This window comes from Moschus berezovskii, chromosome 12 (assembly GCF_049115385.1).
Source record: "Moschus berezovskii isolate FMDL1 chromosome 12, NW_MosBer_1.0, whole genome shotgun sequence".
Taxonomy (NCBI): Eukaryota; Metazoa; Chordata; class Mammalia; order Artiodactyla; family Moschidae; genus Moschus; species Moschus berezovskii.
Window position 1 is genome coordinate 60,409,912 of NC_142471.1, and position 243,793 is coordinate 60,653,704.

Consider the following 243,793-nt stretch of genomic DNA (forward strand, 5'->3'; position numbering starts at 1 on the left):
GTAAAGCTGATAAATGACAAGGCTGACTGTAATGTGGGTGAGGAAGGAGTTGAGAGAGCTGACTTTGGAGTCAGACAGAAACTTCCAGAGCTGCAGCTTCAGTTTCCTCATCTGTAACATGCAGATAATACTGATTTCTCAGGGTTCTTAGGGAAGTTAAATGTCATATTATCTGTAAGATGAAAATGTTAGCTATTCTTCAACAAACTACAGTCCTTATCATCAGAATATTCGTCCATGATGACTGACAAAACACATTAGCAGGCAATATTTCACTTGGCTTTCGCCATTCAGAACTGCATTTCTTGATCTCAGCAATGAGCAGAAATTAGAAGAGAACGAATAGGCTTTCAATACTTCCTTTGAAGTTACCTCTTCTTTCTGGAATTCTCTTTCATCTAGGCTCAAAGCTTCTATTCTAGAGTTGAGGGCTGAAACCTTCTGGGAAATACATGACTTGAATAAAAATTCACACAAGAGTTCTAAATGACTCATATAAAATTTCTCTTACGAGAAGTGTTTTTGGTGGTCAGGGCAAGGGTAGGGAAAGAGGAAAGACATAGGCATATTGGGTGCTTAAAGGAAGCAAAAGTGAATGAAAATAGGTTAAGGGAACTAAAGATCAGGTCCTCACTTTTTCTTGAGAATAGCATGGCCTAAGTGCTTCTCAAAAGGTACTCTGTAAATTCTACAGCCTCTCCAAGAAATTCATAATGTAAACTAGTTCTGAGAAGTTCTGTGGCTAAGAAAACACTCTCACTTCAGTTAACCCCCCATTTCTAAACTTCTTGGCCATGGAACACCTTTTTTGACCTAGATCCTGGTAGCCTCTTGAGGAACCAGGAAATCCTGCTCTACGTGTAATGATGGATGAGTACATCCCATCCTGACTTCTCTATTTTCTCACCTTGACTTCTCTAGGAACATTAGAGAAGACAGGATTAGAAAAATAAGATAATTGTCTTCCAGTGTATGAAACATTGTCACCTTAGACAGAGGGATTAGATTTGCTCTGGATAGCTCCAAATGAGAGACTTAGGGTCAGTAGTTGGATTCCAGGACAGTGGACTTCACTTCTGAATGACAGAAAATTGTTTACAATTTCCTTATTTTGGAAAAGACATTATAAACCCATGGCACAAAATTCAAAAGGTATTCATACCAAGCGTGGCTGTGGGTCAACAGAAATACTTACACATTGTTGAGGATATTGCCACTTGGGAAAAGTGACCATTTACGTGTTCCATGACCTAGCCATCTACCATGTAGGATATGCCCCCAGAGAAATCCTTACACATGTGTGCCAGAATTTGTGTACAAGGATGTTCTTGGAAACACTATAAGAGCCTCAGTGACCAAATGTCTACCAACAGGAGAATGGGTAAATAAATTATAGTATTTTCATACAGTGGAATAGTATATAGTGACAGAACTGAAAAAACTACAGATATATGCAGTGACATGGAAAAATTTTAGAAACAATGTTGATATGAAAAAGTTGTAGATCAAAGCAATCTATAGATTCAATGTAATACCTATCAAGCTACCAACGGTATTTTTCAGAGAACTAGAACAAATAATTTCACAATTTTTATGGCAATACAAAAAACCTCAAATAGCCAAAGCAATCTTGAGAACAAAGAATGGAACTGGAGGAATTAACCTGCCTGATTTCAGACTATACTACAAAGCTACAGTCATCAAGACAGTATGGTACTGGCACAAAGACAGAAATATGGATCAATGGAACAAAATAGAAAGCCCAGAGATAAATCCACACATGTATGGACACTTTATCTTTGATAAAGGAGGCAAGAATATGCAATGGAGAAAAGACAATCTCTTTAACAAGTGGTGCTGGGAAAACTGGTCAACCACTTGTAAAAGAATGAAACTAGAACACTTTCTAACACCATACACAAAAATAAACTCAAAATGAATTAAAGATCTAAATGTAAGATCAGAAACTATGAAACTCCTAGAGGAAAACATAGGCAAAGCACTCTGACGTAAATCATAGCAGGATCCTCTATGACCCACCTCCCAGAGTAATGGAAATAAAAGCAAAAATAAACAAATGGGACCTAATTAAACTTTAAAGTTTTTGCACAATGAAGGAAACTATAAGCAAGGTGAAAAGACAGCCTTCAGAATGGGAGAAAATAATAGCAAACGAAGCAACTGACAAAGAATTAATCTCAAAAATATACAAGCAACTCCTGCAGCTCAATTCCAGAAAAATAAACGACAAATCAAAAAATGGGCCAAAGAACTAAACAGACATTTCTCCAAAGAAGACATAAAGATGGCTAACAAACACATGAAAATGTGCTCAACATCACTCATTATGAGAGAAATGCAAATCAAAACCACAATGAGGTACCATCTCACGCCGGTCAGAATGACTGCTATCAAAATGTCTACAAACAATAAATGCTGAAGAGGGTGCGGAGAAGGAACTCTCTTACACTGTTTGTGGGAATGCAAACTAGTACAGCCACGATGGAGAACAATGTGGAGATTCCTTAGAAAACTTGAAATAGAACTGCCGTACAAGCCAGCAATCCCAGTGCTGGGCATACACACTGAGGAAACCAAAATTGAAAGAGACACGTGTACCCCAGTGTTCATCACAGCACTGTTTACAGTAGCCAGGACATGGAAGCAACCTAGATGTCCATCGGTAGATGGATAAGAATGGATAAGAAATTTGTGGTACATATACACAATGGAATATTACTCAGCTATTAAAAAGAATGCATTTAAATCAGTTCTAATGAGGTGGATGAAACTGGAGCCTATTATACAGAGCGAAGTAAGTCAGAAAGAAAAACACCAATACAGCATACTAATGCACGTATATGGAATTTAGAAAGATAATAACGATGACCCTATATGTGAGACAGCAGGATGTAAAAAACAGACTTTTTGACTCTGTAAGGTGATGGTGGGATGATTTGAGAAAATCGCTTTGAAATATGTATATTATCATACGTGAAATAGATTGCCAGTCCAGGTTCGATGCATGAGACAGGGTGCTCAGGGCTGGTGCACTGGGATGACCCTGAGGGATGGGATGGGGAGGGAAGTGGGAGGGGGGTTCAGGATGGGGAACACATGTACACCCATGGCTGATTCATGTGAATCTATGGCAAAAACCACCACAATATTGTAAGTTAATTAGCCTCCAATTAAAATAAATAGATTTTTTAAAATGTTGTAGAAAAGCTACATATAGCATGATACATTTTTTTATAAACTCAAAATCAAGCCAGATAGAACAGTATATTGCTTAAAGATAAATCTATATAATAGTTATTTTTAAAAGATAGTAAGAAGCAATGTTATTCATAATAGCCAAAAGGTGGAAACAACACAACTGTCTTTCAACTGATAAAATGTAGTATATCTATACAATGAAGTATTATTTGGTAATTTTAAAAAACAAAGTCCTGATACACACAGCAGCATGGATGAATTTTGAAAACATTATACGAAGTTGAAGAAGTCAGGCACAATGATTTCATTTATATGAAGTTCTAGAATAAATAAATCCATGATGATAGAAAGTAGGTTGCTGGTTTCCTAAGGGCTGGGGTGGAGGATACTTCCAGGCAATAAGAGAGTGACTACTGATGAGTATAGAGCTTCTCATGGGATTAATGAAAATGTTCTAAGATTGATCATGGTAATGGTTGTACGATTCTATGAGCATAGCAAAAACCATAGAGTTGTGTACTTTGAATGGGTGAATTGTGTGGTGTGTGAGTTATATCTCAATGACGTTGATATAAAAAGTAGCAAGAGCATAGCACAGAGAACCCTGCTCAGTGTTATGTGGCAGTCTGGATGGGAGAGGAGTTTGGAGGAGAATGAATATATGTATATGTATGGCTAAGTCCCTTTGCAGTTCACCTGAAATTATTATATTCCAGCATTATTAATCAGTTATAGTTTTACTGCAGTGTATTGATAATTTACATAACATAGAACTGACCTGTTTTTAGTGTATAATTCAATGACTGTGAGCATATTTACAGAACTTTACAAACATCACAGCAATCTAATTTTAGAACATTCAGTAACTCTAAAGATAAACCTAATGCCGACTTACAGTCTTTCTCCATCTCCAATTTCAAGCAACAACTAATCTCTTTTCTGTCTCTTTATATTTGCTCTTTTGGGATAGTTTACATAAATGGAATCATCCATGTTCTTTTGTGACTGGCTTCTTTCACTTTTTGAGATTATCAGTATCATAATTTTATCAGTACCTTATTCCTTTTCCGGCTTCCCTTGTGGCTCAGTTGGTAAAGAATCCATCTGCAATGTGGGAGACCTGGGTTCAATCCCTGGGTTGGGAAGATCCCCTGGAGAAGGGAAAGGCTACCCACTCCAGTATTCTGGCCTGGAGAATTCCATGGACTAAACAGTCCATGGGGTCGCAAAGAGTCAGACACGACTGAGCAACTTTCACTTCACTATTCCTTTTTATTGGCAAATAATATCCCATTGTGTGGATAGATTTATCCTTTCATCAGTTGATAGGCATTTTGGGTTGTTTCCACTTTTGGGTCATTGTGAATAATGTTGCCATTACATTTTAAAAAAATTATTAATTTTTGGCTCTGCTGTGTCTTTGTTGCTGTGTTCGTTATCTCTAGTTGCAGAGAGCAGTGACTGCTCTCTAGATGTGGTGTGCAGGCTTCGCGTTGTGGTGGCTTCTCTTGTGCGCTGTAGGGTGCGTGGGCTTCAGTAGTCACAGCTTCTGGGCTCTAGAGCACAGGCTCACCAGTTGTGGCCCATGGGCTTAGTTGCTTCACAGCATGTGGGATCTTTCTGGATCAGGGATCAAACCTGTGTCTCCTTCTTTGACAGGCAGATTCTTTACCACTGAGCCACCAGGGAAGCCCATGTGTTTCATTTTTAAAGATATTTCCATATTGTTTTCTAAATAAACTTGCTTTAAGAGGGAAAGTAAATTTGCATATCATATGGGTGTTCTTGGCTTGTATTTATTTTTCTCCAAAATAAAAATCGCTCAGAAATTTTTTGATCCAAAACAAAAAAAAGTAGCAAGAGAATAATAGGCATGAAATTCAGGAAAATGATGCTTGTGGAGGAAGAGGGGATCTAAGAATTGGGTAGAGGAGGACCTCACATGTGTCCTTTATGTCACTGAAAATGCTCTAGTGGAGAAGTACCCTCTCTGGGGGGATTTACAGGTATTTTTTATTTTTAAAAATTATAATTTACATATGTGTTACACATATTCTTTTGTAGAGATCAAATAATCCATAATAAAAATTTAATACAAAATGCACAAAAATGCATATAGTAAGGGTAGACATGATTCCCTTTGCCCAGGTTTGAGGGCAGCCGCTGTTCTCTGTTTATTCTGTGTCCTTCCAGAGAATCTGTGTGTTTACAAACATTATACCTGTGTACATAACCAGAAATGACTGCATGTTCTTCACGCTGCCGTGCACATTGGTTCAGAGAAACGTGGACAACCTCCCCAGCCTGCACACAGGGTGGCCACAGTGTTACTGACTCAGAAGCTTTCAGTCCTCTTAGGGAAGAAGCACTGGAGTGCTTCCGGAGTCATACTGCCCTCGGTAAGCCTGTGCTGCCCGCTCCATTCAAACCTGTGAAACAGAAAGGCCCCCTTCCCTGAAATCATCCTCTATCCACCACCCTGTGTTGTTGTTCTTCTCAGTACAACTTGTATGCATTTGTATAGTTGTTTACAGTTCATCTCCCGACTAGACAGCAAGAACTCTGTCCCATTGCCACATCAGGTGCATTGCAGTAGACACACAGTAAATATTGATCGAATGGTCAAACTAATAAACACGTGAATGAACGAATGAATGCCTGGTTTGAAATTCCAGCTCCATCTGTGTAACTAAAAATCTCAGATAACTTCCTAAATCTCTTTGCTTCAGGTTCCTCATCAGTATAATAGTATAATAATAGCCATGAAGATGAAATAAATTTATACCTTCAAAACACTTAGAACAGAGCCTGGCACTTGTAACATTCATGTTATGTTGGTTCTTACTATTAGAGTATCCTGATGTAGGGATGTACAATCATTATTTCTACTGAGACTATTTCCAGACAGAGTTGTATTGCAGAACTTTGTGCATCATTTGGCCTCTGAAATTGAAAGTGATAGTGGCTTAGTTATGTCCAACTCTTGCAACCCCATGGACTGTAGCCCGCCAGGCTCCTCTGTCCATGAGATTCTCCAGGCCAGAATACTGGAGTGGGTTGCCATTCCCTTCTCCAGAGAATCTTCCTGACCCAGGGATCGAACCCAGGTCTCCCACATTACAGGCAGAGTTTTTACCATCTGAGCCACCAGGGAAGCCCATTTCGCCTCCAGGCAAGTCTTATGGTTGGAGGAATTTCTAGAAGTGGGGTTTCTGGGTCCAAGGGTGCCTGCATTTGTGATTCTGAGAGATGATGCTGACTTGATGAGATCAGTAATGATGAGCAAAGGACCACAGTGGAGGATGCTGCTCCTTCACTAGATGTGCTTATTTAGTCACTAGGCTTTGTGACTGGCTCTCAGGGATGTGGTGGCAACAATTCTTTCTGCCGATGGGAGGTTGGGCTCTGTGGTCTGCAAAGTCCCTGCAGATCTGGAACACAGTAGTATGTCCCTAAGGATTATTGGCTAATTGCCAGACATATTTGTAACGGAAAAATGCAAAGCTAAAATGTTCTATTTTATGTTCAGTTGGTGGCAAGGGAAAAAATACTCTTTTAACTTATTTTTAAACTAAGAGCCAATTTTTGATTCACATTGTAGTGTTTGTTTTTTTGCGGGGAAATAGGGTTTGTTTTATTTTTGGACCTTTTTGAAGGTATTCGGTGTAAAAAAAAATTAAAACGTCTAGTATACCTTTTTAAAAAATGTGTGGTCAATTATTTGAACTCTCCCTATACAAATTAAATTTTTATATAATGATTAGGGTAGGGGTGGGTCAAGAAATATTGTGTTTCTTTTTAAAAAAAAAAAAAACTTTATTCAGTTATTTTTTTTTTTTGCCCTGTTGAGTCTAGTCAATAATCCACATTCTCCAGCCACTCAAATGTCAAAATGTTTCAAAAACATAAAAAAATAAAGAAATGAATAGAAGCGTCCTTGTTCTTTAAATTATTTCTGTGTTACCCTGAACTGTAAGTGAACTCTCCTTGCTTATAAAAGAAGCAGCTGTTCATGCAATTGAAACCATGGTTCATTACAAGCTGACCTCGGATTCAGGAGTAAAACTTCCTCTATTTTACTACGACTATTCAGACAGGGACTGGAGATAAACAATAATCAAAATCAGGATGGAACTTGACTGGGAAACCCTCTATGTTCTTTGGCAGAATTATAGCAGCTCTCGAATTGCCAGGAATGAGGCAATGTGAAATGACCCTCAAACATTCCCTTCTGAAATGCAGTGGGTCCAGGCTGCCAGCTCTGAGCAGACAAAGGCTGATTGTAACGACTTCTTAAGCATATACTTATAGAAACATTAATTATCACCAACCCTATTTTAAACATTTATAGAAAGTCAAGATGAAAGGGCCCTTTTATATCCATTTTTATAATTCCCCCTTGCAAGAAACTATGATTACAGTATTTTCCCTCTCCCTGTCTCTCGTTGGAGTTCTCACTTCTAGGTTTTATTCTTAAAAGACTAATTTTGGTTTGAAGCTTATGTGCTCATCAAGTTAGATATGAGAGGATGCAGGGAAATGAAATGGGTTAGTGGGTGTGATGAGGGAGGGGACTAACTGCAGTGTGGGAGGTAGGGGCCCCTGGGGTGCCAAAATGACCTGTTTTGGAAAGGTGGACGTTCAGTTTGCTAAGATGCCAGTAGAAGCCAAATTGAGGTTGAATTAGCTCAGCAATTGGGTCTAAACTAGTGGTTCTCAAACACAGAAGTTCATCAGAATCTCAGGAAAGGGCTCCTTTCACAATGACCATCATGCGGGTCCCATCCCTCAGAGATTTTGATTCAGTGTGTCCCAGCCGTGTGTTAACCAAGACTCCTGGTAACTCAGATGCAAGTAGCTTGGGGTGATAATTTGAGAGGAAACTGACTTGAAGATTAATTATTCCCAGCCTATCCCTAACCTCCAGCCATTATGTCTACTCAACCTGCTTGAATCCAATTTACCATCCCCCTCCCAGGTCCCCTCCATGGCACATGGCATCACATAGACTTGGCTTCAAAAATGGTGCGTGGCAGCTGTGTGCAAGGGTGTTCTTGGCTGAGGCTGTCCTTAAGAACGCTTTGACCTCATAAAGTCAATCGTAATTCTTTATAGAGTCAAGAGAAGAAAAGAGAGACAAAAGAGAGATCAGAGGCCGCACTGTCCACTAATTGGGAGCAGATATCCTTGGCATGCAGAAGGCTGACCTGGGCATGGTGGGGGAGTGGAGAGATCTGAACTTGCCTGCAGAGCTGGCAGTGCAGTGAACGCAGTGTAGATGGGGGGACCGATATCAAGAACCGTGCTGTTTGTTTGGAAGAATCATGGGGCTGCATGAATTCCACTGAGGCTACAGAGTGAGACTTGGTTCTCCTCTGGTTTCCCAGTGCCCACTCCCTCCTCTCTCCCTCCTCCTTCTGCACTCCCATCCCTAGGCCAAGAGAACATGCTTCTGTGACTCCTTCACCTTCTCACCCTTTGCTCTGTGCCTGAGAACATGAACTGGAAATCCCAAACGGGGTGTCGGAGGCCAGAACTTTGCCTTCCATTGGGTCCAACTCCGTAGTGTCTTGAGAAAAAGCCGCTGGACCAGGGCTAGCATTGGCTGTGGCCCTTCTCTTCTAGCTTCCTGCTGGTGACGTGGGTCTTCCCTCAGATAGGAATCAGTGATTCATTCAGAATGCTCTTTCCCAAGAAGGCCGAAGCAAGGGGTTCCAATGAAGGACTGAGAGAGGGGACTGTTATTTATTAGGTGCCTACTGCATGCCAAGTGCTTTGCATCTTTATTGCATTTACTCCTCACCATAACCCTGGGTGGCGTTATCTTGTGGCAGATGGGAAACGGGCTGAGGATTCTGCAGCTTGTCCAAGACTGCACACAGAGGGCTAGAATGTGTAAGGTATAGAGAGGGCTTTTTGCTTTCTAGTTCTTGTTGCTTTAATGATTCATCTAGTTCTGAAGCATTTACCGTAGCTGTACTTTATGCCCAGCTAGAAGGCAGTATATGGACTTCCCTGGTGGTTCAGTGGTAAAGAATCCATTTGCCAGTTCAGGAGACATGGGTTCGATTCCTGGGTCAGGAAGAGCCCCTGGAGAAAGAAATGACAACCCACTCCAGTATTCTTGCTTGGGACATCCCATGGACGAAGGAACCTGGAGGGCTATACTCCGTATGGTCACAAAGAGTTAGACCTGACTGAGCAACTAAACAGCCACAGGAGGCCGTACAGTAGAGACATTAGGGGCTCTGCAGACAGACTGCTGAAGGCTCTCCCACTCATTAACTATGTTCTAGCCTTCAGCTTTCTTGGGATAACAAGAATAGTGATACTATAATACTTACCTCTTCGAGATTTGAAGATTAAAAAAGGTAGTAAGATGCTTAGCCCAGGGCCTGGTAGAGTGTCAGTGCCTCGGCTAACGACTGATTGTTATAATTTCCATCACCACCATCATCATCATCTTTGCAAGTTGCCTTATACATGTGTATGGGATATGAATGCATGATAGACAAACAGCCAAGTGGTGGCTGGGTGAATTCATGAAAGATGCTTAAATGAAAAAAAGAGAGTGAAGGTTGGATGGTGAGAGGGAGGGATGCATCATAGGATGACTAAGGTGAAGCTGTATCTTAGCCCTTAATGACCTGCTGACCCATTTTGTGGGTGGCTTCCTGAGGAACTCCCCACCCCCTAGTGGCCCAGGCAGGTGATCCAGGGTAGAACAACAGTGGTGGCCATTAATTACTTCCCAGTTGTGCTGCTGATTGCTGGATGGGTGGAGGTAGGGTATTTCTGAGATGTTAAAGAGGTGGCATTTCCAACCCAGCCCAGCTGGTCAGGTCCTTGATCAGTTTTGATGGTCCCAACCCTGAGACTGGAGTGTGCATTCCCACCTGGGCACCCTGGGTAGGAACTCTGCCACTGGACAGAGGAGAGAGGTCCCGAGGAGCTGATTAAACCACGTCCAGAAGGTGGAGGTTCTTCCCAAGAGAGGGGTGGGGTAGGGTGGAAAAAAGGTACATGTGGTCGGTCCTCATTGTCCAGATGATAAGTCAAAGGTTAGAAAAGGAAGTCATTTACCCATGCGTGAACTCAGAGGTTGAGGGCACTTAGAAGGAAGGCTTTGCCTCCAAGGGGTGGGGAGGCATCTTAATACCTGCTTAGTGTACATTATGTGCTGTGATAACCATCAAAGGAGTGATGACTATTTCTCTGTCCTCATCTTCCATGTCTCCAATATTTATTGTGAGCCTATGAGCCAGGTAAATTATTTTTACGTCTGTGGTTCTGTGGATAAATACACATTTTCCATCCACATCCTGAAGATATTTATTGTCCAAGAATAATACCTATAGTAAGAATAAAGCTACTACCACTTACTGAATATCTGCTGTGTATCCGGCATTTTATGTTCTTTAGTTTACTGAGTTGTGACCACAGTTGTCATGGAGTGGCTATTTATCAGCCTCTTTTATGTATAAAGAAACTGAGATTCAGAAAGGTTAAGTAGCTTGCTCTCTCCATCAATGACATAGAACTGTGGGTCAGTGCCAAGGCCAAGGTTCTGAACCAGACTCTGTCTAACCGCAAAGTCCTTGGTGTTAATTACTGGCCAAAGAGGGGAGTATATTTGCCTGTGAAAGATCACCCACTAATTGAAGGTGGATTTGATGCCACTCAGTCAGCCAGAGTGATCAGGGAAGGCTTCATGGAGGGCCGGGATGAAGGAGGATTCTGCCGGCTGAGGGGAGGGGTCGCTGAGGAAGAGAAGGGACAGCGTAAGCATGGGCACCGCCACAGATGCTACCATCTCCCTTGGTCTCCTCCACAGCCAGTGAGACACAAGCAACAGGGGTGACCCTTCCATTCTGAAACTGGAAGTTCAAGCCCTGCTACTAAGTGATAGGAATCGGTCCTCAGGCTCCTGGACTCCTTCCATTCAATGAACAGGGACATACGGAAGTCTCATGGGTAGAATATCTTGTATCACTCAAGGTGGGATTTTCATTATTTGTATAAAAGCAGCTTTCTTCACATTTTTTTTTTTTTTTGTATCACGGACCCCTTTGGCAATCTGATAAAGTCTGTGGATCCCTTTGCCAAATAATTTTTTTTTAATTTAATTATGGTAAATACATAGAACATAAAATTTATCAGCAGCCACTTTAAAGTGTATAGTACAATAGCATTAAGTACATTCACTTTGTTGTGCTACCGTCCACAGAACTCTTTTTATCTGTAAAACTGAACCCATTCAACGCTAATTCCTCAGTCCCTCCTTGCCCTAGCCCTGGGCAACCACCATTTTGCTTTCTGTCTCCATGAATTTGACTACTCTGTGTACCTCATATGAGTGGAATCATACAGTATTTGTCTTTTTGTGACTGGCTTATTTCACTTAGCATAATGTCCTCAGGGTTTATCCATGTTTTAGTGTTTGTCAGAATTTCCTTCCTTTTTAAAGTTGTAAGTCTATACCACTTTTCGTTTATTCTTTATCCATCAATGGACACACCAGTTGCTTCTACCTTTGGACTATTGCAAATATGTGTCAAATAATATTTTAAAATGCATAAAATTGTGTTTGTATATATATATTTATGATGGATATAATTGTGTGTCTATATATAAATTAAATGTAACATGATTATAAAACAGTTATATTGATATACAGTTATATATATTTTAAAGATAAATTATATCATAGAAATATATCATCTTCTTTACTAATGTAGTAAATAAGATCTAGGAGCACGGACTTCCATGGAGATCCAATGGTTAAGACTCTGTGCTTCCAATGCAGGCGGTATGAGTTTGTTTCCTGGTTGAGGAACTAAGATCCCACATGCTGCAAGCCAAATAACTCTTAATTTTGAAACAGTGAGGAGTGTAAATGATATTTTGACATATGTGCAGTCATTAGAATATGATGTAAAATATCCATGATTTCAGTGACTGAGTCCCATGTTCTGCCAACATTTGTGTAGTTTGTGGTCTACGTTGATCATTAAAGGAAATGCTAGATTTCAGTTAGAGATTCATGAAAGATGTAATTATTTCCCATAAAAGTTTGGGAGCCCCTCTGGAATTCCCTCTGCAGGTCCTAGGAAATTATACCCTCCTGGGGCCTTGATGAGAGTTCTGCTTTGGAGCTTGAAGAAAGGTTCTTTAACCATTCTGGCCTAAAGTGACAGCTCCAACTTCTAACTTTTTGGTGTCAGTGATCTTTTCCTGTCTTGGTCCATCTTTGTGAACTTGGACGGGTTAGGTAGCTGTTTTAAGTCTCAATTTCTCCAATACATATGCTACAGAGGTCGCAGCTTCCTATGACTCCTGAGATTCCTTTAAAGGATAGATAAAACTGGGTGAGCATTTTGGCCCAGATTTATCTAAATCTCAAAATCTCCCTCTCCATCCATGATGGATGACAGGATAACAGACTTGTTACATCCATGTTATCCAGAACCTTATTTTCTTCCTGCTGTCTTGGGTAAACAATACAACTAAGCCAGACCCTGACTTGTCCTAGCGTCCTAGCCTTTTGGGAGCCAAGATTGGCATCTGTTTTTACAGACTCTAAGTTGTCTAAAACTTTTACAAACCAGGGGTGGTCTGGGATCCTATCAGGGGTCATAAAAGACGATAGCCAGCAAAGATAGGAGCTCAGAAGGGATCATCTTAAACAATTAGCGAGAAAAACGAAGCCACAAAGGGAAGTTTATATGCAGGTGTCCAGGCATCCCAGCAATGTGCCTTTAGATGACCAGGTCTCCAGCCGGGGATGACAGATGGCGATTCGCTGCATTTGCTGCTTGTTGGATAGGCCTGGTCATTTTCTGTTTTAATACTGAGCATTTCCTACTGTAATCCCTGAAATGGAATAATGCTAGCTAGTTCCCACGACTGCAGACAGATTGAGATCATGTGTATGAAAGCTGCTGCCCATGTTGAGCTGGAGCTGAGCCACAGTTGGGAAGGGAGCAGGGGGGGCCCCCCTCACCCCAAGGCTTGTTTGTATGAGTTGATGGGCACAGCAGTTTAGTTCTTGGTCGATGGAGGAGGGTGGAGGGTCTTCTCCATTGTTGTATTTTATCTTCGCCTCTGGAGTGCCTGGGGAGAAAGGAAGAAAGGAGGAAGTGACCACTGTTTCTGGCCCCCTGTCTCGGATACCGGTCCTCAGCAGTGGGGAAGGAGCTATGTTTATGGACTTTTGGAGACTGTGCCCAAGCACTGTTGGTTCAGAGCCTAGAGGACAGAATGTTAGCTGAGCGGGGAGAGAGGGCCAGTTTCCCCCTGTACCCTTTCCTTTCGCCCAGACTGCAGGGCAGCACAGCAGACCCATGGGGGCCACCAGCAGGGTCCCTGTAAGGGCAGTGGCTTGGTGGGGATAGGGCACAGTGCCTCACAGAGGCAGGAGACCATCAGCAGACTCCTTGCTGTGCCCATGGAGAATTCTGGAAAACAAGTTAGGAGAGAAAGGAGATGTCAAACAAGTTCAGATTTGATGAGCTGATGGGGCTGGAAGCTAGCAAGGGTCAACGCTTTACCACGTTTGCACCACTTCTATTTTGAGCCTGGGTCATAATAAGTCAGACCTCGTCCTCATAAAAAACTGAGAAATTCCTTTTTTTTATGAGTCTGGGACACAGGAAAGTATCACACACATAACTGCTTACCAGTAATGCTGTAGTTGTTAACATATTGCTCTCCCATTAACTATGTAGCAGAAAGGTTAACAGGTCAACCAGCTACTTGCCAAAGAGCTGGGATTCAATCAGGTTTCTCTGCTCATGCTCTTCATTCTAAGATAACTGTTCCCTTTTATCAAAAGTAACTTTGGTTAAAAAAAAAATCTTCAATAAATGTAACAGAACTACCTACCATCTGCCCCAGCAGTTCCACTCCTCGGCATAGCTCCAGAAGAATCGAAGGCAGACGATCAAACAAAAACTTGTACATTAATGTTAATAGCCAAAACGCATAACACTTGCAAATATCCACAGAATTATTGGATAAACAAAATGTGGGATACACATACAGTGGAATATTATTCAGTCATAAAAATGAATGCAGTTCTGAAATGTGCCGCAGCATGGATGAACCAGAAGTACATGATGGTAAATTAAAGAATTCAGGTGCAAAAGAACACACATGATGTGATTCCAAATATATGTTATGTCCAGAATAGGCAAATCCACAGAGACAAAAAGCAGATTCATGGTTGTTAGTGGCTGGGAAGTGGGGGAAATGGAAGTGACTATTCTTGGGGACAGTGTCTGTTTGAGAGATGATAAAGTATTTTAGAATTAGATAGCTGTGATGATTGTACAGCAGCTTCCCAGGTGGCTCAGTGGCAAAGGATCTGCCTGACAATGCAGGAGACACAGGAGTTTGATCCCTGGGTTAGGAAGATCTCTTGGAAGAGGAAATGGCGACTCACTCCAGTATTCTTGCCTGGAAAATCCCATGGACAGAGGAGCCTGATGGGCTACAGTCCATGGAGTCACAAAAAGTTGGACACAACTGAGCATGCATACACGATGGTTGTACAACATTGTGTACGTGTGAAAGGCCATGGGATTATGTGCTTTAAAAGGGTTAAAGTGGTGAATTTTGTATTATGTTTATTTTATCCAGATTAACATAAAAAGAAAACAGAAAGGAACAAATTTTTAAATAGAAAACAACACATTTCAGGTGCATTCTTTTTCAGCAACCTATTTCCTCAAGTTTTAGTACAATAGTATTTTTCCCATCTTGAAACTCTTTAGGCAGCCTCACCTCAGCAGAACCTATTTGAGAATCAGGAGGTAAGTGGCTCTAAGAACTTCTTTCTGTGCCTGTGAGAGGAAGGCCTGAAGGGGGAGCCTGTGAGCTTATCATCCAGGTATTAAAACCGAGGACACGCCTGCATCATGGTGACTCCCTGAGCTAAGACAAGGATAACCCCACTCTAGGTCTCTGCAATACAATTTTAGCCCTCACAGTTTGCTTTCTGTCTTATTAGCAAACTGTGTGTCTTTGATTCATTTCTGAGAACTTCAAAGATTTTAAAGGAGTTTCAGGAATAGACTCAATTTAGTGGCTCAGATGATAAAGAATCTGTGTGTAATGCAGGAGATTCGGGTTCGATCCCTGGGTCAGGAAGATCCCCTGGAGAAGGGAATGGCTATCCACACCAGCATTCTTGCCTGTAGTATCCCCATGGACAGAGGAGCCTGGGCGGGCTATAGTCTATCGGATCGCAAAGAGCTGGACGCCACTGAGCAACTAACACTTTCACTCTACAGAAGTACACACAAACTCATATCCTCCAATGTTCCTGGTTAGAACACAATTCTGAACCTAGGACCAAGTGCTGGAAGACAAGAGTTTAGCCTAACAGCCACAACAGTTCCAATATGGAGTTTGTCAACTATAGGGCAACATGGTCTTAACACAGGGCTCTTCTGAGAGTCAGGTATGGTTATGTGTGGAAAAGCCTTTTATGAATGAGATACTATACACATGCCAGCTACTAATTATTGTGTTGGCAGCAAGAAGTCCCCCTGCTAGCTCACTGCTAATAATAGGTAACGCATACTACACATATGGGCCATCCTCAAGGCTAGCATTTCACGCACTGTCTGTATACAGACAGGAGGTAAGTCCTGTTTTAGTGCCAGTTAACCATGAAGAAACTGACAGAGAGAGATGGTAAATAACTTATCCATGGTCTCAGAGCCAGTTCATGATGGAGTCAGGATGTGACCACAGCAGGCTGGCTCAGTCTTCACACAGCCTCCTGGGCATATCTCATTCTTCATAAGACGGCAAGGAAGAAGTCAGGCAGAACTGGGGGATGTGTAATCAGCACTTTTAGAAATGAGTATCCTTGGATGAAATGATACCTATCATCACTGGGACCAGCTCAAAGATTGTTGTTAACATCCCCTTCCAGACTCCACGTTCAATGACACTGATTTCAGTAGTTTAAAATCAACCATGGTGGGAGTAGTTACACCATGGAAATTAGCAAATGCTCTAAACCAGGGCATTTTCTTTCCTTTTGAAAGCCTGTTCAATAGTGAGTTGGCCAAAAGGTCCGTTTAGGTTTTCTATACCATGTTACGGAAAATCCTGAACAAACTCTTTGGCCAACCCAATATTTACCAGTGTACCATTGGCTATAACAATTCCTATTGGCAAAAAGAATTAGTAATAACATCTGATAATGATAAAAGAACATGGGGTGCATATATCTTTTTGAGTTTGTATTTTTGTTTTCTTTGGATAAATACCCAGAAGTGGGGTTTCTGGATCATGTGCTAGTTCTATTATGTTTTTAATTTTTTTAGGAACCTCCAGACAGTTTTCCAGAGTGGTTGCATCAATTTACCATCCCACCAGCTGTGCACAAGGGTTGTCTTTCCTCTCCACATCCTTACCAACACTTGTTATTGCTAGTCTTTTTGTTGATAGCCATTCTGACAGGTATGACGTGGTATCTCATCGTGGCTTTAATTTGCATTTTCCTGATGATTAGTGATGTTGAGCATCTTTTCATGTAACTGTTGGCCATCTGTACGTCTTCTTTGGAAAAAAGTCTATTCAGATCTCCTTCCCATTTTTTTTTTTGTGGTTCAATTGCTCAGTCATCTCTGACTTTTTGCGACCCCATGGACTGCAGCACGCCAGACTGCCCTGTCCTTCACCATCTCCTGGAGCTTGCTCAAACTCATGTCCATTGAGTTGGTGATGCCATCCAACCATCTCACCCTCTGTCGTCCCCTTCTCCTCCTGCCATCAATCTTTCCCAGCATCAGGGTCTTTTCCAATGAGTTGACTCTTCCCATTTTTTAATTGGATTCTTTTTTTTTTTTTTTTGCTATTAAGTTTGAGTTCTTTTATGTGTTTTGCATATTAACCCCTTGTCCTTTATATGATTTGTAAACATTTTCTCCCATTCAGTAGGTTGCCTTTTCATTTTGTTGATGGTTTCTTTTGCTGTGCAGAAGCTTTTTAGTTTGATACATTCCCATTTGTGTATTTTTGCTTTTGTTGCTTAAATTCTATGAGTAATGCCATTTCACAGATGTGAAACTGAGGCTTACATCTCACAATTAACACCAAACACTGAGTAACACTGCCCTTGCAGTATCAGAATAGGAGGTAGGGAGGGGCTGGGTGGAGCAGGCGGGATGCCACCTGCTGACTTGGAAGAGAAAAGGGGAGAAGGGTGAGGCAGTTTGGGTACCTACTGCTAAGTGTAAGTGATCCCAGAAAGGCCGGGCTCTCTGGTGGTCCTGAGCTCTGGGTCATCCTCTCTGGGAGATCTTTCCTCACTGCCCTACTATGTACCCCCTCTGTCCTCTGCTAGCCTGGATTAGGTTGCCCTCACCCTCCCACCTTCCAAACCCCGCATTCCTACAGCCCCAGTAGGTTATGTATCTCTTTAATATTGAGTTAGCCAAAAAGTCCATTTGGGTTTTTCTGTAGGATGTTATGGAAAACCTGAATGAACTTTTTGGCCAGCTCAGTACACACACTATCTCGCACTAGGATTGTCTGTCTGGGTTTCTATGTGCCTTTTAAAGACCAGTAGTCTGATAAACACTGCACCCAGCACTCCTGACTAGAGCTCAGTAATGTCAGTTCCTCCAGGCTAAAGACTCCACTGATGATCAGGAAGAGAGTCAGCATCAGATCTTTCACCTCAAGAAGTTTCACAGGTGAAAGCACTTATTGAGAAGAGAGAGTAGAGCATCATGGCCTTTCCTTACTAATATCAAGCATGGAAGCTCATGCTTCTGCTCCATACAAAGAAAGTTGTTACAGTGTTGAAGTCCCTCAACAGATTTCTTGATGTACTGTAACCATCCCTCAAAACCATGTATTTTCACACATCACAAAGTCCAGATGGACTACCTGTTGCCTGGATGGACTGTGATTTTTCTAACCATTGCAGAATCATGTAGGTTGTTTCCATTTTTGCTCTTTCAAACAAGGCTGCCAAGGTCATTTCTGGACCTTCCCAGAGGGGAACTGCAGGGTCAAAAGCATTCCCATAAAGGTTGCATCTTAAAAACTCAAATATTAGAAACTGCTCATGCTAATGACAGTTACCTCAGAGGCAAATACTTCAAGTACCTTTCCCATGACGTGTTATTTATCTGTTCTGACTCAACATCAGGGTTCACAACTCTTGGAAGCCAGTTTTCTCTGAGATTGACGTTGCAGTAAACAGCAGGAATGCCCAGGAGAATGTGTCAAGAGAAAGGGACGACAGAGTCATGGGCAGCAAGAAAAACAACAGTGTAGAAACTAAAATCGAAAAGACGGCTTGTAACCGAAAGTATGATAACATCAAAGAAAGAAGGAAGAAAAAGCTAGTCTCTACCTGCAAAAGGATCTTAAAAAGATTTCCTTTGAAAAAACCACAATGCTAATAAATAGCAAGACTTTGGTAGGAAAAGCCAGTGGAAAGAGCCTCACAATTCATCCTGTTAATTTGTAGATGAAGAAACAGGGTGGAGGGGTAAACTGACTTGCTCGAGGACATGTGGCTTGAGTTAGTAGCATTGCAAGTACCAGAGCCCTTGCTTCTTAGTCATGCTGCATCATGGCCTTTATTTCCCTTCCATTTTTCTCCACTTATCCCTTTATAATTACTTAGGCAATATGGATAATTCATTCAGAGCTGGAACATCATTTTCTCATTTCACTGAGTTTAAATAGAGATGACAGGGCCTATTCTTAATGTTTAACAATCAAAACCAATTATGACTCTTTCTTTCCCTCATGCAAAAAACACACGGCCCTTTTCAGAAGGCAGTGTTTTCATTCTATGGCATAAACAGGCCAATAAGAACAATAACATGGCTAGAAAACCTCCAAAGAAGGTAAATACGAAATATAATCAAGTCAGCCCAGTTAGTCAGGGTTGGGGAAATACTGCCATGGATACAAGATAAAGAATGAAAACAGCTCAAAGGACACTGAACTCATGGGTGTGAGTCAGGGCATATTCATGTGTGTTCAGCCCAGTGATGTGACCAGCACCAACAAGCTCAATTTCCTTCTAACATGTGGCTGCTGCTGCTGCTGCTGCTGCTAAGTCACTTCAGTCGTGTCCAACTCTGTATGACCCCAGAGACGGCAGCCCACCAGGCTCCCCCGTCCCTGGGATTCTCCAAGCAAGAACACTGGAGTGGGTTGCCATTTCCTTCTCCAATGCATGAGAGTAAAAAGTGAAAGTGAAGTCGCTCAGTCGTCCGACTCTTAGCGACCCCATGGACTGCAGCCTACCAGGCTCCTCTGTCCATGGGATTTTCCAGGCAACAGTACTGGAGTGGCTTGCCATTGCCTTCTAACATGTGGAGGAGACCAGAAAGCCTCTAGATACTTCCCTGGTGTAGAACTAAATCCCCTAAACTGCCCAAGTGATGCTTGACTAGACTAGGGAGACTTCCCACTTTGCCCTGTAGCAGGATAACTGAGTCAAGAGCCACCCTTAAACATTAAGTTCAATTAATTACACACCTACTGACCCACCTATCCTTCCCTCCATCCATCCCTCTATCCTTCCATCTAACGATCCGTGTTTGTTGAACTCACACCAAATTGGAGCTCAATTTGTGAATTTTGAAATAGCTTCCTGATTGGGAATAATAGCCAGGTCTTGACTTTCAGTTCCACAATATCCCAGAGTGTTTGTTCCTTGTTTATACAAAAAAGTAAAAGAGTCAGTCATTTCTGACTCTTTGTGACCCCATGGACTATAGCCCCACTAGGCTCCTCTGTCCATGGGATTCTCCAGGCAAGAATGCTTGAGTGGGTTGCCATTCCCTTCTCCAGGGGATCTTCCCAGCCCAGGGATCAAACTGGGGTCTCCTGCATTGTAGGCAGATTCTTTACTATCTGAGCCACCAGGGAAGCAGAGAGACAGCCAGTTTTCTGAGTTTTTTGTCTATCAATGTAATTTACATGGATGTGGTTGCTCTTCTTTTTGTCATCCTGAATAGTAGAGCTAGGGAACTGAAGCCAGATAAATAATTAAATATAAAAAGGAATCCTGTTTTTCTTAGACTCCATCTTGAGGAAGCCATTCATTTGGAAATCCTTGGGAAAATATTGGCAGTAAACCTTTCAAAGAGACAGAAAGAATTCCAGTGACCCAAGGAAGACAGTCTTTGTTTATGAAAGAATTACTTTAGGAGGTCCCTTTCACACGTATAGATGCTACCAGCTTAATTCAGCATTAGAGGTTTTGACCCAGTGCCACTGAAAAACTGCATCCTCAAGACATCTAGGGGGCTCTGGCCATGGCACTGTCCTTGTCCCTTTCCTTGGCAAAATGCTGTGTTTCAGGTTTTAGGGGACTAAGAACCCAAACAGAGTCATTGCCTAAGATCCTTGGATAAGTTCATAAAATGTGACTGTCTGAAATTAAAGAGAGGAAAGTGTTAAAGTGAAAGTGTTAGGGTTAACCTGTCAGGCTCCTCTGTGCATGGGATTTCCCAGGCAAGAATACTGGAGTGGGTAGCCATTCCCTTCTCCAGGGTATCTTCCTGACCCAGGGATCAAACCCGGGTCTCCAGCATTGCAGGAAGATTCTTTACCATCCTAGCCACCAGGGAAGCCCCAAAGGAAACCAATGCAAAATGGCTAAGCCACACCGCCTCCTTGAGTGTGAGCTCTGTGAGAATGGAGATTCTATTGACCATATTTGTTGTTTTATCTCTAGTGTCTGGCAATATGATGTTCAGTGATCAATAAATGGGTTTAACTAATAAAATCATTGTGGCAGTCTTTCCAGGAAATGCTGTAGCACTTAAACTACTAAACAATAAAAAGTACATTAGATTAGAAGTAAGAAAGCCCAAGACTGATTTTTGGCATTTCTAGTAACTAGCTGTGAGGATCAGTTTCTATATCTTTAAATGGGTTCAGTAGCTCCAGTGTTCTTGCTTGGAGAATCCCAGGGACAGGGGAGCCTGGTGGGCTGCCGTCTATGGGGTCGCATAGAGTCAGACACGACTGAAGCGACGCAGCAACAGCAGCATCTAGCTCACAAAACTACTGGTAGAGTTAAATGGAACAGCATATTTAAAAGGTTTGAGCACAATACCTGATACAGTGAAGTGTGCTTAATAAATACAGTCTGTTAAATAAAATTAGAGGACTGCATACATCTTAGCAAGATGACTATGGTGACTCTAAAAAGGAAGCACCAATTTACAATGTAACCAATGAAAGAGAAGCCGAAACCATGAAATTTTCAGTGTGTCCCAAGGAAGTGTTATAATGACAGAAACATTTGGTGATAAATACAAAGAATATTTTTAAAAGGGAATCAATTGATAACATTTTGCCAGTGTTTCTTTGACAGTTTTCAATGCTAACTTTATTTTCATATGAACAAAACTGCTTTCCTGAGTTATCTAGTGCCAGCTCACTAAAAGTTGCTTTCAAAGTTCTTGCTAAGGAAAAATTATGCAAAATTTGGAAATAAGGCAAAGAAGTTATTGCATATTTTTGTTTCAATGTCATACTAGAAAATTATCTAAAATACTTAATGATTAGTTGAGGCTCTGGGAAATTATCATTTTGTTTGACTTACTATTTATTATCTGTTATAGGCAAAATGTTTGTGTTCCCCCAAATTTATATGCTGAAGCCCTAATTACTGCTTCAAGTCCAGAGTCTGTAACTTTGGCTGTTAACTTGTAGAAATTCAATGTGTTGTTTTCCCACTAGGCATGTCAGTGGTTTCTGTTTGTAGAAATGAGAGCCCTAAAGATTACAATTTTATCAACTGGCAGGGCATTAATCATTTTTATCTAATGTGACCTGAACCTCAGTTTTCCTGCTTTGTAAAATGGCATTAATGTTTCTCCTATGCAATTAAATATAATTCATATAGCACTTGTAAGGCACTGCCTATCACATAGCAAACTCAATTAAATGATACTATGATTATTTAGATCAGAGGTTCACAGCTGTGTCTTGTTGGGTGTGTGTAGTGTTTAAAAATATTGGTGGCCAATAGGTAAAATTCAGGACATTGTATATTAATATATACATTGATTTTGACTTCTCTTAAAAAAATCAAAAGATCTGACAGTACAAGGCTTAAATGCCTACATAGCAACCAACAGCTCTAAGTGGGTGGCATCTTCTCCTTGGGATGGGCAGGTATTGTCCCACTTGCCATGGGCCACACCCAGGTCTCTTTGTTCCTTTCCATTCCCTGCCTGGCCCTTGAGGCTTCAGTCTCTGGTTTAGAGCATCATCTTCTTATTCCTCAGCTGCATAGGTCTTCACAGAGCATTACTTCTTTTCCTCTGTTCCCCAGCCCTGTGGGAAGGGCATGGCGTGCTCAGGCTGAGTGCATGGATAGTACATCTTCCTGAGGTTCTCTGAGATTGTCACATCCTGCTAGAGACTCTCCATGGCTAGTAGCACAGGCTGAGCACCAGGCTAGCTGATAATGATAGTTAGCAGTCATACAGAACTCCCACTTATGCCAGCCATAAGTGAGTTATCTTGTAGAATCTTCTAGACCATCTGAAGTCAGTATCACTAGTCCACAGTCTAAAATTTCAGAGCTCTGAAAGCCAGAATAATTCTTGTGGTAAAATCTAACTTGAACCAACATGAAGGTATATACAGCCTTTATTTCCCCTGCCTAATGTAAATACCTCATTTTGTTGCAGAAATACTAATGTGTTTGGTTACTAGGTACTGCCCTAGACCCCACCGGAGGATGATATTCACACTGTCCTAACTTCCTCAGGTCTGAATACCTGGCTCAAAGGGTTTCAGATAAGGTATGGAGGACATGTATTATTCCCATATTAAAGATGAAGAAACAGAATCCTTGAGAAGTTAATAATCCATGTAAGTGCTTAATTGACACTCATCTGATATTGTTTCCTTGGTGACCTGAAACAGGTCACTTTTCTGGACCTCAGTGACTCCATTTGTATTGGGTTGGCCAAAAAGTTCATGTGGATTTTTCCATAAGATGTTACAGAAAAACCCAAATGGATTTTTTGGCCAACCCAACAAAATGAAGGCTGGCACTGCTAGCTGTATGCCCCACACTTAATAGATTTTAGGTCTGCTGTCTTGTAATGCAGGTGGTGGTGTCATTATACCCATTTTGCTGATGGAAGGTAATGAAGTTCAGAAAACTTAAATACCTTGCCCAAGGTCACCTAGCCAGTGCCTGGAGAGCTGGCTTGTGAACCAGGTCTGTCTGACTTTGGCATCACATACCCTTTCATGGAGTTCAGGGGTCCTTGGAGCTGTAAGGAGAGTCCCTCTCTCATATCCCTATCAGATTTCTTCACTAAAAAAATCATGTCCAGCCCATTTTATCTCTTGTTCCCCACATTCCAGCAGTCATCAGCTTGACGGAGGCCAGGAAAGCTTTGACAATGGTGTTTACTGTTCCCTACCTCCCCCACCCCAGGGGAGACTTCCAGCCATGCAGAAATGTCCACTTTCAGATGATTGCAGGCACTTCCTGCTGCTGCTGCTGCTGCTAAGTCACTTCAGTCGTGTCCGACTCGGTGTGACCCCATAGACGGAAGCCCACCAGGCTCCCCCGTCCCTGGGATTCTCCAGGCAAGAACACTGGAGTGGGTTGCCATTTCCTTCTCCAGCAGGCACTTCCTAGGATCTCATTTTCTAGAACTGAGTGATCTGTCTCTCCCTCTTCCTGCTGTAAAGATTTCTGCAAGTAGGTGCAACTTTTCTCTAGGGACCTTCAGCCCCAATAAGTCTGAGTTCAACAGGCTCAATTCTCCAGCTCCTGTTAATGAGGTCTGTCCCTCCTCCTTCCTTCCATCTCTCCTGTATGATTACTGCTCCTCTCACTTAGGGGACACAGGAGAAATCACAGGAGCTCCTGGGCTGGCTGTGCCCGGGGACCTTGGCCTCACTGAACAGGGCTGGGGGGCCTGTGATCTTCCAGCCAGTCCGAGTGACCAGGGAAGGTGTGGCTGTTTTCCATAATGTCATGTTTTTCAATATCTGGGTGATAGATACAGTGGCTTGTGAAGTCTGCTGTCTTTAATCGTGGGCTCTGGTAAATTCACTCTCCACCAAAAAAGAGATGCTATATGAAGACAGAAAGCACGAGGGTCGGCTATCTCCCTCATGTTCTTTACCCTTCTGGCTTTGGGCAAGACACTTGACTTTACTGAAACTGTTTTATTATCTGGAAAATGGAGATGAAATGATCTAGTTCTGCCTATCCCAAAGGACTACAGAGAGAACCATAGTGTTAATAGTCATGGATGTGACATCCTGTGCTAATATCACATACAATCATCATGTAAACCCGAGAACAGTGGGTGAGTTATAGCCAAGGATGAGGAGGGAAGGACACATTTAAAAATGTCTTTTAAAGCATCTTTATCCCTTAAGATCTTTGGTAGTGGAAGAAATGCAACAGGAGTAAAAATTGAGAGAAACAACATGTAGCAGAAATAAACCTGCACCAACTTTCAGTAGTGAAGTTAGATTATAAAATTTATTTATTATATAAATTATAAATTCAAAAATATTTGTGGGGAATCAGTTCAGTTCTGTCCCTCAGTCGTGTCCAACTCTTTGCGACCCCATGAACGGTAGCACGTCAGGCCTCCCTGTCCATCACAAATTCCCGGAGTCCACCCAAACCCATGTCCATTGAGTTGGTGATGCCATCCAACCATCTCATCCACTGTCTTCCCCTTTTTCTCCTGCCCTCAATCTTTCCCAGCATCAGGGTCTTTTCAAATGAGTCAGCTCTCCGCATCAGGTGGCCAAAGTATTGGAGTTTCAGCTTCAACATCAGTCCTTCCAATGAACACCCAGGACTGATCTCCTTTAGGATGGACTGGTTGGATCTCCTTGCAGTCCGAGGAACTCTCAAGAGTCTTCTCCAACAACACAGTTCAAAAGCATCAATTCTTCTGTGCTCAGCTCTCTTTATAGTCCAACTCTCACATCCATACATGACTACTGGAAAAACCATAGCCTTGACTAGATGGACCTTTGTTGACAAAGTAATGTTTCTGCTTTGGTCATAGCAGACCAAAGGTTGGTCATAGCTTTTCTTCCAAGGAGTAAGCGTCTTTTAATTTCATGGCTGCAGTCACCATCTGCAGTGATTTTGGAGCCCAGAAAAATAAAGTCAGCCACTGTTCCCACTGTTTCCCCATCTATTTGCCATGAAGTGATGGGACCGGATGCCATGATCTTAGTTTTCTGGATGTTGAGCTTTAAGCCAACTTTTTCACTCTTCTCTTTCACTTTCATCAAGAGGCTCTTTAGTTCTTCTTCACTTTCTGCCATAAGGGTGGTGTCATCTGCATATCTGAGGTTATTGATATTTCTCCCAGCAATCTTGATTCCAGCTTGTACTTCCTCCAGCCCAGCCAGCGTTTCTCATGATGAACTCTGCATATAAGTTAAATAAGCACGGTGACAATATACAACCTTGATGTATTCCTTTTCCTATTTGGAACCAGTCTGTTGTTCCATGTCCAGTTCTAACTGTTGCTTCCTGACCTGCATACAGGTTTCTCAAGAGGCAGGTCAGGTGGTCTAGTATTCCCATCTCTTTCAGAATTCTCCACAGTTTATTGTAATCCACACAGTCAAAGGCTTTGGCATAGTCAATAAAGCAGAAGTAGATGTTTTTCTGGAACTCTATTGCTTTTTCCATGATCCAGTGGATGTTGGCAATTTGCTCTCTGGTTCCTCTGCCTTTTCTAAAACCAGCTTGAACATTTGGAAGTTCATGGTTCATGTACTATTGAAGCCTGGCTTGGAGAATTTTAAGCATCACTTTACTAGCATGTGAGGTGAGTGCCTTTCTTTGGGACTGGAATGAAAACTGACCTTTTCATGACAGTCCCATGACCACTGCTGAGTTTTCCAAATTTGCTGGGAATGATAAACTCTAAAAAAAAAATCTAGCAGGTAAAAAAAAAAAAGCCAAATAGAACTTCCAAAACAGAACCTATAGGAACTGAAATTAAACACACCACAGTTTCATAAAAGGCTTCTCTGGTGGCTCAGACAGTAAAGAATCTGCCTGCAATGCAGGAGACATGGGTTCAATCCTTGGATCAGGAAGATCCTTGGGAGAAGGGAATGGCAACCCACTCCAGTATTCTTGCCTGGAGAACTGTATGGACAGAGGAGCCTGGCAGGCTACAGTTCATGGGGTTGCAAAGAGTCAGACACGACTGAAGTGACTTAGCAGGCATGCACACTAGCTAGGAAAAGATTAGAGGCAAGGCCTCCCATGGAAACGAACAGTAGGCTAGGTGTAACTGGAGTTGTGGGGTGGGGGAAAGGAAATATACAAGACCTCTGGAAACTAGACCTCTCCCTTGACAACAGTAGTAGCACCAGCATTAGGCCCAGATTGTCAGGTGCAAAAGCTTGTACTTCTTTGGGAAAAATAGAAAAGGGATGGGAGAGGGAGGCATCACCAGCTCTTACCAAGTTGTTCAGAAGTAGGCAATGTCTGTCTATCATAAATTCCAACTATGATCCAAAACAAGAAAGTATAATTAGCAAACTCAGAAAGTATTCTTGAACATCAGCGCTAATTAATCAAAGGTCATTTGTGATTTCCAACTGCTTAGTCTTAAAATTGAAGCCAGGAATCCAGGTTCATGAAATCTTTTTAGGAGGTGAGACCTCTTAGCAAAGCAAAAGGGCATAAGAAATGAATGGAAATATACATCAGAGTCCAGAATCCAAAAACTTGGCACTCAGAAGAAACCACAGAATTACAGTGGGGCAATCCCTTTATTCAAAAGAGAGGGAACTAAGCCTTAGAGAGAGTGGCAGGCACAGAGCACACAGTTAACCTCCTAACTTCTACTTTGAAACAAAAGGAATACCACCTACCAAAGCAGTCTCCCTTTTCTCAGCTTTCCAGAAGGAAAAATTACTGTGGGTGGGGATGTGAACCCCTGGTCATCTGGTGAACGGTTGGCCAAGTCAATGGCTGGTGGAGCACAGGGAGGAGAGCTGGTCAGAAAATGGTTGGTGGAGATGAGCTTTGAAGCATACCCTACTGTGGCCCCTGACAGGTTGTGCCAGGACTGAAGACACTTAAGTGAAGAAGGAAAAGGTGCTTTAGGCCAGGAAATGACATAAGCAAAGGCCCAGAGGTACGGCTATACGTAGACTGACTTGGTTGATTGATTTATTCAAAAAGCATTTGCTGGGACCTGGTCATGTGTTGAGCTCAGCACAGGCCAACTGGACATGGTCCCTGTTCTCATGGACTTTATGGTCCAGTGGGCTGGGGAGGGAGGGAGAAAGATGAGACAGCTAGCAGGAGTTTGAATGTCAACTGTAGGAGGATTTTTGATATATTCCTGGGGAAAAGAAAGAAACCAGAAAACAAACAACTTCCTAGTTGCCGTTAATACTGTTACTGCCAGAACCCCCTACCTCTCAGGGTTCTGATTATTACAAGCTGTTCCTTCAGGAAACAGACCAAGCTGAGAACAGTGGGTGTTCCCAGATTGGAGATTTTAGGGGCTTCTGTCTTCTTCCTTGCACTTTTGTATATCTTTCAAATTTTCTCCCTTCAATGTGCACTACTTTGAAAATCAGGAAAATTAAAACAATAAACCCTATACTTTTTATAAAGTATTTAAATGACTGATATTAACCATAGGTATCAAATATATAGATATGGAAAAAAATCCATAATATATTACTAAGTGGAGAAAAAGAGCAAGCAGGTGGCCAATGGGGAAAATATATAAAGTGATTTCATTATTGTAAAAAAAACTATGTATGTATGTATTATACATGAATATGACACATATAAATGTATATATACACACATACATACATACAAAGCTCTGGAAGAACCTATACCAAATTCCAATGGTGGGGGCAGAGAGTCTTACTTTGACATTCTTCTGTGATATTTGAATATTTACAGGAAGAATACTTTAACTCTTGCCATTTTAAAGTCCCAAAATACATAGCTATAACCTCTCATTTATTGAGGGGCTTCCTCGATGGCTTAGCAGTAAAGAATCTGCCTGCACAATGCAGGAGACACTGGAGATGCTGGTTTGATCTCTGTGTCGGGAAGATCCCCCGGAGGAGGAAATGGCAAGCCACTCCAGTATTCTTACCTGGAAAATCCCATGGACAGGGAAGCCTGGCAGGCTACAGTCCATAAGGTTGCTAAGAGTCAGACACAACTGAGCGCACACATCATTTATTGTTCTTTTTTGCTCTAGATACTGTACTAGCATATATATTCCTTCTCGCTCCTGGTGGCTTCTACTCTGTCCTACTCTCTGGGCACCAGGGAACAACTCACTCAAATCTGTGCCCACCCCTATCTGAAGACAGACCCTTCAGATGAAATGTATCTTGGGCTCCTTGAATCTTCCCTCTCAGACGCTCCAGGAAACCTGCTGGAATTATTTTTCTGCTTCCTCTGTGGAGCTCCTTTGCCTGAGGAGGTGTTTGTAATGGGGATGGTGACAGGGCAGTGAGCCCAGAAGGTCAGTGGAATGAGGATGGGGCGATCTCTGGCTAGTCCTGCCCTAAAAGGAGGGGAGGGAGGAAGAAGGAGGGCTAGGGAGGTGTCCCCACCTCCCCACTTGGCACCCACCTGTGGCTGACAGCCTCTTTCTTCCTTTCACCCTGCCCAGCCCAGGAAGGAGGTTAAAATAATTAGCACCTAAGTGGAAACTCTTTTACAAGGGAGTGTGAACTTCTCCATGATCTGCATTTTAAACTTTCTGTCACTAATTGCAGAACGCAAGCTTTGTCTTCTCTGAAAGGAAGGAAGGCAATGGAAATCAGGTGAAGAGGGCAGGGGGTCCTTTTTGGGTAGGGCCCCCCAAACATTCTACCTCCAAGCTTGGTGTGGATGAGAAACCCCTGAGTTGGGGGAGGGAGACAGGGAACAGTTGGTTCCCCCTGTCCCCAAACATTCGGGAAGTGAGCTCTTCAGTAGCCCAGTCCAGGGTCTGCTGCCTGTCTGTGACCTGGGGCCCAGCCATCTCCTTCCTAAAGCAGGTGAGGCCCTACCTGATGCCCCAGCCCTCAGGACAGATGAACTATGTGTAGAAGCAGTTGGGGGCCCAGAAATAGGTCTGAGCATGATTAAAGTGGTAGAGGACTCTAGAGAAGAGTGACTCAGCATGAGCTGGGAGAATTTTTCAAGGGTTGATTAATTTGGTGAATGGGTAGACCATTTAAAATGTTCAGGAGAGGAAAGTAAGTTTCCCTCTTACCCCTAGCCCCCAAGTGGCTTTCTATATATCTGTGTGTGTGGTGGCGCCAGTGGTAAAGAATCCGCTTGTAGATGCAGAAGACACAGGAGACATGGGTTTGTTCCCTGGGTCAGGAAGATACACTGGAGTAGGAAATGGCAACTCATTCCACAATTCTTGCCTGGAAAATTCCATGGACAGAGGACCCTGGTGGGCTACAGTTCATGTGATCAGAAAGAGTCAGACATGACTGATTACGCACACACATATGTGTATTTACATATAATGACTCTCCATGGAACATACTCTTGTTCATCTTTTTTTCCTGAAGCAGTACTTTTCAGGCCTACTACTTGCTGTGAGACCTGTTAATGTCATTAATTTCCTTAATGCTCAACCTCCTCCTTTGTAAAATGGGAGATAAGAAGATTACTGACCCCATGGGGCTGTTGTGAGGAATAAATGTGTTAATTCATGTAAAGTCATTAGAGCAGTGCCAGCACACTGCGAGCCCTGTCGAGCATTAGCTGTTATTATCATCTGGGGCATTGAAAACAAAGACTTTTAGCCTGTGATCACTCCCCAAGAACTTGAATCTTTGTCTTTTAAGGTATGTAAGGAGTGTGGGGGCAGGGAGGGGGGGAGATCAAGATAAGGAGATGATTCAATGTTACAAGGAAAGAATAGTGATTGATTCTGACATTCTGATTCTGGAAACTGAAGATGAACATGAAGAGAACGCAACAACCAAAGCTTCTATTCATTACCTGTCTACATGTGTCGGATGCTCTCCTGGCCCTTGACATACCTTATTTCAGACCTGCAGCAGAGCTCTGAGGGTGGCTATTATTATTCCCAATGTACAGAGTGGAACAGCGAGACTGGTTAGTTTATAATGAGAAAACAAAGTCATGTAAACTTAGCCTTTTGAGTTTCCTGTTTACACTGACCACAGAGTACAGTAGTTGTCATGTGTTCTGTGCAGGTCAGTGCTGGTGGTTTTTTTTTATTCCACCCTGTGCTCTGTGCCTGGCTCCTGGGGTGTAGTCTGTGCTTAAACCAAATAAATAAGTAGGTGGGTTCCTGACCTCGAGCCTCATTAGCAGCTCACTTTTTGATACTCTATGCGATGTGAGTGAAGGCAGTCGTTGAAGCTGATTGCTTCCAGCGTAAAACATCATCCTGTTTCTTTCCTGAAACATGCCTGGGAAACCGCATTTGATTCGTCTTTCCATCTGTCCCAGAGGTGTAAGAAATAAAAAACTTAAAAAGGTCCATTTTTGAGAATGGCTAGCTTCGAGTGACAGCTTGCTGCTGTAATAGCTGATAGTCATAAGGGTGACAAAACTAGAAAATCCAGGCCAACAGAGGAAGGGCAGGATGCCTGGGATTTTCACACAGGTTCACCCTAATGGTGAATTCAAGATATAAGAATGGGAATCAGTTCACAGGAAAGGAGGAAACAAGATGTCAGTGAGGGGCCAGCCCATAAAAGGGAGGGAACAGACCGAGGTGACATCCTGGAAGATGTTTCACCCCATAATACTCAGCCAGTGAGGAACTGGGGAGGGACTTTTGTGCCAGGGATAACTTGCTCTGTGTACTGTCTCTGGGTATGCCTGCCCACCAGACATCCGATTGTGCAAGACTGTCGTTAAAGCCTCGCTTCCCACTGCACCGCGTGTCTCCAAGTCCATTCTTTGAGTTTGGGCTGGTGAATGTGTTTCTCACAGAGGCATCACCTCAGTGCTGCCCTCCACCTGCTGTGCCTTTGACCAGACTTGTGCCATCAGTTGGTTTCCTGTGGCACAGCCCTGGTCACAGTGTCTATCATGCTGAAAGCTGCAGATGACTGGTCTTGATAGGGTTGTACAGAAAGCCAGGACCGGTCAGTCCTGTGGGGTAAAGAGTGGCAACTCTTTGAGGCATTTTATGCCAACCTTCTGGGTTCTCTGCATTCTAGTTGGTTGGAGTTGCAGAAACCTAACACCATGATAAGTGATCATAGTTAATACCATGTTTCAGACTGATGGGAGCCAAGAATAGTGAGGGAGGAGTTGGCAGAAAGCAGCACCAGTGAATGTCTAATGACATTTAAATGGTGTGGGTTTTGTCTTTCTTCGGGGGCAGTGGCTGCCTCCTCCTCCACTCCAGCATGGAGCCCTGGCACCCGTGGGAGGGTTGGCAGGAGTTCTGGGCACTGGCAGGGAGAGAGGTGGCCCCCTGTGTTGTCTTGGCTTTGCAGGCTGTGTTGAGAACTCTTCCCCTTGAAGAGCTGGCTCAGGAAGAACATAAATAATAATGACAATCCTAAGCAAATACATAACTGAAAATTCCACCGATGGAGTTTCTACTGAAAATAAGTCACAGTATTGTTCAGTGAGCTGAAGTAATGCCATTGTAAGTGCTGCCTAGTTACGCTGGGTCTTTGGGTCTCTGAGCTGCCTGTTCACCTCTTGCTCCTGTTTTTCTACTGATCTGCTGATTGGAGCGAACTCTTTGTAAAATAGGAAACTAACCTTGTATCAGTGGTCACAGGTTGCAAACTGTTCTCCAGTGTTACCGGTCTTATTTTGTTTGTGGCGTTTATTTTTGCCATACAGAAATGGTACCTTTTTAATGTAGTCGGATGCATTTGTCATTTCTTTTAAATTTGGGGTTTCATGGTCTGCTTGAAAAGTTTTTCTCTACTCTTAGATTATATATTTTGTATGCTTTTTGGAGACATTATATGGTTTCATTTTTAAAATATAAATCTTTGATCCTTCTAGCACATTTTTGGTGTTAATAATTAAGGTAGGGGTCTAACTTCATGATTTTTTTCCGATTGATTATCAGTGGTCCCTCCAAATCATTTATTGAATTCTCTCTTTCCTCACTAAATTTAAGTGCCACTTTTATCATAATCTAAACATCCATGTGTATTTCAGTCTATTTATGGTCCCCTCCTATTCTGTTGCACTGTTTTTTCCTCCACTATAAACCTTTAATTATTGTTGATTCATGATGCATTTTAACATTTAGTGGTTGTGTCAAGTCATTATTTTTCTTTGGCTTTTTCCACAACTATTTTCACATGTTTATTTTTCCAGATTGATTTTAATATCATTTTATAGTCCTCCTTCCTTGGTGGCTCAGCTGGTTAAGAATCCACCTGCAATGCAGGAGGCCTGGGTTTGATCCCTGGGTTGGGAAGATCCCCTGGAGAAGGGAACAACTACCCGCTCCAGCATTCTGACCTGGAGAATTCCATGGACTGTATAGTCCAGGGGTCGCAAAAAGTCGAACATGACTGAGCGACTTTCACTTCACTTCACTTCACTTCCATCTTCTTGGTATTTTATTTGTAAATGCATGGAGCATATACATTATTTTAGGGGAAATGACATCCAAAAGAAGCCCATGTCTTCTCATTCAGTTTTCTTTTAGGAACCTCTTTAGAACTTGACACTTATTTTCTTATGTATCCTATATTCGCTTGGTAAAATTTTATTACTACAAATGTTTTCTGTCATTACAGTAAATGAAATACACATTCCTTATGTCTTCTGAGTGGTTGTGTGACTTTAGGCAATCACTCACCCTCTCTGGGCCTCAATTCTCTTGTCCATAGAGAAGGGAGCATGTCTCTAAGGCTCTGCATCTCAAACTAGCCGAGGAGTTTATGGAGTAGTCAAGGACTTTGTGCAGGATGCTGGTATTTTCAGGGGCAGCTTTGCCTTCATTGCATTTTCATGAGAAAGACCCAGGGTCAACTCAGTTTCTCTGGTCCCAGCTGTGCAAACAAATGCCTGGGTCAACCCTAATTGGAGTCTCTCTGAGCCTCCTGCCCCCTCCAGGGATTCACCAAGACTCAATTGCGCCTCACTCCTCTCTGCCAGCAGGCTGGACACCCCGCAGAATGGGCAGCAGCTTTATCCCACACCAATCTCTCTTTACTGGGCATCTGCCATGTGCCAGGCACTGTGCCAGCCTCTAGATGGGGCCCCTAGCTATTTATCCGATGGGGGGACAACCGCTTTGAATAATTCACACCTCCAAGTGTTGCGAAAAGAGTGACCCCTTCCATGGCCTGAAAGTGGACTCTTACCTCGCATTCGGAAATGAATTGTCTGAGGAGACACATGCTGACAAAGCAAGAGAGTTCATTGGGAAGCGCCCCTGCCCCCATGCACCCCCGTCCCCGGTGGTGAGCAGGAGGGTGAGGGAACCCAAGAGAACTGCTCTACCACACAGCTCGAAGTCCTGGATTTTATGATGAAGAGATTCGTTTTCCGGTTGTCTCTGGCCAATCATTCTGTTTTAAAAAAATTATTTATTTTTCACTGAAGGATGATCGCTTTATAGTATTGGTCTGATTTCTGCCATACATCAACATGAATTTGCCATAGGTGTACATATATGGCCAGTCGTTTTGACTCAGGGTTCTTCCTGGTGGCGCGTGCATTGCTCAGCCAAGATGGATTCTGGCAAGGAGGATTCTGGGAGGTGGTAGGACACATGGTGTCTCCTTTTGACCTTTCTTGAATTCTTTCAGTTGGTAGTGGCTTGTTGAGTCTGCGCTCAGAGAGAGAGCGTTTCCTAGAGAGACTGAGAATTGTTGGGCTGGCCAGCCTGGGGGAAGCCAGCTCAGCCTCCCACCCTGCGGTCTGTCTCTTCCACACGTTCCAGCTGCCTCGCACCCCACTGTGCTGGGTGACAGGCTCACACTCCTTGCTAATTCCAGGAGGGACCCATGTGACGCATTTACCATTTAACCTAATTGTTGCTTTAATTGAAAGTCAGTAGATAAGCACAGGTTTCTTTCCCATGCAAAAGAGGTTTGAACTACAAGAAACAAGCCCAGGGCATAAAAAAACAAATGCCAGCTTTAGTCTGACTTGGAGGAAGGAGGGCTTTGTGCCTCTGGTTCTTGCATCATAATGTATTTGAGTTAATTTGACTGGTAGGGGGGCTTAGTTAGCCAAACACTTTAATAGGATTGAAGTGAGATTGAGATGGGCTACTTTCAGGCCCTGCCTGGATAAGAATGCATGGGCTTAAGCCCTCTTTTCTTTAAGGAAACAGCCCCCACACTGGTGCAGGCCAAAATAATTAAGTAATTAGCAAAGGCATTTGTCAAAATGCCCAGTGGGGCTGACGAAAATGACAGCTTTGAGAAGGATGAAGAGCTTGCAAATGGCATTTTCTCCAAGCTTGGGGCTGGGGTCAGGCCTGGAGCCTGCGAGGAAAACGCTGCCTGGGACTCCAGGGTCCCAGCTCAACCTTTGGGGTTCAAGTTCACTTCCCTGTGGCAAAAGCCAAGCTCCTATTTCTAAGGAGGCTTTCTTGAAACATCAAAGGGCTCTTAATACGCAGCAAGCAAGTGAAAAATAAAGGAGTCATTTTCTTTTCAAAGGATTGAGACCGTTAAACAGCCAAGTCCGTGGTAGAAAAAGCATTTGTGGTTCACTGAAATTAAAAGACTGGAGAAATAGCTGGAGGTTACAAGCCAGTCACCGCTGTCGACAGTGAACTGATCCTGTACCTACTGTGTGCAGGACAAATCCCTGGGTTTTCTTAGGGCCATAAGGATGTCTGTCCTTAGGTGTACCATGTTTGCTATTGTAAGGACCCTCATGTGCCTTCCCTGATGACTCAGTGATGAAGAATCCGCTTGCAATGCAGGAGACGTGGGTTCAATCCCTGGGTTGGGAAGATCCCCTGGAGTAGGAAATGGCAACCCACTCCAGTATTCTTGCCTGGAAGATTCCATGGACAGAGAAGCTTGGCAGGCTACAGTCCATAGGGTTGCAAAGACTCGGACACTACTGAAGCGACTTAGCATGTATGCACAAATGAACACAGGGCATTCACAGTTACAACCACTAAGGAGCCCTTCGATGTGCCAGGTGCATACCTCATTCAACACCCACAGCAACCCTGTGATGCTGGCATTCCTTTTCCTCCTTTAATGGATGGGGTAGGGAGGCTAACAGAAGTTGGGTGACTTAGAGCTGAGAGGCAATAGAAAGGAAAGGTTAGGGGCAATGGAGTCAACAGGGATCTGGTTTTGATCTCAGGTGGCCTCAATCTGCAGCAGCTTGAAGCAGGATTTTGGTTCCGGCTAGAGATTGAAGTCAGGCTGTGGCAGTAAGAGCGCTGAATCTTAACCACTAGACCAGTGGCCAATGACAAGGCTCCTATCCCTTCAGTTTTGCAAAAATGAATTCCCACAAAGACAGAAAGTAGTGAAACAAGTCAAGTGTTTATTAGGAAGAAAAAGAATACGTGTGGATAGATACATGGGCAGACTCATACATGGGCAGAGAGAGAGTCGTGGCTCATGGTGGTTTAAATCACTTATAGAGGGCATTTCTTCTGGGTTTCCTTTGGTCAGTCATCTTGCTTTGCCTGGTTCTGAGTTTGTATTTGTATATCTCAGGATCCTCTGATGTGCACGCGCCCGCCTCTTAGCCAAGATGGATTCTAGTGAAGACACCTATGGGTAACCTGGCATCACTCTCTTTTTGACCTCCAAGGAGCCTTTCTGTGCATGCATAGTTGGGAAGGTCTCCTTAACCTCAAGAATGAGAAATATGTGGGCTCTGTCTCTAGCTGGGCAGGGTTCAGCCTCTCCTATTATTCTGCTAAGAAGGCTGAGCTTCGAAGAATTGATGCTTTTGAACTGTGGTGCTGGAGAAGACTCCTGAGAGTCCCTTGGACTGCAAGGAGATCCAATCAGTCCATCCTAAAGGAGATCAATCCTCAATATTCATTGGAAGGACTGATGCTGAAGCTGAAGCTCTAATACTTTGGCCACCTGATGCGAAGAACTGACTCACTGGAAAAAACCCTGATGCTGGGAAAGATTGAAGGCAGGAGAAGGGGACGACAGAGGATGAGATGGTTGGATGGCATCATCGACTCAATGGACACAAGTTTGAGCAAGCTCTGGGAGATGGTGAAGGACAGGGCAGCCTGGCGTGCTGCAGTCCATGGGGTCGCAAAGAGCTGGACATGACTGAATAACTGAACAACAACAGTCTTTATCTTGGAATATCTGTCCATAGGGGACACACTCTGGCTACTCTGCCCAGGGCCCATCTATCCCCTGCCTCAGTTTGACAGCAGATTCAGATGAAACAAAAACAGAGAAACGATCTTTCAATTTAGAAGCTAGGACCTGCTGGTGGCAGGAGAGAGGTGTTTCACTGGAGTGAAATGGTTAGTCAGACATGGTGAAAAGAGAGTATGGAAGAGTGAGTCTTCCAAAACCAGGCAATGGAAGAAACATCACCATTGGTGCAGCTGGGGAAGTCGCTTAAGCCAGGGGGAGATGCTGCAAGAGAAGGAGAGTTAAAAAATGCTAGGAAGTGAGGGAATATTTGAGAAAGACGGATTCTTCTGGAGGAGGTGGCCCAGAGAGTGCCAAGAAGCTTAGAGAGAGGGTAGCCTTGTGGAGGTGGAGATGGAGTGGTAGGGAGAAGAGGGATGACTGTCCCTGAGAAGGGGAAAAAATGAAGGAGAGATTGGATGAAGTTATTGTGGTATTTAAGGTTAGAAAGAAGGGAATGGATTCAGAGGGGCTCTAGGGGGCAGGGGAGGAGAGTGGAGAGGACTTAGGTGGAGAGGAAGTAGCTGATGTGTGTGCTCTCTATGTTGGAAGTCAAGTTAGGCCAAGAACCAGTGGGACTGGTGAGAGTGGTGATGGGTAGAAGGTTGCAGTCTGAGACAGGAGCTCAAGATCTAGGAGACAGAGCATTTCCACAAATATAAATGGTGTCAGGGCTGGGGGTTGGAGGTGTCTTGAATGGGAGAGAGATTGAAAGGATAGGGACTTCCCTGGTGGTTCAGTGACTAAGTTCCATGCATCCAACGTGGGGGATGTGTGGGGATGGGTTCTGATCAAGGGGAATTAGATCCCACACGCTGCTACTAAGAGTTTATATACTGCAACTAAGATTCAGTGCAGCCAAGTATATAAATAAATATTGGGTTTCCCTGGTGGCTCAGCTGGTAAAGAATCTGCCTGCAATGAGGGAAACCTGGGTTTGATCCCTGGGTTGGGAGGATCCCCTGGAGAAGGAAACGGCAACCCACTCCAGTATTCTGGCCTGAATACCATGGACTGGATAGTCCATGGGGTCGCAAAGAGTCAGACACGGCTGAGTGCTTTCACTTTCATTGGGTTAGCCAAAAATGTTTGGGTTTTTCCATAACATCTTACTGAAAGCCCCAAATGAACTTTTTGGTCAACCCAATAAATAAAAGATCTTAAAGGGCCAAAAGTCAAGGGGGCATAGGTCTTTCCATAAGTACTAAATGAATGATGACGGGCAAGAATGTGTCAGGTGCCAAAGTCCTCCGGGAACGGTACCAAGGAGGGTAGAAGAGATGGTGACAGAGATAAGGTGAGAACTGTCCAAGTGGTCATGAGGGCTTCTGGCGGGAAGAGTTGGGGCAGTGGTGGTGCCTGATGGACAAAGAGTAAACCTTTGCCTCTTCTGTTTTAGAGGTGGTTAGAAATACTGAGGCTTTTGGGGTCAAGACCAACCTGGCTTCTAATCCTGGCTTTTAGCTTTCTAGTTGTGTGACCTTGGAGACATCACCCCAGATATTTCTGAGTGTTGGAGCTCATCTACAAAATGGAGGTGCCACTCCTGCTGGTGAGGTGTGAATGAGGATTACCTTAGGTTATGGCCGTAGAGAATGTGGAACTGTACGTGGCATACAGCCAGCGCTCAGTCCATGGCAGCAGCAGAAATGTTGGAGCCAGAAGAGCCCTCTAGTCATCTTGGTCAACACACGAGGAAAAGGAAGGCCAGAAACGCCACAGATTAAGGACAATGATGGAGTTCCCGTGAGATCCAGGACTCTGGTGGAAACCTCATGGGCGAGGGCATGCAGGACCAGAGAGATTCTGGAATCTGCTAGATCCCCAGCCAGTAGCCAGCTTTGGGTCCAGGCTGGGTTGTGTGTGTGTGTTAGAGGCAGCGGGGCAGCTCTTTCCAAGGTGAGGAGTGCACATGGGGACGTAAAGCTTGCCTTCTAAGTGTTTGTGACGGTATCTGCTAATCAGCCAAGTAAGCATGTTGCCTGTAAGAGAAGAAGGATCCTCATCCATTTGCTCTTGATCTAAGCTCTGGGCGTTGGCCCCCCTCTTTGGCTGCAGGGATATTCCAGGTTTGTTTACACCTCTGGTCTCTAAGCTTGGACCTGTCCTGGCAGCAAGTTCTTTGCGTGGAGATTGCTTTGCATCTGACAGTGCTCACCGTTGCTTGCCCAGTGTCTGATGGGAGCGGGTGCTCTATAGATACCAACTGAATCGATGAACGCATAACTTCTGCTTTGTCTTTGGTGATGACACAGCCCTCTCTCCCTCTCTGCAGCTGGCTGACTGTGCAGGGGTGAAGGACCCAGGTTCAGGAGTTTGACCAATGAGGGTTTAGAGCCCATCTTGATCCTGTACAACCGGTGACCTTCTCCAAACCGCTTCACTTCCTGGACCCTCGGCTTCCTCATCTATAAAGTGAAAACAATATACCTCTTCCACCTCTTCTGGTGAATCATTTGGTGATACATGGCTGTGACCTCAGCATCGTGTCCACCTGGCCCTCTCAAAAATGCTTGTTGTTTCTTTAATGTCATCAGAGCACTGGGTGTCGCAGACACTCATGCACATTTATCTTCATTTTTTTTAAAAAGCTGAATGCCATGTGCCTGGCTAGCTCAGTCGGTAGAGCATGAGACTCTTAAAAAGCTGAATGCCTCTCTTGTCCCACATTCTAGAAGCACTATGAGGGACTGAAGATATACCCCTGTTTCCCTCCTCCAGGCCCCACTTCATGGCCACTGGGTCTGGCACTTCCTTAAGAGAAGAGCCAAGCCAATGGTCCTCGGATCCCTTGATTATAACCTTGAGGCACCTTCAACCTCAGGTGTGTTTGCCCTGACAAGGCAGCCAGGTAAAGGCTTGCCACTAATAGCCCTGGCCTTTTTGGGGTGCTCACCGCCAGCAGGAGAAACCCTCTGCGTGGAAATTACTTTAATTTGCAGTTGACAGAAGGCAAATTGCTGGCATTTTTTTGCTTGGAGCCTGGAATGTAACCTTGCATGGCTGCCCTAGACATTCCAGGTGACGGCTTCTATTAGACCGGCCCAGATTTCTAGCTTAAAGGAGGGGGAATAAGCACTTAAGTAATTTTACAGGGGGCAAAACCCCCAATCTGATTGCATTCTCCTAACTTCTATCCCTTGGAATTCCCTCCCACTCTTGGCAGCATACAAAGCAGAGTCAGCATGACTTCTGATCGTGTACATGTCTTTCTTTGCTTAACCTTCAGTTGTGTATTTCCACAGTCCACAGGCTTGTCATTATTAGCTGAGAGGAGACTCCTTCCCATGATCTATCTGTGTTTGGTTTGTGTGTCAGGTCATGAGAACAGGCCTTCTCTGCTTTGTTTCTTTGCACAATACCTGGGATGCAGTAAGGTCTCAGTCAGTACGTATTGGATGAAGGAAGGAATGAATGGGTGGCTTCTCATTTTTCCCAAGACCAGGGCATCTTTGTCTGTCTAACCATAGACTTCCATAGCATTCCAGGGGAAGGGCATCCTTTAGATGCGGTGCTGGTTGCCTTCCACTTAAAATATGTCCCAGAGATGCCTGTCTCGGGTGGGGTTCCTGGAATGCAGGCTGAATGGAATGCCTTGTAGACCCAGGAGGAAATTGAGGCCGCTGCTACCATCTTGTGGACAGAATTTGAAACATAAGTGAAGTGGCCGCAAAGTGGCCCTTAGACTCCCTTCCATTTCACCCAAAGAAATCTTGGCTAATTCTATGATGGAATAATCTCCTTTGCGATGCATTAGGCAATATGTCCAGATCTATGCTTAACCTACTTATAGTCTCTGTTGAAATCATCATAATTATAGCAACAGTAATAAATCACATTTATTGAGTTCTAGGCTCTGTGCTAAGTGCTTTATATTGGGGGTGGGGGGCACGGGGAGTCTTCTGATGCCTGTGCTGCTATTACCATCTCTACTGTAGAGAAAGGAAATTGAGACTGCACGACTTGTACCTGGATAGTAAGTGGGAAGAGAGAACCAAAATTTGACCTCAGCTTGACAGGCTCCAGGCCCAACTCTTGGTCATTATACCAAACTCTTTCCTACTTTCTTTTTAAAGTTCTTCCTCCCTTTCCAACCATCTGTTTTGACAATACATCAACACCTGCCATCATATCAGGTCTTAATGGTTTATTTATGTGTTTGGTTCCCCAACAAGAAGACAGTGAGCCCCATGGGAGTTGGTCAGAGCTGTTGAGAAAGGGATTTTATGTATCTCTGAGCAGCAACTATGCACTGGGACTGTGCTAGATTAAGAAAATATAAAGATCTGTTAAACTAGGGCAAAGACCTTCCTTGTATATGCCTGCCAGGGGGTTGCTAAGCCACGGGAAAGAACTGGAGTATGCTCCTGGGATATAGTTTGTAATAGAGATGACAAAGGTAGTGAGTGGTGGCCGGGGGAGGGGGGGAATTAGTCATTTAACCAGTTCTTGTGTGTGTGTGTGTGTATTAGTCGCTCAGTCCTGTCTGACTCTTTGCAACCCCATGGACTGTAGCCCTCCAGGCTTCTCCACCCAGTTCTTTACAATCTGTTTTTATATGAGCTGGCCCCCTGCCCCAACACTTCTCATGTAAGTCTTTATAGTGTTTCTGGGACGAAGAGATAATAAGGCAGGTCTCAGCTCCTGTTGGGGTTGGCAGATTTCTCAGCTGTAAGTACCAATGCCCTGTGAAGTGATGCCCATCGGTGCTGCAGATGTACATACAGGGGATACAGAGACGAAAGGAGAGCATAAGAAAGAACTGGAAACGGGAGAAGGGAGAAGCACAGAAAAGATAGACTCTGGAGGAGGTGATAGGGATCCAGAAGTCTTGGAGGCCCCCTGAAATATACAACCCAGGAGCCTGGATTCAGTCAAACAAGCAAATGCCCTCTTTGGTTCATTCCAAAATGCCTGGTGGCAATCGTCTTCCCGTGATTACTGCAAAGACATCTTCCAAGCTTCATGGGTGTCCCCAGCACTGCTGTTTTTCTTCTGAGGTCAGGGGTCTTGTGCAGAAAGTATACCACCATTATTAGTACTTCCACACCATCCTGCACAACTGAGTGACTGAACTGAACTGAACTGAACCATCCTGCTGTCTGAATGTGCCCGCCTTCTTGGGTAGCAGGTGCTGGGTATGCAACCAGGTCTGGAGGGATGAGGCAGGTGCTTACACTGGCAACCCAAAGTCAGAGAAAGCCCCCAAAACAAGTAAGATGGTGAGAAACCCTCAGAGCATGTGGCCAGGCTTGGACCCACTTCCACAGGGGTGGTATGGCTTCCATCCAGGTGTGGCTCCTGGATGTCACTCCATCTGCATGCAGGACACATGGGGACATCCCATCCCTAGGCAGCAACAAGGTGGCCTCCTCGAGAGCATGGCTTTGATCTTTTTGCTGTCCTCTTTGTCTTGCTTATTATCAAAAGCCTGGTGAAAAGGAAAAAATACTTGGTCAAGAATTGAAAAGCTGTATGCGTCATAATATTGGGTTGGCCAAAAAATTCGTTTGGGGTTTTCCTTAACAGCTATGGAAAAATCTGAATGAACCTTTTGGCCAACCCAACAGTTATCTATGTCAATTATAAGAGTAGTCTTCATAGGACTATGCTTTCCTATAGCACTCTGACTTGCATCAGAAGTCATTACAAGAGGTATTTCTGCACTTTACAAATAGTGACAACATAATTTACCATACAATTGTGGATGTAGCAAAAGTCAGGAACTGTTGTTAGATCCTGGGGGGACTTAAAAAAATATTTTTATTGAAATATGGTGGATTTACAGTGATTCATGTGTACAACAAAGTGATTCATATATACATGGGCTTCCCTGGTGGTTCAGAGGGTAAAGTATCTGTCCATAATACAGGAGACCCGGGTTCAATCCCTGGGTTGGGAAGATCCCCAGGAGAAAGGGATGGCTATCTATTCTAGTATTCTGGCCTGGGAAGTCCCATGAACAGAGGAGCCCTGTGGGCTACAGTCCATTGGGGTTGAAAAGAGCCGGACTTAACTGAGTAACTAACACACACACACACACACTGGGACTGCACTAGATCAAGAGAATATAAAGATCTGTTAAACTCGGGCAAAGACCTTTCTCGTATATGCCTGCCAGGGGGTTGCTAAGCCATGGGAAAGATCTAGAAGCCTATATATATAGGCTTCCCCAGTGGCCTAGAGGTAAAGAATCCCCCTGCAATGCAGGAGATGCAGGTTCTTCGATCCCTGGGTCAGAAAGATCCCCTCGAGAAGGGCTTGGCTACCCACTCCAGTATTCTTGCCTGGAGAATTCCATGGTCAGAGGAGCCTGGTGTGCTACAGTCCACGGGGTCGCAAAGAGTCAGACACAACTGAAGAGACTTAGCACATGCATACACACACACACACACACACACACACACACACACACACACACATATATCTCTGCTAAGTATATATTTATATATGATATATATGTGTATATATATATACTTTTTCAGATTCTGATTCATGGGGTCGCAAAGAGTCGGACACGACTGAGCAACTGAACTGAACTGAACTGATAGGATATTACAAGATATTGAATATCTTGTGTATACCCCTGTGCTATACAGAAGGTCCTTGTTGTCTATTTTATATGGTAGTGTGTCTCTGTTAATCCCCAATTGCTAATTTATCCCTTCCCCCCTTTCCCCACTGATAACCACTAGTTTGTTGTCTGTGAGTCTGTTTCTGTCTTGTAAATAAGTTCATTTGTATCATTTTTATAAAGATTCCACATGTAAGTGATATCATATGATATTTGTCTTTGTATGACTTAGTTCACTTAGTAAGATAGTCTCTAAGTACATTCATGTTACTGCAAATTGCATTATTTCATTCTTTTTTATGGCTGAGTAAAATTCCATTGCATATATGTACCACATCTTCTGTTGATGGACATTTAGGTTTTACCATGTCTTGGCTATTGTAAATAGTGCTTCAGTGAACACTGGGGTGCATGTGTCTTTTCAAACTAGAGTTTTTGTCTTTTCTGGATTTATGCCCAGGAGTGGGATTGCTGGATCATATGGTAACACCATATTTAGGTTTTTAAGGAACCTCCATACTGTTCTCCATAGGGGCTTATCAATTTTCATCCTAGAGAGCTGTTTTTATCACCTTCTGGTGTTAGAAATAAATTGCATTTTTTCTTTGGACCTAGTATGTTTTTATGAAATAGATTAAAGCAGCCACATGATATTCTTCTAACCTCAGTGTCCTAGACATTCCAAGCCACATTTTAAACCTAAATAAGAGCAACTGTGCTGTCCTAGAATTGACATTGTTTTTCTTCTGTTACCTCTGTTTCAACCTCCTGAAAATTTCATTTGCTCGATTCTGCTTTTCTTTTCTGTGTGTGTGTGTGTGTGTGAGTTAACTCAAAGCCCTTTCTTCCTCTTTATAAAAAGAACACAAAGAAGTTTAATTTAAAACTTGGTGAGGTTTAAAGATGGACTTAGATCTCAGTTTATTGGTTGGGGACTCTTGCTTAGGTTATTTTAAGCACATTGAGAGTTCTTTAGCAGAATTTACATTTCCTAAGTGAAAAAAAAGGAGTCCAAGCATGTGCTTTTCCTGAAGGGTGTTGGAGGATTTTTCTGCCTCTCCAGACACAGAGGGGAGACTCTGTCCTCACAGGAGGTCCTCGGAGAGGACTCACCGCAGCCTTGTTATTAAGCTCTGACAGCAGTCCCTTCTCCTCACGCTGCTCTAGGGGATGTCCAGCAATCAGGGCTTGGGAAAGGCACCCCATAGGGATGGAGAGTAGCTCAGGAATGTCTATCAGTTCTGGCTTGAACCCTCTCAGACTCTGCTGGGGGTGGGGTGGAGCTGTAAATTGGTACTACATTCCAGGAAAGCAAATGGCAATTTGTCTTAAGGGTCTTAAATATGCTTCTGCTTTTTGACTCAAGGATTTCTCTTTTTAGAGATTTAACTTAAAAAAACTAATGCTTTCATTCATTCATTCAACAATGGCCGCTCTGTGTCATATACCAGGTTGGGTGAACAAAACAAACACTGTCCCACCTTCATAATGTTAATAGCTTAGTAGATCTAGAGGCCTTGAACTGAAGGCAAAGAACTTTGTTCCGGGGTCCTTTAAAGCAACATTACTTAAAATAGCAAAGAATGAGAAGCTGCATATATCCAATGATAGGGGATTAGTTCAATTATAGTAGATACCTATCATGGTATTTTAAATGGTCATTATAAATCAGATTTTTCCCTGATGTGGAAGAAGAAGTTTTATGAAATACAATTTCAAGAGGGAGAAGAAAAGTAAGCTATAGAACTGGTGTGCTGTGAAGACAAGGCCAGGGAAGTTCTGGGGATGGGATCCCAATTTTAGATCTTTTTTTTTTTTTTTCTTCTTTTTTTATTTTTTCAAAAACAATTTTAGGAATCTTTACTTAACCAATTTTAGATCTTAAAAAAAAAATAGACTGTGTAGAAGGAAGTAATGCAAATTATTAATGGTAGTTATCTCATGATAATGAGATTATGGATATTTTTATGCTTATTTTGGCATTTCCCAGAGTTTCTGCAATGAATATAAATTAATTTAGAAGTCTTGAAAGCAATGAAGAGAAAAAGAAAAGTAGTAGGAGATGTGTTCAGACCTTTTATGCTGCCCGTATAAGGAGAGAAGGAGAGAATTATCTCCCAGATTCTTCTGTCTACAACATTCCTGCCAGAATCTTCCTCCAGAGCCGAGGGAACTTGTATCTGAAACCTTCACTACTCTCACTGCATGAACCAGTGGAAACCAGGAGTGGAAACTCATCAAGGACATATGTGAAACTGGTGTAACTAGGAAGGCCAGTTGGTTTCATTTTGGAAGCCCTCCTTTTATTCACTGGGAGAAATGTGTAGGTTTGTTTGATACAATGGAATGGAATGAAAGGTAATGGAATGAAAATTACACAATAAAAACATAGCCCTTTGGGGAGAAAGACAGTCATCAAATATTCTTAAGATTTTGGTCCCTTAGTTTGATTTTATTATTTCACCTGACCAAGTCTAAATAGGATCTTAAGGAGTGGGAGCAGCAGAGAAAGTGGCTCTGGAATAGGATTGTCCAGGTCTAAATCCTGGCTCCACCACTAAATTGCTGTGTGATCTTAGACTGGTTACTTAACCTCTCTGAGCCTTCCTCATATGTAGAAGAGGAAAAATGTATAAACTACCCAATTAAATTGTTGCAAAGATTAAATAAGAGAGCCCAGACCCAGGAGCCAGGTGCTGCAGCTTATCTGAGTTTGTGCTCAGAGCCATTCTCCACCCTTCCCTGTGCTCTTCTGTACTGCAAGGGGTCAACCTATGCAAGCTCTGTTCCTCGGGCTAGGAGACTGGAGGCAGGAGGAAGGGAAAGACAGGGCACTGTCCCTCTCTTGCTCTGCTTTGGGCAGTGTTGTTGACAGTCCCTGCAATTTCCTTGGAGGAGCCCGCCTCCTCCCTGCCCCTCTCTGCCTCAGGGAGGTCCCCTTTGTAATTATAGTTCCCTCTGCTGAAATCTCTGATGTGGACTCAGTTTCCTGATTAGACCCGGACACTCTTCCAACTTTTGTTGGACTTGATGTTTTGAATGACTGTGATAAACAACTTTTACACAACTCCATGATCACCTTTGCAATGAGTTTGATTACGTTAACAAGAATACCTTTCTGTTTAACCTTAGCATCCTGTCCAGTTGACCAAATCATTTGGGGAGAGGAAACCAATTTTAAAAATTATATATTGGATATGGGGCTTCCCTGATAGCTCAGTTGGTAAAAAAATCCACCTGCAATGCAGAAGACCCTGGTTTGATTCCTGGGTCAGGAAGATCTGCTGGAGAAGGGATGGGCTACCCACTCTAGTATTCTTGCCCTCCCTTGTGGCTCAGCTGGTAAAGAATCTGCCTGCAATGCAGGAGAACTTGGTTCGATCCCTGGGTTGGGAAGATCCTCCAGAGAAGGGATAGGCTACCCACTCCAGTAGTCTTGGGCTTCCCTTGTGGGTCAGCTAGCAAAGAATCCACCCTGGGTTCAATCCCTGGGTTGGGAAGATTCCCTGGATAAGGGACCAGCTACCCACTCCAGTATTCCGGCCTGGAGAATTCCATGGACTTTATAGTCCATGGAGTTGCAAAGAGTTGGACATGACTGAGTGACTTTCACTTTCACTTATATATCAGATATAAAAGAATATCTTCATAGGATATATGCAATATAAAGAATAATGATACAATGAACGGACCCCCATCCCCGTATCCATATCTTTGGACTATATCTCTGGACCCTTATGTGAACTCCTTCCTGATTCCATCACCACCTCCTCATCCTTAACATCTCCACCTTCCTGAGTCTATCACCTCTTTGCTGTTCTTTGTGGATTTACCTTGTCTCTACCCCATAGACAATATATTTGTGTGTGTGTGTGCGTGCATGTGTGTGTATTCATGTCTGACTCTGCGACCCCATGGACTCTAGTCCACCAGGTTCCTCTCTCCCTGGGATTCTCCAGGCAAGAATACTGGAATGGGTTGTTGTCATACCCTCCTCCAGGGGATCTTCCTGACCCAGGGACAGAACCTGAATCTCTTGTACCTCCTGCATTGGTAGGCAGATGCTTTACCACTGAGCTACCTGGAAAGCCCAAACAATATATTTAGTTTAACATGTTTTTAAATTGTGTATGTGAGAGATAATGCATGCGCAAGTGCTGAGTCACTAAGTTGTTTCTGACTCTTTGCGACCCCATGGACTGTAACCCACCAGGCTCCTCTGTCCATGGAATTCTCCAGGCAAGAATACTAGGGTGGGTAGCCATTTCCTCCTCCAGGGGATCTTCCTGACCCAGGGATTGAACATGCATCTCCTGCATTGGCAGGCAGATTTTTTACCACCGAGCCATCTGGGAAGCCCATAAGAGACCTAATACTTCAGGTAATTGCCCTCCACTTAGCACCGTTTCTAGGGTTTATTCACGTTGTCATGTGTAGTTGCAATTCATTCTCTTCACTGCTTTATAGCATTTTGTTCTGGAGCCGTGCATCAGTGTACTGTTCAATTACTCTTCATGGCCACAGGGGTTCCTCCAGTGTTTGCTATTCCAAACATTCTTAAGTCCATCTCCAGTGTGTGGATGTTTCTCTAGGGTAAAAACTGAGGAGCAAAGGATGGGTCAAAGAACAGGACTGTCATCCTTAGCAGATGCCGCACTGTTTTCCACAGTAGTTTTACCAATTGTACTCCCACCAACTGTGTAGAAAATACGCAACTGTTCACATCCTTCATGGGTCCTTGATGTCAGGCTTTACAATTTTTTGCCAATCTGGAGGGTGCAAAATGATCTCTCATTGTGGCTTTACTTTGTATTTTCCTCCCTATTAACAGGGTGAGTTTCTTTGCATATTGGCCATTTGGATTTTTGTTTCTGAGTGTTATATATACATAAAAGAATTGACCATTTTTAGGTGTAGATACAGCTCAGTGGCATTAAGTACTCTCCTGCTGCTATGTTACCATCATCATTCCCATGGAACTCTCTTCATCTTGCAAAACTGAAACTCTATACCCATTATAAACAACTCTCCATCCCCTGCCCCACTCCTACCCCCAGCCTCTGCAACCACTGTTCTATACCTTCTGTCTACGATTTTGGCTACTCTAGGAACCTCTTGTAAATAGAATGATATTAATATTTGTTCTTTTGTATATGGCTTATTTTACTTGGCAGAATGTCTTCAAAGTTCAACCCTGGTGTAGCGTGTATCAGAATTTCCTTCCTTATTATAGCTGGTTAATATTCCACTGTATTTATAAACCATATTGTGTTTATTCATTCATCTGTTGAGGGACACTTGGGTTGCTTCCACCTTTTGGCTATTATAAATAATGGTGTTACAAATTGGGTGTACAAATACCTGTTTGAGTCCCTGCTTTCAATTATTAGAGGCATATACCCAGAAGTGGAATTTCTAGATTATATAGTAATTCTATCTTTAATTTTTTGAGGAACTACCTAGCATTTTTTGTTTGCTTTTGTCTAATTAGGAATATGCAGACAGAACTTGAGGGGGAAAATCAGTATCATTTTGGATAGTGGTGATTCACATCCTTTCAAGGGTGACGTTTTAAAAGCAGAACATGTCTGACACCTGGCCCATAAGTGTTCAGTTGTTCTTGTCTTACATTGATGATGATAATTAGAATATACTGATGGACATGAGTTTGAGTGAACTCCGGGAGTTGGTGATGGACAGGGAGGCCTGGCGTGCTGTGATTGAACTGACTGACTGACCGAGTGCTTACTTTGTCCCAAGTTCTGTTCAAAACACTTTGGCATCTCTTAAATCACTTTGTCTTCATAATCATCCCATGGCAATTATTATCTCAGTTTTATAGATGAGGAAACTGAGCCGCGGATAAGCAGAACTGTAATTCTGAGTTGGCCAAAGTGCATTTGAATTTTTCCGTAACATCTTATGGAAAAACCCAAATGAACTTTTGGGCCAACCCAATACAAGTCAAGGTCATGTAATCCAGCACTTAGTTTCACTGAAGAGGGAAGGGAGGCTGGAGAGGCAATACCCAGAGTCACAGTTACGTTGTGACCAAGCTGGGTGAGCTCACGGGCTTCAAGACATCTGGAATCCCCCAGCCCCGCGTTCTTGCCACTCCTAAGACAGAATTCCGTCTATTCATTTTGTTTATCCTGTTGACCCAGGTGAAACCTCATCTGAGAGGCTGCTTTGGAATCCAGCTGGATATTCCAGGTCCTCCTCCTGATAATTGCTGGGGCAGGACTTCGCTGAAATATGATGGGGGGAGGATTACGGGTTTGGCTCTAGGATTTTGTGAAAACACGGGAGTAGCACATTAATATTAGTCAAGGACTAAATGGGCCTTTTTAAGAAATTGAGATAAATTTTGGCAAAATCAGGTTGCCCTGAGAAGCATTCAATTTACTATGAGGGAGTTGCTCAAAAAGAATTGCGGTTTTTCTCTCGTGTTAAGTTTATTTAAATAGTAAAAGTCCAGAGTTTGCGTCTCCTGCAAAGTTGCACCCCTGAGGTTCTGAGCTTGACCATGCATATGGCGGGCCTGTGTTTTTCATTATGTTCCCTTACTTGTTAGGCTTTGCAGTTAGTCCGAGTTACACGTTTCTCTGGTGTTTTTCTTGAACTTCATGAACTCTGGCATTTCACTTCAGGGATGGATATCCAAGGGAAAAGCAGCCTTTCTTTGATCTTCCTTGGGACCCCATTATGTTTAACCTAAGAAAGATTAGGGAGTTGCCATTCAACGCTGAACAAACACAAAACTCAGCTGCCAAGATGGCGGGTGCTTAATCTATTTACAACATCGACTCCATTATGAACTAATTCCACATCAAGCTGACTTATGAAAGGCATTCTTTAGAATGTAATTCCCATATGCCTTGGGAGGCTATGTGCATGTGGTCCACAGCACTGAATGTATTGACCTAATAAAGAAATCTGTTTAGCATGAAATATTTAAACTGTAGAGGGTTTTGAAACCTTGAAATTATTGTCATCGTTGGTTCCCCATATGGTAGTCAGGTTGTACTTTGTCTGAACTGAACAGCCATTTCTGGAACGCACCCTCACCTTTTAGCTGTGTTTGTAATAACATCTGCTCAATGGTGGTAAGACAAGTCAGCTCCAGTCTTTGGACAAACAAAATTCTCTGAGCCTGAGTGAGCTGAGGGGCAAGGAGCTGCCACTTGGCCAGCACCTGGAAAACCAGACTACTCTGCTCCCCTCGGCTTCCTTTCCAAAATGGGTTTCAGAACTCTGCCCATAAATAGCTCTTTAAAGTAACACGCAGGTCTAATTGTGACATTTTTTTCCCCCTTCTGAAAATGAGAAAGGAAGAACAAAACAAAATCAAGTGTTAGCCTGTCAGGATTTTCAGTTCCCTGTCACTCTCAAGACATTGATGGAGATTTATTTTCCTAATGAAGGCTCCAGCGTTAATGGCGGCACTTGCTAGAATCAGTTAGGGCCAAGTGTTATTTAATTCACAGTGAAGCGACAACCTGACTGGACTGTGATTAGTTCCAGCTTTTAGCTATCATTTATAGGTCACCGGGCGGCTAACAACCTCAAATGAGGGACCATTATCTTTTGACAAGATGAAGTGTTTTCCGGGGGGATGGGAAGAGGGGGAGGGGTGCTACCCAGAAAGCCCAGCTCAACATTCTCTTTGGGAATCACTCATTCCTGATAGGGTTTTGCCACCAGTTTCTCAAAGGAACTTCACTGGTGGATACCAGTTAGGTGTGCTGAAGGCAAAGGAGGAAAAGCCTATCCTCAAAGCCACTCATGTATCCATTCAGCCTACTTTAGTGAGGCGCTATGGGAGAGTAAGTTGGTGGGAGTCCCTGGAAGGAAGGCTAATATTCTGTTTGCACATACTGGTATGGCTGTTCTAGTTTTTTCATGGTCATTTCTCCATTTTTATGGGGTAAAGCATCTGTTCAGATTAGTTGGTGCCAGGGCCATGTGCTGTGCTTAGTCACTTAGTCGTGTCCGACTCTCTGAGATCCCATGGACTGCAGCCCACCAGGCTATTTCCACAGAATTCTCCAGGCACGAATACTGGTGTGGGTTGCCATTTCTTTCTCCAGGGGATCGTCCCAACCCAGTGATCCAACCCAGGTCTCCCGCATTGCAGGCAGATTCTTTACCATCTGAGCCATTGGGGGAGCCATAATGATGGTTAAATATTCCAAATAACAATCTTGTCTGGAACCCTTTTTCATTTTGTTGATGGCTTTCTTTGCTGTGCACTTCTTAGCTTTTTTTTTTTTTTATTGGAGGCAAATTACTTTACATTAATATATTGGTTGGTTTTGCCATACATTGACACGAATCTGCCCCGGGTGTATATGTGTTCCCCCTCTTGAACCCCCCTCCCACCTCCCTCTTCCCCTTCTTAGCTTCTTTTAACCACAGTTCTATATCACCAGGGGGAGGGCTGTCAAGAGGAACATGGACCTGAGATAGTCAAGCAATGAGTGACAGACAATCCTGTGGCTGTAGCAACACTGTGGCTCCACGGTGAAACCAAGGACAGTTAGTATGTCTTCTACAACACGTTGAGAACATTGTCCTGTTAATATATGAGACCGTGGTGAGATCAGCAAACACTTCTATTCAAAGAGCAACACAGAACCGGGGAGGGGCAAGAAATGGTATGGTAATGGTGATGCTTTGGGACATTTAGACTGTCTTGCATTGGTGATTGTCTTGGCATTATTGCTGAGTTGTGCATTGTTGGTAAATTGGTGTAGACATTATGGAAAAGAGTATAGAGGTTGTTTGTAAAGTTAAAAATAGATTAAAAAATAAAAAATAGAACTACCATATACAATCTACCAATTCCACTTCTGGGTATTTGTCCAAAGAAAACAAAAACATTAATGGAAGAAGATATATACAGCCCCCGATGTTCATTGTAGCATTTTTCACAATAGCCAAGCTATTGAAACAATCTAAATGTCCATTGATGGGTGAATAGATAAAATGTGATATATATACTTAATGGAATATTATTCAGCTATAAAAGAGTAGAGTCTTGCCATTTGCCACAACATGGATGGACCTTGAGGGCATTATGCTAAATGATGTCAGAGAAAGACAAATACTGTATGATCTCACTTATATGTGGAATCTGAAGGGAAAAAATGCAAAAGGTCATAGATAGAGAAAATATATTGGTGGCTGCCAGAAGTTGGGGGGGGGAGGGTGGGAAAGGGTAAAATGGGTACAGGGGGTCACAAGGTACACACTTACAGTTATAAATGTCATGGGATGCAACGCACAGCGTGTGAATATAGTTAGTAATACTGTACTGCCTATTTGACAGTTGCTTCTTTGAAAGTTTCTGAGAGAATAGATCTTTAAAGGTCTCATCACAAGAAAAAAATTCTGTAACTATGTATGCTGTCAGATGTTAACTAGACTTATGGTAGTCATTTTGCAGTATATACAAATTCAAATCATTATGCTCTATACCTGAAACGAATATAATGTTGTATGTCAGCTATTTCTCAATTTAAAAAAAGGCAAATACATACAGATACTGAAGTGAAATGTCCAGACCAATCACCCTCCCCCCAAAAAAAATTAAGATGAAAAGAACCCATACTGCCTGGGTTCAAATTCTAGCTCTGTGATTTATTAGTTGTGTGACCTCAAGTGAGTTATTTAGTCTCTTTATGCCTCAATTTCTTTAAAAAAATTTTTATTGTGTTAGTTTCTGCTGCACAACAATGTGGATCAGCTAAAAGTATACATATTTCCCCTTCTCAATTTTTTTAATTGTTCTAATTTTCGTAATTGAAGTCTAATTGATTTACAGTGTTAATTCCTACTGTACAGCAGTGATTCAGTTATTCATATATGTACATTCTTTTTTTAGACAGGAGTCTTTTCCCTTATGGTTTATCATAGGAAATTGAATTTAGTTCTGTTATACCGTAGGACGTTGTTGTTTACCCATTCTACATATAAAAGCTGACATCTTATGGCAAAAACCACTACAATATTGTAATTAGCCTCCAATTAAAAAAAAAAAAAGCTGACATCTGCTAACCCCAACCTCTGACGTCATTCCTCCACCAACCTTCTTCCCCATGACAACCACCAGTCTGTTCTGTGTCCATGATTCTATTTCTGTTTTAGGTTCATTTATGTCATATTTTAGATTCTGCATATAAGAGATATCATATGGTATTTGCCTTTCCCTTTCTTAGTGTGATAATCTCTAGCTATATCCATGTTGCTGCAAATGGCATTATTTCATTCTTTTTATGGCTGAGTAGTACTGTGTTGTATATATGTACCACATGTTCTCTTTATTCATCTGTCAATGGACATTTAGGTTGTTTCTATGTCTTGACTATTGTGAATAGTGCCACTATGAACATAGGGGTGTGTGTATTCTTTGAATGTTTGAATTCAAAGAATATACAAATATATATATTCTTTGCATATATGCCCAAGAATGGGATTGCTGGGTCATATGGCTATTCTTAGTTTTCTGAGGACCCTCCATACTATTTTCCATAGTGGCTGCATCAATTTACATCCCCACAAATCATGCATGAGGGTTCCCTTTTCTCCACACCTTCTCCACCAGTTATTTGTAGACTTCTTAATGATGGCCACTCTGACTGGTGTGAGGTGGTACCTCACTGTAGTTTTGACTTGCATTTCTGTAGTAATTAGTGATGTTGAACATCTTTTCATGTGCCTATTGGCCATCTATATGTCTTCTCTGGAGAAATGTCTCTTTAGGTCTTATGCCCATGTTTGGATTGGGTTGACTGGTTTTTTTGTTGTTGTTGAGTTGTGTGAGCTGTTCATATATATTTTGGAAATTAAGCACTTGTTGATCACATCATTTGAAAATATTTTCTCCCATTCTATAGATTGTCTTTTTGGTTTGTTTATGGTTTCCTTTGCTGTGCAAAAGCTTTTAAGTTTGATTCAGTTCAGTTCAGTTGCTCGGTCGTGTCCGACTCTTTAGGTCCTGTTTGTTTTTGTTTCTATTTATTTCTATTGAACATTGGTACTATTTATGTCAGAGAATGTTTTTCCTGTGTTCTCTTCATTTTTATGGTGTCATGTCTTATGTTTAAGTCTTTAAGCCATTTTGAGTTTATTTTTGTGTATGGTGAGAGAGTGTGTTCTAATGTCATTGATTTTCATGCATATATCTCAATTTCTTCAGCTGCAAGATGGGGTTAATAATGTTCCCTACCTTTTACAGGATTACCTTGAGGACTAAGTTAGTTAATATGTATAAACCATTTAGAACAATAGTGTGCACAGAATAAATGTTAATTTATTATATTGGAAAGAATTGGCAATATGTTTATAAAGGAAGTATAGCCAACTGCCAGGGCATACCATTCTATCCACTGACACCCAGACTAGAAGTTGCCTCTTTCTCAGTGTGGCCCACAGCTGCAACAAACAGGTATATGCTGAAGGTGAACTGTTTTTATTTAGGTTCATCACAGAGGTTGAATACACTCTCGTGACATGTATCCATACAAAATTATAGCAGTGGTTGCAGGCATAAATAACAATTCCTCTAACTATTCTACTGTTTTCTAATGCACAGCCCTTTTTGTGGACTACAGGTAAGAAGTATATGAAATCACAATGCAGAAATTCTCATGTTTGATTTCAGCAATTTACAAAAATTGAATTATAGAACTAGGACACATAAAAATAGATTTTTAAATGGAACCAGCCACCTTGAAAATTACTATGAAAAAACATGGTGAAAACCTTTAATACTTCAAAAGATAAGATAAAAATGTTGCCTTTAAGCCTGACTCAGAACCTAGACACTTTGGGAAGTGACGGGGCTTGGTGAAGTAGTGTAATATCCTTTGCAATGTAGTCTCAGACACAGACTCATTCTTGGTTTTGTTCTGTTAATAGAGACAGGATTCCCTCATTGCTGGATGACTCTTGAAGACTTTGCTTCTGTTATGCATTTGGTCTCACAATCTTCATGGACAAATAGTTCTGAAAAGGAAACAGAAACAGGATTTTATATATATAGATAACTTAGGGATTCTTCATCATGGTACCATTGACACTTAGGACCAGATAATGCTTGTTGGAGACTGTGCTTTGCAGGATGGTTAGCAGCATCCTTGGCCTCTACCCACTAGATTCCAGTATCACCCCCCAGTTGTGATAACCAGATGTCTCCAGGCATCCAAATGTCCTGGGGGGCAAGATTGCTCCCAGTTGAGAACCACTGGTTTAAATCAACAGAGTCTAACTCAAGAAGAAGAAATAACTATAAGGGGTTTTCTAAATGGTCAAGACAGATTGAGTTACCTACAATAAGAAAACATTGGGTTGGTCAAGAAGTTCATTCAGGTTTTGCCATAAGATCTTACAGAAAAATCCAAATGAACTTTTTGGCCAAGCCGGTAGTACACATGTACTTACAGTTACCAAGCTGAAAGTATCTGCTGGGGGAAAAGGAAGACATCAACTCCCTGCCCTTGTGGTTGTGTGACTATGTTGCTAAACACAATCTGTATTATTAATATGAACTGAAGGAGTGGTTTCTGAATGCTTGGACTCTCCCTTCTCCACTGGGCAAACTAAGCTTAAACGCCCCTTCCTTGGTACAACCATCCTTAGCAATGGGGTCTGATGGTCATTTTTTCGTACCTCTGGACCAGCCTTCCTTTCATAGTAATTTACTTGTTCATATCCTGCAGACAAGCAGATACATCATCTGCTTGTGGGCAGAAATCCTGCCTTGGGCATTTCTGTATTCCAATTTCTACCCTACAGCAGATGCTCAACAAATTTCTTGATTCTCAGAGGAATGAAGGCACTACTTCCAGGCACACTGACAAACCTCCCATTTGAACTCCCTTTATGACTGTGGAAATTAAGGGGGATGTTAGGTGATGTGGGCCTTAAAGAATGAGGGAGGTTTTAACAGAACACAGGTAAAGGAACAGTCTTGGCAAAGGCATCCTGGCAGGTTAGGGCAATACTTGTTCGGGGAGGCCAACTCAATTTGGATGGAGTTCAAGGGTGTGTGGTAAGTCACTCCAGTCATGTCCAACTCTTTGTAACACTATAGACCATAGCCTCTCAGGCTCCTCTGTCCATGGGATTCTCCAGGCAAGAATACTGCACTGGGTTGCCATGCCCTCCTCCAGGGGATTCTCCCAACTCAGGGATTGAACCTGTGTCTCTTATGTCTCCTACATTGGCAGGCAGGTTCTTTACCACTGGTACCACCTGGGAAGCCCCCAGAGTTCAAGGGTGGTGTAGGCTTCTAATGAGCCCAGGATGCATGAAAGGTCAAGAGTTAGGACGTAGGATGGTTTGGAACAAAAAGTCTGAAGGGAGAAAGATCCATCAGAAATGCTGGCTCTGGTTCAGACCCACATTGATAAAGGCCTGAAGGATTTCTTCCAGAATTCCTGAGACCAAAGTTTTGTTTTGTTTTTAATAGACCCTGAAGTTTTACCTGTAATTTATAAAACCTGGAGAGTGTAATTCACAGAACATAGTACTTTAAACTTTCCTAAAGTTGACAGATTGTAATACCACAACTGCTATGTAGGTCATTTTTGTTGTTTAGTCGCTAAGTCATATCCTACTCTTCCATGACCCTATGGGCTTCCCTGGTGGCTCAGATGGTAAAGAATCTACCTGCAATGAGGGAGACCTGGGTTCCATTCCTGAACTGGGACGATCCCCTGGAGGGGGCATGGAAACCCATTCCAGTATTCTTGCCTGAAGAATTCTCACGGATGGAGGAGCCTGGCAGGTTACAGTCCATGAGGTCACAAAGAGTTGGACATGACTGAGCGAGCGTCTAAGTACTGCACAGACTATAGCCCACCAGGCTCCGCTGTTTATGGGATTTCCTGGGCAAGAATACTGGAGTGGGTTGCCATTTCCTTCTCCAGGGGATGTTCCCAACCCAGGACTCAAACCTGAGTCTCCATTGACAGGTGAATTCTTTACCACTGAACCACCAGGGAAGCCCCAAGGTACGTCATTTTACTGAACAGGAAAAAAAGGCAAGTACCAACTGAGATGACCAACCTTAATTCACACCCAGAAAGCCAAGACAAGAGGCCAAGGACTCATACCGGTAAGGAATAGAGAAGCACAGCCACAAAGAGCAGCAGGATGAGCAGGATCAGCAGGGCGATGATGACCCACTTAAATCGGCGCCACACGATGAACCTCATGGTCTTGCACGGGTTGGTGAACCACAGGAAGGAGGTTTCTGGTCGGCTGCATTGCAAAGAAATGGTTTTACCTACCCAACTCAGGAGGGACAGATATTTTACATCTCAGAGCATAACACAGTTTAAAGAATAATTAATAATGTTTTACAAAGCCAAGGAAAGAAATTATTCCCCTTAGTTGGCTGAGAGAGTCTTTAACCTTTTATGACTTCTTAAGATGCTGAAGACACACTGGACTTTGGTTTCATGGAAACGAGAATGGTGAAAATGAAGTCAGATCACCAACCTCTCCATCCCCCATCCCGCCTGCTCAGTTCAAACTTAAGACAACAGCTAATCCATTGCATTAAGTCAAGCGGAGGGGGGCTTTCAGACTGCAGGTGTTTGGGGATCAGAACAAAGAGGGCCTCTCACTTTGGTGGGTCCAGTTTGGGGTTCATGTTGGGTTCATCCCGTCCCTTCCCGGCTGGCCTCTCGTCGGCCTCCTTCTCATTGAGGACTTCCAACGTCATCTCCACTTTCCCCTTCAATAAAGCAGAACAGGTTAAACACATGACATCACGTTTCACAAATATTTTCACTTCGACCCAAGGCGTATTCCCCGAGCAGTGATTTTTATTCTTGTAAAACAATCCTGAGATCACCTTAAATCTTCCTCAAGAGATCTCATCACATTTCCTCTTCCATGTGTTTCTGAACGGACTCCTTGTGGGAAACTGAGAGGACAAATTGCTTTCCCTCCTCCCCTGCTTTCCAGTCTTCTCTGATCCCCATCATTCTAACTTTCTCACATCCATCTCCTTTCCTGCTCACATTATCTCCCTTTGTAACTGTGCTTGGGCCCAGAGTAATGTGAATACTGCTAATGACAACAGCTAACATTGACTGAGCATTTACTGTGGGCTCCAGGAGAGCCTCTGTGCTTCATGGGACCCCTACTGTATGGAGCAGTGCTGGCACTTAGTGAGCATCTACTGTATACTTGCAGAACAAAGCCATGAATGAATGCTGCCTCCCTGTTCACAGGTGCCTGAGTGGTGCACTGGGCACTGCTTAAGCCTTTTACAGGGACACTCTCGTGTGATGCTTAGGACAGTCCTAGAAGTCAGATACTGCTGTGATCCTCCTGTGTACATGAGGACACTGAGGCTGCAGAGCTCTTGCCCACTCTGATAGTCAGGCTTAACCAGGGTGGTAACAGGCTTTCTAGAACCCTGGAACCCACAAAGTCACCAGCAATTTGAGAACTTCTGACGGTGATGCTCATTAGGTGATGCAGCACAGATGCCTCCTCAGTGGACAAGTCAAAGATGGGTGTCTGGCTACAGCAGTGAAAGTTGTTCAGTCACGTCTGACTCTCTGCGACCCCATGGACTATACTGTCCATGGAATTCTTTAGGCCAAAATACTGGTGTGGATAGCCTTTCCCTTCTCCAGGGGATCTTCCCAACTCCAGGTGGATTCTTTACTAGCTGAGCCATAAGGGAAGCCCAAGAATACTGGAGTGGGTAGCCTGTCCCTTCTCCAGGGGATCTTCCCGACTCAAGAATCGAACTGGGGTCTCCCGCATTGCAGGCGAATTCTTTGCCTGAGCTATCAGGAAAGTCTGTCTATGGCAAAGTAGTTCTTATCTCTAAGCCTGTTCTTTCAAATCTATAAAATGGAGGTAATGTCTGCTTCATGGGGTTATCAGCAGAACTAAATGAGATTATGTACAAACTGCTCTAGAGTGGCAGGAAGCTACACCAGGGACAGAGGAAGTGATAGACTGCAAAGGGCACAAGGAAACCTCTTGGGATAATGGGGATGTTCTGGAGCTTGATTATGGTGGTGGTTTCACGAGCATTGAGTTTCTGTCAAAACTCAAATTGTGCACTTTTGTTGTCTTATGTTTTAAGTGAGTGCAGTTTTACTTTATTTATTGGGTTGGCCAAAAAGTTCATTTGGGTTTTTCTGTACAGAAAAAGCTGAATGAACTTTTTGGCCAGCTCAATAAATTTTAAAATACATAATGAATTAAGTAGCCTTTTTGTGACAGGGCATGGCAATTCACACTATTGCTTCTACGTTGAAATTATCTTGAGTTTTCCAAATGTGTTCATAACTTATGGCCTTAAAGTTCAATGGATGCTCACACTCCCTGCTTCTTCCATCTTTAAATTTTAATTTTTTCAAGATGAGAACAGCTTAAATTTGAAGTTGCTTTTTCTGTACTGAATTCTACAGGAAGCTCAGCGTAAATTAGCATTTCTGGTGAAAGAGAGTCCCACAAAAATATAGTATAATCACATGCACTCTCAGTTTTTTGACAATTCCAATCCTTCTATCTTCCACTCAACCCCAAACATATGTTCGCAGCATCTGCCACCTTCTCCTATAATCCCAGGTACAACCCATTCCCAAAACTTAAAAGTACCACTAATTCAACCTTGCTTATCTGGAGCAAATATACTCATAAAGGGCAGAACCTAAAGAAGAAAAGAAATAAACAACCCCCAACCAGGAAATACTCATACATACAGCCATCACACGGGAGCCATCTTTCTCTGTGTAGCAAGGCCACCATCCTTTCATGGACTTCTGCTCAAAGAGAGAGGCAGTTTTCACTTTCAAGGGGTTCATGGCTTTGAGGTCTGGAATCATGTCCAAATTGCATTTCTCTGATGATTTTGCTGGAATGATGGTATGATGCAAATCAAGTTCCAGGAAACCTAGCCAAGGAAACATTAAACCCAAATAAATTTCAAGTGGATCAGGCGATGTTCACAAGTAAACAGAATGTACTTGTCAGAAGAGAGGTCTAGACTGTGACTTTGAACAGGTGACAGGTGAGTTAGAGAAATGAAACCTGGTAGACAGTTAAAATTCTTTCCAGATAGGATGGAAAGTGGCAAAAGTATCTGTCCACTGCTCTGCATCTCACAGAGGACTACCTGCTTTATTTCTCAGAGACAGGAGCACGAATAGAGTTCTTCTGCAAGCTCAAAATCGGAGAAAGCAATGGCAAGCCACTCCAGTACTCTTGCCTAGAAAATCCCATGGATGGAGGAGCCTGGTAGGCTGCAGTCCGTGGGGTCGCTAAGGGTCGGACACGACTGAGCGACTTCACTTTCACTTTTCACTTTCACACATTGGAGAAGGAAATGGCAACCCACTCCAGTGTTCTTGCCTGGAGAATCCCAGGGACGGGGGAGCCTGGTGGACTGCCGTCTATGGGGTCACACAGAGTCGGACACGACTGAAGTGACTTAGCAGCAGCAAGCTCAAAATAATTAAACACCTAGGAACACAATTTCCACTGAACTTGGAATTTGCTCATGTTGGTTCTAAACTTCCCCGAACATAGTCATTTGGCTTTGGGTAAAGACAACTGGTACTTGGAACATGGGAAGCGCCATTGAACAGTCAAGTTCAAGTCTCTCCTAGTGTAACCTCAGAAACAAGAATTTGAGAAGGAACATTGAATTCTTATCAGAAAATTCTTCCCAGGAACTAGGAAGCCCAGCTCAGGGTGCCCAGAGAAGCACAGGTTTTCTTCCATGATCTGAGGCATGAACTCTCTTGTAGTTAATGACCATCTTTGATTGTCTTTGGGGCTTGGGAACTCCCGGGACCCCTCTCCTTCAGATAATCATCTGGGTATGTTGGGTCAAGTCAATGAATTACTTACAGGGACAAAAGGTGGTCTTCAACAGTGATAGCAAAAAGCACCAGAGAGGTGATGGCAGATTCTCCATAAACTTCTGGACTCAGAAACTGTCCTTCATCGTAATGCATCCATAGCCCACAAGCCTTTCTGGAGTTTATGCCTGTTTTTATTTTGCCTCTCTTCTTTTGGTAATAATTGCAACTGTTTACCCACTAGTTATCAGAGATACAGTCATCCTCCTTATTCGCTGTCAGACTGTTTCGTTTCAGTTCCAAAGAAAAACTCTCTACTATTCTTCATGCTGAATTAGCATACTTCTGTGAACAGGGAACATTGCCTGGCACTCCAGCAAACAAAGTGTTACCCATTATCCCAGTTCTACAAGGATCAGGACCTTAGTCACTGCAGCCCCCACCTGAGTCTGTGACCCAAGGGGGATTCAAGATGGAGGGGGAAGCATTCTGACCTTTGAGTCTGGCTCTGGCTAGCTAAGATGCATATCTAAGGTATAATTTCAACAGGTCCAGGATCTTGCATCTCCTCAAACATAGCAAAGCACTAAAGTCATTAACTTGAGATATCTGTTCTTTGCGATTAGGAGTAATCTTTTGATGTCTGACTACCTGTTTTTTCCTCCCCCCTAGCAAAAAACGTCTTCTATCCTGGCTCCTCAGATCTCTCTGAGAGGTGGTGTCCTAGTTTGCAGTCCTCAGTAAGATGCCAGAACTCACAACTTTTAGGTTGGACGTTTTTCTTCAGGTCAACATTTTCATACTCATTTGTCTGTTCAATTTTTATTAAGAACCAACTAAGCCAAAGCCACCGCACTCTGTGTTGTAAAGGGCAGAGGGATGAACAAGATGTAGCCACTGACCACTGTGGGCTTCTCCTCTGCCAGGAAAGATGCTCTAGAGGCAGGGAGATGAGCTCTGAGCTTCTGTAATGTTGGCTTCGAGAAAGTTAGGTCTGAACTGGAAAGTGGCAGAGATCATAGAAATAAGAAAATTAATGTGCATGATACAGCAGGTTACATTGTTTAGGAAAGCGGGGGGAAAGGAGAGGAGGGCCTCAGAGGACTCTGGGTGTTTCGGCCTGAGCTACTGGGAGAGGCTGCAAGCAGGTATGAGGTCAGGGCAGAAAGGCTGAGTTTGATCTTAGTCACGATAAATTTGAGGTGCCAGCTGAACGTACAGGTAAAAGGTTCCAGTGGGACCCAGTGAGAATAATCATCATAAGTGCTTTTTTTTTTTTTTTCAAACTGAGATATAATTGACATAGAGCACTGTGTAAGTCCAAGGTGTATAGTGTGTTGATTTGACACACTGCACAGAGCAGTCAGTATGAGTCATCAGAGTATTTCTTGTTACTATATGATAGGCACTGTGGGCGGCCTGGCTGCACCTCCAGGTCTAGGAGTCATACCTTGCACAGAGTAAGAATGGAAGCTTTGCCTTCAACAGAGGAGAGGGTTGCTAAGTCACTGAGAGAGCCTGGGGAGGACCCACAAAACCAAAACCCTAGGGAGAACAAAGGCCTGTGTTTAAAGAGTGGGAGGAAGAAACAGAGCGGGCCAGTGAGACACCCAAGGCCTGGGAGAGAGAAAATCTGGACACTGTGCTTTGCAGAGACTGGGGAGAGTGCCAGGAAATGGGGTGGGGGGTGTTTAACAAGGGCCTTTTACCACAGAGAAGGGTGGGGAGGAACAAGGGCTGGGATATTAGAGGACTGCAGTGACTTCTGAGAAGAGGAGGCAGCCAATTCTGAGGTGTTGATGGGAGGGAGAAGAAGAGAGAGGGAGAAAAGAAGAGCAGTTTAGAAGTGGAGGCAAGGCTGGGGCATACCTGAAAACAAACTTTGTGTCTTCATAACATGTCAAGAGCTGGTGCAAGAGCCTATAGCAGGACCCTGAGGATGGACAGGGCCCCCACAAGGGGTGCCATTCACTGTGCCCACTTCTCAGAAGACCTGGGATAGCGCCCAGCAGGCCACAGTGCCCAGAGGCCATCCAGGCAGTGAGTGTGATCCCAGACCCACAGGACTGGAGATTTAAATAACTGGTTCCAAGTTCTAGTTGATTTAACTAATTTCAAGTACAGTATCTCAGAGAAAAGTATCCAAATGTCAGCCTTACCCAAGTAGTCATCCAGAGAAAACTTGTCATTGTCCCATATCTGAATGACCAGTCTGGGTGGGACCCGAAATTCAGTTTGGTCAATACTCCAGAAATGCTCCTAAATGCCAAGAGGAACAGACAAGCCAAAATGACACAGATTACTGGACTCTTAAAAACCCTCCCCTGGGGCCTCTTGAAAATGCAACCCCACTCAAAACCCATCTTCTAGCCTGCTGCCCCCGCCCTGTGTGTATGTAATGCAGGCAGGCGCCCCAGGAAATCTCAAGACCACCAGCTGGGCGACAAAAAGGTTGTCCCGGTTTCTATCAGTGTGACTTCCTGCTGCCACTCCTGGGGTTTGGCGAGGGGGGTGGGTGGGGGGTAATTCTGTCTCCTAAACACAATGAGATGGCTTGGTTAGATTATCCTCCCAAAGCCAAGCTGTTCTAGGCCAGACCGAGAGATCCCCTGCTGGGGTGTTCCTTCTGCCCAGCAAGTTCCCTGCCCCACCCCCAACCATCCCAAGGATGTCAGAGCACACTTACTCCACAGCGGGGTGAGAGATGGCGGCCCACATTTCACTCTTATCAGTGCAGATTTAAAATTCCTGGCAGTTTTGGTTTTTGAAAAATATTGCTAGTTTTACATACTGTAAAACTAAGACCCTCTGATCCTTCAGACTCGAGTTAGGTGCAGAGAGGAGGGGGTGAGGTTCCTCCAGGTTCTCACGTCTGGTCCCTGCCTCTGCTCAGACAGTATCAGCCAAGGATCATGACACCTCCATGGCCTGATTACACCTAAGTTCCTCTGGCCCCAGAACGGAATTCCCCCAAGACTTCATGAATTTGAAGGAAGATTATTGGGTTGTTGGTTTTTCAGATGACAGTCTGAGATGTTTCCCTTTGCAGGACTTAGAGGGCCTGGCCCTGAGGGGCCGAGAAGCCCACTCTACCATTGTCTGGCCTCACCTGACTGTCCTGTGTGGGGTTACTCGGGATGCTGAGAGGTCCAGCTTAGATGTGAGTAAATAGGAAAGGAAACTTTACCTAAGGGCCTACCTGACCCCAAACCCCTCACCTTCCCCCTGGTCTGTCTCAACATTTGAAAGTATGAATGGTTCAGCATCAGGATGAGCCTCTGCATCTTTAAAAAGAGACCTTGGAAGGCATTCATCTCACCTAAACGGAAAAAGTGCTCATTAGAGCATCAGCAGTGGGTAGAGCCTGGCCTGCTAGAACAGGAGGGGGCTGTATCCTGATCCAGGTGTAGGGAGAAGAGGTGACTGGGGCAGAGCTAGAAAAAGTTCATGGAATATGGTTGGGAGGAGAAATGGGACCAAGGCCTGTAAAAGACAGCTGTTATTATTACTTGCCCCACAGACTTTTCTTAGAGATTCTATTTCTCCAGTCCATGCAGTTTGGGGAGGACTGACTTTATCCTTAACTCCAGAGCTGAACCAATCAGGGGACTGCATCCCTGGGCACCACTGGCTAGCTCAGAGAGGGGCACTCGGCCTCAGACAGGCCAACTCTGGGGTCCAATCTCAGAACCCTGGTTGGTGCCTTTGGGGACTTCTCTCTCTACTGAGACCTGCTGGTAGCCATCCTACCTCCACCAGGGAGTGAGGCCCATGGGTGAAGGCAGAGCAGAGGAGTGGAGGAGGTGATCGCAGTTTCTAAAGACATGAGTTCAACCTGGGCCCCAGGCGTTCCTTAAGCCAGTCAACCCTGGCCTTTTTAGTAATGTGAACCAATAAATCACGTTTTTGGTACAAGCCAGTTTGAGTTGAGTTCTATAACCCAGAGTCTTATAAATTAAGACCAGGAGGGCCCTGAACCCTCATGGAAGTGCTCCCGAAGGAAGGCAGGCACATGCTTAAGTTTAATAAGGAAGCTAAGTGGGAAATTGCACCTACATTAATATTTTGTCTCTGGCTAGCTAGTCTGACAATTCTCTTTATCAGGGGAAGAAATCTGTCTCCCGTGACATAAGTACATACTTAGGTTGGGGTATGTACACAGGGGGTCTTTTACCAGATCCTTCCCCCAGCTGCCAACATGTCAAGGGAAGAAAAGCTGTGTTCCTTTTACTCCTAACTACACAAATGCCTACTAGAATTGTGTGACCCTGGGCAAGTATCTGCACCACTGGGGTCTCTGAATCCCCACCTTACCAAGAGGGAGCTGGACCCATGACCTCCGAGGTGCTGAGCACCTCCGACCTTTTCTGAGTGTCCACATTAAGAAAGACCCATGACGTTCCCGCCCCACTGACACATTTCAGAACTCACTTTTTTAGCAACAAGACAGAGTTGTTCAGCTGGGAGGTAGTCAAAAGGGAAGACAAATCTCCAGTTAAAGTTCCCTTCACCATCCAAGGACCTGTAATGGACATCTGTTTTCTGTTTGTTTTCTTCATTGCCAGGAATCCAGCTGAAAAGCAGAAGCAAACAGACTTAGCTTCATGTGATTGACAAGTAATCTAGCCGCAAAATTGTGCAGTGATTAGGAGAGTGAAGGGCAGGAGAATTAATGCACTTTTCTTGGGCAGGTTCCAGTTATCTACAGAGCTGGGGAAGCCAGGGGTGGTGATTTATGAAGGGGAGGCACTCTGGTGCATCCAACACTGGTTGTAGCCAAATAAAATAGAATTCCTCTAAAACCAGAGCAGGAAACCCTTTAGACTTCAGTTAACAGGGATAAGGTGAAATTTTCTGGAAAATATCAACAACTTAGCTTCTATTTTGGGAATGGTGAAGCTTGCCGGCTATGATTTTAGTCTCCCTACCTATAACTCATTGCTGTCTGTCATCACCGCTGATAGGCTCAATGAATGTGGGTTAGTTCAAAATTTCAGCATTTCCTTTTCCATATTTTACTTAAGCAAACAAAACAGGCACGACTCAAGTAATCTTACAGCTTCCTTTTTAAATTCTTCTTAAATGTACTATGATCACATTAATTGAGACGAGCAAGGGAGATGTAAGCTGCTGCATCCACACTCCTCCTATCTATGAAAATTCATTTCTACCAACAAATGAACATCTTTTGACATTTGGAAAGTTCTCTTTGGCCTGTGCCTGGCAGACGGGTTAGAGGGATGAATGAGCATGTCTGGGAGAAAGTGTTACCACATCAGCCAACTATGGGGAAGACTTCTGGTTTGGAACCAGAAGCACATGAGATTTGAGATGGCAAAAGTGGTGGAATGCATGGATCTTAGTACCGACTACACATTAGCATCAACTGGGGCAGCTTTCAGAACTACTGCTGCCTGGACCCTCTAGATAGAGACTGTCAGTAGGAGGCAGGCCTGGCTGTGAACCTGCTGTGCTATTGACTCTCTGAGCTTCATTTCCCATCTGTAAAACGAGGTTAATGATATGTGCTTCCTTCACATGGTCAGCCTGAGGACAAAATGAGAAAGGCCAGAGTGGGAAGAGGGAGATCCTTAACACATGTTAAGGATCAGCTACTATGAACCAGGTATATAGCATACCTTATTTTATTCTTTCCAACTGATAACTAGCTCCATCTCACAGATGAGGAAACTGAGGTTCAGAGAGGGTCTACGTCTAATATATCCAGTAAGGGACAGAATTAAGTGTAACTTCCAGGTCTATCTGACTCCTAAGTACAGGACTATTACTCTACCTCACAGGACCATGGAGACTAGAAAGTCATGTGCTAATACTGGGTCCTATTACTAGTAGTGGTATTAATAACAGTCGACTGGTAATTTTACTTTTTCTCGTCAATTGACTAACCAAATAACTGAGTTGAAATATTCCTTTTGACAATTAACATTTAAGCTTTTGAACTAGCTCAATGAAAAGAGACTATACTTTTTGGCTATGACCGTGGTAGCTTCAGCTTATCAGTTCAGTTCAGTTGCTCAGTCTTGTCTGACTCTTTGTGACCCCATGAATCACAGCATGCCAGGCCTCCCTGTCCATCACCAACTCCCGGAGTTCACTCAAACTCATGTCTATCGAGTCGGTGATGCCATCCAGCCACCTCATTCTCTGTCGTCCCCTTCTCCTCCCGCCTCCAATCCCTCCCAGCATCAGTCTTTTCCAGTGAGTCAACTCTTCGCATGAGGTGGCCGAAGTATTGGAGTTTCAGCTTTAGCATCAGTCCTTCCAATGAACACCCAGGATTGATCTCCTTTAGAATGGACTGGTTGGATCTCCTTGCAGTCCAAGGGACTCTCAAGAGTCTTCTCCAACACCACAGTTCAAAAGCATCAATTCTTCGGCGATCAGCTTTCTTCACAGTCCAACTCTCGCATCCATACATGACCACTGGAAAAACCATAGCCCTGACTAGATGGACTTTTGTTGGCAAAGTAATGTCTCTGCTTTTTAATATACTATCTAGGTTGGTCATAACTTTCCTTCCAAGGAGTAAGCATCTTTTAATTTCATGCCTGCAATCAGCATCTGCAGTGATTTTGGAGCCCCCCAAAATAAAATCTGACAGTTTCCCCATCTATTTCCCATGAAGTGATGGGCCCAGATGCCATGATCTTTGTTTTCTGAATGTTGAGCTTCAAGCCAACTTTTTCACTCTCCTCTTTCACTTTCATCAAGAGGCTTTTTAGTTCCTCTTCACTTTCTGCCATAAGGGTGGTGTCATCTGAATATCTGAGGTTATTGATATTTCTCCCGGCAATCTTGATTCCAGCTTGTGCTTCTTCCAGCCCAGTGTTCCTCAAAACCCTCCAAAGGAGTCACTGGGCTCTCTGAATATAATTTAAGCACCTTAGCACATCCTTTTATGATCTGACCCCTGACAACCTCATCCTACATACTACACTCTTGCCATCTTGGCTTTCTTTAGTTCCTCAAACACACTCTTTTTTCTCACATCTGTCCTTTGCACAAGCAAACTGATCAGCTCAGGTGATTATCTTCCTCAAAGAAAACAACAAAAAATGTGGTTCACCATGCAGTATAACAAGCAGTTCTATGAGATAGGGATGTCCTAACTGTACCTGCTTGGAAGGGAAGTGTTACATAACATCAACACATATTATGCTTCCCCCTTTCAGCTTATAACCCAACCCTAATTGGCACCATCATCCTGCCCCAGATGGCTCACCCCTGTAGCTCTTCCCTCTCCTTTCTTATGAATCTTTTCACATTTTAATTTGAAAACAAGGTTAACAACCACTCTTGGTGTGTGTGTTTGTATGTAATACCCATGTGTGTATAGTGCTAGGCATGTTATTTGTGCATTATTCATCCTTTCACATACAATATTTAGACTTTTCATTCAAGATGTGACATGGTACTTTAAGTTTAATATTTTGGCCACACCATGCAGCACGTGGGATCCCAGTTTGCTGACTAGGGATTGAACCCATAACCCCCTGCTTTGGAAGCATGGAGTCCCAACCACTGGACCCACCAGAGAAGTCCTGACATGGTATTTTAGGTTGTGTTTTATTCTTTGATTACCAGAGTTATCTCTCGGTCCAGTATTACTTGAGTTTGTTTCCCTGATTGGAAAAAAAAAATGCTTTTGATAGTCAAATAAATTTGCATATATATAATTAGCCAAAATTAGTTTTCCTTGGGGAATGGTAATAATATCCTGAAATGAGAAAGAATAATGAAGTACTTGATGAAACATTCCCTGTGTAGAGTGAACCTAAATGACAATAATTATGTCTTTAACAAAGGTTTGATTGAAGGCCACTTGGGATCATAAGTGAAACTTTATTCTCACTTTATGAATATATTAAATTTCAACAAGTCTTATCTTTTACTTATCAAGGAACCAAACTCAATTCATGTGGAATAGTAAGTTTATAGTGTGACTGTTAATTTTATGTGTCAATGTGACTGGCCATGGGGTGCCCAGATTAAACATTATTTTGGGGTGTGTCTATGAGAATGTTTCTGGATGAGACTAGAATTTGAATTGATGGACTGGGTAAAGTAGATGGCCCTCCCAAATGTAGGTGGCATCATCCAGTCTGTTGGGGACCTAAATAGAACAAAAAAAAAAAAACAGAGGAAGGAGGAATTTACCCCCTTTTTCTGTCTCAGTGATTGAACCAAGACATCTCAGGTCATCTCCTCCTGACCTTAGACTGGGATATATACCGTGGGCTCCCCTGATTCTGAGGCTTTGAACTCAGGCTGAATGATCCCTCCAGCTTTCCTGGGTCTTCAGCTTGCAGGTGACCAGTCGTGGGACTTTTTAGCCCCCATAACAAATCTCCCTCTCCCTATCTTTGTTTCTGTCTTTCCCTCTTTCTACACACACACACACGTCCTCCTTGTCCTTTTTCCTGGCAAATCCTGGTTAATGCACATAGTGTGTACTATCTGCCAGATGCTATCCTAAATGCAATCTTCTGAATATTCCAGAGTGGTGGGTACTGTCATTATCTCCATTTTACAGATGAGGAATAGTGAGTTTGCTAACTTGCCCAGCTAGTAGGGAAACCACCAGATTTCAACACAGCTTATTTGACTCCAGAGTCTGACTTCCTAATCCTTGGGTTCTGTATGCATCAGTGTATAACACAAAACTGACACCAACATGGATTATTTGGAATTGAATTATGCAAGTAACAGAAATGACACTTTACACATTGGATGTAGGCACTCAGTAAATGTTGGTGGAATAAATGACTTTTTTAAAAAAGCTCTAATGTTTCTTCTTTTCCATGGATGTTAACTTCAGGTAATATATTAAAAAAAAAAAAAAAAAAAAAAACCTTGGGAGTTCTACCTCTGTCTCTAAGGCTGGTTATTCAAAGTATCAAAAAGGAATAAAAATGAACTGCATGACTAAAAAGTCTCATAAATAAAAAATCTGCTTAATAAATGAAACAAAACCTTTCTTTTTTTATAGGTATCAGATGCCACTGCTCATAAATAACATCCATACAGGCTTTTCTTTCTGTTCTTTGTCTCCCTGGAGCTTTCTTCCTAAGCAATGGCAGGCGGGTTCTTTACCACTAGCACCACCTGGGAAATCCAGTAAGACATAATGTCTTCAATAATCAAGATCCTATAATGGACACCCTATAATGGAACGCTCATGAAGGAGAGTCTGCTTTGTTCTCGAAGTCTGCAGAGGCTCTTGCGTGCCAGCCTTACCCTTTCACATAGATGTCGCTCATTTCCTCTCCTGTGATGCTTTTCTCGTCCAGGACAACATCCTTGGTGTTCCAGATAATCACACGCAGGTAGTATCTACGAGAAGCACATTTTGAAGGTGTTTTATCCTCTCAGGTCCTGAACCAGGACCCCAGTGAGAAACAGCAGGGTCTCAAGATGACTTACTTCTTGGCTTTCCGGGGTGTGATGTTGAAAGGAGGGCCTGGTGGCCCCAAATTCTTGGGGAAAACATCCACCCACATCTGAAGTCTTCCCTAAGCCATTCGAAAATGAAAAGAGAAATGAAGTTACATTATGGGTGGTAGAGACTACAATCTTCTTTCATACGTCTTCAGTGAGACTAGTGCAGGTCTCCTAATTTATTAGTCCATACAGAAGGCAAGAGAAATGGAGTAAAAGAGCAAATCAAGATGAATCTTATACCTTCAGTGTCACTTAGGCCATCCACCCTCCGTTCTCTCCCAGGAGTCTCTACATGTGCCTGCTGCTGAGTCACTTCAGTCGTGTCCGACTCTGTGTGACCCCATAGACGGAAGCCCACCAGGCTCCCCCGTCCCTGGGATTCTCCAGGCAAGAACACTGGAGTGGGTTGCCATTTCCTTCTCCAATGTGTGAAAGTGAAAAGTGAAAGTGAAGTCGCTCAGTCGTGTCCGACCCTTAGCGACCCCAAGGACTGCAGCCTACCAGGCTCCTCCATCCATGGGATTTTCTAGGCAATAGTACTGGAGTGGCTTGCCATTGCCTTCTCCACTACATGTGCCTACCTTATCATAATCTGCATCTTCCCTGGTTAATAAAACGAGGGACTTGCCATCACTAACACAACCCCAAACACACATACTCCCTCTTGCAGTGACTCTCTGAACAGTTTTCACACCACCTCTCATCCACCATCAGACTGCCTACTTGCTACCAGTTCCAGTTTTGTGACACCCAAGGGTTTTTCCACTTACCTTGAGAGAGAAAATCAAAACAATACAACAGACAGACAGCCTGGCACTTTCAAAGGAGAGACGCAATGACAAAAACATCACCATTCACCAAACTGAGGGCGCCCTGCATTGGCTTACTAGGGCCCACCGCCTGGAAGGGGGGCTTGCAGGAATGTGGAGGGCGAAAGCCTGGATTGATGCTTGTGCCGCCATCTTGATGAGCTCCCCTTGCTGCTGCTGCTGCTGAGTCACTTCAGTCATGTCCGACTCTGTGCGACCCCATAGACGGAAGCCCACCAGGCTCCCCCGTCCCTGGGATTCTCCAGGCAAGAACACTGGAGTGGGTTGCCATTTCCTTCTCCAATGTGTGAAAGTGAAAAGTGAAAGTGAAGTCGCACAGTCGTGTCTGACCCTTAGCGACCCCACAGACTGCAGCCTACCAGGCTGCTCCATCCATGGGATTTTCCAGGCGAGAGTACTGGAGTGGCTTGCCATTGCCTTCTCCGGAGCTCCCCTTACCTCCCTTTATATCTTTGACGGCTACAGACCAGGCCCATTTATCTGACTGGAATATTCTTCCAGACGCCTAGGAATGCCGTTAACACACTCTATCAACCATACAAACCAATTTAAGTTCCCCAGACTGTTTTTGGATGTTCTGTATACTCTGCCTTCACGACAAAAACAGACTAGTCCTTTAAGAAGGTTGCCAAGGAAACCACTAGGTTGGCTTCCTAATACATTGTGATCAAAAGGAATTAACTGGGGTTCTTGGAAAGGGATATATTTTACTGTGATCCTTACTCTCTTCCAACTAATCTCGAGGGCTCAAGGGTCTAGCATACATCAAGCACACTGCAGAAATTAGCCATCTCCTAATTAGCAGTGTTTCCTAAGACCCAGCCACAGTCTGTCCACTGTGGTAGGTAGAGGTGATGGAAGTATTGGTGGATGCCCAGGGAGAAATCTTCCTTGCTTTGTTATGTCTTAAGACTATTCAGTTGAGAGGTGGGAGGGGAAAGAGGAGGAGGAATGGGCTCTTTGAGGGGAAGGAAGAATAATAAGAGAAGGAAGATATGAAAATAGGGAACAGAATAAAAGTGAGTGACAAAACAATCTAGTAAGCCCAGCCCACTTGTACTCACTTCTTAGGAGACCATGGTTCTGCTATCCGTATCAACAATATTTGCACCCATTATATTAATATTTCTTAAAGTGTCATTTCCTAACCATCTGCATAGATACTTGTTACAAATTCAGATTCCTGGCCCCACTCCAGACTTTCTCAATCTCTGCAGGCATGGTCTGGGAATCTTCATTCTAACAAGCTTCCACATAGACTATTTTGTCATTTTCCATGTCTCCCCTTGCTTCTCTGGAAACTGACCTTCCCCCGTCACTATCCACACGGTGCCTGTGATGATCCATCCTGTGCATTGTACCCTGTCCTCCTGGCTAGAGCTTAGTGGTCCAGTGGTGGAGGAAGGGACCAAGTTAGGGCAACCCATCCTTTCCACATTTGGAAGCAGGTGGGGCTACATTACAATATACAAAACTCAGAAACCGTCCACAATATTCTGACACGTGGGAAGGTGCTCACAGGAAAAGTGCAGGCTAAAGGAGACTCAGAAATAGACAAAAGACGGCAAGATCCGGGCCCACATTTGTTCTGAGTCGCTGTCACTCTCCTGTCTGGGTTTAGTGAGTTACCTGAAAATTCTTACAATAAATCCCCTAGTGTATGCGTGTATGTGTGCTCTCAGTCACCTCAATCATGCCCAACTCTTTGCGACCCCACAGACTCCCCATAGCCCACCAGGCTCTTCTCTCTATGGGATTCTCTAGACAAGAATACTAGAGTCGGTTGCCATTTCCTTCTCTAGGGGATCTTTCCGACCCAGGGATCGAACCCTCATCTCCTAGGTCTCCTGCATTGGCAGGAGGATTCTTTACCCACTAAATTCCCCTCAGGAATGAAACTAATCTGAGCTTCATTTTTATTTCTCGTATAGCTTTAAAGTATCCAAAAGAATAAACAAGGGGTGTGGATGATGCATGTTCAAAGGTGGACAGTGCTTTACCTGGGAGATGTTAGGCTGGAAGCTGCTGTGCAAAGTCCTCGTTTCCACATGTTCAGGAACCAGCCCCTGAGTCCTGAGGATGTGAAGGGCAAGGCGCTCCTCGGGGGGTCCAAGGTGCTGGTGCAGGATTTTGTTTGCTTCTGCAACATTTTTTATTTTTTAAAAAAGGACAGTGAAACAGGGATGGACATCCAGAAACAGTTCAGCCTTGAGGGATTCTCAGTACTTCAGCCCAGACTTTGCAAACACAGTCAGGCAGTGCCAGTGTGCGAACTGCAGCCTGTGAACGAGTTGTTGATAGAAACAGCTCCTGACCAGAAGCCCTGGCCAACCAAGTTCATTCCTGACTTGTGGACTGCAAATAGCAAAGAGACCAAAAACACTTCAAACTGTGTAAGGGCAACCCCCATTTATGTTGCTGTCAGGGGCTCATGGCCAGACTCCTGTGCAGTTAGGTGTGGCCATGCAAACAAGGTAGGCTAGACTGTAATGTAGGCGGAAGTGACAGGTGTGTCCTTCAAAGCCCAGCTCGTAACACCCTGTCACGTAGAATCACCTCTGGCACCTTCTCTTCTGGATGCAGAAGAAAATGGTGACCTTAGACACCAGAGGTGATGATGGGCAGAGATGCAGGATGAAAGAGCCTGGTCCATGAAGGACTGTTTGGAAGAGAGCCACCCACCTGTAGGAGTACCTGTTTTGAATTTATGAGAAATAAACTTCGATTGTGTTAAACCACTAACATTTTTAAGCTTAACTGTTACAGTAGCTAGCTAGTATCACTGTGGCATTTAAAAAACATAGACTCTCAAATTTTCCGTCACTCCTTCCATTGAGAGGTGGGGGGCTAAGTCCTCTCCTTTGAATCTGCAGATATATTTGATCACTAAGGAAAGGATGCTATGTGACTTCTAAGGCTAAGCTTGAAAGACCACATTGGTCTTCCTGGATCACTTGCTCTGAGGGAAGCTGCCAGCCATGTAAGGAGCCTGGGTGCCCAGATAGTGCCCTGTGGGAAAGGCCTGGGTAGGTGCTCTGGTCATCAGTCCCAGGTGAGCTCCCAGCCAAGGGCCATCCTGGACATCAAGCCAAAACATCAGGTGACTGCAGCCTCGGTCAACATCTGACAGCAATCAACTGCCACGCAAGTGAGACGTGACCAGGTGAGCCCTTCCTGAATGGCTAACCCACAAGACTGTGAGCAAAACAAAATGGTTGCTATATGGGGAAAGACTCTAAAAAAGAGTGGATATACATATATAATGATTCACTTGCTGTAGAGCAGAAACTAACACAACATTGTAAATCAAATATGCCAATAAAACTTTTAAAAAACACAAAATGGTTTCTTTCAGCAGCTAAGTTTTGGGATGATTTGTTATGGGGCCTAAGTAATGGGAATAACCCTGACTGATACAGCTTTTGGGGGGTGGTGTTTGATTGTTGGGGTAGTTGTCTCCATGAGGCCATGTTGCTTGCCAGTTTATTTCCAATGCCCTTTGCAAGTTCTGATGTAAACAGCATCGTTTGTTAAACCTCTAATAATCCCTGATACTGACCAAGTCTTCAAGTCTTCTTTCAGATAGAAAGACAAATACAGTTTCTTACAATGCCAGGAACAAACAGTTGAGGATCAGGAAGCACTTTCATTCCCGTGTATCTTTGTTCAGCTTTCTCTAGATATCCCATGTGCCCTCAAAGCCAGCCCCATGCCAGCCCCTCCAGGAAGCCCTCTTCCCTACAAAACACTGAATCATGCCACAACTCTTACGTTCTATTAAGCTGATTTCAGTCTATGTCATAATGCAGTTAGCTGTTTAGGAGTCAGGACAGACTGTATTATAAATTACTGCTCAGGAAAGATCAAGACCCCAAGTTCAGACATGAGCCAGATGTGAACTCAGCAGATTCTTCAAGTTAGCCCCCAGCATCCCTGAGCCTTTTCATAGAGAGTTGGGAGAATGATGGAATAATATTGGAGGAGAAATTCTTGCACTACCATCTGAGCACTTCTGAGCTAATTATACATCACACAGAAATAAGTTAATTATTAGAACTTTGTGTTCAGAGCTCAAATAGCTATGACCTAAAAAGGTCAAGTGAAACATAAGACAGACAAGAAAACGTGTCCATTTTGACACCTGACATGACTGCAAAACTCTAGCATAATGGGGCTTTTGTTAGACAGTCATGTGTATGGAATTCCCTATGGTATTAGGGTACTACTCTGCTGACACCCCTCCGTAACGCAAACCCAGCAGCATAGATGTGTTGCTATACCTTGCAACCAGCCTGCAATCCATGGCAGTGTGCTTACCAAATTCATCTAGGCTGTAGTCTTTTCCTCCATATCTGATGCTACTTCCATCTTCAGAAAGAATAGGCGGTGGGAAGCCTTTGAATCTGGCCACATTTTGAAGCAACTGTGTTGGTTTCAATTGATCTCGCCAGGTGTTTACTCCAGAACTGTGAATAATAATGCCACACTCAGAGTTACGCAGGGCACACATGTTCTTCTTAGATTCATACACACACATACTTAAAGGCGCGTTCATGTAATGGGGGAATGGGGAATGCACTCTAGACACTGGCTTTTGCCTGGAAATCTATTTAGGATTTAGAGACTTAAAATCCACAGTTATTCTGGCCTCAGCCAACTGGTCCTCCCCCTCTCTGGCCCTCTATAAAGAATGAGTTTGAGATCACCATAATCATAATAGGCAAACATAAATTAGAAATCACAAGCTATATCTCACTGGATAATACAGAGAGACACTGTTTAGCACTCAGGGAAAGAGGAACATCACAAAACTGATCAGTTTGTGGGGAGGGGCAGGGAATTCCCAACAATTCAAACATTGCTAGCTCTCAAGGGGAGGGGAGGGACTGGCTCTCCCGGCTTTGCCACCTGTGCCATCCTCACTGAGCACTTCACTGCCTCAGGGGCCAGGTGCGGTACACAGACGCCAATGTGAATAGCGCCCCCTGGAGTTGTGCAGTGCTATGGGCCTGCTTCTTCCTAAGTGTTAGTCACTCAGTCGTGTCTGACTCTTTGTGACCCCATGGACTTTAGCACAACAGGCTCCTCTGTCCATGGTATTCTCCAGGCAAGAATACTGGAGTGGGTAGCCATTCCCTTCCACAGGGGATCTTTACCATCTGAGCCACCAGGGAAGCCCAATTCTCCCTCCTGACTTAAAGGATCTGAGGCTCAGTGAAGACAGGCCTGAGGTAGAGCATCAAAGCTTCCCCAGTACTAATGTTAGATGGAACAGTCAACGTTTACTTCCAAAGCCACTTACACACAATATTGCTCAGGAATGCCGCAGTGGGACCCAAACCGGGAAAGGAATCGGTTTTCTAGATCAATAATTGTTTCTCCTACTTTTTCATCACGGGTAAAGGTGTCATAATCATAGACAGAAATTTTCAGATCCTTTTCTTGAGGTAAGTAGCAGCTCAGTTCATACATTCTGAAAAAATGAAAGTGAGGTTAGAATTGCATGATCCCCCCTCCCCCCAAGTGTCTCGCACACTCCATAGCTCTGCACAGACTCCCTGGGCCATGGGAGGAGGATGTCATGGCCGGGATAGCCAGGTGGGTGGTGGGCAACAGGTGGTGCTTGAGAAGTACTACACGTTAGTAATAAGAACAACAACAGAGTATACACTTGCTCAGGAGAAGATCCGGGGTTTAAGTGCCTAAGGAAAATCCCAGTTTTGCTGCTTACTAGCTGTGGGACCCTAGGGCAACTACTTAACATCTCTGTGCTCTGTTTTCTCATCTGTAAAAATGGGGATAAGAATCCCGACCAGCTCATGTTGTTGTAAGGGTCAAGGGAATAAATGTTTAGAAAGCATTTGGTATGAGGGCATTACTGAAAATCCACCAGCAATAATCATAATGTTATTATACATTAAATAATACCTATTGTTAAGAATTATACCAAATGTTTTCTAAACATTTATTCCCTTGACCCTTACAACAACATGAGCTGGTAGGGATTCTTATCCCCATTTTACAGACCATGGAACATCCTGGGCTAACCCCATGGGAGCATGGGGGTCTGGAGGAGGGCAATGGAAAGCTGCCAAGAAGGCTCCCTCTCTCCTCCCAGGCTCTCTGGCTCTCCACTGATTCTTGAAGGCTTTCCCTATAGTATCCGTATGAAAACACAAACCCTTCTGAGAGACCACCAGATAATCAAACAGTAGTTTCTGTGGCAGGTGAGCAATGTGGCGCCGGTTCTGAGAGGGTAATGACTGTACGGCATGAACTCTAGATGCGCAATGTTTGGCTCTGTACTTGCACACAGAGGGGCGGGTCCCCTAGCAGGTGCTCAACAAACTCTGGACCACAAACTGTGAGAGGCCCCTCAAATCTCTGCTCTGCCCCTGTGCCTCTGCCCCTCCTCCTGTCACTGGTGTGTAGCCCGGTTCTTGCCCAAAGAGCCAGAACTATTAATCTCTGGAACAGAAGGGTGTACGTCAGTGGGGCTCTGGAGACAAGCTTCCGGGGTCTCCCAGACACGTCTCAGTGACTCCCCAGACTTCTGCAGCCAGACAGGGCCTGCAGAAGGCAGGCATCCCAGGAGAGAAGGGGCTGGAGTCCTGACTAGACCGTATCCACACATACCCCCAAATTCTATTACTGAATCCCACGGGACAGGTAATACATGTCTGTTGAGAAAAAATTATTTGCTCAAATAAGGCTGAGAATCACTTCTTCTGGTGTTCCTCTGGGCAAACTGAAGGCTCTGAGAAATCCTGCAGTTATCTTTTTAACCCAGGCATCCTGGTTTGATGAAGAAATATGCTTTGCCTTGGAACTCCAATTAACATCTTTTTGGCAGACTAACATTCCGTTGAGTGTGATGTGATAACAATGCCATGCATGTAGGAAATGTTGCTCTTTCCTGAATCCCTGTCCCAGAATTCCTGAGAGTCTCCACTGAGAAGAAAGTCACCCAGTAAGACTGAGGCCAGGGCCTGGAGCCTAGGAGGGGTTGTGGAGCTGGGGTCTCCCTGGCTCCACACTGCTGGATGGAGCCAAGTCTAAGTTCGCCAGATGGGGATTGGCCACGTGGAGCCTGACGGCATCACTTCCTGCTGAGGTGGCTTGAGCAAGACTTCTCCTGCCACTTAATTAAGCTTGTGCTTGGCTTCTCCAAGACAGTGATGTAGGCAGGGCTGCTTTTCTCCCATAAAAGCTGGCTTTCCCTGCTTCCCTGTCTCCCTCGCATGGGGCCCGCCTTCCTGCACTGCATGCCTTTTCCTGTCTAGACCTCAGGGCTGGATCAGTGGGAGAAAAGGAAAACGATCATATTGCCATGCCAGAGGATTATTTCCACTGCCTGGCTCCAGCACACGGCTCCAGGGTGTGCAGCACAAAGCGGGTGTGTGTGTGGAGGGGATGTGGGTGGCTGTGTGTGTATGTGTGTGAGGGGGTATGTGTGGGGTGTGTGGGGATGTGGGGGTGTGGTGGGTGTGTAGCTGTGGGTCTGTGTGTGTGTGGCTGTGAGTGTCTGTGGGGTGTGTGTGTGTGTGTATGCATGTGGGTGGATGTGGGTGTGTGGAAACACTCACATGTGACAGAGGGAAGGAATGTGTAAGGGTTCCATCACCACACATGAGAAGCAGCAGATGGGCAGGATAATAAAGCCAGAAATTAAGATACCAGCCACACGTCGAATAAGAACAAGGTGTTCTCCGTCTCAGTAGTGTTCTAGGGAAAAACAACACTGTACAAATGTTCTTTTTTGCAAAGAATATTTTTCTACAGGTGATGTGAAAGTTGCTCAGTCGTGTCCGACTCTTTGTGACCCCATGTACTGTAGCCCACCAGGCTTCTCTGTCCATGGGATTCTCCAGGCGGGTAGCCGTTCCCTTCTCCAGGGGACCTTCCCAACCCAGGGATTGAACCTGGGTCTCCTTCATTGCAGGCGGATTCTTTACTGTCTGAGCCACCAGAGAAGCCCCGCAGGTGATGCCTTGGCCATAAGCACGAAGCAGTACTGAGCTGGTTGGGAAAGCCTGGGGCTTGGTCAGGATTTCTCCCCAAGTTTAGGTTTCCCCTTGTACCAGCTCTGTGCACGCAGCTCGGGTGTCCTGTTTCCCTCGCTGTGACGTGGGGCCGAGATCCCCTGCCCTGCTGGCTGCAGGATCTGACACTGAGGTGAAAATCAGACGGTGGTGGCTGCACGGAGTGGAGCATGGCAGCCATGCAGACCCTGCAGTCAGGTGGCCGGGGCATGGGTCCTGGTTCTGCCACTCCCCAGCAGGGTGAGCTGGGTGTTCATTCCCTTGGTGCCTCAGTTTCCTCTTTGTCAGTAGCCCCTCAGAGTGGTGAGATTCTTGAGATGTGTTCTATGAAGGGCTCACTATAGTGCAAGCCCTCAGTAAAAGCTTAGCAAATAGTTTAGTCACTCAGTCGTGTCCAACTCTTTGTGACCCCAAGGACCATAGCTCGCCAGACTCCTCTGTCCATGGGATTTCCTAGACAAGAATACTGGAGTGGGTTGCCATTTCCCTCTCCAGGGGATCTTCCCAACCCAGAGATCGAACCTGCATCTCTTGCATCAGCAGGCAGATTCTTTACCACTGAGCCACCAGGAAAGCTTGTAATAGTAGCTATTATTAAATGTGGAAGGAGTTTATAGATGCCAAAAGCTGGTCCTCTTTAGAGGTCACTTGGGTTTGCCTTACCCTTGAAAAGGTTCTCATGAGATCAGTGTAACCATGCAGAAACAAATGTCAAATGGCAAGGATGAAGATAGTAATGCTATTTCAAGAATCTTCTTGAACAGAAGACAGGGAGCAGGACATCTGATGCCATCACTTTCTTCTCCCTTTCCCGTTTTTGGTAACAGAGTCAATAACACATACACTGGCTCAAAACAATGGAATCAAAGCATCCCAGATAAGAGAGCTCAACAGGATTGGGGTATGAGAACCACCCTGTCACTCCACGAAATCACGGCCTACTCTTCTTGTCTAGAAGCCACAGACTCTCTGGACTTCTGGGCCTCCTACCATCCATGTCCTGTTACCCCTGCCCCCAGGTCTTAGAGCGGGTCTCTCAGACTTGGTTTAATTTTCTTCACGGCACTTTTTGCTTTCACGCAATACTTTTATTTATGTATTTACATATTCATTATCTGCCCCACTGACTTGGGTATTTGAATAGTTCATAGACATGGTTTCACAGTTTCTGGGCCTAGAGCAAAGCTTGGCAGCACATACTGCATCCTTAGCATGGAGGCCATGAAGAAAAGAACCACAGAAAAACGTTTGGAAATATCTGTTACCTGCCAAACACCGGGTTGAGCGTGTTGGGGATGTAGTTGTCTCGATCTTCGATTACCTTTTTGCCCAGTGTTATTTTTATGTAAGGGTCACACTGTGGGGATGAAACAGAGGACAGGTTATGTTACTGTAGGGTGCCAACTTAAGCCAGTTTCTGGGACAGACTCAGGTGTGACTCCTGATGAGAAGGGGCGGCCTCAGACCAGGTCTGGGGAGTGCTCCCTCTTGGCGCCACGCAGCAAGCTTGCCTTTGGAGGAGAGGTGGTGGCCGGGAACAGTGACAAAGCAGTTCTCTGAGGTCACATCTGTAAAATGAGAAGGATGAACCAGTGGCTCCAAAGCCCCTTCCCTTCAAGCTCTTAGGTAAATCCCCGTTGGGACCATCCTCCTGAACAGATTGTTTTGATAGAGTATCTTTCTCCTCGAGAGATAACAGACGCCCAGAAAGAAGGAACATGACAATTATGGTGGTTGATGACTGTAATTATCTTGCTACAGGAGAAGGCCCCACACCCAGACTCTTACCAGGCCATTGTTGTCCTGGGGCTGGAGCTCTAAGCCTCGAACAATGTAAATCCTAACCGTGCATTCCTGTGGGACGCTGTCAGGTAATTCCCGAAACTGCCGGGGAGGGGCCGGCACACTGGGGTCATCCGACAGTGGGTAGATTCTGAAGGAGCCCTAGGAGAGAGACACACAGAGTCGCAGGGCCCTGGATGACCGGAGCAGGGGGCTCAGGGCAGTGTAGTCTCCCCGGGACATGACGGACAGCCACAGAGGGCTGTGGGATTGGGGGAGGAAGGGCTGCTTTTGTGAAAGAAAGCTATGGTGTACTTTGCATGTTTCTGATGGGGAAAGTGAATGATGATAAAGTAATTAATAGATCACAGGAGAGAAGGAAGGGCAGAACAGAAGTTGGGAGGCCTGGCAAAAACCCAGGGGAAACATGGAAGTGGCTTGGACCAATATGATGGCAAAGGAGGTGGTAGGAGTGAAATTCTGCACATTTTTTGAAGACAGGAATAAAAATGATTATTTTTTAAACCCAATAAAATACTAAGGTGATTTCCACCCACCCCCCGCCCTTTTTTTGCATTACTGCATATACCCCCTTCCACTCCCAGGCAAGCTCCTGTTCATCCCTCAGGTCTCAGTTGAAAAGTGTCACTTCTTCCAGGAAGCCTCCCTGACTGCCCCTGGGTGGGATGAGTTTCCTAACATCATCTTCTAACACCACATTCATCCCTATTGCAGCAATGACATCTGCTTCACTGAAAGTGAAAGTTGCTCAGTCGTGTCTGACTCTTTGCACCCCATGGACTATACAGTCCATGGAATTCTCAGGCCAGAATACTGGAATGAGTAGCCTTTCCCTTCTCCAGGGGATCTTCCCAACCCAGGGACTGAACCCAGGTCTCCCATATTTCAGGCAGATTCTTTACAGCTAAGCCACAAGGGAAGTCCAAGAATACTGGAATGGGTAGCCTATCCCTTCTCCAGTGGATCTTCCTGACCCAGGAATCGAACCAGGGTCTCCTGCATTGCAGGTGGATTCTTTACCAACTGAGCTATCAGAGCGTCATTACTGTTTATTGTCTATATTCTTCACTAGACTGTGAGCTTCCTGAAGGAGGGAAATATTTCTTGTTTGTCACTATCTCCAGGACCTAACACAGGGCTGGGCATGAAGCTGGGGCACAGTAAGTGGTGTTTGAATGAGTGAGCCATCAGTTCAGCTTGAGAGGCTTTATATTTTATCTTGAAACCAGCTTATGTACAAGAGAAAGCACTAAAGTTGGATTCAGAATATATGGGTCTTAGGATCCAGCTACTTTCATTCAGTAAAGCAGCATGAAGTGAGCACCAACCATGTGCCAGGTACTGGGGGCCCAAAAATGAACTCAAGGAATCCAGTCTGGCACAGGGATGTTAAATAGGTTTGACTCTCATGCTATCTTCAATCAATGGGGTGGAAGCTCTAAAGACAAGGATTTTGAGTAGGGTTAATTGGTCTGATTGATTAGTAATGTCTGCTATTGAAAGGATTAGAAGTGACATAGATTTGCTACCTGTGGTTGGAGGGAGGTGCAGTTGTGAAAGCAGATACTTATGATGTCAAAGGTGCTTTACTAGTTGTGAGGACCCAGAGAGCCTAGAGCAGGAGTGAGTCACCCTGCCAGGAGCAATCAGGGAGCACTTCACAAAGAATGTGACATCGGAGCTGGCACTTAAAAGAATGAGTAGGAGTTTGTCAGACCACAGAGCAGGAAGGAAGGGCATCCAGGGAATGGAGAGCTTGTCCCAAGGCTCCAAGTTGTGAGAGGACAGCATGTGTTTGGGGCTTGGAGAGGGTGTGGTGGCAGGGGAGACAAGAAGCTTGTGAAAGGCCAACTCCACCCTAGGGAGGAGTTGAGACTTGACCAAGTGGAAACTCAAGAGATGCCTTTAAGTGGTCAAGAAACATGATCGGATTTGGTTGTAGGGAGGATGGTCTGGATTGTGAATGAGAAAGGGAACACCGACAATGGATTGGGAAGGTGTTGTACTGATGATTCAGCTGAAAGCCTGGGAGGGGGTGGGGGACGTGTGTGTGTGTGTGCGTGCATGCATGTGGTAGTGGGGGGTGGGACTTAGAGAGGCTGACTCTACAAGATTCAAGGCTGGTTGGCATCAGCAGGAAGGCTTTGAGGATTCTGCGGGGGACGTGTGTACGTGTACGTGTGTGTGTGTGCATGCATGTGGTAGTGGGGGGTGGGACTTAGAGAGGCTGACTCTACAAGATTCAAGGCTGGCTGGCATCAGCAGGAAGACTGGCTTTGAGGATTCTGCCCCCAATCTCACTGCTCTTTTCCTTGTTAGCATTTCCGAACATCCTTCAGGTATCAGAGGATAGGTACCTGACCCAGAGACTGGTGGTCCTTTATCCTAGGTCTACAAAGAAAATAAACATGGATTTTAAACGGGATAGATACACATTTTACTCACCTTAAACTCCCCTACCACAGAAGGATCTTCATTCTCATCTGATTTGCCTCGAAACAGCTTGAAAGTATCTGAGAAGTCTGTCAGGCCCTCGAATTCCTCTACATCCTCTAGTTCACAATCATATATCTGCAAACCATCAACAGATTCTTAATTTCTCATTATAACACAGGTGGGATCGAAAATCAAAATGACTGACAATAACAAACACGCACGAGATGTGGATGGAACAACTGGAACTCTCACATTGCCGGCTGGAATGCATAATGATACAAACACTTTGCAACGTGTCTGGCAATTTAAATATCCAGCTACACTATGATACAGAAGTTGAATTCCTAGGTGTTCATCCAAGAGACATGAAAACATGTCTGCATGGTATAAGAATGTCCACAGCAGCTTCATCATCAGAGAATGGATAAACAAGTCATGATACATCCATACAATGGAATATGACTCAGCAATAAAAAGGGGCAAACTACTGATATATGACAACCTACTGATATATGAAAACATGACTCAGAACTACTGTCTTAGGCTATAGAAGCCACACACACAAATACACACACACACACACACACACACACAAATACACATTGTGTGAGTCCACTTATACGCAGTATGAAAACAGGCAAAACTGATCTGTGATGATGAAATCAGATCAGCTGTCTAAGAGGGTTGGAAGGTTGTTAGGAATTGACTGGAAAGAGGTACACAAAGGAGTTTTCTGGGGAGATGGGAATGTTTGTTGCCTTGTTTTGGTAGTGGTTTATGTAGGTATATGTATATAATCATAACTCACTGAATGAATTAACTTTACTGTATACAAATTGTACCTGGATAAAGAGCTAGAAGAAGAGGAGGAGAAGCAAGGACGGAAAGAGGGAGAGACAGAGGATGGACTGTGAGGCTGATCCACCAGACTAGTCTATTTCTCTAAATGAGAGGTTCTTTACATGCTGGTGTTGATTAAGCTACATTGAGATGTTATGACAATCACATGAAAGGATGTGGATTTTTCCACTTTGATGGAGAAAAAATTTTTTTAACTTTTAATTTTGTATTAGGGGTACGGCCAACTAATAATGTTGTGATAGTTTCAGGTGAACAGCAAAGGGACTCAGCCACATATATACATGTATCCATTCTCCCCCAAACTTGCCTCCCATCCAGGATGCCACATAACACTGAGCAGAGTTCCATGTGCGATAATTATTTTAATGGCCTGATATTTCTCATTTTAAAGTTTATCTTTCTGCTATGCATTGTTCTGAAAATGTTAGCCTTCACTTAGCTTTACTACTGGAAAACTGAATAAAGAACTGGAGAACTCAAACCCTTAACAGAAAGATCATCCATAACCAGATCTGCCTAGTTCAAAAGCTCATCTCCCTCTTGGACACACAGTTGTGATTGTATGTTGCATGCATGTAAAAGAATTAACTGCTCAGTTAGTAAAACTGATGCCCAGAATGGAGGACAGAATGAAGCATGCTGATATTTCATGCTGTTTTGCAAGAGCACCCTGACTTCTAAGGTCTCCCTTGGTCAAATTTGACAGCCGTTTACAGTCCTAATTAGTGCAGTGCCAACCTCACTTAGCCAGATGTTCCCAAGCCCCAAAGTGGCAGTCACAAAAAGCATAAATCAACAGCTGTTCTCAAGCCCTGGAAATCTCAGTAAAGCCAAAATCCATCACAAGACGGCTCCCCTAGAGGTGCTCCTGGTCCCTCCCCTTCAGCCCCCACCATCAGACCTTTCAGGCTTTCACTCAGCTCTGCCTGCCACCAGTTTTAATGAATGTTCATCTCCCACCCACAGTTGCATAGGCCCAGGTACCTTGAGTTTGGAATAACCTTTCTGAATGTATTGTCCACATTTTTCATGTTCCCCTGTGGAAGCATAAAATTTACTCCACCAGTCAACAATTTCTTCCTCCTAAAGAAAGACACATCAAAATGGCAAAACCTTAGTGATGACCTGGATTTCCAATCATTGCAGGAAAACTATGTAATAGAAAAGAGAAACAGGTACTTCTGAACCTGAAAGAAGTGAGATTATATGACTTTTGCTTACATGCACCAAAGCAATAAGAATTCTTCCACCTGGAAGCTGGAGGTGAAGTGATGATCCTTGGCCAATGAAATGTGTGTGGCTTTAATGGCCACAGCTATACTGGGTGATTTTCTAACATTCTATGGATACAGTCTATTCATTTGACTGTTTTTACTCTTTTATCCTGTTGATATTTACATACCACCCTTGAGAGTCCCTTGGACTGCAAGGAGATCCAACCAATCCATTCTAAAGGCAATCAGTCCTGCGTATTCATTGGAAGGACTGATGCTAAAGCTGAAACTCCAATACTTTGGCCACCTCATGCGAAGAGTTGACTCATTGGAAAAGAGTCTGATGATAGGAGGGACTGGGGGCGGGAGGAGACGGGGACGACAGAGAATGAGATGGCTGGATGGCATCACCAACTCGATGGGCATGAGTTTGAGTGAACTCCGGGAGTTGGTGATGGACAGGGAGGCCTGACATGCTGTTATTCATGGGGTCACAAGGAGTCGGACATGACTGAGAGACTAAACTGAACTGAACTTATGGCAGAAAGTGAAGAAGAACTAAAGAACCTCTTGATGAAAGTGAAAGAGGAGAGTGAAAATGTTGGCTTAAAGCTCAGCATTCAGAAAACTAAGATCATGGTATCTGGTCCCATCACTTCATGGCAAATAGATGGGGAAAAGGTGGCTGACTTTATTTTTCTGGGCTCCAAAATCACTGCAGATGGTGATTGCAGCCATGAAATTAAAAGATGCTTACTCCTTGGAAGGAAAGTTATGACCTACCTCGACAGCATATTGAAAAGCAGAGACATTACTTTGTCAATAAAGGTCCATCTAGTCAAGGCTATGGTTTTTCCAGTGGTCATGTATGGATGTGAGAGTTGGACTATGAAGAAAGCTGAGCACAGAAGAATTGATGGTTTTGAACTGTGGTATTTGAGAAGACTCTTGAGAGTTCTTCGGACTGCAAGGAGATCCAACCAGTCCATCCTAAAGGAGATCAGTCCTGGGTGTTCATTGGAAGGACTGAAACTGAAGCTGAAACTCCAACACTTTGGCCACCTGATGCGAAGAGCTGAGTCATTTGAAAAGACTCTGATGCTGGGAAAAATTGAGGGTGGGAGGAGAAGGGGGCGACAGAGGATGAGATGGTTGGATGGCATCACCGACTCAATGGACATGGGTTTGGGTGGACTCCAGGAGTTGGTGATGACAGGGAGGCCTGACGTGCTGTGATTCATGGGGTCGCAAAGAGTCAGATATGACTGAGCAACTGAACTGAACTGATTTACATACGCAAAGGAGAAGAGGGCAAAAGAGGATGAGATGGTTAGACAGCATCACAGACTCAATGGACATGGATCTGAGAAAACTCTGGGAGATAGTGAAGGACAGGCAAGCCTGATATGCTGCAGTCCATGGGATCGCAAACAATGCGACTAAACAACAACATTTACATATACAGGTAAAGTGAAAGAAACCAAAAAGACCCTTTAGTATGTGTTCACTATTCCATCCTCCAGTATGTGTTTTTCTACTATTTCATTTCCTTAGCCCTTCGAGCCAGCAACACATTGCAAAACAAAGCTCACTAAGCTAAGCATGGGAGAAACTGTTTCTAACTCAATTTCTATCCTTTACATTATAAGCCATACCCTTGTGTTACAAACCAAGCCACATTAGATATGCTGTTTAAAATCTCTGAGCAATATTTTCTTTTTCCACTGAATAGGCTAACACTATCTTTCCACATCATTCTCATAGGGTTGTTTTGGACATCAAATAAGATGATTAGGAGAAGGAGCTTTGGTTATAAAATGTGAAGCAAGAGTATGGAGGCATTATGCTTTGTTTAGACCAGGGGCTCCCAATCTATTCTTGAAAATTCTAATTCAGTCAGCCTGGAGTGAGACCTGGCATCCAGGATGCTCTCAAAAGTTCCCCAGGCAATATGCAGCCAGAGTTGAGAACCTTTGGTGGTTCTTTGGGCAGAAAGGATGGCATTTGGAATCACTTGTGGAATATTCTCAAACTCCAGAAGGCTGAAAGTTATGACCAACCTTAATAATATATTAAAAAGCAGAGACATTACTTTGCCAACAAAGGTCCATCTAGTCAAGGCTATGGTTTTTCCCGTGGTCACATATGGATGTGAGAGTTGGACTGTGAAGAAGGCTGATCGCCGAAGAATTGATGCTTTTGAACTGTGGTGCTGGAGAAGACTCTTGAGAGTCCCTTGTACCGCAAGGAGATCCAACCAGTCCATTCTAAGGGAGATCGATCCTGGGTGTTCATTGGAGGGACTGATGCTGAAGCTGAAACTGCAATACTTTGGCCACCTTGTGCAATGAGTTGACTCACTGGAAAAGACTCTGATGCTGGGAAAGGTTGGGGGCGGGAGAGGAAGGGGAAGACCGAGAATGAGGTAGCTGGATGGCATCACCGACTCTGTGGACATGAGTTTCAGTGAGCTCCGGGAGTTGGTGATGGACAGGGAGGCCTGGCGTGCTGTGATTCATGGGGTCGTGGAGAGTCGGACACGACTGAACGACTGAACTGAACTGATGACTATAAATTCCACTCAGATTTATAACAAGATTAGATCCTCATCAGACCCACCTGCATCTTAATCTACCTAGTAAAGAGTCAGGTTGCCCAAAATAGTGTGTCATCAGCCATGCAGTTCCTATTTCACCAGGGGGTGAGACAGAAGAAATACTCAAGAAAAACTATTTCTTCTCTGTGTACGGTACACATATGTTTACACATACAGTTATCTCCCCTCTATGGATCAGTAAACCCAATCCTGGATTTAAAAACAGTTGTTTTTTTTTTTTACATATCAGCTATAGGAAAATACATGAATTATCAATCTAGCAAATTGTATAAAACAGTTACCTTTTCTGTTAGCTGTTCATCACATATATGGCCAGGAAGAAGGCAAAACATGTATAGGTCACACAGAGGTAGAGATCCATGAGCATTAGGTTGAACAAGAAAGAGAAAAGGAGACATTTTACCGCCATCATTTATATTATCAACATTTTGATGATTTATTTATTCAAGATGATCTCATTATTAAACACATTTTTTTTGGTTTCTTCTCTGAAAATGTGCAAAAGAGTTACAAACAGTATTAAAATAAAAGGTTTGGAAGTAGTCACCCACCGTCCCATTTTAATAGAGTTAGACAATCTCTGTCCACCAGCACAGTGGTAACATAGGGAGTTGGGGGTTAGCAGGGCATAGTCGTTCACCTTCCTGCCCCAAACCTTTCATTCCATTTAGCTTTTAAAGTATATTCCCAACTGGCTTAATTCTCATCTCTTCAAAAACTCCTGTTGCAAGGTGTTTATACCCAGCATGATTGCAATATCATTATTAATAAGCACCTTTTCTTGTTTTTTCCCCATGCTGATGTTATAGTACCAAATACATATCCATCCATCAAAATTGTTCTATGATGTCAACTCTCTCACTGACCAAATCCTTCCCTTTTGAGTTTCCGCATGGAGAATCTACCAGGAGATGAAAGAATTGACAGCTAGGATGTTGGGGTTTAACTTTTCTCTTGGTACCTGCTGGAACATTAGCCAAGCTCGCCCTCAGGGGCAGTTTGAAGAATTGTTGCCTCCTAACTTCAAGTTCACTTCCAATTTAAGGGAATTGTGATTCCTCACTACAGGCACTTCCTGCAGGGAGTGTGGGATGGCTATGAGGCTTCTTTTGCAAGTGCCCCTCGGCATTTTCCAGATCAACTTTTGTTCAGCACACAGAATTGCCAAGAGAAGCAGAGAGGCAGATAGAGGTAACAATTCTATTAGATTAGTATCAAAGTGCAATTAAGAGTTAAATCATCACAACTGAATTGAGATTTTGGAGAGAGGGATTTTACACCAAAAGTGTTTGCACATTCTGAATTCAGATTTTTAGAATCTTTTTATTCACATCTATTTTCATCTATTTGAAACCTTTTCAAAAAAATGAGCAGTTCATGATTTAAAAAGCATTTTAAAAACAGACTGCTGATGTTAAAATCTAGAATTAATACAGGAAGATGTATTCATGTCCACTTGCTCATAACTTCACATGAAAAAGTAACTGAAGCAACTTGAAGTAACTTGCTTCATTACATACACAGGGCACAGTAGATTCTCCCCTGAAGCTTAAAACAATCACATTTGTTTAAAGACCATCTTTCGCTCCAAAATCTAGAAAGAATCTGAAAGGAGAGTTCAAGCCTCTAGAGTGAAGTCCCTGCAGCCGCAGGCAGCTTCATGCGTTTTCTTATGATACATACATGCACTGTCGTTGGAGAAGCCATTTTGCTGAGTGCTGTTGACATACTGCTTAAGTACTGGAATTGGAAGGTAATAGTTGAAACGGCCATGTAGGAATGTCCATGACATCTGGCTAGCACTTAGTGATTCTGCCCCCCACCCCCGTGTTTGTTTCCCGCTTTACTTGTGGTGGTGCTGAGCCCATCAGACAAGAGCTCTCTCAGTCACCACAGGGTGGTGTGAGTTTCTGTGAGCATGAGACTGTCACCTGAAGCCACAGCCTCCAGCTTCCATCGTCAGCACAGCGTTGACCCAGTCCCTCAATTTACCCATATAAAAGGCTCGAATTGAGTTAGTGGTAATAGACGTTCATCACACACACAAAGCATGTACATGTAACATACATAGCATACACGTTACACGTATGTATATTATGTGTGTTACATGTGTGGACATATTTTACATGTACATATAATCCAGGACATCAGCAAGCTGGTCATTGGCTTTTCCAGAGTTCAACTTTGCTCACTTGACTTTGCATAGATGAGTCCTGTCTTCCCCAATGAACAGATGGAATCAGATTTTTAGAGGCCATTCCGGATAGCCTTTCGTATCAACACAGTATACGTCCACTAGGTGTTAGGAGAGCAGCTGATTAAGGTGATATATAGTATGTGAGAATGATATGACCTTTCTCAATCCTGCTGGGTTGCAACTTAAAATATGCTGTAAACTCAGCTTTCACTGGGTGTTGCTACAGTAGCCTCATCTCTTTAACTACTGGGAAGAAATGCATGAGATTGGATCATAGGTGACTTTATTCTTTTTCTTGATCCTCCATACCTGGGCCTGCCGAGTATACAGAAGGCACAAAGATCTGACTGACAATGGAATCTGGAAGCAGATCACAGGGTAGTATCTTAAACTGGCTTTTTCCAGAGTAGCTGTGAAAATGTACTTAAAAGATCTTAAGTATACTGCAAGGAGATCCAACCAGTCCATTCTAAAGGAGATCAATCCTGGATGTTCATTGGAGGGACTGATGCTAAAGCTGAAACTCCAATACTTTGGCCACCTCATGAGACGAGTTGACTCACTGGAAAAGACTCTGATGCTGGGAAAGGTTGGGGGCGGGAGGAGAAGGGGACGACGGAGAATGAGATGGCTGGATGGCATCACCGACTCTGTGGACATGAGTTTGAGTGTACTCCGGGAGTTGGTGATGGACAGGGAGGCCTGGCGTGCTGTGATTCATGGGGTCGCGGAGAGTCGGACACGACTGAGCGAATGAACTGAACTGAACTGAACTGAAGTATATTATACTTCTCCCTGGGCTACTACTGTTTTATTGAGAATATCTGGGGTTGTTTATAAAGTAAACACAGTGGTTTTGCAAATTTGATATTGTCGTTTCTGACTGCAGACGGTTCTCAGGGAATAGAATCAAACACACTGCTACGTGGTGCTGGCTGTGGAGCCCACATTTAATATGGTCCAATTGTTCGTGAGTTTAATGCAGTGGGAAGAAAGTAGATTTCTTTAAAGGCACTGTTTATAGACCTAACACATTAAAGTGCAATCATGTGTACTTTCTGGCCAGTTTGCACATTAAAACACGCTGTGAAAGTCCATCATGAATGCCAACAGAAACAGGGAGATATTTGATGTTTTCTTTTTTCTGGGCTGAGAACTGCCCCCCCCCACATCCCAACCCTTTCCTTCTTGTCAAACTGGATGGAATGGTTTTAAAATAGGGTCCTGAGTGAGCATTTCCACCAATGTCTTAATTTCAAAACCACAGTGAATATAAAAGTCAGGGATATCCCATACAGTGACAAATAGAGTCATTAAAAATCCACAACTCTTCTGTTTCATTTAGGAGGAAAGGGACTGGTGTGCCCCTTGTCTCTCTCGTCTGAATGTCGTGATGCTGTATATTTGGCCCTGAGATCGCTCTTGCAAATGATACCGCTCAGACCATCCACATCAACGGTTCTCACACCTGCCTGCACGTTAGAATCACTTGGGGAGATTTTAAAACTTACTGTTGTCTAGATTCCCCTCCCTCGTGCAGAGTGCAGCACGGGTCCAAGTATTATTTTAAGTATCCTTGGTGACCGAGGAGTGAGGACATGAGTTCACACAATGTCACAAAAGCTACTGAGGAATATAAGAGCCAGGTTCTTTACTGGGATAAGTTAGTTTGTTATCTTTAGTCGCATTGAATGGTTGTTTGACTGAATTCATCTAACGCTTAGATACCTGGAAGATAAAACCAACATCATCCAACGAATGATCAGTTCTAAGCCTACCTTTGAAGCCAGTAATGGTTTGGTATCCTCTATTTCAATAACGACGTCCCGGCAGGGTGGGGTAGACAAAAATGAGGCTGCAAGACAGACAATTTCATAATCTAAGATACTTACAAAAATATAGTGGTAAGCTTTCTACTTCAAGTTTAACAGCCACACAGTGGATGGTAGAGTTTGCTCCTGGATGAGACTTACTAAATGGAGAAGACCACACCGGACTGTAAAATAACCCAACAATTCATCACTTTTCCCAAACTATGACTGTTTGAGACGTTTTAAGGGGATTATCTGGCCTGTTTTTTTTTCTTTCACCTTAGATAGTTAGTCCAATGCCTGTAGATAGGGAATGCCGAAAAAAAGTATTTAATCAACACATGTCTTTAGAGGATGCAGGAGCGATACTGGCTACAGAAAAGGAGCCTCCATTTCATGGAATCTGTTCTAAGACACAGAAAAGCAAATCAGGGTGAAAAGGCACATTTCAGGGCTGAAGTTGCAGCGGCCTCTTTCAGCCCCAGTTCTTACAGTATGCTGCTGCTGCTAAGTCGCTTCAGTCATGTCTGACTCTGTGTGACCCCAGAGATGGCAGCCCACCAGGGTCCTCCGTCCCTGGGATTCTCCAGGCAAGAACACTGGAGTGGGTTGCCATTTCCTTCTCCAATGCATGAAAGTGAAAAGTGAAAGTGAAGTCGCTCAGTCATGTCCAACTCTTAGCGACCCCATGGACTGCAGCCTGCCAAGCTCCTCGGTCCATGGGATTTTCCAGGCAAGAGTCCTGGAATGGGGTGCCATTGCCTTCTCCCTCTTACAGTAAGTATATGTAGTGGGAAAAGGCACCCATCCTGACTTTAAATAATTCCCAGAATATTTGCAGCTCCAGAGTCTGGGGTTAGAGTGAGGCTCATGAGTGGCCCCCCTGGGGCTCACCAGATTTGGTTCAGCTGAATGGGGTGCCAAAGCTTCAGCTTGGGGCAGGATGGAGTGAGAGGTACAGATGCCCCCTACGAATGAAGACATCAGGTAGACAGATATTCATCAGAAGGCCAGAACCCAGACAGAACAAACTCTACCAAGCCAAAAGAACTTTTTGTTTGACCCAGCAATTGATGCATAGGACATAAAGGAGGGAAAACACATTCTTTAAGTACCTACCATGTGCCAGGCAGTGGGCTAAACTGTTTACATACATGATATCATTTAACCCCTCAAAAATCTTGTAGAATAAGTGTATATGTGGCATTATGTCTATTATACAGATTAAAAACAAACAGACTGAGGCTCAGAGAAAGCAAATCTGCTTCAGTTTGAACAATCAATCACAAGTGTAAGTAAGTAATCTAGGTCTCTCTGATGTTAACGCTTGTGTTTTAACTGCCATACCAGAGTACAGAGCAAAGCAGGCCCTTTGTAAATGTCAAAGAAATAATCAGGGGAACACTGGGGAAGCAGAGGAGACTGACACTGAGAATCTATAAAGCACCAGTTGCTATGCTGTTGCTAGGTGGTTGAATATCCACATGGCACACCCAGATCTATCAGCAGTCTCTATGCTTCCAAGATAGCATCCCCCAACTCCCAACAGCTGCAGCAACACAGAAGCGTGAGTGGGCAGGCATGCTGGAAAACTGCATGCGGGTTCCTTTCTGTATCATCGGTTCTCCACTTCAGAGTCCTCGTGTCAACAAAACCTTAGGGAGGGGAGGCAAGTTATTCTGTGAGCTTCTCCCACGAGACCAACCAAGCATATCCCTGGACTCTTACCTCAATTTGGTTTAAACAAAGTATCAGGTGGATCTAAAATAATAGATTCTGGTCTTGGGAACACTGTGTTCCCCATTCATCTTAAGAATTTTCCTCTTCAGGGACTCTCTGAAGCCCTGACCACAGTAACTACACAGAACTATGAACCAGTAGGCCTCTGTCTGCCCCTGACCTATAGACACACACAGGTCCACTCAGATTCTGAGGCCAGAGAAAATCTGCATTTATACCTTCCTAATGATTTCACATATTTGTGTCAGAGTGTTCCCTCATGAAGACAGTAGGAAAAACACCAGGAAAACACTTTCTCTCCATTATATAATCCCAGATAAAAGAATTCCTGCAGTTATGTGAACCTTGTTATAAAAATGTTGCTGTTTAGGCACCATCTATCCAGCACAAAATGCTTTTCATGGGAAATGTATGGATAAACACATGTAGGGTTTTGCGCAAGTGTGACTGTGGATTTTTTTCTCTCTTCTCTGAATCAGGGATTCGGGATGCTCAGACCCACAATGCAGATAAGTTTCAGAGGCTCTGTAAAATCAATACCAAACCTTATGGAAGATTACACAGAAGTTAGCAGCACAGCTGCTCAAACAGAAGACATCTGTTTCAGTTTTGAGGCCGCCAGCGATCAGCTGAATGGGTGTCTAATCTCACAAGCCTAGGGGCTCTAGGATCTTGCTCATGGGTGGGATCCAGTCCCCAGCCCCTAACACAGTCTCTGGTACATAGTAAATTAAAAAACAAGTAACTCTTGAATAAACAAGTGCAAAATGCTATCCATATAGTTATTATTTCATATAGAACCCTAAGATAATACTATAGCCTGCTCTATCACTTACTTATTATGTCACCTAAAGCCAGGCATTTAAACTCAGCAGGTGTTATTTTTTCCTCCACGGGTAACAATGAAATCATATGTTTCAAATCACATCACAAGCATGTTGTGATGCATTAATGAGGTGGAACAACAGATAGAAAGAAAGCAATTTAAAAATTCCAGGCTCCTTTAGTGCTCACAGAGGGGCCCCTGTATCTCCCATCAAAATATTTATCATGGCAAACTGGAATCACCCACTGTCCCATTTGATTTTTCTGCTGGACAACACAAAAAAGAATGTTTTTTTCCAGGAGCAGGATATTTCAGAATGTAACAGCTTGAGCATTGGGCCTCTCCAAATGAAGCCAGGATTCAAGAGGAGCTCGGCCACTTACTAACTGTATCACCTTGGGAAGGTTACACGGCGTGCTGTCAATCAAACTGTTCCCTCATCTGCAAAACCTGGAGAATAAGTACTTGCACTTTGAGAAGTTGGTGAAGATGAAATCAGCTCAACGTGAAAAGACCCAAGATGTTATTTAGAGACTTGGATTTCCCTTTTTTTAAAAACTGGAGGATAATTGCTTTACAATGTTGTGTTAGTTTCTGCTGTACAACGTGAATCAGCTGTTAAGTATACATATATCCCCTCCCTTTCGAGCCTCCCTCTCACCTCCCCATCACTAGGTCATCACTGAGCTCCAAGTCGAGCTTCCTGTGCGTCACAGCAGCTTCACATTATCTGTTTTATACACGGTTGTGTATTTATGTCAATGCTACTTTCTCAGTTTCACATTTACCTTTTAGCTGTGGTACGATGTCCTCCTTTCCTGCATAAGGGTCACAGCGAAAGCGGTCCAGGCGATCAATGGTGCACTGGCCCACGACGGGCTTGCGCCCAAACTGCCGGTGGTCGATGACCTTGATCACCAGCGGAGGCATGTACAGTTCCTCCTTGGGCAAGAACTGGGGAGGGAGGAGGGTCACAGAGGTAGGTGTCACTTCTCTCTACAAGTCCTGACAAGGGCAGCTTTGCCAATTAACTCCCCCAAAGGGACCATCTCAGGCTCTCTCTGCCCATTTGGCATAGGCCCAGGGCCCCACAGTGAGCAGTTCAGTAACATGCAAGCCAAGCTAGCAGCCTAGAGCCGAAGGGCCTGAGCTCTGAACCAGATGCCTGGGGTCAAATCCCCGCTCTGCAACTGACAGCTGCATGACATGATCTTAGGGAACCTTTCTGTGTCCCAGGGATCTCAATAACAGTAGGGTTGCTGAATTAATGAACGTGAAGTGCCTAAAACTGTACCTTAGTGCCTGGCTCTGCTCTGTTAACAGGGTGTGTGAAATCAGCCCTTTGTTGGAATTAGTTAAAATTTAGAAATGACTAAGATAAAACTGAACCTTCACAGGAAATAACTGTGGCTTGGGAGTCTTTCAGCCCTGGAAGTTCAACGCCAAAATAGGATGCTCTATTCTCATTGTCTCCTGGTTCCCCTGTGTACAATCTGGTGACCTTGGTGACACTGTCTGATTGGGGAATCATGGGCTGGTCTCAGGTCTGCCTGGTGTGTGGTTCAGATTATTTCCACCTCTGTCCTTGCACAGGAATAGACGTTGGGGTCAACTGAGAGGCTTTCCTCACTTCTGCTGACCAAGGGTAGATCCCAGACTAGAGCTTGGGAGGCAGGGAGGGAGCTGGCGAGAGGAGAGGATGGGCGGAGTGGCCCCGGGATCACTCTGGGATACTGCCTCGGAGCCTCCAGGGGGTGCTCACTGGTAGCATCCCAAGGGGAAAGCATGGGCTTTGAAGCTGGAGGGACCTTAAGTCTGAACTCTGGCCACCCACTTGCTAGCTGTGTCTCTTCGTGTAAATCACTTAACCTTTCAGTTTTCTCCAAAGCACTCGAGAGGGATGAAAATGCCTGCCCTGCAAGCTTGAAGACTTGATGCAGAGAGTGTGAATGCAGCCAGCACTGGGCTCTACGTAGCTGCTGCTGTAGCCTTGACAGAGTCTCTGGGCACAGCAGGTGGCACCTGGCACTGGTTATGGAACTTGCAGAGGGCATTTTTCCTTCCAAGCCTTGGTTTCCTTATCCATAAGAGGAGGAGTTAAGACACATGACCCTAGAGTTCAAGAGCTGTGTGTCCGAGGCCCCAAGGTCAGAAAAATGACTGGAGTGGGAAAATGGAACTTCCACCCCTTCAAAACTGAGGAAATGCCTTTGTATCTCTTTTTATAGTAGAGTATAAAAAGAAAGGATTTTCTGTTTTAAAAAGTTAAGAATGTAACTGCTTTAAAGATAGAAAGATGGAGTAACCTCTTCTTGCTCCAAAGTATTATGGGGTCTGCAATGGAGGACTGTGAACCAGATCTGAGGCTGCCAAACTTCTAATAACCAGAGGGGAACATCGATGGAACAAAAGTGGGCACCATCCCTAGGGGCGCCTGGAGGCGGGGCACAGTCACAGGCTGCTAGGACACAGCCCCAGCACCCCATTACTCCGTAGCTCCCTTTCCCCAGCCAGCCATCTATGGGGGATTCTGGATCACACACCTACAGGGGCATGGCTGGGGGTTAATATTCTGTTCTTGGAGGATTGACTAACAGCTTGTCATAGAGAGCTGACTAGATGGAAGTTTCCTGGAGAAACACCTTAGGATTGCTCATAGATACTTCGGTGTCACTGGGGCTCTTTGAAGCCTTAAGGAACTATCACTACAGCGTGATAATCTAAGGGAGGCTAGTCAAGCAGACTAAGGCAGGCTTTTCTACTTGTTGTCAGACTTTGGAAATATATTAATATATAATGTATGGATTTGTATATATTCATTTTTCAAGTACAAGTCAGCAATTCAACACACATGATCTATTATGGAGTCTTGATACAGTACCACTCTCATGAAGAGAACAGAACTTGGGAAGTTGGGTGTCTTCTTCAGGTTTTTTATCACCACTGACTCGACCCTTTCCCCTCCACACTCCACAATGAGACTGGGGGAGGTGACAGAAGCCATCTGGTAATTCTTCATATTTCTTAAGCCCCAAGCTAGAATCTAAGAAAACAATATAAAGAGAAGGGAAGAAACCCCAGCATATTAAAAATATTCAAAAGGGAACATTCTTTCTTAATAACTGGTAAATTCTTTAAGATGGATTTGTACCGATTTGCCTCAAATCTCTGAGAATGTTATCCTAGAAAGCCTGGAGGTCAGACAGAGAAAGTGTTTTTTGCCCATTTTCTTCCCTTATCTGAGTGGATAAAGAGCAGAGCAGATAAGAGTGCAGGGATCAAATCCTGGCTGCTGCCACAGCTCTGAGAACTCTGGCAAGTTAGGAACCTCTCTGGCTCAGCTACAAAAGGAGCTGAGAGTATTTCCCATCATAGGGTTATTCTGAGGATCAAGTGTAAAACTCTTAACACAGAGTCTGACCTGCAGGCCTTTATTCAAAAATAAGAGCTGTAGTTTAAAGTCATCTGTCAGTCTTATTAGCAAGACAGACGGAGGATGGAAACCTCCAGGTAACAGCTCGTTGACTGGACAAACAGGGGGCCCTCACTAGTAGGCAGGATGCCATGCATCAAGTTCCCTCCGCCCGTATGTGCTCAGACTGTCTGACACGTCACCATTTCCCACTCTTCCCATCCCTCCCTCCACCTCCCTCTCGGGCCCCCTTTGCTCGGCACACACAGACAAGCCATCCCTCCCTCTGCCTCCCGCTCAGGCCCCCTTTGCTCGGCACACACAGACATGCTGCTCTGAGTCCATCTCCTCTCTCCCAGTTTTCCAGTTGACCCAGGAAACTTAGGAATCCAGTGGCTCCCAGTAAATGGGAATTCTAAATTCCCTCAGCAATATTGGGATTGACTTGTTTTTATTGCTTTGATGAGTATTCTATTTTCCATGCATATTTCTCTTTTGTGGACAAATTCTAAAGTTAGTTGGAGACAGCAAGAGAAGACACAGCAAGGTTCCATTCCTATACAAAAAAAGATTCCAGTTGGGTGGCCACATCCATTTGATCTGACCAATAAAACAGAGCAAGCAGCATACCTCAATAGCAGTGAGCTGAACCACAGGCCTGATGCCCTGGGGTACCATGTACAGATTTGGTGCCCTTTGCGAGGGAAGAATGGGAAGATTGGAGCCATCCTGTGAAACAAACACGGAAAAGTCAGTGCCTCCCTTTGGTTCAAGTAAACAGTGCCTGGAGTTGTTAACAAGTGTTTTAATTGGCTACTCTGAAAAAAATGTATGAGTGAGAACTCAGTAAGTACCTTGTATGTATGAGTGAGAACTCAGCAAGTACCTTGTGCCTCAGGATCAACTCTGCAGTTACAAGGACATCCCCACAGGTTTTGTCTCCATTCATTACTGGGTACCAGAGAAGTTTGGGAGTGATGTCCATTTCTGAGTCTAGTTTCACCAGAGGAGAGCACATGCTTCGTCCTAAAAATTCATCTTTGCCCTAGAGAAACAAGCAATCCTGAAATTCTCTGACAAACATCCTTATAAATCTCCATCATTCCCTAAATCATCTTAGAAATGCTAAATTACCTACCACTTGGTCATTGTCAAAAAGTTCGATGATAACCTTGGGTGGGTTCTGTAGGATGGTTTGGGGTTCCCCATAAATTTCAATTTCATCGAATATAATCGTTTGGTCCCATGTGGGATTCAGAGTTGAGTGGATGATCTCGGTGGTTTTACTTCTATGAAGGAAGGAGACATGAGCATATGGATCTAAAACAGAAAAAGAGAGTAACAGTGGGCCATGAGGTCTGAAACCATAGAACTCCTGGAAGAAAACGTAGGGGTAGGCTCCTTGACACTGACTTGGCCATGGTTTCTAATTTGACACAACAAAGGCAACAAAAGCAAAAATAAGCAAATGGAATTACCTCAAACTAAAAAGGTTTCTGTGCAGCAAGGTGAATCACCAACAAAATGAAAGGCAAACTATAGATGAATGAAGAAAAAAATATCTATCTATATAGGTAGATATATACAGACAATAAAATATAATTCAGCCTTAAAAAAGAAGGAAATTCTACCATTTGTGACAACATGCATGAACCTGGAGGGCTTAAGTGAAATAAGCCAGACACAGTAAGACAAATACTACAGGGTATCATTTATATGTGAAACAAACAAAAAAGTCTTAACTTAGAGAAACAGAGAGGAAAATGGTGGTCCCAGCGGTGGCTGGGAGCAGGGGAAATGATGTGAATTAAAGAGTATAAACTTCACCTGCAAGATGAACAAGGTCTGAGGATCCAATGGATAACACGATGACTACAGTTAATACTTTTCGTATAACTGAAACATGCTAAGAAAGTACAACTTAAATGTTTGCACCAACTCACAAAATGTAAATCTGAGAGACGATGAATATGTTCACTCAATTGTGGGAATCCTTTCACAAGGTGTACATATGTCAAATCATCACGTTGTTCACTTTAAACTTTGTCAGCTATACCTCAGTACTGCTGAAAACAACTAAGAAGAAAAAAAAAAGTAATCCACTTCTCCATGCTTAATCATTTCACCAAACCTTTTTACAACTGCTTGGGAGCTGACTTATGTGAGCAATACCCTGCTGTCTAACTTGAAGCTTCTGCACAAGCTGAAAGGATGCCTGGCTTTTAGCACTGCAGCATCTTATGAATGGGATTCCTTGCTTTGACCCTGATGGTATATCTTCTGTTTCAAACTGCAAAGCATGTGCTTCGAGTTTTATGCAACTTTAGTCAGGAAATTAACTTTGACTTGCAGTGATCGAGTGCCCCCTGGTGGTGAATATTCTAAAAATGTCTTCAAAAACCATTCTGGTCCGGTTTTAGAGATAACCTTAAATTTGCTTTGTCAGAAAAGGAAACCATTCACAAATGTTGGTTAATATTAGTGCTCGGAACACACCTCACAACTGATTTGAGCATGCCAGAGTGTCAGGCAACCGGTTCTAGAGCTAGTTCCATAAGCGACGCTCTGCTGGCCTGCAGGTCCTAAAGTGGAGTGCTCCTGCTATAGCTCAGGGAAATTAAAACATGCTTGCTCCTTGGAAGAAAAGCTATGACAAATCTAGACAGAGTATTAAAAAGTAGAGACATCCCTTTGCCTACAAAGGTCCCTATAGTCAGAGCTATGGTTTTTCAAGTAGTCAAGTACGGATATCAGAGTTGGACCATAAAGAAGGCTGAGCACTGAAGAATTGATGCTTTCTAATTGTGGTGCTGGAGAAGACTCTTAAGTCCCTTGGACAGCAAGGAAATCAAACCAGCCAATTCTAAAGGAAATTAACCCTGAATATTCATTGAAAGGACTGATGTTGAAGGTGAAGCCATCTGATGTGAAGAGCCGACTCACTGGAAAAGACCCTGATGCTGGAAAAAAATTGAGGGCAGGAGAAGAAGGGGGCGAGAGAGGATGAGATGGTTGGGTGGCATCATCAACACAATGGACATGAGTTTGAGCAAACTCCAGGAGACAGTGAAGGATAGGGAAGTCGGGCGTGCTGCTGTCCATGAGGTCACAAAATGTCAGACATGACTGAGCAACTGAACAACAACACTAGCCTGGGAAGCCCAGGAACTAGTGATGGTCCCACCAGCAACAGCACATAAATTCCCAAGCAGCAGGCACCCAGAACCTTCCTCTGAGAACCAGTCCAAAGGCAGCAAAACTAGAGGGGGTGTCAGTGTGAGGGGTGATGAAGTCCCATGGTTTGTTGATGCTGGAAATTTGGGGAGCAGGCAGCAGGGGAGGTCAAGATGGACTTCAAAGTAGCGAAATGGGTGAACTGATGGGAATCATTTCGTCAACTTAGAAAATATTTATATATACATAAATGTGCTGACTTACCAATCAACCCAAGAGTTCTGGGGTAAAAAGAGAGCTGTAAGTATAAACACGAGCGCAGAAACTACTTTTCTTCTTGGTGTTTTTCATCACTTAATCCCTTAATGATTGTTAGTATTAAAAGACCACATATCTTCACCAGCACTCAGCAACGGTGCTCGACATACTCAGCCATTGTCTAATGACTGAGCTGCTGACTTCATGCATATCAAACTACTTACTCTTGATAAGGAAAAGCTTTTTGTTGTTGTGCGAAATAACTCAAAGCATCCACTTGATGAAAAGTAGAATCAAGCTAGCCTGCTGTGTAATAACATGTGAGATGGAGTTTTTTTTCCTTTACCTGAAAAGCTATCCTTGTCTAGTGCTATGAGGTTTCTGGCTTGATAGATATAGCAGCGCAGGTGGTAAACGTAGACTCCTAAAAAGAACAGGATGGTGGTTACTTGTAAGAAACAGAACACTATAAACTGCTATTTTTCTATTGGACATAACATATATTTCAGATAAATGGGTTACCCAAATCCATTTCCCCACAATTTATATTGTATGCACAGAAGGTATACAATGCTGACGATGTGTCTTCCAAGGTAGTTCTGTTTCCTGCAAAATGAAGCATTGTAAAAATGCTGCAGGAAGTTCATTGCAAGTGTGTCAATCAGGAGAGCATACTCCTGGTATAAACTACCTGGATTTAGGGTACTGCTTGTCATTGCCGACCTTTAAAATGACACTGGGTCTCTAGGAGTTATTGATCTAGGAAAGAGTTATCTGTTAAGTTTTTCTTTGATATTTCAAAGACTTTATACTTCTTCTCATTATTATTTTAATACATAAACGACCCTCCCCACTACACTGCTACCCCACCCTGCCCCTGCAAACACACATAATTTGAGAAGCAGTAGAGTACTGTAATTCACTACACAAATTCTGGGCTTCTCTGGTGGCTTAGACAGTAAAGAATCTGCTTGCAATGTAAGAGACCCAGGTTCAATCCCTGGGTCAGGAAGATTCCGTGGAGAAGGAAAGGGCTACCCACTCCAGTATTCTTGCCTGGAGAATTCCATGGACAGAGGAACCTGGGTGGCTACAGTCCATGGAATTCCAAAGAGTCAGACAGGACTGAGCGACTAACACTTTCAGAGTACTGTGATTCACTACGCAAATGCTAGGAACCAGACTACTTCAGTTCAAATTTTATCTCTTAGTGCCTACAAGCTACAAAATCTTGGTCAAATAATTTAATCTTTCTGTACTTGATTTCTTCCTGTGAAACTGGGAACAATAATGGTACCTCCCTTCTAGGGTTGTTATAAAAATTAAAAGACATAATATATGTACAGTACCTGGCATATGCTAAAACTAATATGAGTATTTGCTATTATTATTATAGAGTAGGTCTGCTTCATTTCAAAATTCCTGAAGGTTATCACTAAAACCAACCTTAACTTTTTGAACTTTTTCTGTAATTAAAATAATCTTTGGAGGGCTCTTGATAGAATGGGTAAATATCAGACAGGTTATGTTATGATTAACTATTTGACCATCCTCTACCCCAAATATAGTTATTAAAACTGTATTTTAAAAAATCACATTCATGATATGATGAAAATGCAAGTCACATTTACATAAAAGGATTTTTAAAAAATCACATTTGGTGATTCAGTCATCCTGAGATAAAAGTCATAGAAGTGAAATTCACAAATACATGTTTAAAACTTACTGTCAAAATTACAGGAAACAATGGGAGTGTTCGCTCCAAATACAGTGGTGGCGCTGTGCTTCTGTTTTTCTACGCTCTTTTCCTCTCCATCCTCCGTAGTGTCTGCGCCCTAAAATAAGAGGCAGGAAAACCAATTAGCAATGCCTAAAAATGAAGAGGTAAGAATTAGAAACAAATGGAATGGTCAATTTTAAGAGTTTTTCTTAATCCAATCATTCCATTTTTAAAAAATGAACGAAGCCCAGCATAGTGACAGAGTGGGAAACTAGAGCCAGCCTTTCTGTCTCAAGACTAGGTTTACCAAACCGTACCCCGTGGGGGTGGAGGGGTGGGGGAAAGAAAAGTGAAAGCCACGCAGTCTGATTCTTTGCGACCCCATGGACTGGGGTCGAACCAAGGTCTCCCACATTACAGGTGGATTCTTTATCATCTGAGTCACCAGGGAAGCTCTGGGAGGTGGGGGGAGGAAAGCATAAAGGATACATAAGAGTATTAGGAGGAAGGGAGGAAGAAAAAGTGGTGGAGGAAGAACAGAGAAAGTGTAGAAATATAAAAATAGGTTGTGTCCAAACACAAATTTCCAAAAATGGTCCCTGATCACCACACTGATTTAAATCAATCACCACCATTTTCTTAATTCATTCCTTCTACCATTCTGCTTTTTCTCTCCCTGCCTTTCTATTGTGCTTCCGTGTGAATTGTTCTCTGATTTTGTGAGCCATCCTTCTGTTTTCCTTTCCCTCACACCTATATATTTAACTTTCTTGGCTTGTTGAACAGTTGTAGTTTCCAGAGTATGACCCAAAGAACCTAAGCTTGGAATGTTAATAGATGTCACCCACAGCAAAGGCTTTGGAACAGATACACTTGAAGAAAAGGCTAGGTGAACCAATATTAAATGGGCTTCTTAGAATCTTCCACGTGTCAATGGTCTATTTATTCTACATTGCTGAAAACCTATGATGTGTGGCTTTGTACCAAATTAAATGCAGTCTTACAGTAGTGGAGTCGGTGGCCTTATATCCAACACACATGTGTCTTCCCTCTGTGAATATAATTTGAATTTTGGCTATTTATTACTTACAAGGGCCCCTTCAAGTTTAAAGATGGCAGCTGCACCGTGTGTTTCTGAAGGAGCCATTTTTCTCCTCCAGCGTCTGCGGCGAAAGGTATCTGAACTACGCTGTTTCCAGTGAAATTTCCAGCCAATTAGAGAAGCGTATTCCCAGCCCTCCCGGTCTTCAAATTCTGCCATGGCCTAAAACAGAGGTAAAACATTTAACGATAATCATCACCATAACAATGTTCCTTATATTGATAAAGCAGTTTACCTGATCAATCAACAAATATGTATCAAAAGTCTACTCTGGGCCAAAGCACCGTGCTAGAAGCCAGGGTACAACAGAGAACAAACTAGACAGGCTCAGGACTTCCCTGGTGGTCCAGTGGTTAAGCATCTGCCTTGCCATGCAGAGGTGTGGGTTCGATCCCTGGTTGGGGAACTAGGAACCCACATGTCGCAGAGCAACTGAGCCTGTGTGCCCGCCCTTGTGTGCCACAACAAAAGATCCTGCATGACACAACTAAGAATCGACACAGCCAAATAAATAAAATACTAAAAAAATAATAAACAGGTTCTCTGCCCTTGCAGAGGTGATGGACCGTGGAGATGCAGAGAGAACAGCAGCAACTGAAGTGAAATGAGGATTTTGCCAAGGTGGTGTCTATACCATCAGGAGGAGCCCCTTATTTAGACTTGGTAGCAGGGATGGGGTGGGGCATGACGTCAGGGGTAAATCAAATGGATTCTTTTGCAAATGGCTTTCTGTTTTCTCACTTCACTAGCTCATAAGCACACTGCTATTGTGATATAGTTTGGAAAACATTATTATCTCCACTTTACATATGGAGGGAAGAAATGATGCCACCCTCCCCAGGGCTTAAGTGTTTAAGATAAAAACTTCTATAGCTAATAAGTAAATCAGGGTATACTACTTCTAGAATAACTACTATAATGACTAAGGTAGCTTTTATCTTAAAAATGATTTCTATTTAATTATCTCGGTTTTCAATGTTTTCTTCAATTCATTCAGCAAATATAAGTGCCTACCATGCGGTCTGGGTTAAGAGCTAAGGAAGCAGTGAAGAAAGAGATAGGGTTCTTGCCCTCCTGTAGCTGACATTTCAATGGTAGAAATTTTACATAAATATCTTAAAAGTATGACTAGATTTAGTAGATGTAAAATAATACTGAATAATATTTATGATTTCAGAAATAAGAGTTTCATGTAGGTTATTAATGTAGGGGCTATTTTTTTCAACTTTGAATAAAGAAAATCCAGGTCAAGGAAGATCTTGTAATTAACCCTCTAGCAGTGTTACTAGTGACATTGAAATATTTCATGAAGCCAAGAGTGAGGAAGGTTAGGGAAGGTGATCAAAGTCTCTCAGCAATACTCTTTGGTAGAACTGGGCCATGCTTCTGGTCTTCTGACTTGTCGTTCAGTGATCTTTGCACCTCACCTTGGCACTCTCATGTGGAAGAAGGGAGTCAAAGTACCTCTAGAAACTTCTCACCCCATCAGGATAGGGCTGATTGCAAAACAAATATTCATTCATCAGCTCATTCATTCTACTCCATTATTTATTAGAAACAAAGACCTGAGCTAGAAGAAAAGATATGATAAGAAGATGAGAATGGTTCCATCTTTGGAAGTACAAAAGAACTAAGAAGCTCACTGACTAATAAAAAGCCACTTCATCACATCTACTGTAAGTCAGGCACTTTATGGAATAGAAAGAATTCCTATTTAGAATGAGCTTAGCCTGAGTTCACTCTATCACTTACTAGACATATGGTAGTGGTTTAGTTGCTAAGTTGTGTCTGACTCTTATGAACCCATGGACTATAGACTGCCAGGCTCCTTTGTCCATGGGATTTCCCAGGCAATAATACTGGAGTGGGTTGCCATTTCCTTCTCCATGGGATCTTTCCTGACCCAGGAATTGAACCCAGGTCTCCTGCATTGCAGGCAGATTCTTTACCAACTGAGCTACGTGGGTAGCCTGAAGCAAATCCATTTAACCTCTGTGAGGACTGTCTATAAAAGGAGAATGAAATGCAGATTTGTGGATTGGAGATGATATATATTCAGTGCTTACCATCATAGAAGGCACACAAAACATACCACTTACTATTGTTATTAGTATTATTGTTCCACTCAATTTATTATTATTCCACTTAAGCTTCAGTTCAGTTCAGTTCAGTCGCTCAGTCGTGTCCGACTCTCCGCGACCCCATGAATCACAGCACGCCAGGCCTCCCTGTCCATCACCAACTCCCGGAGTTCACTCAAACTCATGTCCATCGAGTCGGTGATGCCATCCAGCCATCTCATTCTCCGTCGTCCCCTTCTCCTCCCGCCCCCAACCTTTCCCAGCATCAGAGTCTTTTCCAGTGAGTCAACTCGTCGCATGAGGTGGCCAAAGTATTGCAGTTTCAGCTTTAGCATCAGTCCCTCCAATGAACATCCAGGATTGATCTCCTCTAGAATGGACTGGTTGGATCTCCTTGCAGTATAAGGGACTCTCAAGAGTCTTCTCCAACACCACAGTTCAAAAGCATCGATTCTTCGGCGATCAGCCTTCTTCACAGTCCAACTCTCACATCCATACATGACCACGGGAAAAACCATTATACCCATTTTGCAGATGAGAAAGGAGACAAAGCCAGGATTTGAATCCTTAGATGTCCTGTTCCAAGTCCTGAGCCACTGCCACTACTACAATATGTTACCAAAATAATTTCTGCTTCTATTAGTGCCTCTTGAGTGGTTCTCATTATTTAGCCTGCTTCAGAATCACCTGGAAGACTTAGCTGTTGAAATATAGAATGCTGGGCTTACCCCCAGAGATCCTCAATCAGTAGGTTTGAGGTAGGGGCACACTTTCTCAGGCAAATGGTTTCTGTAGAAACAGCTGGATTAACTATGGTTCTGAGTGATCTAGAAGATAGAGCCACCCGCTCCCTCCTACTGCTCCTCTTACCCTTGCGGTACTCGAAGTGGATTGTGTTAAATCTTTCTTGCGTTTTCGGACCAGCCTTCGGCGTCGATGAGTATGATACATTTTTTCTGCTGCGACCCAGGATTTGGGCTTATTATCAGGAGGAATGGTAATTCCATACTCCCAGCCTGGAACAGAGTTGGTAAACGGTTATCCAAAAGAGATGCATTTGCCAGATTGCCAAATAAAGTTTGACAATAAAGTTAAATAAAGTTCCAGGAAACACTCAGTCACTCTCTGTCCCCCTCCCAACATTCTCCACTGTCCTGACTGAATGCCACTGCTCCTTTCAATCTTGTGCAATCAGCCATACAGAATAAAGCTCTATTCCCCTGGATTTTTCCTCAAGAAGCTTTGTTTGTGGCCATGGGGTTCACCTCCATGTTTATACTTTATATCTTTCATGGAAATTGAATGCATCTAAGAATAAAGTGAGGCTTCCCAGGTGGCTCAGTAGTAAAGAACCCACCTGACAATGCAAGGAGACAGAGGAGATGCAGGTTTGACCCCTGGGTTGGGAAGATCCCTGGAGGAGGGCATGACAACCCACTCCAGTATTCTAGCCTGGAGAATCCCAAGGACAGAGGAGCCTGGTGGGCTATAGTCCATGGGATTGCAAAGAGTCAGACACGACTGAGCATGCACTCACACAAGAATAAAGCCCACTACAAGAGGCATTTGGGAACAGTGATAGTGGGCATGGCCTGTGTAGTAACAGACTAGGTTCAAATCCCAGCATCTCTTCATGTGGGCTGTTTACTTAAAAAGTTTCTTTCAAGTTGGTAAATATGCTGGGGGCCAAATGTCCCCAGCATAAAGGTAAAATATACCTTTTTCAAAAGAATGAATTAAAATAATGCAAGCAAAGCATGAGGACCATGATCAGCACACAGTTTGCACTCCAACAACGTTAACTATTATTAGAAGGGCCGGTGTGTGCATCCAGATCAAGAAACTTATAACCTATTTGAAATCTTCCTTATTAATGGTAGTTCTTTCTGTGTACTAGTTCTTCAGAAGAAATTTAAAAATCAGATTTTCTCTTTGGACAATTCTAAATGTTTTAGTTCCATTTAATGTTAGATTTCTAGCCAGAGAAAAGGATAAGCATCATTACCAGAAGCTATGTCAATAATCTGCCTTACTGCTGAATAGGATGACTTTTAAGGCATTCTGCAGTTCTTCTTTCTGAGGTAGGGGGCTCCTGAGTTAGTGTGATGTTCCCAGGGAGGGTATGGCGTGGTTAGAGAAACTCGAAACTCTAGTCCCCTCCCAAATTCTCATTGGATCCTTGACAGCCTGAAGTCCAGCTACCCGGGAGTCTGTCACCTTGAATCTTGAGAGCCTACCACCCTGCCCTTGTCCAAGTACCAGCTTGTCTTTCAGATACCTAACCCCCTGCCCGTCTTAGACCAGAAAACGGGAGACTCTTCCCTCCCAAGAAAACTTGACTTTAATGAAGGCATTGCTGGAGAGCCCCTGGTCGGGTAATAGGTCTGAAATGTTACCTCTCTCATCCACAGCACGATTAATATCATAGACCCATGCATCATCCTCCCATTCCCAGCCTGGAGGGCAAGTGAGCTCACTCGGTGATGCTGCTTTATCGCCGTTCTTTACAAAAAACAAACAAAAACAACAAATAAAGAGAAAGAAGCCACAGTGTTAAATAAGAGGCAAATGTGAGATAGGATTCCTCACACTTAACTATAGACATGCTAATTTGATACCTTCATAGGCAACCTTTTCAGAAAAATTCCTAATCTATACACAATTGCCAAACAGTAAGTAGTTGTTAAAAAAATACTTTCTATTTCTACTATTAAGGGATATGTTACGCTAAACTGCTGGAAACTGTTTTTTGTAAGTTAAAAATGGTCAAAGATCAGCAATTTCATATGGTTCAATTTAGTATTATGAAATGATGCAACTCTTATGAGGGGTTATATTGCAAAGAACCCATCAGAGATGGACAGAGCATAAAAAAATAGGTGTTTTCAAATATGCGGTAATGCTATAGGAAGCTGTAGATGCTAATCATGTAAGAGTGAGCAAAGTTTATGTGAAAATATTGACAAGTTCTGTATTAAAACTGATAGAAGTATGAAAAAGAAGTACATAGTAAATGAAATAAAGGAGATAAACAGAAAAACAGGTTCACTGTAAGAGTGTGAAAGCTGAACAACAGGAGACCATCTATTCACGTACTGACAAAGATGTTAAAGTGCGATGGTGTGTGTCTAGGAAAAAAAGTCCTCTCTTCTGTTGCTGAAAATATAAATTTGTACCGCCTCTTTGAAAGTGATTTGCCAATATTTGTCAAAATTTTATATGCACTGAAACCTTGACCAAGCTAGAGACCTCTCCTACAGGCAAACTTTCCTAAGTGAATAAGAATGTATGTAGAAGGATGTTCATTGTCACATTACTTATAAAAAACAAAGACTGTAAAAAAAAAAAAAACAACCTAAATGTCAAAGAGAGGATCAGTTATAGAGGGGTGCATATAATCAAACATCTCTGAAGAAATTTTTTTAAAAAACTCAAGACGTCCAAGGTACATTATGTGAAAAATGCAAGTTGTGGAACTGTGCCTGTGACACAATTCTATTCAGGTGGGTAAAAAAAGAAGTTATTGTATAGGAACAGAAAACTGTTATCAGTGGTTCAATGGTTATCTCAGAGTGGGGGATATGGATCAGGGAGAATAATTACTTTTCATTTTCTTTTATGCTGTTTGACTATTCTAAAAAAACGAGAATTTGATTTATGATTTTAAAAGCTACTTACATAATATAGTAAAAAACAAAACCAAAACTGCACAACCCAGACTTTGAAAGTGAAAATGACAGTCGCTCTTTGCCACGCCATTGCCTATACAGTCCATGGAATATCCAGGCCAGAATACTGGAGTGGGTAGATTTTCCCTTCTCCAGAGGATCTTCCCAACCCAGGGATTGAACCCAGGTCTCCGTGTCCCAATACCTAGTTAAAATAGACTCCATGTATTTTCTATAGGAAACAATTATGGATGTGCTTGGGAGGCTTAAGTTATAAAGCAAAGACTGTTCAGAACATGAGATGGGACAGAGGAGCCGGGGACCCCCGCCTTGTGCCTGGTGATGGTTTCTCGGAGCTGACACAGGAGAGGCGCTCTCACCGCATCCGTGTAGGTGTCCTCCGCCGGCTTCCACTCCCCCCCGGGGTAGCGGCTCTCGTTCTGGTACACTTCATCTGTGAACTCTGTGTGACCCGCATCCGCCTCGGTCAGCAAGCTGTGGGGGAAGAGGCTCGTGTTACCAAAGGAGAAACCTTACCAAAGGTGGTCGCTGACCACCCCAGCTATTTCCAATGGCCGGAAAACATCTACACCCCTGGGGTGGCCCCCTGTTCCTTCCTCGCCCTTATCCTATTGGGTTCCCCTCTCCAAACTCCTTTTTGTACTAATAGCTTTTGACATTCCTTTGAAGAAGGCCGGCTGGAACAAGGAGACCTAAATTACAGAGAACGTCTCAAATTAGCAGCGTTGCTTCTGCTCAGTAATTAGGGTGGGGACTGGGAAAACTGCCGTTGTGGGCAGCTTCTTCTAGGGACCTGGCTTCTGTTTCTGGGTCAGGTCAGGGCCCTTCAGCTTTTTCTCAGCCTGACTCTTGGCTAACAGTTCAAAAGAACAGAGTCATCTTCCCTCTTTCCTCCTATTTTAAAAATGGAATGGAGATGGTCTCATGGGCCAAGAGTGGAAACCTTTCACTTGGGGTTTGCTTGGTCTAGGTAACACAAACTGAAGGGAGGGGTTTACGTTTTCTGGCTAGTTCCTTCGTAGGAATGGCAGCCAAACCAGGTCATTTTAGACTCTATGGTCTATTTGGCCAGTTGAGAAATCTATATTGCCTCCCTGTCGTGCCAACTTTCCTCCTGGATTTGGAACAACCCACAGAGGAAAGTACAGAGAGGCTCCAACTTTGGCTTAAGTTTTCTGCCATGTATCTGCTCAACTGAGGTTTCTTTTTTCTTTTACTGTCTCTACATCTTTTCCCTGCTGTATCCTCCCCTAGAATCAAGTGCTAGAAGGAAATCAGAAAACAAAAAGTTCCCACCCTTGGTATAAGCTGGGCTTATCCATCGCTTCTCTGACTGCTGCTTCTGGGGTCCCATCCAGCTCTGACAGGCTCTGACCTTCAGCTTTTCCAGTTCCAGTTCCCCTGGCCTTTTCCAGTCCTCACTAAACTTCCTTCCTTCCTTCTAATTCAAACCCCATTTCCTTTCTTCTCACCAGCAACCCCAATTCAACCCATAAAAGGCTGTCTTAGGTTAAAAGTGAAAGTCCCTCAGTCATGTCCGACTCTTTGCAACCCCGTGGACTATACAGTTCATGGAATTCTCCAGGCCAAAATACTGGAGTGGGTAGCCTTTCCCTTCTCCAAGAGATCTTCCCAACCCAGGGTTCAACTCTTGTGGCAGACTCTTTACCAGCTGAGCCACAAGGGAAGCCCATCAAAGGTTAAAAGTAATTGTACGCAAATACTTAACAGACCAGACCCAGCACACTTCTTTCCCTCCTTCCCTAATCCTGTGTGCTTATAGGAAGCAAATGTGGACAGAAAGAACAAACTCGAGCTTGAGGTCTTCAACTCCAACTTCACAAGCTTGTTTCCTCCAAAAGTAAGTACGCTGTCCTGAGGTGGAAAGAAGAGGTGTTCTGGCTCCAAAGCTTCTGGCAACACTCAGAAACCACCCTTTGGTTTCCTCCAGACTCCAGGGGACACATACTTGCCCCCTCTACTGTTTCTTTCTTTTGAATAATAGCCTTTGAGATATAACTCATATACCATACAACTCATCCATTTAAAGTGGGCCATCTGTTTTCTACAGACCTTCCAGCGTATTGGTTTAGAACTGCTTTTGGCACCCAGGCTAGACTTGGCTTCCAGCCCTGTCTATACCACTCAGCCACAGTCTCTATGCCTTTGGACAAGTGACTTAGCCTCTGCATGTCTGTTTCATCTTTAAAGTGGAGATAACAATGTTTTTTTGTTGGGAACTTTTTGTTGGGAGATCATTCTTTGTGTGTCTTGCATTTCTAAACATAGGCTACATAACTTTTGTTACAAACTATCTTTTCAAGGATATTTATATGAGGAACAACCTCAAAAGACACCTTGTTTCTCTCCAGAGCAAAGGGCCAGCATGCTTACTACACATTATAAGTGATTTGGGTGCCCTAAGCAAAGGATTCCTGTTACACAATCCTCTTCATGTACAAGTGTCACCTGGCCCTTTTTTGTCGCCCTCTAGGAATTGGGGCTCAGAAAATGAGAGCAAATATTGATACTCTGGTACTGCTCTTTGTAGTGGGTCCTTTGTCTCTCTTTGGGAGTCTAAAGTCTCCTGCAAACATCCACGAAATTGTGGCAGGTGACCTAGCTAGCTTGCAAGGAAGATAAAAAATCTCAGGCTCTTCATGATTTTTGACACTACCTATCTTGTAGGATTGCAATCCAGATTTTTAAAAAATAACACATTGCTTGACACATTCACATGTAATACGTTCTCAGTTATGTTGGTACCAAGTGCTTTTTTATATATTTTTTTTATTATGAGACATTGATGACATCATTCAAGTTTCTATGAGTTTCTGTGGACTTAGTTCTGCTCAGCAAGTGTTATATAAATTTGATCAAGAATGATGATGGAGAAGATTTAGCAGTTTCTCAGGAAAGACCCCATTGTCATACTTTTTTTCTCAGAAAATAGAAAACTTACCTTCTTTCAGGATCAACTATCCAGTCTCCTTCCCATTCCCAGCCTTTTGGAGGCAAAAAGAATTCCCTCTTGAGTTTTATTTTTCCTGTGACATCGGAAAATTTATGACGACCCACTAGTCCAGAAGTGCCCCATTTTCCAAACATGAGAGCTTGATTTTCATACTATTAAAAAGAAATTGGAGAAACATAATCAGGGAGCAAGAAATAAAGCCAACATATAAATTTTCAGGTCCATCTAGGACTTAGGCTAAATAATGAGAAGTGAAAAAGCTTTATATTCAGAAGGTATGGACCTAAGTTGGACTATTACTGATTTTGCAACCTTGGGTAAATCATTTATCTTTCTAAAACTCAGTGTTCTTAACTGTAAACTGAGGATAATACTCCCTTTCTCATAGGATTATTCTGAAGTTCAAACGTACAAATGATTGTGAGAGTGCTTTGTAAACATTGATATATCATGCTAGTTGTTTCCACCATTATTTTGAATGGCTCCAAATAGGTCTCTGAACCTAATCTTTTAGATACCTACAAAAGTCCTCAATTTATGAACCTGTGGTCTTCTAAAAGTTTATTTATAAGTCGGCTGCCTAGAACATGGGGCACATTTCCCTACGGAAACAGTATTAGAATTAATGGTATATTTTCTAGGCAGCCCAAAGGACCCATCTGAAAAATGAAGGTCCTTTAGTACCCTGCCTCTATGTGGTCAAAAAGTTCTGAGCCTTCATTGCTTCTTGAGTATGGTGAGTAGGCCAAGACCTTTCTGGAAGCAGGTTTCGTGGCAATGGCAGATCCAGGTTTACAGGGCATTCCTTTCTAAGTTAGAATTTATAAATCTACAATCTGGTTGGTTTTGCACTACGTCAATCATAAAGAGGGTTGAGATTTGCCAGTGGTGAGAATCTCTGGGTCCGGGCTGACATCTCCATTTGTCTGCTGATGAGCTCACTGAGAACATGATTTACATAAGTAGCTGGGGAGTTTTTGGCTAAAGGAGGATGGAAGACATTTGAGTAGGGGCCTAGTGAGGGACCTAGTTCGATTCCTGGGTTGAGAAGATCCTCTGGAGAACGGATAGGCTACCCACTCCAGTATTCTTGGGCTTCCCTTGTGGCTAGCTGGTAAAGAATCTGCCTGCAATGCAGGAGACCTGGGTTCGATCTCTGGGTTGGGAAGATCCCTGGAGAAGGGAAAGGCTACCCACTCCAGTATCCTGGCCTGGAGAATTCCACAGACTGCATAGTCCATGGGGTTGCAAAGAGTTGGACACGATTGAGCAACTTTCACTTTCATTTTCAGGAGCCTACTATGTGCCAGGTAAAGAAAACAAAACTAAAAGATGGCCGTGGGTTTTCTTGCCCAGCAAGAAGATCAGAGCTACAATCCTGAACCAGCAGTCAGGTAGAGTATAGCAGGAACACAATTACAATTTAGCTAGAATGAAGACAGTCTTCTCAATTATTTGGGCATGAAGGCACATCTGTAAAAGAATGGAACTCATCTGAAAATTGTCAGAAGACACCCACTGACTAGATCTAACACATTTATATCAATAAGCATTTTGAATAAAAGAAATACAACTAACTCCACTTTCAGATGTAACAGTTTATTGTTTTCAAGGGTTTAACTCTAATGAGACTTTGGATAAACTAAGTGGATTTTTAACCCAGTGAACAATTTACAAATTATCTCTCACTGTTTTTAAAGTATTCAGGCGGCATTTTCTTTGCCTTGGTCAAACCCCACTGAGGAACGAGTCTTCTATGTTTTAAAGACTCCAGACGCTTTGCTATATGGCAGAAAACAACCACTCCAGACCCCAAGCAGGCTTCTCAAGGTTGGCACCTCTCAAGCATTCTTCACTCCTGGGGTGCTTATGTGTGAATCACACTGGGGTGTCCCAACAAAGACCTCCAATCAATCATTCCCAACCTCCTTAGTGAAGGGCCATTGGATGGAATTTTAGTTAGTGATTATGCTGGGGTTGATTTGACATCTGAATTGAAACATAACAGTGCTCCCCCACAAAAAGGAAAAGATAATGATGTACCATTTCAGCAAAGACGGTGAATGTTCCTTCTGCAAAGCTATTGAACTTCTTCTCAACAGCACTTAAGCCCAACCAGATGTTCACACGCAACTCCACAGGCACCTTTGGTCCGTTGTTTTTTTCTTGTGGATACTGTGAGATGTATAATAACATGAGCCGTTATGCCAGGCACAGCACAGACTGTGATATTAAGCTGAAAACAAAAGTAGACTGAATGTCTAATCATTGTTTTCAACAGTCTAATTTTGTTTGTGCAGCTAAAATATTTCCAAATGACCCATCTACAAAGATTAAAATAACAATTCAATCAGGAACACCTGGGTGTCCCTGAGATCTTTCCAGGAGGCTCATGAGGTCAAAATTATTTTCCTAATAATACTAGGATGCTACTTGCTTTTTTCACTGTATTGACATTTGCACTGATGGTAAAAAAAAAAAAAAAGCAAGCGTGGATAAGAATCCCAAGCTCTGTAGCAGGAATCAAGGCAGCAACACCAAACTGCACTGGTAGTAATAGTGTTCTTCATTCTCAGTGAAAAAAACAAAATGCCAGTTTCACTTATGAATTCCTTTGATAAAGCAGTAAATACGGCTAATCCTAAATCATGATATCCAAATACATGTCTTTTTAATATTTTGTATGATGAAATTCTGCTGTATATTTGTATACGTTTTGAGAAAAGACTCTTGTGCAATAGAGCCGTGAACTGAACTAGACTTTTTTAAAAAATGGAATATCTTTTCTTTCTGAAACAGCAATTGGCTGCCCAATATAGTTATTCATACTTGGATATGGGGCAGATGTTTTCTTGAACATAAACAAGTGAGTTTGTCATGTCAAGGACAATAAGTGACTGTATTTTGTTGCCAATGATAAAATTCAAGGTTTCAAGTTAAAAATTAGAATTTTGGAAAGTGTGTTTCTGCCTCAGTGGGTGAACCTGATAGCGTCCCAATACATAAGAGCTTTTATTATAAATGATATTAATGTGACTTTTTATTGTATGATGAAATGTGTCAACATTAGGAAGATTTGCCTAAATCAGTGAATGAATATTTTCCAAATGATGAAAGCTTTATGTTACAAAAATCAGGCATGGGTAAAAGAGTCATTCAAAGTACAAGGCAGACCAATGGATTTTAATGTAGCAGAGAATGAAAAGTTCACTGAAATGGTTTCAGATTCCACATTGCAATTAATCTTTTAAAAGCTACCGCTTGAGTTTGGTGTTGTATCAAAAATAAGTATCCACAATTATCTGTAAAAGTTATTCAAATACTCCACCCTTTTCCAAATACATATAATATGTGAGGTCAGTTTCTTTTCATACACTTCAACCAAGCAACTCAGAGCATCAGACTAAATGTAGAAGCAATTTTGAGAATTCAGTTATATTTCTTGAAGCCAGGTTTGAAAAAGTGCAAAACAGTATCACTTAGCATTCTGATTTTTAAAAGGAAATAGTTATATTTTATAAAAATATAGTTTGTTAAAATGTAATGGATTTATTATAGTTATCTTAAAATAAATACTTTTTAATTTCAGTTTTAATTTCTATTACAGTAAATATTGATAGATAGACCATGTACACAAATGCTGTTTGGGGTCTCCAGTGATTTTTTTTTTTTTTTTTTTGAGAGTGAAGAGAGGTCTCAAGACCAACAACAACAAAGAAACCACTGACTTAAATGACTACCTAAACTGGATAATGAGTATTAACAAAATCGATACATATATACAACATTCTCTTAAAAACATTTTGCTGTTTATCCACTGAGTTCTAAAACCCAATACAGAGAATACCACTCTGCCTCCTCTCCCATCCGCTGTGAAGTTTTATTAATCAGTTTGCTTCCATGCAGTGCATGAGGTCAATTATAATTGTGGTTCTATCTTAAGTAAAATTTATTTCACCAAGAGACACTTGAAAGAAGATAATCACCTTGGTTCTATTTTCACCCTCTTGATTAAAGAGCAAAGAGTGCATTTATTAAAAGTTAGCATATATCTCCCTGTTTTAATGGAACATTCTCCTGTGACTGCTGTTCTCTCTCTCGATTTTTCCCCCGTTCCCGATATTCTAAGGAACTCAGGCAGAGTCAGGAAGGAAGAGGGATGTCAAACTTGTATCTGGCAACTATTTGGATCTCTCTGTTTCCATCCCCAACCTCCTCCGGTTCTTCTTATGCACACAAGGGAAGTTCTTAATCCAGGGTCCTGGGATGAATTGATGGGTGAACTGATGGGTTCTACACAATCCTGGGTGTTCATTGGAAAGACTGATGCTAAAGCTGAAACTGCAATACTTTGGCCACCTCATGCAACGAGTTGACTCACTGGAAAGGACTCTGATGCTGGGAAACGTTGGGGGCGGGAGAAGGGGACAAGAGAGAATGAGATGGCTGGATGGCATCACCGACTCTATGGACATGAGTCTGAGTGAACTCCGGGAGTTGGTGATGGACAGGGAGGCCTGGCGTGCTGTGATTCATGGGGTCGCGGAGAGTCGGACACGACTGAGTGACTGAACTGAACTGAACTGAACAAAGCCCCTGAATCATATGCAGAATGTTGGAGGCATCTGAGATGTGTGTTATTTTGGAAGACAGGGCCAATAGCTTTCATCAGACTCTTAAAGGAGTCAGTGTCTCCAAATACGTTCAGAACCCCAACCCTAAAGTAGTAATTCTCAAAGTTTTTTCAATATGAGGACCCATTTGATTAGAGCATAGATTGCATGGACTATCTATATTACCTTTGTATTTTTTCTGTCTCCCACTCACTCACTAGTAGGGAAGGCAAGAGTGGCACTGCCTCACAAGAGACATTAGAAGTGGAAAATTCATGCCAGAAAGCAAAGCATTCACAATGCCATATTAATATTAGTGTCACAGAGACCTTTGCGGAAGTGTCCTTGATTGAAGCCAGCAGACCTCAAGCCACTCTGGTAATTACCACCCTAGAGGAAGGACCAGAAGAGGCTGAAATGGATCAGGATTGCCCTAGCCATTCAGTGGCTGGCAAATTATAGAACAGCCCTTCCTGGGAACATGGGGTTTGTATTCAAGTACTTCATGTTACAAAGTGAGGAAGCCATACCTTCAGAAAGATGGTCTGGGTTTTCCCACAGTACTTCCCAGACGCATTCCCGCCGCTGGTAGAGTATAAAACCTGATGCGCGGGAATGCGTGCGTAGGCCAATCTTTTCTCTCCCCGGATCATCCAGATGATGATGTCAGGCATGCTGTTCTGAGGCTGGTCACAGGAGGGGATGGAACAGGAGGCAAAGCTAGAGTTAGTCAAAATGCAGAAACACTACAGAGCCTGCAGGCTGGACCCTCAGGGCTCCATTTATCAAAGAAACAATGTGGTTAGGGTGCTGCCAAAATTTCTTCTGAGGCTCATGTCTTCTAGGACCACAGGTTGTTGGCCTGTGATTGGCCAAAGGGAACAGAGGAAAGCAGAGGGCCTTCACCTGCCAAAGGCCCTTTTGACAGAGAAACTGTGTGAAATACAGTTTATCCCTCCCTTCATTTGAAGAAAGATGTCCACAGCAGTCAAGGGGTTATAGGCTTCATCTATTTCACAGGGCATAGACAGAGCATCTCTACCTCACAATCCGACGTTTTCCAAATGTGCAATATTAACTTAGTTATTTAAAACCTCTTTTTTTCCTGATTCTAAAGCTGATATAAGTTCACCATAAAAAACTTTGAAAGTAACAACGCATAGAAAGTGAAAAATAAAAATTTCCTGTCATCACGTGTGTTTTTCAAAGGTACCTCTACTCACAAATGTATCACAACTTGCCCTCCAGCTCGCCATCTGTGAAGGTCAGGGGGGAGGGGTCTCCTACTCCCTTTGTTCCTCCAACCCACAGCGGTCAGTGGCAGCCAACATTAGTCCAGCACTCACTGTGTGCCCCACCCTGGGCTAAGGCCTTTTCACCCTTCATCTTAACTTCCTTAAGCAGTGCTGGAAACTGAGTACTACTTTTCTCCCCATTTATTTATTTATTTTAGACATGTCTTTCTTCTATTTTTGGTTGCGCTGGGTCTTCATTGCCACATGCGGGCTTTTCTCTAGTTGGGGCAAGCAGGGGCTACTCCTTGTTGTGCATGGTCTTCTCACTGCGGTGGCTTCTCTTGTGCTGTTGGGGAGCATGGGCTCTAGAGGGCAGAGGCTTCAGTGGTTGTGGCACTCAGGCTCAGTAGCTGTGGAGTATGGGCTTAGTTGCTCTGAAGCATGGGGAATCTTCCTGGACCAGGGATTGAACCCGTGTCCCCTTGGCAGGTGGATTCTTAACCACTAAACCACCAGGGAAATTCTCTTCATTTAATCTATGGGAAAACTGAGGCTTAGAGAGATCGAATACCTTGCCCAAAGTTACGCATGGTAGATCCAGGATTCAAAGCCAGGTCTTCTCGATCCCAGCCAAAGGTACCACACAGATCTGCTACTGTATCACTCTAATTGAAATGTTCTCTGATTGTACCATGACAATGACAGCGTGTCCATTATGAAGACATTTCCAGGACAACCAACTCAAAATTCTTCTACCCTGACCTCAGTGATGTTTATCCATAGCACCTCAGTCTAATAACTCCTTGATTTCATCATCCATCAGGTCTGCTCATTGTCTAAGATAATGTACTAGATTTTCCCAATACCATCTCTACCCCTGGTACCATTCTGCAGAATCCCACTTCCATATCGGATGAAGTTTAAAAGCCCTACCTCCTCAGTCAGCTGCATTAATTTATCGAGCCAGTCCTCGATTTCCACCAATGTGGACTTGACCTCTGGGACCTCAGACTGCATCCTCACAGCTGCTTCATGTATCTGAGAGAGAGCTCTGGATCGCAACTTTCGGATCTGAGTATCAAGAACCGTGACATTAGGTTTTCCTTCTGTGAGAGGCATCGTGTATCTAAAATGGGAAAACAAAATAGAATATGCAGAATGGCTTATTAGGTTTCAGAACTATCAAATTGATTTATAATTGGTTTCAATCTTGCAAACCACACCAATTTCCTAACAGACTCTACAAGAGTGACCACATTAAAGCTGAAGGTGAATGTACATGGCTTTGGCAGAGCAGACCTGCCAGACAGACTCTCATAACTCTCATGGGCATGCAAGGGGATGAAAATTCCATTCCTTGGGTTTGACCCAAGGCCTGTGGAATCACTGAGAAAAGATGGAAACAGAAGCAACAGCGCGGAAGAACTGGCCTTCCCTTCTTTTGCTTCCTATGATCACTGTACAGACCCACAAAATGAAGAAGGAAGGGACATCTGGAGATTATTTAGTGGAAGATTTCTTAACCTAGGGCCCATGCACCCCTAGGCAGTCTATGCTGGACCTCTGGAGGTCTGTGGCTCCCTGAAACTTATAAAGAAAAGTGTCTGTATGGGTTGGCATGCAGGGTGACATCATGATAAAGATGGCATCATGATGAAAACCAGAGGCTTTAGAGAAGAATATCTGGGTACAAGTCCTGACTCCATCATTTACTACTTCTGTGATGTTGACCAGTTACTGAATCTTTTGTTTTCCTATCCTCAAGTATGGGAAAATAATATCTACCTTTAGCATTGTGGTGAGAAGTAAGTAAATTGATATATGGCGAGCCTTTAGAGCAATGTCTACTGCAGAGTATGGCAACCCACTCCAGCATTCTTGTGAGGAGAATTCCATAGACAGAGAAGCCTGGTGGGCTACAGTCTGTGACGTTTCAAAGAGCCGGACACGACTGAGAGTGCATGCATACACACACACACACACAGTCTAAATGATGTTGCCATCATCACTGTCATCAGATGATCAAAGGGGCCCATTCCCTTCTAAAAAGGCAAGAACCCCTTGTATAGGTCAAGCTCCCACTAGAACAGCTGAGCTGGAGCCAGAATTAGACTTTTTCTGCCCTGGCCTCGCTCTCAACAGGGCTGCTGATGGGGCCAAAGTGAAGTTGTCACCTGTTCCAGGAAATTCCACTCTCACTGTCTTTGCCTAGAACTTTCATTGGTTAGAATTTCACCCAGACTCTTAAGGAAATCCTAGCTGACTTCCCTAAATATAAATTTCCTAAAATTAAAACGTATCCAATTTGATTCTTCAAAAAAAGTATAAATAAATATTTTTGTGTTTTGCTCAACAAGCCTTGAAATTCATAGGCATTTTCTATACGAAAGGTATTACCAAATGTTATTCTTTGGCTTCACTGGTAATTATGGCAATACATTAGAAGGTTTAAGTCCCTGAAATGATTCTTTGAGGCAAAAATATAGATGGAAGCTGTAGCTCAAAGGTCACACATAAGATGTTCAATAGATAGATACGGCAGTGGGAAACACATGGTAGGAAAATAAGTTGATAAACCCAACTCCGGGCCTCAGATGAGTCACCTCACCTCCTTGGGCTTCTGTTTTTTGGGCCTCTTATGTAGACAAAATAAGAAGATTGGAAGTGATGACCTCTTAGGACCCAGATATAAATTCTCTGCATTTAAACAAGCTTCCAGCTGCACTTTAATCTCAGTTGCATCACAATTACCTAGCCAAACCACTAGAGGGCACAAGGAGACTAGAAGACAATGTTAAGGCGTTCGTCCACTCAGAGGCAAGGAGGGTGGTGGGGTGGGTGGACAGCACTGGTTCTTGCTAGTGGAAGTTCTGAAATACTCAATATGCTTTTCTTTGGGGACTTCTCTGACCACTGCTTTATTGGCCAACATTTAAAATGAGTTTAGAATGATCACTTCCCTCCTTTGATTTCCAAATGCCCAGAGATCTGAACAGTTTCCCCAAGTCGTAAAAGTTCTCCAGCTTCACCTAAAGAAGGCTTGGCCAGAGGACTCTTAGGCATGTGAGAGTAGAGTAAGTAAAACCGCTGTTTCTGAAAGATGTGTTTATGAACTTGGAACACTGTTCTAAACGGTAAAATCAATGCCCCACCATCAGATCCCATTCTCTGTGGGAGCCAGGAGTCACCTTTCCTGGGGTGGTGGGCACACCAGGGCTGCCTGGAGGCAGAGGCCAGACAGACCAGCCCTTCCCCTGCCCAGCCCTTCACCCGAGGCTGCACTGGGACGACTTCCTGGAAGGGGCCTCAGCCTCCCTCCGCTGCTGCTTTACAGTTGGCACCAGCAGAAAGCAGAGCTTTTCCTGCTGGTGAATCACAGACTCTTCCCTTTTGAGAAACTTGGCTGATTCAAACTATTTTTCGGGCAAACACTAGAAAATTCTAGAGACTCTTCTGGTCTTACACTTTAAGAGAGGGGAGCACAGCTGGGGATTCTAAAGTACAAGTAAGATCACTGTACCTTGTGTCTTCTATAACTTCATCGATGAGCTTCTGCCATATTTGTGCCAACTGGTTTGAAGGAGTTTTCCCTTGTATTCCTGCTTTTAGAGCCTCTATGTTTGATTGCTGAAGAATATGCAGAGGGGAGAAAGAATTGGTAATTGTTCATTATACCCGAAAAAGGTTTAACTTTTATTTTCAAGAAAAAGACACAAAAGATTTAACAGAAAAATGAAAGGGTTTTTTTTTCCTTTGCATTTAACATGTTCCCCACAGATTAACACTATTTTTCTTCAAAATGAAACCAATACTGATATATAAAGTAATAAGACAACCTTTTCCTATAGCTTTGACCTTTGAAATGAAGCAAATTTCATATATTCAGATAGTAAAACCAACAAGGGAGGGGGAAGGAACCCTAAAATGGAATGTAAAACAGAACAAGTGAGCCTAACTATATTTCAGATGATTAACATAATACACTAAATTAGCCCAAATAACTTTTGAGCACAGTGATTCCCTCAGTTTGAAGGAAGGGAAGAACTATAAGTATATCAAACTCTAATTAGATCTGTTTTTCCCAGTACTTTACCTATGGAGAACTAAAATATATTGAGGATAATGGAAGCTGGAGAAGGGAGCTATAAATATGGAAATAGGGAAGACTAGAATAAACCCCGTAATATTATCGATAAAATGGAACTGAAGTCATCCTTATAAACTCACTGCATTCAGTATACAGAGAGATATAAAATATACACATGGGTGTGTCTGCTGAGAAGGCCTAGAAGCAAAGACATCTCCGTAGTAGTGAACGCTGCCAGATACTATTCTTTACATTCCTCTCCCACTAAAAGGAACCAGGGCTCCTTAGAGAAACTGTGGTTCCAGAGTTGGGCCACAGAAAGTATAAGATAAACCCAGAACATAGTATTGTGTCACTTTGAGCATCTACCAACAGAGGTTGAGGGAGAGCCCACCATGGTCCCCAAAAGTCTGATCATGGAAATCCACCGTCCTGTCCAGATTATTATGGAATTAGGACAGTGAAGAGAGCTGATGAAAAGACTGAAGATGAAAAAAGCTGGAAATACCCAAAACATAATTAGAACAGAGGTGTGACCAATTCCCACCCAGTCCCTTGAGATGGAAACTTGGAAATTAACACCACAACCACACTGTGTATCAGTTGTGACTTTGTAATGTGGACAATTATGCCTAAGTTAAATGTACAGTTCTCTTCAATATTGTCTTTGAAGCATAAAACAACATTTCCAGATTTTGCCATGGAGTCTTAGCTCAAGTATATTCCAGGACCCCTCCGCATCGTGGTACAAAGCTGACAGAGGTTGGAAAATCTTAGAAAAATTAATATTCATATAACTTGGAAATCAAAACACTAATACCAGATGGATTTTCTCAGTACCTGACAGAAATAACTTAGTATCTTTGACTTTATTAGAAATATCCCAACCATGTTTTCCTCCTCTCATTAACATCAACCAGATGGATAACCACAGATGTCACATCTATCCAAGTTCCCACCAGAGGGACTCTCCCCCCTCCAACAGAAAGTCCTCTGAACCCACTTCTTCCACAGTAGAGATTTTTACTGCTTTGACAGCAAAGCTCTAAGGGTTGTGATATTTCTATTGGAATGAACCATTCTCCACACCACATTCCACATACAAATTATGGAAGAAAGTGTGAGCTGTCCTTCTGCTTCAACATCCATTCTCTCTTTTCCACAGTACGTGAACTTGCACCTGGACATATGCCTGCACGGGCCTGAGACCGCATTTCCCAACTCTCTTGCAGTAAGATGTGGTTGTATGACTGGATTCTGGCCAGTGGGAAATGAGTAGAAATCAAGTGTGTGACTTCGGGGTCTTTCCCTTGAAGGGGAGAGCTGTGTCATCTTCTCCCGTTCTTTCCCCCTTCCTTCAGGCTGAAGGGGTGGTGTAGTGGTGAGCTGCTTCTCTCTTGCAAATAACGACAATGCCATAGTGACAGCAGAGCAACAAGGTAGAGGGGGCAAGAACCTGGGTCCCCCAGTACCACTGAACCTCCATACCAGCCTTGGATTACCTACCTCAACTGTTACTAGGGAAATAGTGTTCATCGTGCTTTCCATTATATTCTTGTGGTACCTCAGATACCACCTCAGTAGCCTAACTGCATTCTAACTAATACATAACTCACCCTGTTTGGTGAAAAGGAAATGTAGAAAAGAAACTCACCAGCCTTTCTGCCATGACTAGGAGCGTGTTCACAGCATCCAGACGATGACTAATATCCTCCCAGTAGGAAGTCAGTGTAACAACTGGCTTCGTGCGGGCCCAAGGCAAGTAGTAATAGTAGTTTCCTGGTGTAGAATATTGAGGGTCAGTGAACACTGGACACTTAACACATTTATTGAAGAGATGTACAAACTGGACTGCTTAGTTAATCATAGGCCTGGGAGGTATGGTTTGGAGTAGTCTTATTCTTTCATTTTATTTAATTAAGCAACTGAGGCATAAATAAAAAGTCTGTATTCATGCAGCCTGCTTTGAAAAATCTCTCTAAAAGGCCCTGGTAAACCTAGCACAATGATCTCAGGATCTTTTGGTGATTTGGGACCATGCATCTGAGCATCACTAATAATTACATAACAGGGTAGCAGAAAACAGAGCATAAGAGATTAGATTATGTGTTTGCCCCTGAAAATAGTTATCCTAAGAAAATTTTTTTTTGGAATGGGACAAGGAAAAAGAATTTTCTGTTTTTTTGAAAACCATAGTTGGATACATAGAATTTTGTATTGCTCAGAGCCTTATAAAGATTAGCCTACATTTTATAGCCTAACACTACTTGCATAAAAATTAGCTAAAAACTGTGGCAACGCTGTTGAGACATTGGATCAGAATTTCTCATTCCATTCTCTTCACTTTCCAACCATTTGTCCACATCTTTATTAGGGCATTCTCATACTCTGACTTCTATTATGATTTATTTTATACTCTAGAATGTAAGTTCTATAAAAGCAGGGACAATTTTCCCTCCATCTTTGTTTGAATGTAGCTATGTAATCCTCATGGCAACTCTAGAGAAGATGAGGGATAGAATGAAGTCATGTGCTAAGGTCATAGTGCTGGGGAGAAACAGAGCGATGACCAGAAGCTGATTTTCCATCCACTTCAACTATTCAAACTAAAAGCAATCCGGAGCCAGGCAGGGCAGAGGAGGGCAGGGGCAGGAGCTGTTTTAGGGGAGGCTCAGTGTTCAGCTAGCTGCCATCTTATGACTTTACAAAACAGAGGCAGTGTCAAAATTGGGCGTGGGAGAAGCGTTGAGATTCAGCCCCTGGAAAAGGGTCTGCGTCTAAACTCCAGCCACCTCTCTTCCCCATTCTACCTTTCCACCACGCGTATGCTAGGAACAACACCCGCCAGAGAGAGAATGCACCGCGTGTTTCTCATCCTGTGGTGCAGCCACTGTAAACATGTGCAGGAGAGACAGCCAGCGTCAGTCTTACCATCAAATACAGCACGGCTATACTGAGTGGTTGATGCCAAAGGCTTACAGGTCGTGTCAAACTTGTTGCCGTAGTTCCCGATGCTGACTTCAAACTGAATGGCCTCGCCAATGTCTTGCAACATGGTGGCTGAATGGAACACAGCAGACAGGCTGTACTTCCGCCTTCGCTGATATTTCTGCAAAGCACCAGTAGACACAAGGCTCAGAGAAACTCCTTTTGCTCTTATTTACACGTGGATCTCTAGCAGATATGATTCTAACCCTAATAATTAGTGCGGAGTTAAATGCCAGGGGATAGTGGTTCAATGGTAAAGAATCCACCTGCCAATGCAAGAGACTTAGGTTCAGTCCCCGAGTTGGGAAGATCCTTTGGAGGAAGGCATGGCAGCCCACTTCAGTATTCTTGTCTGGAGAATCCCATAGACAGAGGAGCCTGGGAGGTTATAGTCCATAGGGTCGCAAAAGAGTCAGACAGGACTGAGTGACTAAGCACTGACAAATGACAGTGGAGAATGTTCTTGGATGTAGCAGTTCCCCTTGACTTCACACAGTGGGCAAAGATACAAATACCAGGATGTTCTTTGCAGAGTTGATTGAAATAGAGAAAAAAAAATGAAAACAATACAAATATTTAACAACAGGCCACTGGTTAAGCAAATTATGTTACATCCATGAAAGAAAGTGAACGTTGCTCAGTCGTGTCTGACTCTGTATAGTCCATGGGATTCTCCAGGCCAGAATACTGGAATGGGTAGTCTTTCCCTTCTCCAGGGGATCTTCCCAACCCAGGGATCAAACACAGGTCTCCCGCATTGCAGGCAGATTCTTTACCAGCTGAGCCATAAGGGAAACCCACGAATACTAGACTGGGTAGCCTATCCCTTCTCCAGTGGATCTTCCAGACCCAGGAATTGAACCAGGGTCTCCTGCATTGCAGGTGGATTCTTTACAAACTGAGCTATCAACATCCATACAATGGAGCAAAAGTTCATAAAACGACTTAGGTAGACATATGTGCAAACATGGGAAAAAAGGTGTATTTTTAAGTGAACCCAATAAATATATATTTTAATACTGTCATATACAAAGAATATGCAAATAAAGAATATAAATCAAGTTGTTAACAGTAGTTATGTTGGGGAAGGTAGAGAGATTATGGCTAACATTACTATCTAACTTACACATTTCTAATAATTTGAATTATTAGGTATTCTGTAGTCATTTACCATCAGCCTCTTCAGCAAGTGGTGTTGCGAAAGCTGGACAGTCACATGTCGGAAAGCATGAACATCAATGAAGTTAGAACACACCCTCACACCATAAACTGAAAACGGCCTAAAGGCTTATATATATAAGACATGACACCATAAAATTCCTAGAAAAGAACATATCCAAAACATCCTCTGACATAAATCCCAGCAATGTTTTCTTCAGTCAGTCTCCCAAGACAATAGAAATAAAAGCAAAAGATGAAACCTAATCAAACTTATGAACTTTTGCACAGCTAAGGAAGCTGGATCCTATGGCAGTTCTAATTTTTGGAGGAACCACCATGCTATTTTCCATAGTAATAGTGCCAATTTACATTTCTACCATCAGTACATGAGGTTTCCCTTTTCTCTGCATCCTTGCCAACATTTGTTATTTATTTGTTGCTTGTTTTATTACTGGCTTACTGAGTGCATGTGTGTGTGAGGGAGTTGAACATAGGGCCAACAATGACCACGTGGAGTATCTATCAGCCTAGCAGAAATGACCATGAGCCCTTCAGGCCTTCCTTCATTAGGGCACAAGTACAGTCTCTTGAATCGCCATCCTGCCTTAAATCCTTGCTCAGATAGCATCTCTCCTTCTTTATGGATCATATTACCACTGATCTTCAGACACTGTTGTGTTTTTTTTTCAGTCAGAGAGAGACATGAAATGGTTTAAGTTGCTGTGCTTCATTACGTCTTGAGCTTTCTGCCGTTTAATTTTGTCCACATCTAGAGTCTGTTCTGGGTCCTTACTGGAACTCAGTCTCTATATACTTGCTCAGCTTGGAGATGAGAACATGTGTTTACTGTAGAGTAACCACACTGGCTGTGTGCTCCACTGGCAAATCTGTGGGACCTACAAATGATAATATTCAAATTGCTTGACAAATTTCTCAACATAGCAAGTTTTGTTCAAAAACCTCTAAGGAAGGAACTCCCAGTTCCGTAGTCCTTTGAGTTTTGGAGGTCACATAGCCACCTTACTGTGAAAAATGGTGACTTTTTTGTTGTTGCGCTTTTTTCCCTATTAGTTACTTTTCTACCAATTTGTGTACCACCATCTAAATAGCAAGATAGTGACAACTTTCACTTCTAAAAAGCTAATAAAAATTGTTTCATGCCTGAAGGATATTTATCAACTGATATTCCTTCCCTTGTTATTCAGCCATACCATGCATGACCTTAATTCTGTAAAATGAATCACCATTATGGGTGGGTCTTCTGCCTTGTATGATGCAAGAATACAGAAATTCATTTGCAGAAGTACTTAACCAACTATTTTTAAAACTTAAAAAAAATATTATGGTAAAACACACATAATGTAATTCAGCATCTTAACTATTTTTAAGTGCACAGTTTCATGGCATTGAGTACATTCATATTGTTGTGCTACCATTACCACCATCCATCCATAAGAACTTTTTCATCTTACAAAACAAACTCTGTATCCTTTCAACATTAATTTCCCATTTCTACTTTTCTGTCTCTGTGAGCTTAACAACTTTGGAGTACTTCATGAAAGTGGAATCAAACAGTATTTGTCCTTTCGTGACTGGTTTATTTCACTTAACATAATGTCCTCAAGGTTTAGCCATGGTGTAGCATGTATCAGAACTCCCTTCCTTTTGTAAGGCTGAATAATACTTCATTGTATTGTTGAATGATAAGCTGAGACATATTAAAAGACTTAAGTGTTTATGTGAGCAAACATCCACTGGAATTGGCAACAAAAACTGGAATTGCTTATGAGCACTCCAGGACAGGAGTGAGGGAAAAACCTTTTACAGCGCACATGTAGAAGAAGACAAGGAAATTATTTGATTGCCTATAGCTTAAGTGGTTGCATTATTTGGGAAAGTCCACTTGGATATTTCTGGTTTGTTGTCCTTTGATTTCTTAATCTCGAGATATTGCCAAGCCTCCGTTTTGGTTTGCTTAATGTTGGTTTCCAAGACATCAGAGCCACCTCTGTCTAATGGCCTCCTTGTTTGGTGGTGGTTTAGTCACTAAGTTGTGTCCAACTCTTGCGACCCCATGGACTATAGCCTGGCAGGCTCGTCTATCCACGGGATTCTCCAGGCAAGGATACTGGAGTGGGTTGCTGTTTCCTTCTCCAGGGGATCTTCTGGACCCAGGAATTGAACCCGGGTCTCTTACATTGCAGGAAGATTCTTTACAGACTGAGTTATAAGGGAAGTCCTTCTTTAATTAATAAAATAGTGTATATATACCACATTTTGTTCATCCATTCATAAATTTATGAATTCATGGATGCTTCCACCTTTCAGCTACTGTGAATAATGCTGCTATCCATTTGCTGTACAAATATCCACTTAAGCTCCTGCTTTTGATTCTTTTGAGTATACACCCAGCAGTGAATTGCTGGATCATATGGGTTTCCCTGGTAGCTCAGCTGGTAGAGAATCCACTTGAAATGCAGGAGACCCCAGTTCAATTCCTGGGTCAGGAATATCCCCTGGAGAAGGGATAGGCTAACCACTCCAGTATTCCTGGGCTTCCCTAGTGATTTAGCTGGTAAAGAATACACCTGCAATGCAGGAGACCTGAGTTTGATCCCTGAATTGGAAAGATCCCCTGGAGGAGGGTATGGCAACCCACTCCATTATCCTTGCCTAGAGAGTCCCCATGGACAGAGGAGCCTGGCGGGCTACAGTCCATGGGGTCACAGAGTTGGACATGACTGAGCGACTAAGCACAGCACAGCACAGCACATGGTAATTCTATTTTACACTTCTGGAGTACAATTTTAAAAGCATCTGACAGTGACTGCAGTTTGCTGTCTTAAAGAAACTTGGGTAGACTGATTAAGATGGCAGAGTAGTAGGCCATGACGCTCACCTCCCATAGATATATCAAAAATGCATCTACATGTAGAACAATTCCAACAGAGTATCTACTGAATGCTGGCAGAAGATCTCAGACCTCTGAAAGGGCAAGAAAATCCCCACGTAACCAGGTAGGACAAAGGAAAAAAAGGGAAAATAGAAGAAAGTAAGGAGGGAATCAGGAGGGGAACATGCCAACAATGGGAGAAAATCTCTTCAGCAAGTGTTGGTGCTGGGAAAGCTGGAGAGCTGCATGTAAACTGATAAAGCTGGAACACACCCTCTCATCATACACAAAATAAACTTAAAATGGCTTAAAGACTTAAACCTAAGACCTAACACTATAAAACTAGAAGAGACACAGGCAAAACATTCTTTGACATAAATCATACCAGTGTTTTCTTATCAATGCCTTCAGTCTCCCAAGGCAACAAAAATAAACATACGGGACCTAATCAAACTTAAAAACTCTTGCACAGCAAAGGAAAACAGAAAAACAAAATGATAAGCTACAGAATGGGAGAAAATATCTGCAAATGATGCAATCAATAAGGGCTTAATTTCCAAAATATACAGACACATTATACAACATGACTACAATAAACAACCCAAAAGAAAAACAGGCAGAAGACCTAGACATTTCTCCAAAGAAGAAATAAAAATGGAATAATAAAAAAAAGAAATACAACTGGCCAATGAGAACATGAAAAGATGCTCACCATCACTAATTATTAAAGAAATGCAAATCAAAACTGCAATGAGGTACCACCTCACACTGGTCAGAGTGGCCATCCATAAAAACTCTATAAATAACAAATGCTGGAGAAAATGTGGAGAAACGGACCCCCTTACATTGTTTGTGAGAATCTAAGTTGGTACAGCCACTATGGAAAACGGTATGGAGGTTCCTGATAAAACTAAAAATAGAATTACCATATGATTCCACAATCCTACTCTTGGGTATATATCTAGAAAAAACCAAAATTCAAAAAGATACATGCACCCCTATGTTCATAGCAGCACTATTCACAATAGTCAAGACATGGAAACAACCTAAATATCCATCAACAGACGAATAGATAAGGAAGATGTGGTATACATATACAATGGAATACTACTCAGCCATGAAAAGGAATGAAATTGGGTCATTTGTAGAGATGGGGATGAACCTACAGACTGTCATAGGGTGAAGTAAGTCAGAAAGAGAAAAACAAATACTATATTATGTCACTTATATGTGGAATGTAAAATATGACACAAATGAACCTATCTACAAAACACAAACAGACTTGTGGACAAAGAGAATAGACTTGTGGTTACCAAGTGGAAGAGGGTTGGGGGAGGAATTGAGTGGAAGGGGGAGGTTAGCAGATGTAAGCTATTACACATGGACTGGATAAACAGCATGAATATATGTCCTACGGTATAGCACAGAGAATTGCATTCAGTATCCTATGATAAACCATAATGGAAAATAATAAAAAGAATGTATATAAATATATGTATAAATGAATCACTTTGCTATATATAGGTAATTAGACAACATTATAAATCAACTATACTTGAAAAAACAAAACAAAAAACCCTTGGGACATCCCACTATTACAAAACCTCCATTTTGGTTAAAGAAATGTTTGACATGGTATAACTGAAACATCCCAAAGTATTTCATTAGAAACCCCTCTGAGTCTCAAACTTTTCTGAAAGCCTTTCTTACAGGCTGCAACCTTAGCTACATACTTAAAGACACCTAAAGAGCTTTAAAATATACTTATAGTTGGGCCCCATCTTCTGGAGCTTATGCTTTAAAAACTTCTCTACCTTAGTCCACTTTCACTTTGGTAGAGAGGGGATTGGAAGACTTTTGTCACTCGTCAGGAGTTTCCTTAAATACCTACAACTAAGTCCCCTGAAAAATCTGTGGTTCCAAAGTGCTGTGGAAATTCTAGGTTTGGTTTAAATTGCATGAAAATTAAAAGTAGGAAGTTATTTGTGTTAGTCAGACCTTATATATATACACAGCATGACTTGTTCTTTGTAAACCATCTAGGATCCTATCAGAGAAGGGAAGGAACAAAAATATGAAACATAATTTGGGGCCTAGGTCAGGACCCAGAAAGAATGATCAGTATTTAAGCTGGAGCCACCTGTTACTGCTCTAGCTTAAATAGACAGGGAAAAAATGTAAACAGTGATAGACTTTATTTTCTTAGGCTCCAAAACCATTGTGGATGGTGACTGCAGCCATGAAATAAACAAGACACTTGCACCTTGGAAGAAAAGCTATGACAAACCTAAACAGCATATTAAAAAGCAGAGTCAGCACTTTGCCAACAAAGGTCCATATAGTCAAAGCTATGGTTTTTCCCATAGTCATGTATGGATATGAGATTTGGACCATAAAGAAGGCTGAGCACTGAAGAATTGATGCTTTCAAACTTTGGTGTTGGAGAAGACTCTTGAGAGTCCCTTGGACTGTAAGGAGATCAAGCCAGTCAACTCAACCCTAAAGGAAATCAATCCTGAATATTCATTGGAAGGACTGATGCTGAAGCTCCAATAGTTTGGCTACCTGATGCAAAAAACTGACTCATTGGAAAAGACCCTAATACTGAGAAAGACTGAGGGCATGAGGAGAAGGGGATGACAGAGGAGGAGATGGTTGGATGGCAACATTGACTCAATGGACATGAGTTTGAGCAAACTCAAGGAGATAGTGAGGGACAGGGAAGCCTGTTGTGCTGCAGTCCACAGGGTCATGAAAAGTTGGATATAACTGAACAACAATAACTTGTTACTGCAGAGAAAAGAGAAGTTATATGGGGAGGGGCTGCAAAGAGGAGGGGACACCACCTCTGGTCCAGCTGGCTCTGCCCTGCACACCTCTCGTGGCCAGGATTGCATTAGCTCTGTCTGGATTTTCCTGCGCAGAACTCACAGTCACCTACAGAACCCTGATAGGATCCTCACCGTGGAGGGTCTGAGCTCTAAGACAATAACTGGAGTTTCTGGCCATCACAACTCCTAACAGAGCAGGTTCTCACTGTGAGCAAGATTCCTGGGCCACTGTGCAAGTCAGAGTCCATGAGGGATGCCCAGACCATCTGCTCACCTGCCCAGAGCCCTGGGGTCCTGGAGGAATAGTGAGGCTGAGAATTCTCTCCCTCTGCCAGTCCTTTCGCACTTCCCCTGTGCTCTTAGAGCACAAAAAGGTGTAAGAAGTAAACAGCAACAGTTTAGACTAGTCTGTAGCCTCAGCTTCTGTTCCTTAGTAGCCTTGGGGAAAAACCTCCTATAACAGGGCAAGTTGAAGAACATAAATTATAGTCTATTGACTATCTACTGATGGGTGTTTAACTTTGTAGGGCCTTTGGGCTTTCTGATTATCAATGACCAGTGCGAGCTGTAGATGTACACGGTATAAGGTTGTTGTGGTTCAGTCACTTAGTCCTGTCTGACTGTTCGTGACCCCATGGACTGCAGCACGCCAGCCTTCCCTATTCATCACTACCTCTTGGAGTTTGCGCAAACTCATGTTCATTGAGTCGGTGATGCCATCCAGCCATCTCATCCTCTGTTGTCCCCTTCTCCTCCTGTTCTCAATCTTTCCTATCATCAGGGTCTTTTCCAAGGGACTCAAGGGACTCTGAAGAAATATAATGTACAGTTTCAGAAGTAAATTTGGGGAAGGGGATGATTTTGTCAAGCAGAATACCTGATGAGAGGGAGAAAGCTCTAAAAAGTGGCTGTGGGCCCAGGAGGCATGGGACATTAAAGGACAAAGACAAGGAGACTGTGCCAAAGAAAACTGCCAGCTTGCCACCTCTGACCGATAGGAGCTAATGGATGAATCTCAACATACTTACTCAAGCAATACTTATTGACACTTAACGTGAGCCAGACCTATGGGAGAGCTAAGACTGAGGATGCAACAGCTGATCTTTTACCTGCCTGATTGCTTAGGAAAGCACCCAGGCTACATCCTCCTACATATCTTTGTAGGATCTCTTGATCAAGCCCATCTGGAGCACCATGTCAGCTTCTGCTCTAGAAAGATGGGAAACTGGGATTTTTGGCAACTGAATAGGAAAAACTCACTCTTCCTCCTGTGTGTCTCCTTTACTCTCACACTACAATCACACAGTTAATACTTCTGATGCCAGATGTACATGCTCTGCACTAAATCACTTCTGTCATGTCCGACTCTTTGCAATCCTATGTACTATAGCCTGCCAGGCTGCTCTGTCCATGGGATTCTCCAAGCAAGAATACAAGAGTGGGTTGCCATGCCCTCCTCCAGGTGATCTTCCTGACCCAGGGATCGAACCCACAACTCTTACATCTCCTGCATTGGTAGACGGGTTCTTTATCACTAGTGCCACCTGGGAAAGCCCAACTCTAGCTGGGTATCCTAAAGTTTAACTCAACCCTGACACTATCCACTTAGGAGACAGTATCAGATCCCACAGGTTAAAAGGCTCAGTCCCACAACACTGCCCCATCCACTTCCTCTGTGCTTTTGACCTATCAGCTACAAATTGGAGGTTCCCATAATCCCCTCTTTGGGTTAATTTGCTGGAGCAGCTCACAAAACTCAGGAGAACAGTTTACTTACTGTATATGTGCTGTGTGCTTTGTCACTCAGTCATGTCCAACTCTTTGTGAACCCATGGAATATAGCCTGCCAGGCTCCTCTGTCCATGGGGATTCTCCAGGCAAGAATACTGGAGTGGGTTGCCATGCCCCGCCTCCAGGGGTTCTTCCCAACCCAGGAATCAAACTCAAGTCTTCTGCACTACAGGTGGATTTTTTCCCATCTGAGACATTAGGGAAGCCCACTTACTGTATATGGGTTAATATAAAAGGATACGATAAAGGATGCAGAGGAACATCAAGATGGAAGATGTGCACAGGGAAAGGTTTGTGGGAAGGAGCTCTCTTTAAACACACCACTCTCCCAGCACTTCTATGAGTTCATCAACCCATTAGCTCCCCGAATCCTGTACTTGGGATTTTATGGGGGCTTCGTACTGTAGGCATGATCAACAATTAACCCAATTTCTAGCCGCTCTCTCTGAAGGATGTGGAGGGGGTCAGGCTGAAAGTTCCAAGCTACAAATCATGGCTTGGTGAGCAGTCCCCATTCAGGAGCCCACCAAATCATCTCATTAGAACAAAAGACTATCACCCAGGAAAGCCAAGAGATTAAGGAACTCTATGTCAGGAACCAGAATCAAAGACCAAATATGAGAACAAAAGATGCTCACAAGTGCTCTTATCACTTAGGAAATCACAAAGGTTTTAGGAGTTCTGTGTCAGGAACCAGAGACAAATATATATTATATTATTTCAGGGCTTCCCTGGTAGCTCAGACAGTAAAGAATCTACCTGCAACACAGGAGGCCAGGGTTTGATCCCTGAGTCAGAAAGTTTCCCTGGAGAAGGAAATGGCAACCCATCCAGTATTCTTGCCTGGAGAATTCCATGGACAGAGGAGCCTGGTGGGCTATAATCCATGGGGTTGCAAAGAGTTGGACACCACTGAGTTACTAATGCTTATTTCACAGGGACCAAGTTGCCCTTTTGTTGAAGCCTCTTCAACTCTACCAGAAAATTTCATTACTTGTAAATGAATCACAGGATCTTTTTAAGTGGAACAAAGGTCATGATTACATTCCAGGCTGACCACTCTCATGAAAGGGTCCTCCCAGAAACTGCACAGATCTGCTCATCTCATTCTCTGGACTCCTGGTAGCTTGAAGAGTGAGTGTATCCTTGGAATCTCAGCTCCTCTCCTGCTTTTTAATATTGTTGGGATTTGGGGACTTCCCTGGCAGTCCAGTGGTTAAGACTCTGCACTTTCACTGCAGGGGACCCAGGTTTAATCCCTGGTCAGGGAACTAAGATCCTGCATTCCTCAAGGTATAATCAAAAATAAATAAATAAAAATCTAAAAAAAGCAAAAACAAAAACTCAGGTGATTGGGCATAAACCAAATTCCCATAATTTGGGAGTTTTAAATATTTTGGGGATTTTGGCTCATATACTTCATTTTTATTTTTATTACATTTATGTAATATTTTATTTATTTATATAAAATATAAATATTTATTTTTTATATAAATAAATATTTATTTATAAAAATTTATAAAAAATTTTGTGAGCTAGGGAGGGGGTTGAATGGGGTGGTGTGTGTGTTGTTAGTGCCTTATTATTTAATAATAATTAAATTATTGTTTAATTATTATTTATTTAATAATAATTAAATTATTGTTTAATTATTATTATTTATTTAATAATAATTAAATTAGTATTTAATTAAATCCGGGTCTCCTGCAATGGAGGCAGATCCTTTACTATCTGAGCCATCAGGGAATGGGTGGTGGAACCCAGCAGAGAGAGGCCTGAGCTGGGGGGGCATCAATGAGCTGGCTGCTCGGAGAAACAATTCAGATTTCTAAACATGTAAGGGCTAACCCACGATTCTTAGAAATAGTTGGAGAAGAGATGACATATATGTATGTATGTATACACACACACATAATAGAGTATTACTCAGGCACAAGAAGGAAGAAAATTCTCTATTTGCCCAACAACATGGATGAACCTTGAATGCATTATGCTAAGTGAGATAAGTCAGACTGAGAAAGACAAATACTTTGTGATATCACATATATGTAGAATCTAAAAATGCTGAACTCATAGAAGCAGAGAGTAGAATGGTTGCTACTAGGGGCTGGGAGAATTGAGGAGACGTTGGTCAAAGGGTTCAGTTCAGTTCAGTTCAGTTCAGTCGCTCAGTCGTGTCCGACTCTCCGCGACCCCATGAATCACAGCACGCCAGGCCTCCCTGTCCATCACCAACTCCCGGAGTACACTCAAACTCATGTCCACAGAGTCGGTGATGCCATCCAGCCATCTCATTCTCCGTCGTCCCCTTCTCCTCCCGCCCCCAACCCTTCCCAGCATCAGAGTCTTTTCCAGTGAGTCAGCTCGTCTCATGAGGTGGCCAAAGTATTGGAGTTTCAGCTTTAGCATCAGTCCCTCCAATGAACATCCAGGATTGATCTCCTTTAGAATGGACTTGTTGGATCTCCTTGCAGTATAAGGGACTCTCAAGAGTCTTCTCCAACACCACAGTTCAAAAGCATCGATTCTTCGGCGATCAGCTTTCTTCACAGTCCAACTCTCACATCCATACATGACCACGGGAAAAACCATTGCCTTGACTAGACGGACCTTGGTCGGCAAAGTAATGTCTCTGCTTTTTAATATACTATCAAGGTTGGTCATAACTTTCCTTCCAAGGAGCAAGCGTCTTTTAATTTCATGGCTGCAATCAGCATCTGCAGTGATTTTGGAGCCCAAAAAAACAAAGTCTGACACTGTTTCCACTGTTTTTCCATCTATTTCCCATGAAGTGATGGGACCAGATGCCATGATCTTTGTTTTCTGAAAGTTGAGCTTCAAGCCAACCTTTTCACTCTCCTCTTTCACTTTCATCAAGAGGCTTTTGAGTTCCTCTTCACTTTCTGCCATAAGGGTAGTGTCATCTGCATATCTGAGGTTATTGATATTTCTCCCAGCAATCTTGATTCCAGCTTGTGCTTCTTCCAGCCCAGCGTTCCTCATGATGTACTCTGCATATAAGTTAAATAAGCAAGGTGACAATATACAACCTTGACGTACACCTTTTCCTATTTGGAACCAGTCTGTTGTTCCATGACCGGTTCTAACTGTTGCTTCCTGACCTGCATACAGGTTTCTCAAGAGGCAGGTCAGATGGTCTGGGATTCCCATCTCTTTCAGAATGTTCCACAGTTTATTGTGATCCACACAGTCAAAGGCTTTGGCATAGTCAATGAAGCAGAAATAGATGTTTTTCTGAAACTCTCTTGCTTTCTCCATGATCCAGCGGATGTTGGCAATTTGATCTCTGGTGCCTCTGCCTTTTCTAAAACCTGCTTGAACATCTGGGAGTTCACGGTTTACATACTGCTGAAGCCTGGCTTGGAGAATTTTGAGCATGACTTTACTAGCGTGTGAGATGAGTGCAATTGTGCGGTAGTTTGAGCATTCTTTGGCATTGCCTTTCTTTGGGATTGGAATGAAGACTGACCTCTTCCAGCCCTGTGGCCACTGCTGAGTTTTCCAAATCTGCTGGCATATTGAGTGCAGCACTTTCACAGCATCATCTTTCAAGACTTGAAATAGCTCAACTGGAATTCCATCACCTCCACTAGCTTTGTTCGTAGTGATGCTTTCTAAGGCCCACTTGACTTCACATTCCAAGATGTCTGGCTCTAGGTCAGTGATCACATTATCGTGACTATCTTGGTCGTGAAGATCTTTTTTGTTTGTACAGTTCTTCTGTGTATTCCTGCCACCTCTTCTTAATATCTTCTGCTTCTGTTAGGTCCATACCATTTCTGTCCTTTATCGAGCCCATCTTTGCATGAAAAGTTCCCTTGGAATCTCTAATTTTCTTGAAAAGGTCTCTTGTTTTTCCTATTCTGTTGTTTTCCTCTATTTCTTTGCATTGATCACTGAGGAAGGCTTTCTTATCTCTCCTTGCTATTCTTTGGAACTCTGCATTCAGATGCTTATATCTTTCCTTTTCTCCTTTGCTTTTCGCCTCTCTTCTTTTTACAGCTATTTGTAAGGCCTCCTCAGACAGCCATTTCGCTCTTTTGCATTTCTTTTCCATGGGGATGGTCTTGGTCCCTGTCTCCTGTACAATGTCACGAACCTCCGTCCAGAGTTCATCAGGCACTCTATCAATCAGATCTAGTCCCTTAAATCTATTTCTCACTTCCACTGCATAATCATAAGGGATTTGATTGAGGTCATATCTGAATGGTCTAGTGGTTTTCCCTACTTTCTTCAATTTAAGTCTGAACTTCGCAATAAGGAGTTCATGATCTGAGCCACAGTCAGCTCCTGGTCTTGTTTTCGCTAACTGTATACAGCTTCTCCATCTTTGGCTGCAAAGAATATAATCAATCTGATTTCGGTGTTGACCATCTGGTGATGTCCATGTGTAGAGTCTTCTCTTGTGTTGTTGGAAGAGGGTGTTTGCTATGACCAGTGCATTCTCTTGACAAAACTCTATTAGCCTTTGCCCTGCTTCATTCCGTGCTCCAAGGCCAAATTTGCCAGTTACTCCAGGTGTTTCTTGACTTCCTACTTTTGCATTCCAGTCCCCTAGAATGAAAAGGACATCTTTTTTGGGTGTTAGTTCTAAAAGGTCTTGTAGGTCTTCATAGAACCGATTAACTTCGGCTTCTTCAGCAGTACTGGTTGGGGCATAGGCCTGGATTACTGTAATATTGAATGGTTTGCCTTGGAAACGAACAGAAATCATCCTGTCATTTTTAAGATTGCATCCAAGTACTGCATTTCGGACTCTTTTGTTGACCATGATGGCTACTCCATTTCTTCTAAGGGATTCCTGCCCACAGTAGTAGATATAATGGTCATCCGAGTTAAATTCACCCATTCCAGTCCATTTTAATTCACTGATTCCTAGAATGTCGACGTTCACTCTTGCCATCTCCTGTTTGACCACTTCCAATTTGCCTTGATTCATGGACCTAACATTCCAGGTTCCTATGCAATATTGCTCTTTACAGCACCGGACCTTGTTTCTATCATTGGTCACAACCACAACTGGGTATTGGTTTTGCTTTTGCTCCATCCCTTTATTCCTTCTATAGTTATTTCTCCACTGAGCTCCAGTAGCATACTGAGCACCTACCGACCTGGGGAATTCCTCATTCAGTATCCTATCATTTTGCCCTTTGTTACTGTTCATGGGGTTCTCAAGGCAAGTATACTGAAGTGGTTTGCCATTCCCTTCTCCAGGGGACCACATTCGGCTGTGGTCCATGTGATTAGATCAGCTAGTTTCCTGTGATTATGATTTCAGTTATGCCGGCCCCGGCGGCGCAGACGCGACGCGAGAGACGCCGGCCCGGGCGCAACGAACCACGCAAAGAGGTGCGGCCGTGAGGAGCTACCCCACGCCTGAGGCCAGGGCCGGCGGCCGAGAGGAGCTACCCCACGTCCAACAGGCGGTGGCTGCGCGGGCGCAGGAGGGCCGAGAGGAGCTACTCCGCGTTCAAGGTCAGGAGGGGTGGCCTTGAGGAGATACCCCTCGTCCAAGGTAAGGTACAGCGGCTGCACTTTGCTGGAGCGGCTGTGAAGAGATTTTCCACGACCAAGGTAAGAGAAACCCAAATAAGACGGTAGGTATTGCTAGGGGGCACCAGAGGGCAGACAAACTGGTCAAAGGGTACAGAGCTGCATTTAGAAGATGAGTAAGTTCTGGAGATCTAAGGCACAGCATTGTAATCATAGTCAGTAATACTACATTATATACTTCAAAGTTGCTGAGACTAGATCTTAAATGTCCTCATCACAAAATATGATAATTCTATGACACGAGAGAAGTGTTAGCTAACAGTAAGGTGGTATTCATACTTGTACGGGCTTCACAGGTGGCACTAAATGCACCAAATCAACACACTGTACATCTTAAACTTCCATAATGTTATATGTTAGATGATATTTGTAAAGTTCAAAACCAAAATAGTAGACTACCACGATTTATAAAAAAACAAACAGCAACAGTCATAATAATGGTATAGAATGTACTAGAAGCAATTCCATGAGTAACAGACAGGGTTAATTTAACACTGAGGTATCCATCACACATGTTAACAAATCTGTGCCGCACATGTCAATTAGTTTACAAGGAAAAACTGACCATTTAATTGTTTCATGATGAGAATGTTCTTCTTTTGTATTTATTGCCTTGAATTAATTACACTATTTGAATTTACTAGGAAAAAAAAAATCACATCTGTGGCTCTCTGTCTTGCAAATAATGGGTGTTATGCATAAGTGTCTCCATACTGGTGAAGGAGCTGATTTACAAAAAGAAAAAGAAATAAGGACTGGGTACTTCCCTAGTGGTCCAGTTCTAAGACTCTGCGCTCCTAATGTACGGGACTTGGTTTCACCTCTGGCCAGGGAACTAGATCCCACATATTGAAAAAATAAAGATCCCACATACCATAACTAAAAGAGCCTGCATGCTGCAACTAAGACCCAGCACAGCCACTAAAATACATAAATGTTAAAAAAACAAGGACACACTGTATAGCACAGGGAACGATACTCAATATTTTTATAATAACCTATAAGGGAAAAGAACCTGAAAAAAGAATATATGTAACTGAATCCCTGTGTTATACACCTGAAACTAACACAGCATTGTAAATCAAACATACTTCAATAAAAAAAAATTTTTTTAAGAAAAAAGGAAAAATAAATAGCTGAAAAGATGAGCTTGGAAGACTTCCTGTCTTTCAGAAGGATTGGGGGCTCAATGCCTACTGTAATGTGGGCATTAATATAAATATGCCCTCATATGCTGGGAAGCCTGAGATATGGCAGTTACTTCTGAAGATCAAAGTGACTTTTAATGGCTGCTGGTGGCTCAGAGGTTAAAGCGTCTGCCTGCAATGTTCGATCCCTGGGTCGGGAAGATCCCCTGGAGAAGGAAATGGCAACCCACTCCAGTATTCTTGCCTGAAGAATCCCATGGACAGAGGAGCCTGGCTGGCTACAGTCTACGAGGTTGCAAAGAGTCGGACACGACTGAGCGACTTCACTTTATACCATCTGGAATGGCTCTTGTAGCCACGTCCCCATGACACACCCAAGCCCAATTAGCAAACAGGCCATTCTGTTTGGGGTGGTATCACGACTCTTGCAGGCTTTCAGCAGGGTATTAACATCTCAAAGATAAAGCAAGTCTCATTACCCACATAGGTTGTGATAGACAGAACAAGAGGGTGTTGAGGGGCTCTTGCTATGACTCCCCTCTCTCCACCTCTGCCACAGCTGACCCTCCAGCCCCTGGACGTCCCCTTCAGCCCCGCCACTGACTCAGGCAGGCCAACACTAGCCCTCCACCACCCACTCTCTAATCCACCCTTTCCATACCACACGCTATACGCGCACCAACATTTACCTCAACAACCAGCAGGTCATCATTCGAAATGGACTCAAGCTTTTTATCTGGTGGTGTCTTTTCAAGTAAAGTGCTTAATTCAACCAAGATTCTGCCTCTGTAGGCAACTCCTTCCCCCTGAAAGGCAACAGTGCAGGATTATTTTTCCAAGCATGAACAACAGTCAAATGCTCTCTCGTGGGCTAACCTAGCTACAACTTCAAATTTCTCCTTCCCAAAATGAACCAGTCAGTAACTCTCTCAGCTGGTCTTTGTTATCTGAGAGAAGAACCAATGACTTCAGGAAGGATTCCAAAGAGAGCCAGGGTAGTCAGGGCTAAAAGGGATTTAAGTCATAACTGGGGTCAGAGGCTTTTAAGCCATGCTTAGATCTGGATGGGATTCCCAGGGGCTGAGGTGGGAGTGGAAGGGGCTTGAAATCTCCCTCACTCTACTTCAGGTCTGCATTTGTCTGCATTAACTTGGCTCCTTTTCTCAGAATAGGGAGGCAGCCATGTTGGCAATCAGGGCAAGTCTCAGAGGAGCCAGGAAATAAGAGAGGAAGATGTTCTGGGTGTGGTGGAGTGTGAGGATGAACTGCAGATACTCCTCCCAACATACTTAGCAGTGTTAGCAGCAGAACCCTCTGGAGAGGAAGGGAAGGCTTCCACCTTCACTGCCAGCCCTCCACCCCACCTTCACCCCAGGGCTTTCTCTCTACCCTAGTTCCCTTCTTGGGCTTTGGGAGCTAACTAAAAGACAGTACTTGGGCTTCGAATGTGGTGGAAAGACCACCTCCCACCTCTGGGCATCCATGTCTTCATCTAGAAAATGAAGAGGCTGGATCATATCAGGGATAGCAATATCAAACCTGTCACTTTCGATCTTTCAGCAAATTCCTAGAATATGGCATTTGATAGAATTCTGAGATAGCACATTTGCTTTTTGGAAAGAGCCAACATTGATTACTGACATCTGCCCTAAGTCTAGCAAGGGGGAACGGCCGTGTTCAGTTCAATGGCTCAGTCATGTCTGACTCTTTGTGACCCCATGAACCACAACACGTCCGGCCTCCCTGTCCATCACCAACTCCTGGAGTTTAACCAAACTCATGTGCATTGAGTCGGTGATGCCATCCAACCATCTCATCCTCTGTTGTCCCCTTCTCCTCCTGCCCTCATTCCTTCCCAGCATAGGGTCTTTTCCAATGAGTCAGCTCTTTGCATCAGGTGGCCAAAGTATTGGAGTTCCAGCTTCAACATCAGTCCTTCCAATGAACACCCAGGACTGATCTCCTTTAGGATGGACTGGTTGGATCTCCTTGCAGTCCAAGGGACTCTCAAGAGCCTTCTCCAACAACACAGTTCAAAAGCATCATTCTTCAGTGCTCAGCTTTCTTTATAGTCCAACTCTCACATTCATATATGACCACTGGAAAAACCATAGCCTTGACTAGATGGACCTTTTTTGACAAAGTAATGTCTCTGCTTTTTAATATGCTGTCTAGGTAGGTCATAACTTTCCTTCCAAGGAGTAAGCGTCTTTTCATTTCATGGCTGCAATCAGCATCTGCAGTGATTTTGGAGCCCAAAAAAGTAAAGTCTGACACTGTTTCCCCATCTATTTGCCATGAAGTGATGGGACCGGATGCCATGATCTTAGTTTTCTGAATGTTGAGCTTTAAGCCAACTTTTTCACTCTCCTCCTTCACTTTCATCAAGAGGCTCTTTAGTTCTTCTTCACTTTCTGCCATAAGGGTGGTGTCATCTGCATAACTGAGGTTATTGATATTTCTCCCGGCAATCTTGATTCCAGCTTGTGCTTCTTCCAGCCCAGCGTTTCTCATGATGTACTCTGAATATAAGTTAAATAAGTAGGGTGACAATATACAGCCTTGACGTACTCCTTTTCCTATTTGGAACCAGTCTGTTGTTCCATGTCCAGTTCTAACTGTTGCTTCCTGACCTGCATATAGGTTTCTCAAGAGGCAGGTCAGGTGGTCTGGTATTCCCATCTCTTTCAGAATGTTCCACAGTTTATTGTGATCCACACAGTCAAAGGCTTTGGCATAGTCAATGAAGCAGAAACAGATGTTTTTCTGGAACTCTCTTGCCTTTTTGATGATCCAGCAGATGTTGGCAATTTGTTCTCTGGTTCCTCTGCCTTTTCTAAAACCAGCTTGAACATCTGGAAGTTCACGGTTCACGTATTGCTGAAGCCTGGCTTGGAGAATTTTGAGCACTACTTTACTAGCATGTGAGATGAGTGTAATTGTGTGTTAGTTTGAACATTCTTTGGAATTGCCTTTCTTTGGGATTGGAATGAAAACTGACCTTTTCCAGTCCTGTGGCCACTGCTGAGTTTTCCAAATTTGCTGGCATATTGAGTGCAACACTTTCACAGCATCATCTTTTAGGATTTGAAATAGCTCAACTGGAATTCCATCACCTCCACTAGCTTTGTTCACAGTGATGCTTCCTAAGGCCATGCTATGCATTTGCAATTGCCATGTGAGATGACCTCAGGATCCTTTCCTACCCTGCATTCTAAGACTTGAGGAACATGAGATTTCCATCCTTCCAACACTTAATCAGGGACTTTCCTGGTGGTCCAGCAGTTAAGACCCTTTGTTTCTACTGCAGGGGACATAGGTTCGATCCCTCGTCAGGGAACTAAGATCCCACATGCCACGAGGCCAATAAATAGAAAACAAAACCAAAACCAAGAAACAACCACAAAAAACACTTTATCGGTCATCTGATGGGCCTCTGAGGGTAGGGAGGTCTACTAAATATAAGACTTAATCATAACCATTAGAAAAAAGGAATCTGGAATCAGTGCTTATTAATAACAAACCTTAATTGAAGAACTAACCTTTCCAGCATTTAGCTCATCATAGGGATCTGGGAAACCCGTGTACTCTCTGGGGCTTCCATAAAGGTTCAGATAACAAGGTCCAAAAGTTGGCACAAAGCCCACCTCTGTTTCTCCTGTATTCACTGAGAGATAACATCATCATTAGTATTTTAGGATTTTAACACCATTCTGTTGAAATAAATATTAGTTATTAGTTAGCTGGGTGAGACAGCTTTCCTCCGTTTTGTGTTAGTTGTATTAGTGCAAATTGTAAACGCTTGTGAGACTTGTCATATTACTCTTATCTTATTGCTATAAAACACTAAATAAAAAACATTGGCAGGGGTAGTTTAGGTAAACATAAAGATGATACTATTCAAATGAAAGAAGTTGATCTTCACATTTTTTGCAAGTTTATAATTGGCAATTGTAGTGAGTCTGTCACTGACAATATTGTTTCGGGAAGTCATTTAAATGACATTTATCAGATTAATTTTATTTGTTCCTCCAAAATATCATTTAGTCTCAAATAGTATAAATCCGGCAGATGATTTTAAAAATACAAGACATTAAAAATTTTTATAAATAATAGTGAACTGTCTCCCTATGGTTATGGCTGTATGATATTCATAAGCAATGTGAAATCTCCATTCATGACATTCTATCTCTGATGAGGATCCAATATGCTTATTATTTCCGCTACCTGGTCTCAGCAAGACTACTCCCCAATGAAGGGCACTGCAGGCAATGTAAGAAATAGTGGAGTCAAAGAAAGACTGCAGGTAAAGACAGTGAAATACAAGAGCTGCCTTCCACCATCCAAATGGATCCAATAAGGAGGAGGGATGGACTGCTTCCAATAAGCAGGGGAAGGACCACTATTGGAAGCTACAAGGAGGCCAACTTTGGTTCACTCAATGTAAGGATGATCTTTCTATGAATTAGTAGTATCACACAATGGGACAGATTGTATTGGGAGCAAAGGAAATGTTAAAGCCAAGAGTCGTGTTTTATCTTTCAGGATATAGTCAAAACTCTTCCTCTGTGGATGAGAGGTTGACCGGATCAACTCTATGGCCCTTTCCAACTCTATGCTTAAAACTAAGGCAGAAGGATAAATGTCAAGTAGTAGGCGAGCAGAGTACCTACTCATAAACAGTTGAGCAAAATGTATACACTTGTAGTTTGCAACCTTTTTCACCTTTTTGAGGCTCTTTTGCATTTTGGACTTCTATTAAGTTATCACTTTATATTTCAATTTTTGAACTTTAAATAGCTGCTATGTCTGTGACTACATTATAAATTCCTTTGGTGGGTGGGTAAGAATCAAGTGTGTTTTATTTTGAATCCTTAAACCCCTAGTCCTAGTTCTATCTTGGAGTACCACCACATAAATATTTTTTGATTGGTTGAATGAAGTGTGATCAAATCTGCCATGTCTGTTACACATATAAAAACCACTTAATAGTCATATAAAGTCTGACTATAAGATAATGAAGTTGGATTTTTAAAAACAAATAAGAACGAGGCATTGTGCCAATAATATAAAGGCAGATGATAATACCTTAATTTTGAAGTTTGCAAGCTTTCTTACATGCAATCCCTTTTTCCCTCTCACTACAACCTTGTGTGGTTAGAATGGCAGGGAGTATCATGTTATTTTTTTTAAAGAAGGCAAATTTCTTTAAATCACAAAGTCTTCATCTATTAGGGAAACAACATTTGCTATAAGAGGGTGGTAAGGTCAAGTGTGAGTGCACTGAGCAAACTTGCAAAGAATGGCAAATGCTGTGCAAACCAAGGACATGCTACGATCCCACAGAGTTGGAAGATGAACCTTCAAGGTACAAAGTGAAAAAAAAATGTTATACAATTATTTGCAGTGAAGCCAGGATGGTATATATCTAGGTGAAAACATGAGGCATGTAGCAAAGCTCAGTTAGCCCATTTGTTTAAGCAGCTTTGCAGGACAACCATACAACAGTAATACAAAAATTGTTACTCTAACACAACTATATTTAAGACAATAAAATGTAAGTTTAAAAAAAAGTGTTAAAGCAATCAGTTGATAAGTTCTTAATAAGATAGTAATGAACAGAAAGATCTAGAAGATAGCAAAATTACAAAGCATAAACCTGTATATGATGCAGCCCCAGATCCCGAGGATGAGAAATCTATGTAGTAAAAACACCGTTGGTTAAACAATAAGAGAAACACAGGCATTATAAGAGACATTGAAAAAGTTAATCAAATCCAACAATAGGTAAACGATTTAGCAACACCAGGAAAATCCCAAATCCAGACTCAAATCACATGACTGTTTTGTCATTTATACAAATATCACCACCAGTTAAATACAAAATGGCTCAAGACTCTGTGACACCCGGTAGCAAGGCCCCACAGGAAATAACCCAAGCTCATCAGCCCCAAAGCAGTGAAGCATCTGAGAGCTAGCTTCCCACCATCAAAGGAGGCCTGGGGAAGTTACCAGCATTCCATAATTTTAATAAAACATTTACGTGTCTCATCTCTGACAGCTAGGACTAAGATCAGACAACCCAAGTTGATTTAGTATAAGGCTGTGTAAACAAAGGCCTATAGTTGCCAATACATTATCCTGTTTCTTTGCAGGGAATGGCTACTGCTCACTGTTATTCTGAGATCCTATCATAGACTGTCTTGCAGGGCCTGCAGTGAAAGAAGGCTTCAGAGACAGGGCCTGACACTGCTTGTAACAATTGATTTGTAGTTCTTCTGGATATCACCACCATACCACTAAGAAACATGCTTATTCCATTGTTTCTTGGATAATTATTTTTAGATGATATTCAATGACTTCCTGCTAATGATAAATGAGTTAAAGTGGTTTTTATGCTTTCTCCCATACAGTTTATAGCATAATTTTAATTACTCTATTGGTTGCCTTTGACCAATAAATGTCATCTAATCTTTAACCAGTTTTTATCTACCCAATGATTTAATCTAACCTTTTAAAAAAATTTAATTGGAGAATAATTGCTTTACAATGTCATGTTAGTTTCTGTCATACATCGACATAAATCAGCCAAAAGTAAACATATGTCCCCTCCCTGTTGAACCTCCCTCCCATCTCTTACCCAATCCCACCCCTCTAGGTTTTACAGAGCACCAGCTTTGAGCTCCCTGCGTCTACAGAAAATTCCCACTGACTATTTTGCATATAGTAATGTATATGTTTCAACGTTACTCTTTCAGTTCATCACTCCCTCTCTTTCTCCCACTGTGTCCGCAAGTCTGTTCTCAATGTCTACATCTCCACTGCTGCTCTGTACATAGGTTCACCCGTACCATCTTTCTAGATTCCATACATATGCATTAATATATGATATTTTTCTTTCTGACTTACTCTACTCTGTATAATAGGCTCTAGGCTCATCCACCTCATTGGAACTGACTCGAACGAGTTCCTTTATATGGTTGAGTAATATTCCATCATGTATATGCACCAGAGTTTCTTTATCCACTCATCTGTCTAATCTAACCTTTACATCTGGATCCTTCACTTGATAAGAAGTTAATGGCATGCCCACCCTCTCCAACCTTCCACTTCTTCTTTTCACTTCTAAGCTCTATCTTCTGTACTTTTACATTGTAAGAGGTGATATTTACCTTCGCTTTAGAGTTTTGCCTACAAGTTTAACAAAAATATTTTAGAAGCAATTAATAGTGCTCACATTATAACAACCACATAAGTATTCTCTGCAGAGAAAAGAATTGTAATTGCATTTCTTTTGTACAGGTCCAGCAACACGGTCCCCTATGCCACTTAGCAGACAATGCTTAGATGGACTGTCTCACCTTCTACCAGTTGCTTAAAATAATGCTATACCTGACTTTATATTTAGACTATTATTTCTTGGTTCAACTCTTTATTTCTCTCAGAATTTCTAATGCCTTTTTCTTCTTCTTGAGAAAGAAAATCTATATCTTTTCACGTCTCTATTATATTTCAGATTCTTATCCATATTATCTATTGCTTGACTTACAGTATCTTTTTAAAAAACCTAGAATGCAGGAAACCTGGGTTCGATCCCTGGGTCAGGACAATCCCCTGGAGGAGAAGGGCATGGCAACCCACTCCAATATTCTTGCCTGGAGAATTCCCATGGACAGAGGAGTCTAGTGGGCTACAGTCCATGGGGTCGCAAAGAGTTGGACATGACTGAGTGACTAAGAACGTAAAGTCCTCTCTTAAACAAGATGAGGATGAGAGAAATCTTAAGTTTTCCAAAACAAAAATTTGCCTCAAATTTTCTCATTTTATTCAATGTGTTTAATCTAGTGATAACTATAGGAATTTTTGTTATTTTTATTTCAGTAACGAACAATAAACTGCTGATAATAGTAATGGGTTAACACTAAAATTTTTCTGATCATCTTAATTTATTCCTTCATTCCCTATTACAGTTTTACACATATGCACAGAACCAGAATACCAGGTATAGGCAATTAGTTCTCAATACATAAAACAACAAAAAGAAAAGTACACTGGTTATCAGTGCTTGTTAGCATACAATGTATGAAAACAAAATACACAATATCTAGAGTGGAGATTACATGGTTCAAATGCCATCTGACCTCACTCCTGCCAAGGAAGTCTGCAGAGAAGGGAATATTATTATATATATGGGTGGACTGGTGTCAATGCCACTTGGGGAAGAAAAAAAGGTGCTCTCTATATTCACCCTCAAAAATCTGTAAAACACCTACTGGGAAAGTTTTTGGATTGAAGTAAGAAAGTTAAAATTTTAAACTCAAATAACTGATGTCTTGTCTTAGTTACTCAGTCGTGTCCGACTCTTTGTGACCCCATGGACTGCAGCCCGCCAGGCTCCTCTGTCCATGGGGACTCTCCAGGCAAGAATACTGGAATGGGTTGCCATTTCCTTCTCCACAAATAATTGATAGCTACCCCAATTATTAATTACTAATCTATTATTTTGCTGATCACCATCAAAACATCACTGAAATGGTTCACTAGACTCATCACATTTGGCTTTTAAGAAACTAGGTCTGTTGCCAGGTGGCTACCCAGTTCATTCCCTCTCTAGAAGTTCTCCTCCCTGTCTCATTCCTGCTCCCTGTGTGACTCACCTTCCACTTCCCCACCAGAGGCAGCGATTTTAGAGAGGTGCAGATACGTTGTTCCAACGACATCATTTTTGGTAAGACGGTCCCTGTGTTAAAAGAACAGGTTAAGACCTCCACCTATGAAGACAGATTTTTGTTTCAACAATAGATCTGGAAAAGACCCTAGATCTCAGAAATCACCTTGTCCAGTGGGCCTCAGGCTTCATTGCACTTTAAAATCATTTGGAAACTACCACTGCTCCCCCAGCCCCCACCCCGCACCACCCCTAATTTCCTATTGAAGCTTTCGACTCAATGAAAGCAGAGGTGAAGAAAAAGAGTTTGCATTTATAACAAGTATATATCCCAACTGATTCTTACAGATGGTCCTCCAATAAGCCTCTAAGAAACGGTGATCTAACTGGACAACTAATTTCAGCTGGAAACAGACTTTTACAGAGGCCCGGGAATTTGCCTATGGTCACACTCAATACTGTTGTCATGAAGTGAATGGGTCAGTTATAGGCACATAACATGATGAGGGTAATAAAAATCTCACTACATAGAATAAGTGTTTGTATCTTATTTTATCATGTTCATCCTGATTACTATGACGGTTTAAAAATTACAACGGGCTTTTCTAAGGGTCCCTCAAAGGGGAAAGAATTCCCTTTCAATTCAATTCAATTCAAGTATTTCATGATTATCTACTGTGTGACTTCATTTGCTTGTCTATAACCTAAATCTTATCTGTGTTGTTGGGTAAGTTTGCTCACTGTAAGTACATACAACTTTGTGTATCTGTCTGTATCTCAGAGAGTTTGTGAGGCTAACCTGTGAAGTGGTCTCTGGCTGGGCACACAGTAAGTGTAACAAACAGGTTTATATTAATAACATCTTCTGTTTAATTCCTTCTCTTTATTCCATCTAGTGTCATACTCACTCTGAAGTTTAGAACTCCACAGGAGGGAGGAAAGTTTGACTCAGTATTTTGAGGAAAGATTATACTATAGTATATTATTATATATTATAGCAATACTATGTTATATGTATATTTTAATAAAATTAGGTTACAGAAAGTGACTAATTAACAGCAGTATACATTAGGAAAAAAATTATTATTTGGGGGTTATTTATTAAGCCACATGTGTGGAGCTTGCATCCTCTCAGTCCATCCAGAAGGGTCTAGACTACATTTCAAGAATCCTTAGCTTTCCCTCAGTTGTGCAAACACCTACATGGTATATAACAAAAGATCTGGATCCAAGGATTCCCTAGTTAAAGAGGGTCTCTCTGCACATCAGAATCTACCATTGCTTTGGAGAGGGCCTACTATATTAGGGGAAAACCCACATCTGCCGTGACCATGGGCGACTCTAGGATGAGTCAGCCAGCAATCCTCCCACTGTGGCATCAGCAGGCCCAAACTCACATTTCTGAGAGTTCTGGAGGCCCCTGGAGCACCGTTGGGGTGTCAACTGAGGGTCCAAGTGACTTAAAATGCGCTCACTCTCATTGGAAGGGGCATTTTGTCCTCAGGCCCCTCCATGGGCCTCAATGAACTATGATGTGGTTACTGAACAAATTAAAGCCTTCTCCCCTCCTCCTAAAGTGTCTGATACCATAGTGCCAAGAGGGAACTAACATGGAAGTCAAATACATTTAGCCAAAGGAAAAATCAGGGCCAGACAGGTTGGGAACCCAACTGAGTATCTGAGTGACTGTGGGCAAGTCACCTGACCTCTCTGAGCTTCAGCCTTCATCTGCAAAATGGACTAAGAATAGTCTCTATCCCATCAGGTTCCTCCAAAGATTAAATGGAATAGTGTAGGGAAGGCGAGAGGCATAGCACCTGCCACTAGCAGTGCTCAGAACACAGCAGCTAACATCACGATAAACACTGATGATGGTGGTGCTGGTCGTGATGATGCCAGCACCAGTGATGATGCTATTTATCTTTTCACTCTCGGGGAGCTAAGGGCTGCCAACTGAATGCCCCATCCAACTAGAATACACCCAAGAATAGCCTCATTTACGGCTGATCATTGCTAGGATGTTGGTCTAGTATGAAGTCCATCAGAAACTTTCAACAAATTTTCTTTTCATTCAATCACATAGGAAGCTCTGTCCAGTTTCCTTTCTAACAATGACAGAGAACAGCTCTCAGAATGTTGTTGTTGATTCTTCCCTAGAAATAGTTTACTCCATTTCTGAAGTCTATTTTGGACAGCCTAATAGTATTTAAAGCCTTAATTTCTTATCTTGGGGTATATTGAGATCATTTTTCCTTTCTTTTGTTCATGAGCAGTTGAACCAAGATACCCAAAGCTTTTCTGCAACAGCTACTGCTATTATTTTTAAAGAAACACCTGATACCAGCAGCAGCATACCACTTCTGTCTGGAAGAAAAGAAATGTCCTGAAAAGTAAGGGTTAGACCATCTAAAGTAAAGTTTCTCAAAATCCAAATATTTACTTCTCCAATTTGCAATTAGACACAAGTCTTTTTTAACTCACCAGTCATATATTGTCAATTTTATTTTTTCACACACTGAAGGAAACTGTTAAAAGAGGAAAAAAAGTAGTTATTTCTCAACTTATTCAGTAACTACTAAGATATTCTTACTTTTTTCTAAAAGAAAAGAAAGCCAAACCTTGATCTGAAGATTAACGACTTGATTCCACTCAGGGTTTGCATTTTTCTCAATTATATTTGTGCAAACCTGTAAAATCATCAAAACAGAGTAGGTATTCAAATTTCTAATTTTGGAAAGTTTATAATATATGCATAGTGGATTATGATTGTAGTATACTTATGTTATAGACTTCGTGACTCAGTTGGGGACTCTGCGATCCCATGGAATATACAGTCCATGGAATTCTCCAGGCCAGAATACTGGAGTGGGTAGCCATTCCCTTCTCCAGGGGATCTTCCCAACCCAGGGATCGAACCCAGGTCCCGCACACTGTAGGCATTCTTTACCAGCTGAGCCACCAGGGAAGCCCATAGACTTGGTAACTTCATTAAAGTTTTCTTAATAACAATTTGGTAAAATATGACATGGGTTTAGTATATTGATCTTTGCTTCTTCTATGCACTAAGAGCTAGTTTCAAATTGCCAAATTTTAATATTGGATTAGTGTAATGATACAAGAGTTGCTATTTAGTGAGCACTTGTTGTTTAGTTGTTTAGTAGTACCCAGCTCTTTTGCAACCCCACAGATTGTAGCCCGCCAGGCTCCTCTGTCCATGGGATTTCCCAGCCAAGAAAACTTGAGTGAGTTGCTGTTTCCTTCTCCAGGGGATCTTCCCAACCCAGGGATCGAACCCGGGTCTCCTGCATTGGCAGGTGGATACTTGCTACATACTGTCTGATATGCATTTCTTCACTAAAATGTCCAAACGTATGTTTTGATCCTGCCCACCAGCCCTTCTCCCTGCTCCCCAAACTAGCTGCTGTCTTTCCATTGTTGTTCGAAAGGGTGTTCAGGTTTGAACCAGAGTCCATCACAATCCCTCTCTTTCCTTCACGTGCCTCACCCAATCCATCAGAAAATGCTGACACCCTATTTTCATCTGATCTTGCCCCAGATGCCTGTGGTTGGTTCCCATCTGGATCCCCACTTCCTCTCCTGCCTCCTCCCTTTCATGTCACTCCCCATGTAGCTTCCCAGGCGTACTTAGAATACTAAGTCCTGATTCATCCTCTGCCTGATAAAGCCCTGCCTGCCCACCTCACCTCATCTCTCTAAGCTCATCTCTTGGTTTCGTCCCTTGCTTGCTCCATCCCAGCCATGCTGGCTTTCATCCACTGTGAACATATCTTCTCCCTGAGGTCTTTACATCTGCTCTTCCTTCTGCCTGGAAGCCCTCCCCCCACCAATATGTCTGCATTTTCCAGGCCTCTGTTCAAATGTCACTTCCTCCAAGATATCCCACTTGATAAACTAACTGGATACCCCTCCAAACACCCTGCACCCATCACTTCTTGTTCCCTTCTTCATTTTCTGCTTAGTACTCAGCACTAACTGAAATTATGCAACTTTTTATTTGCTTATTGTTGTCCCTTCTATCACACAGTAAGCTCCACGAGTAAAAACTGTCCCGCTCACTTCTTATATTTCCAATGTGAGGGACAGTATCTGATACTTAGCAGGCTCCCGCTGTTTACTTCCTGAATTAATTAACTCTTTCAACAATCCTATGAGATTATCCTTATCCTCATATGTAATGAAGGAAATTGAGACTCAGAGGTTAAAGAATTTGACTTCACTTGCTATGGAGGGAGGTGAAGTCTGAATTTAAATCTGGCCTCGTTTAGCTCCAGAACTGAGACTTTTTCTGCCATCTCCCACTGACTCTCCTGGGACATACCCGTGTGTGTGTGTTGCCAAACCTCACTTTCACATACACATGGTTCCAATGTGTAGTAGATGTTACTTGCTCGTGCCTAGAACTGACTGTGGTACACCGTTATTCTACTATGGAATCCCACTCTACAATCTTTGATCATCTTTGCAGGTAAAAGTGGTAGTTACAGGTGTTCCTACACCAAAAGTCCCTCAGCTCTCACCAGAGGACGGAGATGGGTTCCCCTGCCAGACTCTCCAGTTTCTGCAGCTCATTGGAACATGGTGGGTAAGAAACATGATAGAAATGGGCAGCTGGGTACTGGAGGCTCTCCTCTACACAGCGGTCCCCGATCTTTTCAGCATCAGGGACCAGTTTTGTGAGAGACAATTTTCCCATGGATGGGGGATGGAGGTGGCTTCAGGATGATTCAAGTGCATTACATTTATTGTACACTTTTTTCTATTGTTATTACCTCAGCTCCACTTCAGATCATCAGGCATTAAATTTCAGAGGGTGGGGACTCCTGCCACATGGACCAGGGATCACTGTTGCTGGCTAGGGACTTTGCCTAGGAGTAATATAATGCTGGGACCTGGGAAATCATTTCTACTCCTCTTACAAAAGACCAAATCTTTCTAATTTGAGTCCTGCATACTTTCCACTCCAAAATAAACCTCTAAGATGTCTGACATGTTCAGAGTCTGGTCATCTGTATTCCTGCACAGTGCCCAGCTCATCAGGGGGCTACTTAAAAAAGAATAAGCAGGAAATCACTCCAAGGAAAGCACCTCGGTTTAAATACATGTTTCTAGAGGCATCTACATTGAGATCACATACAAACCTTTTTTCCGGCAAAGGAAACTTCTACAAAAGGGTCCACTAGGTTCTTCTTATCAGCGACACCTCCAAACATTTCCTTTACTGTCTGTGAGAAGGCATCATCCACTGGAAAGGAAAATATCACTGAAGAAATCAAATCTTATTCTCTTAAGAGAACAGAAATCACTCAGCAAAATCAAAAATTGTCTCCTGTGTGGAAAAACCATTGCAACGAGAAACATTCTGAAAAGTGGCAAGTACCAGTGGCATTCGATTGCAGAAATCCTTTGTCTTAGTTGAGAGAAAGAGAAAATACGTTCTGCCCACAAAATTTAAAAATTAACAGGAGTGTCTTAGAAAAAAAAAATCAATAAATTACTATGTTGAGAATCAATCACTTATTGAGGAAACCAATAGAATAAAAAAGTCCATCCAAACAGGGTCATTCAAAAACTGAGGCCTAGTTGTGATTTGGAAGATGTTCTTTAGGTCAACGTATGGGTCTCATCTTTTTTTGAGGAAAACAAGATGCAACTTTTTTTTCCTGGCAACTCCAGGAAATTTGGCCTAATCATGTTTAATCACCTACAAACAACAGATCTTTGTTTTAACAAACTTAGAAGTGACTAGATCTTGCACTGTTGGTGGGAATGTAAATTGATGCAGCCACCATGGAGAAGAGTAAGGAAGTTGCTTATAAAACTAAAACAGAACTACTATAAGACCCAGCAATCCTACTACTGGGCATTTACCCTGAAGAAAACCATAATTCAAAAAGATACATGTACCCCAAAGTTCACTGCAGCGCTATTTACAGGACCCAGGACATGGAAGCAACCTAGATGTCCATTGACAGATGAATGGATAAAGAAGATGTGGTACATATATACAATGGAATATTACTCAGCCATAAAAAGGAAAGAAATTGGGCTCATTTGTAGTGATGTGGATGAACCCAGTGTCTGTCAGAGTGAAGTAAGTCAAAAGAAGAAAAACAAATATCATATATTAACACATACATATGGAATCTAGAAAAATGATACGGATAAACCTATTTGCAGGGCAGAAATAGAGACGCAGACGTAGAGAATGGACTTGCGGACACAGCAGAGGAAGGGGACAGTGTGTCAAACAGAGAAGAGCATTGATGTACATACACTACCATGTGTAAAATAGCTAGAGGGAAGCTGCTGCATAGCACAGGGAACTCAGCTCAGTGCTCTATGATGACCTAGAGGGGTGGGGTGGGCATGGGAGGGAGGCACAAGAGGGAGGTGATATATGTATACAGACAACTGATTCACTTTGTTATGCGGCAGAAACTAACACAACACTGTAAAGTAATTATGCTCCAATTAAAAAAAAAGTGAACAGAGTTCAGTTGAACAGGCTCAGTATGTATTATAATGTGAGGTTTAATTTATCTACTTCATTTAAGATATTTCTGAGGGAAAGATGGTCTGGGGAGGCATTAGAGGGGAGGGGTTCCCAGAAAAGTAGCAAATCCTGAAGAGCTCCATGACCTGTACAGCCATGCCTTCTGAGGATGGGGAGAGAGTTCTATGTCTCAGGTCCCAGCAGGAAGCAGGCACACCAGGCAAGGCAGAAAGGATGCCATGTCCTCAGCAAGGACAGACAAGCAACTAGTTCAGCATCTGTGAATGGAATCACTCTAAGTAATTCTCTTAAATGCACCCAATCTCTTAATACAATAGTGACAGACTTCTAGTTATTGGCACTTACAACTTTGGCTCAGCCATTCTTAATACTCTGATAGCAAATAGATTTATCTGTCTATAGAACTTCAGTTTCATTTGGGATGAAAGGAGTTGGCAATGCTGACTGCTGACCTCTGTTTGGTATCCTTTAGAATAAGGGGGAAATGTGGAATCCAGAAGAGAAGAAAGAACAGAGATGAATGGGTCAAAGGCTCAATAAGGGCCATGGGTCAGGGACCAACAGGCTGCCCCATGAATCTGCTTAGGTAGTTTTCAATAGGGCCAAAATGAATGAAAATAACTCTATGAAGGCCTTTAAGAAGAAAGACATTTGGCAGAGAGCACCGACACTATTTGGAGTATGATTATTTTTATCACATGTAATCACGCAGGTAACTGACAATCCTGGGGCTGGATTAAATCAATACATACTCTGGGGGATGTCCTCCGCTCGGTAGATCTTCAGCAGGAAGGTCACCCACCGCAGGGCAATGCCAGCAGGGAGTAACAAGTTACTTTCCACATCATCACTGTCATTATCACGATCTTGTTTCTCAGGCTATTGGGGACACAGGGTGGCAAATTATACACATAGGAAAGCAGCACTTCAAGAGGCCAAATTTGTGCTTGTTAAAATAAAACCAATCATAACTGTTTTCATTAGGATTTCCTGTGTTTTGAGCTTAAGAGTTTAGCACCAATTCAACCTCAAAACTGCCCTACAAAATCAATGCTCATGTTGCTTTGACCAATACACTACAAGAAAATAATGTGTACTTTTTAATCTTCTAAGCACTAAATAGAGACACAGTTACTGAATCTCTTTTACTTTCTTTCTGGCTATTGGCTTGCTGCCCAATTTTCTAGAATAACAACTGTCCTCTTAGGTAGCAATGTCTGATTCCGCAATGGAGCCAGGTTCTGTAGGTGCAGTGATGTGGGGAACTCTTAAAAACACACATATCTTTACTGAATGAAAGACCTGCTCACAGACACAAGGAAGGAGCTAAGTGAGCTGGAATAATGATTCTGTTGTGAAGAAAATAACAAATTCCAGAAAGCTGGAGGAACTGGAGGATTGGGGTTGTTGATTGGAAGCTCTGCTCCATTTCACAATGACTGGTGCCCACTTGCTTAACTCTTGGTCTTCTTTCTTAGTGAACAAACACAGAGGACAGAGAATCTGGAGCTTACAGGAGGCTCATCTCCGGTTCCCAGGACAAACATGCTGACTTTCATGTAGCCTTTAGCACCTGAGCTGGCATCTTCAGGGTCATTGAGCAGAAGCCATTTCCTCATGACAGCATGACCTAAAATAAAGAAGGCGTAAAAGGACAGGAATACTCTAAAGAAAAGCTGACAGGTCCATGATTCCATCTGCAGTAAGATAATCAAGTATTTCCTCCAATGTGTCTTCATGATGGGACATACTCCCCAGATGAGGCTCTGTTTTAATGCTCTCTCCTTCACACTGACTCTCCACCCACATCCTGCCCTGGGGTGACTGAACAAGACTCTCTAAGCTCTTTTCACTGGTTCTGTAATTTGATTTTGATAAGGTTAAAGTAGTCTCACAGAACAGAGAAATGATCTGTTTGTTTCCATTAGGATGATTACCATTAGATTATAAAAAAAAGACATCCATACTAAACTGCTATCATAATTCCCACTGGGTATAGCCTTTCCTTTTCTTAATCCAGAAAAACATTGCTTTTGATTCTTTGATCCCTCAAATTTTCTTGATTCCCAGTCTTCAAGTTCATGGGAAAACATTACTTACCAGGTTCATCATAAACAAATCCAACATCGATCTGGGAAAAAATAATTTAAAATAGTTCAAACAAATTTTATAATCAGTTCAGTCACTTCTAGAATCTATCATTATTATTACACTTAAAAAAATAAGGCTTTTGACTAGACAACTTGCTTTAAGACCCACCATTTCCATCTTACTGTCTCTGTATATCCAATGCCTCCTCTGAGGTGTGACACACAGAAGGCTCTCAATCCATCATTTTGAATGAATGATCTAGTCTCACAGCTGGAAGAGACACAGTGACCAATATGGCTGGTTTGCTTGGGACTTTTCCAGTAGCATAGAAAGTCTCACATTCTGAGGAAACCCTCAGACCCAAGCAAACCTGGACTATGGTCACCATATGGGACTACTTATTGAGTATTCCTCCACCTTTTGCCCCAAATAATTCTAATACTAATATTAATAGACTCTTTGTTTGGGTACTCCGATGTGCCAAGAGCTAGGTGCTTTATATATTGGATCTCATCTCATTTTCACAATAATCCCATCTTACAGATGAAGAAACTAAGCATCAGAGAGGTTTACAAGTGGCTCATTAATGGCAGACAGAGTATAAACTGACCCAAATCATCTTCTAAGACTTGTTTCAAGAAGCAGCCCATTCCATGTGGAATTGCTAAGAAGGCACAACAAAATAAAAAAAAAAAAATAAAACTAAAAAAAAAAAAAAAAAAGAAGGCACAACAAGTCTTTATCATTAAGTCCAATGTGAACTGCTTGGAAAAGCATGTTGATGCTCTTCCCTGGTTTGGCTTGCCTGTCATACACCAGATTTATAATAACTGACTTAGTAGATAGAACTCTGGGCTACTGGCAAGTGGAGTGGGATAATGGGCTTCTTGACACAGGCAAGTACTCTTCCCACTGTAGCAGTGCACTGGGCTTCCAGCCGCAGCAGAAACTCTGGGAAGGGCACTGGTATGGCAGCTCCCAGGCATCTTACTCTAGGACTAAGTGTGGGACTAAGAGCTAAGTGCTGTACTTTGGAAGTTGACTAGACTCCGGTCAGAGGACACTCAACTGGCTTCTTGCCCCCACAGCATTTGAATCTGGCTTTCAGCAATGATCATAGCATCAATGCCTTACATATAACCTTCTGATGTCACCAAGATGGGTACCCTGAGTCCTGGCCAGGAACCAGATTCCTCATCATGAAAGTGCCCATCTTTGACCTAAGTTGAATGAAACAGACAGTGGACACCCACCTTAAACTCCCCCATCAGAGAATCTGCCCGCAGAGAATGGGAGTTATAAACCTGGAAGAAAGGGGAGTGGTGAAAAGATTACCGGCTTTGTCTGGCAGCTAGTGAGCACTACCCTCCTACTCCGTGGCCCCCTTACCCGAATGCTGATGATCTCATCCATCAGTTCAGAAGGAGTCAGGTGAACATTGTAGAAAAATAACTATTGAAACAAAAAGGGAAAATGTTTGAATGTCAACAGGGATGGACTAAGGTTTAGTGGGATCTGACGCTAAAATTTGAGGGGCCTTCCTAAAAAATATACAAGACACAACCTCAAATTAGGTGTGACCGCATGAACCTACTGTAGGACCTCGGAAAAGGCTCTGAAGCTTAAGCATCATGAACTTCAAGGTAAACTCTGTATATCAGAAAAAGGGTTAAGTAACAATTGTGCGTAGCATTTATTTAACTAAATAGAATTGTTCATTTGGCACCAGATATCTAGTAGCTAGGGCTTCCCAGGTGGTGCTAGTGGTGAAGAACCTGCCTGCCAATGCAGGAGACATAAGGAGACATATGATCCCTGGGTTGGGAAGATTTCCTGGAGGAGTAAATGGCAACCCACTCTAGTATTCTTGTCTGGAGAATCCCATGGACAGAGGAGCCTGGAGGGCTACAGGACATAGGATCACACAGAATTGGAAATGACTGAAGTGATTTAGCCTCTAGTAGCTAATGGCAACCCACTCTAGTGTTCTTGCCTGGAGAATCCCAGGGATGGGGGACCCCGGTGGACTTCCGTCTATGGGGTCACACAGAGTCGGACACGACTGAAGTGACTTAGCAGCAGCAGCAGCTAACTAAAGATCAAGGTTATTTCATGTGCTTAGGGCTTGAATGATCTGGAAAGTTGAGGTTAATTTTCTTCCATTTTTAGTGCTATTATCTGTAACCAGTGACTAACTTTGCTCTTTCTAATAAAATACTTGTAAAGCCAACTCTACGCATTAGATACTGTGAGTGCCTCAGTAGAGTCAGTATGGACCACATTTTAACTCATTGTAACAGCTAAGTTTAAGAAGGTTGACTCTTGGAAGATGAAAATTGGGTATGTAGAGGTTTTACCGTAAAGTCAAAGTTTTATGTGCCAATAGACTTTAATCCTAAGAGAGAAAGATGGAGCATTTATTTAAACTGAGACTTTTTTCTCCTACATTTTCCTTAGAAATATTTAAAATTTACAGAGAAATAATGAAAGAATCACTGTTATAATTTTGGGACACTGACTTTTGGCTTTATTACTCTCTTCTTTAAACTGAACTATCTGGAAGAAGGTTCTAGATACTACAATACTTCACTCCTTAAAAGTACATTTGGGTATGGCTGAGTCCCTTTGCTGTTCACCTGAAACTATCACAACATTATTAATTGGCTATACCCCAATACAAAATAAAAAGTTCAAAAAAAATTTTTTTAATAAATAAAACGATCACCAGTGGCAGGGGAGGGGATTATTTCCAAAAAGTAAAAACAATAAAAGATTATTTTCAAAAAGTGAAAAAATCTGCACTCGTCTCTGAAGTGCAAGAACATTTTTTTTCTACAATGGACCAAGGAGATCAAACCAATCAATTCTAAAGGAAATCAACCCTGAATATTCATTGAAAGGATAATGTTGAAACTGAAGCTCCAATACTTTGGCCGCTTGATGCAAGGATCTGACTCACTGGAAATGACCCTGATGCTTAGAAAGATCAGAGAAAGCAATGGCACCCCACTCCAGGACTCTTGCCTGGAAAACCCCATGGACGGAGGAGCCTGGTAGGCTGCAGTCCATGGGGTCACTAAGAATCGGACACGACTGAGCAGCTTCACTTTCACTTTTCACTTTCATGCATTGGAGAGGGGAATGGCAACCCACTCCAGTACTCTTGCCTGGAGAATCCCAGGGACAGGGGAGCCTGGTGGGCTGCCGTCTGTGGGATCGCACAGAGTCGGACATGACTGAAGCGATTTGGTGGCAGCAGCAGCGGGGAAAGATTGAAGGAAAAAGGAGAAGGGGATGACAGAGGATGAGAGGGTTAGATACCATCTTTGATTCAATAGACATGAATTTGAGCAAACTCCAGGAGATAATGAAGGACAGGTGTGCTGCAGTCCATGAGGTTGCAAAGAGTCAGACACAACTTGGTGACTGAACAGCAACAACACTATTATCACACTCCAAAAATTTAACATGTAACACACAGTCAATTTTCAAATTACAACACTTGTTCTGAAAAAAGTTCTTTTTAGCTTTTTTTTTTTCAAATCTAGGATTCACTCAAGGATCTTACATTGTATGTGGTTGTTGTTTCTCCTAAGTTTCCTTTTATCTAAAATGGTACTCCTGGCTTATTTTTGTTATTTATTTCTATCAAGACCAGTTGCTTTGCAGAATATCTTACAATCTGGATTTTTGTCGGTGTTTCCTCATTGTTAGATTCAAGTTGACCACTGGACAAGAAATGACACAAGTGATGTTGATTACTTCCATTATATCACATCAGGACACACATGTCCATTTGCCCCTTGGTGATACCAATTTGAATCACTTGGTTAAAAATGTGGGTGTAAACTAGAGATTTTTTCATAAAATCTTTTTATTGATTTATGAATTGGTCTGTTTAGAAGCTCAGTTATTTGATTCTTCCCTTTAGCTAAGAAATCTAATTTCAAAAGTATTCATTAAAATGGTAGGTTCAGAGGTGGACTCCCTATAGATGTTTGTCCTGCATTATAAATGTCGGGTAAGGGAGTTAGAGAAGGCAAGGTTTGGAAAAAGAATAAGACCAGCACTTTACAGAAACAGATCACCTTTAATGAGGCGAGAAAGGGCAGCAGTCAGATTAGTGAGCTGCTGCACTAACCCAAGAAAAGAGTAAGTATATATAGGCGTATATGTGGAAAGCTACTGTCTTAAGGGGGCCTGTTCTTCTCCAAGGTTGTTTGGAGTTGTTATCCCTTAAACAGCTGGGGCAAGGAATTCTGGAGATCAGCCAGAGGCTGGACTGGCTGGGAGCTGGGCATAATCAACCTTAATGTCCTTTTTTTTTTTCCTATGGGTGAGAGAGTTCTTTGTTTTCTTAGAATGGTGGGGAGGACTGGGAGGGGAGTTTTAACTCCAGGCTATAACTTTCCTTCAATAAACACTTGGACGGGTCTTATGCTCTAGGCATAAGACCATATTTTGTCCTCCCTGCAATCCTGTCTTGTCCCCCAACATGACTTTCACCCAGACTTCCCTGAAGTCCACTTTCAGTGCCCCATCTCTGAATGCACCCACCTCCCATGTTAGCTTTGACACTACCTGCCTGCTGGTGTCTGTCATTCATCTAAGGAGAAGCCAGAAGTGAGAAGAAAATGGAGTCTCTCAAAAGCTGGGGGCCAAGCTGAATACAGGAAAAAAACCAGGCACCACACAGAAAAAACCTGTTCCTTTTGTGAACAGAGAAAAACAGAACCAACACCAGGGCTGGGATTACAAGCTGTTGGGAACTAAGAGGAACTGTGAGAGGAAGCTGTGGGAGGAAATGCCTGGCCTCAGAGATCAGAGCATGAGGCCCCAGGAATCTCAGAAACGTGGCTCCTCAGTGGAGTAAGGCTGGCATGTGAAAAATTCCCCAAATTTATCATTTCTTTTCACAGTCCTAAATGTGGAATTTCGTGGCATTGAAGACAACTGTCAAGGTATTCAGCATTTTTGAAAAGTGTTGCAAAAGAGGTCATCAGAACAGGCTATGATCTCCTCATGGAGGAAAAAACCCTTTCTGCTCATAATTGCTTCTTCTAACCTATGTTGTTTTTATAGTCAAGTAGGTTTTGACACCTTTAAAAAATTGGGTTACTTAGGTTACATGGAGTCACCCCTCAGAGACATTTGCTAATTAAAAAGCGCAAAGGCAGGTCCTAAGTATTCTGTGTGGTCCATGGTAAGAGGTGCAAGGACCCATTTGGAAGGGCTCCCTCCAGAAGTTGTTGTAAAACCACCAGAAAGACACCGGGCTTCTCTGAGAACCAATAATGAAGCAGGCCACGTGACTCCAAGACCCAGAGGTTCTTAGCACAGAATGTTTAAGGCTGGAACGTTTGTCCTCTGTGAACAGCTGAGTCTGCACATGTGTTCCTCTCCCACTTGGGACTGTAGAGAAGTGGGTGGAAGCTGAGAAGGCACACATAAATAAAACAGGCACACAAGGACATGCATTTGCCCGTTTACCTCATCAAAAAATGGATTGTTCCCGCGCTTGATTCTTGTTCGGTGTGTCTGACCACAGATGTGGACTTTGACCACAGGCTTGATGTTGTTGCCACTTAACTGCCGGCCCTCGATCACTCGGACCCGGATCTGCAAGTACAGAAGGGGAGTCGTCACTGAACCTTTCCCAGCATGACGTGTAAGAGAATCCACAGGTGTCACCTTGGCTCGTTCACCTGTAAGGACCACTGTAACCAGGCCAGCGCAGCTTTGCAACGTACTGGTGCCCAAGGATTGGGCGAGTCCACCTGCGCCCATTCTTGTGACAGGAACTGGGGTCAGGTTGCCAAAACCAACAGCAGTCATGGGCTTGCAGTAGTCTAGAACTGGCCTGGGAAAGTGAAGGGCAGGGTGGAGGCCGCTGCCCACAGTCAGCCTCCTACCTGGTCTTCCTGATCACTGGGAGGTACTAACCCCCTCCATGGCTATCTCCTAAGGAAGCAGCCAGAGCTGTGAGAAAACACAATACCTGTGCTTCCATTCTTCGATTAGCTCTTGGGTTTCCCTGGTGGCTCAGATGGTAAAAGAATCTGCTGCAATACAGGAGATCCAGGTTTGACCCCTGGGTTGGGAAGATCCCCTGGAGAAGGGCATGGCAACCCACTCCAGTATTCTTGCCTGAAGAGTTCCATGGACAGAGGAGCCTGGTGGGCTACAGTCCATGGGGTCACAAAGAGTCGGACATGACTTAACGACTAACTTTTTCACTTCCTACCACCAAAAGAAATTTTATTTCTCTGAAGAGCCTCATCCGGATTGACAACATTTACTGCTGCTTGCAGAAGAAAGACAGGGAGCTCTTCACATTGAGTTTATGCCCTGACATCCCATCTTACTAGCTGAGCCACTGCCCACAGGCAGAAGCTCTTCTAACACCACCACAGTTGCCAGAAACTGGACCACACGGTGTGGGTACAACAGGGATGTGGGGCCCTGGGGCTGTTCCCACCTGGAAGTCCTGTGGCTTGTTAGACAGCATGCGTCGGCTGCTCTTCGCTTTCGTGAGCCTCCGGGCAAGGTGAGCTTCTGACACGGTCCCTCCTGGCCCCCTGGGCCCTGAGCCCCTGACCGTACTGTCCAACTTGTCCTCATCACCTCCATCTTCCTCCTCTTCTCCTAAAATACCAAAAAGGGATGCATTCAGAGATAGTCCTCATCCTCTATGAGTCTCAACATTCCAGAGAGTTTTCCATGCTGCTGAGGCAGCAGGTGAGGGAGACGTTTCTTGGTGACTTGGGAGAAGTTGTGACTCAGATATAGATTCTTCAGGCAAATGTGTTCATGTGCAACATGGCATTCGTTCAGGCTGTTTTCAAGGTAACTAGAAGAATGCCAGAGGCCACAGGGAGCATAAGAGGAGATGGTATGAATGGACCCAGCCAGACCATCACTCATTTCTGATCTGGGAACCAACTTGAGGTCAGGGGTCTGCCTGTGGTTAGGACAGTGATGTGTGGAAATGCCGGGGAAATTGGAGGCTTGCTGGGGAGACTTCCACTCCACCCTTTCCACTGCAGGTCTTTTCTCTAGAACTTTCCTCATGAGGTCTTGTACTGTCTCCTTTCTGCCTGAGTTTCCTGATCATGAATGCCCTCTCCACCCTCATGGTAGATGAGAAACTGGCCTCCAGTTTCCTGCCAAGCAGACCAAGGTGGTCATCATACTCTCGCTCCATCCTCCCGGTCTGTCACTTCCACACACATCCGTCCCCTAGCTTCCCTTCACACTCAGTGGGGAAAACACAGTTCGAGTGAACCCCCTTCCCATCCCTGAGACTCCACTTTCTTTTGATTCTTTGAGGACCCTCTGAATGGTCACCCTTTCAAGTACCTCCAGTGACTCCTTCCCCATAGGGACCTTCCCTCTGCCTTCAAATATGCATGGATCTTTCTCTCCTATAAATAACAAACATCAACTCTATGTTTCCTCCTTTTATTACAAACTTTTTAAAACTCAGTGACAAACTTTAGTTATTTTTTTTTTAATACACAGAAAGTTTAAACTCCCGGTAACCTGTACAATAGAAGACTAGAAGACCAACTAACTACCTTGTCTAAAAAATACCAGCATTTGTACTCCCTATCTTTGGATCCTGAACCTCCTCCTTTACTGATGATACCATATGAAAATGGTAAGAGAAAATTTCCATATGGAGTCATCTGCCAGTCACTCACATCATAGTATGAATTAGTCCCATCCAGCTGCCCTGTAGCATGGCTGTTAAAGCTTGGACTATGGAGTCATGCTGTCTGCGTGGGAATTCCAGTTTTGAGCTATGCAAGTCTGAGTAGTCCCTTAATCTGTTTCAGTTTTCTCATTTGTGAAAAGGGAAAGATTGCTGGGAGAAATATCAATAACCTCAGATATGCAGATGACACTACCCTTATGGCAGAAAGTGAAGAGGAACTAAAAAGACTCTTGATGAAATTGAAAGAGAAGAGTGAAAAAGTTGGCTTAAAGCTCAACATCCAGAAAACTAAAATCATGGCATGTGGTCCCATCACTTCATGGGAAATAGATGTGGAAACAGTGTCAGACTTTATTTTTGGGGGCTCCAAAATCACTTCAGATGCTGATTGCAGCCATGAAATTAAAAGGCGCTTACTCCTTGGAAGGAAAGTTATGACCAACCTAGATAGCATATTAAAAAGCAGAGACATTACTTTGCCAACAAAGGTCCATCTAGTAAAGGCTATGGTTTTTCCAGTGGTCATGTATGGATATGAGAGTTGGACTGTGAAGAAAGCTGAATGCCAAAGAATTGATGCTTTTGAACTGTGGTGTTGGAGAAGACTCTTGAGAGTCCCTTGGACTGCAAGGAGATCCAACCAGTCCATCCTAAAGGAGATCAATCCTGGGTGTTCATGGAAGGACTGATGCTAAAGCTGAAACTCCAATACTTTGGCCACCTCATGCAAAGAGTTGACTCACTGGAAAAGACTGATGCTGGGAGGGATTGGGGGGTGGGAGGAGAAGGGGACAACAGAGAATGAGATGGCTGGATGGCATCACCGACTTGATGGACGTGAGTTTGAGTGAACTCCAGGAGTTGGTGATGGACAGGGAGGCCTGGCATGCTGCGGTTCATGGGTCGCAAAGAGTCAGACACGACTGAACTTAACTGAATGGTATTTACCACAAGGTTATTGTAAAGATAAAATTAATCTATATGCAAGGCCTTTAATACAGTGCCTGGCACAAAACAGCACCCAACAAATTAATCTTTTTCTTTTTTGTCTTTAAACTTTCATTGAGAAGTCAATTTTATTGGAGCACTTCCTAAAGAGCAGTAATGAGGTAGGGAAGGGAGGCAGTCAGTGAGCAGCGCGGGGACAGGGCACTGTAAGAATGGGTTAGCGTAAGAACGGCCATCTTAGAGGCCGGAAAAACCATTTTTACTGAGTATGTGACTTGAGGGAAGAAGAACTAGATAAAACCTGGGAGACAAGTTAATCTTAAGTACCAGGAAGGCAAGTTAATCTTAAACACCAAGAATGTGGGCGGCTTCGACACTGAAAATTAGGTAAACAGGTCTGATAAACTTATCTCCTTAAGACCCCAGGAGAGAGATAGGCACAGCTGTGTGTGTGTGTAATGAAAAAATTCCTGTGAGTTAGGTAATTTAGAAATATCATGATTTGAAAATGCTATATAACCCCTTGGCTCTGAGTGCTCGGGGTCCTCGTTGAAACCCGTTGCGTCGGGCGGACACTTGGACCCCAGCTAGCTGGAAATAAACCTCTCTGTGTGTCTTGCATTATCGTGAGTGTCCTCTGTTCCTTTGAGGGAAGGGCGACTCCGGACTCTAACAGGCACAGAGTAAGAAATGGACAACCACAAGAAGTCAAGGGTCTCCCCAGTGTTTAGCCCACGAGGAACATTCCTCCTCACCACCCCTCCATTCATGCTTGTCACATCCGAGCCTGGCCCTTGTTCCACAAAGACCAGCCACAACCTCGCCTCGCTAAGCTCAGGACCCTTTTCCCAATGCTCGTGCTTCACCTTCCGTGGCATTGGACACTGGGGATCACACACACTTCTATGAATTGAGAAGCTCTCCTCCTGACACTTTTCAGGGTCTTCCGAGGCCCCCCTCTTTGTCTCCAATTCATCAGGCATGCCTTCCCACTCTGTTCCTCTGCTCTCTGCTTCTTTGACCCAACATTCTCTGGAGCCACACCTCAGTCTTCCAAGAAGTCACAAACTCACAGAATGTTGACAAGAATGGACCTTAAAGACCTTCAATCCAGGGGCTTCCCTGGTGGTTCAGTAGTTAAGAATCTACCTGCCAATGCAGGGGACACGGGTTCAATCCCTGGTTCAGGAAGATTCCACATCCTATGGAGCAACTAAGTCCATATGCTGCAACCACTCAGCCTGTGCCCTAAAGCCTGTACTCTGCAACAAGAGAACTCACCGCAATAAGAAGCCACCATGACTTGAGTGCCCCTGCTGGCTGCTGAAGGAGGAAACAGAACAGGCTGTGTCCTGAAAGCAGGACTCCATCTTGGGCCAGACTGCAGACTTTGAGCTGTATGCCCAGTATCTATGGAAATGACATACCTACTGGAAAACCAGGCCCCCGGAAGGAAGAGCCCCAGGTCTCGTACCTAGACTCTCCATCGCCTAAAAGAATACCCTAATTATCTGTGTGACCGAATAGAAGCATACATTCTATTATGCTTATTGGGGTGTGACCACAAGCCTATTGATAACTGTCCACTGTTAACTACCTAGGCTTAAGGCATATGAATCACAGGTTAACTTTGATTGTATATTTCTTTTCCTTTGTTCAGACTAGTTTCAGGGAGTCTGGGGAGGTGGGTTTGGGCATGTACAATAAGGTTTTCACAAAAACTGATCGGGATCCTTGGTTAAGAGGAAACTCTGCCTTGGGCCTGCCGGTGTAATAAACTGCACTCCACTACTTGCATTGTCCTTCTGAGTGAGTTTATTTCCAGAACTCGTGGATACAACACTGCAACTAGAGAAAGCTCACAACAACAAAGACCCAGTGCAGTCAAAAATAACTATATAAGAGAAACTAGAAAAATTAAGAGTATAAAGATAAAAATTATTATTATTATTTTATTTTTTAAAAAAGATCTTCAATCCAACCTGGCCCTCACCCTGTTTTATGGGTAGAAAAACTGAGGTCCAGAAAGCAGAAACAACTTGTTACATTATTAAGAACTGAGCTAAAACCAAGAACACATCCTTACTTCTCCCTAACTGGTTTAGGACTGGATCTAGTAAAGGCAATGCTCTCTTCCTGGTTCCTCAACATCTTTGTCTGAACACCAGGAAACCCCAGAGAAGCCACAGGTGGAGAATGGCCACCTCTGCCCTCTACACGATAATCTGGGCCTCTTCTTCCCTATTCTTTTTTTTTCTAAAAAAAAAAAAAAATGCTAATTTTACTTACAATTTTTTGGCAGCATTAATAAAACAGTAAATTTTATCTGAAAGAACAAGCAAAACAGATAAGGAAACTCACAAAGGGCAGTAACAAAATAGTAATCTTAACAGATAACCAACATTCTTGAAACAAAACAAAGTGACATTGCGTTAAAAAATACAGATTATCAATAGAAAAATGGAGTTCCTGAAAGAACTCAACTCGCTGTTAACTATCTTTTATTTGCAGGCATAGAAACTGACACAAGCTAACTCAGTTCTAAGAGAGAAGCAAAATCCTTGATGATTATCTCTTCCCAGCTTTTTGAAACACTGGCCTTGCTTTTTCCTCAAGCAAATTCCATTTCCTCCCAATCCAAAGAGTTTGCAACTGCTGTTCTCCTTCCTGGAATGCTCTTCCTCTAGGCCTGCAGGGCTTGCTACCTGCTTAATTGTTTAACATCTCCTTTGATCTATCCACTGTTAATTCACACAATGAAATCTCCAACCCTCTTTTTTTCCTCCTTCTCCTTAAAGGTGCTTTAAGTTTCCACACTATTCATCCCTCTCCAGTCTAAATTGCCTAGATTTGGGACTTCCCTGTCAGTCCAGTGGTTAAGACTCTGTGCTCCCAATACAGGGTGCATGGGTTTGATCCCTGGTCAGGGAACTAAGCATTTTGCATAGCACAGCCAAAAGAAATAAACAATAAAGTAAATTCCCTAGATTTTCTTCTTCCTATTCTCAAAGAAGCATCAAAAGAAGGGCTTGCCTGCTGCCTGGATCCAGGTTCTCAGGATGTTCTTCCCATTGTTCTCCACCAGGTGGGCTCCTCACCTCCCTCAAGTTCCAGATGAAATAGTCTTGGTCTGTCCCACCCATCCCCACCAGATGGAGTGAATCCCCCTTCTCCTGTTACCACACACAGTTCTATCCTGTCCTCACCACGTGATCTTGCATCTGTTGTTGGACTGTGGGCCTCCTACTACCATCCACTATTCAGAAGCAGGGGGCTTGCCCTTCTCTTCTTTGTACGTGCCCCATGCTGGACACACTCCCTCCTCATACACAGCAGGGGCTTGATGAATGTGGAATGAGGACATCCTGACCCTTGCTCCAGCTTTCTGGTACCGTGCTCCAGCTTTCTGGTACCGTTCTCCAGCAATTTGGCAAAGTTCCCACTCAGAGCTCAGGCGAGAGCACCCTGTGGCTAGGGGTTGCCCCTTTCAAACCTGGCTCCAGCCTTAGGGAAGCCCGGAGGGTCAGTCTCCCCTTGTACAAACCTGTTTCAGACTAGGTAGTGGCTTTCAGTTTCCTCCATCTAAGATAAGGGCTTCCCAGGTGGCTTGGTGGTAAAGAATCCACCTGCCAACGCAGAAGACATGGGAAACATGGGTTTAACCCCTGGGTTGTGAAGAACCCCTGGAGGAGGAAATGGCAAACTACTCCAGTATTCTTGCTGGGAAAAATCCCATGGACAGAGGAGCCTGGTGGGCTCTAGTTCATGGGGTCCCAAAGAGTCAGACAGAGCTGTGCACACACACAACTAAGATGAAAGTCCTTGGGCCAACCTGGGCCCACAAAGGATTTCCTCCCCTCTCTGGACTGTTCCTTATGGCAGACGTTGTTGCTGTTGTTCAGTCGCTCAGTCGTGTCCAACTCTTTGGGACCCCATGGACTGCAACACACCAGGTTTCCCTGTTCCTTCACTATCTCCCAGAATTTGCTCAAACTAATGTCCACTGAGTTGATGATGCCATCCAACCTTCTCCTCCTGCCCTCAATCTTTCCCAGCAACAGAGTCTTTTCCAATGAGTCGGCTCTTCTCATCAAGTGGCCAAAGTATTGGAGCTTTAGCTTCAGTCCTTCCAATGAATATTCAGGGTTGATTTCTTTTAGGATTGACTGGTTTGATCTCCTTGCAGTCCAAGGGATGCTCAAGAGTCTTCTCCAGCACTACAGTTTGAAAGCATCAGTTCTTCAGTGCTCAGCCTTCTTTATGGTCCAACTCTTACATCTGTACATGACTACAGGAAAAACCATAGTTTTGACTATATGAACTTTTGTAGGCAAAATGATGTCTCTGCTTTTTAATATGCTGTCTAGGTTTGCCATAGCTTTTCTTCCAAAGAGCAAACGTCTTAATTTCATGGCTGTGGTCACTGTCCGCAGTGATTTTGGAGCCCAAGAAAATAAAGTCTGTCACTGTTTCCATTGTTTATGGCAGAAGAAGTGGTAAATCATAGCCCTTTGCAGTGCTGGGCTCTGAACAAGCCCTAATCACTAACCTCTTGATGGATGCTCCAAAAAGAGACTGCAGGGAACAAAGAGCCAATTTATTCTGGAAACACCTTCTGCTAGTCAGTCTTTAGGTTGAAAGGAAGGATCAGAGGGAAACTGCACCAAGTGGTCCCTACCACCTGCATCTCCGAGTAGCAGGAGAAGGTTTATTTGGGCAGGAAATTGCCCGTTTATGTGGGGGGAAGATGCACAAGATTAAACAATGCTGACACCCTAAGTGTTCCACAAAGAAGGACCAGGGAGTCCCCTTAGGGCACTGCCAAACACACCCTTCACACAGCACGAGTTGTTTCACTACCCGACTTGAGCCGTTGTGCTGGCGTGCCCTGTACTGAGACCCAGGCGTACGCTGAAGAATGGCTAAGAGGATCTACAAAGTATGAGTGTTTCAAAACCACAGGGAGCAACAGTAAGTGAGGAACTGCTCCCTGAATAGGAAGTTGCTGGTGGTAATTGATTCCTACTGCTGTTGTAACCAAGTAGCACAAACTGAGTGGCTTAAAACAACCGAAATTTATTCTGAGAGATCCGAATCCCCAGTTTCCAAAACCAAGGTGTTGGCAGGGCCATGCTCCCTCAGAAGCCTCTAGAGAAAAATCCTCCCTTGCCTCTTACTAGTTGGTGGCTCCTGGCCTGTTTCCTGGCTCGTGGCTGCATCACTCTAATCTCTGCCTCCTCCCCCTCTGTGTCCATGGGTCCTCACCTTTTCTCACAGGACACCAGTCATTGACTTTAGGGTCTGGTCTATTTAAGGATGGCTTCATTTTAACAGATTACACCTGGAAAGATCCTTTTCCCAAATAGTTCACATTCTGAGGTTCTGTGTAGACTGGAATTAGGGAGCGGGGGACACTGACCCACTACACTGGCCATCTTTCAGTTCTTTCCAGTTTGCTCCTTCTGGGACTCTAGTCCCCAGTCTGCAGCTACACAGGATGCCACAAGCTATGGATCACATCATGTCCCCTGCTGCCCACTTCCTTCATATCCTTGCTTTTCTCCCAACCCCTTAGATTATGGGATCTAACACTGCAAGCAAGCCTCTAGGTGCCCCTCAAAATCCCTCCCTTGATCATACTTACCTGGTTCATTTGACTTTCCACTGACTACACTCATTCACAAAGAAAACTGAACTTGGACACACACCTTACTGACTAGTATCACTTTAATTTCATGATCTCAGACCTTCAGTGGACTCATAGGATTGACCAGGTATCGTACTACATTTCCAAGGCATCTACCTCGAAGTTGTCCTAAATCTTGGTTTGAGATGGCCATTGATTAGCCAAGAAGGTCAAATCCCTCTATCCTTTCGAACTCCCACCTACTTTTACTTTGAAAGTGTCCAGTGCTCTGTCCTCCTCACCATCAACTAATGACCTTACTTATTTCACAGAGAAAACAGGCAATCAGGGTGACCAGGACCATCCTGACCAGCAATCACCTTTATCCAAAACTTCCCATGCCTCTCATCCTTTCCACCTATGTACTTATTGGGTCACCATCCCAGCTAATCTTCTTTCATTCCTTGATGGAGACTCCTTTCTATATGAATTTTTTTGGTCAATATTTACTATTTCCTGTTCCTAAACACAGCAACCCTGTTTTTCCAGAGTCCTAGAATGTCAATCTCTGCCTATGATATTAACTTTGCTTCTCATGACAAGGTCTTGTTAAATGGTGGTACTGGTTAAGGCAGAATTTAATTACCTTGGGCAAAAGGTCACTGCAAAATCAGGACCAAGAGTTGGTACGATACAATCAGTGCAAGGTAAAAAGTACGAAGCAGAACAGGAGAGAGTAAATTTCTAAGCATGAAAATATTTTGGAGATGACATGCTGACTTATCTGGAATGTTGAATAACGTTGCTGGGTTTCTAACATGCTAGAATAAATGTCTGCATTCAAGCATGAGCAATTCATTTCTCTCTGCTCTGGTTTTTGGGGTAAATCACACTATATAGGCCCTAAGACTCTTATGGAATAGTTCCAATACACTGACCAAAGCAAAGGTACCATAGAAAGGTCTGTAACTGAACAGCGATACAAACATGGGCTTGCAGGGAAAGTCTGGCAGCATCTTCCTTTGATCAATGGGTGCTCTGAGACCATCTAGGAAATGCTGCCCCAACAGCTCTGAGTCTGGACAAGATAACATTAACCAGATTAAAATGTTCAACTCTAGGGCCTCTCAACGTAAGCTCCAAAAGTGGCCTTCAGGGGCTTCCCTGGTGATCCAGTGGCTAAGACTCCATACTCCCAATGCAGGGGGCCTGGATTCAATCCCACGTCAGGGAACTAAATCCCATGTCAGGGAACTAGATCCCACATGCTGCAACTAAGAGTTCATAGGCCGCAACTAAAGATACTTCAAGCCACAAGGAAGACTGAAGATCCAGAGTGACACAACTAAGACATGGTGCAGCCAAATAAATCATTGAAATGGATAATATTTAAAAACAAAAGCAACATCAGCCTTCATCAGGATCTCCTGGAAGCTCCTGTTAACCATACAGACTGGGGGGATTGCACTTCAGCTCAACTAAATTAGAGTCTCTGAAGATAGGTGCTGGAAATCTGTATATTTAAAGATTTCCCCTGATGATTTTACTGTGTCTAAAATTTAAGAACCATCTGTTTATTATGATCACTTTGATTTTCCTAAATATCCTCAGTGGGAGAAATAGTCTAATACAATCAATTTGCTGGACAAAGCCAATTAGAGACCCAATCATGGAAAGAGTGCCTACAATTGATGTTCTAACACATTGGTCATGTTTCAGGGCAGCTCTGAACAACAGTCCCTTGTCCAGAAAATTTTCCATGGATTCTCAAGGTCTATTCATCCTCAGTCTGGGGGCTTCCCTGCTGGCTCAGTGGTAAAGAATCCACCAGCCAATGTGAAGTGGTAAAGAATTCACCTCCCTGGTCCAGGAAGACCCCACATGCCACGGAGCAACCAAGACCGTGCGCCACACCTATTAAGCCTGAGCTCTAGAGTCTGGGAGTCGCAACCACTGAGCCCACTGGCCCTAGAGCCTATGCTCCGCAACAAGAGAAGCCACTACAATAAGAAGCCTGCACACCACAACTAGAAAATAGCCCCCACTTGCCACAACTAGAGAAAAACCCGAGCAGCAACAAAGGCCCAGCACAGCCAAGAAAAAATTTTTAATTTAAAATAAATATTCCATTAAAAAAAAAAGATCCTCAGTCTGGCACTCCTAGACCTCAGGAACATGCTTCCCTTTTATTACTCTCTGAATGTATCAGTCACTTTGGCCTATACTCTGGTGTTCACCAAAATGCCCTTCTTGAACAAAAATTTAAAACATATCTATTGCTCATCCACCATTCACTCACTCATTCAATCAACTGAGCATTTATTGAACAATTATGGTTTTCCAAGTGCTGTACTAAGTAATAAAGATACACAGTTGAAATATAGCCAAAAAAGTATTTTCTCTAAGAAATTGTTTCCCATGTAATAACTAGCTTAGTCTTCCCTTGAGGAATTTATTATATTCAGCTCTGATCTACAATTATGTTTATATCTTACCTTTGTACTGAAACACAAGCTCCTTGGTGACAAATAATACCTTTCTCTCTTCTGTATGCTCCACAGACAGGTGTCAGTAAATGTTTTCTGAACTGGACCAAATTTAATTTCAAGCAAAATGACTTTGGCATTCATGGAATGAAATGAATTTGAAGCAGCCAAGTCTAGCTACTTTTTTTTTTTTTTGGCATTTCTAGCACTGAAGGATGTACACTTTTAACAGACTGTTCCTCAAAAATAGATGTGAGATTTTAAAAATAGTTTATTCTGGCCATGGGAATGTAGGCTCCGGTCAAACTAAATGACATCTGGCAAATCAAGTCGGCAAAATAACAAATTTTCAGAAGGTCAAGCCTATGGTCTGATTCAGCCCGCCCCTCTGTCATAGGAACAGTCTCAAGAGGCAAGCAAAGAAAAGTGGACTTTTTGACACTACACATGTTCAGTTAAGTCACCAAGGCCCCAGGGTATGCAGCCTTTGTCATTTTGACATTAAGAACTTCAAGGAAGCCTTCCTTAAAAATGAATCTCTTAAGGAATTCCCTGATTGTCCAGTGGCTAAGATCCTGTGCTCCCAATGCAGGGAGCCAGGATTCAATCCCCAATTGGGGAACTAAATCCCACATGTGCAACTAAGAGTTTGCAAGCCGCAACTAATGATCCCACATTCAACAATGAAGATCAAATACCCCACGTGTCACAACTAAGATCCAGTGTAGCCAAATCAATTAAAAAAAAAATGAACCCTTTATATACAACACTGAAGATCTGATCCATGAAAGCAATCATTGATAAGCTGGGCTTCATTAAAATTAAAAACTTCTGTTCTGTGAAATACAATATCCAGATAATTAGAAGACAAGCCAAGATGGTGAGGAAACATTTGCAAAAGACACACGTGATAAAGGACTGTTACCCAAAATATAAAAAAAAAAACTCTTAAAACTTGACAATCACAAAATAAACAACCTGATTTAAAAACGGGCCGAAGATCTTAACAGAAACCTCATCAAAGAAGACACACAGTTAGCAAATAAGCATATGAAAAGATGTTCTATTATATGTCATCAGAGAAATGCAAATTAACACAAGGAGATACCATTACACAGATATTAGAATGGTCAAAATCCAAAGACACTGACAATACCAAATGTCGACAAGAATATGGAGCAACTCTCATCAATTGCTGGTGAGACTGTAAACTGGTCCATGCACTTTGGATGGCAGTTGGGTGGTTTCTTACAAACTACACATACCTTACCCTATCACCCAGCAATCATGCTCCTCGGTATTTATCCAAAGGAGTTGAAAACTTATGTCCACACAAAAACCTGCACACGGATATTTATAGCAGCTTTACTTATAACTGCCAAACTTGGAAGCAACCAAGATGTCCTTCATTAGGTGAATGGATAAATAAGTTGTGATAAATCCAGACAACAGAGTATTATTCAGCAATTAAAAAAAAAAGATCTGTCAAGTCAAGAAAAGACATAGAGGAACCTTAAATGCACATTACTGAGTGAAAGAAGCCAGTCGGAAAAGACTGCATACTGTATGATTCCAACTCTATAATATTCTGGAGAAGGCAAAACTATGGGGACAAACCGTCAGTGGTTTCCAAAGGTTAGGGGGTGTGGCTGGGGAGAAGATGAATATGCAAAGCACAGAAGATTTTTAGGGCAGTTAAAATATTCTGCATGATACTATAACGACAAATATATATCATTATGCATTTGTCCAAACCCTAGAATGTACAATACCAAATGTGAGCTCTAAGATAAACTATGGACTTTGGATGATTATGATATGTCAATGAAGGTTCATCCTTTGTAAATAAAAAAAAAGTACCATTCTGCTGAGTGACGTTCATAGTGGGAAAAGCCATGCATAGGCGGGGGCAGAGGGTATATGGGAAATCTCTGTGTAGTTTTCTCAATTTTGTGATAAACCTCAAATTGCTCTTAAAGAGTATTTTTGAAAAAAAAAGAACCTCCAAATTGTTCCATTCCCATAATCTATGGTCATAATTAGTTTCTTCAACTTGCAGAGCTGAATTTTTCTGCAAGTCTGCACTTCTGTGTTCTATCATTAATATTTCCAACTTCTTTGCACAACCCACTGTGTGGATGGTAACCTTTAAAATCAACATCAGTAGTAGTGAATCGTGGTTATCACAGGAGTGTGGCACTGTGAGAGGTCTGCATGTTCTTATGTCTTATATTCCCTGTGATGTTTATAATTTTATTATAAACATAATAAAATGTTTATGTTTTTGAACTAAAAAACACCGCCAACAAAGTCATATTTTAAACTTTGAAAAGATGTATTTAAATTAGAGGGAGTGGACGCATTATTTTTATATAAAATTGTAACATTTTTAAAAGAGTCAATTTAAGGGAAGTGATAGGGCTTTCCTGGCAGTCCAGTGCAATAGTTAAGACTTTGTCTTCGAATGTAGATGGTACTGATCTCTAATCAGAGAGCTAAGATCCCACAAGTCTCATGGACCAAAAGCAAAACATAAAACAGAAACAATATTGTAACAGATTAAAGACTTTAAAAATGGTCCACATCAAAAAAATAAATAAATAAAAATTAAGGGAAGTGGAAAAACCAATTTCTGGGCCTGATCATCTGTATGTTAAAGTCTGCGATGGCAGGAGGTATGGTTGCCTTGCTGTTATTTCTCTGTCTCATGTTTGTCAGTCCTATTTCCCCCAAGACTGTAAGCTGTCGGTTTTTTGTTCCTAGGGTCTTCCCTAGCATTGAGTTGTACTAAGGAATCAAAGATATCCTCGCTTAGCTGAATTGTCATATTAAGACAAAAAGAGTTTTATCTTAACACATCCAGATAATCTAGAACACTGAAAGTTTTTTAAATGTTGAAGAAAAGTTTCTCTTAGCCGGATTATGAATCAATATTCAGAATGATACCCTTAACCCAGTCAAGGTGAAGGTTAATCTTGTATGACAAAGACAGTACTTCCGGATCAAAGAAACCTGTTCATTTTTTGAATAGAGAAATTTCACTCTGTCATTTCACACTTTAACATAAAATTGTCTTGTGCACACTGCTCATCAACATTCTTTGTTTGAAATCCAGATAAAAGGAACCCAAGTTCTGGCTCATTTCCTATCTCCATCCAGCAGTATCAGATATTAAAAAGAATTTATGAAGCAGATCTTGGCCACCCGCCACAGAACCTGCTGGGAGTCAGCTTCCTAAGAGGATGGGAGACTCAGTCCATAAGCATTGCTGGAGCTCACTGCTGCCCAGACAACCCATAAAGAGAAGGAGCCTCGGGCAAAGGGAGTCTGGATGCAAGGGTTTTCTCCCCAGTGAGTTTAAAAGTTCAAGAGTTGGTGTTTTTCTCATTGCTAAGGAAGCAGCCTTTGCTCCAGGGAAATGGCATTTTCTGAGCTTGGGGTCACAAGAGTCCGTCTCAGGAGATGGGACCTCTGCTTGTACTCCCAACAGCTTGCTGCTGCTAAGTCACTTCAGTCGTGTCCGACTGTGTGTGACCCCACAGACGGAAGCCCACCAGGCCCCCCTGTCCCTGGGACTCTCCAGGCAAGAACACTGGAGTGGGTTGCCATTTCCTTCTCCAATGTGTGAAAGTGAAAAGTGAAAGTGAAGTCGCTCAGTCGTGTCCGACCCTTAGCGACCCCATGGACTGCAGCCTACCAGGCTCCTCCATCCATGGGATTTTCTAGGCAATAGTACTGGAGTGGCTTGCCATTGCCTTCTCCACCCAACAGCTTGATAAACTGCTTATTCTCAAAGTCTTCCTGGTCTGCTAAGACACAATCCGTTTTTTTCCAGATATTTAACAAGAAAACACTTAGTCATCTCACGTGACTCAGATCATTCTTTTTTAATAGCTCCGCTTTTTAGAAAAAAACAATCTGAACGTTCATAAAGACTGAGGCACTCAACTGAGCTCATGACTACAAGTCACCCAGAATTATTTTTTGTAATAATAAAAATAAAGACCACATTCAGGTAGGACTTACTCTATGACAGTCAATGGGCTGAGTGTTTTCTATGTATTATTTAATCTTTGCAGCCACATCATGATGTCCTACTATGCTCCTCACCTTACAGTAAAAGAAAACACAGATTCATAAAGGCTAATGACTTAACCAAAGTCACACGGCTAATTAACAACAGACACAAAATCTAACCTAGGCCAGTCTGACTCCAAAACCCTTGCTGTTATCGATAATGTTATACCTTCAGGAAAAATCTTATCTCCAAACCTGGCTGAAAGTTCCTGGAGAGCAGGAGCTGTATCTTAAAGAATTTACCACCCTCAGCACTGCAGGACCGAGCAATGAATCAGAATACCCAACGACCAATTTCTTTACTCCATAAATATTTGATACTAAGAATCTGTGTGGTGCTAGTTCACTGTAAACTATAAGTTTATGCTTTCTACTTGAATGAAGCTCAGAGCTACTTTTCTCCCCCCTCTAAAAGCCCAGCTGAAAGGGTATCACAAAAGGGCCCGTTTAACATCCTGGCTCTTGAAATGGAATAAAGACAGCGAAACTGCCTTTTATCTACCAGTATACAGGGGCTTCCCTGATGGCTCAGACAGTGAAGAATCTACCCGCAATGAGGGAGACCCAGGTTCAGTCCCTGGGTCAGGAAAATCTCCTGGAGAAGGGAGAGACTTCACTCCATTATTATGGCTCCAGTAAATACTGTCTCTGCTCCAGTATTCTTGCCTGGAGAATTCCATGGACAGAGGAGTCTGCAAAGAGTCAGACACAACTGAGCAACTTTCACTTTCACTATACAGGGTTGAATAGAGTCCTCTCAAAAGTCATGTCCATCTGTAACCTCAGAATGTGACCTTGTTTGGGATAGGGTCTTGCAGGCGTAATCAAGTTAACTGGAGATCACACTGGATTAGGGTGGACTGAATCCAATGCCTGGTGTCCAAATCAGATGAGAAATTTGGACACGGACACACAGAGAGCACATGTGAGACTGAGACATCAGGGAGGACACCATGTGATGGCAGAGGTGGGGATGGGAGTGATGCGGCTACAAGCCACGGGACACCACGGTCTGGCAGCAACCACCAGAAGCTGGGACAGAAACAAGGAACAGAGTCCTTAGAAGGAAGCAACCATTGGACACTTTGATTCCAGACATCTAGGCTCCAGGACTAAGAGGACACATTTCCATTGGTCGAGCCACCAGTTTGTGGTACCTGATTACAGCAGCCTTAGGAAACTAAGAAACAGGAAACAGGAAGTGGCTCAGGGAAAATATCAGGGTAAGAAAAGGCACCCTGCTTCTCCCAATTCAGTGGCTCCAGCAAGCAGCCCACCAGTTGGGGTGCCTTTTTTGGGCCAAAAAGTACCCACTGTCCTTCCCAGGCCAGAGCAAATGCTGGTGACTGCAGGCATCGGTGGAGGCGGCGGGAAGGAAATGGGTTGGACCACTCAGGCCATCCTGGAGTGCTGCTCAGGACCCCACTGTTTCCTCCGTGGTGCCTCCGTCATCAAGGCTGTGACAGAAAAGGGAGCCACAGATGTTCTCGAGCCACTGCGGGGCCCTTGTGAGGCCGAGAGTTAGAGGACCAAGCAGCGTGCCTGAGGTGCCACTGGGAAGAGGGTGAAGGCAGAGTGCATTGCTGATGTGTTGCTGTCCTTATAAGAGGTAAGGGGCTATGTCAGTCATAACTACCTCTGAGGAAGGAGGAGCCAGGTGACTAATGCTGAACACACAACGGCCGGGTCAGTAAATAGGTCCAAACCATAATAGTGAGCCATCTGCAGGGTGCGTGAGCAGGGGCAATGGCTGGGATGAGGCTGAGGCAGACAGAAAGTCACACAGGAAGGGGACAGATGCTGCAAGGCAGGAAAGGAGGTGCTGCTGCAGGTCCCGAGAAAACCTCTCAGGTGCTCAAAGCGCCGAGTTCTGAGAAGTGCAGAGAAGAAAGGTCCTGAGAACCAAGACTGGCAGGAACCAGGATTACGGCGCCCCTCCAGGAAGGAGAATGTCCAGGTGGCAGTGAGTGTGGCGGGGTGAGTGGGCCCTCCCTTCCTGGGGTGCACGTCAAGGCTGGGGAGACAGGGGTGTCTGGTAACACACCTGCAGGCAGAGGAAGGCAGAGAGAGACGTGCAGCATCATGTCACCCTGGAAAGACACCAGGAGGAGGTCCGACTCCGCTGTGTGAAAGGCCTGTCTTATAGATGTCCATCCACCTGCAGCCCCAAATTTACCCTAAGACCCAACCCCATCCAGAGCAGCACCCTGAATGGCCCACATCCGAGAACAAGGAGCACGAGGTGGGTTGTGCAGCCAGAAGCACTTCGTTAAAGGAGTGGGGGCTGCTGGGAGGTGGGAAGGGGTTGTGGCCAAGGGGGACAGAGGGGCTCCAACCCGTGAGACCGGCAACTGAGCACACAGCCTGGTAATGGCACATTTAGGAGGTGCAGACATGTGAAGACAGAGACCGCTCTTGAGACTCACAACCAGCTGACATCGTCCAGGGTGCAAGCTACAAACCCTAAGCAAAGCCTTGCCTGGGACCTCCTGCTGGAGTCTGTGTGCTGGGCAGTCTCTGTGTGAGGGTGCTCAGTCAGGTACCCAAGCAGGAACCTAGGAGGCTTTCCAGAATAGACCCCCACTCATGTCGTGCCTTTTGTCTGTGTAACAGCTTTAGTCAAAGAATAAATTTCATCAGGGAAGTGAGAACATGCAGAAAGAAAGAACAGTCAAGCCAGACAAAATAATAATACTTCAGCTATGAAGCAAAGTCAAAGAGCTTTAGTTCTTCAAGGACTATATAGATAATATTCTGAGCCACGTCCTTTGAGCTGTTTTGCAGATACTGGAAACCCAACTAGGAGGAAGAAGTTCACTGCATGCTGCCCACAAGCACGTAGACCCTAGACCGGTTGGAACCAGAAGGTTGATGATGCTGACTCCCAATTACCTCACCACCAACCAATCGGAAGAATGTCCACGAACTGATCACACCCCACTCCTTGAACACTCCTCACTACCTCCTCCAGGGTGAGACACACAGTCTTGAGGCATTAGCCAGCTGTGGCCCTTTTGCCTGGTGAAACAATAAAGCTATTTGTTGCTACTTTATCCAAAACTCTTTAATCTGGTACCCATGTACAGAGGCTGAGTTTCAGGAACAACAAGGAACTGCCTCACTGTCTCTTCTCCTTTAAAGGGTATTTGGTAGACTCTTGTAATGTCCCAATTCAGGGCAGCTCCACCTGCCTCCTGGGGCAGGGAGGTTTAGAGAGTCTGAAAGTGAATAGTGCAAGTTTTAATTGCTCAGTCATGTCCAGCTCTTTGCAACCCCATGGAGAGTAGCCCACCAGGCTCTTCTGTCTATGGAATTCTCCAGGCAAGAATACTGGATTGGTAACAGTTCCTTACTCCAAGGGATCTTCCCAACCCAGAGATTGAACCTGGGTCTCCAGCATTGCAGGCAGATTCTTTACTGACTGAACCACCAGGGAAGCCCATAGAGAGTCTAGTGACAAGGAAAGCTTTCCTGGTGAGTCCTTGTGTGCCTTTAGTAGATTCCCTTACTAAAGGCATAGGCTGGGACTTCTGGAGAGTCAGCTTACCTCCCATGCCTGGCATGCTGGTCCCACCGGGGTCATTTGGATGTGGAGCTGAAGGTGGATGATAGCCAATCACCAGGTCAATTGTGGCCTGGGCAGAAAAATTCATTGTAGACAGAATCAGTGCAGGGCATCAAAATGCTTCAGACACAACACAAATCAATTCAGCAGCAGTAAAAGTTTTCAAAGGGGTGAGCAGGGGGATGGGAAAGTGAGGAGACAGAGAGAAGGGTGACACACCCTCCACTGTTCGTATCTTCCCAAATGTGAGCCCAGGTGAACTGGGAATACCTGCAAAAACAGGTACCTGGTACAGGTTGCCAAGTGTATCATTGCTAAGGGGCAGCCTCATAAACTGGAGGAAAGTTGTGACAAACAAGCATGAACTTGTCATGAGCCTCCTTCCTAGGCTGGAGATGGCCTCCAATCACAGAATTACAGTCCCAAAGGCTCATCTTAAGTGATTAAGGTTTTTGTTCATTCACTGACATCTTTGTTAATTGCTAAAATTTATTTTTACACTTCTCTCCAAAAAGATATTTATGTGGCTAATGAAAAGTTATAGAATAATGTGATTCATAAAATGGGATTCAAAAAAGGGAAACAAGTCTGATGAAAGAGGAAACAAATATGCAGAATATGAGGCAGAACATAAGTACCACTCCTCTTGCGTTAAATATGACCCCAAGTTGGCTAGAAGCCAAGGTAAGTAGAAGAACAAAAAATGTTACATAAACTTTCATTATCAGAAAGGAAGAAACATACTAAACTCATTATAGGAAATAAAAATATTTCCATTTAAAAAATCTGAGTTAAATTTCTCATGTGGAGCATTATTTTAGTGCAGAGTTTCCTATACTTTCATATTTAGTGAACTGATAAAATTTCAAAAGAGTTTGCTAGTGGGACTCAACATAGGGTCACTAATTTTATTTTGTCAAACTCATGCCCACAACTACATTCTACTATTATAAGCATTTCACAAAATAAAGGATCTCAACAGCAAAACGAGGAAGGATAAATCTCAGAATAAAAGATGTCCTTTGAAAATAAGAATGGGCCACACTCACATTCTACCCGGGTTATCAGAAAAAAATATAGGGCATAAAGTTGGGGACATACCTATCCTACAAAAGGACTCATTGCTTATCTGAAATTCAAATTTAAATGGGCATCTCCCACACTTTCATTTGCTGCTACTTTTGCTCACCTGGTAAACTCTTAACACACACACACATCATGTATTGCCCTGTTTTTTCCCACCTGTCTAGTCATCGGTGAATATTCCCATATGGATCAGCACATTCTTTGCCAACTTAGGAACTATGACCTGGGAGACACTGAACAGGAAAGTAAATGATGTCTCTGACAGCAGTCTCTTGGCAAATACAGAATTGGAAGAACAGTGTCTCATGGCTACAAGCGAACAAGAGGAATGCAATTAGGGTCTCAACTGCCAAACTTAATCCAAGAATTCAGCTTTCAAACCCTGGAAGAGTCCATGAATGGCTTGACCATCAATGGTCAAGAGTCCACCAATGGTTTCCCGATAACCTCAGGATTCTCAGAGGTGCTGAAGGCCCCCTAATGGGGGTGAAAAGAAACCAGAGGGCCAGGACCTTACACTTCCTTACTCCATTCAATCACCACAGTTCTGCCATTTCAGGGTTCTACATACGCTTTCCTTCTCTGCTTTATTTATTTTTTTTTTTGTTTTTCTTTTTTTTTTTTTGAACAGAGGAAAATTTATGCGTCGAACCTGGACTGGTCACTTATGATAATATACATGCTACAATTCCATTCTCCCCAATCATTCCACCTTCACCCTCTCCCACAGAGTCCCAAAGACTGTTCTAAATGCCTATGTCTCTTTTGCAGTCTCTTATGCTGCTGCTGCTAAGTCACTTCAGTCGTGTCCGACTCTGTGTGACCCCATAGACGGAAGCCCACAAAGCTCTCCCGTCCCTGAGATTCTCCAGGCAAGAACACTGGAGTGGGTTGCAGTCTCTTATACAGGTGCTTTAAAGAGAAGAAAAACACCCAGAAACATCACTGCCTTGTAACATCTTCCCTTAGTATCATTTCTCAGTCAGGTTTTGGGTAGATAGATGAGAGCTGGTATTCTGAATTTACGTTTTATGATTAGAATGCTAATTAAAAGCAAACCTATATGTTTTGGAGACTAGACTAGCAAAACCGACATTCCTAATGGGCATTAATGTAGTCTTGCCTACAGGGAGGGCCTCTTTTAAAGTTTCTCCCATTTGCCCAGGCTCCCACGCCAAATAAATTGTTCGGAAAATGAAGGTGTCAGAGGTTAACAAGACAAGCTTTATGAGTACTTGTTAGCAATCCTAAGAAATCTGAGGGGATTTAGCTGGTGGCTCAGTGGTAAAGAATCCACCTGCCAATGCAGGAGACATGAGTTTGATCCCTGGTCCAGAAGACCCCCACGTGCTGCAGAGCAACAAAACCCATGAGCCACAACTACTAAGCCTGTGCTTTAGAGTCTGAGAAAGACAACTACTGAGCCCATGTGCTGCAACTACGGAAGCCTGTGCACCCTAGAGCCTGTGCTCAGCAAGAAGAGAAGCCGCAGCAATGAGAAGCCTGTGTGCCCCAACTATAGAATAGCCCGCACAGTAGTGCAGACACAGCACAACCAAAAAATAAGTAAATAAAAGTTTTTTTTTTTTAATGTGAGAGTTGTGATACTTGAGTCAAATTTTTTTAGCACATTTCAGAAAGTCTCTCTTCTGGGCTCATATCAGACAATATCAGTGTATACTTATTTAGAGAGGCTGTGATCAGAAAACATTCAGCTGCCAAGATAATTATAAAGATCATGATATGAACATCTTGATATTCTGGTTTAATATTAATGAATTACCTTCTACAGAATGTTTCAAAGTGTGTCTGACACATGAGCTACACTCACCACGCAAACGTTAACACCTCAGTGAATACACACAGAGCTGTACCAAGAGAGGGTCCCACTCAAGCTGTAGCATTTCTGCCACAGAAAATCAAATTTATCTAACCTGCAGTATTGTCAGTAAGAGTATAGGATGAGGCCATATCATGTGCAAATACACCTATTTATCTCAAAAACAATTGGTTCGCGTATGTGTGTTTCTGTGTGTAGTGAACTAATTATAATGTCACACTTATCTTAATGAATCTTTGTGCTTAACCATATCACTTCAAAGCCATTCAACAAGAGGGAAGTGCTCACCCCAGTCTCTTGTCCCCTTTCGTTTAGCAGGGAGATCAGTTTGTAGGGCAGTGATCTGCTCTGGTCACCCATCAGGTCCTTCAGGGCTACGGTGGCCGTGCCAATTAACCTGCAGGGGAAAAGAGAAAGCACACAGTAACCTACATAAGAGGCATATTTCCATTTACTCATTGGGCCTCCCAATTCTCTTACTGTTCATATGCTATCATTAAAAATCACTCTTAATGAAATGTGGGCCATTTTGTGCTCTCCTTAGCAGGATATTTTTACAGCAATCACATATTAGACATCACTTCTCCGTAACAAGTAGTCATTTCAAGAGTCACACTATGATGCCTGTGAAATTTCAAGTCACAAATGAAATCAATGGCTGAAAGACAAAGCCCTGAAGAATCCAAGGAGAGAGAAAAATAGGACAAAATTTAGGCATTCTTCTGCAATGGAAATTTAAAAGAACTCATAAAACATTGCCTACTTGAGGGTCGGACGATATGAGAGAATAGCATTAACACGTGTTTATTACCATACGTAAAATAGATGACCAGTGCAAGTTCTACATATGAAGCAGGGCACTCAAAGCTGGTGCTCTGAGACAACCCAGAGGAATGGGGTGGGGAGGGAGGTGGGTGGAGGTTTCAGGATGGGGGGACATCTGTACACCTATGGGTGATTCATGTTGATGTATGTATGGAGAAAACCACCACAATATTGTAAAGTAACTAGCCTCCAATTAAAATAAATAATTTAAAACAAAACTGCCTACTGTAAAAAACATCCCTCCAAGTTGACCTTCTTGAAAAGGTTGCTAGTTTATTGACGGGCGAGCTTGTTAACCAAATGCTATGCAGCATCATTCAAAAATTGGATGTGTGTACTTCTCTCTCTTCCAAGACCCCAAGGGATTATATTCAGCCTCTACCACTTAGCCATCCACCTTTTGTATTTTTTTGTTATATTCATTCATTAGTGATAACATACAGTATTTGCTTTTTTCTGTCTGACTTTTTTCACTCACTAAGCATAATACCCTCTAGGTCTGTCCATGTTGTGCAAATTTCATTCTCTTTTATGGTTAACATTCCACTGAGTGTGTGTGTGTGTGTGCGCGCGCCACATCTTCTTTAGTCATTCATCAGCTGATGAACACTTAGGTTGCTTCCATATCTTGGTTATTCTAAATAATACTGCTACAAACATTGGAGTGCAGATATCTCATTGAATTAGAGTTTTTGTTTTTTTTGATATATATCCAAGTAGAATTGCTGGATCCTATGGTAGCTCTATTTCTAGTTTTCTGAGGAACCTCCATGCTGTTCTCCATCGTGGCTGCACCAATTTACAATTACAACAACGTACTGGGCTTCCCTTTTCCCCAGATCCCTGCCAACATTTGTTACCTGTGGTCCTTCTGACCATGGCCATGCTGACAGGTGTTAGGTGATATCTCACTGCGGTTCTGACCATCCACCTTGTGCACACAACACACTGGTGCAGAAGTACACCCGTGTTCCTCCTCACTAGAGTAAACTCTTGGAAGTGTTTCCTGTTGTTCATTACTCTAACCCCAGAGCTGGGGACACAGTTTTATTTTTTATCAATAGATATTTACTGAATGAAGGAAAGAAACATTTTTTTGTAGTTAGGACATGTGATCAAAAAAAAAATTTTAGAGAACCTATATCCCCAGGGAGTTAGTCAATACAAAAGTGTAACCTGTGGAATACAGTCTGTAAATTGGGGGTTATAAAGTATTATAGGATATGAGAGTAGGTGAATTGAAGGAGCTCCTTTTGTAAGTGAAAATCACTCAATCAAGTCCAACTCTTTGCAACCTCATGGACTATACAGTCCATAGAATTCTCTAGGCCAGACCTTCTCCAGAGGATCTTCCCAATCCAGGGATTGAACCCAGGTCTCCCGCATTGCAGGCGGATTCTTTACCAGCTGAGCCACAGGGAAGCCCAAGAATACTGGAGTGGGTAGCCTACCCCTTCTCTAGCGGATCTTCCTGACCCAGGAATTGAACTGAGATCTCTTGCATTGCAGGCGGATTCTTAACAACTGAGCTGGGAGGGGGGTTCAAGAAAGAGAACACATGTACACCCGGGGTGGATTCATGTCAATGTATGGCAAAACCAACCAATATATTAATGTAAGGTAATTTGCCTCCAATAAAATAAATTAAAAAAAAAAAAAAAAAAACAACTGAGCTATCAGGGAAGCCCTTTTGTGAAACGTAATAAAAAAGCAAAGAGAGTCCAGGGGTGTGCTCTCAGTATAGATACTGAAACAGGAAAACAGACATAGTAAGAATTTTTAAATGTTATTTACTTACATCTTGTCTATATTTGCAGTGACTTATACCAACCAATAGAAGATATGATAGCATGGAATATCATCAGAATAAATGAGAAAGCTGAACATCAAGTCTTCAAAACGACAGAAGAAATTCCTTATACCAAAAAACCCACTGTGAAGAAACTCTAGTTGAGAATAAAAAAAAAGCTTTGGGCTTTCAGGCAAAAACAAATTCAAGAATGTTCCCCCTGTGGAGAAATATTCATTTCTCCAAAATGTACTATAAAAATGTACTACATTTTCTTTTACAAATCAGGAAGTGAAAGTTGATGTCAACATAGATACATTATTTTTAAACTGACATATATCTGTATTCTCCTCCCACACTCGGACCTCAGAAATTGGACCCGATTGTAGATCTGGGTTCTGTCATCCAACCACATATGTCCAGTGACTCGGAATAAGTGACTTCACTTTCCGTGCATAGGTATATTGCGCTGTGCTTAGTCACTCACTCGTGTCCTATTCTTTGGGACCCCATGGACTGCAGCCCGCCAGACTCCTCTGTCCATGGGGATTCTCCAGGCAAGAATACTTGAGTGGGTTGCCATGCCCTCCTCATAGCTATACTGCACAAGACTGAAGATTGTGATGGCACCCTGTATCACATAATTTACCCAACAATGTGAACCATTTGCACATGGTTTCTTGAAACAGTGCACCAACTTGGACCGAATACACACACAACATTAAATCAACCGTGAAGGGTTCTCATCTCTTCTAATATCACAAGTAGAGTCAGTTAATGACAATGGCAAAGAAAAATTTTGCTTCCAGAGGATTAAGAGTGAACTTTCCAGCCCTTTTAGGTCAATATAGAAATTAGTTCTCTCTGTTAATGCTGAGAATTGATGGGACCTTTACAGAGTAATTTTTCAGATAAGTATGTTCATTCAATATGTTAGTTTTCTTTTCTTATTTTAACATGAGTACGTTTTCTTCTCACTTGGATTTTTATTTTCCTGATATATTGAGGTCAAGGGGCTGTCCAGGACTCCATCTCCACGTGATGAAACAGGGAATCATCACACAAAGTGAGAGCACTTGAAAATCTCTTCCACGTCTCCCTCCGCCCCACAGGGTGTGAGTTTTCATGAACTTCTCTCCATATTTTAAGACAGTAGGCCAAGAGGTTAGCCAATTTGTTATGTTTTTCAAAACAAGAAAAAAATTTGAAAACTTTCTCCAAACATACAAGACATACAGATGGCCAACAAACACATGAAAAAAATGCTAAACATTAATTATTAGAGAAATGAAAATTAAAACTACAATGAGGTATCACCTCACAGTGGTCAGAATGGCCATCATCAAAAAATCTAAAAACAATAAAAGCTGGAGAGGATGTGGAGCAAAGGGAACCCGCTTGCACTGTTGGTGGGAATGTAAATTGATATAGCCACTATGGAAAGCAGTATAGAGATTCCTTTAAAAACTAGGAATAAAACTACCATGCTATGCTATGCTAAGTCACTTCAGTCGTGTCCGACTCTGTGTGACCCCATAGACAGCAGCCCACCAGGCTCCCCCGTCCCTGGGATTCTCCAGGCAAGAACACTGGAGTGGGTTGCCATTTCCTTCTCCAATGTGTGAAAGTGAAAAGTGAAAGTGAAGTCGCTCAGTTGGTCTGACGCTTAGCGACCCCACGGACTGCAGCCCACCAGGCTCCTCCATCCATGGGATTTTCTAGGCAAGAGTACTGGAGTGGCTTGGCATTGCCTTCTCCGAAACTACCATATGACCCAGCAATCCCATTACTAGGCATATGCCTCGAGAAAGCCATAATTCAAAAAGACACATGTACGTCAAGGTTGTATATTGTCACCTTGCTTATTTAACTTATATGCAGAGTACATCATGAGGAACGCTGGGCTGGAAGAAGCACAAGCTGGAATCAAGATTGCCGGGAGAAATATCAATAACCTCAGATATGCAGATGACACTACCCTTATGGCAGAAAGTGAAGAGGAACTCAAAAGCCTCTTGATGAAAGTGAAAGAGGAGAGTGAAAAGGTTGGCTTGAAGCTCAACATTCAGAAAACAAAGATCATGGCATCTGGTCCCATCACTTCATGGGAAATAGATGGAAAAACAGTGGAAACACTGTCAGACTTCGTTTTTTTGGGCTCCAAAATCACTGCAGATGCTGATTGCAGCCATGAAATTAAAAGACGCTTGCTCCTTGGAAGGAAAGTTATGACCAACCTTGATAGTATATTAAAAAGCAGAGACATTACTTTGCCAACCAAGGTCCGTCTAGTCAAGGCAATGGTTTTTCCCGTGGTCATGTATGGATGTGAGAGTTGGACTGTGAAGAAGGCTGATCGCCGAAGAATCGATGCTTTTGAACTGTGGTGTTGGAGAAGACTCTTGAGAGTCCCTTATACTGCAAGGAGATCCAACCAGTCCATTCTAGAGGAGATCAATCCTGGATGTTCATTGGAGGGACTGATGCTAAAGCTGAAACTGCAATACTTTGGCCACCTCATGCGACGAGTTGACTCACTGGAAAAGACTCTGATGCTGGGAGAGGTTGGGGGCGGGAGGAGAAGGGGACGACGGAGAATGAGATGGCTGGATGGCATCACCGACTCGATGGACATGAGTTTGAGTGAACTCCGGGAGTTGGTGATGGACAGGGAGGCCTGGCGTGCTGTGATTCATGGGGTCGCGGAGAGTCGGACACGACTGAGCGACTGAACTGAACTGAACTGAACTGATCCCAATGTTCACTGTAGCACTAATTGCGATAGCCAGGGCATAGAAACAACCTAGACGTCCATCAACAGATGAATGGCTAAAGAAGTGGTGGTACATGTATACAAAGGAATATTACTCAGACATAAAAAGGAATGAATTTGAGTCAGTTGAAATGAGGTGAATGAACCTAGAGCCTGTTATACAGAATGAAGTAGATCATAAAGAGAAAAACAAATATCATATATTAACACATACATATGAAATATAGAAAAAAATTGTACTGATGAACCTGTTGCAGGGCAGGAATAGAGATGCAGACATAGAGGACAGATTTGTGGACACACTGGGGGAAGGAGAGGGTGGGACAAATTGAGATAGTAGCACTGACACATACACACGACCATGTATAAAATGGGAAACCACTGTATAATGTAGGGAGCTCAACCAGGTGCTCTGTAATGACCCAGAGGGGTGGGATGGGGTGGGTGGCTGGGAGGGAGGCTCAAGATGGATGGGATGTATGTATACTTAGGGCTGATTCACATTGTTATATGGCAGAAACCAACACAACATTGTAATTATCCTCCAATTAAAAATAAATCGAAAATAATACAGCCCAACAATGAGGAATTTGAATAAGAAATTGAAATGTCATTTGTCAAATGTTAGATGGAAAAATCAATCAAGTGGAATTATTCACTTTGGTAGCCAACCGTGACAGCCTAAAAAGATATATTTTTGTTCCTGACAGAGGATGAGATGGCTGGATGGCATCACCGACTCGATGGACATGAGGTTGAGTGAACTCTGGGAGTTGGTGATGGACAGGGAGGCCTGGCGTGCTGTAATTCATGGGTTCACAAAGAGTCGGACACGACTGAGTGACTGAACTGAAAGTAAAATTAAATTTAGAAAATGTTCAAGTCTAAAAAATGTGACAACTACAAGTTTAAAAGTTATCTAACTGGTACTCACCCTGAAAGACATGGAAACACACTGGATTTTCTTCCTCATGCTTCCATGATTCATAACCTAACTTTATGATTAAAATCATAATATTGTACATTGAACATGTACTGATCTGCTTTTGCTAAAGTTTAAATGACCTGAATCTTTATTAACAATACATAATTCCCAGAACAAAACAAAAAACACATGATGGACACTGCTGAAGTAGAAAATGGATTGGTCTGGAGTTGGATGGAAATTTATTAACATACACCCCAGGTTGGTAGGTGCAGAATATGCTACTGGAGAGCAGTGAAGAAGTAACTCCAGAAAGAATGAAGGGATGGAGCCAAAGCAAAAACAACACCCAGTTGTGGATGGGACTGGTGACAGAAGTAAAGTCTGATACTATGAAGAGCAATATTGCATAGGAACCTGGAATGTTCGGTCCATGAATCAAGGCAAATTGGAAGTGGTCAAACAGGAGATGACAAGAGTTAACATCGACATTCTAGGAATCAACCAACTAAGATGGACTGGAATGGGTGAATTTAACCCAGATGACATTATATCTACTACTGTGGGCAGGAATCCCTTAGAAGAAATGGAGTAGCCATCATGGTCAACAAAAGAGTCCAAAATGCAGTACTTGGATGAAATCTCAAAAACGAGAGAATGATCTCTGTTCATTTCCAAGGCAAACCATTCAATATCACGGTAATCCAATCTATGCCCCGACCAGTAACGCTGAAGAAGCTGAACAGTTCTATGAAGACCTACAAGACCTTCTAGAACTAACAGCCAAAAAAGATGTCCTTTTAATTGTAGGGGACTGGAATGCAAAGGTAGGAAGTCAAGAAACATCTGCATAGTAACAGGCAAATTTGGCCTTGGAGTACAGAATAAAGCAGGGCAAAGGCTAATAGAGTTCTGCCAAGGCAACGCATTGGTCATAGCAAACACCTTCTTCCAACAACACAAGAGAAGACTACACATGGACATCACTAGATGGTCAACACTTAGATTGATTATATTCTTTGCAGCCAAAGATGGAGAAGCTCTATACAGTCAGCAAAAACAAGATCAGGAGCTGACTGTGGCTCAGATCATGAACTCCTTATTGCCAAATTCAAACTAAAATTGAAGAAAGTGAAGAAAACCACTAGACCTTCAGGTATGACCCAAATCAAATCCCTTATGACTATACAGTGGAAGTGAGAAATAGATTTAAGGGACTAGATCTGATAGAGTGCCTGATGAACTATGGACAGAGGTTCCTGACATTGTACAGGAGACAGGAATCAAGACCATCCCCAAGAAAATGAAATGAAAAAAAGCAAAATGGCTGTCTGAAGAGGCCTTACAAATAGATGTGAAAAGAAGGGAAGCAAAAAGCAAAGGAGAAAAGGAAAGATATACCCATTTGAATGCGGAGTTCCAAAGAATAGCAAGAAGAGATAAGAAAGCCTTCCTCTGCAATCAATGCAAAGAAATAGAGGAAAACAACAGAATAGGAAAGACAAGAATCTCTTCAAGAAAATTAGAGATACCAAGGGAATATTTCATGCAAAGATGGGCTCAATAAAGGACAGAAATGGTAGGGACCTAACAGAAGCAGAAGATATTAAGAAGAGTGGCAAGAATACACAGAAGAACTGTACAAAAAAGATCTTCATGACCCAGACAGTCACAATGGTGTGATCACTCACCTAGAGCCAGACATCTTGGAATGTGAAGTCAAGTGGGCCTTAGGAAGCATCACTACGAACAAAGCTAGTGGAAGTGATGGAATTGCAGTTGAGCTATTTCAAATCCTGAAAGATGACGCTGTGAAAGTGCTGCACTCAATATGCCAGCAAATTTGGAAAACTCAGCAGTGGCCACAGGACTGGAAAATGTCAGTTTTCCTTCCAATCCCAAAGAAAGGCAATGCCAAAGAATGCTCAAACTACCGCACAATTGCACTCATCTCACACGCTAGTAAAGTGAGGCGCAAAATTCTCCAAGCCAAGCTTTAGCAATACGTGAACCGTGAACTTCCAGATGTTCAAGCTGGTTTCAGAAAAGGCAGAGGAACCAGAGACCAAATTGCCAACATCTGCTGGATCATGGAGAAAGCAAGAGAGTTCCAGAAAAACATCTATTTCTGCTTTACTGACTATGCCAAAGCCTTTGACTGTGTGGATCACAATAAACTGTGGAAAATACTGAAAGAGATGGGAATCCCAGACCACCTGACCTGCCTCTTGAGAAACCTATATGCAGGTCAGGAAACAACAGTTAGAACCATACCTGGAACAACAGACTGGCTCCAAATAGGAAAAGGATTATGTCAAGGCTGTATATTGTCACCCTGCTTATTTCACTTATATGCAGAGTACATCATGAGAAATGCTGGGCTGGAAGAGGCACAAGCTGGAATCAAGATTGCCGGGAGAAATATCAATAACCTCAGATATGCAGCTGACACCACCCTTATGGCAGAAAGTGAAGAAGAACTAAAGAGCCTCTTGATGAAAGTGAAAGAGGAGAGTGAAAAGGTTGGCTTAAAGCTCAACATTCAGAAAACTAAGATCATGGCATCCAGTCCCATCACTTCATGGCAAATAGATGGGGAAACAGTGGCTGACTATTTTTCTGGACTCCAAATCACTGCTGATGGTGATTGTAGCCATGAAATTAAAAGACGCTTACTCCTTGGAAGGAAAGTTATGACCAACCTAGACAGCATATTAAAAAGCAGAGGCATTACTTTGTCAACAAAGCTCCATCTAGTCAAGTCAATGGTTTTTCCAGTGGTCATGTATGGATGTGAGAGTTGGACTAAAAAGAAAGCTGAGCATTGAAGAATTGATACTTTTGAACTGTGGTGTTGCAGAAGACTCTTGAGAGTCCCTGGACTGCAAGAAGATCCAACCAGTCCATCCTAAAGGAGATCAGTCCTGGGTGTTCATTGGAAGGACTGATGTTGAAGCTGAAACTCCAATACTTTGGCCACCTGATTCAAAGAGCTGACTCATTTGAAAAGACCCTGATGCTGGGGAAGATTGAGGGCAGGAGGAGAAGGGGATGACAGAGGATGAGATGGTTGGATGGCATCACCGACTCAATGGACATAGGTTTGGGTAGACTCCGGGAGTTGGTGATGGACAGGGAGGCTTGGTGTGCTGCGGTTCATGGGGTTGCAAGGAGTTGGACACGACTGAGTGACTGAACTGAATACCACTAACAACTTGAACTGGATAATTTTTTTGTTTTAGGGAGTTGTCCTGCACTTTGTCAGGTGTTCAGCACCCCTGGCCTCTACCTACTAGGGCATCTCTATAACATTGCCAGTTGTCCGCTGATAGGTGAAAACATCACAGGTTGAGAACCATTGGATTGGACAAATCCTGTTCTAGACCTAACTCAGTGTCCCAATTTCCTCTGAGATCTTGGCTAAGTCACCCAAATTGAGCCCCCTTCATTATCGTCAAATGAGTAGACTGAAATAATTCCTCAGACCCTTTTTAGCTCTGGAAGTCTGCTACTGGCTTACACATCAATGCTCCTAAAGTGAAAGTGAAAAGTGTTAGTTTGTCAGTCCTGTCCAACTCTCTGCAACTCCATGGACTGTAGCTACCAGGCTCCTCTGTCCATGGGATTTCCCAGGCAAGAACACTGGAGTGTGTTGCCATTCCCTCCTCCAGGGGATTTTCCCAACCCGGATCTCCCACATTGCAGGTAGATTCTTTACTGTCTGAGCCACCAGGGAAGTCCCATCAATGTTCCTGTTTGCCTATTCAGAAAACTATCTCATGTTATATATTTCTCTTAATGCCTTTGTTTGTTGATTTGTGGGGGGTAGGAAATATATAGAATATCTCCATAATGAACAATCCAGAATAGTAGGCAAGCTTTCTGCCTCCAAATGTATTGGCCTATAACATCAGGAGTCAAATGTAGATTCCCACAGGGTGTCAGGAGGAAAGGTGAGGCCAATAACAGAAATGTGGAGTACAGTGAGTGTTAGGTAAGGCAATAAGGAGTGATGGGGTTGTGGTTAACTGGGGAGAGCAGGCTTGCCTAAAACACAAAGCCATCTGCTGGCCCTTTATGGCCCTGAAAGGTTTTACAGCCTCCATTCTGACTCATCCAATATCTGCTCCTTTTCCTTCCCCATAAGAGGGTGTCAAGGATGGAACATATAACAGACCAGGAATGGAATGAAAATTTAGCAAATCACAAAGTCTGACCACAATTCCTTCCTCCAGGAACCTTTAGTCTCCTTTCTTAAGATTTGCTTTTTCATCATAAAATTCTTATGTTTGGGGGTCTGGGGAAAGGAGATGTGAAAGAAATCTTAAATTTCTTTTTATGTAATAAAGATGGTGTGTGTTTAGATGAAAGCCTAGAAAGATTTAATCCCCCAAATATTTTTCACAGTAGAGTGAGCTGAAGAAAAATGTAAACATTTACAACTTCTAAAGAGATTTCACTGTAAGTTGAAGAACACACTCCCTATAGTGAGTCTGAACTCTATAGGACACTGAAGGCAAGGCTGGCCTGGCCTGTTTTCTATGATGTTGCTTGGATACAAAATATAGTGAGAGACTGGGAAATGATGACTTGGCCTCCTACACAGGGAATAAGAACAGTTCAGTCAGACCACAAGCCAATTTCCTTTAAAGGAGGTGACACTAAACCAAAAACCCTTTTTCTTTCATATTACTAATGCTATAAATATGCTAAAATGTGTGACAGTAATGAGGAAAGTTTGCCCTGCGTTTTCATAGAACAATAAGAGTCTCCCCCATTGACTCCACCCAACACTAAAACAGATGGACCACGTCTCAAAAAGAAACTTTATAGTAAAAGAATCTCAAGGCTCTCCCCTTTCCTTATGGAGTTAATAGACAGCAGATGAATTCTGAAATGAAGAACCAGTCCTGCTCCTATTCCTTTCAGCCCACGATCACCCATGTAGTTTGTTGTTGGTTCTCTATGTGACATCAAACTCATTCTAAGCCATAGAAGCGACTACTTGGAAAGTTAGATGTTAGGTATGGGGGAAATAAAGAGTTTAAACCAGTCAACTCAATCATGCAAGTGTTGGTCAAGAACTTTTTTTTTTCTTTCTTGTTAAAACAGAGTCTAGTGTGTTTAAAAAAGAAATGGAAAACATTCTCCCCACTGGCCTGAACTCAAATGTTAACAGCCGCATGCCACTGCGGTGAGTAAGGGCTTTGCTGGCTGAGTTCTTAATCGGGGGAGCTCACATCTAGCAAGCTGTTCTGTGCGCCAGGGCCACAGCATAGGAGGGTTTACTGGAAATTCCCTCATGAAGGAAAGGAAAAATAAGTTGGAGGCTGGAAAGTAACTCACACACTGTTTCTGCTCCCTGGGGCTGCAGAACTCCAACTTTCCATCCTCCTAGGGGAAATGACAAGCCCCAACTGGGCCAGGGACAAACGCTTTTCTGAACAGCCCCCTGGTCTCCTGCAGGACCGTGACCTGCCCACCCTCTGAGGCACTGGGCTCTCCGCCAGCTGGCCTTTGTCATGTGAGCCAGGCTGGGAAGGCCAGTGGGGATGCTCGGCTGGGTCTGCTTCCTTCCACACACTTCCCCCCGCCCTGGCTGGTGTCAGTCAAGCTCCTCCCTTGGTCCCTGAGCCAAAAGGTGGGACAGCAAAGTCTCAAACCTTGCTTTCTACCAGATTGGCAGCCATGGCAGCCAATCCCATCACAGGGAACCCTGGCTAGCTCCTGACTGGGTCTCCCATCCACTTCACTTGTGGGGAACCCTCTGAGTCCCCCAGCCAGCCTACCCTTTCCCTCTGGATTAGCCCATAAATCTGTTCCTCAGAGTGTGGCTGCCCTGCAGCAGAGTCAGCAGGGCGGTTACAGATTCCCAGGACCCTGAGTCACACTTTTCCTTTAGTTAATTCTTATACCCAGGAAGTTTGAGGAACAATCGTCTAGAATAGGTGGAGGGGTGGGTGGAGGGCTGGGGGTCAGGGAAGGCAGTTGGCAAAGCCAGATCTGGAGAAAGGGGAGTTTTCGTTAAAGTACATCCAATGTGACCATACAGGTTCACATTTGAGAAATGGACATAGAAATCAATAATTTAACAGAATAAAGTAGGAAGCAGAACTCCATCAAAACCTACTCAGTAGGCCTAGTTACCTGCACCCTCCCATGGCTTCTCCTCCTTACTCCACACTGAGACTAAGGGCCTTGAGGCCTTTGTCCTGCTCATCACAAGGAGGCAGGGGTTTTAGAAAACCTTCACTTTCACTTTTCACTTTCACACATTGGAGAAGGAAATGGCAACCCACTCCAGTGTTCTTGCCTGGAGAATCCCAGGGACAGGGGAGCCTGGTGGGCTTCCGTCTATGGGGTCACACAGAGTCGGACACAACTGAAGTAACTTAGCAGCAGCAGCAGCAGAAGCTCCTAGTCCATGCAGTGGTTCCCAAGCCTAGCCATACACAAGCCCCCTGAGTTGGGGTGTAACAAACTCCATGCCCAGATTCTGGAATCACTGACCTAGCCTGGAGGCTGCAGTAGGATTTGCAGGATTCAGGGACAGACCCTCTGGAGAAGGCAATGGCACCCCACTCCAGTACTTCTGCCTGGAAAATCCCATGGACAGAGGAGCCTGGTGGGCTACAGTCCATGGAGTCGCAAAGAGTCGGACACGACTGAGCGACTTCACTTTCACTTTCATGCACTGGAGAAGGAAATGGCAACCCACTCCAGTGTTCTTGCCTGGAGAATCCCAGGGACGGGGGAGCCTGGTGGGCTGCCGTCTATGGGGTTGCACAGAGTCGGACATGACTGAAGTGACTTAGCAGCAGCAGCAGGGACAGCCCCTCTGAATCATAGTCCTTGCTACAGATGGTGTCACTTTAACAGGGGAAGGAGCTGAGTAGAAGCCCAGCTCTCCTCCCCAAAGCCCTCCAGGGCAGAGAGGCTATGAGGCCAGAGGTGGGTTAACTAGCCCAATGCCTGGAGTGTAGATGTCCAAGAGTTACTTCTTGAATAAATGATGTAACTGGCTATTTTGCTCTTTGCTCTTGACCAATTCTGCTATTTATCCAGTCCTCAAAGTTCTGACTCTGTGCATGCCTGTTCTGGAGTTCAGCAGAACTCCTAGGCTCTGTCTCTAGTGCCCTCATCCATCAGAATCAAGATTGTAGTTTTCATTCATTCATCTATCCATCCATCCATTCATTCTTCAATCAAGCACTTGGACCTTATAAAGGGGAGCAACATAACATAGTGATTAAGTACTTGGAGTTAAGCAGAGCTGACTGATTCAGACTCATCCTTGTACTACAGATTGTGTAACTTTTCTAAGCCCCACCTGCAAAGTGGGGGTGATGGCAGCTCCTACCTAACAGTGCTGTTATTAATGATTAAGGGGATGATCTAATAAGTGGTTAGCATTGCTTTCCATTATTATTTCAGACACTATTCTAGAAAAAGGGATCTTAAAAATGACACGACTCAAAGTCACTGCTTACAGGGAAAGCTTGTCTGAACACATGCACAGCATAAAGCACAGGGAGGTGGGTTTAATTATGTGGAGTGTGGACAGGTGGGCATGAGGGCATGAATGATCAGATAAGAATCCTTTGTAACTGCCCATAGCCATTTCTATACAATCACTGTGCAGAGCTCGTAAAACTAATCCTTTCTCTTACATATATATCAAATAGCTCCCTCCCCACCCTCAATGCTATATATACCATGAATCTGCATGGAAAACAATTTTTATTTTCAGGGTTAGACAGGAAGTAAATTTCAGCTGTAGCTGAATTCTCATAAAACCCAAATAGTGGAATCAGAATGAATTTTTAAAGCCATAGGTCTCATAAGACGTTTCATATAAAACAGACCCCAGAACAATCTTTATATAAAAAGCCTTTCTAAACCAGCACGTGTACACACACACGAAAACACATTTTACCTTATCTTTTCTCCCTGTTTCCCCTGCTTCATTCTTCATCATACAACAACAACCATCTGATAAACTATACGTGAATTTATTTTTATTGTCCGTTCCTTCCACCCAGATGTGAGCCCCGTGAAAGGCAAGTAGAACCCTGGCACCTACAGCAGTATCTGACACAGCAGACAGTGCCAAACATTTGTTGAATGAATAAACTGATACATCACTGAAGACAGTCCCATGATCTTGCAAATGATTTATAGGTTATAAAGCGTCCTCTCCTAAGTGATAGTCCTCTAAGGACAATTAGGAGATAATTACAGCTCTTGGCATTATGAAATGCCTTTCTCTTTCAGTCTCTCTGGGCGTTTTTCTCCAGGTCTGTGATCCACCTTTACTTACTGGCAAGATGGTAACGGATGCCAGTAGGGCTGCAGCAGCTACTTAACTGATCTCTCCAAACAGTGGGTTCAACCTTTCCAGCACCCAGAGCCAGCCAGCCCAAACCAGCTTTAATCTTTGCATAGCTCTGCCGTTTCATTGAAAACACAGAGGTAAAAAGAAATCAGATTTGGGAATTCTGTTTCAAGTAACATCTGCCTCCAGTTTAGATTTTTATAGAGCCTCAGAAGCTACTCGAGGTAGAAAACCTGCCTGAACCCTTCTCAACAACCAACGTGGGGAAATGGAAAGGTCACAGGGACAGCCTCAATAAGCCCCACTGTCAGGTTTACATGTGGCAAAGCAGAAGCCAGTCTCACCATTAGGGGAAATAAAAGGATTGAAAGCTTGAACACAAGGTCTTTTGTACATCAGAAAACAAAAATTTCTCATAAGCAATACCACACTGTCCCATCAAGTTAATTTCATTCCAAACTACAACTTTCCTGTTTTCTCTAAGAAAAAACAACAAACACAAAAATACCCTTGCCTAGGGAGTCAGTATAGTTCATAGCCCAGGCTCGCCCTTTTTCTAATTCTATAGCCCTAAGTACCACCCTGTGAGTGTGTTATTTATGATATTCACTCACTTTCACATCCTGGCACCCTTGCCCTCACCCAAACACACATACACAGGAAATAAACCTTGGAAAATCTGAGGTTGAATTCTGGATTTATCAGGTTAAATCCACATGGTTCCAATTAAAGAGCTGGGTGACTTTAAGAAACTTGGCGAAACTCTCTGAGCCATATTTTCCTCAACTTTAAGATGTCAATAAGCCTGTCTGACTGAAAGTCATTATAAAGATTTAAACCAAATATGTGTGGAGCAGTTTTAACACAATTCCTAGTCCATAGTAAGCCCACAATAGATATTAGATATATTGTTCATCATGAAATTTATTTTTTTCTTAATTATATTAAATTTGCCCTTTATTGAGGAAGTAATCCAGCGACCATTATAAAGAATCTTGCCAAAGGCCACCCAACCAGTAGGTAGCAGAGCCAAAATCCAAACTAATCTCATGATCACACAGCTGAGCACTTGTCTGCATCACTTCTTAAGCAAGAACTTGGGTAAATTTCCTCTTAGATACATTGTGAAGTTGTTATCTCCTTCTTTAGTTCAGTTCAGTTGCTCAGTCGTGTCCGACTCTCCGCGACCCCATGAATCACAGCAAGCCAGGCCTCCCTGTCCATCACCAAATCCCGGAGTTCACTCAAACTCATGTCCACAGAGTCGGTGATGCCATCCAGCCATCTCACTCTCGGTCGTCCCCTTCTCCTCCCGCCCCCAACCTTTCCCAGCATCAGAGTCTTTTCCAGTGAGTCAACTCGTCGCATGAGGTGGCCAAAGTATTGCAGCTTCAGCTTTAGCATCAGTCCTTCCAATGAACACCCAGGATTGATCTCCCTTAGAATGGACTGGTTGGATCTCCTGGCGGTACAAGGGACTCTCAAGAGCCTTCTCCAACACCACAGTTCAAAAGCATTAATTCTTCGGCGATCAGCTTTCTTCACAGTCCAACTCTCACATCCATATCTCCTTCTTCGTTCCGTTGCTCAGTCGTGTCCGACTCTTTGCGACCCCGTGTACTGTAGCCTACCAGGCTTCTCCATCCATGGGATTCTCCAGGCAAGAATACTGGAGTGGGTTACCATTTCCTTCTCCAGGGGATCTTCCCGACCCAGGGATCGAACCAGGGTCTCCCGCATTGGGGGCAGACGCTTTAACCTCCGAGCCACCAGGGAAGCCCATATCTCCTTCTTACACATAAGTAAAACAGATGATTTACTTTCAGATGATGTCTCCAACTTTGCTCTGCATTTGTGTGGGGGTATATATGACGGTTTCAACTGTACACGAATATGGAGGGGAAAAAAGAGTACTAGAAATGCAAACTCTTAGATAATTATGGTCGTTTTATCTCAGACATTGTAATTTGCCTCTCTACCCATTCAATTTGGATTTTTTAAATATATCTTCCATTTCCCTACTTTACATGCTTAAGCTTTCTTCTACCTTCCCAAACCTGTAGAATATGATAATACCTGTTTCATTGTCTATGCCTACTTATAATATCACCTAATAGTGTATCTGTTTAATAATGATTTTTCTGTTTTTTTCCTTCACATTACTGAGGTAAAATCCTTCTGAGTACCTTGTTGTTGTTTAGTTGCTAAGTCATGTCTGACTCTTTGAGACCCTAAGGACTGTAGCCCGCCAGGCTCCTCTATCCATGGGATTTCCCAGGCAAAAACACTGCAGTGGGTTGCCATTTCCTCCCAGAATACTACCTATTGCTCATGAATTAGAAGGTTTTCCCACTCTGGATGGTGGGAATATTAACTATTCTCAGCCCTCAGGTAGTTTCCTCATTGACCAGTACTCACCTGAAGAGTCAAGAGGAACCCTTTGCAAACCTTGGGAATGGTGTGGGTGTGTGTGAGAGTGTTACATGGCTGTGTGTATGACTCTAGACTCCCACCTGCACCTCCTCAATTTGGAAGACAACTAGGATCTGCCCATTTAGCACTGCAGCCTGGAAATGCTCTCCAGGCCAGAAGCCGGGTCCCTCAGGGAACTCAGCTCATTCACCCCGCTCCTGGGGATCACTGTCCTGTGCTGCCAGTGCCCAGAATCTGAAGCCACTGTGGCATGTATTTTCATCTGCTTTTTTGATTGTGTCAGCTTAGAGGGCAAACCTGGTCCCTGCTACATCATCTTGCCATGAGCAGCACCCATACTGATCTGAAAACTTGTAAAAATCTTTCATTCCTACATTTCCAGGCTCCTAAAGATGATTTTTCTTTAGAAACCCAAGTGGAGTGCCAGCAGGGTCAGGATGTCAAGGGATCAGGGTCTCAGCCTCAACCCTTCTGAGCCTCAGGTCTCATCTCCACTTCTCAAGGTCGTTGTGAAGATTGTATGAGATGAGATACCTTCTCTGAACTCATCTTGTAGGGAATGAGCTTAGGTGATTTATTATTCAGTAGCACTATGGGGTCGCACAGAGTTGGACACGACTGAAGTGACTCAGCAGCAGCAGTATGAAATGACTGCTTAAACTCTTACCTAGAAAGGAGATACCAATATTAAGATAATGAGTGGGGGGTTTCTTTTTTTTTTTCTGGCAAGATTAGAAAAGTTTAAGCTAGGTAGTTCCCCAGTGGTCAGGATTCAGTGCATTCACTCCAGTGACCCAGATTCAATCCCTGGTCTAGGAACTGAGGTTTTGCAAGCCTCACAGTACAGCCATGAAAAGGTAAAAGATAATCATTCCACCTACATTTTGGTTCCTCTAGGTGGTCAGAGGCTTTCAGTATAATGGAAAAGTCAAGAGTACAGGTCTGGCTATAAAAGAGTACACCTGGCGCATACCTGCTGTGTGACCCTGCTGCTGCTGCTGCTGCTGCGTCACTTCAGTCATGTCCGACTCTGTGTGACCCCATAGACGGAAGCCCACCAGGCTCCCCCTTCCCTGGGATTCTCCAGGCAAGAACACTGGAGTGGGTTGCCATTTCCTTCTCCAATGTGTGAAAGGAAAAAGTGAAAGTAAAGTCGCTCAGTGGTGTCTGACCCTTAGCGACCCCACGGACTGCAGCCTACCAGGCTCCTCCATCCATGGGATTTTCTAGGCAAGAGTACTGGAGTGGCTTGCCACTGTCTTGAACATATCCCTAAACGTCTCTGAGAAAAAACTGCATGCGTGTGTGAGGAATTGGTGGGATAAAGTGTCTGAAGGTCTCATTAAGGGACAGCCACATTGCCTGTCTGCAAAGGGAACTCTCATTCTTCACTTGCTGGGAAAAGCCTTCCACTCTGACATTTCAGCTAAACATACCATTTCATGTTCATCATGGGACCAAGGGTTCCTCTGGCTCTTCCCTCACCCTCTTTTAGTTCACAAGGCTGGTTGGATGACTGTAAAATGAGGAAGAACAGAGTCTGCACAGAACAGCCCCACCAGCTCCCTGCGCCTGGGGAGGGACACTGCTGATGAGCCAGCTCTGTGAGTGCTCAAACTGCCCGGTCCAGTTCCTGTGGGTGTGGGCTCCGAGTTCAGGCAAACCCAGGCAGCCCAGTGCAGTTTGCTTACATGCCCCGGGGGCTGCAGACTCTGCTAGAGAGCTCTGTTTACACAGTCGGTCTCCATGGCAACAGGAAAGTCCACAGGCAGGACATGCCTTATGCCTGTAGAAAAATCCTTTGCGCCCACCCAGTGCTTCCAGGTGAAAAAGACGTTCCCATAAGAGCAGTGAACACAGTCCCAAAGCCAGCTCTTTAGTAGAAAAGCCTAGCTGAAAACACGAGGCCAAAATACACAAATATTTTGGACAAACAAACCTAAAACATTGCCCTGCTGTCATCCAAGAGGCCCCTGTGTTTTCAACAGGTATAAAATAAATAAATAGTGTTCTCCCAGTATTGTTTTCCCTACTTCCTAACTGATTCCTACATCCAATCTCCCCACAGAAAGCTTAAGCAATATTTAAAAAATGAAAGTTAGATCATACTCAGTACTCTTTAGTGGATTTCCATCCTGCTAGCAATGAAATCCAAAGCTTGCACCGTGGCTCAACAAAGCCAGGTATGTTGTGGCTTTGCTGATCTCATCTCCTTCCCCTGTCCCAGCCCTCTGACCTCCTGATCTTGCTCCAATAGCCCAAGGACACTTCTGCCTCAGGGCCTTTGCACTTGCTCTTCTCTCTGCCAAGAATATTCTTTCCCCCAGAAAGTTGCATGGCTCATTCTTTCACTTTGTTTAGGTGTCTGCTCAAGTGTCACCTTACTACCACCTCATATAAAACTTTCCCCCCTCTCGATAACTATCCTTTTACTCTAGTTTTATGCTTGGGCTACGACAGTTTTCTCCATAGATTACAGCATTTCAGAGGACCTGATCTATTATATATTTCTTCATATATTTGTCCGGAGAAGGCAATGGCACCCCACTCCAGTACTCTTGCCTGGAAAATCGCATGGACAGAGGAGCCTGGTAGGCTGCAGTCCGTGGGGTTGCTAAGAGTTGGACATGACTGAGCGACTGCACTTTTACTTTTCACTTTCATGCACTGGAGAAGGAAATGGTAACCCACTCTGGTGTTCTTGCCTGGAGAATCCCAGGGATGGGGGAGCCTGGTGGACTGCCGTCTATGGGGTTGCACAGAGTCGGACACGACTGAAGCAACTTAGCAGCAGCAGCATATATTTGTCTTTTTTCTGTCTCTCTCTCTCCCAAGTATGTAACATTCAGGAAAGCAATAACTTTGTTTGAAACAGACGAGAGCTCTCAGGCCAGCCTGCCAGGCTTTACTGCCATGTTAAAATAGAGGAGGCATAAAGTAATGAGGCCTGAACCAGGCTGGTAGGTGTGAATGAAAGTAAGAAGCACATGGCACAGCAGAAAGAAAGGAAAGTAAGATCTGGCAAAACAGATTGCATAGGAGGTAAAAGGTAGAAGATCCAGAGAGACCCTACTGAGGTTTTGAGACCAGTGGTCACTCTCCACCACTCTGGTGGCCACCAGCCGCATGTGGTGAGGGAGCACTTAAAATGTGGCTAGTCTGAACAGAGATGTGCTGTTGGTGTGAAATACACACTGGATTTCAAAGACTTAATAAGGAAATATGTATGTAAAATGTCTCAATGATTTTTAAAATATAGATTACATATAGAAACAATAATATTGGACATATTCAGTTAAATAAAATACAGCATTAAAATTCTCATCTGTTTCTTTTTGTTTTATAACATGACTACTAGAAAAAAATTTTTTTTTAATATTTATTTCTTTAGCCGTGTAGGGTCTTAGTTGAGGCACACAGGTTTAGTTGCCTGGGATCTTAGTTCCCTGACCAGGGAACAAACCCATGTTCCCAGCAATGGAAGGTGGATTCTTAACCACTGAAACACCAGGGAAGTCCAGAAAATTTTTAATTACACATGCAGCCTGCACATCTGTCTATTGGACAGAGCTCGTCTAGAATACAAACAGTGGAACCACTTGCAGAAAGAAGAGAAGAAAGAAAGAGAAAGGACCATTAGTAGTAATAGATAGAAGGTTACAGTGAGGCTCAACTACTTGCTTTCCTAGAACTTTGAAATCAGTGAAATAAAATTGTCCTCTGGGAGTTGGGTGAGGCTAGAAAATCACATACTTGCTTCAAAGCTGAGATATACAGCATAACCTTAAAAAGCTAGAAATTTTTTTGATCTAAGAGAGTAAGGCCAAAACCTGCCAAAATGTATTTATGTAGCTTAAGGGGAAAAAAATGCAATGGTCACAAGAGGCATTGGTCAGCAATGCTACATGGGAGAAAGGATCTTGTGAAAAGTGACATAGGTACTATCTATCAAAGCACTGTCCAGGCTATCAGTCTGACACCAGTAAGCAGAAGACCCAATGACTAGAACGACCGTGTAATTTACTGTCCAAACCAAGTGACTGTTGACAGCAAAAGGGACATCATAAATCATTGTGCTGGGATAATAAACCAGGACTATCCAAAGTAAATCAGAGTATATAGTCACCCTATCTCAACTAATTTATTCTAATTTATTGCTCTCATTGCAGCCTTCTGATCATACCAAATGTACATGAGGCTAAGACATACATCTGAAAATAAAGTCACATTACTAAACACTGGGATGCTTCTTCAACTGATGTGGGCATTTAATATCAGGCTTCTTACTCTCTCCCCCAATCCTGTTATTAACAGTACATCTTACAGTCAGTGATGTCTTATAATCAAAAATACAGAGTAATTTAGTTTCCCATGTGATACGACAGGAAGGAAAATAGACATTTCTCCAAAGAAGACAGATGGCCAGAAGGCATATGAAAAGATGCTCAATGTCACTAATTGTTCAGTTCAGTTCAGTCGCTCAGTCGTGTCCGACTCTTTGCGACCCCATGAATCACAGCACGCCAGGCCTCCCTGTTCATCACCAACTCCCAGAGTTCACTCAAACTCATGTCCACAGAGTCGGTGATGCCATCCAGCCATCTCATTCTCTGTCGTCCCCTTCTCCTCCCGCCCCCAACCTTTCCCAGCATCAGAGTCTTTTCCAGTGAGTCAACTCGTCGCATGAGGTGGCCAAAGTATTGGAGTTTCAGCTTTAGCATCAGTCCTTCCAATGAACACCCAGGATTGATCTCCTCTAGAACGGACTGATTGGATCTCCTTGCAGTCCAAGGGACTCTCAAGAGTCTTCTCCAGCACCACAGTTCAAAAGCATCAATTCTTCGGCGATCAGCTTTCTTCACAGTCCAACTCTCACATCCATGAGAGATGTGAGAGGTTACCATTCTGTCCCATGGTAACCTCAGCTTTACCCAGAAGATGACCCTCTGTACCACTCCTGGGCACTACCATGACTCTTTCCCCATCTGAAACTGGTAGAGGCAGTAAGACAAGGAATCCGGCTTGAATTTGTGAGACATGAAAATGTAAGCAGTGCTGGAAAGAGAACTTGAATGAGATGTACATGGGGCACACGTTATCAGAAGAAGAAATACATCCATACATGACCACGGGAAAAACCATAGCCTTGACTAGACGGACCTTGGTTGGCAAAGTAATGTCTCTGCTTTTTAATATGCTATCTAGGTTGGTCATAACTTTCCTTCCAAGGAGTAAGCATCTTTTAATTTCCTGGCTGCAATCAGCATCTGCAGTGATTTTGGAGCCCAAAAAAATGAAGTCTGACACTGCTTCCACTATTTCCCCATCTATTTCCCATGAAGTGATGGGACCAGATGCCATGATCTTCATTTTCTGAATGTTGAGCTTCAAGCCAAATTTTTCACTCTCCTCTTTCACTTTCATCAAGAGGCCTTTTAGTTCCTCTTCACTTTCTCCCATAAGGGTAGTGTCATCTGCATATCTGAGGTTATTGATATTTCTCCCAGCAATCTTGATTCCAGCTTGTGCTTCTTCCAGCCCAGCGTTCCTCATGCTGTACTCTGCATATAAATTAAATAAGCAGGTTGACAATATACAACCTTGACGTACTCCTTTTCCTATTTGGAACCAGTCTGTTGTTCCATGACCAGTTCTGACTGTTGCTTCCTGACCTGCATACAGGTTTCTCAAGAGGCAGGTCAGGTGGTCTGGGATTCCCATCTCTTTCAGAATGTTCCACAGTTTATTGTGATCCACACAGTCAAAGGCTTTGGCATAGTCAATGAAGCAGAAATAGATGTTTTTCTGGAACTCTCTTGCTTTCTCCATGATCCAGCGGATGTGGGCAATTTGATCTCTGGTGCCTCTGCCTTTTCTAAAACCTGCTTGAACATCTGAAAGTTCACAGTTCACATATTGCTGAAGCCTGGCTTGGAGAATTTTGAGCATGACTTTACTAGCGTGTGAGATGTTAGACAAATGCAAATCAAAACTACAATGAGATATTGCTTCACACCAGTCAGAATGGCCATCATCAAAAAGTTTACAAACAAATGCTGGAGGGAGTGTGGAGAAAAAAGAAGCCTCCTCCTTTGTTGGTGGGAATGACTGAACTGAACTGAACTGATAGCTACTACAGAGAACAGTATGGAGGTTCCTTAAAAAACCAAAAATAGAGCTATCATATGATCCAGCAGTCCTACTCCAGGGCATATATCTGGAGCAAATCACACTTTGAAAAGATGCATGCACCACAGTGTTCACTGTTGCACTATTTACAATAGCTAAGACATGGAATCAACCCAAATGTTTACTGAGAGGGACAAATGAATAAAGCAGATGTGGTACATATATACAGTGGAATATTAGCCATTAAAAAGAATGAAATAATGCTATTTGCAGCAACATGGATGGACCTATAGATTATCATACCAAGTTAAGTAAGTCAGAGAGATTGTTGTATGATATCACTTAGATGTGGAATCTTAAAAATAATACAAATGAACTTCTTCACAAAACAGAAACAGACTCACAGACTTAGAAAACTTACGGCTACCAAAGAGTAAAGGTGGGAGAAGGGGAGGGATAAATTAGGAGTTTGGGATTAACATATATACACTACTATATTTAAAACAGCTGATCATCAAGGACCTACTGTACAGCACAGGGAACTCTAGTCAATACTCTGTAATAACCTGTATGGGAAAAGAGTTTGAAAAATATATATATGTATAACTTAATCAGTTTGTTGTGCACTTAAAACTAACACTGTAAATCAACTATACCCTAATATAAAATTTTTTTAAAAAAGTTTAATCAGAGAACAGGAATGCCCTCCTCAACCAGGCAATTAATTTCCATTGGAAAATAACAAGTATTATGGTTTTAGAATTGAACAATTCTTACTGAGCTTTTTGAATTGATAACCTAAGACTGCATTCTGAATCTAAGGCCAAAGTATAGATCAGGGACTGGGGTGAATTTACTGGGGTCATTCTGTCCCATGGTAACCTCAGCTTTACCCAGAAGATGACCCTCTGTACCACTCCTGGGCACTACCATGACTCTTTCCCCATCTGAAACTGGTAGAGGCAGTAAGACAAGGAATCCGGCTTCAATTTGTGAGACATGAAAATGTAAGCAGTGCTGGAAAGAGAACTTGAATGAGATGTACATGGGGCACACGTTATCAGAAGAAGAAATGATTTTGTGTCCAATCAAGCTCCAGTTTGTATAAACCATCAGTGCCTACATGTAATTAACAAAGAAATTGTAGGAGTGTGAACAGGTTTCTCTGTAAGTACCTGTTGGATACAAATTGGATAGACTAGTGGTGGCTTGGCAATCACAGTGATTGATTAGCTATGTCTGATGTTGGCTCATAAGCGGGAATGGGGTCGGCGCACAGAATTAAAGCACATTGATATTGGAAACATCATGTTATTAAAGATGTTTTCCTTCAACAAAACAAACAATAGTACAACAATATGTAAAGTGACAAAAACAATCAAAATCAACTTACTTATTTTGTCCAATTGTCTCAAAATCTTTCACAACAATCTCAAGGGACGATGAAAAATCCAGCGGTATACCCCTCAAGTCAAACTCCAAAATCTGTCCACAGAAAGGTTATGAAGACAAAAAGTCTGTTAAAAGGATCTGGGCATATCATAAGATACACCAATACTATTAATAAACACTGGTTCATCTTCACCAATGACAATCTTTTAAAGTACTCAATTCTACAGTGAGACAGAAGTGATCAAATTCTGAACCTGGAAGCTGCTGAGACTTGTGGGAAAGCAAACCAGACTTAGCCTCAGAGGGCCTGGTAGCTACTCCTAGCTCCCTGTTTCCTAGGCTCCTTGGCTTTGAACAAGACCAAATCCATCTCATGGACAGAGGTCTAGACTTAATGCCTACCACAACTGTTGCATGAATAGAATGAAATCTGTATATGAAAAATACAGATTCAAGGGTTAATTTTAAATTACTTTCATTTCTTAATCATATTACTATTGAACAAAGATGAATAAATCTAAGAAAACATTTTCTGAATTGCATCAGCCCCTTATTTTTAAGCCCCACCATAGTCAGTGCTGTAGTCAGGCAAGTCTCTCATCTTAAAGCAGTAAAATTGCTTTCTAAGGGTAAATATCTAAAAAAAAAAAAAAAAAAGAGAGAGAGAGATCAACCACTGAAGCCTTTAATTATGTAATAAATGAATTCAATAAAGCAGTTCCTGATTATGGTTTGATCCTCCTTGTAAAGGGTTTGAAATGGATAGAGGAGGCATTTCACAGGTCATATTAGAAGATGCCCACCAACCCCAATGGGTTTGGAATTGGCAGTTCATTTACTTTTAGTCTTGGAGCTGTGTGTGAGGTGCTAGGATCCCATAGTGTCCACAGGGATCAACCAGAGAGGCCTCTGCTCTCAGGGAGCTGGTAGTCCAGCTGGCTATGTTCTGGGTTCCAGTGAAACTGCAGAAGTGGAATTTCCTCTCAACCTATATGAGACCACCTGGGCTTTTCAGGAAGACACCAGGAAACTTTTAGTCTTGGCCTCATCCAGTGAGAACAAGTAATCTTTATCTTATAGAGATACTGAAACTAATTAGGAGGGGAACAGGGGAAGGGGTTTGCAGTTGGTGAAGGGGAAGTCTTCAGAGCCTGGTAACTTAGTAAAATAACAAAGATACTTATCACTGCACTTTTCCAGAAAGGTTTGACCTAGCTTTTGGAAAAACAATGGGATGGATGATAGACTTTTCAAAAATTAGTCAGCATAGGAAAATCCTACTCAATGGAAAGAATTAAAAACTTCACATATCTATAAATATATTAAACAGTGAACGATTTATAAAATAAAGTCAACAGGGGGAGGAGGTATATAAATTACATTACTTCAATACAATATTACACAAGTAATTAAAAGATTTTCAAATGGAATGAGAAAGGTATATGCTCAGGATATAATAGTAAGGAAAAGAAAGGAAACTATATTCACTACATACTTATTTTAAAACATCATAATAAATATATTCACTCAATAAACATTTATTGATACCTCTGAGATGTTAACAGCAGTCACTTCTGGATAGTAGGATCAAAAGTAATTGTTTAAATCTGAAGTTTTCAAAATTTCTACATTAAGTATGTAATACTTTTATCAACATAAAAAAAAAGACATTACTCTTCCAGACACACAAAGTATCATGGATTACACTCAATTAATCACATGCAGATATGGTTCTAATTACAGAGCTTCCCTTCTGGGGCTCTGGAGAGGATCTAATCCCACCCCTTGCTCTAATCTGCAGCATAACTGGAAAAGGTCACACAGCAAGCTCATGGCTGCACCAGGCTAGAACCCCACCCTCCTCACCCTATCTAGGCTCCACTTGCCACACCCCCACTGCGCAGATGTCACTGTTATATCTCCTTGAACTGCTCTGCTGTCTTTTGGCCACAAAGGGAGGTGGAGGGGGTGAGGGTGAAATGGCAGAGATTCTCCTTCCAAATGGAAGGGTTAACCTCTGACCAAAGATGAGCAATCAGAGGTAGCTTATCCAATGAAACAAAATCGTAAAACAATGAAGTTACCTCATTCCAGACAGGGTTGAGTTCATTATCGACTTTCTTTGTTTTCTTTTTCTCATCTGCAAATAAAAAATAAGAGACAGCAATCAATTAGAAGTATCTGAAGATGCAACATTTTGGCCACCTGACGCAAAGAGCCAACTCATTGGAAAAGACCCTGATGCTGGGAAAGACTGAGGGCAGGAGAAGGGGGCGACAGAGGATGAGATGGTTGGATGGCATCATCATCCCTAAGGACATGAGTTTGAAACAACAGAGCCAGTATCATTCATTCAAAGAACCTTCCCTGAGGGAAGGTAAAATGCCTACATTTTACCTTTATCTGACTAGGGTGGGGACTACCTGAGTCAGTTTGCCAAACTGAACAGCATTTTTGGCCTAAAAAAAAATTTTCCCATGCCTAAAGAGCCAAGAGATGGGAGACTCAAAATCACAGAAATGCCGTAAGCCTCTGCTTCTCTCTCACCAAATCCTGTAGACGAAAGTCACCCAGGGCTTGTGTGTCTCTCCAGCTTGTTGCGGAAAGTCAACAAAGATAACCTTTGACCCATAGGTATCCCATTTGATAAATGAGGATACTGAGACTCCAAGAAGTTGAGCACGCAGGAGTAATTGCGTACTCCTGCGTACCTTATACGCAGGAGTGGTGCCTGATATAAACCTGGAATTTCAGCTCTGAAGCCTATGCTGCCTTTGCAAGTGATAAGACCCCAACACAGTTTAAAGATTAAGCTAGACTTGCTCACTGACATGAATCTGAGCAACCTCCGGTAGATAATGGAAGACAGAGGATCCTCATGCTGCAGTCCATGGGGTTGCAAAGAGCCGGACATGACTTAGCAATTGAACAATAGACCCCCTCTCACAGGCCTAGTAAAGGTAATAATTAGTAGATGAATGCTTTCTAGGACCAGTAGAGAATTGGGGATTTTCCTTACTCCTGGATCTTTTTTTTCCTGAAGACACAAGGTCTTCTTTCTGTGTGTCTGAGACTGGACAGTATACCTACCCAGATGAGCAAATGTTAATCCAGCTTATGCTTAAAGTTTCCTTGGAGCCAAGTCCAAAGAGCAGGGGCTTCTATTGAATCCCTAAGTCCCCAAATACTTAACAAAATAAAAGCTAATGTTTCAGTACAAAAGGTTTTGTAAGCCTTAGCTCATCTGTTTTCAGGGAAAATAAACAGTTTTTCTTCCCCTGTGTCTCCTTTACTATCACACAGAACACTCACAACATTCTGATAGCAGAATGTTGCCGCACTGGGTGGGGCATGTTCCCCCACCAAGCAATTTTCTGCGACAGCAGCTGAGTGTTCTACAATTTGACTCAGTTCTGACACTTTAGCATCATCAGATCCCACAGGTTAAAGGCTCAGTCCCAAAAGACTGCCCCACCACCAATTCAGTCCAGATTGTCATCTGTGCTTCTAACCAACTGGAGACAAATCTGAGGTTCCTATGACCCCATCGTTGGGTTCAATTAATTTGCTTAAGCAGCTCACAGAACTCAGGAGAACAGTTACTTACCAGCTTACTATAGGGTTTGATCATGATATAGAGGAACAGCCAGCTGAAGAGATATGCAGTGTGAGGTCTGAGAGGGTCACGAGCACAGGGGTTTCTGTTACCATGGAGTTGGGGGTACACTGTCCTACTGGTACACGGATGTGTTCACCCAGCTGCAAAGTCTATGAACCCCATACTTCTAGAATGCTTAATGGAGGCTTCATCAATTATTAACTCCATTTCTAGCCCTTCACCCCACTTTAGAGAAGTGGGGGTGGGGCTGAACATTCCAAACTTCTAATCATGGCTTGGTCTTTCCGGTGACCAGCCCCCATCCAGGAGTCCACCCAGAGTGGCTTCATTAGAATAAAAGATGCTCCTAGTGCCCTCTCTTATCCCTTAGGAATCTACAAGGGTTTTAGGAGTCCTATGTTAGGGATGGGGTCAGATTATAACCAGAAATGCTCCTAGTATTCTTATCGCTTAGGAAACTACAAGGGTTTTAGGAGCTCTGTGCCAGGAACAATGAGCAGCGGGTCAGGCCGATTTATAATTTTTCTATCATCTCACATGACCCAACTTCCTGAAAACCCTACATACAATTATTTCCATCCCCCTTTCAGAGCTAAGGAAACGAGAAGTAAGGAATTCCAAGTGACATTGCTGTTAAGTGAGTCAAGGCTAGATTATGGACCCAGGCAGTCCCACGTCAGTGGCCGTGCTTTGAACCACTCCTCAGCTTCCCCTCTACTGCAGTGGAATAGAGGAGGTAGTGGCTTTTGTTCGGCTGAATGTCACATTGCTAAGGCTCCCAGCACACGGCCAGCTCTGGGACTAGCCACCTCATTCTTCCACAACCTCAGCATAGCAAAGCTTTGAGTCATCACCCTCACTCTGCTAAGCATTAACTTTTCCACTTGAGTAGGCTCCCATCGGCCTACTGGCTTCCCTTTGCAAAGTTCAGCGGGACTCTGCTCATCAGCTCATACCTGGATCTATCCTGACTATGACTACGGGCTTTCTGTGCAGAGCCCCTCGCTGGATTCTGATGTCACCTAGAAGCGGTCCTGATTTCCCCTCCCACACTTCCTTATTGAGCCCACTCACTCTTCCCCTCATCTCACAGAAGCCTCTCAAGCTTTCTCTCTGGTTACAGTACCAGAAAGCGAGAGACAAAGAGGAGCCCTGCAAAGGATGTTGAAATTAGAAATGGACGAAATGGCTTCTCTCCACAACTGCAGCTGCTCCCTCTAAAGAAAGATCTACAGGTGCCAGGCTGTGCATTCTACTGCGGTGTCTCTAAATCCTCACTATAACCCTGCAAGGTAAACATTCTCAACCTCACTTTATAGACAAGGAATCAAGAAAAGCTGGTTAAGTTGTTCAAGCCACAGCTAACAAGGAAACAAAAACAGAATCTGCATCTACATCTCCTAGCTTCAAAACCAGAGTGTGTGTTTGCCACCACCAATGCTGCACTGGAAGCTGTCAGAAATATTGACTAAAGAAGATGCACAGGCACGATGTGTGTAGTGGGCTTGGGATCCTGGGCAGCGGCCATAGGAAAAGGCCAAGGTCAGGTTTCAGGGTATCCTGAAAGTGTCCAAGACTGCTCCAAGACACAAAATATTACGTCTGAGAGTTCTTCTGGAGACAGAGTTTATTGTTCTGATCAAATTCTCAGATAAGTTAGGGACCTGGACAAAGGTTAGGAAATTTCTGCCTTTGACAAGCATGAAAGGGTTACCATTAATCTCACTGCAGCTCACCACCGTGCTGGCTGGCTGCCATATCCTGGGCTTTGGCTAGGGGAGGTGGGAGAATGGAGTGGAGACCTGAGTCAGGAAGGAGAGAATTTGGACCCTGAAGTCATGGCAGGCCTTCAAGAGAGAGATGGGCAACATGAGGTTCCAGCCAATAGGAAAAGCAAGAAGGCAGCAAATAACCTATAGAAACTGAGCACAAGCCTTAGGACTGGCAACACTGAAGGATGGTCTTGAAGCAAAATTCCAGTCTCCTCTAAGTCCCTAAGATCCCAGACAAGGAGCTAAGACAGGGGCTCCAGGGAAGCTTCAAAAAGAGCCAGCATTCACTCACTGGAATTGAGTCCCAAGCCTGGTTACCAACCTGGGGATCAGTGTGGGAAGGCATGTTGCAAGGCTGTCTTGATGCCAAGCCTGGTACTAATGACCCTCCACCCCCAGTGGGGATTGTTCCAGAGTCAGCAGCTGAAGAGTGTGATAAAGGTCACCTGTTCATTTATTCTCAAACATTCATTAAGCACCTACTATATGCTAATGGAGGGCTTCCCAGGCGGCCCAGTAGTAAAGAATCTGCCAGCCAATGCAGAAGACACAGGAGATAAGGGTTCCATCCCTGGGCCAGGAAGATCCCCTGAACGAGGAAATGGCAACCCATTTCATTTCTATTTCCATTTTCTATTCTTGCTTAGAAAATTCCATGGACAGAGGAGCCTGGCAGGCTACAGTCCATGGGGTCCCAAAAAGTGGGACACAACTGAGCATAAGGCCCAACAAGGATGTTGCTAATAACTAAAGAAAAAAAGAGTATAAGATAGTTCCTGGTCTTAAAACATTCCATCAATGTAGTTTATGGATCATTGAATAAAGGAACCAAACAAATATTCCTGCATGTTTTCACCCAGTATAAAAAGTTCCATCATACTTTATTTTTATCTTGGAGTTTCCTCCCATAAGAGGGGGAATAACGGGAATGATGACTGGCCAGGTCAAGGACCTCATAGTCAGCCCACGGAAATGGTCTACTAAGTGAGTTCTTCCATGGCATTAATCAACATCCTGATTCCTCCATCCAACAGATGTTTCTGAAATATCAGCTGCCGACCACTGAACAGGTCGCCATGAGAGATAAAAAGATCCCCAAGACTTTGGGGTCCTGACCTTGGGGAGGTAGATATGGCTACAGGTGGCTGATACAGAAAGAAAGCTTCTTTCAGAAAGAGGGGTATAGATGAGGATGCAGATTCGGAGGAAGTGGAGGTAACTTCACGCTGGGGAGCAGAGGCTGAGTATGGGTTGGAAGGAACTGAAAATGGAGAGCTGGGAAGAAAATGTCACTCCAGATGAGGGCAACAGCATGGTGGGTCAGCCACGGATGGAGAACAAGTAATGTCTGGGGACACTGCACAGCCCAGTGGGCTGGAACCACAGGATGTATATGGGAATCAAGGCAACCAGGATGTTTGGGAAGGTTATGGTCACACCGTGAAGCCTTAATGCCAGGAAAAGCATCATTTGGCTGATTCAAGTCACTTAGGAAGGAGGATATTAGAAACTGACTTCATAACTTCTGGAATTCACTATCCAACAGGAAAAACCAAGATTTGCTCAACAAATCTTCCAAGACATACTCCTGAACACATGATTCAGCTGTCTTGAGAACAGAGCAGAGGGGCCAAGTCCTAGCAGATGCCACTGGTGGGGCTATCCTTGTGGAATTTCCTGCCACACATGGTACCTGTGCATAATATTGATGCTTATAGTGAGGCCCTCCCTCCCAGCCAGGTCTGTATTAAATCCTTCACATACATCAGTTCATTTAACTTTAACCCTTATATCAAGCCTAAAAAGTTCAGTTCAGTCACTCAGTCGTGTCCGACTCTCTGCAACCCCATGAATCACAGCACGCCAGGCCTCCCTGTCCATCACCAACTCCTGGAGCTCACCCAAACTCATGTCCATTGAGTCGGTGATGCCATCCAGCCATCTCATTCTCTGTCATCCCCTTCTCCTCCGGCCCCCAAACTTTCCCAGCATCAGAGTCTTTTCCAGTGAGTCAACTCGTCGCATGAGGTGGCCAAAGTATTGGAGTTTCAGCTTTAGCATCAGTCCTTCCAATGCACACCCAGGATTGATCTCCTTTAGAATGGACTGGTTGGATCTCTTTGCAGTCCAAGGGACTCTCTAGAGTCTTCTCCAGCACCACAATTCAAAAGCATCAATTCTTTGGTGCTCAGCTTTCTTCACAGTCCAACTCTCACATCCATACATGACCACGGGAAAAACCATAGCCTTGACTAGACGGACCTTGGTTGGCAAAGTAATGTCTCTGCTTTTTAATATGCTATCTAGGTTGGTCATAACTTTCCTTCCAAGGAGTAAGCATCTTTTAATTTCCTGGCTGCAATCAGCATCTGCAGTGATTTTGGAGCCCCAAAAAATAAAGTCTGACATTGTTTCCACTGTTTTTCCATCTATTTCCCATGAAGTGATGGGACCAGATGCCATGATCTTTGTTTTCTGAATGTTGAGCTTTAAGCCAACCTTTTCACTCTCCTCTTTCACTTTCATCAAGAGGCTTTTGAGTTCCTCTTCACTTTCTGCCATAAGGGTGGTGTCATCTGCATATCTGAGGTTATTGATATTTCTCCCAGCAACCCCGATTCCAGCTTGTGCTTCTTCCAGCCCAGCGTTCCTCATGATGTACTCTGCATATAAGTTAAATAAGCAAGGTGACAATATACAGCCTTGACGTACTCCTTTTCCTATTTGGAACCAGTCTGTTGTTCCATGTCCAGTTCTGACTGTTGCTTCCTGACCTGCATACAGGTTTCTCAAGAGGCAGGTCAGGTGGTCTGGGATTCCCATCTCTTTCAGTATTTTCCACAGTTTATTGTGATCCACACAGTCAAAGGCTTTGGCATAGTCAATGAAGCAGAAATAGATGTTTTTCTGGAACTCTCTTGCTTTCTCCATGATCCAGCGGATGTTGGCAATTTGATATCTGGTTCCTCTGCCTTTTCTAAAATCTGCTTGAACATCTGGGAGTTCTCGGTTCACATATTGCTGAAGCCTGGCTTGGAGAATTTTGAGCCTGACTTTACTAGCGTGTGAGATGAGTGCAATTGTGCGGTAGTTTGAGCATTCTTTGGCATTGCCTTTCTTTGGGATTGAAATGAAGACTGACCTTTTCCAGCCTAAAAAGTAGGCACTGTTAATATCCCCAATCTGCAAATGAGCAAAGCAAGCCCAGAATGTTGGGTAACTTGCCCAGGGTCAGGGAGCTAGGAAGATACCCTCTAACTCAGGACTAGTCTGGCCCTACCCACCTACCTCTCTGGCTAATAAGGAAAGATTAAGAAGTCGGCATTAGCTCCTAGCTTTCTGGAGAAACCCAGCCCAACCCCTTCCAAGAAGGAGGCTCTGATTTTTTAATCCATGTGTGTCCACATTACATTTTATGAAAGCCTATTTTCACACATAAGCATGTCAGCCAGAAAAGAAAGTACATAAATTCCAGTCTTATCAACAACCAGAGTCACACACTTATTCAAATATTCAATTCCATTTCCTTTTTTTTTTTAAAAAAAAAAAAGGTCTCAGCCGCAGGCACTAATCAGTAGATTAAATTACCAGAAACTCTTTCCCCTTCTTCACACTCCTATCTCCCCAGTGTTTCCACCTCTAATGTTATGAAAATGTCTGTTTCTTCCTATGGTAAAGAATTAAACACTTTCAACCTAGAATATAACAATTGATTCAAATGCAGAATACACTCTGAACCACTCTGGACTCAAAGGCATTCTTTGAGACATTTCCTGTTTTTTTATTAACTACAATTACCTCTCTCTCAGATCTGTGAAGGTCAACACTGCAGTAATTAACTCTCATGCCAACCTCCCAATAAGATTTCCGAAGAACTGAACAAGCGCTCTTTACCAAGCCACCACACCCTTTGGCACGGAAACCTTCCTTTGTTGTTCACCTACCAAACACTGTGCTGAACTCTTACTGAAAAGGTGAGAGTGACTCCATGACTCCTAAGTCTGTATTGGTCCATCCAGGCCGAAAGGACCAGGGTACTGGCTAATTTTATGTCAACTTGACTAGTCTGTGGTGCCAGGTGTTTGGTCCAACTCTTGTCAAGATGCTGCTGTGAAGGTATTTTATAGACGTGATTAACAATCTATAAAATTATTTTCAAGTAATTTCAATTTTCAAGTAAAGCCGATCACTCTTTGTAAGGTGGGTGGGCCTATAGCTGAAAGCCTTAAGAGAAAAAACTGAAGTTTTCCCTCTCTTCCTGGAGAAGAATGAATTTTGCCTCAAGACTGTATCAGAAACCCCACCCAAGTCATCAGCCCACTGGCCTGCCCTTGAGATTTCAGTCTCAAGACTACAACATCAACACTTACTTGAATTTCCAGCCTGCAGTTGGGCTGCACCCCACAGGCCTATGAAGCCTGTGTTTGACCAGCTTCAAGACCAAGAAAGAGCCTGGAGTCAGCAACAAAGACATCATCAGTGGTTTAATGGCTGGGGGAGCTTACACGTCTGAAGCCAGGTCCTGGAGCAATACCCCATCGCATGCGGCAGACAGTGGGGAGGACATGGCAGCAGTCTTTGCTTCCAGGGCAAAGGGGAGGTTATTAGTTATAGGGGAATTGACGTCAGGTGGTCTCATTTGTTACTAGGGAAAAGAGCGTGTCCCTCATTGCCCCTTTCAAAAGAACAGTCAACACCTGGGGCCTGGGGCAAGCACCTAGGAAGATCAGTCAGATGACTGGGATACAGGTGAAATAGGCAAGGGATGTGCAAAGAGCAACAGAACAGCCATCTTGAGTGACCTGTCCATACACCTGCCCCACAAATTTCAACCTTGCTGACTCTACAAATGCATGAGCCCTCTCCCTCCCTGCTCTCTGCCTCTTTCTCCATTTATATATACATATATACTATTGGTTCCAACCAAGGTCCGTCTAGTCAAGGCAATGGTTTTTCCCGTGGTCATGTATGGATGTGAGAGTTGGACTGTGAAGAAAGCTGATCACCGAATAATCGATGCTTTTGAACTGTGGTGTTGGAGAAGACTCTTGAGAGTCCCTTATACTGCAAGGAGATCCAACCAGTCCATTCTAGAGGAGATCAATCCTGGATGTTCATTGGAGGGACTGATGCTAAAGCTGAAGCTGCAATACTCTGGCCACCTCATGCGACGAGTTGACTCACTGGAAAAGACTCTGATGCTGGGAAAGGTTGGGGGCGGGAGGAGAAGGGGACAACGGAGAATGAGATGGCTGGATGGCATCACCGACTCTGTGGACATGAGTTTGAGTGAACTCCGGGATTTGGTGATGGACAGGGAGGCCTGGCGTGCTGTGATTCATGGGGTCGCGGAGAGTCGGACACAACTGAGCGACTGAACTGAACTGAACTATTGGTTCCAGAGAAATGGGACCAACTGGTAACACCAAGTGGCCATGGAAGTAACAACATTACAACGGTAACAGATTTTACATACTTCAAAACCAACATCTCATTGATCCTAACAACCCTGCAAGGAGAAAGCAGGTATTGGTCCAGCTTTTCTGACTGGACTTTCAAATCAGGGAACTCTCCATTTCTCTGAGCTGTTATCAAGGAGACATAAGGCTCAACCACTAAACTCAGAGTACCTCTTTGATGGACTAGGAAATTTTGACTAGAGGAGCTCTAAGATTTTCACCAGGTTCAATAGAACATGAGTTTTATGAAGTCCCCCCAAGTCCTGACTGGTTAGACTGCTGCATCTTACTGCGATAGCCCCAGGAGAAGTGGGAGTGCTATTTACAAAGCTTCCACTTGTAACTCAGCTCTTTGGTGGAAGTGAAAGTATTAGTCACTCAGTCATGTTCGGCCAGGCTCCTCTGTCCATGGAATTCTCGAGCCAAGAATACTGGAGTGGGTAGCCATTCCCTTCTCCAAGGATCTTCCAGACCCAGAGATCAAACCGGTGGGCAGACTGCATTGTGGGGAGTCTACATTCTGCACTGTGGGCAGACTCTTTACTGTCTGAGCCACCAGCGAAGCCCCAGCTCTTTGGTAGGCAAGGTAGACCAGCCATTCATCTAAACTTGACTTCCCATTCAGAAATACTTCTGCATCTTCTCTTGGTCCTTAATTATGCCCCCTGTGTTTTGAGAAATATTCACATACAAAAAGGCATCCTCTATTTGGCCTAAAATTTCAGACTCTCCTTGCCCCCAAGCCTTTCCACACATGGTTAGCAATGATTAAGTGCTGTCAACTAGTCACTGTCCCCAGTGCTTCCCATGACTGTCTCATTTAATCTTCACACCAACCCTAAGAGGCCAGTTCTATTATGATCATCTCTAGTTACTGAGGAAGAAACCAAAAGACAGATGGGGTAAGCCCCTTCTCAGAGGTGACACAGCTAGTGAGTGGCAGAGCAAGGATTCAAACTCTAGAAGATAAAGACACAAAGTAATTTCCAAAATTGGAGGATTAAGATCAGATGGTGAATTCTTAAAAGCTGGGACTGTATTTTATTAATATTATTATCCCCCCTGCCAGAGTCATTTCTCCATGATCTGAGTGAACTGGACTTGATAAGTTCATGTAAGTCTTATGATTCAAGTTGTTTTAGAGATTAAGAAAATAAGTACAAAGTGCTCAATACAGAATCCAGCACAGGGTAAGCACTAATCCACCAGGAACTATTATTTCTTCTCACAGCACCCAAGCAGCACCCCTTGCAGACTCCAGAAGGTTTCCCAGGTGTGGAGCCCTCCCTGGAGGTCAGGGCCCCAGTGACTAAAGGAAGTGGCCTGGGCACAGCCCTGGCGGAGCAATTCTGCCACATGGCTCAGTTCCAGGCCTCGGAGGCCTGCCAGAGGCAGCTGGCATGTGGGTAGTGCTCTTCCCTGGCAGTGAGCCTGACAGCTACCAGCCTCTGAAGGAACTTTGACAAGAATCAGGAGCAGGGAAAGCTCTGGGAAGGGCCAACAGGAGACTCCTCTGCCCCTCGGATTTTAGAGGGACTCAGGGGAGCACAGAGACAGGGGGCCCATCCCAGTTGATCTGGCTGAAGGAGCATCTCTGTTTCCCAACCCTGACTGCATTACTCCTGCAGGAGATGTTGCTAAACGAGTTCTAGGAGAAAGGTGTTTTGGCCAAACGGCAACTGCAACACAAAGTGAGGCTGTTTTGTACATTTACTGAAAGCCTCACTGATATCTCTGCTGTAAAAGGAAAACCCAGACAGAAAAGCAGGCTGCTCCGCTTCCTGCACCCAGTGCCCCAGTAGCCTCTGGAGCTGCCCTTTCAGGTACACAAACTCTTGGATCAAAGTCAAATCCTGAAGGGAGTTGTGGTGAAGCCCAGTCAAGCAGAATCTGCTTCCTAAAAGCTGACCCTGGGGTGTGGTCCAGCCCTGCCGACTGCCTGGGCGGCAGACAGATGGAGCCCAGGTGGGCCAGGCACCTGGATCAGCTGTCTCAGTGGAGAACTGAACCATGTGCTTCTTTGGTTTCTTCGTTTGTGTTTGGGAATCCTTTCTGTGCGGGGCACTTTAAGGTGCCTATCAAATCCTATTAGTGCCTACATAGTGCTATCAAATCCTTCTGAGGGAGTGTTGGGCTGCACCCCACAGGCCTACCAGGCTTGTGGTTACCCAGCTTCAAGACTGAAGAAAGAGCCCAGGGTCAACAACAGAGACCGTTGATGGTTTACCGGATGGGGGGAGCTTACACATCTGAAGTAAGGTCCTGGAGCGACACCCCACTACGTGCCATGAACAGTGGGTAGAACATGGCGCAGTCTTCCCTCCTAGGGATGAGGAGGGAGGGGAGGGTACCAGTTATAGGGGAATTGACATTAGGTGGGCTCATTAGTTACCAGGGAAACCAGCAGAAAAGCATGCCCCTTTGATAAGAACAATCACCAGCTGGGCCCTGGACAAGTAAATGGGAAGGTCAAATAAGTTTAGATAAAACAAGCACTGGTCAAGCAGGGGATGTACAGAGAGCAAGACAACAGCCATCTGCAGTGGCCTGACCTACCTCCACCCTGACATACCCTGCACAACCCTTACAATCTTGGTCTGCCCACTCTATAGCAATATCCCTGGGGTCAGGTATGTAGAGGGCACTGCAACCAAACACCACAGATACAATACAGACAGCTCACCACTGGTTTTCACATTAGAGGAAAATAACCCAATCTCATGAACAGGCTCAGAGGTATGGTAATGGGGAAACACGTCATAAGCTATACATTTTATCACTTATATCCAATTTTCAGGTCTTCCCTGGTGGCTCAGTGGTAAAGACTTTGCCCACCAGTGCAGGAGACGTAGGTTCGATCCCTGGGTCAGGAAGATCCCCTGGAGAAGGAAATGGCAACCCACTCTAGTATTCTTGCCTGGGAAATCCCACGCACAGGAGCCTGGTGGACTACAGTCCACAGGGTACAATAGAGTCAGACACGACTTAGTGACCAAACAATAACAACCAACCAATTGTCACACAAACATTGTACATATGCTTTTATTTTTTTAATATTTATGTTGCTGTGCCAGATCTTAGTTGCAGCACGTGAATTCTCAGTTCCCACATATGACATCTAGTTCCTTGACCAAGGATGGAACCCAGGCCCCCTGCATTAGGGGTGCAGAGTCTTAGCTACTGGACCACCAGGGAAGTCCTACCTGTGCTTTTAGCAACAAACTTAAAAAGCAAGCAGTGTAACACTTAATAAGTAGTTGTACTCTGGCAATTTCACTAGACAATTTTCTTCACAACCAGAACATCAGGGCAAAAAAGTATGGCTAGCACAATGGCAACCCACTCCAGTGTTCTTGCCTGGAGAATCCCAGGAACAGGTGAGCCTGGTGGGCTGCCGTCTATGGGGTCACACAGAGTCGGACACGACTGAAGTGACTTAGCAGCAGCAGCAGCACAATAACTTTCATAAATACAGACCTCAATTAACAGAACTAGAATTTAACATTCACCAAGACAGAATTTTAGGGGGCTTCCCTGGTGGCTCAGAGGTTAAAGCGTCTGCCTCCAATGCGGGAGACCCGGGTTCGATCCCTGGGTCGGGAAGATCCCCTGGAGAAGGAAACGGTAACCCACTCCAGTATTCTTGCCTGGAGAATCCCATGGACGGAGAAGCCTGGTAGGCTACAGTCCACGGGGTCGCAAAGAGTCGGACACGACTGAGCGACCGAACGCAACGCAACGAACGCAAGACAGAATTTTACTCTCTTTAAAATTACCCTCATCTCCACCAAACATAACCTAACCAAGACTAATTTGTTTGCAAAATACGTCTGGTCAATTGACCACAATAGCTCCTCCAAACTGGCTGTGGTCTAACTCCTCAGAAGGAGTGTCAGACTGAATTCCCCAAAGGCCTCTCAGGGCCAGGAAAGCCATGCCAAAGACCTGCTATCAGACTCCATCTCAGGGGAATTCTTTGTTCTAGAGGTCTCCAAGATACTGAGATTCCTGCACATGACAGGAGAGTCTTTCCCATTCACCAGCTAAGGCTGCTCAGAACCCAAGAGTCTCCACTTTCTGGCAGAACCAGGCAGAGAGAAAAGAAAAATGATTCAATTCTACCCACAGGTGTAGTTTACAAAATTGTTGTAAGTCATAACTAACTTAATGGGAAGGGCTTCCCTCTACCTGGAAAACACAGATCAAAACCAGTAACATTCCAGACAAAACCCATAGACGTTATAACCATATTCACCACTTTACTCAGTAACCAATCCTTTTGTTAACTTCTATGAAGCCATCAAGTTTTCCATTAGGATCCTTTAATTTTTTACACAGTTCAGCAGTATGATCTGAAATTTATTAGAGGCCTATACCTGTCAAAACGTCCTTCCTATGTGAATCTTCTTGAAGATGAAGCACTTTTGCAAAAGCATCAAGTAAAACAAGAACTATCCATAAATGACAAAAAAAATGTAAAAAGGCACAGTTAAACACCTGATCATAATGTAATTGATAAGGAAATGGTTACAAGAATTAAGACTGATTATAATCTTAACCCTTGAAAACCTCAGTCTCTGGCAAAAACCAAGAATTGTTCACTTCCCGATTGAAAAATTTCATGCTTCGGTTCCCCACTTGTAAGCAGGCAAAGGTAGGTAAACTTAGACCTGCCTGGAAATTAATGTTCCAATATTTTATCCTATTTGAAATGATGCATGAATACTCGTCTTTCAACTTTAGTTTCAAGTCTAAAATTTTCAAGTCACTAAAATCTGGAGAGACTATTTCAGACAGACATTCCCAAAGTATAATTATTTCTATAGAATTTACCTAAAAGTTCTTTTTACTCCTCTACTCTTTAAGATCGCATAAGATTAAAGTTCCAGAGAGGCCACATAGATAATTGACATATAAAAGGAACAAGGAGGAATACCAATTCCTTCTAGAAAGCTGACTTAGCCAATTACCAAAGCCTCCCTTTGATACAACAGCAGTCATTAGAGGCCATTTTTCTACAGATCTCTTGGCAGCCCCCATTCACCAAGGACAGCCCCCCAGGTCTCATAACTTCTGGGATGACCCCCTCAACTTTTGGGCCCCAAATGCTAGTGGATGACCCCCACAACTTTCCATTCCCTGTCCTGTATTTCCCAACATCTCTGCACTCACGGGAGTTTCCTCAGTCTCCTGGCTGCTCTGCCAATTGTTGGGCCAAACCCTGAAAGCCCACAAAGCCTGTTGCTTGCCCAGCTTCAAGACTGAAGAAACAGCCCAGAGTCAACAACAGAGACATCAGTGGTTTAATGAACCAGGGAGCGTACACGTTTGAAGTAAGGTCCTGGAGCAACACCCCACCGTGTGCAGCAGACAACAGGCAGAATATGGCGGCAGCCTTGACTCCCAGGGCTGGAATTGAGGCCAGGTGGGCCCATTAGTTACCAGGGAAACCGCAGAGGGGCATGCCCCTTACAGCCCCTTTGATAAGAACAATCACCAGCTGGGACCTAGGGCAAGCAGTAGGATGGTCAGTTGTGTGCATAGGGTGCAGGTGAAGCAGGAACTGGTTGGGCAGGGGATATACAGACAGCAAGAGAACAGCCATCTGGAGTGGCCTGGCCATACACTCACCCTTACATACCCTGCACAACGCTTACAATCTTTGTCTGCCCCTCTTCAGCGATATCTCTGGGGTCAGGTATGTAGAGGGCACTGCAGCCAGATACCACAGATACGATACAGGGAGCCACCCTTGGTTTTCACTTAAGGTGGCTGTTGTCTTGCTCTCTGACCATCCCCTGCTTCACCTATATCTTACTCACCTGACTGACCTTCCTGGGTACTTGCCCCAGGCTCCAGCTAGCCATTGTCCCTAGTAACTAATGAGCCCACCTGACATCAATTCCTCTGTAACTGGTAAGTTCCCCTCCCTCTCCCATCCCCTGGAGCAAAGACTGCCAACACATCCTTCCAGGCATCTGCTGCAAGGTGAGTGTTGCTCCAGGACCTGGCTTCAGACATGTAACCTCCCCTCTCCATTAAACCACTCATGTCTCTGTTGCTGACTCTGGGGTCTGTCTTCAGCCTTGAAGCTGGGCAAGGCCTGGGGGTGTGGTCAACAGGGAGGTACTAATATCTCCATTTTGCAGATGAGACTGAGGTTCAGGAATGTTAACTGATTTGCTCAGGATCACACAGCTACTGAGTGGGAGAGCTCAGCTTCAGCCCCAAGCCTGCCTCATTTCCAAACCTGTGCTCCTCACTGCCACCTCAGGCTGAGGGTGCCAGTGACCTGCCACATTTTCACCACTTACCAGCTGGATGACCTTGGGCACTGACTCCAACTCTCTATACCTAGATTTCCTCATTCATAAATATTGGGACCTAACGCCCAGAAGAAATGGTACCAAATTTGGGGGCTCAAAATATGCCAGGCATTCTTCAAAGGGCTCTGTATGTCACCTGTTGCTATTAAAATCCTTATTTATGCCCAGTAGCACAATATAACCCACTCCAGTGCTCTTGCCTGGAGAATCCCAGGGACGGGGGAGCCTGGTGGGCTGCCATCTATGGGGTCGCACAGAGTCAGACACGACTGAAGCGACTTAGCAGCAGCAGCAGCAACAGCACAATATAATTAAGGAGCTTCTCCAGGCTCACCTACTAGTAAGAAATCCAGAACTCTCCATGCAGGTGTTCTGGCTCCTAAGACTCTTAACCTCTCGCACCTCTGCCTGGCATGTTTCTGAGACATAATTTGGTAGTCATTTAGGCCTGGTGCTCTGCAGATTCACTTTGGACCCTGCTTGAAGAGATAGGCATTCTAAGAGTTTCAAAGGGCTTCCCTGGTGGCTCAGTGGTAAAGAATCCATCTGCCAGTGCAGGAGATATAAGAGACGTGGGTTCAATCCCTGGGTCGGAAAGGTCCCCTAGAGAAAGAAATGACAACCCTCTCCAGTATTCTTGACTGGAGAATTCCATGGACAGAGGAGCCTGGTGAGCTATACAGTCCAGTTCAGTTCAGTCACTCAGTCGTGTCCGACTCTGTGACCCCCATGGACCGCAGCACACCAGGCCTCCCTGTCCATCACCAACTTCAGGAGTTTACCCAAGAGCTACAGTCCATGGGGTGGCAAAAGTGTCAGACAGGACTTAGTGACTAAAACAAAATTTTAAAACAGTTTCAAAAGGGCTCCTCAAGGCCTCAGTGTCCTGCAGAGGGGGATGTAAAAGGCCTCTTTGCAGGGCTGAGGATCAAAGGAGAGAGAATGAAAGTGTTAGGACACAGGGGACATGCCTCTGCGTAGGATTAGAGTCAGAATCATAAATGGCCTCCATCAGACAACATGAAGAGGACCTACGCCCTCTGGGTTTCTGACTCCAAGAAACTGTTATCAAGAGAAAATAGTCACAGAAAAGAATTTTGAAAATAAGCACAAATCTCTGAATCAAAATCTTGCTAATTCCATCCTTACCCTCCTGGGCAATAATTTTAGCTGAATTATGATGCTCAGCCTCAGGGCTTGGTGTTCCATAATTAATCATCTCTTTAAATGAGACTTGTGCCATTGCCAGCGGTTTTGATCCACTGCACCCACCCCTCCTTTCTGTGTTGAGAATGGCTGTGGCCCCTGGGCTCTTGAGTCAGCCAGGCTGATCAGCTGCTGCAAGTATGATGGAAAGCTGGGAATTGGAGGTGTCCATGGGTGGCTGCTTGGTAGTGGAAGGGGCTGGAGGGTAGAAACGCAAGAGAGATGCCAAGCACAAAGAAAGCCAGACACCCACAATGCAGTGGGAAGGTGCCTGGGCAAAAGAGTCTTGGGTCTGGGCTTCTGGTCCTTGCCTCTTCCTGGTCACCCTGCTTTGGTTACTTTTGTCCTCTCTGAGACTCAAGGTCCTCATCTGTGAAATGAGTATAAACAATCATGTCCTGGACACCTGCTAGAGTTGTTGTGAAGAACAAACACGAGAAAGCCCAAGAAATGGCTTTACACTGTAAGGGCCCTAGCAGGAGGCTCCTTCCTCAGGCCATGTTGCACCTGGAGGCCATCAGAATGTGTCCAGCACACTGGGACAAGTTGGAGGTCATTTTGGGCCTGGAGCAAGGCCTCTGAAGTCTGAAGTGTCTGGCTTCAAGGAACCACTGCCCCAGGCCCTATCGCTGATCTGATCAGATGCAGAACCTAGATTATCAGGTTTAGGGATCTAAACCCTTAACCCCTGGTGCACTAGTTACCCCAGGGTAGGTCAAATGCAGGTGTGACCAAAAGACAGTGTCATCAGGTAGGAGTGAATGTTACAGCCTCAGGGTGGGCCCCTGTGAGCCAGCCCCACCTAGAACCTAGTGCGGGATCTTAAACAAGGCAACTTATTCTCCCCAACACTTGGCTTCTTGTGCTATAAAGTGAGGGATTTCAATTTTTTATTTTTTTGGTGAGAAATAAATGAATGCATCTACGTGAAGCTTTAGTGCAACACTTCATAGCTGGTCATCAATATAATCTGCAAAAATAATGCTTCCTTTCCAGGAAATTAAACTTCTTTAACTCTGAATTCACTGAACTCTTCCTGGATCTACAGCTAGACTATAAGCTGCATGCATGCAGTGGTCAAGTCTGGCTTCTTTCCCATCTGACTTGTAGTGCTGAGACCACAGCCTGGCAAAGTACACGCTTGACCAGGATTTGCTGAATGAGTTTATGTTTAAGAGGAGCAGTGGGAAGAAACAGAAGGGAAAAAGAGGGTGGAGAGAGACAGGGACTGCCCAGGCAGTGAATTCCAGCAATGAGGAGAGGGAAGCACAAGGGCTTTCCCTGGTGGCTCAGATGGTAAAGCGTCTGCCTGCAGTGTGGGAGACCCGGGTTCGATCCCTGGGTTGGGAAGATCCCCTGGAGAACAAAATGGCAACCCACTCCAGTACTCTGGCCTGGAAAATTCCATGCACTGAGGAGCCTGGTGGGCTACAGTCCATGGGGTTGCAAAGAGTTGGATACGACTGAGCGACTTCACTTCACTTCAAGCACAAGGAACATTTTTTTCCTTTTTTTAAATAATGAAAGAGAGATAAGGAAAGGGATTAAAAAAAAAACAAAACATAAGTTATCCTGTTGCAATGATAAGATGATGAAAATAAAAATCCGGAAAACTAAGGTAATAAGAAGTGGAAACTCACCCTGCCATTCACGTATTAGGATCTTACTATTTTACATAAGATAAGAGTTGTGGTCTCCACTAATAAAATGGCTCCCACTTGACTCTCAGAGGAACTGATTCACTGAGAAGTTATGTTAGCTCTGAGCTTCTGAGTCACAGCACAGTCCTAAAGGCTTTTGTACCCTGTGGAAACTCACCACAGAAGGGCCGGGTTTTGTTTTTTTCTTTTTTTTTTTAAGTTCTTTTGTTCTTGGTACACAGTCTTCCTCTCTTAGACTGAGTTCAGATGACCTGGCAGACAAAACAACTCAATTTGTTCAGAGGAGGGAGGAAGGGTCATAATTTGACTTGGATATTTAAGGTACACATTATGTTTTTTCTCTGTAACTACAATGACCTCCAAGAAGACACACGGAGGTTTTGGAATCAGAGTCCCGGTTGAATTCTAATCTGTCTCTGCCTCAATTTCCTCATGGGTAAAATGAAGATCACAATAATACCTTGTTGTTGTTGTTCAGTCTCTAAGTCATGTCTGACTGTGACCCCATGGACTGCAGCACACCAGGCTTCCCTGTTCTTGGCTATTTCCCAGAGTCTGCTCAAACTCCTGTTCATTGAGTCAGTGATGCCATCCAGCCACCTCATCCTCTGTTGCCCCTTCTTCTTGCCCTCAGTCTTTCCCAGCATCAGGGTCTTTTCCAATGAATCGCCTCTTTGCATCAGGTGGCCAAAGTACTGGAGCATCAGCTTCAGCATCAGTCCTTCCAATGAATATTCAGGGTTGATTTTCTTTAGGATTGGCTGATCTCCTTGCAGTCCAAGGGACTCTCAAGAGTTCTCTCCAGCACCACAGTCCAAAATCATCAGTTCTTCAGTGTTTAGCCTTCTTTATGGTTCAACTCTCACATCCATACATGACTACTGGAAAAAACCATAGCCTTGACTATACAGACCTTTGTCAGCAAAGTGATGTTTCTACTTTTTAATATGTTGTCTAGGTTTATCATAGCTTTCCTTCCAAGGAGTAAGCGTCTTTTAATTTCATGGCTGCAGTCACCACACACAGTGATATTGGGGCCCAAGAAAATAAAATCTGTCACTGCTTCCACTTTTTCCCCTTCTGTTTGCCATGAAGTCATGGGACCGGATGCCATAATCTTAGTTTTTGAATGTTGAGTTTTAAGCCAGCTTTTTCACTTGTATCTTTCACCCTCATCAAGAAGCTTTTTAATTCCTCTTCATTTCCTGCCACTAAAACGGTATTATCTGCATATCTGAGGCTGTTGACATTTCTCCCAGCAATCTTGACTCTAGCTTGTGATTCATCCAACCTGGTGTTTCACAAGATGTACCTGCATATAAGTTAAATAAGCAGGGTTACAATCCTTGTTGTACTCCTTTCCCAGTTTTGAACCAGTCAGTTGTTCCATGTTCAGCTCTAACTGTTGCTTCTTAACCTGCATGCAGGTTTCTCAGGAGACAGGTAAGATGGTCTGGTATGACCATCTCTTTAAGAATCTTCCACAGTTTGTTGTGATCCACACAGTCAAAGGCTTTAGCACAGTCAATGAAGCAGATGTTTTTCTGGAATTCCCTTGCTTTTTCTAAGATCCAACAGATGTTGGCAATTTGATCTCTGGTTCCTCTGCCTTTCCTAAATCCAGCTTGTACATCTGGAATTTCTTGGTTCACGTACTGTTGAAGCCTAGCTTGAAGGATTTTGAGCATTATCTTGCTAGGATGTGATATGAGGACAATCGTGTGGTAGTTTGAGCATTCTTTGGCATTGCCCTTCTTTGGGACTGGAATGATAACTGACCTTTTCCAGTCGGTAGCCACTGCTGAGTTTTCCAAATTTGCTGGCATATTGAGTGCAGCACTTTCACAGCATCATCTTTTAGGATTTGAAATAGCTCAGCTGGAATCCCATCACCTCCACTAGCTTTGTTCATACTATTGCTTCCTAAGGCCCACTTGACTTCACACTCCAGGATGTCTGGTTCTATGTGATACTTCTTGAAAACGATGTGAAGGTGAAATCGGATAATACACACAGGTCTGAGCACAGAGTGAGAATTTAGTAAATGGTGGTGGTGGAGTAATTAGTTGTTACCCACCATGCCAACATCTCCAGAAGGCCTAAGCAGCAACTAATACTTAAAGCACTTCCTACATGCTTTCTCTTTTGTAATTATTTTCCGATTTTGGGACTATTATCCTCTCCATTTTAGAGATGAGACAACTGAGGTAAGAGATGCTGGAAACAGTGAGTTAGAGGACATGGTGAACTCATAGCCACAGTGGCTGTCCTGTTCTCTGTGCTGTCCAACACGGTTGTCAACAACTTCAAGTATCCATGAATATTTGAATGAATTTGAATGAAATAATATTAGCAATTCAATTCATCAGGTCACACTGACCACATTTCAGTGATCACCATCCACACATGTCTCATGGCTCTGTTAGAGACAGCAGATCTTGAACATCACCACTATCACAGAAGGTACTATTAGACAGCAATGCTCTGAACAATCAAGCACACAGTAGGCACACAAAAAAATGTCTGCCAAGTGAAGTAAAAAACATTTAGTGAAATGATCTACTTTATTCTCACCATAACGACTAGCTGTTCTGACAAGATATGAACCCCAACTAGACCTCTCTTCTAGGTTGTAGCTTCACCTTCTAAATGGAGAACAGAGTCTAAATGGAGTCCAGTGGTTAAGACTCAGAGCTTTCCCTGCCAAGGGCCTAGGTTCAGTACCTGGCTGGGGAACTCAGATCCTATAAGCGGCACAACCAGAAATAAATAAATAAAAGTAGAGCAAACAGGTTCTGCTTCAACTGTCTTCATTTAATTTGAAAACATTATTTATTTAGTCCCTAACCTAGCCTACTAATTTTTCACTTTGCAATGTGCAAAGGAAACAAAACTTCAGGAGGCGAGATGGCACTAACCATCTATTTTTAGTCCAGGTACCTTAAATACTCATTTGACTTTTATAACCTTCAGGGGTAGGTCTTATAACCACTTCACTAGGAAAACTGAGATTCAGAGAGATTTCTTGCCATTGATTAGACCAAAGCCCTAACATCAAGGTCAGAGGTAGGCTAAGACTCCCTCGCCTTCCAGTTTCCTTTGAGATGCAGCTTAATGGATCCCAAATAGCATGTGGAAACTCTGAAGTACTACACACTCAGGATCAGTTTTGTAGTTTGTGGGCACAGGGATCTGGTATCATTTGGTCCCATCTGGTTCCCCTGGCCTGTGAGATCCTAAACTGAATGACTGAAGGGAGGAGCTAGAATCATTCATTCAACACTGCTAATTGGTCATCTGCTATCTGCCAGGCACTGAGCAAGGTGTTGAAGAAAGAGACATGGCCCCTGTGCTCAAAAGCTTCTAGTCTGATGGAGGAAGTGGACAGAAATCAAATAAGCCAGTAAATACATAACTGCATATTCCACTAAGTGCCACGAAAGAGTGTAGAATGTTAGGGGAGAGGATTACAGGGCACCTGACCTGGGGCTACTCTTATCTCCTACGATCTGCTGTGGGGAGAAGCATAGGGGCCCTCTGGTTCCAGCCTTGCCCTGTGGAGTCCAGGCCAACTGGGAGACCTGGCACTGCAGGGAACCAAGGCTATTTCCCACATGCCTTCTGCTTTGGTATGGCTGCCAGCACAACCTTAGCTACACAGACCTCACAAGACCAGGGCCCCACTGGTCAAGAGGCTACCAGGCTCTTGAGCTGCTGCTGGGCCCCGACAGGCAGGCTTCTGGTCATAGGACGGCTGCCTCATGGCTGGCACTCATTAACACTGCGAGTTAATGAGGCAAGTATGAGCTGACAATCCAAGTTAACAGAGAGTTGCTAAGAATCTACTGTTCACACTCATTAGGATGACTATTATTCCCAAACAAACGAACCACAGAAACAAACAAAAAAACACAAAAAATACCAAGTGGTGGTAAAGATGCGGAGAAGATGGAACCCTTTTAGCACTATTTGTGGGGATGTAAAATAGTATAGCCATGATAGAAAACAGTATGGTGGCCACCTTGAGCAAATCTGAGTTCCCTGCAATTAAATAACTGCTGACACTCAAACGGTAACCCACTCCATTATTCTTGCCTGGAGAATCCCATGGATGGAGAAGCCTGGTAGGCTACAGTCCATGGGGTCGCAAAGAGTCGGACACGACTGAGTGACTGAACGGAACGGAACGGACACTCCCAGGTGGCTCAGTGGTAAAGAGTCCACCTTCCAATGCAAAAGACACAGGAGACCCGGGTTTGATCCCTGAGTTGGGAAGATGCCCTGGATAAGGAAATGGCCACCCAGGCCAGTATTCTTGCATGGGCAACCCCATGGACAGAGGAGCCTAGCGGGCCACAATCCAGAGGGTCTCAAAAGAGTCAGACAAGACTTAGTGATAGAGCACACACACACACAGGACACCTTACCCCTTAGATGGTGGAACAACTGAGTCCTAAGAGAAGGACCTTATGTGAGACCACAGTTCAGTTTGGTTGAGGAAATACTCCTCATCTGACTTTTGGGAGAATAACAAAATGTGTCTTTGCTATCACTTTCCATTTCTGTGCTTTTCTTCTACCTCTGTGGACCTCCCTCTCAAGTCTCAGGGAGGCAAAGCCCTCAGGTAGGCCTCTGGCTGAGCTGCCCCACCTAGCCCTGCAGGCCTGCACAGGCTGAACACTCCCTAACCCTAATCCTATTTCACAGAAGAGAGTGAGAAAGCATGGTCAATCGGGCTGCTTCCTTAGTACCGTTCACATTAGTTCCTTCCTTCTCATTCTAGCCATGAAATGAGCTCCCTCTGTCTTAGGAAGCGCTTGTCTCAACTAGTACACCCCTTACTTAGTCTTCTTGTTGTTCAGTCGCTTAGTCGTATGCAACTCATTGTGATCCCTTGGACTGCGGCATGCCAGGCTTTCCTGTCCTTCACCATCTCCCAGAGTTTGCTGAAGCTCGTGTCCATTGAGTCAGTGATGCCATCCAACCATTTCATCCTCTGTCGCCCCCTTCTCCTCCTTCCCTCAATTTTTCTTATACCTGACTAGAACTAAAACATCCACAATGCTACCTAGTGGCTCCCAGCTGGTTTATGAGTAAAACATAACCCCAATCACACCAAATACTCCTTGGTCAACCTCACCCCACAGGACAGGGGCTCTCTGGCCTTTTCTGGTATTGTTCCAAACCTGTAATGTCTTTCTTTTCATTATTTCTGTCATCCTTTAAGACCAACTCAAGGACACCGTCTCCATGAAGATTTCCACTCTTTCATCTGCTCTTGCATTATAACTTTTGCATGTCTATTCTGGTTTGTAACTCATTCTTGTGTTCCAACCAGCTGGTTCCCTAGACATGGAAGACAAACCATGTGATATGTATTTTTCTAGACTTAATTTCTGTTATACTGTCTGGCACATTTTAGGGCTCCGTAAAAGTAAATGTTATCAAATAGGGAAGGGAGTTTAGGAATTCCCAGGTGCAATTTTATATATGTATTCATCCTCAAACATCCGTGCAAGGTAGGAGGTATAATAACTCCTAGTTGAACTATAATAACTCTGCAGCTGAAGGTTTTAATTCATTAGCTCATGAGCACTTAGAAAGTAAGAGGTGAACATTGGAATCCTCATTCCTAAGCCTCCCGGACTCTAAAGCCCAGTGTTTTTGCATCCTCATGTCCAATAAACTTTTACCCTAATACTCAAGGCCAAGTTTGCTGATAAAGCTTAAATGTCTAAGCAGCTGTTTCTAAGAGAAAACTCTGCTCAGAGTCTCTCAAAGCACACCCCCTACTCCACAGAACAACGGTTCAATAGGAATTACAAAGTAAAGTAACCACTGCCATATTATGGCAGACACATTCTGCCTTACAGAACACTGAATGTTTCATGCACAAATTTTCAACGTAAAACTGGCAGCTTCACATTTTCCTGGCCAGGATCAAGGAAGCAAAAAGTAGTATGATACTGATTTGCCCTTGGGTAGCAGGTGCTAGGGACTCGGTGTTCAGAAATGTATGAACTGGCCATTTGCCAAGCCTAATCCACAAAGCACCTGAGAGAATAATAAATGTAATTCTTCCTGAAAGAAGAGAGAATGGTGGACTTCTGACCATTTCAAGACCAAGAATTAATGACTTTATTGTCTTACAGCTCCTGCCAGAGCATTGTTTCCAGGGTCAATCTTTAAAATGTATATTCAACATCAGTGATATGATAGAGTGGCAGAGGACATAAAAACTCAATGACTTATTTTTTTTTTAAATCATTTATTTATTTATTTTTGACATTGCTGGGTCTGTGTTGCTGCTCTGGCTTTTCTCTAGCTGTGGTGAGTGGGTGCTAATCTCTGGTTGCAGTGCACAGGCTTCTCATTGCAGTGGCTTCTCTTGTTGCAGAGCACAGGCTCTAGGGTGCCCAAGCTCAGTAGTTGTGGCTCCCGGGCCGCAGAGCACAGGCTCTTGCTCCTCAGCATGTGGAATCTTCCCAGACAAGGGATCAAACCCATGTCTCGTGCATTCTCTACCACTGAGCCACCAGGGCATCCCCCACCTCCTGCATCATGCCTCTGTGGCAGAGCCAAATCCCATGGGGATGCAGGACCCACCAGTAAACCCCAACCAGTCAAAGACCAGCACCCCTGGACATACCTTAAAGGCATACACTTAAGATTTGTTGTGCAGGAGGAAAACAAGTCACACTCATTTGTTTTTCAAAGGCAATTGTGGCTTTGTAAATAACTGTGAGTCTATAAAATGTGCCTTTGGAAAGTGTACCTTTCAGAGTTTCCATGCCTTGATAAAGTGGGGCCACTTTCCACAGAGAGTCTCCAAACCCTGTTCTCCCAGAAGTGATGGGGATGATTCAGTACCTTGAACACTTTTGCCTTCCACAGTGTTTCGTAAAAACAATGCAGTAGTTCTATCAGAGTACCAATGTGGCATGGTTGTCAGTTTGTGCCAGTGGGAATCTTTGATTAGCCCTACAGTATGGGCTTCACTGGTAGCTCGACTGGTATAGAATCTGCCTGCAATACATGAGACCCCGGATTGATTCCTGAGTTGGGAAGATCGCCTGGAGAAGGGATAGGCTACCCATTCCAGTATTCTTGGACTTCCCTGGTGGTTCAGATGGTAGGAATCCACCCGCAATGCAGGAGACCTAGGTTTGATCCCTAGCTTGGGAAGATCCCCTAGAGGAGGGCGTGGGAACCCACTCCAGTATTCTTGCCTGGAGAATCCTCATGGACAGAGGAGCCTGGCGGGTTCCAGTCCATGGTGTCTCAATGAGTTGAACACGACTGAGCAACTAAGCATGCACAGCACAGTATAGTCTGGGTAAAGCAGGTCACCGTGTGGGCCACAGATGATTGTGAATGAGACCCACTGGATCTCTCCCATCTTCACCATTCTTAATACTTCACCATTCTTAATTGGAATTTCGTAGCTTTTCTCTTTACTTAAAGTATCACTTTTCTAACTCAACTTTTTTTTCAAATTTTCAAGTAGCTAAGTAGTTTTTGCTAAAAGTAGAGAATTCTCTATTGCATAAATCACAATCTTTGGGGAATTTCACAAATCTACTTCCTTTCAGATAAGCAACTAGAGGCCCATTTTTCAAAACAGGAAAAAGGGATTCTCAGAGAGGTTAAATGGTTTACTCAAGACTACAAAGTTGATAAGCTCAATGAAATACCAGGATTTCAGTCTCAGAACATGTGCAGATGAAATAACAAATCTCTGGAAAAATAAGCAATAACATGACAATTCTTCAGTGACATCTGGACTAAGCAGGAGCCATCACACAAAGATCACAAAGAGCTACACAAGACCAGAAGTGAGAAAATTCTGGCTAATGGAATGGACGCGATAAGGACAAATGAGATTACAGTTAGTAGTTGCTACAACTATGCTCTTTCCAAGTCAAATGTTGACTATGGACACAATGTTGCCACATTGTAAAAGTACAACAATATAAAAGTGTGCAAGAAAATTTCCTTTCAACCAATCTTTTCAAGAGATTTGACACAGAGGCAGGAGATGACTTCCAAATGGAAGTCATTGTCAACAGTCAGCAAGACTGCCTTTAAAAGAAAAGAAATGCACACATATACATACACAGACATACACACATAGGCAAACACCAGGGAATCTGTCTTTCAGAAATGTTCACTTTTACAAGGAGATCCACTATAAGGATATCCATTGCAGCCTCCTTGCTAACAGGGAGTAGCTACTTAGAACTTTTAGCAAAAAATTACAACTTTTTAGCAAACTTACAACTCTTTAGCAAAAAATCAGAAAGGATTCAAATCAAACTATTCAGAATAATTACCCCTAGGTAGCAAGACTGGAGAGATAGGAGGGACATGGTGAGAATTGTCACTTTTTAGTTGTATAATCTTCTTTGGATTGTTAGTCGGTTTTGTTTCTACATGCATATATTTTTAAATTAAAAATATTTAATATTAAACAAACTTTTTTGACCTTAATGTTTGGAGGAATCATGCGTGAGACTTAAGGGAGAATGGCCACCACAGACAGACAAGCACTCTGCTCTGATGATTCAGAGTTGGCTTGCAGAACCGAGTGCACCCTAAGAATGTGAAAACCCGAGTGAGCTTTGTAGTTTCCATAATCTTCTTTTGCACTGTTAAATATCCATGACATCCACACCACAGGGACTTCAGTAACCCTCAGATCTTGCTGGTTCATACAAGGTCCTGAGTTCAGCCTCAGAAGGGGAATGAACATGAGAGACTGAAGTCAACTCTAAAGTTGGCTGTCAGTACTGCACGTTCCCAACTACAGTCTACAGGGGGGCTCAGTGTCTACACAGCAATCGCCATTAACACTCCCATCACTTAGCCATTCTTCCTACAGTCCTACAGCTTGAAAAGAGAAGTGTTGATTACTGCCCGATCTTGCTGTTTTATGTACTCAAAAATCAAAACTGTATAGAGTTAGTAAACTCAGGGGCTTTCTTTGGTGCTGTCTTGAACCTCTGTTAGGGCTTTCCACATCTTACTCTCCTGATTTCTCACTCACGCCACACCATGAAGCACATCTGGCTTTGCTCCATTCCAACTGATGGATATATGGTGACATCAGTATCCTCAATTCCGTCAGAACGTAATGTTCCTTAATCTTACCCAGTGCTCAAAATTGGAAGGCACGTCTGGAAAGGGTTTGCTATCATCAATATTTTAAACTATTGGAATAGACTGAAAGCAAGAAAAATGCCATAGTCATTATTGTGCTTTAGTGCCTAACACAATGCCTTTCAAACCCTGCTGAGAGCAGTTATTCAATATATGGAACTGTAGAATTATAGAACCTTAAAACTGAAAGAAATCTCAAGGAGATCAGTTCCCATGATCCCACAACTGAGAAATTTGAGACCTGGCTGGTAAAATCTGGATCATCGGCTATTCTATCAACATTAGCCAGAGTCCAAATGCTCCTACTCTGGAGCTGAGTTGTTTCTGCCATTAGGTTGCTTGTCAGGTGACTAAAATGAATGACTTTACCGTTAAACTTATACAACCAAAGGAGACTAGAAAAGAGACTGAAGCTAAATAATCTAGTAAATGTAATAATTTAGATAACTTATATTGGCCCACATTAACTGAAGTTTTCCACTTTCAGTTGAGTGTTTATGTTCATAGCCTTAGGCAGACATAATTGTAGTCATTTAAAATTTTTGACCAATGCATACTCACTCCAGACAAATGAATCAGATTTCAGTATAGTGTTAAATTCTAGTTCCTTTATAATCTATATGACTTGCCCCATGACATTACCAGATTGAACCCAACATATTTTTACATGTCTTTACATGTCAATGGTGAAGGAAACAAAATTTTCATCTTATGTCCCAATTATGCAACTGCTTCAAGAAAATTTTTTTTACAAAACCACAGTGAGATATCTCATATCTGTCAGAATAGCTGCTATCCAAAAGGTGAGAAATAAAAAGTGTTGGTGAAAATGTGGAAAAAGGGAACCTTCATACATTGTTGTTGGGGATGTGAATTAGTCCAGTCACTGTGAAAAAGACTAGAGATTCCTCGAAAAATTAAGACTAGAACTGCAACATAATTCAGCTATCCCACTTCTGGCATTTACCTAAAGAATAAACAAACACTAATTTGAAAAGGGGCTTCCCTGGTGGCTCAGAGGTTAAAGCGTCTGCCTCCAATGCGGGAGACCCGGGTTTGATCCCTGGGTCGGGAAGATCCCCTGGAGAAGGAAACGGTAACCCACTCCAGTATTCTTGCCTGGAGAATCCCATGGACGGAGAAGCCTGGTAGGCTACAGTCCATGGGGTGGCAAAGAGTCGGACACGACTGAGCGACGGAACGGAACGAATTTGAAAAGACATGTACACCCCTGTGTTCATCGCAGCATTATTTACAATAGCCAAGATATAGAAATAACCTAAGTGCATATCAATGGATGAATGGATAAGAAGATATGGTATATATAGATTTGCAATGGAGTATTGGAATTTTTAAAAATGGTAAAATCTTGCCATTGCAACAACATGGATAGACTTTAAGGGTATTATGCTAAATGAAATCCATAAAACAGAGAAAGACAAATATTAACACGATATGATTTCACTCATGTGCAAAATATAAAAAACAAACTAAAAAAACAAATGAACCAAATGGAAAAAAAAAAAGAAAACCCCAAAACACGTAGATATAGAGAACAGAATAGTGGTTACCAGAAGGGGAGGGGTAGGGAGGAAGGCAAAATGTGTAACGGGGATCAACTGTGTAATGAAAAATGGAAATTAACTATTTGGTGGTAAGCATGCTGCAGTACATACAGAAGTAGATATATAATATTATATAAAATATAAAATGTTACAAACCAATGTAACTGCAATAAAAATAAATTTGAAAATAAAATTAAAAAAAGAAAAAGATTTTTTAAAAGAACACATGCAGGGGAACCCTGATATAACATGAGTACATGATACTCACTAACCAGATTCTTAACTACATTGTACATTAGGAACCCAACTTTTGTCTCCCAAATCTTTTTTAACTAACCAATTATTTGGCAGCTTTGGGTTTCATTTCTTGCATTTTCCTGCTCATCTCAGAGGGGGAGATTTCAGAAGAGGAACAGAGATAAAATGGACAAAAGAAAGAAGAAAGGCACAGGTTACTCAGAAACTGGAAGGGAGAAGTAGTGAGTGTCCCCAAGCAAAAGAGAAACGAGCTGAGGTTTGCTCAGGATCCACACACCCATCAAGGCTCCCACTTTTTCTGCCCTCCTCTCTCACTCGCTTTCATTTTTCCTGCCAAAGAGTGAACTGGCAATCTTACCAATGACCTTGGACAAACAGAACCAGCTAAAGCTCTTAAATTCAGCTTTAGACACACCACTCCGGCCCAAACTGGAATGACCTACCAAGGCTGAGAGTGTGCCATCCCTCCAACCACTCCTGTCCCCCTCCATTGCAATGAAATGTTAAGAAAAATCACCTGTTGGAATTACAATCTTTTTAAAGATGATCTAGTCTACACCCCCCTCGTTTGTTTTGCAGAAGAGAAAACTGACATCCAGAGATTTCTAAGTCACTAGAGCAAGTCCAAACTAGATGCCTAAACTGCAAATTTGGATTATTCAGAGCTCTTTCCTCTAGGAGCAGTTTAAAAGCTACAGAACACACAAAAACCAGCCTAACTTTGGAGAGATACAGAACAACTGCAAAGAGGCACAAAATAACATGAAACAAACCAAAACAATAACTTTACTCCCCCTCCCAGAAGCCCAGTGACAATAAAAGCAGCAAAGGGCTGTTTTACCAAGTAATGATACTTCGAACAACTTAATTGTGCTTTTTCCTCCTTTATCCATTTCTCACAGGCAGAGGCAATAAAAATGTATACAAGACTACTGAAACTCTTAATCTGAACCAACACAGAACCATTTTTTCCCCAGAACATTTTGATACTTGAAATGTGGTACACGGTTTACTCCAAGGGCTATTAGTATTCAAACATCGTGTCATTCAATGAGCCTCAAAGCCCTGCGGAAAATCAAATGCCTTCCACAGAAATCTGTCCTCTCCCCTGACCTGTACAGGTAACACATTCCAGCTATAGCCTCAGAGGATTTGATCAAACGCAGACTTTCAGAGAATGAGACCCAAGAAACTAACATTCCAAAGCAGAACTGGAGAAAAAGAAGCAAACTTGACCTTACCCTTAAAAATAACAGAAACAATAGGATCCGGTTTCCCAAATTTCGTCTTAGGGATATTGCTGGCAGATTCCACAATCACTCGAAGCATGGCTCTCAATGGACAGAAAGCAAACTTCAGCAACGAAGTTAAGGAGGCTAGGGCTCTGGATCCCGGCCGCGCTGCCCGGGAGAGAAGGCGGGGGATGACTTGTCCAGCGAAGAGGAAAGGAGGAGAGGCAATGGGTGGGTCCCTGACGGATTATTTACTGAAGGTTACGTGTAAACTGATATCCAAACGCCCCAGTCTCTGCAGCGCGGCAGGCACCCACTTAAGAATTCGGGAAATGTGGAAGTGAAAAGGACAAAAAACAGCTAAAAATAATTATGGGCAATAAATGAAACTGGAGCTAACAAATATAGACAGGTCGGGAGACTACTAAAACGCTGCTGCTAATAAGCGACAATACGCGAAGCCCAATTAATTGGTTTTCTGTTACCCCTTCCATTCTTTCCTGATCTTCCTGGAGTTTTAAAACTTGACTGGGTCATTAAAAAAAATTTTTTTTTAAACTTTTGTGGTTTCTTTTCTCCTGCTCTTGAGCACACTCACAGCAATAACTTACAGAACAAATTGTTTTCAATCAGTTAAAGGGTGCCCCCTATCGTATGGCAGAGAAATGAATGAGTTATTTCAAGCAAACTCAATCCCGAGGTCCTAATTGGGGTTTACAAAATTGGTGTCCTGGAGGCTCAT

General features: G+C 43.2%; 1 protein-coding gene across 2 annotated transcripts; it reads right to left on the reverse strand.

The window, feature by feature from the left end:
• Window positions 1-54,435: 54,435 nt before the first annotated feature.
• Window positions 54,436-243,364, reverse strand: MYOF (myoferlin). 2 transcript variants are annotated; one of them, XM_088842143.1, is made up of 55 exons: window positions 243,061-243,364; window positions 212,879-212,934; window positions 210,796-210,887; window positions 186,482-186,590; window positions 183,250-183,337; window positions 165,327-165,493; window positions 164,339-164,467; window positions 160,238-160,300; window positions 160,102-160,152; window positions 158,858-158,888; window positions 158,272-158,387; window positions 157,510-157,636; window positions 155,382-155,485; window positions 152,841-152,909; window positions 152,704-152,747; window positions 150,212-150,294; window positions 147,214-147,252; window positions 145,097-145,221; window positions 142,244-142,360; window positions 126,100-126,277; window positions 124,823-124,947; window positions 122,602-122,708; window positions 120,015-120,207; window positions 118,377-118,532; window positions 115,277-115,408; window positions 113,222-113,385; window positions 110,619-110,733; window positions 108,967-109,072; window positions 107,441-107,586; window positions 104,478-104,651; window positions 103,394-103,502; window positions 102,014-102,091; window positions 99,374-99,555; window positions 99,122-99,280; window positions 98,866-98,964; window positions 97,705-97,866; window positions 95,612-95,777; window positions 92,225-92,301; window positions 89,933-89,989; window positions 88,531-88,542; window positions 85,403-85,501; window positions 83,567-83,692; window positions 81,107-81,262; window positions 80,584-80,675; window positions 76,579-76,749; window positions 75,594-75,742; window positions 73,277-73,416; window positions 70,429-70,517; window positions 70,243-70,338; window positions 65,416-65,557; window positions 63,144-63,243; window positions 59,884-60,074; window positions 57,778-57,887; window positions 57,262-57,409; window positions 54,436-55,150 (listed from the first exon to the last, which is right to left on the reverse strand). In XM_088842143.1, the coding sequence occupies exons 1-55, from the start codon at window positions 243,146-243,148 to the stop codon at window positions 55,112-55,114; spliced, it is 6,243 nt and encodes a 2,080-aa protein (XP_088698269.1). In that variant the 5' UTR covers window positions 243,149-243,364; the 3' UTR covers window positions 54,436-55,111. The 2 variants fall into 2 exon arrangements, with proteins under 2 accessions (XP_088698269.1, XP_055281043.2); XM_055425068.2 differs by lacking the exons at window positions 89,933-89,989; window positions 147,214-147,252 and having other exon boundaries at window positions 243,061-243,363.
• Window positions 243,365-243,793: the final 429 nt, after the last annotated feature.

Bases quoted from the DNA above. Each gene is read 5' to 3' on its own strand.
- MYOF (XM_088842143.1), bottom strand. From the start codon at position 243,148: ATGCTTCGAGTGATTGTGGAATCTGCCAGCAATATCCCTAAGACGAAA. The intron at 107,587-108,966 runs GTAACATTTCAG...ACTCTGTTCCAG, and splicing joins TCGTGCTGTGGATGAGAGAG to GCTGGGAGTATGGAATTACC. The intron at 63,244-65,415 runs GTGAGTTCTGAA...CTTGGCATTTAG, and splicing joins TCTGTCTTGTTGCTAAAAAA to GAGCATTTCTGGAGTATTGA.